Below are 216,332 nucleotides of genomic sequence, written 5' to 3'. Positions count from 1 at the left end.
AGGTGGCGCTATTGACCCTTGTGGGCGAGTCTGCAAAACTCCAGTGAGTGTACTAGCTATGCTTTAACTCTGGTTTAACTCTCTTAAGTGTGCAATATCCATTCTGTCAGTGCAATACAATACATTTTGTTATAGTATTATTATCTTTACAGTATTGCACGTTACTTAATACTATTTACTGATGCCTATTTTTGGCTTCCCATTGTGGGACTAATAAAGGATTATCTTATTTTATCCCTGGTATCATGAGGCTCCACAGGAATCATTGGAGGCAGTTGCCTATAGATGTATCACATTTCCCTTTGTCCAACACTGTCACTTATTCAGCCACTCATTCAGTTATCTTATGTAGCATAACTTGTCAAAAAGATAAAATAGGTCAGGAGTAAAACTTCTGACACGTTTTATTCTTACAAACAGCTGTGGAGAATATTTAATCCAACTCTCCAGCTCTCATGCACATTTCATCACATTTTATTTTGAAGTCATATTCTGTCCTGCTGCTCATGACAGGTTTTAGGATCACAAGACCATGAGACAAAGATGTTTCTAAAGAAGCTTGTGCAAATGCAGCATGTGCCTCTGAGTGTACTAAGCTCAAAAGCAAATATCCAAACACAATCTTCAGTTTTTTGACTGCTTGAGTAGCAGATTTGCATACATTGACTATACTACACTGAGAGAAAGTGCTGAACCCAAAATTAAGACCAGCCATAGATTCTGAGTCCTTCTTTGACATTGACAGTCCCACCATAATCTAATCTGTGATTAAGTTGAGGTCACGTTTCTGTAACTGGCCTCCAGTTCCTGACAAGGGAGTAAACAAAGAGTCCGGCTGTTAGTGTGAGACATTTGGAGAAGACATAGATGTTTGGAGGTTAATGGTCTCTCTGCAAACTGCTGGAAACTGAGGAGTTCTGGAAGAGACCACAGACACATGCATAAAAAAGAGACCATGAAGAGACAGGCCACAAGCAGCCACTCCCTCCTTTGTGGAATGCTGCCTCCAGGTGCACGGACAAAAGTTGTAACTACAAGTATCACAGCCTACACCCTGACCAACATTTCCCAACAGATTGAGGGGAAGAGGAAATTTTCCATGATGTCCATAAAACATGACGTCAAGTATGTGGGAGACATAAGTGAGCTCCTGATAGAATAATAATACAGGCTGCTATTACAGCAAAATCCCATGTGACTGAATAACTGAAGTATGTTTGGTCAGTTTAAACTTTGAATCAACTAAACACATTTTGTCATTTTAAGCACCCCGTTCATTCAGTACACCGTGTCTCTCTTGATGAACACAACAAAAGAACAATCCCCCAAGAGAAAAAGACTTTTGTTGGAAAGTGAATGTTTTCATTTCCGGCTGAATGCTCTTGAATGAATGATCTTGTAACGCAGTCAACATCATCACTGCTGCCGGCTGTTATTCTGTTTTGATGTGGCATTGTTTCCCTGTAAGCAGCCAGTGGTTGCTATGGGAAACTGTGACCATCTGTAGCTTATGTCTGTTTACCCACGAGGCTACGTTTGAAATGTGGTCGCATGACAATTAAAATGCGTACAGACAAAAACACTAGCTTGGATAGATGCACTAATATGACACTGCATGTTGTCCTGCACTGGCAATATATATATCTATATAAACAAACCTCCTACTACCACTACTACTATTAATAACAATTATAGTAATAATAATACATTAAAGACAGTTGTTATATCAAAATTAAGAGTAAAAAAATTGTTCTGAAAGTATAGTTATCTATACAGATATAGTCAGATAATATACAGTTATGTCTGGATATTGTATTATCAAGTGTGAGAGTAAAGTTTAATATTAAACTATATTTATATCGAACTGTTCAAAAAACAACTTTACAGAGTGCTTCACAGATATAAAAGCAGGAAAAATATATGCTTCTCAGACATAAACAGAAAAAATTGCACACAGACTGACAGAAGGCATGAGGTGAAGAAATCCTTTTGTTGTCGTCACAGTTTATTTAAACTGAGCTAAAGTGCAGAGATATAGAGAAAAACAATGCTGTAAAAAAAAAGAAAAAAGACACCCATGCAATGAGCGCATGATGAGTAAATAGAGAGAGAGAGAAAGGGGGAGAGCGAGAGAAAGAGAGGGAGGGAGGGAGTCAAAGAGAGAGACAAAGAGAAAGAGGGGGGAGAAAAGGAGAGAGAGAGAGACAAAAAGTGGGAGAAAAAGAGAGAGACAGAAAGAGAGAGAGACAGAGAGAGGAGGGAAAAAAGAGACAGACAAAGAGAGACAGAAAGAGGGAGATAAAAAGAGAGAGTCAGAGAGAGGGAGAGAGACGGAGCGTGAGGGGGAGACAGAGAGAGAAAGAGGGGGGTGTATAGGGGGCGCGGTTATCTGAAGAGTGTGTCCAATAAAGTAGAACCTCCCTGCTCTTACTGGCAACAGCGAGTTCTCCACATGCGGCAGCGAGGCCTCCATTCAAACTGAGACGCTCCTGAAAACACGGATTTATTTCACATCGACTCTGAAAACACTCTTTTGATTTTAGTCTTTTAACTCGAGGCAGCTTTTGTTTTTGAGGGGGACCAATTTTCAGAATCAATTTAGATCATTATCCCGCGCGCGCGCTAAAGCCGTAACGGTGCGTGCCGCGCTCTCAGTAGCTTCCTGACCAGCGCCAGCTATTCTTCCCGGGACCGACAACTGCAACGTGTGGTGAGTTTCAGCTCTCGACCTTCTCCCGTCAGCGGCAGAAATAAACATCTCCTCCGGGTTCACTCGCCGAAGTTATTGGGGTGAACGTCGTCATTCGAAGCTAATGTCCCCGTTAGCAAGAATAACGCTACGTCCTCAACGATAACAAGCTAGTTACCAGGTTGTAACATTACATGTAAGCGGACACTTAAAGGTCAGACATCTTGTTTTGTCGATGTTAATGGTTTATCTGTAACTTCCCACTAACAACAAGGTCTGGGCAACATTTGATTCGCTCCAAGGGTAATGGCGCAAAGAAACATTTTATTTCCTGTTAAAGCTAATGGTAGCAGTATCGATTGTGTGTCCAGCACCGACTGGACAGGTCCGTGGAACTGGCTTGACAACTCGACGGAGTCCGGTCAGTCCGTCCGGTGGAGGCTTGGCTGCTTACAGCGAGTCACATCCGGTCTGGAGTCACGGCCCCTTTTTCTCGGAAATCTGCGGAAAAAAGGCGCAGTAGTTTCTGTAATGTTTGTTATTATCGCATCGTGAGGATAAAAAACCTTGAATCTAAACCGGGCGAGTTGTTTTTTTCCCCTCTGTTGAGTCGCGTGAGACCGTGCGAACAGATGGAGCTCGTGCTCGGGGCTGTGTTCAATGAATGGATGACGACACGTGCGCACGTAAGGAAACCGAGGATACCCCCTAGTAGATGAGACACGCCTTTATCTTATAACGTGTTATGTTGTCAACGTTGCTCCGGAAGATGACGGCTGAAGTATTAGCGAAGTGTCTGCGTTAGATCTGACTTCTGGTGTCCTGCAAGAAGCCGGTTGCTTCCTGCGACACACATCAAAAATGGCCACCAATAGCGTTTCCAGACAAGGCAGCTAAAAGAGCTCGTCCTTCCGGTCCAATCGTTTACTACCTTTTTACTACCATGTTGTTTTCTTACTTTGAAGAAGCCGAGCAACCCCCCTCGTTGTATTATCCCTGCGTCGTTGCTGCCTTACCCATAAAGAGGGAATGAGGAGGAAGTTGTTATTAACGCAAGTCTTCTCTGTCTTTTGTTTCCCCAGGATGCACCCCTGCTCATCTGCAGTTACAGTTGCACAATGGCTGTCTTGTCACTCTGCTTGATAGCCCGGAGCCCAAAGGACAGCAACAAATCCAGTTCAATTACCGGATAGCGATACGCCCTCATCATAACTGTTTACCTTAATTGTTGTCTGGCCAGTCCCAGATAAACCTTTTGCGAGTTTGCACTGCTAAATCTCAGAAAACCCAACGTAAGACGGGTGGCCGAAAGAGAAGCTAATTATTTATTTTTACCGTGTACCTCTTTATTTTATTAGCTGCTGTCTAGAAATAGCATTATATTAATATTTTTTGACATTCATTCCCTTTAAGATTGTGAATAGATTCTTTATTAGCCTGCAATCATGGTTTCAACAACTGCAATTGCAATAATACTGACCAGCACTGCAGCCGTAGCAGCTCACACTCCTATGACTGACTACATGTGGCTGCTGATTGTCGGCTTCCTCATCGCCTTCATCCTAGCCTTTTCCGTGGGTGCAAATGATGTTGCCAACTCCTTTGGCACAGCTGTTGGCTCTGGGGTGGTCACCTTGCGACAGGCTTGCATTCTGGCCACAGTGTTCGAGACCCTGGGCTCTGTGCTCCTTGGGGCCAAAGTGAGCGAAACCATCCGGAAGGGCATCATCGATGTGAACATGTACAATGGCACCGAGCATGAGTTAATGGCTGGATCTGTCAGTGCCATGGTTGGTGAGTATCTTCAGCTAAACGTCACTGATCCTTGCAAGCAGAGCTGGGTGGGACCTAGGGCCTAGTAGAAGCTAGAGAATGTAGAGAATATGTCTCATACTAAAAGTACTTCACATACAAAATTACAGATTCCAGCTGTCAATAAAAACATGATGTGAATCTGCAATACACAGCAAATGTTTGAAGTTTTTTATTGCGCTTTAGCGGTTTGGTTTATATTATGTTGCTGTGAGCATTCTTTTATTAATGTGTCTTTTTAAGTCTATAAAGGTTTATGGAAAAGCTGAGATCACGCCAGCCTGTCAAGTCTAATGTGATCAAATTACTCATTCTCATTAGGTTCTGCTGTGTGGCAGCTGGCCGCCTCCTTCCTGAAGCTCCCCATCTCTGGTACACACTGTATTGTTGGTGCTACTATTGGCTATTCGCTGGTTGCCAAAGGCCAGCAGGGAGTAAAGTGGTTGGAACTCCTCCGTATCGGTAAGTGTGACACGCCAACCACCTGACCTAGAAATTCGAAACTCATTGTTAGGTTGAATTGCATCACAGGCTTTATTAAAGGAAAGATGCAAGATGTTTATATCTAGGCCAACAATTCAATGACGACACGAATGGGTGTTGCTGGCTCAGAGCTAAATCCAGAGAGGAAGAGACATCTGCCACTGAGCATGTGATAAGTTTACATTTAACTTTGTGAATGGCACTAAACAGATGTGCATTTAATGTCAACTTGATTCTTGGTATGCAGTGTTTTTCAGGTCTATATTCCTGAGTCTTATGTTAACCAGGGCTGTTAGACATTTTAGAAAGATCACAAAATAGTGCTAACATCATTCACTTCTGAGAAAATTTACATTGAGTTCACAGGAAAAAACTGTATTGTTTGTTTGAATGAAGTCTTAATGCCTCTCTTTGACTGACCTCGGGTCCAGTAGCTGTATTGCCAAAATAGTCAAAGGATGTTTACTTTAAAGGGGCAAATGACAAAGTTGAGTAAAGATATCCTATTTAGACCACACCTGAAACAACTGCTCCCTATGTATGTCATTTCCCCAAAAAGTTATGACATCACTCTCAGAAGGACATTTTTAAACTGTTTCAGTAGTTCTGTGAAATGTTTTAGTTTAGAGTTAGAATACCACCAATGATTTTACTGAATTGCTGTACTACTTTTGATTTGCAGTCGCTTCATGGTTCCTGAGTCCCCTTTTGTCTGGATTAATGTCAGGCATTGTCTTCTACTTTGTGCGCATGTTCATCTTACACAAGGTAAGCACATCACTTTCTAGATAATATGTGTTTGTGTGAGCGAAATGAGAACCTTCCAGAGTGACATGTTTTGGTCAGTTTCAACACCGACATGACACTTTGCTCAAAATCAAATTGAGAAATGTTTGTTACAAGGCAAAAAAATAAAGCTTTTGTTCTGTGACGCAGTTCCTTATCTTCATATTAGGGGTTTTATTTAAATACTATGCCCTTGTGATGCCGTTCTCTGTAACCTAACAAAAACAAAATATGGCATTTTTGTTCATATATAGTTTTTTATATCTGACATTGTGCTCTGCTTGGTTTCTTTAGAAAGACCCCGTACCCAATGGACTGAAGGCCCTGCCTGTCTTCTATGCCGTGACTCTGGGAATCAATGTGTTCTCCATCATGTTCACTGGAGCTCCGAGTGAGTATCATTGTTTCAGTCATTTTGCTCTGCATGCCTGCCCGCAGTCACAGCTTAAAATAAACTGCTCCCTCAGACAGCTGGATGCCCACACGTATTCCAGACCGAACCAGGCTGTGTTGACCATTTTCACAGAAGCTGTGTTTATTTTAACATGTTTTTTTGGGACTGTCTTGCTTGTGGTTGTATGTGGGTTATAGCTGCAATAAAGTTTTTAGAGCAGAGCACAACAGGGAGCTGGAAATAAGATTTCACTTTACTTCTTTTCCTCCTCCATCTCTGAAGGGCACAGACAGTGATGTCAAGAGTTAAGAGGGTATTTGAAATGTTCTTAGTTATCTGCTGCCAGTAGTTGTACTGCTGCTCAGAATAAGCATAGTAATGCTCTGAATATTTGTCATCCTCCCGAAACTATTTTTTTCTAAATGAGCAACTTTTGCTCCTTTGTTTGTTTTTCTCTCTACAGGACCTACAGTAACAGTTCAAGATGTTAGCTGGCCTGGGCCAGTAAATGGCTGCTACAGGCCAGAGTTTGACCAGATATGGTGCGCTGATGTGTGCACGCACATCAGCGCACCCAGAGAGGAGATCACTTGCAGTTCCAGCATAGCCCCTAACCCGGCTTAGCGAGGCACATTCTGTACAGTTGTGTGAAGTCCCTGACACCTCAACATACTGTTCTCGAGGACCTGTACCTAGGTACCTCACAGAAAAAAGAGGTGCGAGATCACATTTTAGACACATTAACAAACCCATTGTCTCTTACATCATAACATCCATTTATTCTATATCCTGTAGATGAGGACAAATTGTCACCATGTTCATTGTTAAGGCCACAAGCAGTTTAACATAAGCCCCATCAATTGCTGCACCAACAGTCTCATAATGATTTAACATCACAAAGCATCACATCACAAATTTCTTTTTTTTTTTTTAATCAATTTTAATTTTAAAATATAAAAGTCAAAGTCAGACAGCCCCTGTTTATTTCATGGCCTGGTTTTTAATACTTAGGACAACAACAGCTCTTTGTTGCTGTCTATTGCTGATATATGCACTCTTATGCAGTATCTTCAGCTAACCGAGAACAGTATGTTTGGCTTCCCGTGATAGGACTCAGTGTTCTCTCTGGTCCACATCCTATCATAGTGGTGCGATTGGACACCAGGCGTCCAAGAGCACATTCCAATACTCAATATATACACCAGTGCCAGAGACCTCAAGCCAGCATTGGGCCAAAGAATTTGTGGGTCAGCTGTTGACCCTATGCGGTTGAGGTTTAGTGTGACCTGGGTTATTCGCACCTTATAAAACACTCAGCTGCTGTCACTCCGCTGCAGCCCCAGTCACTGTAAAGTGAAAATCTACCCAGAATTCAAATTATGATAATGTTGCGAGCCCCTTCAAAATGTCACCTGGATATGAAGATCTACAGCTTCCTAAATCAGTATCAAGTCACTCTTCTAGTCATCTCTGAGATTCTAGGAACTATTAAAACATCTGCCCACGCAGAGATGTGTCATAGACGCATAAGCATGCCTATACACTGTCTTTGCATACCAGTGTTTGTCTCACAGGGCTGAATGTCATGGTGACTGTACAGTTTGACCCATTCACTGTGTTGACAAACTTCAATGTGTTTAGCTGGATACAAATTTTCTGCCTGGGTTACTCTTTAAAAGAACACACACACGATGGTGTTGGTTGCCCTGGGGACACCAAACAATCAGCAATGCAACTAATACTCACTTGCCGTTTCAGTTTAACCTGAGACATGGCCCTGAAACAGAATCGTAGACGTCCCCAGAGGCTGCTTTTGTCCACTTGGGATCCTGAGAAAATACTTAGTTTTAGGAGAGAGCTTACAGATCCTTTCAGCCAATATTTAGTGCAGCTGACACACTAATCTTAATATTTAAGGTAAATGCTCCTCTAGGTTCAAGACAAATAGCTGGAGGCTCCCTGCCAAGTGAGTCATAAACTGTCACTTTAGCTGTCACTGTAATTGAGGTCCGTGGCAAGCTGCACATATTAGTACGGGGGGGGCAACATGTTACGTAATGTAGGCCATGGGATACAGAGGTTTCAGGGAGGGGTGCGGAACGTGGTGAAATTCCATTTCCTGTGCAGACCAATTCATCCCACTGCATGGCTGTGGTATAAATCAACCCCTTTGTGTGGGAGTGTTTATCAGACCTCGCCTAGGTTTTGGATTTCTTTTATAGTTTGTAAGTAGTTCCCCACAAACAAGTCACAGTGACAAAGAGTTGCAGTTGGGTCTATTAGTCATTTTCAGGCTTTTGTGCCCTTTTCATATATTGGTCCTCCTTGGGATTTATAGCACCGACCAGTATTGTTCGACCAAACCACCTGTCTCTGGCCGTCTCCCTGCATGTGTGCTGATGCACTCCAGTGAAGGCCGGGGGACTCAGCTGTTACGCATCCACCTTCCAGTTTTTCCTCCTATGCCTATCCTCCCCTGAAGGGAGTGAGCTATTGCATAACTAAATAAACAACAGTTAGGTGCTCCGCAGTCTCATGCTGCAGCGTGACTCAGTAGAGAGAATGCACTGTGGACTCTGCCCTCAACTGAACATGGTGGACGAGACACTTATCGCTTAGCCTTGGCTCTCATTTCCTTTTGTTTATCTTAAACTTCCCAAATAGTCCCATGCTAGTAGACATGTTGTCTTTTGTGTTATGCATGGCCAAGGTCACCTCAGCAGAGGTCTTGCTGGAATTTTCAGGAGCTCCTGTTTTTGTTTTCTCCTAACCATGCTGCTGACTTGTATACTCTCTGTATGACAAAGACGACTCTGTCCCTCTTCAACAGTTGCTTTCCCTCAACATGTGCTGCATTGCTTCTACCTCTGCTACTCCAGCTTTGCTGCAGTCTTGGCAAGAAGGTGCCTTTATTGCTATAGCAAACGGCTCTGGTTTATGACTCCCCCTTTCTCTCCCCCTTTTCTCCCTGATGTTGCCTTTTTTGGAACTCATTGTCCATCTGCAGTTGTTAGCGGGGCAGCTCGGGGTCATTGTGACTTTTTTTTAGCTCTTTCACCTATCGGGTGTTGCATAACATCAAATCTAGGGGTACACATACTTTCCGTATTTAACTAGGACGTGGCACAAAGAGTCAATGCTAGCAGCCAATCATGTAATGCCAAAAGATGTCACACCTGGTCCAGTGTCATTGTACTATATTAATTACTTCATTTCCATTCAGTTGTGCCATTCATGTTAATTAGAGGCTTCATAGTCACGCGTAAACATCAGCCCAACATTTGTATAGTGTTATTAAACTGCACATTAGTAAAATTTAGTTTCTGAACTCTGTAAGGTAGCACCTGCTGCCATGTTTTTTAAAATTGCTTTTCTCTTTGCGTGTGTGTGTTTGTCTGATTCTATCCATGGCACATGGCGGTCCTTCAGTGCTGGGATTTGACAAGATCCCTTGGTGGGGCATCCTGCTTATCTCCTTGGGCTGCTCCGTGCTCACTGGCCTTGTGGTCTGGTTCATTGTCTGCCCTCACCTCAAGAAGAAGATTGAACGTAAGTCGCACATAAAGTTTTACATTTTTGGGCAACCTCATACCTCAGGTGTCAAATCCAAAGAGTCACCAGTTTCTGCTGAACACAAATGATGTGATTCCTCTTTTAAACCAATAGACAATTGACAGATTCAGACCTGCACGTGTAACCTAAAGCTATTCCCCCAGAGGGCTCATATTAATCCATCGTATGGAGCTCAGGGATACTTTGTCATTGTGGAGTTTTGCTAATGAAAATCATCTGAAAATATTGTCACTGGTTTTGTCGTATAATCCTGGATTAAAGTAGAAAGCAGAGAGCTTTCATCTGCATTTATTCACCACTGGTGTTTAGGGTAAGCACTCTTCAGTTTCAACCTCTCTGAATGAATAGTTCTTCCTTCTATTGTTAATGTTTTGTTGCAAATGAAGAAGAAAGTTAGATGACCTTACATGGTCATCACTAAATGGCTGACAGGTCATAGTCCCACAAATATAGTTTTCTATTTAATGGAACATTTCACAGAACCTTATATTTAAAAATGATTTGTGTAGGCTTTTCAGTTTTTTCTGGCCATGTAAATAAACCACAGAGACTGATCTGACTCTTCCACATGTCAGAATACTTAGCATATTCTTTGAGAGATATTGACTTTACTCATCATGTGTTCCTATGCTAATAGAGAAAAGCCAGGGTTATCTGTAAAGCATGTTCCATGTAGATCACTATGTCCAGCGGACAAGCAGCCTAATTGGGTCATAGTGATCCTCTAATTGGTCTTTACCTTCTTGACTAAAATAAGCATAGGTTGACTTAAGGTGGTGACCCAGGCTGAAGGCGGCCTCTGGTCCAAGCATGACCACTTAACATGACGCAGTGTGATCTGCTAGTCAGACTCCTATGATTATCACATAGAAAATATTGGCACTAAGTACCTGATTCCCTTTAAAACCACAAACAAATGTCATTTGAGCGATGGGGCAGTTCAAGTCTTATCGTCTTTCGTAAGTCAAGCTGCTGGCGGTTGTGTAAATATGTTCCTTGTAAGGTCATAATCCATTTATCTTATCCTGTGAACACAGGCGCTCGCTTAACACAGGTAACGTTGCAATTTTAGGACAAAAGGTTTTTGACTCTGGTTATGCAATTCTCAACTCACCACAGCTTTAGGATGAAAGGAAATACATGTGCTTTGCTGGTATTTCTCTGCTGCAATGTGTATGTATGTGTTTGGACACGACCCAAGCAATATCTCATTCCCAACTCCTCCCCTATTAGGAGACATGAAGTCCTCCAGCCCCTCTGAGAGTCCCCTGATGGAGAAGAGAGAGGTGAGAGAGGCCCACTGTCCAATCCTGAAACAGACTGCCAAGGAGACATCGACGCCTATCCCCACGGCTGCTAATCAAAACGTCTCTGCTCAACCCCAAGCACCCTCTGAGGAGCGCAGGGTGGCGTTTGACATTGGAGATTCTGACGATGTCGACAATAATAAGGAACGCAGGGTGGCATTTGACATCGGAGATTCCGATGACACCGACTACAGCATTTCAAATGGGGGTAAGTATGCCAAGAAACATAGTTAGTACATTAATATGTATTAAAACCCTAACCAATAAAACTTCTCATATGAAACTGAACAAGCTTTAATTAATCTTTTACTCTTTTCTTTAGCCCCTAAACAGGTTCAGGGAAACAGTCAAGTCCAGATCCACAACCAGCAAACTCAGGACAGCAATGGTTCAGCAAATGCTGCCAATCAGGCTCAGTTCAACAGGCCAGCACAGTTGCCAAATAACGGTTACAGCCAGTACCACACGGTCCACAAGGACTCCGGCCTCTACAAGGACCTCCTGCACAAGCTCCACCTGGCCAAAGTTGGCGACTGCATGGGTGAAGGGAATGACCGACCAATCCGGCGCAACAACAGCTACACTTCCTACACGATGGCCATCATTGGCATGCACGGGGACTTCAAGCATAAAGAAGCAGACTTCCGTGCCAGTGAGGATGGTGACAAGGGCCCGGGGTCGGGTGGTCCGGAAAGGAAGCGGATACGTATGGACAGTTATACCAGCTACTGCAATGCTGTGGCAGAGCACACAACACCTGAGGGCCTGGGAGAGGGTGAGGTGACGGTAGAAATTGGGAAGGAGGATGCAGGTAGCAGCCAAAGCTCTCTGGATGATGACGGCCTTGAGGCCGACAAGCCAGAAGTCTCAACTCTCTTCCAGTTCCTGCAAATTCTCACTGCCTGCTTCGGATCCTTCGCCCATGGAGGAAACGACGTTAGGTAAGCTGTCTCCTTTTTTAAATGTGTTACCATCAGTAATGAGGCTGATAGATGATGACGCGTGTTTCTCAAGCATGCTGTTATCAAGAATTTTACCTATCAAAGTTCAACTCAAAGTCAGAATCTGGTCATGACTTCTGTCTTTTCTTTGCAGTAATGCCATTGGACCATTGGTAGCTCTGTGGCTGGTTTACGAAACCAGCAACGTGAATACAGATTTAGACACACCCATTTGGATCCTGCTGTATGGAGGCGTGGGCATCTGTGCTGGACTCTGGGTGTGGGGTCGCCGAGTGATTCAGACCATGGGCAAAGACCTCACCCCCATCACCCCCTCAAGGTAAAAACCTCAGACAGTGCCGATCCTGTTTCCTCGTCTTAGTCATAAGACCACATCCTCCACAGACATTACCAGTCTTTAAATTTAGCAGACATGCTCAGTGTTGTTTTTAATCCCCCACAGTGGTTTCAGCATCGAACTAGCCTCAGCAGTGACTGTCGTAGTAGCTTCTAACATTGGCTTGCCTGTCTCCACCACCCACTGCAAGGTAAGCTAACCTTCTGGTAGACGGTCCAAATGTGGAACGACTTTCTCCTCATGACTTGTAACATTTCATATATTCAGAGGAAGTGGTCTGACAACTGCTGTGTCTGTAGGTGGGCTCTGTAGTTGCAGTTGGATGGCTGCGTTCGAGAAAGGCAGTGGACTGGCGTCTGTTCAGAAACATCTTCATGGCGTGGTTCGTGACTGTGCCCATCTCTGGCCTGATCAGTGCTGCCATTATGGCTATCTTCATCTACGGCATCCTGTGAAACATTCTGCTGCGCCCCACGCAGGGGAGGAGAAACAGAATGACGTTGGAAGGTCAGAATACATTGCTTACCTCAAGCCAACAACTTCGGAAGAAAAAGGAGAAAGAAAAGTGTTGAAAGGACTCGTGATATGGGCTTGTGGTTCTTGGCTGCATAATTTTCAACCTAGAATTTGCTCTTCGTTCCATTTGACCCACAAGTGGGAATCTTGTTGTTTTTTTTTCTGACTTTTCATATCACATCATTCTGTAAAGAGTTAATCTAAAAGCATCAGCTGACTTTCTTTTTTCTAATACTCATTCTTCCATTCTTTTTTTACATTGAAATTATGTATATACAGTCATGTTGTTTTAATTTTGTGTTACACATTAGAAAGAAATGACAAAAACAATTAAAATGCAGTATTAGCCTTTTGCAGATATACAGTAACTCTCATCATAACACACGTTGAAAGTAATGTAGATGCAAAAAGGGGTATATTTAGGTGGGGGGGGGGGAAACGAGGTTATTGGTGTGTATGTGTGTTTTCTCCAAATTCAAAGTATTTGTTAAATAATTCATATTTTGTATCTGGCTTTCTTGTTTGCCTAATAAGGGCATCATTTCTCTGCTGTTGTAGAACTAAATTGATTTTACACTAAATTTAAAAGCTGGTGAAGATGTTTTCTACCACTCGCAGCACTACAGTTTGTCTGTAAGATAGTTGTCCAAGTAATTTGCTGTGGCAGAAGCCCTAACTGTAAACACTGGATACCCAGCTGTAGAGTGATACCAAAAACACCCTGCGTCATTAGTGTGAAGAAGTCAACACACTTCTGCCAGGAAGTGACAAGGCCCTAATTTTGCCAGTGAGTGGATGATCTGCTCTCCACTTCTGAAATTAGAATCTCCTGAGGCTCTACATTCTTGACCGGTGCAGAAATAACTGCTTGAAATATCTTGGTTACTTGAATTTGAGAAATATAACCTCAGAATGTCGACTAATGCAAAAACGTGCTGTCAGACAAGACCTCAAGTCTCCTGTGAAAACTTGATTGCATTGATGGTTTAATGCTTTAGGCCTGCTTCAGCCTTGTTTTTCAAGCTCACCTCGCAGCGGCTTCTTCCCAGTTTGGTTTTTCACTGTGGACGCTGCACTTGCCCAAGACAAACTGGGTTGCTCTCGGCTTTCCTCTTTCTCCCCCGGCTTCTCGAAAGATTTCAAGCGGGAGAGGAACAGGAACCTAAAAACTGGAAGTAAACTGAGTGAGTGGTGTGGAGCTGATCTGGTCCCTGTTTGAATAAGGGCAGTCATGTTGCATGCCACGGGTGTGTGGTCATCTGGCTGCAGAACTAAATGCATTTCGGACCTAGATGCTGTAGTTGCCTTAATTGTTTTATTTTCCCTTAGAAACCAAAGATGTTTTTTTTGTTTTCTTTTTTTTAATACACATCAACATACTTTGGTCCATATTTGTGGATTAAAAAAAACAAATGAAAAATAAAAATGGGAAAAAAATCTTGTTGAATTTTTATGTGATGCTGATTTAAAATATATGAAAGCTTCAGTATATATTATACCATGCAGAGTATTGGAAACCATGCTCAAACTCAACTCAGCTTCTCAGGGAAACGACCCAAAATTAGTCCTGAAATACTGTAATCCTGTACAGCAAATATTGATGTACACATAAAAGACTACACACAGCTTTAACAGATAGGTGGGATATTTCCCTTTTATTGACCGTAAGTCCAGTGCTGCTGAGGCACTGGGTGACAAGTGCGTGCCAGGATCCGCACGTTGCAGCATTTTCTCACTCCAGCACATCTGTGACGCAGGGGACAGACAGAAGATTCCTTTACGCCAGCTTTACATAGCAAACAACACAATTCAGTAGTTTTCCAGGGCTTTCAAAGCGTGTGCATGAATCACATCTCTCCCATTTTCTGGTATGACTCACTTCGCCTGCCTTTAGAGCTGATTGACGAATGCACCGGTGTGTGATTGTTACTGCTGTGAGGCTCAAAGCAAGGCCTAGTCTATCCCCAGAGGATTAGGATTTACTACTTCAGGTTGAATTCATCTTTTTTTTTTTTTTACTACACTATTTTATGAAGGTTTCTCCTCTTTGGGGAAATGTGGCTTGAATGATAAACATAACCTTTATCGCTGCCTCCACAACCTTGGATCAAAAGAATCCGATTAACTTTAAAAGAATCCTTCCAGCGTCAGGACAGGTAGAAAGCATCCATGCTCCTAAAATAACTAGAAGTCGAGGATACATCATAAATCAAGCACAATAAGAACCCTGGGACGTCTCAGGGTGCCCTGGATTCCTGTCCCAGATTTACCCACATACAAAGAGGACTGTTTGTCTAACTTTGGGGGTGGAAAAAAAAAATCCCTTCTTGAGTTTTCAAAAGCTGCCGGGTTGTAAATTTGTTATTGCTCTTGAGTCATCTCACAGTTTTTTTGATTTAGGCACCAGACTATAAAGGTTTTGACACTATTTAAAGCAAGCCGAAACTGGCTCCGACTGGATCTTCTCACCATCTGATTGCATAACCTACAATTTAAACTTTCACTGGGTCGCTTGAAAAACAATTCACCACATCTTGCCTCAGCAGGTACTTTTGAGTTGGCCTCAAAAAATGTTAACCACTGTCTGGATGACCAGTAAACAGAAGAGGACACACTTGCCCCTATATTTGTTTTGCTGCCGGGTGTATATGAAGATTTCACCTTGTTCCTTGGTTGAATCCTGACTGACTTCATCTGCAGAGGAGACATGAGGAACTTTACAGTGGGTAGTTAAATTGTGGGAGTTGTAAGATGTGGCCTGATATAACTTGATCTTACCCAAACTGCTCACAGTCTCTGTAACTGCTTCCTGATGCCCTGGGAACACATTAGAATGTATCTTTAGACCGTTGTGTTCCTCCAGATTGTATTTAACTTGTTAATATTCTTTTTAAATAGTTTTAAGAAATCAACAAAAAAGCATAAAATATGATAAGAAGTTCATAAGTATGTGGATAACTGCATTTTCTTAGTGTTTTACATATGTGTGTTTTGTACATTTACTCACCCCGCAACTGTGTCCCTGTCAAAAACAACAAAGAGAGTTTTCTTAGAATGACTGAAGTTTAAATTAAAACTTTAATGTGCAGAAAAAAGTTTTGAAGTCACAATGTCTCACCATCTGCTTCCTCAGAGGACTCAGACTCGGACTCTGTGGTTAACAGAGGAGGGATATTGGTTAAAAAAAAAAAGAAAAAAGCCTATATTCTAAATGTACACAATGTACTTTGGAGTACAGTCCTATGATCCACTTCATCTTTCATCTAAACTGTCCTTTGTTGCCCCCTACAGGCTGATATCTGAATGTCTTACCCTCCTGAGCTGCAGTGTCAGAGTTGCCGCCTCCCTCTGCTGGAGGAGGATTTCACGTTATGTAATGTTGGATATAAGATTTAAAAAAAAGAAAGATTGTATGTTGTCTGTTAAAGCCAGATGTTGTTACACACCTGTGTTGTTCTCCTCCGCAAACTCAACATGCTCCTCCTCTGTAGGAAAACATCTCCACATCTGACTCTGACTTTTAAAACACTCATTTCAGATTTTTATGTGATCGGTAACTTACCAGATTCATCCTGAGCAGCCTCTGTAAGTTAAAGGTGTGAAAGGTTTGATTACCAACTGAACCCAGATCTGCATCAGTGGAGGTCAAAGGTCATACATTTCATCCCTCTCACCGAGGTAGTGGACGTCCTGACTCTGGTCCTCTGTAACTGGACAGGAAAAGGTAAAAAAAAGAAAAAAAAGAAAGTTATTTAACATATTGTACTTAACACAGTGGATGGGAGGTGTAATGTCTTCATTTTGGTGTCCAGTCACTGCCCTCTGCTGTGGTCTTTGTGTAAGATAAAGTATTCTCACTCTTTCTTATTTTATTTAATCTTTCAGCAGACATTCACAATCCGTAAATGAAAACAACACAACAAGGAGTTAAAACAAGAATCATGAGAAACATCATATAACAAATATAACAGATCACCAAGGAGAATGTGAAACAGCAGTTGTAGAACAATTTGCAGCTCGTTCCATTTCAAAGGTACAGAATACTTGAATCCATTAATATCTAATGTAGTATCTGGATTGTGTACTTTGTATTCTTCACAGTACTGCAGACTCACCATTCATCTGAGCCGCCTCGTTCTTCTGAGCCGCCTCAAATTCCATCTGATCTGGAAAGACAAAGAGGTAAAATGTCACAAAGCGACGTCCAAACAACACATCGACAGTGTGTACTACTGAAAGAGAAGAAATGGGCTTTTATAAATAGATATATAAATAAATAAATCAAAAAAAGAATGATCGAGTCAGATAATTCACAATAAAAGTTAATCAATCAAATTTTATTTGTATAGCCCATATTCACAAATCACAAATTTGTTTCATAGGGCTTTAACAAGCTGTGACATCCTCCTGTGTGACATCGCCCTCAACAAGAGGAGAAAAACTACAAAAAGAACCTTTTTAAAATAACGTAGAAACCTCAGAGGGAGCCACATGTGAGGGATCCCTCTCAATTAACAAACCATTCATGAGTCAGTCAGTGTCCCTGTGTCATTATATTTTACAGAATTCACACAGACTTGAACTAAAAATCTATAAAACAAATAAAATGCACAAAACATTTATTAAAAAATCTGGAATCTCAGTTGCAGCACTGCACTGTACCTATTTTCTGCAGTTCAGTGAATCCATCTGCATGAAAGAAAACGCATCATTTGAATCGAATTATATCAGTTTTGAGCCGTACAAGTGTCATCACTCTTAAATATCTCCTGTTAATGTTGGTTCTCACCATAGTGAGCGGCTGTTTCCTCTTTCACTGCAGATTCCAAAGAAGCTGAAAGAGCTAAAATTCATGTTCATAAACACATCAGTCATGTTACTGACATTCGAATTTAATTTGTCTGTAAATGAAAATTAAATTACAAACATAAAAAATCAATGGGAATCAGCACAATATAAATTATAGTAATGTTGTTAATCACTTGCAAATAATGAACATGATGATTTATTCTTCTTACCGCTGTGAAATGCTGCCACAATGAGGAAAACAATCACCGGCCCTATAGATCTCATCTTGGCTGCTGGTCTGCTGGTTGTAGAAGGTTTCGGTGTCGATCCAGACTCTGGGTTGTGTTGTTGTCACTTCCCGACCTCCTTTATATCTCAAGTCCCATCACATGTTCTGCATGGACAGGCAGCTCTGGTACCATTGTCCCTCCCTACCTGAGAGGACAGCTGGGTGGCACATCAGCACACAGACGTGTCCTTATTCAGGCCGTCAATGACACCCATTGTTGGCCCCTCAGTCACACGGGCTTTTATTTGGGATGCTCCAGTGTTTGTTTGATCAAAAGAAAAAAAAAATCAAAGCAATGTTTACTTCCTTTTGGGGCTGGAAAGTGTGATTTCACCACACACAATACAAATTCATCCTGATCTCAGTCAAGACAAGGCAAACAGTCAGAAAAATCTGAATTCTAGATGATGATTATTTGAATTTAAATAGAATTTTAACTGTAAAAGGAGACAGAAAAAAACCAAGAAAAGATAATATTTCTATCACATTTTCATTTACTAATTGGCACGCAGTTATATCTGAAGCAAATATAACACACCCTCCCTCTATGAATAACATAAATATAATTACCCTTAAAGAATAGAACCTCTTCTCAGGCACAACAGTTGCTTTAAATTTAATCGAGCTGCACTAAATTTCACATACTAATAAAAATCAGTCCCCTGAATGTGTCTGATTGTTTTCATCCAGATTCATGAACTGTTCGCTTGGAAAACGGTGAAATTGGTAGAAAAACACAATTCTCACAATGTTTAAAAAAGGGAAAATAAATATCCCAGATCTGCACCAAAATTGAATGGTTTCCTTCCAGACCCATACCATATAATTTCACCAAGTTTAGTGGTAATCGGTGCAGTAAGTTTGTGTATTCTTACTTATAAACATAAAACCAACAAACAAACGGACAGGAGTGAAAACATATTAGAGCTAATTACGCTAAATCAGTCCTCAGGCAGAATATCAAATAAAGAGAACGAAGCAGACACGGTCTCATCACTTTATTGTGATTGTAAACACTTTTTAAAACATACAGTTTCATCAGGGAGGTTTCAGTTAATGTTTGAAATTAAATTAATTTAAAATGATAAAGTATCATTTTATTTGTGCCGAAGAATCTAGAAATAAGAAACATTGGTTTGGTTTTATTTGGCATTTGCAGATGGATTTCTGATTCAATTAAAGTGCACAATTCTATTCTTGCAATATAGATGACACATAAAAAATCTAAAAAATTAACTTTGAAAAGTGCTTGAGAAACAATCAGCAAACAGTAACGGTCTTCCCAAATTAGCTAAACAACATATAGGTACAGTTTATTTAAGTGACATCATTTAAATCTCAGTTACAACAAAATACAGAAAGGCATCGGCCTCAGTTTAAAACTCTTGATGGCAAATTTCACTTCATTAAAAATCACAGTTTAGACAAATGTTTTCTAAAATCAGAGGCAACTTTTTAAAAAACAGAGCTCATTACTTTGACTTCAAAGGTTCAGTGTGTAGAATTTAGTGACATCTAGAGGTGAAGTTTCATGTTGCAGCGGAATACTCCTCATCTCACCCTCCCCTTCCCAACATGATAAAGAACATGTGGTGAACTTCCGTTGTCATGGAAACTCAAAAGGTTTTAGTTTTTCCAGTTTGGAAATGAAGTTTTTAAATATAAAGAGCTCATTATATGGTGAAGAGAACAACAATTCAAATAAGTTAGATGAAACACACCAGTGAAAACGTCACTAGGATTATATTCAATTCAATTTCTGTCAAAAATCCCTTTCATCTAAATGTAACACACTGGACCTTTAAGGCACCACAATAAATTCAACTGTTCAGTGTGAATTAGACTCCAATTATTATCAGTCTATTTAAGAAAATACATGAATTTGTTTGTACATAATTTTCATCTTGTATACAGAGAAAACATCTTAGTATTAAACCTCTCTTGCTGACAGCTGCCTGTACTATAACAACATTTACAGTAGTGTGCTGCAGAGTAAGAAAATCATCTGAAGACACGAGTCCATCAATAAAGGGACAGCATCATGTTATTAAAGGCCATGCATGAATTTGGCTCAAGGTTAACAGTGGTTGGTTTGTGTGATGTTAGCTTTGCCGTGGAAAACACAAAAAATGATTTTACAAATCTAAACTTTGCTCAAGAAACTCATATACAGACTGAGGAGCGTAGTAGTTCTACCCTGTAGTTCAGTATGATTCACAGTGATTACACATTTCAACACAGTACAACGTAGTTCCACCATTTACTGTGACTTGTGCTGCTGTTGCTGGTGATGCCTTCAGGGTTCAACACTGACAGTGACGATGATGATGATGCAGCTGCTGGCAAGAGCTATTAAAGGAACATTTTTCATTCATTTCAAAGTTACAGTAGTAGCATTGCACTAAGTTTACTGCTCGGATCTTTGAATGGAGGAGAGTCATTAATAAAAAAGATTTCAGATCGGAAACAAAATGTTAAAACTTTTACCAATACTGTCATGTTACAGTCTGGTTTGAACTAAACTATCTGATTTGAAGTTACTGCATGAAACAGTTTACCTGTGGAATAAAGATTATTATCAACCAATTTATTAATTCACCTGAAACATGTTTAATTCCGATCATTTCCCAGTTTGTCTTTGTTGCCTTAACTTTGTACCGATGTCATCCAGGTGCCACTGACAATTATCATTATTAATCATTATATTATTGATTTGTTTGCAGATAATTTTCTCGATCTAGTGATTGGTCCAAAAAAGAAAGAGAGAAAAACTCTCCTCTTTCTTTTCTCTTTAAAAACTGAAACCAAAGACCATACACAAAGAAAGACGACATGAAAGATCCCCAAAAGTGAAGACAAAGCCTCTAGATCGCCACCCTGTGGCTGGCTGAAGTATACGTCATAAACCCACCTCCTCCATGTTGGTGGATTAGAGATTAAATAAATCTCTCTCAAAGATGATTCATGAAGATGATTTGATCATTTTAGGTTAGCTTTTCACACTTTGTTCAAGTGTTCATGTTTCTGGTAAGTTTGGTTTTAATTTAAAATTGGATGAAACATTATGATTGACAGCTGAGACGACCTCACCAACACTCCAAATGTGCAAGATGGCCACGTTCATATTATTTTTCGATAACTGGAGGAAGTGGAGACGATTTTTTTATTAACAGTCTATAAAAGTTAACAAATGTTTAGACAATTATATAAAAAAGTTTACAAATATTTTACCAACTGATTTTGCCAGTGGTTTTTTGACTGACTAACCTTAAATCGAGTTATGTTGTAAATCTCAGCAACAGTACTTTACTCTCTAGAAATGAAGCTTTAACAAACCAGAATCAGAGTTTAAGGAAGCCAGAGCACCACAGATACCTGAAAGAGAGTTGGGATTCACCCTGACTGGAGTTATTACAGTGCAGCAGACGTGCCCTTGAGCATCTGTACATACTCTGCTTGATTGGAAGTATTTTATTGCTTTTTGTTCTCATCTAGAGTAGTGGTGACGTCTTAGAGCTCCCCTCTAAGTCGGGTGTGCAGGTCCTCCTGGTCGATTTTGCCGACCTGCTTATGCCAGCGGTGGTGTGCCAGCAGGGCCACGTTCCTGGCAGAGATGGCGCTCATCTCCATGGTGCTCGCCGCCCACTCCACAGCGCTGAGGTAGTACAGCCGGTTGTGCAGGACGAACGGAGGGGTCCTCCGATGCGGTGGGCGGTACGCAGGATAAGCCAGCCGCCGGTTCTCAGACACAGAATCCCATGAGATAAACATGTTCTGCAGGTGCTCCTGAGACAGCGGCTGTGGCGAGGACACCCTCCAAACTTTGGCATGGCTGGCGGGAGGGCGTTTGTAACCAGCAGGGATGTGCACGGGGTCGAGAGAGGTCAGGCGGTGGATGAGCGAGCCCTTGGAGTCCGTGGTGAGGACATCAGACACAGTGAAGTCAGAGGGGGGCTCTGTGGTGCCGAGGTAGGACATGTTAAGCAGGCCGTGGACCAGAGTCGACACCGTCTGGTGGTAAAGGCCAGGGTAGTGAGACGGGATCGGAGGAGAGAAGCCTGAGAAGGTGATGTCAGACTTTCCCTGGTGAAGTGGTGTTGCTATTACCACGATGTCATAAAGAGAGTGAGCGGAGCCTGATTCCCCAACGTAACTGACCTCATAGTAACTGGTTGTGGTGCCTGAAAATAAAGGACAAACAAAAACACAGATGTTACAGATTCATTAACAAGAGAAAATCTGATCTGTGAAGAAAAATGAAGGTGTTACCTGACTTGGAAGGTCGAACTTTTACTGAGATGGACGTCACTCTGGCAGGGATGAGCTCACTTTTACTGTTGTACAACAGTCCTGAGCAAACTCTCTTGTTGCCTCCATCCACGGTCCACTGACCTGAATCTGCTCCTGCTAAAGACGAAGCCCCTGGAAGACGAGACGTACAAGTTAAACCGTTCTTACATCTTCTCAACAAAAAAGGGTTGTTATTCAAAATGTGATAAAACAGCACAAACTCTATAAATGTACCCGCAAACCCGTGGATGCGGACACTTTGACCATAGTTGACACGAGTGATGGGTGCAACAAAATCATTGAGGAAGATCTGTGAGAATCCTTCACTTCTCATGGTTTCCTCCAGAGTCTGATTCATCAGGGTGAGAAAACTGTCTCCGCCCATAGCATGCAGGAGTCTCTCCACACTGGAGAATGAGTAACCATACTGCTGGTACTGGTAGATCCTGAGTGACACGATATCCACGATCATTGAGAACATGTAACAAAACAAGGAAGAGCAAATCAGAGACAATATTTATGGATCTCACACTGAAAGAATCTCATATTAGCAGATGTGACAATTTCTTACCTCATAAATTTGTCCAAAATACTCTCCACCCACATCTGCATTCGAAGCAGGTTGAAGCCGTATTGCCAGAGCATGCGTAAGAAATTAATTATAAACCAGTCGCTCTCTTCAAACGTCAGCTCCTTTCCGTCAAAGATCGCCATTTTAGTCGAGACCTCTTTCCTTGGAGGAATACCTGAAAAAATACAGGAAACAAAGGTGAAATATGATGGATTACATTCTAATTAAGGTTTTAATTTTCAACGTGTTGACATTACCTAGTTTTTCAACAAAGTGCTTCATGTGTAGGTTTAAAGGATGGATCGTTAACCCTCCCGTCTCATACTCATGATCCCCGATCTTCACTGTTGCCAGTGGCCCACCTACATCGCTGGATTCAAACACATCGATCTTCACAGAGGCTCCAAACTCCTGCCTCAGGTAAAACGCTGCTGCCGTACCACCGATTCCCGCTCCCACCACAGCTTCATGGAATGAGCAATGACAACAGGATCAGAAAATGTGCTCCAAGTTTTCCACTTACAGGAAAATAGTAGCTAAGGCCCATGAGCCAAAGATTTTCTAATATTTCAGAACCTGGAACTGTCACATTTTTGGCATTTCTCCTTGAAAAATGACATAAATGATCAGTGATGACCTGAATAATTTAACCAACTGATTCATTTTCAGTTTATTATTATCTTGTATTAATGAGTGAAAAACTTGATAACTAGCACAAATGTAACATTTAACATACGGATAAATTGTTTTAACATCTAGTCTAAAAAAAAGGTGAAAATTTTCATTTCTGCATTTGTTGGTCCAAAGTCTTAAACTATCTAGTTTTGTCTGGCCACATCCTACACATATTAACTTTATTATAATATAGAAGAAGTAGAGAAAACCAGAAAATCTGTGTTTTTTTGCAATCATTCAAAGATTAATTACTTAAATGATTAATCGATTCAGTTTGGGAACATTTTTATGTATTTTTAAAAAATATTTTTATTTAATCCCACAGAAATGAAACAACCCTCTACCTCCAGCATCCTGAGGAGGATAATGCTCCTTTAAACCTGAAGATGGAGGCATCAGAATGAATTCAGGATGTGTTCACAGATTACAGTTTAAATGTTGTGTTTTAGTTTCTGTGTAGAACCTCACCTATCTTTTTGGGCTGCTCCTGCAGATCTGGGGCTGAGGCTAAACTTCTGCTGCTGGGACAGAGCCACAGGAAGCACAGAGCTGTCAGTGTCAGGGTGTGAAGACTCATAGTAGACTTGTAGAGCTCTGCACTGAGGAACGTCTGTGGAGTAAAGAAACGAACACAAGTTCAGGTGATTAGTTCCCATCAGTCTCGGTCAAAGGGCACATGAGTTTAGACTCGAGCAGAGAATAACAAGGGGAATTATAACATTATGGTAAAGCTTATTTTCAGCAGTGATCACGTCTGTTTACTTAAATATATTCAATCATCAATGACACACAGAGAACTCACTGTTTTAAAAGTGACTGTGGTTGATCCAGAAGTGAAATTCACATACTTCTCTTCACCGCTACTCTTAAGTTAAAGTTTAAAGCTCAATAAAAACTCTTCCTCTCTTTTACTAAAAAACTGAACGAAGAACAGAAGTAGGAAGAACTCACTGAACTGGTTTCACGCTTGATTCATGTCGGAGCTCCGTGAACGGCCATAAATAATGAGACACACTTCCGGGTACGTTGAAGTGCGAGTTTCACAATAAAAGCATCAAAATCCATTTGAGATTATAATTAACAATTAACGAACAAATTATTATTATTAATCATTCTTTGAACAGCTGTCATACTCAGATTGCAGTTTACCAACAAAAGTGACGAGAGGACAAGAAACAAATATGCACCATGTATTTGTTCTCTTTTTTGTGTTACAGTATCCTTAAAATGAATTAAACATTTAATTAATAATATGACAGCCTGGCACTACTTAATTACTCCTTATACTGTTAATATCTTAAGAACAATTTACTGTTTATACTTTTGACAGTTTTAAACTAATTACATCTAATTGAGTAATTTAGTCTATGCTGTTTCCATGTTTACGAGATCTGAACATTTCTTCCTCTACTGTTTATAGATTATAACCTTTTTTTGATTTATTTCTTATTTAAACGAAGATAAGACCTGAGAACAGCAGGCAAAAAATAATATTACTTAAGTCACACTTATACAACACAACTTTATTTATTTATTAGTACATTTAAAGACCATTCTTTGGAGCTCTTCATGTTTCTTAAAAATAAATCCCATTCCTTCTCATCTGTAAAGCAGATTCAGAGATATGTGAAGTTGTTTGAAGCCAGACTGTGATTTACACAGGGCTGGAGATGAGGAGCCAAATAAGACGGTGCCATCGCCATTTAAAACGTGAAATTCAGGGGAAATTGATTATTTGCAATGTCAACAATGGAAATAAAACAAAATAAAATGACGAGTAATCAGAAAAGACAGTGAATTTAAAGGACAACTCAATAAATTACATCATTTGTAAATAGGCTAGAACTTTTCTGTGGTCAGAAATATTATCAAACTTTTAAATGTTAAAAGTTGACATTGCTACAATCAGAAGTATATATATATATATATATATAGAGAGAGAGAGAGAGAGAGAAGCAAAGTCCAGTTAGGATACTTTTCCAATCTTTTATTCTGAAAGGTCATTTGATTTGCGCAGTTAGATGCTGAGCAGAAGTGATAATTTATCTTCTGTAATTTCTTAAGAAATATAAATAAAATATATAAATTATAATAATATATTATTTTTTTAATTAATATTCTGTCTGGATAAAACCTAAAATCTCGTGGGCATTATTTTGAAGTCCGATTAACCAAACCGGAAAAGGTTGTTTTTGTCTAAAACCGGTTGCGGAAGTAAAGCGGAAGTGACTCAATAATCTCTCATTTTGAAGCATGCTTGAATGGAGGTGACCTTAGTTATTATCAAACAGTAACGTGAAGTGGTGACGGCGGCTTCCAGCGGGTAGAGCTCGATAGTTTAGATGCTGCAGAGCTGAATCGTTCCTGAAACGTGTGAGAGCAGGACGAGCAGACATGGCGGACGGACATCAGACGCGCGTGCAGAATGTGGTGGAGGAGATGGTCCAAAGCCTGGAGAGAGACCACATCCGGAAAATGCAGGTGTGTGTCTGTGTGATTCTCTGTGTTTTGAGTGTGTGTTACTGCATGTTTGTGTCTGTCTCTGTGTCCTCCGTGTCCCTCACATGTCCCCTCCCTCCCCCTCGCAGGGTCGCATGTTCCACTGCAGCGCAGACTGCTGTGAGCGCTCCACAGACTCCATGTCCCAGGTGCATCAGTGCATCGACAGGTGCCACACGCCGCTGGCCAAAGCTCAGGGTCTGGTCACCTCAGAGCTGGAGAAGTTCCAGGTGAGATGTCATCACCTCCGAGCAAACACACTGCAGGGTCAGGCCACATGTGATCAGTGATCATTATAAGGACTATTACTCACAGACCAGAGCTCGATTCTTCCAAAATAGGCCACTTCTCTGTATATTTCTCTGTATCTATATACCCTGTTAATTCAAGAGAGAGAGAGAGAGAGAGAGAGAGAGAGACCGCTTACCTTCAGCCAGGCCAAAGAGTCTCCTCATGAATCACTATTTTCATATATGCCAAGAGAGAAAAAGAAAGAACCCAAAGCAACAATTAAGTTCTCAGAAACAGTACAAATGTAGAACTCCCACATAAAAATCTATATCATTACCTCGTCCTTTTTCTTATGAAAAGAAATAAATGTACAGGCCCCACTTGGAGAAATATTTTTTCTATCATGCTACACATCTGAAAGAATGTGCCCTTAGTCACTCAGCCTTTAAAATCATTTCAGAAATAATTGAACCTTATTTTGTCTTAGAATTAAATATTAAGGACAGAATAAAAATTTGTTTTGGCCTCTAAAACGTGCCCTCAGCAAACCGCGTTTTATCTCGTCTCTGCCCCCCCACTCAGGATCGACTGACCAGATGCACGATGCACTGCAACGATAAAGCGAAGGACCTGTTCGATTCCGGCGCCAAGGAGACGGCTGTTCGATCACTGATGGACCACTGCGTGGGCAGTTGTGTGGACGACCATCTTAGCCTGATCCCCAGCATGACCCGAAGAATCAAAGAGAATCTGGACTCTTTAGAGCAGTGACGAGCGGGACGGATGGTGGCGGTCACATCTTGGAGATACCACACACACACACACACACACACACACAAAGTAGCGCAGGGTTAGTAGCCTCAGCCAGTTTGAGCTCTAACAGAAGAGTGGAGGAGCTGGAGCATCATTAACCGTTAGCGAGAAGTTTCACAGGCTGTGAGTCTGAGTTTTGGTCGTGTGCAGATTTAAAACAGATTTATTATTGTTCCGTGTGCTCTTACATCTGAAGCCACCCTCGAGACTGGGCGCTTAACATTTTTAATCTTGTTCGAACTTGAAGGAGAAATAAATCCTGTGATAAATGTGTGTGATATCACGATATCAGCTCGCAAATGCTTGAAGTGTGTTCTTTTAAGAATTGGTAAACGGCCATATTTAATCTCTGAAGTTACCACCATGAGCCTCCTCATCCCTCGCTCATTTTGATATTTTTACTGTGACATGTTCTGTGATTGTCTCATCTCCTCTGGTGAGAGGTGTTCATATGACCTAATTAAAAGTACTGTAGATGGAACTGTTTTATGATTGCATTACTTCCATATCAACAACACAAGCTCTGGCAATGATTAACACCGGTCTTACGTTTGTTACTTGTATTTTAACGACAGCAAAATGATATAGTAAATGATGGTACAGGAGGGGCCACACTGTGATTTGAGAACTGTCAACCTGTAGAGTTGATACAAATTCAAACCACTGCCAATGTTCATTTAGAAAAAGGTTTTACTTCACATTCATTGACGCAGTGTGTCTGCTGAATTGAGTAAGAATTGAACAGGATCAGCAACACAGAACATAACACATCAAGCCCTTGAATAAGAGTCAGCAGATGATACAAAGTTCATATAAGATTTTACACAACGAGGGAACGATGGCATAGTTTTATTACTGGATAAAAAGAGCAGGTGACGTGTGGCGTTTTGATAATCTCTGATAGAAATAGTTATTATAAACCCCAGATTAACAAGTGACAGACTTCAGAGGTTCAAGTCTTGGATGATAATAGTCCTCTCTAATACCACATAGAAAGTCTTTAGCAGCCAGGAATTGTTTTACATAAACCATCTGAGCAAATGACTGGAGCTCTGAATTCTGGAGAGGAGCCAACTGAAAACAACATTGGTGTCACCTACACACTGATCTTAAAGCCACGCTGACGGGGGTGGGGGTGCTGTAAAACAGACAACACATCATCCTGTTTAAATTCAAGAGAATAAACTATTGTTGCAGATGAAAGAAGCAACTGTCCTCAAGTTCATTTTCTAAAAAACAAACAAATGCAAAGTTAACTTTGTAAAAACCGATACGATGATAGCACCACAGCCCATTGAACGGGCAGTTTTAATGGCAGTTGAGTATTGTGTACATGATTTACTTAGAAAAAGAAAAAAAAAAAAAAAAGAAAGTCCATACAAATACAAATGAAGTAAAAAAATAAATAAATGCCAAATAAAAACAGTTGACAAACCTGATGACAGTTGGAGCTATACAGGTGAGTTACACGAGAATGTATTAGCTGTACAATTTACACGACTGAAAACCCCCACATTTATGTTTTCAAAACATGAGGTAACAGATTTACAAAATAGCCGAACGTTATTTTTCAACAACTTAGCTGCAAATTTCTTTGTGTGGTGAGGGGAGCAGCAGTAAACGTCTGCTCACGCTCCCATGAAATGAAGAGCGAGTGCACTGCAGAGGAAGAACTGTGTCGCTGGTCGATACAGCTGAAAGCAGAAAGTGAATATTTCAGGGAGCTGGTGTCTTACGTCTATTTTTTATTCATATCAACTTAATTTTAAAGTCCGGTCCTTCAGGGGTCAGTGATGCCACTTCCTGCACTTAACTAAAGAGGTAGTGAACTTTCTGACCTGAAGAGCTTTAACAGAAGTTCTTGGTGAAGAATAACATTAGCAGACAAACTAGGACCTTGAGACTCATATCAGGTATTTACATCCAACCCTGAGAGATCCAATCACAAGTGAATCACTCAGGAGGGATGTTTATACCAGATCTTAACCAATGGACCTCGTAGAGTTAACAAGTTAAAACAGCTTACACCTTTTACGTGTTTGCTATTTGGGTTCTGCTTCACTGAGCCAAAAATTCAAGTCAATACAAGTAACAAATTGGGAACAGAATGTGAAAAGTGTCGACCCACTTCAAAACACACCCGTGGACTCTGGACCACACCTCTGTGCACACCCCGAGTGAATTGTAAATATGATTAGAGGAACAAAAGACTGAAACCTTCCCGTATAAGTGAGTGCAACAACTGCTCTTCTAACACGATTATACATTTTGAAAGCTCAAATCGATCTTACTGATGCAGTTATCAGGTTTTCTGAGGTATTGACCTCTGATGGACAATTGATGACCATCTGTTGTGTTTTCTTTCACCGTGAGTCACGTGTATTTAAATTAGGGCAAATTAAATGGACAACATTAACAGAGATTTTCTTTTTTCCATGAGTGGACCTGAATTCCATTTGACCTCATGGATGTCCCTAAGTCTGAGGTTTGCTCTGCAGATGAGGCTTTTCAAATGTTCAGTTTCAGCCTCCGGTGATGTTCATACATCCAAGAATGATAGTGTTCCCACAATTATCGACAAAACCAATTCCATGCTAGTTTCGATAATACACGTGTGAGGTGAAACTCTTCCAGGGTCGTCACAAAAACACCAGATCTAAACACCACAAAGCCATTATGACTATTTCACACTGAAGTGAGGAGTCCAAAGCAAAGTTTCATTACCTCAAGATAAATGTCGTTTTTCATTTTGATCAAAGGCCCAACATCTCAATGGAGACAGTTCATGACAAACATTTGAGGACGAGTGAAGCTGCTCTGAAGGCGGAGTGTGGCCTGATCTTTCCTGGCCACTGTGATGTGTCTCTGTCACACAGTAAACTCAGAATGTGCCAAAACACTAAATACATTGACACAAATCATTTTCCAATCCCACCTCACTGAGGTACAGAGCATGCAGACGATATGTCCCATGTGGAAATGGTGTTGAATATGGTGGTGGATTGTACATACAAGCTTGTGTCAGTGTCCTGGCTTCACCGTGAGAATGGCAGCGGGTGGACTAGCATCAAGACACACAGCGAACAGTGCTGTCTTGCTCTGAGGAATCTGGACGGTTGTCCAACTGTGGCGACGTATACAGGAAGTTGCAGCACACGTAGAGGGGGAATGATAACAAGCGGCTGTCCAGGTTCATCACCACATACTCCTGAGGGATTGAAGGGAACAGGAGAATATTTAAAAAACCCTCCAATTTAATTCAGTGACAGTTGAGTCATATACATCTGCAGCCATATATTCACTGACCTGGTCTTTCTCGAGGGTGAGGAGCTGGTAACCCGTCGAGCGACTGCAGACCAGCTTTCCACGGTTGTCAAAGGAGGCGAGACGTAACCTGCACACATAGAAATTATATAGTTGAAATAGTTGGACAATTTAGTTTGATGGCTTGTTGATAATACGCATGCTTTAAATCCAGAGAATGTTTGAAGTTTGACTGCACCACTGACCTGTAAGCCAAATGCCTCCGGGGTTGCAGGCTCACAGCGCCCCCACATGGCTGACTCAGGGTATTTCTTTTGAAAACTATGAAGCGGTTTGTGTAAGTCACCAACAAGTCAAAGCCGAAGTTAAAGCCTGTCCACCGCCAGCAGTACTGAGGACAGGAAAAACATCACAGTAACCTGTCCCTGTACAGGAGCCTGTAAGGGTTAGTGTAACAGTGAAACTGTCAGACTCACATCTCCATCTTTGGTCAGCTTCCTGCCACACCTCATACTGCTCAGCTCAAACTCCTCTCTGTTGGCTTCCTGGGGACTAGAGACAGATGGATTCCTCTGTAATCACAACTTTAAAACAATATTATATACCTACAGTTATTGGGGTCATACGATGATAACGCTCAGTCTAAGACACTCACCCGTTGTCATTGTCAAACTCCGTCCGGAGCATTGCAAACCACTGGTTTTTGTAAACTGATGTTAGCCAATCTAAAATAGAAAATATAACAGAAGAATGTGAAAATGAAGAAAAAATATTCAGTGAATCAACACATGGATAAGGCTCTTCCTAAAAATATAGATGACATTGTTGACTGCTACTGCTTTATATCTAGTCTGCTAGTTTCTTAATGCAGCTGACCATAACAAGAGATAACTTAAGCAAGTAAATCAAACATGGAAACAGAATTTTGGCAAAAGAATGATCAACTGAGTCACATGACGGTCCATGAAAACTAAATGTAACCATTAAAATGCTCCTCTTCTGTTCTGTTCTGCTGTATTCAAGCAACAGGTAATGAATTTAAAGACCTAAAGATGCAGATCATAAGAAAGCAATGTCAGAAAGAACCAAATCTTACCAGAGGGCAAAATATTATCTCTCTCCAGGATGCGTGCAGATGCCAAATCGTTGATGATGTACTGGAGACGAACGTATTTGAACACCGAACAAAAAGATGCACCATCGTCTGTGTTCAAGAAGGGCTCTCTCTCACACATGTCTGCAGAGCAAGGTTAAGTGAATGAGTCAAACATCTGCGTGTGGGTCTTTAACAGCAAAAAGGTGATACTATTTAATGAGATGCAGGTTTAAAAGTACCAGTCCTGCGCTTGCACAACCAGGCATCAGCATCAGCCAGAAGCTGCTTGATGGGACCGTCCCACGATGGATTGAGTTGCAGAAACATCCACTTCAGAGAGAGAAAATGATTAAGCTATTAGAAAAAAACAAGTCTAATATAATACAAATAAACACGTTGAGTGAAAAGCACATTACATTTCATCCTACCTTTTTCAGAGCAGTGTATACATCCATCTCCACCTGCATTACAAACAGGTCTGAGGACTGAATGAGCTGCTCCATCACCTCAGCTCTGAAATCGCAGCGCAGACACAAATGTTATTATCGTCACAAAGATTTTACACTGTGGTTCGAAATATTATTACTCAACACAAAGAAGCCATTTTATTTAGCAGTGTAAATTTAGATTTCCTCATCCTCAGAGGAGAAACCAAATCATCACAATTATAATTTAAGAAAAGACACAGACTATACAATGAGAAAATAAAAGTTAAAAGAGTTGAGTACACAAACCCAAGTTCTTTCATCAGCTCCACATTTTGGTGGGTCATCAGGTTGTTCAGAAGCCACTCAAGACACCTATAGCAAGAGTTAAAAAAACAAATATATCATAAATTACAAACGTGCCTATTGATTATTAATCTAATTAGAATTAGATGAAATAAAATCTGACTTTTTCATGACTGAATCCAAGCCGTAGATGCTGGCACAAGCATAGTAGCCGCACACAGTCTTTGCACTGATGTTTTCCTTCATGGTTTCTCCACACTGCTGGATCAAACCGTCCTGTGGACAACAAGCCACGAGATCTGATTAAGATTCATTTAATATGACTCCATTTATGGAAAAGCTAAACTGTGACTTTGCATTTGCAACAATAACTGACTTCTTTCGATTTACTGACCAGTTGTAACATGCAAGCAGCGGCAAGAATACTGACGACTCTGCTGGGCTTGATCAGAACATCGTCCCGGTACAGGGATCCAAATACGACCTGTAGAGCTACACGCATGCAACAGAAAAGCTGTCAGTAAAAAAACAGAAATGGTCGACAGTTGCTTTCTGTGATTTATGTGCTTTCACCTTCAGTGTCGATGTTCTGGTCCGGGATCTCCAAGCCAATTTCCATCATGTTTGACTCTTTCCAAGAGCCGCTAAACATACTGGAAAAATATCCCGACTGCAAAATGCAAGAAAAACAAAGAATTAGTACAAAATGAAAATGATGACCCACATGAATAAAAAAAAACCACTGACTCTCTTTGAGGTGTTTCGTTTCATTGTATTTTACCTGGCACAGGTAAACTTTGTGCAAGTTCCACTCCTGCCCCAGAGCACAGATGCGAATGTCGCTGTTTTCACCGTTCAGGAATAAGGTTTGATAAATGTACCTCGATGTGCATTTCAGTTTCTTCCTGCTCAAGTTTGGTAAACCCCAACAAACAACAGAGGAGAGACAGAAGCAATGGTGAGACAGAACACTGATGACTAAAAGATATTTCACACAGAGCTGATCATTGGACTTGCCTGCGAGGTGTATCCAGTATGGCATCATCCTCCTCTTGTTCACTGTCACAGTCACACGGGGCATTTCTTTTCCTCTTCTTGCACTCACAGCTGCGTCTGCGGCTGGTGCTTGTGCCCTCTACAGCTTCCTCTGGAGCCTGAGAGGGCGACTGGAACCTGCTGCCCAGACTTCCCATCTCTACCCTTTCCATAAGACACGAAACAAACAAAACAACAGCTCAGCTGCACTGTATCGTCACGATGCACTCAGTCTGTGTTAATCAATATGAAATCAATATCAAGAGAGCATACGCTGTTAGGGACTTTGGCTTTTGGAGTATTGCAATAGCTTGTGTTGGAGTTTTCTGTTAGTCCTACTGGCAATGGATTTAATTCCTGATACTGATTTATTTTTTGATTTATTGATGAAACCACAGTAAAACATATCAATAACTATTGCAGTATAATCAAGAGCAGAATACAAATCAATTGTTTGTCCTTCTGTGCTCATAAAGAAGAGTTTAAAATCACAACCTTAACTCAGAAGGAAAATTAAATCCATGTTTAAACCCTAAAAGGAATAATACCGTGACATGAAATATTTTAACCTGATGTAATACTTGGCCATACTGTCCACCCTTCATTCGGTCAATAAAAATGTCTCAATATACAGAGAAGTGAACATTGCAGTTTTGCAGATCCAAACTGACACTAAAATCTTAAAATATTATTTTAATATGAATACAACGGGGAAAAAAGATGCAAATTCACACATTAGTAAAACTTGAAAAAACAATTCTCTCTTAAAACTGCATTAAAATGATTCGGAGATCTACTTATATTGACTTCTTTTACTGAAGTTTAGAGATGTGCAAGGCAGCAAAGTGTTCTGTAGAAGTTTGTTCAAAACTTTTATATCTAATCTTGTCAATAATGGTTTTTCCACCACTCAATAACATTGTGTAGTGAAATACTCAAGAACAGAAGACGATGGATCAGACTTGTTGTTGTATCGTCTGCCTTCTTGACTGACAGAGACGTCAGATGTGCTCACAGATTTCTCGACACTTGTATTTACTTGACTGTGCGAGGTTGGGGGAATGACAAACAAAACAAAATGGACTTTCATTAGCTTCACCTGACAATAACAAGAGTCTGATGGAAGAGCTCCCTCCTTCAGCATCTTCCAAACACATGGACAGAGTGTCACACCAACACAACACCCACCTGATGATCAGCTCCGGGCAGACGGAGGCAGAGGGTCGAGGTTAATTAAACAGTAATCACCGACTGACTGTGCCCCGGTCACAGCGTCTGTCAGACACCGACGAGCCAGCTGAGGAGGAGCGAGCCTCAGTTAGCTCCAGAGCTAGCCTCAGAGCTAACCGCAGAGATAGCTGAGCGCACACAGAGGAAGACGTGTGAGAAGAGGAGCAGCGTTTCTCCTGACGATCAGCTCCTCCACACGGAAACCCTCCTCGGTTCAGTCACATTTTTCTGAATCGGAGTTGTAGTGAACCCAGAGAGGACAGAAGATGAGTGAGAGCCTGGCTGTGCTTTTGTTATTCTTCTTCTTCTCTGGAGAGTCGGGAGTAGCGTGTCTACGTCACGGGCTGATCTGCTCAATGACGCCCCCTACTGTCGCCACCGCTTTGTTTTTCACTGTAATATCTTACAAGCCTCACACCCTACACTCTTAAACACAGGGCTGTAATCTTGGATATTTGGGGAAATATATAAAAAAAATATTGAAATTAATTTATAAAATATAACACTGACAAGCATTTAGACCCTTTGTTTTGACACTTAAAATGTATTGATAGATATGATTAATATATCAAGTTAATCATGTTGACATCAGTCCTTATCAATAATTATCATGATAAATCTCACATTATTATTGTTTTTTTTAGTTTTAAGACTAAGATTTTCGCTCCTGGGTAAAGGTTGTGTTGTGTTACTTTCCTTATGAGCGCAATGCAAAAACATTTTACAAATCTTAGGTATAGTGTTAAAACATGCTTGCGTGATGCATAAGCATTTTATCGATATACATACATACATGTTAAACATTTGTTATATTGCAATTGATGACAAAATATATTTGAAATATTATTGATATTGTTTTATTGACCGGCCCTAAGGCCACATGCATCAAAATTATGTCTCAGCAATGAGAAACAACCAGAGGAGAAGGGTCATGGTAACAGAGGTGACCAAGAACCTTATGGTATCTCTGGCTGAGCACCAGAGAGTCTGTGTGAAGATGAGAGAAACTTCCAGGGGATAATGAAAAGTAATGAAAAGCTTCAGTGTGCACACCTGGTTGTCCCCCGGTCAACCAGTTCACCGAAGTCTTTCATGTCGCTCCAGTTCAGACCACAACAAAACATTTCACACCCTTCAACACTTGCAAACAATTTTAAATAACCCAGATCCTTACACACTGAGTGGAGCTCAATAACCGCTGAGTTGGAGAAAGTATTTAGTCTGCAGCCATCTGCAATGACCCAAACATACACCACCAGTTTCTACAGACAGCTCATCAGAGGTGGTCACCTTTTGAGCTTCAGCAGAACATCAGCAGATATTTGCTCAACACTGAAAATAACCATCTAAATTGACAGTACAGACAAATAAATCTGCAAATAAATGAATATTAGTTAGAAAAATATAAAACAGTTCTTTCAGACAGTATGTCAAAAACAACATATAACAAAAATATAAAGGAGAAAAAATCTTTAAATTGAAATAGAAATCGTGTCAAATTGGGAGTATTGACCAAATCATACCTATTTTTTATTAATTAATTTAATTTATTTAGTTTTTAGTTTTTTTTCCTTTTTTATTTCACAACAAATTATTTCATATTGTTTTGCCAATTTGATTGTTTTTAGCCTTTATTAATATTATTTTATGTTATGTTTGTCATCTGAATATCTTCAAGCATGTTTGTTAAATGTTAAAAAATAAATAAAATATAAACAAACATATTAAAAAAGTAATTGAATGGACACATGGTGAAATAAAGGTGTCAAAGATTCATTTGTTTTATTTGGTACATTATTTATAAACAGCTGCAGTCGGATGTGACGTATGAGGTGCTCCTTGTGGTGGGTGGGACTATAGTAGGAACCAGCCAATGAACGCCGAGCACCTCTTTCACAACATTCCAATCCCGCCCACTCCACCTTCCTCCTCCTCTTCCTCCTCTGCAGTCACCAGTCTATGTGTGTACGTGCGTGTACGTGTGCGGGACTGTGACACGTACCTTGGTCCGTCTCTCTGTGACGAGACCTGGCAGGAGACCTCCACCTCGGCCAGGCTGAGCACAGAGATCCCCCCTCTGCGTCCTGAGATCCGGAGCATTTAGCAGCATGGAGACGAGGGAAGCAGCCGCAGGTGAGGCTGGAGTCTGTGGTGAGAGTCAGTGTGAGTCTGTGTTGTGGTTCAGTCAATGTAATAACCAGTTAGACCTGAAGTTAACCCGGGATAAGCTGTAGAATAAACCGTAGCAGTGTATAAACATGGCTGAATGCTGCAGCTTTCAGGTCTTCTGCATAAAGGACGATGGATTTAGAAAAAATCTCACACTTTGACTTTTTACTGTCTCAAACTCTAGGTGCTCTTGTGAGCAGCGATGGGGAGGAACAGGCTGCAAGGAAGGAGGCAGCTCCTAAAAAAGACCCAACACCACCCACCAAAAGCAAGATGGAGCAGCTCTTTGGGTTCAAGAAGGAGGACCTGACCTCCTGGCAGAGCCTGGTGACCCTCCTGAACCGACCCACTGACCCTGCATCCCTCGGCATCTTCCGCTGCTTGTTTGGTGAGTTCAAATTAAATTTGATTTGTGTTGCCCATATTCACAAGAGTGAGGGAACACTACAAAAAAAACTTTTATCTGGGGGAAAAAAGAAACCTCAGAGGGAGTCGCATGTGAGGGATCCCTCTTCCAGGACATTACCATTGCACATCAGCAAAATAACAATATATACAATATTCACGAGGGTAGACAATGCCGAACATTTATGGAGAGGTGCATCAATGTTTAAAGAATTATACAAAAGAAAAAGTGTGATGAAGGGAGCAGTGATGACGATGCACTCACCAGGTCTGACTGACCCATCAGCAGGTTTTAGAGCTCTCAGCTGCCGTCATTAGAAGTTACTAGATCACACATGGAGGCAGGAGCTGGAACATTCAATTTAAAAACAATCAGTAAAATCATTTCCAAATCTCACACATATCCAGCAAAGGTCTGATGATCGTCCTTTAAGAGAGGCAGCAGCAGCGCTTCAAATCTGCTTTAGTGTCCGGATGGTTCAACCTGCTGATACCAGAGTAAAGAGCATTGCAATAATTCAGTTTGGAGGAGATACAAGTCAGTAAAGTTAATTTGATGAAGTGTCAAAGCCCTTCACATGGGGAAAAAGCAGGATGGCACATCTTACATGCAGCTAACATAGCATCCTCCCTCATCATGCTCAAAATGCATGATTCTTCTTTGCACTGCTGTGGACAACAAAACAACATTTCATTTGCACTCCCTGAGATTTAGAAAATGTCGGAGAATATTAGAAAAGTAAATAGAGAATAGTGTAAGGTGTTTATAAAACATAATTATATATGTGCATATATTAAAAAAATAGTCTGCAAATAAACCATAGATAATCAGCAACATTGTTGAGTGACTGCACGATGGTCATTTGTCTTTAACGCAGGTTTGCTGATGCTCATCGACATCACTCAGGAACGGGGCCTCAGTCACCTGGACTATAAATACCTGGACGGGGCCCCCGTGTGCCGCTTTCCCCTCTTCAATTTTCTACACCCCCTCCCGCTGGACTGGATGTACCTGGTGTACGTGGTGATGTTCCTCGGTGGGTCACACACTCAGTCTCGTTTTAAATCTCACACCCAGCACATTTGAAAGGTTCACACAGTGTTTACAGAGTTCTGGCGAAGAAAGCTGTCCCCCTTCTCTTCTGAGTTTTTGCTGATGCAGTCGTTTAACAGGAGACAGTCTCTGTGGGGCGGCTGTCTATGGTGAAGATAAAAGCGCATACACCAGATGGGAAATTTTCCACTTATATTTTCCCCTTAAGGCAGCAAGATTACTGCAAGATGGTGACAACAAATTGAGTAGTTTGTGCAAGAAGGAAAACAGGAAGCAGAACACAATGACAATCAAAGTAAATCAATGCTGATGAATGTCTAGGGACACAAACCAAATAGTGTGAAGGGTGGACACACTAGTTTGGGAGTCAACATGTGTCTTTAGTATAAAAACATTTATGTTTACCTTGATTTCACCACATCCATAAACTGTTGGTGGATTTCTCACATTCCTGACATACTAAAACCTCCAATAAAACCTTGTAACTGGTACTTAAACACAGGGCTGTAATCAAATATTATTCATGTATAATCTGTTCAGTGTATGTGCATAAAAACATAAATCAGTATTTTGTTGCAAACAAATCAATCAATCAATATTCATAGCAGATACTATTAGTATCGTAACTTAAGTTGTGTGTTTATGTTTGTAAATGAAGGCGCCCTGGGCATCATGCTCGGCTGTTTCTACCGTCTCTCCTGCCTGATGTTCATCTCAACCTACTGGTACATCTTCTTCCTGGACAAAACGACCTGGAACAATCACTCGTACCTTTACGGCCTCATCGGGTTTCAGCTCACGCTCATGGACGGCAACAGATACTGGTGAGATGACGTTTTTTGTGTTTCTGTGTTTCTGATCCTCACATAGAGAGATGTTAGAAACCTGTGTGTATTTTTAGGTCAGTCGATGGACTGTGGAGACCTTCTATAAGAAACAGGCACGTGCCTCTGTGGAATTACACTTTGCTGAGGACACAGGTTTGTACTTCCGTGCATTTTTAAATTCCAAACTTTAATCATTCATGAAAACACATGAGTACAGCTATTAAGTTTTTTTCTTTTTTTAAAGATATTTATAGTTTACTTCATCGCTGGAATAAAAAAATTGGATGCTGATTGGGTGGAGGGATACTCCATGTCCTACCTGGCACATCACTGGCTTTTTGATCCGTTCAAGTAGGTTTCACGAAGCAGCTCAGTCTGCAGTTATTTCAGCTTTTAATTGACTCATGTTGGAACCTCAGTGCACCTACTCAGATCCACTGTACCAAACATTATTTTTCCAGAGTGATTCTTCCTGTGGAGTTAGTGAGTCTGCTGGTGGTGCACGGAGGCGGCCTCATTCTGGATCTGACCGCCGGCTACTTGCTGTTTTTTGATGCCACAAGACCTTACGCCTTTACCTTCGTCTCCTACTTCCACTGTATGAACTCTCAGCTCTTCAGCATCGGTTAGTCTGTCGCTTCACTTCACTGAAAACAGGTTGAATATTTAAAACTCTGTCTTTCTCAACGTATTGTCTTGTATTCTCGTCCTCAGGGATGTTTCCCTACACAATGCTGGCCACCAGTCCTCTCTTCTGCTATGCCGACTGGCCCAGAAGATTCTTCTCCCACTTCCCAGCGTTCCTCAGCGGGGTGTTGCCACTCACCTCGGCAGATCCTCAGCCCAGCACCTCCTGTGTTTACCATGAGATCCAGAGCCCCGGTGCTGAAAGCCAGGAGACCCCACCTGTTACCAAATCTTCCAAACTGAGATTTAAGCACAAGCTGGCAGCCATTTTCACAATTATCTACATCATTGAACAGTTGTTCCTGCCTTACTCCCACTTCATCACAAAGGTATATGAGCCTCTTATGGTTCTTAGCCTCAAAGAGCTTGTAATTGCTTCATGAATTACATTACAGTACATTTACCTCACCTACTTTCTGCCTGAATGGACCTAACTTTCTTATCAGCTAAAGCCTCCTGATCTGTTTGAGTCACCAGACTGAGAGTTGCTCAATCAGAGTCAACAGTCTCTGGTCTACAGCAAACAACAGATCAGCTGATGTTGACTGTAGAAAAGTATTATCAAGCACAAATTGCTCATTTTAATCTTTGTTATTTGTTCATTTAAAATCTTGGTTAAACTTAATAAAAAACAGGTGATTATTACCTATTAATATGAAATTATCCCAAAACATTTTTTTTATAGGGTTACAACAACTGGACCAATGGCTTGTACGGCTACTCATGGGACATGATGGTTCACTCCCGCAGTCATCAGCACGTTAAGATCACATACAGAGATGGAAAAACTAGAGACGTGGGATATCTGAACCCAGGGGTAAGTTTCAGGGGAAAACACCGGCAGTGAAGATGTTAGAGAGCATTCGATTAACTCATTCTTCTTCTCTAAACAAAATATATCATGTGTCATTAACATCTAAAAACATTATCAGTTTGAAATGACAAGTGACACCTCAGAATGTAGGCTCGAGGAGCCGGGGATTGAACCACCCACCTTCTGGGTAGTGGACGACCCACCCTACCTCCAGCAGCCCCAGTAACAGTCACATCGTCTGTGTACTCAAGGTTTTCACACAAAGCCGCCGGTGGAAAGATCATGGAGACATGTTGAAGCAGTACGCCACGTGCCTCAGTCACAATCTGCCTCGCTACAATATCTCTGATCCAGAAATCTACTTTGACATCTGGGTGTCCATCAACGAACGCTTCCAGCAAAGGTACAGGAGAAAAAGATGTTATTATATTAATGAGTAATAATCACTTGTGTGTATGATACCAACATGCTGTGGACTCTTCTCTTTTAGGATCTTTGATCCCCGTGTGGACATTGTGAAGGCTGATTGGTCTCCTTTCATACCAAACCCGTGGCTGATGCCTCTGCTGGTGGATCTGTCTCCCTGGAGGACCAAGTTCCAGGAGATCGAGGGCAGTCTGGACAATCAGACAGAGATCGTCTTTATAGCTGATTTCCCAGGTCAGGAATTTGCCTCCTTGTTCTTTCTGTTCACACAGATGGAAAAGTGGATTTTGGCTTGTAGCTTGGTTTGAGTAGACGTACTGATTCTTGTTTGTGCTCACTGACATTACGTCTTCGTGCAGGTCTGCACTTGGAAAACTTTGTGAGTGAAGATCTGGGAAACACCAGCATCCACGTGTTGCAGGGCACAGTGAACGTTGAGATAGTGGAGGAGAAAAGGAACATCAGTCTGCAGCCTGGTGAGCAGACAAAGGTACATCCCCTCATATCACCATTAACATTACACTGTGTAACCCAAACACTTTCAAGGTTCTACAATCATGTGAATGTGTGTAGGTTCCTGCTGGAGCGTATCATAAGGTGTACACCGTGTCCGAAGACCCTTCCTGCTACATGTACGTCTACGTCAACACTACAGAGGCAGCGCTGCAGGAAAACTTCACCAAGCTGTTTGAGCTGCAGGAGCGTATTCGCAATGGGACAGGTGAAAACAGCCGCAGGCAGTTAAAACCATGGGAAAAAAACATTGAAAATGTGTAAAATCTTTCTATTTGTCTGCTTATTCTATATAAAATAACTCCAAAAGATCACGTCTGTCAACTTGCTCAAGAGCTCATCATCATCAGATACTCACTGGATCTTCATTCCACAGAAACTGAGCCTATTCCTCCTGAGCTGCAGCCTCTTATTGCTGCTGACGATCACGATATGTCGGAGGTCAACGCCACCGACCCGATTGTGCGACTGTTCCTGAAGAGGCAGCGCCGCATGAAGGAGGTGAAGAAGCGCAGGGAAGCCGGCATGCTGGAGCGGCTGGAGCGTTTTTCTGTGAAAAAGTACTACACTATACGAAGGGGGTGAGTGAGAAGATGTCCAACCACAAAATGAATCCCTGAATATTCTGCATCTCATTGACTGGGTCCTCTTCTCTTTAAGATTCTTGATGACGGCCATTGCTATGAGGAACCTGGCGGTGGGCCTGCCTCCTGTGGAACAGCTGACGAGAGAAGTTGCCTTCGCCAACATGAAAGAACCTCAGGCCGAATCCAACCAGGACGAACGACTCAAAGACGAAATTGGTCACGGAGAACTTTAAAGCTGCCGCTGGCACCACAGTTACTCTGATGGATTGCGTGCAGGTGATCACACATTCCTAAGAAATGTGTGTGTTATAACTACTGGACTGTTACTATTTTGGGACTCTGCTGCCCAGGAATCAAAGATTTTTAAATTTTCTATGCTTCTGGAATATTTAGCATTTCAGATTGTTTCCATTAGTTTGTAAAAGCATTTGTCTATGGATCTGCAGTTTCACTAAGGACACATTTCTTTTTACAGCTGGCATAAAACCTGTACACTGTACATGATGACAGATGTGCACTGCTTCGCCAAGATTACATTTCATTTTCTTTGTTTTTTAAAGTTTTATATGAATGCATAATGGCTGAATGATATGACCAAAAAGATATTTACAGTATGTTGGGATTCTTTAAAATCAGAGCTCTCTGTCAGATACAGTTTTCCTTTACATGATCTGCAGGGAGATCGTATTTTAACTACATAAATGCTGCTTTGTTTGGAATGAAGATGAAGAGGAGGGAACCTGTTGTTCGTCTCCTTGGTTCGAATTTATGTTTCAGCTCTAATTTAGAAAATTCAGGCCTAATTATTCACAATTTTCTGATTTACAAATTCACACTACATGTGGAGGTTCACTCTGTTTTCACGGAACACACTTCTCAACGATTAACCGTAGAATGTGATCACAACAGAAAACAATTATAAGCTCGTGAGTTGGCCGTCTGTTGATTCACTTTTGTAATGAAAATCTTATCCTGATGTTATTTTCATTAAAAAAATCCGCTGACAAAAGATGTTTTATGGAAATAATGAATTTTATTGGTGTCAGTCTTTTTTACATGTTGCCCATTTTAAAGTGCTACAGTTCAGTGTTCACTGTACGTCGACACTATGGCACATTAATAATCATTTACACATAATCAGAGCAACGTTACACAATATAAATACATAAATCAGTCCACAACATGGATCTCTAGGAAACTGTTTGATTTGCTTTAACATAAAATCAGGATCGGTTTAGTCGAGGTTAATAGTTCAAGATTCATTTCAGTTAAATATGCAGCTATCACTGTGCTGTAGTGGAGGTCCAGTCACATAAGAAAACACTGAAGGCTGGTCAGACGAGTGCTCAGTGTGTGAAGTGACAATATGCAACATAATGCTTCACTACACGTGATCGAAACGAGATGATCTGTAGGTTCATCATTAACAGGGAACAACATCAAGTCTTGAGTGTATTTCTAGTTCATATTGCACAGTTTTTACTGGTTTCATCTTAAATCACACAAATCCCTTTACATAATCGGTGACTAATCACCACACTGAAAAACTGACCATATATATATATATATAAATTCAACATTAAATGCAAAATGACTGGTATTAGTGTTTGACACTGGCCTTTAGTAACTGTTTTCAGGAGACGTTTCCCTAAGAAGCTGGTTTTCATGATTATTTTCCCCTTCGCCAAATGTTTTCATCGCCATTTATCATCTCTCTGCCAGTGAACTAAAACTACTGACTCGATTTCCATGCAACTCTGTAGAGGGGTGTATGACCCAAGGAAAAAAACATTATATTTTGTAGCAGATCTGGATAAATAGGCAGCTCCAGGTTTATTCCCCCCACTTTCTTAAACATGGCGAGATAGGGCGAGGTATGGACTCTCAGAGCACCCGTCTAGTTCTAGGAGCAGAGAGGTTGTGTGTGGTGTAAAGCAGCAGTTCAAACCCTGTGATTAGTTCCAATGGGCTGTTCTTAAAGGCTCATATCTCACTGCTTCTCTTCCTCATGTTTCATATACGTGGGCAGAGCTACAGCGGGAGAAAGATAAGCATTAGGAGGCGTAACAAAGACACGGACGCCACCCTAATCCTCTCTTAAGTGTTTTGTCAACATCCACTTTCTACAACTGCAATGACGCCCGTCTGGAGCTCAACGTGTCTTTTCCTCACTCGCAGGTTGTGCCACATATTTCCAATCCACTTTGCAGCGACTGGCTCTGAGCCCTGAACCTGGAGATGGTCACCCGATCAAAGTGAGCAGCTCGTCCAGTAGTCAACACAGACATCTGATGGTGCATAGAGGCGGCAAGTATCACTGCCACAACCACCCACCAGGGCTCAATCATTCCCACACTGCTGTCATCACATTCATCTCACTGCACGACCTCAGCTGGCCCCATTCAGCTGCTAAAAACAGATCGAAAAGTGACATCACCGCTCCACGGCCCTGTGCTTTAGACTGACCGGACAAAAACGCGTCTCTCTCTGTGGCTTAATAACCGAACTCTCCAAAAATAAAAAAAAATAAAAAATACTATTCTCCCTTCCTTCAGTCAACCTTTCAGTCATATTTCCATTTTTATCCTACATGTTTATTTAACTCTTTGCTTCCTGAAGAAAAAGATCATCAATTATAATGTATTCGATTAATCATTCCCACTACTTATCTTCTTGATTATTTGCAAGCTTTTCCTAGATATTTTGATTATTACATCTCAGAATAAGTTAATCTGCCTTACTGGTTAACAGTTAATTGTTATCGCTGAAAATAAATTGTTAACTTAAAACTATTTTTCTAGGAAGAATTAGTCAAATGTATTGAAACATGGGTCAGTACTAGGATAATATATTATTTTTCTGTGTTGAAATGTGGTGCCAGTGATTTATTGAGAGGTTAAGCACCTTTTTTAACATCTGGATTTTTTTGCTTTGGGAACTACAAATGAGGCTCAGTGCACCTTCACATGTTACGCCCTCGATGATACACACCGAAAATGGTGTGATAATATGGAGCACCCGTTTGCAGGGATGCGTCGTCGGATTCGGCTCCGCGACTCTACCTCGGCTGGAGATCTGGGTAGAAAACTCCATGTATCACACCTTCGATCACAACATTTGAAAATGCATCTGAAAGTGAAGAAGAAAAGAAAGTTTTTAGATTTGCAGTTAATTTACAATCAGTAATTCATAATTTCAACGATTCGAAGATTTTTTTATTTTCTGTAATTTTATAACAGTGCACATACTAAGCTTGAGCTCACCGTGTGCAGATGGCAGCAGGTAGGGGTCTCTCAGAAACAACATGACTGGCTGATGTGACAGTTTACTGAAAAGAGTCAGAAAAGGCGATGTGACACAGTTTGCGAGCAGTTTCATGCAGCGTATAAATTAACAGGATGAAAACACAGGGGCTGTCCCTGTCAGGTAGGCTGAAGGTCACAGGGAGAGCAAATAATGACTCAAGTCTGCACATGGTCAAAGTGCAGAAACGAGAACCTTTCAGACAAAAGTTTTAAAAAGATAATTAAAGATGAAAACAAAGTGACTCACCTTGATTCCTCTGATTCTGTATCAAATGACCTTAAATAAGGAAAATGTAAGTTTAGTTGTTCCGCCTTTCAGCAGCATGGGAACAAATCCGTCTTTTACTTTATAGAAAGGCTACAGTTTCAACTCACCCACAGCTTTCTGTTTTTGGCACTGAGGGAAAGTGGCGGATATTCAGGAAATCCAGGAATATCTTTGGAATAACCTCATTTTCCATGATTATAGTCTGAAAAAACGGCAAAAACAAAAGCAAATTGCAACGTTTGGTACATAACTGCATGTCTGTTTCTTTGTTGGTTTGAACTGTTCTACAATATGAGCTGTAGTTTATACAGCTACTCTGGTTTTGACATAATTTGTATTTGAAAAGACCGCATGCATGACAGTTATTTGTTCTTCCTGTGGAGAAACCGTCCCAGCAGACGGAGTGAAGGCATCACTATACCTGCAGGTAGAGCTCCAGACCATGTCTCCTCTGCTCCAACACTTTAGGAACCCAGTTTCGAACATGTTTCGAAGGAATCTCAGGGGGCTTTATGCTCTTCTTTAGCTGGAGGGATTACAAAGCATCATTAAGACATGTGAACGACGCAGCAAATATGTTAGCAGCTCCACGAAGAAGCATGTAGTCACTGAAGCTAGGAACAGCAAACAACATGGTTTGAAAAGAATAAATCTAATAAAACAGAATTTAAAAAAATAAGGCACATAGGTGCTTTGAGTCAAAGTAAAGAGTAAAACATTTTTATAGAAACACAAAAAGACACATACAGAAAATATAAAAAATACAAAACTAATAAAGAATAAATAAAAAACATAAGAGGCCTAGTAAAAAGCAGTAGAAATGGTTGAATGGTTGTTTCAGTCAAAACAAAAGTGGACGACTGAGCGGTTACAGAGAGAGGAACTCATCTCTGAGGCCACAGAATGACAAACACATTTAAGTGGTTCACATGGTTAACCACCACATCTGCTAATTATTGGTTGACGAGATGATGATTTACTGTGCAGGCCTAAATATACACATTTTAATTGTTCACCAATGAATAGAGGAGAAAAATATGTTTGTTTAATGTTTTCATATTTTGTGAAGCCAACTATCACATATTCTTGTATACAAATATATTAAAAAATAAAGTTTTATCAATTTCATGCAGCCATTTAAACAATTAATGCCTCAATTAATTGCTGTTTGAATGTGTGTATTGTTTTTTTTTATCAATCATTCAGTCTCAGACATTGAAGAGGAAACCCAAAGAGTTTCATCTTCAAACAGCCAAATAGATGTGTTTTAAAATAATATGAGAGAACCTGAGTTTCATATTGAAGATGATGGACTCTATATTGAAGTGTTGGACATTTTCATTTGATAAACTGCTTTAAATTACAATTGAACATTAAAGCTTGTAGTGGTTAGGATTTTCCCCTTTGAAATGCCGTAGACTTGAACTAATAAAAAAAAAAAAGGACTCAGCACCACGACATGTTTGAACCGAATCTCACCAGTTTATGCAAAGCGTGGAATTCACTGTAGCGTTTCTCAACAGAGTGTTGTCTGCCGTTCATCAGCACATCAATTCTAAAGACCTGAAAGACAGAAACAAACAAGTGAGTGCCACGTGTTGAGTGTCCGTTTGATTTATCTCCAGAGTTCATCAGTCAGAAACGTCCCTCCCTGTCCACACAGCCAGTGAGTGACTGATCAGCTAACTGTGGAGCCGTCAGTTACTGTTGGCGTCAGCTAGTTACCAAGAGGAAACATCTGGCTGCTGTAGTGAACAAAAAAAAAAAAAGATCTGTGGGATTAACTGCTGACATCCTGAAACAGATCGTCTTCCACTTCCCTCACTTTGTATTGTTCAGTGACAACGTCACTTTTTACTTCACTCACGTCGATGTGTTTGCCTGTGTTGTGTAAAGAAGGAAACCGACTCTTAAATGACGCCCGTGATGTTCATGTAACTCTGTACTGGTTACGTAAACACAGAGGACAGGACGTCTACAGGGACAGACAGTCATCAAGTCATGATTATTAACAAATCCTGGAACGGGTCAAAGAGCTGGAAATGAGATGACAGCACGTCAATACCATGAAGAAGAAGGGACGTGAAAAATGTCCGAAAGAGAACAAATGAAAGATATTTTCCTCCTGGCCACATTTGTTTTCTATCTTGTTAACCACAATTTTTTTATTTTGATCATTTTAGATTTGCATAACGGCTCAGCGCTGTTTGATGCTTAAAAAAAAAATCTATTTCTAATGTACAGTCAGTGTGTAGCCCAGTGTTGCTGAACACCTCCCTCTAAACCACAGGCAGTAAAATGCTGACATTCCTTTGTTAACCTGGCTGAAGGGATTTGCTCCATTCAGTTGTTTTTTTGTTCACAGGGTCCCGTCATGTTCAACCAGGGAGGGGTCTTCCACCAAACTGACCCACAATAATACACTGGTTTCCAACCTAGGGGTCACAACCCATCTAAGGGTCCCATGATAATTCTGAGGGTCACATGATGGATAATAATAAATCTGTTCAATTACTCAACCTTTTACTTTCTTGTTGGGCTAAAGTGTGACACACAGACCTCCCTTCCTTATTGTGATGATGATAAATCCACATACAAGCAATTTCTTGGTCAACGTTTGCAAACTCCACATTGTCAGTCACAGCAGGCTGTTGAATCAGTTCTTAGGAAGACAGCGAAGTGCAGGACATTTATTTATGATCATAGATGTCATGTCTGTATGGAAAATATGAAGCTAGGACTAGCAGCTGGTTAGCTTATGAAGGGGAAAACAGCTGGCTCTTATTCAAAAGACAAAATTAGGCCACTGGGATGGTGTGAGTGCTCAGTATCAGCAGACATCATGAGTTGAAGTATAAAAAGTCAGAAAACCTGGAGCAGAACGGAGCTTGAACAGAACCGGAGGTTTAGACCTCGTGACTACAGCAAACACATGCTGTTCAAAGTATTAAAGCAAATGACACTGACCAGTTCTACTCTGAATACAGTTCAGTTACAGCTAAAGGAGAAGTCTCGCAGTTTTTCAGTTGTCATTCAATATGAGCACCAACACACTGCAATCCTAACTCCTGTTCGTGTTGATACTAGTTTATTTTTCCCTAAGGAAGTCATAGAGGATAACATCTTTTAGTTTACATATTATGAGGTAACATGTAAGTTAATCAAATATCCTCCATTGTAGAAGTGTTTTCAGTAGAAAACTCTGTGTGTTTCCCTGCTGAGCGACAGGGAAGGAGACAGTAAGACAAATGGAGACATTTCTCTGTGGAACAAACTCACTTCATATTAAAATGCTGCAGCTTCACGTTCACTATTTTCATCATAACTTATTATAAAAACAAATTAGGAAGGTGATGGAGGAAATGATCACAGCATGAAAACCCTGTTTCAATGATCATACACAGTGACTACTTTTCTTTAAATAGGTTTGAAAAGTGTGAAGCTCTAATATAAGCTTTGATACGAGCTTCACAGTGAAGTGATGCCACAAAGCTGGTTTGAAACCAGGAACTGGAATCCTCTTTTCTGGATGTATTAATCAATGTAAACACACATTTACAGTAAAGAAGCTCTCACACTGAATGTTTGATCAACAGATCTGAACAGTTTCATGATTAAAAAGAAGAATTCAGATGATCTGAAGCTTTAAATCACCACACATGTTATTGTTAGATCAACGGTCAAAGAATAACAGCAGACACACCTACAGACAGACAGACAGACACGACCACCCACAGACAGACAGACACACACAAACATACACACACACACAGACAGACACACACACACCCACAGACAGACAACCACACACACACAGACAGACAGACACACACACACACACACACACACACACACACACACACACACACAGACAACCACACCCACACACAGACAGACAGACAGACAGACAGACAGACACACACACACACACACACACACACACACACACACACACACAGGTTGTTGTGATGATCAGAGCTCACCGTGTATCCTTTCTCGATCGAGTTGTTTTCCGATCGAAACGACGGGATCGATACGTTCACCGGATGCATTTCGACTTGAAAACGCGTTAAATTGACTAAATAATGTTAAATCCTGTGTCTCACACACGCGCAGAGACAGACACACACCAACACACACACTCACTCACTCGCTGCTGCTGGAGGGCTTCTCCAGCTTCTCTGACAGCCCGATAAAAATCCCTGGATTTAAATAGGATGAGAAAGTGTCAGTGCTGCCCCCTGGTGCAGGGGAGGACACGGTTACAGACAGGGTAGTGTTTAACCTTGAGCAACATGAAAGTCTCCTGGTGTCTGGAGTTAAAATGACTAATGTTCAGCTGATAAAGAAATAAAGGAAAATAACACAGCTTCTTATAGATTATTCAAAAAAGTGTAATTACTGCGAAAATGAAACATGTGTCCTAAATATTGATGAAACCATTATTCAATCAATTATTAATCTCTCAAACCAAATGTGGTACTTGGAAATAATTATAATTTCAAGATGTCAGTATATATATTTATTATTGCATATAACTACAACTGTAATTTACTAAGTGTTCGATTACTGGAGAACTTCTTTAGCAGAAAAGGAAAAAAGGAAGAAAAAGAGAAAAACATCTGGCTCCAGGTTTTCTATCTTGAGGATTTGCCACTTTCTCTGTTTTACATCTTTTTCAGATTAATAATTTTTGGTTCTGTTAAAACAACCAACATGAATATGTTATGTCTGGATTTGGGGCCTTAATGAAAATAATCAATACTTTACACTTTTGACATTTTACAGTAGTGTGTGTGTTTGTGTGTGTGTGTGTGTGTGTGTTCAACAAAAGACAATCAATTTATTATAAATATAGTTTATCTTTTAACGGTCACCAATCCCAATGAGCCAATTTAGAATCTGCTATTAATATAATCTGCATGTCTGAGGACCGTGGGAGGAAGAGGTAGAGAAAACCCACACAGACACAGGAGAACATACAAACTCCACATACAAAGGCCAAATCTGAACTGGGATTCAGACTGACCTCCCCCCACAAAGTCAATAAAACTGAAAAGGTTTAGAACCAAATGAGAGGGAGCGGTCACAGCTGATTAGTCCATAAACAATCATACAATATCACAAAGTTTATTCAAGTTTCATCAAAAGCTTTGGATTAAAGAAAAAAGTTTCTTCTGTTGCATATAAATATAACACAGACATTTAGTTTTAAACAAGTGGTTCATTTAGAAAGTGTGATGTAAACTGGCTTATGTGTGTGTTTGTCTATCTTGGCCTCTAAATTTCATGGGTTTTATTCTAGAGGGGATAGGAAAAGCAAGCATTAAGTAAAAACGCAATACAGGTAAGAATAATTAAAATAGAATAAAGTTGAGAAAACAATATATTTTTCAGTAGCAGGAAAAAAAACCTACATAAGCAAAGAAGAATTCAACATTATCTGGCACTATGAAGTCAGATGACTCTGTGGGATTATTTCAATTATAAAATGAATGCAAATTTTTTATGTTGTTTTTTTGTATGCAGTCCTCTCCATTATCATTTATGTCTCAGCTGAGCTGCTGCCGACTTTTAATACCTGAAAAATACAAAATACAACAATAAGAATAAAAACACAATAAGGATATTGATAATAATATTTGAGACGTGATACTTACGCTGACATGTGACAACCTGACACGTGGGCGTAGTTGCCGGTGTAGCGGACATCACAGCGCACATTGTTGTTACTGTAGTCTGATTCTGGGACGTGATAAGAGGGATTTACACTGATCTGTGAAGAACAACAACAAAATACACAACATTTAATAATCAGTAACACAATGGAGACTTAGAACAAATGTGCACAACTGCAACATGATTCCAGAAAAGTTTGGAGGCAGAGTTTTAAAGTGTCTATGGAGGACGCTAAACGTCATCTGGTATTTCTGACAAACCTTGAGGATGTAGTTCCCAGGTTTCACATCTGTGATGTCGATCCACTGACAGTCGATGTCTGCGTTGTAGGTGTCATAACATCCTGGGCTCAGACCCTGCACATTAGACATCATTATAAAACATTATATAAACTGTTTCATATAGAACACCAACTAATAAAGTATTATTATTGTATAGTCTAATAAATAATGATGAGATTGACAGACAGATAGTGAAGAGGTGTTTTGGATTTAAATTTTTTTAAAAAGGGAAAGGAAAATTTTTTGCAGGTCAAAACAGTGGAAAAAAAAAAAGAGCGGGATGGAAAAAGAGAACATGTGCAACACATTTGATCACAGACGTTCAGGCAGGTGGGGCCATCTTACTCCAGAAACAGGAAATCATTAAATCACCATCACCATTGGCTCATGCAGAAAAGGAAATACTCGATCTGTGCACTAAAAGACAGCCGCCTCGGGAATAGAAGACGTATTTATCTTAGGTTCTTTCTCTTTTTTTAAATGTATGAACCACATATCCTGTGACAAAGCCATCAAGTGAAAAACAAGTCAACTGAAACTAAATTTACAACTCTCTTAATGGTCACTAGTGAACTGGACTTTATTTTGCAACAGTTATGATTCACACTGGATTTTTATAAAAGAGATTTCAACATGTCACAGGAGGAGAAACACAGATGTGAAGATAAAAATGAGTAATGGAGGAATTCTGCTTCAGTTGTCAAACTTTTAAATATTTCATATTTGAACATATATGAGCAGATAAGCCTCTTGTCTCTTTGAGGTAATTTCTAAAACAGAAAGTTTGCCTATTGTGAAAATAAACTTGCAGGCCTAAAATGCAGTAATAAAATTTGTGCTGCTGGAGTTATCTTGGACACCTGGGTATGTGCGGTGCAGGCATACCGCCTGTAGTATCCATAGTCGCAGGACGTGTCCTCCAAGCAGAAGCTGGCCTTGTGGCCCTCGGCCACCGAGTGATGACTGCTGGCGTCCAGCAGGTCGTAGTGGCTGAACTCGTCCATGCTGTGAAAGTGCCTGTGGATCAGCAGCACAGTGTTACACACTTCTATGACTAGACTGTGTATAAAGATGGAGAACGCTCTGATACATGGGCACGACCAATCGTTATTCAGTCTTAGCTGTCAATCATGACACTGAGGGGGAATGTAGTTAAGCGTACATCAGTGTGATAGGAACAACCTAAAATGACAGAAAGTATATTTTAAAATAGTTTTTGATGTGTACAATAACGTTTTAGTTTGGTCCATGCCCCATCCACTAACATGGAGGAGAACTCATGAGGATTTATGACCTACACTGCAGGTTCACTTTTAGGGAGCTGTCATATTATCTGTATATCGAGAGACACCACAGGAGTTTATTTTGTTTATCAATTACATGACTGCATATGGACCTAAATCTGGTTTCACTCCATTATCTAAAAGAAAGAGTTTTTTTAAATGAGCCTGAACAGTCTGGTTTTTAACTTCAGCTGACTTTCAAAACACTGACAGAATATCTATACCGCCTACATCAACAGTTCACAGGACTGCTGCCAAACACGATCCATCTTGGGGATTAGAACAGTCGGCTGCTTGTTTCACAACATAACTATGGACTGAGGTCGTTCCTGCGGAGCCACAGAAAAACTGGACTCTTTTCCATAAGTGACGAAAATATCTCCAGTTTCCATTTTTAGCTCCTTCTCCTCGTCACACGATTTTATTTTACAACGTCTGGTTTTGCAGTTGTTAAAGAGCTGAGTAAAAAGGTCGTGTGAAGGTCAGTGAAAACCCAAAGTAGGTTTTTTTTCTTTGTTTGTGAAAATTGAAAATTACATCTTTTAAAGTTTAAAGATACAAATAAAACGTGTTGTGAAAATGTCAGCTCTGACATCGGGATCTCCACAACACAATAAAGCAGCCAAAAGTAACACAACTGTGGCTCAACAGGGGGTGCCATTCCACAACTATACTGCCTAACAGCCCAATAGTGACGATGATGATGAAGTAACTTTTCAGTTATTAATACGTGTAATGAACGTAACTGATAATTAAAACTACAATTCTTCAATCACCAGTCCATACTCTTAATAAATATGTGAATTTAAATATGCATACATAGAGATTATCAAATTGAGGACTGGTTTATAGAGTCATTCAACTTTGTTAACATATTATGTAATGGCACAATGAAACACGATCATAACCTAGTATCTCATTTATGTCTGTGGAGCAGTAAAAGACAAATTAAAGAACATTTTTCAGACATACACAGATTTCCAGTGAGAATGACCCAAAATAAATTCACTTTGCATGTAAAAACCTTTTTTATGTTTTATTTTTTCACTGTAGTTTTGCATTTAATAAAACGATATCTTGTATTATGATATTACTGTGAGGCAATATCACTAAAGGCCCTGTTTGATAGGCACCACATGTAATTCTCTTGTGTTTGGTTTCCTGGCGGCTTCAGTCAAATTGAAATCAGACCTATGGAAGAGTTTGTGCTGAGAAAGGAAACACGTGCATGTGAAGTAAAGACAGTAAAAGGTGCACAATGGCCGGTGAGAACAACATGATGCTCGGGGACGTCAATGCAAACAAGTGGACAAGTGACATGACATCACACTCACTGGTGACAGCTGTGCCACTCCCAGGAGTAGCGAGGCCTGCTGGGGAGGAAGTCGGCCGTGCCCTGGTTCTTGACTCTCTGAGGGAACCTCAGCAGCATGCGGGTGTCGTAGTCTCTGACATTGGCTCTGTAGGCCGAGCTGCAGGGACACAGCAAACAAAGAGGCACTGGTCACAATGACATCACCAAGATTGCTTTTTTTCATTGTTGCATTTCCTCTCCTGCAGTGGAGCAGAGTCTGTGTGTAAATAAATGATGGGTGGAAAAAAAAAAAGTTTGGGTGCCCATGGTTGTTTGGGTTTAGTTTTCAATGTGTTTACCGTTCAGGCTTTCTCTTCTCCGGCAGGCTATGATTAAGCTTTTACACAAATCCACCACTCCACCCTTCTGCACCATCAGTGGCAGGATTCGGTTAATTCCACCTCCTCTCATGCTTCCACACGGCAGCCCTCACCCACAAACACTTGAGGGGGTTGTTATGGCTCAAGGCTTTCTGAATCACACTCACACTTGGCTGCACACCCAAGTTTTTTTTTCTTTCCTCCCCCCGGATTAATCATGACAGCACGAGTCTATACCTTGACAAACAGTTCTCCTCAGCTGCACATCTCAGGTTATACATGGGGACTCTCTGGGCATAGGCGGAGGCTTGGATATAGTACGGGTCAGGTACAAGATCAGGGAGACCTACAGCAACACAACAGCAGGGATATGAGCATATAAACAAATTAAACATCAACCAGCCAATGATCAAACAAACAAAAATCCCTTGAACAGAGGGGAAATAGGTTTTACACATGCAGAAGATTCAAGGAGACATACAATGAGCAACTGATTAGTTGATTAAGTAACTGATTGATTGATTATCAATCGACTAAAATCACTTTAGCATCATAACCATCACTTTGAGAGGTCATATTTATCTCATTACTGACTGGAATGCTGTTTTTTCCACTCTTACCGTACTGATGGTACGATGTGCCATATCCAGGTCTCGATCTGGGCCTCGGTCTCTCGTACACGTCATAATAATTATAATATGGATTATCACTATCAGTGGACTTGTATGGGTCGTAGGGATCGTCACCGACCATCACGTCTTCTCTCCTGGGCAGAGATGGACCCACAGTGACCTTCTCCTGGGTCTCGTTCGCCCTGTTGCTCCCCTGCGTCCCCGTGCGCTCACCGGGCCGGTCATGGTGATGCTGGCGATGCTCTCGCCCTCTCACCACCGCAGGCACAGAGCTGCGGGAGCCGTGCTGGATGGACGCTGGCCGTGGGGGAGGCTGCTGTTGCTGCTGCTGCTGGGCCGCCGGCTGGCTCTGGGTGTCCGGATGTCTCACGTCCCCATCCCGGATGATGGTGACAGTTCGCTCCTGCACTTGCTCCTGAGGTGCGCCCCTCCGCCTCGCTGGCTGATACTCCGAGCCCTGGCTCAAAATGCTAAAAACCTGCCCGTTGTGTGACCACTGCAGAGTGTTCCGCAGAGCCGGTCTTTGGTTATTTCTTACTTGCGTCCCGGGATTTCTCTGAGACTGAGTAGCTTGCAGGAGGAACACAAATAAATAGACGCACACATATGCGTAAAATGGCGCGCCAAGTATGCGTAATCCCATTCTGAACGCAGTTAAAGGAGGCTGGAGGTGATAAAGCGGATATTTCTACTGAGCAGGGGGTTTCCACTTGTCTTGCACTTAAATATCCTTCATGTCTATTTGAAGGATATCCAGTGAGCAGAGAGGAGAAGCTAAATTTCAGTGTATCCGTGTGAACTCATAACGCTCTGCTCCTGCAGATGCGCACAGAGAGATGATGATGGTGTTGAGGAGGAGGAGGAGTTCAGCATTTGGAGTTTCTGAATCTGCTATATAAGTCTGGTGCTGCTGCTCATGTAACAACTGGATACGTGATGTCTGCCCCTGCTCAGCCAAGTGTGTGTTTGATAACTGCTCCGGCTGACCCTGAAATGTCTTTACTGTGCCACTCCTCTTCTTCATCCATCGCGTATATCACTCATAGTTTTATGAAGAACAATCAGAAACAGCCAAACTCTCTTGTGAAATCTGTCCTACTTAGTTATGAAAGCATATAAATATTAGAAGCCACTTCACAGAAACTGTCTTCACTTTTTTCTTCTTTCTGCCAGATCAGCACATTTAAATGATAAATAGCCTTTTCCTCTGACTGTTGGATGATCTCCCAACCAAATTGCAGCACAGTCTGCCAGAGGTCTCTGCGCTCACCCACTTTCTCATAGGAGGATCTCAGAGAAACCTAAACATGACTCTTTGATGGCCCTGCAACATTTTCTCTCTTCTCTTTCTTCTGGGAAACCAGCTCCCAAAACCCCCCCCTTTAGCTCGGCCGCGCCTCAGTCCTGTCTGCTGGAGCCACACAGCAAACGTGAAAGACTCATCACATGCATCTCACTGTCTGAGGTCACAATTAGTCTGTTCTGAATTATGAGCAAAATGAGGCAGTGGTGATACATGATATCTGTATTCCTGTGTCCGGTGGCACGCTGGTGACCCCAAGCTCCTCTCCTGATTAATCTAAATCATTTGCTGCAGTCCAGTCAAATCACTGCCCCACTGTTAACACCAGGGGGATAATGCACAGCTTTGGAAACTTCACCTCTTTCTTTACACCAAACTGGTCTTTTCTAGCATGCACAGAACTGACCGCAGGCCGGCTGCTGCCAAACCACAGCAAACAGTCACAAGGACTTTGCACAGTTTTTATGAGGGTATAGACTTAAAAGCAGAACAGTGTTGATTATATGAAATGGATTTTCTCCAACTGGTATTAACCAAAGGTACTTAAATTATTTAAAGGTACAGTGTGTAGAAGTTTGTGATATCTAGTGTTGAAGTTGCATGTTGCAGCTGAACCCTCACCTCACCCTTTCCTTCCAAACATGGCAAAGAACCTGTGGCAGACTTCAGTTGTCATAAAAACTCAAAAGGTGTTTAGTTTGTTCAGTCTGGACTAATGTAAAAAACATGGCAGCCTCCATAGAGAGGGTCCCCTCCATTTAAATATAAAGTATTTGAATATAAAGGACCTTTTCTGTGGTAAAGAAAACTACAATTCATACAATTTAGATGAAACGAACTACTGAAAACATCATCTGGATTATTCTACATTAAATTTCTGCCAATAGTTCCCTTTCACCTAAATCTTACACACTCGACCTTTAAGAGCTGCTCTGAGTCACATTCATAAAAGCACATGGATTCTAAAGCTTTTCTCAAAACAAGTCCATGACCTCACTTCATGGATACTAAACTGTCCCACATCCTTACACTAGGGGGCAGATATCTGCAAATATTAGTCTGTCACAAGTTGCAAGGTATTTTCTTATCAGCACCTGAGGGAACTGTTCAGGAAGTGATGGGTTATTAAGTTTCTTCACACAAACTCTTGGTGGACTTCTTCTGAATTGTGTGGCTGTGATGTGACTAAAGATACTGGAGATGCAGAAATAGTTTTGAAGCCAACAATGGTTGCATCAGGAAACTCCCACAGAAACACTGATCTCCTGAACTTGCAGTAACAGTGTTGTTTGCAGCAGTTTCTCTATCATGCATCACTCGAACACTGTCGGCACAGACATCAGGGGCAATTTGGGGTTCAGCATCTTACCCAAAGACACTTCGGCATGCGGAATGGGGGAGATGGGGATCAAACCGGCATGGACAACCCGCTCTACCTTCCCGACAGCTATTTGCAATTTCACTTTGATGCTAACTTGATCCATTCAACCTGCTATTCTATCCTTTAGAGGAACACTCACATTTTGAGGGGGGCCACGACAACGTCTGATCCACAGCAGTGACAATTTTGTGAAAACCCCCTTAAAGTCTTTGGTTATGTACAGGAGACTGCAGGGACACCATGGTTTGATACCCCCTAACAAGGCCTCATGCCACTAACTTTAAAAGCTTCATGGTTTTAGAGGTTTGGCTCGATTGGCCATGTGGGGGTGAGAGAGAAAGCAGGATCCGAACTTCTCTCTCTCAAGCTCTTTCATTTTCTTTAATTCATAAAACTACTCTTTTGCACAAAATAGTGACTTTCTGCACAAACCCACACTTTGGTAACATCCACACTAACTTGCCAGCACTTTTTTTCTTCCCTTCATTAACAACTTTCTGTTTATTTCCACCGCATTAACACCTGTCAATCATTGGAGTTTACATAGCCACATGCTCAGGTGCATCGTCAAAAACTCTACAGGGCATTGTTAACTTTTATTGTTGCATTTGTTTTTATGGTGATATAGAGAAACTCTCCAGCTTTAAAAACAGTGTGAGGGTGTTTAGTGAACTAACATGATGCATACTTCCAGTAAAAATCTGAGGAAAACACAAAAAAAAGAAGGACGGACAAAAAATACTTTATCACCCGAGAACAGGTTCTATTCTAAACTGATTAAATCATGCTGTAAATCACAGTTAAGTTAGTTGTATTGCTCTTTGGCAAAGGAAATCCCATGCCACAAGAGGTTTCTGTTTCAGCTTGTGTAAACTGTCTGGGGCAAATCAGAACCAAGTGCAGATGCATGAGCTCATGAAAATGTGTCTGTTATAGAAGTTATTAGAGTCGTTTTCAGGAGCTAATGAAACAATGTTGAATACCAGAGACCAGTGGTTCATTAACACAGACGAACTACAAGATGTGCTTGTGATTCCAAAGACTGATTTCATGATAATCATTTCCTGAGGATTAAAAGATGAAAAGAAAAGAATGGGAAAGGTTTTTTTTAATCCTAAAACTGAATCAAAGAATCAACTCAACATCTCTTCTTAAATGTTTCCTGTTTGGTCCTCACATACTGCATGCCCTCTCACAGAACTTTCTTTGTTTCCACTATGAATTCTGGTTGAGCAAGTCTTTTGACAGTAAGTGAATGTATTTTTGCTAAGAGGATGGATAACGCACACTCGTGTGATTCTGCATACCAACATTTCCCCTGGGGAGTGAAAACTATGTGTCTGTTCCTGGCTTTGCTCCTCTCTCTTCTTTGGAACACCAGACTGTCAGAACCAGCTGCACTTGGTCACCAATGTTTTTCACTCATAATTCGTTGATCTCTCTCCACGCAGAGCCCTTTCTCTCCTCTGCGAGGGCAGTGCAGTGTTCCCTCAAACGGCTCAGAGACACATCTGCAAAGAATTAGCCAAATTCTTTTGTCCACGTTGCTGGAACTCACCCTCGTTCCTGATTTTTGGGGCATTTCAAATGGGCTGAAAGAATTTGAATACATCCACGTCTGGGTTGCAGAGTAGGGAGGGAAAGTCATGACACGGCCTCCTGCATTAGTCATGTTCTAAAGAGGAGAAAAAAGTGCTCCATCCTTTCATGATGCTAAATTTACCATAAAACCAACACCATTTCTTTTGCCCCATCACTGAGTCAACATCTGGCAGACGCGGTTGAGATTTGAAGCCTATATTTAGGCAGCCATTAAGGTAAATATAGATATTTTATTAAACCCACTTTATTAAAATTAAAGCACTTATTGATATGATATAAAAGCTTTTTTTTCCTTAAATGAGTTTTGGATGTATCAGTTTGATAGAGGTTTCTTTTTATCCGTATGGTTTTGCATTCGCCATGTTTGTCAAGCATGCTGACTGAACTCCTGTTGTTTTTAAATTGCTAAATAAATACATCTGATTGACTTGACTTATTTTTCTCCAGTTCTTATTTTGTTGCCATTTGTATTTAATTATTCCTTTATATGAGCTCATCACAGTGAAACAAACATCTCTAAAAAAAACACCCTTCTCTCATCTGCTCCCAGCATTCCTACACAGAATCCCTTTTCTTAAATACCACGAGCTTTAATGATAATATCTTCACTTGTGTTAATCTCTTTTTCAGGTTTTAACACTTTAGGACTTAGATTTTCATCCTTACATTTCCTTCAGATACTACATTTCCCCTCATGCTCCTTAAATAAGTTCAGCTCAGCTCACCACTCAATGACAGAAACAGACAATTCAAATATTTTCTCCTCTTTCGTAAATACTGGGTTTCCATTACTCTTGGATCACCAAGTTGGGGCTTGCACCACACACACACACACACACACACACACTTTCACTCATCACACACACAGTCTGGTGGACTACGTGGCACTCTGCACATGCACTGTAGCCTCGGCAACCAGCAGGAGGAGGAGGAGCGCTTTATCTGGACACAATCCACTAAACTTTACATTGTGCTGTGTACTTTCTATTTTTCAATGTCAGTATTTCTCCACAAATCCAGTGATAAAGAGATGTATCTGATCATTTTTTCATTATGTTACTGCAGTTTTGTTTGTTATAGTGTATAGTATAAATATCCCTCTGTTTACCACAACAACAATAGAATAAGCTGTGTCGCTGACTAAACACATAAATAAAACTGTATTTCAGTGTTAAAGATTTGCAACTCCACTTGATAGTTTCCATGTGTGAATTGAAATGAGAGGGGGAGAAGGTGCCTGTGCAAAAATACTGAAGTCACTGTGTATAATTAGTTGATTTTCTTTCAAGTTTAAATCTGCAATATCTTTTGAGTCACTTGGAGGCAGCAGAAACAAGCTGTAAACACACAAACACGTCATCAGCTTGCAAATTGTTAACTTTTTGTCATGTTTTTTTTGGCATCCTGGAAAATGCAAGTTCAGTATGTGCTTTGCTTTTTGGTCTCCACCACCTCCTGAGGGAAATATCTGGCCTGTTACCCTCTTAAGGCTCCACCTGTTCGCTACAGAACGCTACCTTCCACAAACAAAACAAAAGCCAAACAGCTGCCTGTTGTAGATAATGTTTTAGGCTGGAAAACCAAAACAATGTCCTGAAAGAATCGATAAAGTTCTGTAGAATCTGAGGAGAGACTTCAGTTCTGGCCGATAATTCTATAACACCGGCATCTTCCATACACACAGAGTCATGTGATCAGCTTTTGATAAAGAATTATTGATTATATCAGTTGTAAGTTTGGGATCATCTGCGTCCTATCAGTCATTGACACTGTGAAGGTTGTCTAATACTTGAATTTAAGTAAATCACTGAAGTTTCGACAAATAAGAACTCTTACACTTCTCATGTCTCAACATAAAGTGCTATGAATTTTTAAAAACTCCGCTGTCAGCACTCCTGTTGGCACGTTCGAACCCACGTTCACCTCTGCTTCCTGTGGACTTTCTGCCTCTGCAGGGTGAACACATGCAGCCCAGGTGGGCCGCACATCAGAGCTCTCAGTCAACCACAGGTGTAAATTTTAGCGTGTTTGTTTTTCTGTCCTTCCCACCCACATCCAGTTCAAGGAGTGTAGCCCCCAGACAACTTTAACTGTTAAAAATGATGAAGGTTATTAATATTCATCAGCAATTTCATCATGAATGAAATTTAACATTTTAAAGACGCACAGTAGTTAAGACGCAGTTTGAAATGTTCGTTTAACATGAAGCTGGGGGACAGAGACAGCTTTGGTCAAAGTTCAGCACTGATGTAAATGAGTGTTCTCTGAAGAAGTAATGTGTTAGAATCAGTGTGTGATTCTGATGAAAAACTCATTAAATGCACCAAAGACTATGAACCAGTTACGTGAACCAGTTATGTCACTTCTTCTTGTCTCCAAAAAGAAGACTGGCTCCATCTACAGGTAGCACACAGTACATTCTGTTTTTATTGGTTACTTAAGAGTACTGACGGCAAGTATTCAATTAAAACTGAGCTGTTTCTTCAAAATCACCCTCAGTTTACTGTTGGTGCTTCAAAGAAAATATATTTTTCAATGACACCTATAGATTTTCTAACCCTAACCCTTTCACACTAATGGAGCTCAGGCCATGGTGATCTGTGTTGGTCCTGTACTTTTCATACTGTCCTTTATCAAATTTTAAAGTTGTGTTCTTGTCTCTGTGATCTCTGTGAAGCCCATGAAGTCCCTCATGATGATAAGAACATGTCAACACACAGCTTATCTTCAACAGTTTTGTTTATTGAAAGCAAAGTATGTAGATAAGAAAGTGACAGGGAAATAAACGTTGCAGACAAAGGTGCACTTCCATTGCATCTGGGCATAAAATATTCACACTAATACTGGAAATTCTCACCTTCAAACATTGGCTACAGATGAATATATATATTATGCATGCAACAGAACTTCACATTTTAAGGTCATTAAGCTACTCGTTTATACGTAATCTTTCAGTAACATGTATAAAGTTGTATGGTGTGCCCTAGACTAGAGGATGAAGTATTATAAGAGTGCTAAAAATAACAGTAGCTCATTGCATAGAGGCTGAGTAATTAAAACAGATCCCACAGCAGACGGAGCGGCGGTTCTGGAAAAGAGGTGTGTGTTTTGTGTCACATACTGAAGAGCAGGTGTCCTGAGAAGAAGCTTTTGGTGCTCAGGCCGATGGTCCCGTTGCTGGCCTCCAGCCACACTTTGTCTCCGTTCCCCAGCTTGAGCACCGTGTCCCCGGTAGACAAGACGTGACCTCCCTGACTGACCCTGAAACTGTGCAGCACCAACTTACTGTTGAGCATAAGGTCCACACCTCCAGTGCCGTAGGCTGTGCAGAGAAAGCTGAATTGATAGACACCGGGTATCACACATGTGAACAGGCCCGTCTGCGTGCTGTAGTGGTGTTGTTCATTGTAGATGACCTGACGGAAATTAATTATTTTCAGAGCGGATGAGTTGTTCACCCCCAGAATGACAGAGAAGGCAGATTGTGGAAGTGTAGCATTTTTGTAGACTGATGGTGGACCAGGGGGACCAGGGGGACCAGGGGGACCACGGGGACCTGGAGATCCTCTCCGGCCTCTCGGGCCTCGACGTCCTACTCCACCTGAAGACAAACATAATATTATAAAACACAAAGCTTCTGCCAAAACATACAGTAGATCATAGATTTTTTCAATTTCATCTTTACATTCTCTTTGGCAGAAAAAAATCATGATCTGATGCTAAAAATGAACATTTCAGTGAGTTTAGGTCAAACATTTTAATAAATATTATATTTACTCCTTTCGAAATCATATTTATGTGTCTTTCTCACTGGCAGTGTTTCTTTTATATCTTGCCTTACTGTCTAACACATTTTAATAAGACTCATTTTCTGGTAAATCAGGTTGTCTCTGTGTGTTTACATCTAATATTAATGAAACAAGTTGAAAGATATATTTATGGAAAGTGAAGAGATTACCTCGTTGTCCTGGAGGCCCTGCTGGTCCTGCTGGTCCTGGGGAGTCGACTGGTTCACATTCTGTGTTAGCAAGAAGATGAAGGAGTAAAGAAATGTTCACACGTATTGTTCTCATAATTAAAGAAATTATTTCGTTTTTTAATAAACTTGGTGAGTAAAACATGATCTGTTTGGTTTGGAGTGAGGACCCCCTTCACCAAGATGTCTAAACATTAAGGGAAAATGTTTGATTTGAATGAGCTAGTATTTGTTAGTGCATAAACCGACCTCTGTTCCACTGACTTCATTACAGCTATCACCCGAGCCTGTAACATCAAACACCACACATGAAGAATGGTTTTCATTCAGGTTATTAGAGAAGAAACAAATACACCAGGTTAAGCTCAGATGAAGAATCTTCCCCAGGTTAAAACAGTTTGTAACCGTGTTGTGTCACCTGAGCTGTTGGTGCAGGGTCTGTCCCTCCACGCCGTCAGGTCCACGCCTCGGATGTTGTTGCAGTTGATGAGCCGGTTCCTGTTTGAAATAAGGTTGAAGGCGTTCATCGGGACAGATCTGATGCCGGTGTTGTCACAGATGATCTTGGACAAGGTGGCGGAGGACAGGGCGGATCTCTGTCTCGGGGTGAAGACGCCAGGGTTCTCATACCACAGCCTGACAATTTCAAAAGAGACAAGAATTGAGAAAGTTTAGTGTCAGCAAAGTCGCGGATTCAAAACTGATATATTTCATGCCTCCTTGCGTGTTTTACCAGGCTAAATCTGTTTAAATGAAGTACAGCGATTACATGCATTAGATTTTTTATCCACAGACCTGTCACCCTGGCGGATATTCTTGAACTGTCTTGCAATGAGACAGGCGAACAGAGGCCCCACACGGCCACCCTGCACAAACGGCTCTGCCACACCTCCCATCCAGACGTCTATGTTTTTGGGGGAGCCGTAGAGCTGCAGCAGCCTCCGGGCCAGATCATTGTTTTTCAGAACCTGACCGAGCTCTGTCTGGTTCCTGGGCTGAGACAGGCCGCAGATCCTGCGATAGGCATTGTAGCCTGGGGGGGTAAACAACAAAGCAATCAAAGAGTGGAATTAAGACATGGATGAAAGATTAGAGTGGGGATTTCAGAAAAAGGATGAGAGTCAGTATGAGTGATGTACCAGGCAAGCCGTGGTCACGTCCTCTCTGCATGTTGAGAGAGCCCAGGTCCAGAGCCAGATGCATCACAAACTGGAACAGCCGCTCCCTCAGAGCATCCACCATCATGTGATCCTGAGTGTTCAGTTTGGCGGGACGGCCGATCAAACCGCGCAGCAGAGGGTCAACACCACCTGGATCGATAACATAAATGTTAAGTTTGTTGTTTAAGACAGAATCATAGAAGTGTTGCTTCAGTTTCCCTGTGTGCAGCTCACCCTCAAAGACAATTCTCCAGGGAGAGAAGAAGGCCCTGTACAAGGACACACTGGGGAACCGACGATTCTCCCTGTAGTTTTCATCCAGACGGGCTAACATTGGCTGGATCGCCAAGTGGGCAAAGCGATAAGCTGCTGTTGCAAAGACGTTGGATATACTGGGGTCCACATTGGGACTGTAGCCGGGGTAACGGCCAATCTGTGTCCGAATTGCATTGTCGCCCAAAATGTGTGGCAGGTAGTCCCTGAACACAAACACCTGAGAGGGACAGAGACAGGTGTTATGAGACACACAGCCATTGGAGATGCTAATATATACATTCAAATTAATAAAATAAACTCAATATAGAGCACTTTTCAAAAAACAAAGCGCTTCACAATAAGCAAGACACAAATAGAATAAACGACGGAAATGAAATAAACTGTCAACAGCAAAAAAGGCTGTCTAGTAAGAAGTCTTTTCTGAGGTACTTCTACCAATAAACAAGAAGTCTGTTTTAGGAAGGGACTTAAAATAAAAGCCAGTCGACTTACCTGCGTGTAAGCACCCATGATCTTGCGGGCCTCCTGGTAGAGTGTCTCACTGTCCCAGTGTGGGTTCAGTCTTTTCAGCGCACGAGCCAGTCGGTTGTGCTCACGCATAAACAACGTGTGAATTGATGTCAGAGCGATGTTCTCGTCCACACGGACGTCACCTTCACGGCAAAAATGCAGGAAACATGAAGTGTCAGATTCAAAATTTTTCATGGGTTGAAAATGAGCTAAAGACCATAAACCCTTTATTAATGTTTGATAGATCAGTAATAACACATTATAAAGAAAATTTGAATTGCTATATTGGATCATTGGAGCATAACATGCTTCCTCTTTTGAACCAGATTTTATTGCTTTACTTTGAATTTCCTGAGTGTTTTAAGCAAAATAAGACGGCATCTGAATAATTATAATTAATGCAATGAAGACATATTTTACGTCATTCAAATAAAGTTAAAAATAAACAGTTTTTCACAACTTAGCAACCAAAACTTCTACTTAAAACAGGTTAATCAAACATGAACTAACTATTTATCCTACAAACTTACTTACAACCTAACTTGCAGCTTGACTAACCTGCAAGGAAACACGGCACCTCCCTGGCGTTTGTGTCGTTGGTGGCTCTTTTGCGTGTGGCACACATCTCTGCCTTGAGGGGACTGAAAGGCAGCAGCTCACGTCCGTTGTCTGTGAAGTTCGTGTTCACGCGCAGTAGGCCGTCATTGTTAGTGAGGTTACGAAGATCACGGGCGAGCTTGTCCCCAGAGCCGTACACCTGGCTGAGGTCCAGGAAGGCCGTCAGCGCGTTGATCTGCTCCCTCTTGTTGGGCTCTCCGCCGAAATTGTAGGCCGAGAATCCTGTTCCGCAAGCAGGGGCGGATCTGAACGCAGGGATGCAGGTGTCAGGGCGAGAAGGAAGCCGAGGGTCACCAGGAGGAATCTGTTTGCAAAGGGAGGTTGAAGGTCATGAGGCGAATCTTTTAGTGAGAACATCTGGATATTTCAGGTTTGAGCTTTGACACCCACTGGGATGGGGATGCACGGCTCGCTCTTCTCACAGCTCTCGTCACAGTTCAGGTTGTTGCTGAAAGAGCGGATGCTGGGGGAGAAGGGCGTGAAGGTGAGATCGTGGTCGTTCCACTGGCCAAACAAGGTCACCATGTGGGTGAACTCTCTGTCGCTGACCACGGCTGCATCTGTTGTACTCAGGATCTTGTTGGACACCTGTCGTACCTGCGAGCGGAGGAGGAGTTCATTCATGTAAAAAGTGTTTTTATTTCAAACCAAAGTTTTAAGTTGGGTAATCGATGTGAGTGTCTGACAGTCGTACCAGTGGGAGCAGGAAGTTGTTTAACGTTCTGTTGTTCCAGCCTTTGGGTTGGGAGATCCCGTCGTCGTATTCAGCAGGCAGCAAGCGGGCGAAGGGGGTGTTGGAGGCTCCGAGGCGAGGGTTTTTTCTAAAGGCAAACAAAAAACTTCCAAGTTTGGAAACGCTACTTGAGAAATCCCACGGAAGTGTACACATCTTTGTGGTGAGTGGCCCAAGATGTTTCGGTGCATTTCACAAGCATGTAAGCAGCAGTGTGTCTCATAAACTGAAAAGAAACTGCCTAGTTGTTTTTTAATATGATGTAGAAAACTGTTAAATGCAAGAAGTCATAACCAAAGGTGATGCTGCAGAAACTTTGTGTAAAAATCATTTTAAAATGTGTCTGCTTCACTTAAATTGAAGATTTAATAGTTCATTTTAGAAAACTGCAGGTAAGAGTTTATCATGTCATGAAAAAGAAGAAGGAAACCTGCTGCTCTAAGTGACTCACATGTTGTTGCAGATGCTGGTGATTGTGCGATACTTGTTAATGTTTGCTGTGGTGCGGCATTCTGGGATGCGGACCCGAGCCTCACATCCAGTTATCCTGACGAGAACCTTTAGGTCTTCCTCACTCAGCAAGTCTGGAAAAATGAGAAAAACACATTTCATGAATCCACGCGTTGATGTGCAAGTGTCTGCCAACTTCACTTGTCTGGTTTTCAGTTACATCTTTGAAGTGCTGGACTGCGACCACGTTATGAAACAGTAGATCTAAGAAAACCAGGAAAGGCTGTCAAAAAAAACAGTGTGAGCACAGTGTGTGTCGTCTTTGTGTCTGTTTGTAGTTGCTGACTGTCTGACCTGTTGCGTTGAGCGAGCGTTTGTGCACACGATGCACCCTCTCATGCAGCAGACGAAGGGTTTGGGCCATGTAGTCTGCAGACCTCACAGCCGAGCGCGTTTCAGCTCGAGGCTGCTTCAGGAGACGCAGGGCATCGTGAGGCCTCACCACGTCCTTGCGAACTCGCCTCAGACTCCTGGGGGTGGAAAAGGTCACAAGGTTGGACAATCAAGTCTAGAATGTGGTCTGCTTCAGAGGTCCTGTAACTTGTTCTTAAGAGCAAGCGTTTAAGAAACACTAATGAACTGATGCAAGAGTCCTTCAACGTAAAAATGATGCTGTATTAATTAAAAAGCGAATCCAGCATTTTAAAATGAACTCACTCTTGTCTGGAGTACAAATATGCATCATCCACAATTTTCTTAGCCTCCTTAAAACATTGTTGGAGGAAAGGACTGCCCAGATGTTCTCCTGCAAAAAGAATCAGACGTTTAAGTGAAAATAATTGGGGCAAATTAGAAACATGTTTGTTGAGGGAAGGATGCAACATGTACCTGTGGGTTTGGAGTGAGAAGGCACCAGGCAGAGGCCCAGCACAAGCAGGACAGAGAGAAACATCTCTGAAACAAAAGATCCAAATGCATTCATTTTTTTTTTCTTCACCCAAGTGTAAATTAAGACTTAATTAGTTTGCAAAAATATAAAATAAGAATCTCATTACCTGTGTCTACGAAGGTTCCTGTGAAGGTTTGTGTCGAGCTTGTGAAGTTCTATAATTTGTTGTGTCTGGTGTTGTCATCCTCAGTCCTTTTATATAGAGAAGCCCCGCCCCTGGGTTTCACAGGTGAGGCTACTGTCAGTAAAGGGCAGTTCCTTCTTCCTGCTCTCTGCACTGAGGGAAATTCTTAATGCATATTAGTCATTGTCTGTGGAGGACTTATATAACCGTAACCTGTCAACAATAAAAGTTGTAAGGGTGTGTTCCTGAAATAACTATGTTTGTATTCTTGAGTCTCTCTGGAGTAGCAGTTAGTACATATGATTTTCTTCTTAAATATTTTGAAAAACATTTTATGCCATTATTGACATCCAACAATAAAGAGATGAACATTATATGTGGGGAAATGCAGATGGTAGGATATGCTGCATAGGTTGTACACAGAAAACATTATGGAAAGTGTTTGCTGACTTAACCTCTTTGCCTTGATTTGTGTTTTTTTCATTCTTTCCTTAACATGTTTGGGGCTGTATTCTTATGTTTCTCTCTTTTTACTCATTATATTTTACATACCTGATTTCCTCCAGGAGAAATCATCTTTCGAGGAATGTTGATAAAACATTCATTAACTTTCACCGATTGACGACCCACAGTGTTGTAACAGAGAAACCGCTAAACTTGAGAAAAAAAGGAAGCAATTCACATTTTATTCTAATGATAACAAATTAAAGTATTATTAAACTGAGAGGAAAAGTAAGTTTATCCAAGAAATCACAAATCACAGGCTCATTATGAGGAGATTGAGGTTAAAGTTTGAACCATCATCGAGCAACTTACCGAAGGTCAATAAGGAATCGATTGTGAAGTGTGCAACACCCTCGTGTAATGAGGAAAAGAAAAGACAGATGTACGGTCAAGCGTACATTTTTAAGAAAACCCGTGTGTGTTTTGGAGCGGAGCCCAGTGGATACATGATAACAACGTCTGGGAAAAAACCCCAGCTATCTGCAAAAAACTTGACACACATTAACTTACTTATTATCAGTGATAAAAAATTAAATTGAAAAAACAGCATCACACAATGATTGACAATGATAGTTATTGATTTACACATTGAATTCACAATCTCCCTGCAGACTGATCCATTAACCCACTGACCAACTGACTAAATCACTTCAACATTATCCAGCTGAAGAGTGAACATTATTTAAAGGGAAATGAGATGTTGAATAAATACATTTGCAAAACTATTTCTATCAAATGTTATCATGCAGGCTGTTTTCAGCAAAAATACAGAAAAACAACTGAATGGATTTCCACAAAAACCTGTTGGAAGGAATTTGTATTGTTCAGGAAAGAACTAAATGGGGACAAATCCATCATTCCCATTAGATCTACAGTGTGAGGTTTCTGTAAAAGAGGTATAACATTTCCATAAACAGGAAATTAAAAGTTCTTGCACTGCACATGACAATGAGTGTGGGGATTCTATTGTTACTTCACACGAAAAGAAATGTTTAAATAACAATGGGTATCATGCAGAAGAAAGACTTCAGGTTGAATCACTTGTTTCAGGGTTCAGTTTGTCTGTCAGAGATAAGAGGTAATTTTTCTGTCAGCACGTCCTCGTCCTGTTTGCAACATCAACAGGACAATTGCATGAGACCTGTCCACTTGCCTCTTTCAAGGAAGTCGAGAAGCAGAAATAAACAGCAATGGCTGAGACGTTGTTGCTCAACCTCAGGCTTTAGCAACAAATCACATTTCACCAGTGGGTTAGTTTCAGAGCTTTCGTGTGTATTTGCTGAAAGCGCTTTGTGGGGAAATTCTACTTTTAAAATCGAACAAATATCCTGCACCGTCCTCCGCCTTTACATTTAATCATTAATAACAGATAGTAACTCTTTTGTAGGTCACTCAGTGAGCTGTAGAGTTTACAACCCCTCATACCTCTGTTGGTAGGTATTGTAATTCCCCGGGAAGCAGAGCTATTTTGTACAGTGAGTCTGAGTCCTTCATGACATTTATGATAACAGTGACTTAGTATTGAAAGTTGAGGGTCAAGGACCTTTCTGCTTTATGAACATAAGGAAAACTGATGACTGGAGACAATAATGTAGGACATCATCCCGGAGACAAGGTTTACAGTAGTTACAACACGAAGGAAATTCTTTCTTACTGCTCATCAGAGCATTTCATTGATGATAATTGTAATTATGTAAATTAATTCAAAAGAGGAAGCATAATCAGAAGACAGGATTTACACACATTGAATTACAATATCTTCAATAAAAAGGGATTTTATGTTTAAATTGGATTGGAGGTGTTTTTTTTATTTGTCTTTAGATCGATTTGTATTGGTGTTTTTGTTGCAAGGATAAAATGTGGAGCTACTTGATGATATGACTTATTATTATATTGAAGATATATGATTAGCTTGATCAGATATGAAGATACTGGGGTTGACCTTGTTTGTCGAATGTGTGGGTACATTTGTGTTGACATTGGGTTGGAACCTAGCTGCCATCCTACTGTATGAACAATGTTAATAATAATTATTACTATTAACATTATTATTATTAAGTTGATAATCATAATGTTGATAATCATAACTAAATGTTCTCATGTTCATCAGTGTTCTCACATCAGTCTGACACTGCAAATACAAATGCTTCAGTATCTTCTGGTTTTAGGGGAATATAAGTTAGCGAAGAAAAATGTGAATCACATGCAATGAGCTGGTTTTTGCGGCGGAAGCAGCAATGCACAGATTGCAAAGCTGATTTCACAAGTTCAACATATGGAGAGAAAAGTACCAACTTCAAACGTGAGCAGGAAGAAACCAAGGGCGGTAAACATTTCAATGTGTCATGGAATCTACCTTCTTTTATTGTGAAGACAGGTATTTGTATTACTCAACAGCACCACGCCAATTATCATTATCATTAGTACCTGTCAACGCCTCTTTAGTCTATTTTTACTTCCTCATATGTGCTATTGGCCGCTCTTCTCGCTCTACTCCGGGAAGTACTATTTTGTAAAAATGAATACTAGCTCTCTTCACGTCAAACTGATTTATGATCGGGTCACAATTTTATATTGGCGCACTTATCTGTGAGCTGCTGCAGATTTGAATTTCTTGAAGGAACCACACTTAGAGTCATAAAGATAAGTTCAGAGTCATGTTTGGGAAATAATAAAATACACAGTTGCCAGCAGGTGAGGTTTTCAGCTTGATAGTTCAGGGAAAAACATTAAGATAGTAAACTCTCATAACTCTCAATATAAAAAGACTAGAGCTGGACTGCAACCCTCACGAAGATAAGACTGTGTTCTTATTTTTCACTATGTGGAAGATAAATGTAGCTTAAACCCGAGAGGCCAGAATGTTGTTGAATATCAGAAACACAGATATGTCAACTTTAAGTTAATGCTAACATGCTGACCATAACATTGTACAGGACATTTAGCCACAGTGAAAAGAAAAATATCTTTTTTTACCATCATGTATGTTTGACACGTTCTCTTCTCATGAATGTTGTTGTTTTGTTGATGCATTCAGTTACACACGACATCTGTTCGTCCTGGGAGAGGGATCCCTGCGGCTTTTTCCTGCTAAAAGGTTTATTTGGTAGTTTTGTGTCACTCTTGTTTAAGGTCAAGGACAGATACAGATACAGCTCCAATTTATTAGGCCCTATGAAACAAATTGTGATTTGGGAATGTGGGCTATACAAAGTGAAATTGATTGATTGATTAATATTATTGGACAACTAGTCACAAGAAATTCAACATTTCCTAAAGTAGAGAGTAGACAGCCTCTGTATTCTGCATCAAATCAGGCCACAGTACTTTCACTGGAAAACCTCATCTTGTGAAAATTTGAAATCTGACACAGAGGTCCTCATAAGACTTGATTTCTTTAGAAGATACAGAAGTTCCTTCCAAAGAAGCCATGATGAGATAACACTCAAACCAGTTTTTACAGGAACATGCTAATGAAAGTTGCATAACTTGGCTGCAGAACAATATGATAACGTGACAGAAGGAAGCAACAGGTGGAGCAAACATGATGAGCAGATAGTAAAGTTGGTAAAATGGTGAAGCAGTTTCTCAGGCTGGACAAGCACAAAGACTGACATTTTATATGATAAAATGAAAATGTACTACAATTTCTGGAAAGCCAGGAGGAGTTTTCCTAGATTATGTTGCTGAGGGATGCAAACACCAGATTAACATCATCATTTCTTCTTCAGAGGAACTGAACATGTGGACCTGAAAACAAAGTTGGAAGTAGCTCATAGAAATCTATTGGAGCTGTACTATATAGGTCGGAGCTGTGTAGTAAATTAAAAATGGAAAGATACCATAAGAAAAGTCTTTAATTAACTGTCAGGAACAAAATGTTTCACAGTGTAAACCCTGTAAAACCCTGATAGGGGAATTAGAAGAATAGCTGAGAAGAAAAAGTTTTAGGATAAATCTGTTAAACTGCAGATACAGTACAGCAGTGTTTACATTTAACCATGGGACAATTATTTCAGTAAATATCAGACCTAAATAAATAAATAAAAATTGTCGGGTATTTGAACTAATGTTAAATTGTATAATATGTGTATAATGTAAAATATAACACAACTAGGTTAGACCAACTATCTGCATAAAAAGTGATTCAAACTGTAATTTATTATAAAGTATAACTGCATGAACAAAATTATAAAATAACAGCTTCCTCAATTCTGACTTGGTTGTTTTGAATGTAACCAGGTTATGCAAAGTAAGGAAGTATAAATAAATAAATATAAGCTCAAGAGAGACAATGTGGTGTGTACATACAGATGCACTGTGTGTGTGTGTGTGTGTGTGTGTGTGTGTGTGTGTGTGTGTGTGGCCTGATCACAGTTATTTAATGCACATAAAAATGATGTGAAAAAAAAGAAGCAGCAATTCCTGACATTTTCACACGAGAAGCTGATATTTGATAGTTTGATATTTTTTAATGAAAAGTTATATCACTTATCTTTTTTAGAAAACTGTTGTGATATTAAGAGCCAACCAATAATCAGCAAAAGGAAGCTTCTATATGTTCTGTATGATTGTGTTTCTGCTAAGGTACAGAATGCATGACACATTAAATCAAAATAAACATCAAATGAAATGTCTCTTTATTGAATGTGGAGTAAAATAATTAAAAAAAAGATTTATGAGTGAGTAAAAGTCCACAAGAGACAAACAGAATTTCATTTGAAGTCTAAGACATAACAGGGGGGTGCAGGCCCGGCTTATCACAGAGGCAAATCTAGGCAGAGCAAAGCGAATGTGTGTGGTAAGTGTGAAGAAGCACCGCGAACAATGTGTCGAACAAAGGCATCTTAAGCCGAGAGAGGCCGCTGGAAATGTCAAAGTCGTTTCTCAAGCTGAACAGGTACAAAGAATGAGGCAGAGTTTTCTCTAGGACAAAAGATCAAGAAGTCAGCAGCAGAGTTGCATAATTGAAGTACTGAGGCAGAACTGAACTTCTGATCGTAAAGGTCGAGGATAGGTGATGTGATTGAGGCAAAGATTGTGGTTCGGGTTCAAATTGGCAAGTTTGATCTTTTCCAAAACCCAAGGGTTAGGGTTAGGGTTAGGGTTAGCCTTGGTAACCCAAGTTTTTGTTGTTAAACTTCACCAAACTGTGACTGAGACTGAAACCAGGAGGGCTGTCTGTCAGAAACACTGGCAAACAGCAGGTCAGCTTGAACAGGAACTTCCGTGAGGCTGAAAGACTTTCGATAACAAAAAGAAACTTCCAGGTGTGGTTGTGGAACGTCAATGCTAAAAAAAACAACGATAACAAACAATTTGACAAAGAAAACTAAAAGCAGTCTTCCATGAAAAGGGGATTGTCATTTATCTGCACACAGTGTAGTATCTGGTGTTAACACTGATATGACCTCTCCAAGAAAGATAATTCAATCACTAACATTTTCACTCCTCCGTGTTGTTTGGCAGTTTTGTTAAGTTGAGAGAGCTGCTTTAAAGCCGGAGAGTCATTTGTTCCACTCACAGATGATATATAACGACAGAGGAGCCGGCTCGACCTCTACCCACTGTCCAGAAATGAGCCAAAATATCCCAGATATACAAACGCTGCCATTTTGTGCATATGGAGCCAGAAGCTGCTTAGTAGCGATTAGGGGTGGAGCTGCGTTGGCCAGAACTCACCGATATACACCCCTGATCAATTGCAACTCAGTCTCAGCTGTCAATCACGATGTTTCACCCCCAATTTTATAGCATAAAATAACGAAGTAAAACTAAACTTACTGGAAAACTTAACATTTAAACACGAAGCAATGTGATAAGAACTACCTTAAAATACGTTACCACCTTTGACAACATTTTATTTGGTGTTTTAGTTTGGTGCATGTCCAATCTGCTAACATGGAGGAGGTGGGAGATCACAGAAGGGTCAATATGAATCAAACGTTATTATTATTCCAAAGAACCTGCAATTACTGACACGCAAATAACTTCATGTATTTCCTCTTCCAAAGTACAAAACCTCCTTTTTCTAGTTTTGCATCTTGAAGAACTGAAACAGCCACAATTGAATTTCTCGAAAAACTCTTTAGATAATTATTAAACCGATTTCTGCAGCACATACCAGACAGCTCAATTTTGCTAAATGATAATGTTGTGTCCATATTCATACGATTCAGAGACACACTGTTTGTATCTCAGGAGCTAAGACCTGTGGTTGAATTGTTTGAATTAGGTAAAAAATTAATATCGTCCCCCTGTTCCTTTGTCAGATGAATTCTCCACATTCAGTTATGCACACGGTGAAACACGAACACACGATTAAGGAAAGATTGCCCCAATTTTTTGGTGAAAAGACACTTCCTATTTTTTTGTACAAAAAAATGTCTCGGCCTCACTTGAAATCAATGATCCTCTATTTCTCTGAGCTCGGCTGTGCAGAGTCCACAAAGACGACACATACATGGTCAAACATAGATAATAATAAAATAATAAATAATTATTGTAATAATAAATTAAAGAGATTCTCACATTTTACGTTAATCACAGTAAATTGGAATCTATACCGAGTTCTGTGATGATAACACTTAAGTTACACTTCTACCTACAATCGATACAAAGTTAAATTAAGTTAAATAAAAAAAAAAATACACAGAATATATCCAGTAGAAACCAGAGGAGGTCTTCAAGATGATTGGACTGTGGCTCCTCTTGTGATGAACGAGAGAGGATGCGTTTAAGTACAACACAGGAGGACATATTTGAGACTTAAGCCTGTAATTATTGAGGACATTTGATCTCTGTGTGTCTGTCTATCAGGGGCAGCCCACAGCACCATGCTCCTTGTGCCTGTTCCTCCTCAAGACTTTGGAGGACCTGCTGTCTTAAGGAAGGACGGATTTGAGTCACATTGCTGCAGTGAAGGGACACATGTGCGTGAGAACACAATGTTTCTTTGTGCGGCACGCAGACGTTTAAATGCCACCAGACGCCATGTGCGAACCACAAGGTTCCTGCTCATATTTTACATCCTGCTCATCTACACAGTGATGCTGTGGGAGATTTGTCATGTTTTTCCCCGACCATAAAAAAAAAAATCTCCAAACCTGCTCTTTTGAGGATGGAATTCAAAATATGAGTTGGTGTCACCGTGGACAACCCAGCTCTTTCAACATCAAACTGCAAATATTTCTCTAAGTGCCTCACAACTGTGGACGTCTGATGGCAGGTTGCTGCTTTCAGAAACAAATTTGGTTTAGAACCTTATTTTTTGATTTTGTTTTGTTCATACTGTGCATCAAGCAAAGAAAAACCAGGACTTGTGCTGACAACATGAACAAAAGGGTTTTCTGAACTTAAGCTGTAAGTAAATGTGACACAGATATAAAAGCTTGCCGGCATCCGAACTTTGTCACAATTATTTTTGTTCATGTCTATATTTTCCTTTAGGTATTTAATTAACTGATCTATATTCAATATGGCTTAACTGTGGTAATGCTCAACTATCTGGCCGACAGCTTGTTCAGACCTCTGCAGCCCGAGTGCAGCCCAGGACCACAGAAGGATTATTACACATTACACCAGTTCTAAAGACTTCACATTGATTGTCTGTCTACATTTGATTTAAAGATTCTGTTACTTGATTTTAAAGTACTGTGTGGTCGTGTTCACAAAGTGCATCACTAAAGTCTTTTAGTGTCAATGCTCCTAAGTGCTAGAAAAGTCGACCTGAGAGCAGCCAGAAGTGTTAAAATCTTTAAATGGTAGCTTCAAACTTTTCTCTTTAGCCTGGCCTTCAATTAAGTGTAGTTCGTACATATCATTTTATTGCATTGGTTTTATTTTTCATTACATTTTAACTGTCTGTAATATTAGTTTGCATTTTTAAAAGGTTTTTTGAAAACGAAGTTGATTTGCTGTACATCCTGCTCCTCGAACAGGTCAAGTTGCTGGAGGACATTTGTCACATTTTGCCTTCTTCCTACCACGACCAGTGTGAGGCCATCATAGACAAGTTTAGCAAGAAGGTGCTGGACGCAATCACATTTGCCACGCCTCGGGCCATCTGCTCCCTCCTCCACTGGTGGGGGAGGCAGGGCGCTGCTGAGGCCGGTCAGTCAGTTTGGTGTCAGCACGACTGCAGCTAAGTTTTTTTTAAAATTATGGGTATTTTTTGTGAGAAAAGGAGACACAAGCCTGTAAATTGGAAAAATAAAACTGAAAAATACTCAAAACAAAAGCCCAAAGTAGGAAATTACTTTTGTCACAATCCAGAGGTGTCGTCCCTCAAACGCACCTCCGACTGATCAAGTTTCATATGTTAACCTGGAGATACACTCTGAAGTAATATTCATATCACGTTGACTGGCTTCTTTCACATTCTGATTTAGGATCTTGCAGCATTTAGTTTATTTGGGATGTATATAATATTGTATATTCTAGATTCAGAAGAAGACAGCGATGCTGCCTGAAACATTTTATAAACAAAATTATTATGTGCAGTTGTGAGGAACGTTGACAGCTTTAAGATCAAAATGTTAAATGCTTACATTTAAATAATTAATCTATAAACTTTCCACTTTTTCTAGTTTTTGATTATGATTTCTGGTAGCATTTTTTACCAAGTAAAAATGAATTGCTTTATCAGCTTTAATTAAGTGTATTTTTATTAAAGATCTCAGGAAAATGATCTCGATAAATTTAGTTCAATGATGTGTATATTATGGGTTATACAAGACCACAGACTGTACATTCATCAGTGAAAACTACATCAACAGTTTTCAGATTTAGAACAGTGAGGTACAAAAGCCAGAGACTTCACTGTGTGAGAGTTAGACACTGACATTTGTTTTCATGAGCACCACAGATCTAAATCCAAGACCTGGAGATGATTCAAATTCAAATTCAAACCTAACTAATTTTTCTGCCTTTGTTTTTCTTTTTTACCGAGAACTACATGTGCCATCTTAATTTCATCTACATTTTGTCACTCCAAAAACCTCCAACAAACTTCAACTATTTATGAAGAGTTATATGAAGCAATGATCAGAGAATAAACAGCCGAAAGCCCATGAGCACAAGCAAGTGTGCACTTTATTTGAGGGATTTAAAAGAGAAACACCAGATCAGACACCAAAGTATTCAGTCAGAGGGAAAAGTTGCTGCCTCAGGGGAGAAACTGGGGAGGGGGAGGGGTCAGGTAAGGTCAGCTATTTAGGGACATTGCAGAAAAGGCACTTTTACACATTCAGCAACCACACTGACAGGCTCACTAAAGTCAAAAATGATTTAACAGTGAAAAAAGTGTGTTCCTCTAACCCACCATCAACAGGAGACCATGTAAACAGGCTGGTTTCTCTGTACAACACCAGCCAGGTATTAGGTTGAGGATGAGCTTGAGGATGCAAACATAATGTTGAGTCATTTCACGGATGATCTCACAGACAGATGAATCTGAAAAGCTCCTGCAGCACCACTCTGTGGCTCGTATGGGAGGGTTCTTTGGAGTACACTCAGGGAGCCAGTAGGTGGTGCCATAGGAGACAACATAAATGGGATATCAGTGATGAGTTAGTAGAAAACAATCTCTAATTTCAGTTTAACTTATGGAGACGCAATGCAATATTTCTAAAATCAAGATGAAGGTCTCTTAGACAAAGAATCAGACCAGTGAATAGTAATGTCACTTTTACAGCTGTTTTTAGCCTTAATCCTGTTACTATACTGTGTTGAACACTGGTGAGAGGATCAAGCTACATTTACTCACATTACTGTAACACAAGTAGTTTTAAAGAACATGTACTTTTTGGAGCAATTTTAACAGTCAGTATTTAAGTTCTATTTTTGCCTTTGATATATATATTATATTATTCAAATTTTGAGAATGCAACAAATGAAAAGAGTCACGTTAAATCTGCTGCTGACTCGATGCACCACCTGATGACCAGGTACAGTAAAGCAAAATCAAACACACACCTGCCAGGTGCATGCTGGGTCTGGCTTAACAGTAAACGCTACGAACTGTGGTCCCTTCGGCTGGAAGTAGAGCAGCTTATGGACGACATCACGGTGCACAGAGCGAAATTCAAAAGTGTGCGTGCAACAGATGACTAATGGTCGTCAGTCACTTTACAGAGTAGAGCATCAACTACTGCGTTGCCAAGCAACAATTTGTCTGCTCCAATGTGTAGTATGTTGTTTGGTCATTTGATTTTAGTTGCTTAATACTGATACATGAAGTCTATGGACTATTAATTATCAGTTATATGCACATGCTACAAAGTGCCTAATGAATTGATAGGTGGTTTTCAGTTCTCACCTGGGAATGCAGACAATATATCGCTCACCCTAAGATTTTCTTTGATTAAAACATTACTACTATTTAACATTTTTAACTCTTTCTTTACCCAAAGTAATACAGTAGCATTTATTCAGAATACATTGTAAGTAACTTACTTTTTTAATTTTTCTATTTACTTTTATCAAATAAAAGTTATTTTATATTAGTGTAATTTCCCAGTACTCTTTCCACCCTTGGTGTTGCTACGTATCAAGGAGCAAGTCAAAGAACATCAGGGGAAGCAAAGGCATTAACTGTGTTTCCACCACATCCTGGGTTTAAAGTAACAGGAATGAAGGAAAAGGTTGGAATTTTTGACTACTACCATTCAGGACCCTCAGAGTGAATATGTCTAAAAACAAATAAATACATTTAAAAAATAACCTTCAGTTTCAAGCTCAACATTCACAAAGGAGCTACTGCAGATGTAACATTGAAAACAAAAGTCTTTTCCATTTGGGGTTACTTGAACTAATGTGCTGTGCAATTCCAGTGGAAGATTCAAACTCCACAAGCAAACAGTTACAAATCTGATTCCATGTTCTCGTCTTACAGAACTAACTCTGTTTGGAAAACCAGAGCAGTCACGTCTTACATTCACTAAGCTGATTGTTCGCAGCCCCTCATCTCTTTGTCTGCTCTTCATGTGCTTCCATATCAGTTCTGTTTTTAATATTGTGTGTAGGTGTGGCTGAGTGGCAGACGGTAAATCGTGGCACACGTTACTCAGTTCTCCTACCTCACTCGTCAAACATTATATAAATCATTTCAAGTACAATGCTGCCATGGGAGAAAGGCAGCCCCCGTCCAAAGGCAACTGAGCCTGGGTTTCTCTGTAGCTACACCCAGACTCAGTCTTAAGGAAGGGTGAGGACTGTGCCATGCCTTTTGGGGTTTTTTTGGTCAGTAAAACATTGACACATTTATCATCTGAAACACTCACATTAGATTTAAACCAACAAAAAGTACAAATATAGAGATTTGCCACGTGCAGCCCAACAAGACCACAAGGTCATTAGCAGCTTCTGACTTCTCTGTAAAACGTCAGAAAGAACATGGCCTGAAGGGACTGCACAGAGAGGAAAAATAAGCAGGTTTATATCACTCCATCTAATTTGTGCAAATTTTCAAAAACAGACAGGATGTGTGCTGTACGGGAAACAGGGCTGATGCAACACTAAATGGCTATAACTCAACGCAGATAGGTGAGACTGGAAATTACATTTAAAGAGAAAGCAGCAGAGGACGCCAAGCTCTGATTGCTTCTGCACCTGAACTGCAATGAGAGAAACTTTTGAATCTGTGGGATACTGGAAATGTTTCCATTACTGGCATGTATGACCACGGTCCTGTTGGAAATCAACAATAAATACAGTTTTAATATAATTGTCAATTGTACCAGACACTTAACCCTGCAAAAAGTACGAGGTGAGCCGCGAGAGCGAAGATAATAAAAGCTGGCACCACTGCTCAAATCTGAATGCACCAATTCTCCAACACTGCTCAGTTGAATATTTTGGCAACTGAAATACATATGTTGTCTCTTCAAGGATGTGTACACGACCAACAGGTGGGAAGAGGGCATGTTTTCATGATGTAGAGGCTGTGGTGATGTGGCTGTGCGTGCAAGGAGGAAGGGGTGAGAAGGGGTGAGAAGAGGAGGAGGAAGGAGGAGGAGGAAGGAGGAGGCGAAAGGAGGAGGCGAAAGGAGGGACGAAGACGAACACAGGTTTATCTGTAATACACCTAAGGCCTGCTGGGAGATCAGAGGAGGGGTTCAGAATTTCAGCTTCTTGGGCACCTCCCACGAAAAGACGTCCCGACCAAAGTGGCCATAAGCTGCAGTGCCCTGGTAGATGGGCTTCTTTAGGTCAAGCTCCCTGCGACAGAAAAAATAAAAACATTTTATAAAAACTGTAGATATTTGTTAAATGTGTACAGCGAGGACTTACGTTGCATGTTTGTTAGAAAGAAAACCACTCAGAAATAAGACACCATACCTCACGATAACCCCTGGACGGAGGTCAAAATTTTTATTGACGATGTCCAACAGCTCCCTCTCACTCTTCTGGGATGTCCCATAATGGAAGATGGAGACAGAGAGGGGATGGGCAATTCCAATTGCATAGGAGACCTAAAACAGATGTCAATTATGCACATAAAAATGTGTTTATCTAAAACAAGAGAGAGGGTGGAGAGACCGGAAATCATTTAGTATATATGATATATTTTAATATTTAAAATGTCAGTTTTTCAATTTGTATACTGATGAACAAGTACTCACATGAATTGAGAAAAAGCAATGTAAAATGGTCACGGATAAATCCGCCTAGTCAATATATAGATATGAGAGTTTAATATGAGACACAAATATGTCAGTACAGAAAGGATAAGCCAAAGATGTGTTTCATTTAGAAACTATGTCTACATGTTCTGACACTAAAATGTTCTTCCTTGCTAATATCTTAAGAGATCTTTATCAAAAATTGTATTTGTTTATAGAGAGAGAGGAAAGAGGAGAGAGAAAGAGAGAGGGATAAACCAGCTGATTATTTTGCCTTTGGATTTATTTAAGCTGTCACATATCATGAACAAACATCTGACTCAAAGATCTTTTATGACTTACACTGTGAACAGAAGACGCACAATCCAAACAAACACTCACCTGAACCAGCACACGCTTGCAGAGCCCAGCTTTTACCAGAGATTTGGCCACCCAGCGGGCGGCATAGGCTGCGGAGCGGTCTACCTTTGTGTAGTCTTTCCCAGAGAAAGCTCCGCCCCCATGAGCTCCCCAACCCCCGTAAGTATCGACTATGATCTTACGTCCAGTCAGACCGGCATCACCCTGTGGGGAGGAACAGGCACATTATACATACAGTGGATAATTTGAGAGAACCCTCTGACAATTCCTTTAAAGTATCTGTTAAACAAATTAAAGATTTGAAAAGAAGCTCAAGTCTCACCTGAGGTCCACCAATGACAAAGCGGCCGCTGGGCTGCAGGTGGTATATGGTGTTTTCATCGAGGTAACCAGTGGGAATCACATCTTTCACCACCTGCTCCTTCAGACAATGACGCATGTGATCCAAACTGATGCCTTCATCGTGCTGCACAGACACCACAACAGTGTGGACACGCAGCGGCACCATGGCACCTCGATCCTGCCTGTACTGAACGGTCACCTGATGGAGACAAACATTAAAAACATGTTAAATAAATATTAAAAAAGGAAAATTAACTGTTCTTCTTTAGATCCGTTTCAGTTCCCATCATGAAAACAAAGACATAACTTTGGTTTGTGGTCTACAAGTTGGAGAAAAAAGCTGTCTGAAGACATGCTGGTGGGCTGTTCGGAAGTTGAGTCTAACCTGAGTTTTGGAATCAGGCCGGAGCCACGGTAGTGTTCCATTTCGGCGCAATTCAGCCATCTTGGCATTGAGCTTGTGGGCCAGGATGATAGTGAGGGGCATACACTCCTCAGTTTCATCAGTAGCATATCCAAACATCAGACCCTGTCAGAGGTGTAGACACAAACCCCAGCATTAATACAGATACAAACTTTACATCACCAACACATCTCTGCTCCAGTCATCTTTGGATCAAAGCCAGAACATAAATGTAAGAACAGTCCAACCTGGTCACCGGCTCCTACGTCCTCTTCATTTCGGTCCAGGTGAACACCCTGAGCGATGTCCGGGGACTGCTGCTCCAGAGCCACCAGCACATTGCAGGTCTTATAGTCGAAGCCTGTCGGACAAAACAACTACGTTTCACACCTCAGTCCTCAACGCTGTGCTTCCTTTAAATGGGGTTGGGTTAACATATGATGATGGAGACAGTGAAACATTCTAATTGTTTGAGGGGGGGTGTACTTGTTCACCAACCTCAGAAAGTAACTTTAATGGAAGCATAAAAAAAATGACCAGAACACGACTACTAATAAATAATAAGCAATAAATATACTTCCCATGTGAAAGAAGATACTGGAATTATAGTGCGTCTGTGCATTTGTGCATAGGGCAGGGTGTGGATCACAGTGATGACATTGTGATGACAGTATGCACCTTAATTTAAAAAACACAATTTGTTTCATGACTTGTGAACACACTGTACTGAAATGTGTGACTGGATTAGTCAAATGTATGTTAACTTCATGTAGAGGGATTGGTATTAAACCAGGTAACAAACAGCCCTGTAGCTAAATTATTGAAGACTGATGACTAAAAGTAACAATTAACCAGCTGATTGTTAAGGGTGCGTTAATAAATCTAATCTGAAATGGTCAGAGCAACATACAGAAATTTACAGTTTCAGTGATGTTAAGTACTTGATCAATGAGCAGTATCAGTAAGAGTAGTGTTAAAATCTTGATAACACCCATCCCTTAGAAATGTGGTGTCAGCCAAGGCGGCTTCATTAAAGCAGTTTAAGCTGAAAGGTAAGACTGCAAATCTGCAGGACAGGACATCACCCGGGAAAAATACGAAGCTTTTGCTGAACATGGAGGCTAACTGCATGAATGTCAACCTGAACTAAACTCACAACCAACAACTTTCATCACGGTACCTTTGGAGGAGTCATCATAGCCAATGTCCTTGATTGTCTCTCTGACAATCTTCTGATAATCAACGGTGGCTCTGGAGGTGATCTCCCCGGCAAGCAGTATCATCCCCGTCTTAGCAACAGTCTCTGAGGACACAATGACGTGTAGTGTGAGGGGTGAGAGGGGGGTTTAATATAATAGATCACTGAAAATACAGAGGTGACAGGGAACAGACAACACTGACTGGCACACTGAAGCAGCCTTAATCCTGTATTTTAAATAATTTTACATCAACGTATGTTATGACATTTATTTTCAAGATTCATTCATTAATTTGATGCAGAAAACAGTCTCATTTTTGTGAACCTGTAACTGTTAAGTATTAAGTGTTGCAGCTTTAAGGCATGAACCCCCCTTTTGAATGATGCATCAGATGAATCTGTGGCAGACAGCAATCTGTCCAGCAGATTCAAGTACGTGTTGTGATGCATGTTGTCAAATCTGGCATACAACAGCTCACCTTTGGTGCAGACATGACGATGAAACATCTTTGCATGGAAGTGATCAGATACAGTACATGGAGGTTTGAGTCCTGCTGCAGCTGACCTAGCCCTTCAATGCTTATCTTCCCTCTCTCTCTCCCCCTTCCATACATTGAAATTGCTTAAAAAACTGACAAGATTCCCTAAAGATAACCTCCTTCTGAGGAAACTAAGTTGCTCACCTTCATGCACTCACTCCTTAGTTTCTGACATGTCTATAAATGTATGCCAAGGTTAAGGTAAAGCTTTACCAAGAGATATAGTATCTTATATGCATGTAATTATGGCAACCTCACCTTTACTTTGCATATGCACATTTCAACAACAAACAATCAGTAACGGACACACTAACCACATGCTACTTTGGCATCAGGGTCTTGTGAGAGGTGTGCATCCAACACAGCATCACTGATCTGGTCACAAATCTTATCTGTGGAGTAGACATGAGAGAATGTTTCAGAAACCTTCAAAACACACATAAAAACACTTCATGACAATACTTATAGTTCAATGCATGGAAAAAATATACACAGTAGTTGAGGACTCATTGAACAAGTTCACCCCATTCAAAGTAATTTGAAGAAAATCAACAGCATTCTTCGAAAATGATTGGTTAAAATAAAAACTGCCTGTTTTACTGGATCTACCCAAACACAAATAAATATAAATATATTTCTACTGTTAAACTTAACATGCTCTTGTATTATAAAATGAATTTGTCAGATCTTTCAAATAATGAAGGAAGATTCTGATAACTTTTAACATCCAGGTTTAGGGCCTCAGGTCTTGAACACGTTACTGCCTCGCTCATCTCTTAGGGACTGGAGACTTGACTTCCCTTTAATATTCTCTGTGAGTGAGCCCCAACACCATTCCAGACTTGTTTGGCAGCATTCTAAGGAGGACTTTCACCATTCACATGAGTTCCAAATATTTTACCTGCCTCATAAGAAAAGACAACCTTTAAAGAATGTTAATAGTAGCGAACACTGCAGGTAGTTCTACTGTCCTGAGCCTATAAAGTTTGTGGATGTGATGACTTTACACACACAGCCGAGCAGCAGCCCCTGCAGTACCTATATTTAGGTAGAAGTAATCCTATTATCCGTTTCATTAGAACTGCCCCCACTACCTGAGTGCAATTCTGAAAACTGCGGCGCACTCGATGAAAACCGGCTGAATAGATCTGCAATTAATATGCATGATTAATGAATGCTTGTCACAAACACCAAACTACAATGAACAGTCTAATGCAACAGCCGTGCAATAAGTCCAACCTTCATGGCAGTTTATGGGGGTGACACTGTTTAGTTAAGAAGCTCTTAATGGTCAGTGTTGGGGATGGAAGGTGTTAACATATAGTTTATTACCCTCACTGACAAACTGCCTTCAAAATACAGATAAACTAAACAGCTGCTGCTTAGATTGAACAGGAACAGCTTTGTGAAAGTAGGATTTATTGCAGGGCTGTTGTTTTAGACGGCATTAGTATAATTAATTTGTACCTTATTAGAATTACACTCCGGGGACAAGTAAAGTTATTTTGAATGATGGACTATCATATGAGAGTTTATTAGATATGAATTGAAGTCATTATCTTTTCTTTTGAATGATATCAGTGTATTTTTATGCATTTTACTATAATGTGTCCTGTCTTGCTTGTTTTTATTCTGTTTAATTTAATTTAAATGTTCAATTGCTTTGGTTTTTCTTTAGAGAAATATCTTCACTTTAAATATGTTCACCTCACATGTTTAGTCATATCATCCATTTGTTGTGTATCTTAGTGTTTTTTAGTCTTTTGAAATGTCATATATAAATAAACTTGGTTTGACTAATTCTTCACTTATAAACACCGAACTGCTTTTAATGTGTGATCGTCATGCAATTTAATATTTTCTTAAATCCTTGCTTTTCAGTTTAGACCTGTTTAAAACAGTCCCAGCCGAGAACTAAGCGTGACGCAGCCTTTTCTGTCAGGGCTCCCACAGAAAAAACCTCTCAGGGACATTTCATTATCCTATGTCAAATCTCTCTTAGAGACAATTTGATAAGTGTGCTTTCTCCTAGTTCTGACTGTACCATCTGTTTTTTGTTTTCCATCGTCTAATGTAATATTTCATCTTGTTTTGACTTTTTCCTCCTCTGCAACTTTTCTTACTTCTGTACTCTTACTTCTGAAATGCTGTGTGACCTTCAAATTGCTTTTAAATGTTTTCTGGTGTTTGCCTTTTAACTGTTTCCTATTGTTTGCATTCAAATGTCAAACTTGTGAATCACCTTTAAAACTGTGTTTTGAAAGGTGGTATTTCAGTAAAATGAATTATCACTATCATCATTACTATTATAGTGTCTTTGAGCATTGTGAAAAGTGCTATAGAAAAGATTAATAATAGATAAAATAATAAATAATAAACAGTATGCAGTACATTATTGTTAGTTTCTTTGAGCATTGTTAAAAGTGCTATAAAAACGATTAATAATAAATAAAATAATATATAATAAACATTATACAGTAGATTATTATTATTAAATCATAAAAAGCCACAGAGGTCTTGTATTAGCCATGTTCCTGGGTCTAATGGTTCCTAAGGTGTAAATCCATGTGGCTAGCTTACTTGTGGAGCCACATGATTGGCAGGCGCTAACGGGGGGGTTAGCTTAAACAGCTAGCCGCCGTGTTGTTAACTCTGAAAATAACATAAAACCCTGAGTTCCCCTCCTGGTGTTGCAGCTCCTTTGTTCTCCGGGCTGTGGCGTGTTGCCCGTGTCACTTTACACGGCGTGTGGAGGCTGCACACAGTGTGGTACCAGAGCTACAGGGGAGGATGACCGGGCTCCTCGGTGACCGGCTGACTGACAACACGCTAACAGCGACATGCCACACGACCTTGTTTGAAGCTAGCAGGATGCTACCAGGCTAATTAGAGCTAAGAGTCAGACAACTCACCGGGGTGTCCTTCTCCCACCGACTCGGAGGTGAAGAGGAAACAGTCTTCATCAATGAACGAGTCGCCGTGGAAGCCGTTCAGGTTGTCGTTCATTTTAGTGGGTGAACACACTGTGAGCTAACCAGCTAGCAGCTCACACACACATACACACCCACACACACAAACACGGACCTGCTGCTTCAGATCAGGTTGTTTCAGCCTTTTGTACCAATCTCTTCCTCCTCTCACACACACACACACACACACACACTGGTCCGCCTCTGCTCCGGTGTGAAATATTGAGAACTGAACTCCTCTTCTCCTGTTCTCCTGTTCTGGGACTTTATGGAGCCTTCAAGTCATTTATCTGCAGCCAATGTTGATGTTGAGCTGAGACCACGTGGTGCGAGGGCGTGAGTGTGTGGAGAGAAACTGTGCACGAGGTGAAGCAGGAGAAAACACTGAGGCGATCAGATGTTGAGAATAAAGTCAAACAATATCAAATATATTCCTCAGATGTTGTATTTTGAGAATGACGTCAAAATGTTGAGAATAAAGTCAAACAGGTTTTTTTCTTCTTTCAAAAATGAAAATAAAATAAAACTAAATCAGATGAATTTAATTTTACATTCCAACAATAAACTGAGAAGAAAGTCATTTAATTAAAGAGTTTAAAAATTGCATTTCTAGAATTAGGTCAGAATATATTTAATATAATCTGTTAAATTTTAATTTCAAGGGTAAAGGCGAAATGTTGAGAGTGGAGTCAAAGTATTTTTTTTTTTTTGAAATTTCAAGCTGTATTGAGCCTTAAAGGACTGAAACTGCGCAAATATCAAATATCTAACTTTGAGTCCATTTCAGACCTGGAAAGTCTACACACTACTGGCACACCAGACTGGAGGGTCGCTGCTTCAAGTCCATGGACTGACAAAAACACATACCTGGACCAGACCTGCTAGAGTCCAAGAGGACAGATGGACTCCCCCTTTCCCACTGTCTAAGTGCCCCTGTGCCATGCACCTTACTCCCCCAACATCTGCTCCCCAGGCGTGTGTATTGTGTTCCTTGTGTGCTGTGTTCACACAAATGGGTTGTTGCATGAAGTGTCAGTGTGCATGATTGTGGGATAATAAAGGAATCTTAATCTATATTACTTCAGTCACCTGAACAGGTTTATGAGTACGTCATCAGGGGTAAATATTGTCTAGTACCAACTTATGCAAAGATTTTGGCCTGAAGGAAAGTATTAAGCATATCACAAAAAAGTAAACTGAAAAACAAATTATAAGAATTTCCTCTTGTCCTGTTTCTTCTCCAAACAAAACCTAATTTAAGAATCACAAGGAATATCATCATATCCAGTCACTGTATCATAAAAATTAAGCTGTCCTCTGTTCAGTGTTAAAGTCAGTGGCAGTTGTGGATCTGCAATGATGGTTCGGGCTTGACTTCAACTTTCTGCAGCCAATATGCGATTTTAAAATGACTTTCTGAAATAGTGAACACAAAACATGAGCTCTGGCTACTTTACTTTACTGTCGGCATCAGGTGCCTTAGTTGCCTGCCCATCTGATTAAACCTAATACTCAGGGGAATGTGCCGCTTGTTTCACCCTCTCCAGCGTCTCTCTTTGGTTTTAGATGTGCTTGCTAATCCAAAAGAGATTATCTTGATCACAAACATCAGGAGGAACCGTAAGCTGTGTACAATCGTCTCTGTGAAAACCTCAAGAGCTTCTTTGTCTATATTAATTGGATGTGAACGGACATTTTGTTTTATTGATTCTATTTGAAAATTACTGGATCTTTTTGTTGGTATTGTCATTATTAAACTTTATCAGCATATAAATTATTTCCTTTTTTTTTGTTCTGTATCAAAGCTAGTTTTTGACCACACTGACCTTTGCAGTGCAACATGTTGGTTATACACATGTGCAGAGAGAGAGAACAAAATCCGAATTATGTCACAATTCACAAGTACAGTAATTGTTTTTGTTCTAATGTGCCCTCCTCACCTCTGCACAAACAGATAGAACTTTTTTGTGTTTTCATTTCACCACTTGTTCCGTTTTTTTTTTATTTGCACACTCACACAGATAAATAACAGTGTTTTCCTTAAGCAAACAAACCACATTGGTCTAAACATCCACTCACTGAGCTCTATAGAACAGGGGCTGTATTCACAAAGCTGCTAAGAATAAGAGCATTGATGCAGGATTATTGTTGAAGTCACATGAACACTTCAGGATGATTGAGTTTGGAAAAAATGCTCTATCTCTATTCATGACACATCAGATTCATTTTATGAATACAGACCGAAAACTATAGAGTTAAAATGTTTAAACCATCATTTGGTCCAAAATGCATATTTCACATATTTAAGTCTTAACACATAGTCCTACACAAACCCACAGACACACAAACACACACTCTCTCCCTCCACTGTGAACTATGATACTGTCAGTGTTTCTGGTCCGGAGTTGTCATTTCGACGGAAGCTCCATATTGCCGTTGATAATAACTGCTCACATCCACCACAGGTTTACTCTGGTTTCACATTCAATATGTTTGTTTACGTATGATATAGCTTATGAGTCTATAAAAGCACTTGTCGTCGCTGGGAGTCTGGGCGCAGCTTCGAGTCCCAGATACACACAGTGTATGAGATGATGGTCGATTCAGAGACAGAACTGCAGAGCTACAATGTGGAATGTTTGCAAACTACGTTAGGAGTCATTGACTGTGCTGCTTCTACGAGCACAGAGACAGTGTGGGGTCGGATCAAATTGATGCTTATTTCTACGCAGTGTCCGTTTCCCCGGCCTTCCCGATGTGCTTGACCCCTGAGGGGCTAACCTGAGCTGGTCTGTGTTCACCTAAAATGGCAGCGATGAGGGCCTCTGGTGCAGTCACTCCACTACCTGGAGACACAGGACTGCGAGGACTGAGCGGGCTGATGGACGGAGACTGCACTGTGTTGGGGGACACCAGCCGTTCCTTCTTAGCAGCAGAGCAGGGTGAGCGGCTTGGCGTCTGTCCTTCTTTGGAGCGAGGGCAGAGGCTGAGGCCCTGCAAGGAGGGGAGGGGGTTGGAGGAGAGAGTGGGAACCGCCGGGCTGCGGCTACGCCGGTGGCGATGATGGCTTTTGCCTGTTTTAGGACTCGGGCTGCGTGAGTTAGGAGCCAGCAAGACAAGGGTGCTGTCATCCTCTGAGCTGACATCAGAGCTGTCGGAGCGATGCATGGTGGGACTGTGGACTGGTATCTTGATCTGCAGAGGATGGAGGATTCAAGAGAAGTGAACTTGATACGCAGGAGTGCTAAAGGAAGCTATGACCAGAAGTATGTGGACACACTCCATCTCCTTTGCTTAAGTAAATAAAGACATCACACAATGTAGAAATACAAGCTTAAGTCAACCTTCAAAGTATTACTTAAATAAATGTGTCAACAAAGTGTACTATCAAAAATAAAACTACCCCTGTGCAGCAGAATGTCCCATTGTCATATTTTTGTATTATTGGCATATACATTATTATTGGCATTGTACTGAACTACAACATTTGAGGAAATGGACTTCCTGATGTGATGTTTTTCCACCACAGATTAAGGGAAATCCTATGATACAGCACAACAACCTGCCTCAAACATTGTGGCATAAGTATGGGGAATGTTTTTCATTTAGAAGTGAAGTTTTTGTTTTCTCAGTTGATGTGGAAGAACCTGACTAGGCTGCACAGAGTCCTGATCTTATCTCCATCAGTGGTTAAACTTGCTTCTGTGTCTCTGCAGCTATCGTGAAAATAAGCAAGACTGATCTTACCTGAACGGGTGTTGACAATCCAACGATACTGTTCATATTATTGCTGTAGTAACCCAGGAGGTATTCACAATCGTCTCTGGGCAAATCTTCCTCTGAAAACGTCACCTGGAGAGAAAGAGAGAGGCAAAGAGTGAAAGAAAGAAATCAGCGTGAGTTCAGCTGCGGCACAAAATACATCAGAGAGTTTCAGTATGTGACAAACCTGTGATGCGTGCTCTCCCTTGGCCCACACGTAGGCCTGGTAGTCTTTGTGATGTCTGAATCCGGCCTGTGCAGCGAGAAATGAAGAACGTAACTGTAACATAATAAAGATCTTTGCATTTGTGAATTTGGGTTATAGTGAATGAAGGATTACCTTATATATTGCTACCCAGTCCCATGAGCTGCGCTGATAAGTTGATGCAGAAGTGAATCTGACCGTGGCATCGGAGACTTTACACCACTCCTTACTGACCTGCAGCTCCACCAGGGGCAGGGCCACCTTGAATGGGAACTGGAAAAAAAACAGGACGTGGCATAAAACAGAGGAATAAACTCTGAAGAAGCATCAAAATGTACAAAGAGAAGATGTAACTGAGATAGTTTTCTGCCGTATATGTTAAGTGTCTCACATGAAGGGAGAACAGGGCAGAAACAGGCTTGTGGTCGCTGATGGTGTAGCCCATGTGACTTCGGTAGGTGTGCTGCGTCACTTTAGTTGCCCCACCGAGCCACGAGGTCAGACCCCGCTGTAGTGCTGCATTGTGGGAAGGGACCGGGGAGCCGGTGCGTCGGAGGCGCCAGAGGATGCGATCCGTCCAGGCAGGTTTCCTCTTCTTAGCACTGACACAAATGGAAACAAGAGAGACGGAACAGTTTATTAGGCCTCACTTTAAAAAATAAACGTGGTTATAACATTTGCGAAGGAGGTGACAAACCTGGTGTCGTACGTATGAGTGCCCACATCAAACTTATAAGTCGGTGGGAATTTGAGTGGCCCCTCCATGAAGCCCTCCAGGATGGACTCGGTGTTTTTAGCCATGTTGAGCTGTGGAGTTGACAAATGACAGGAAAGTTAAATATGTGCTACAGCGGCGCCATCTGTTGGTGGAGGTGTGCAAGACAAACAGGTGGCATGAAAAGCCTTCCAGAACAGCCCCCTCTCAGAACAAGGTGGATGTTTCCTCACCTGATCCCGCTCCCACAGAAGAGGCAGCTTGTTGCTATCGATGGCACATTTCACCACATGGATGTCGTAGTCTTCAATGCGGAAATTTAGATCTCCAAACCAAAACACAACACTGGAAAAATACACAAACCAAAAGTCATTGCATTTAACTTACTCAAGATGCATAAACAAACAAATAGGGAGACTTATAACCCTTATTATCATATATAACCTCCTAAAATTCATTTATTCTCTGATGTTATCAGTTTTTGCATAGTTCTGTTAATTAACACACAGTGAATGACTGTCGGACATGTGTTTGTAATTAAGCTGACTAATGGTGTGCACTTTCTATGGGTGGTAAAAGATTATGTAACATTTCGTCACCCACTCGTGGTCCAGTACACCAGTGGCAGTGCCGCCTTCAAACTGCTGCTGCTGCAGGATGCTCTCAAAGTCCTCCATCCGCTGCTCCAGGTTCCTCATGTGAGCTGGCAGGTGACAGTTGAGGAAGCACAGCGGGTGTCCGAACACCGTCATCCTCACACTGACACCCCCTTTATTCCCCTTAGAGTGAGAGAAGAGACAAAAATAGATCCTGTCTTCATTTACATTTAAACACTGATCGCATGTATCATCCAGATCTGTGTTCGGGTACAAGGTCGTGTTTTTATGTTTTGCTGCCGCGGAGTCAAAGAACCAGAAAGCCAGACAGCCCGCTGCTGCACTGCCCTCAAAGAGAAGGAGACTGCACCAGCAGCAGCCAGGGGTGATGCTGACATCAACACGCACAGGAAGGTCACACACTGACATATGCACCCACACGTGCATGCGTCTGCCAGCAGGAGGGAGCACGCACGCCACCTTTCAACACCCCATCCCTCCCGAAGCCCCCTGACTCAACCCACCACACATGTTGCAATAAATCTCTGAGCAGCTCTCTTCGATGCGCAGCACGTACCCAGTATCCACCGAGTCCTGTGCGTGTACTCTCTGTCTGCACGCCTCTGAGGAATGGAAGATGGCAGAATTTAGAGAAAACCAGCAGCAGCACGCCCTGCATTCGCTGGGACGCCACCTAACAGATGGGAGGGATGAGAATAACAAACAAATAAGCTAAACTTTAGATTTCATGACACAACAAGGGGTATGAGTAAAAGAGATCTAAGGTATGAGACATGAGCAGCAACATTTTGAACTTTTACCGACCAGAACGTATCCAAAAGGGCTGAGTGTGTCCATGCACAGCTCGCTCCACTGGTCCGAAAAAAGAGCATCCTTCAGCCTCTTGTTGATCATGGAGTTCACCTCCTGGAGTCTGGACCGTGCCAGGAACAAGAGTCATGTCACAAAGTGAAGATGAGCGAAAAGGACAGTGATGTGTAAAGGATCAAAATGAACACAGATGACTGAGTGGGCACCGTGTCCCTGGCACCGCTGAGCCTGCTGGGAACACTTGCTTACCCGATGATAAACATGTCGACGTTTCCGTCTGAAACATTTGGTCCGAACAGAGAGGTGATATCATCTGGCGGGACAGCTGAGCCCACGTTCCATGTGACGATGTACACCCTGTCAGGACATGGGGGGAAATTGCTGCATTAGATTTAAATTGTGTATAGTGTGAGAGAGGACATAATCTGTTCCGTAATCCTCAGGGATGAAGCTTTCAGCAGTGTCTGTATATAGAAAAAAAAGATAAGCACAATTAAGCACCTCTCTGTACCTCGATGATGACTAAGTATTTCACGTGTGAGTGTGTGTGTGTGTGTGTGTGTGTGTGCATGGGTGAGAGAAATAGATGGATCTAACGCTCCAATAAAACTGAACAACCAGCCACACTATTATATTACATATCAGGCCTGTAGCTTTTTAGCTGTCCATCTTCTCTTTTATTTTTAATTCAGGCAGCTGTTTGTTTTCAATCATCATTAACAACCTATGATATACAATTAATTTCCATCCATCTCCTCAGACATCATGAACACGTACAGCTAAAAAAACTACAAACATTAAAAACAGCAGCATTTTTATGTCAGAAAAGAGGAAATTCATATTTTATTTTTAAATGTACCTTGTTTTTTGCTTTCATACAAAAAAAAAACTAAAATATTGGAGAATTTTCAACATTCGATCAAGTGCGATTTTCAATCTGCAATTGCAGATGACAAGGATCTATGGATCATTTTTTATAGCTGTTTCAAACTTGATGTTGAAACCAAAGAAAAGTAATAGTTTAGATTATACACTTTGGATGTTAAGTATTTGATATTTGTAGTCAGTGGGCAAACATAACCACTATGATCTATATAACCCTAAGATGTATGTGATGAGAAATGTGTAACAGCCGGACGAGCAGAGGTTGTTGCCATCCGAAGACCTTTTTTGAACATTTTCACCTTCGTATAAACACAGGTCTATGAATTTAAGAGGTTTTTACAAGCTGACATTGTTTATGGCTGAGGAACAACAGGAGTATAAGCCCCCGGGAAGGCTGCCAACTAAATGTGGCCGTGTCTCTCTGTCAGATTCATAAAGCTCTTATTGAAATGTGCAGCCTTGCTTCATGTGTCACGGTCTGGCTCAGCTTCTGTAGCTGTGCTCACACAAACAGGGATCGGCACAGTCAGAGGTAAAAGCACAGACTCATTTAATCTGACAGAAGCTACAGTGGGTCTGATAAAGTATTTTAATAAAGCTGTTAATATTTGTCTCACCTGAAGTCATTGTTCTCTCCTGCCGGCTTCTCCGGCTGCACTTGGCTCTGTGTTGGGCCCCCGGGTGAAGGGCTCCTCTGCGACTGACCACTGAGGCCTGGTTTGAGACTGAGGCTGGCGGGTGGGTTCGGGCTGGGAGTGGGACTCAGGTAAGGCTGGTTGGTGTAAGACTGAGGACTGTGGGGACTCTGAGGACTGTGGGGACTCTGAGGACTGTGGAGAGGGAGGGAGGACTCAGTCTGTGGCAGGACGTTGGCACACTGAGGTCCTGGGATGCAAACTGGGATCAAATCTATTTCCTTGGAGAGGTCAGCTGGGATCCTGGTTGGCTTCGGAGCAGGTTTAGTCCCGAGGGCGGTCGGTCTTGGCCGACTTATGCTCGTCAGCGTCGCTGTGCTTGTGTGGCCTGTCGGTTCTGTCACTTTCACGGGTGGAACCGGTGCCTGGACGGGGCTCAACCCAGACTTTGGTTTGTTGGGGAACTCTGGTGGGATGATGAGAGCTGGCTCCTGGATGGCAAGTTGTGGAGGTAAACCTGGACCGGCTGCAAGTAACGCACAGGGTCCAGGCTGCACTTTGACCCCACATGGGTCAGTGCTGGTTTGTTTCTGCGGCATGTGATCCATCGACCTGAAACATGAATTTTGTTTTTTAAAAAACAGCACAACACAACGGATGCAACACTGCTTTGTGATTCTTAGGAATCTCTGATGATGTTCTCATGAGCAGGTGACAGGGCTGAGGAACTAAACCTTCATCCTGGGTTACATCAGTGGCTCAGCAGCTTTATTTACCCCCGACCCTTTCTACGAAGCAGGAGACAGGTTTGGTCATTTTGGGATGGAGTGTTTGATCTTGATACAGTTTGATCTCAGATCTCAAAAACAGGGGGATGCATGCGAGGGGACGAAAAGCTGCCAAAGACAGAGGACATCAGACAATGTCAGCAGATCCTGGATAGGTCACCAGATAGAGGATATGCCTGACATGACAGGAGGACATGGAGCCATTTAGTTTACCTTCCCTCCCACACAGAAATGAAACACCTCTTTTAAAGTATTCATGACATGCAAATGAAAAGCTCTTTGTGTCTGGAACATTGATCTGACCCCAGTTCTGTTATTATCTGCAGAACAAAAGCAGGGATTGGTGATGATTCAAGTTTGGTAATAGATCTGCTTTAGAAAGTGGGAACTTTCATTGATTAAATACCTGAGGACAAGTGGGCCTGTTTCATATTTTATAACCCAGTGCATGAGCCTTTGAGTCTGGATGACAGCTCCATCATATGAGTCTGGACTGAGCAGCATCCCAGTGAAAACACGAACAGGACAGAAGCTGTTGTGTCTCACAGACCTCGTGAAAACATTTCTTACCTTTCACGCGTTTTTCTTATTTCCAAGGTGAACCGCAAAGGTGATCTCACAAACGCACCGAGAGGGGAAGCATCAGTCTTCCTTCAATCAACGCGACAGGACGGTCACACACACCGGGAGAGAGAGAGAGAGAGAGAGAGAGAGGCGAGGGCAGGGTCGGTTGTTTACTGGTCCGGGGACACACCGGTCCGGTGACGGCCAGCAGGACGGATGGGACCCGTCGGTGCCGTGGACAGCGGTCGTCTCCGTCACGGTGCACGGACCCGCTTCTCCGCGCCGCTCCGCCGGGCTGTCAGGACAGGAGGAGGCGCTCGCTGGTGTCGGACTCCTGCATGTGGATGTTGGTTCCACAACACAACAGCTGATTATTCCTCATCCCTCTTATCGTGGATGGACGGAGCAGCGGTGCGCTTTTCTCTCAGCAGCATCCCGCCTGCACTTCCTGCACACCGGCACCGTACCCATAACCCACCGGGCGCGCTCACGGTGCACCCCCACCCCCCTCTCTCTCCCTCTCTCTCTCGCTCCTTCACACACACATGCACGTCTGTCTATAGTTGTGAGGACACTCGTTGGCATGATGCATTCCCAAGCCCCTTACCATCACAACTAAACCTAACCCTTACCCTAAACCCAAGGATCAGAGAAGTTGTCCTCACACTTTCAATTGTCCTCACAATGAAGGTATTGAACCTAAATTGGCTCTCGCAACTATAGAAAAACACACACATTTGTACTTCTATCTTATTGAGGACACTCATTATCATAATGCATTCCCTAACCCTTACCCTAATATAAACCTAATTCTAACCCATGTCCTCACTTTCCAAAAATGTCCTCACTCTGTAGGTTCTATATGCTTGACGTGGTCCTCACAAATACAGAAGTACAGGAACATGCACATGTTTGACTTGCATTCCCTAGGATACCATAACCAACCGAACTACATGACAAACCCTAATTCTAAAACCAAGTCTTAACTATCAAATAGCCCAATGATAAAGTGAGGACCCGTCAAAAAGTCCTCACTCTGTAGGATCTATGTGCTTAAAGTGGTCCTCACAAATACACAAGTACAGGAACACACACACGTCTGACCAGAATGAACTGATCATCTGTCCCATATCAGTGACGCACCATCTGGGATGCATGATGCATTCCCTAGCCCAATCTGGGATTGGTGTGTCACTGATGGGGAGAATTGATTAACATGGCCGTTAAATAAACTTCACTTTCCCTCATGAGGCGCAACAACGATCTAATGCAATCGATAAAACAACTACGCAATTAATGGTTTATTTGCATTTGTGCCAGTCATTTGTAAAATTACATTTTGCAGAGACTGTGTTGAAAGCATGTTCATTAAATGTAATTTTTGAAGCATCATGTTTATGCTAAATATTGTCCTGATTCCTGATGTGCCCTTGTGATGCAATGCACGACTGCAAGAGCAAATTTTCCACCTAAAAATTTTTGGCTTCTATTTAATATTAGCATTTCAGTGGCCCTACTCAATGTAATAATTAAAAGTCCTAAAAAGGTATTGAGCTGGTTTTGTTTCATAAGCCGTGCATATGTCCATGTGTCTACGTCTGGAGAAACTGGTGCAGGGATTTCATGACGGCTTCCTGTTGAAGGAGCATTCCAGCAAATAAAGTTGTGGGCCTCAAAAAAGTTTGCTTGTTAAACATCTCAACCCCCCTGATGACATCACAAGAGTCATTATCAGAACCTCAACAACAATAGACACAGAAAACTTCATCAAATGGAACAAACTGGAAAGTGGAATTTCAAAAAAACAATTTACTCATTGAAATGTTTATTCAGGCTGTGTTTATTCACCATGCTAGTGGAGTGCCCATATAAACATCCCATAATCACACACTGCACATTTAAACCATTCATACAGGTGTTGGTGGAAATGTTTCAAATAAAACACCATCTATTCCCTCTATTGTACTTTTCTGAATATATATTCTAAATTGTCAACTTATCCATCAACATAACGTTTGATATCTCAAGAAAAACAGCCTGATAATGGAATGGATGAGTATTAAATGTGTCTTTAATACTCACACATGTCAGTCCCTGTACAGCATCATCGAAAAATTTGTTCCCAGATTCTCCATGGCCTTGACTGGGATTAATGCAGATGTGTAATCTCAGTGGAATGTACTGATCCGTAGCACCAGCTGTCCACTGAGAGCACACAGACAACCATAAGTCCCTGCTGACACACACACACACACAGTACAAATACTACACATTAGGCACTTTACATTCATGTTCGTATGGGGCATCAGAGTTGAACACATTGAACACTTAACCTTTCCCCCTGTGGCAAACTGACAAGAGTGCATGATATTATGTTTTGAACTCATGTTGTTCTATAATGTTTGTTTTGATTGAAATCACATCGAGTCATGCAAGGCTGTGTCTGACTGTTCCAGGAGTCTACAGCCGCTTTTTGGTTTTCACCAGGCCTTTCTCCACCAGGCAGCGGTAAAACTCCTGGATGTACGTGTACACACACTTCCAGTCGGGCTCTTTCATCCGGACTAAATCATCAGGGTCCAGCAGAGGGGGGCAGCCTGCCAGCCTCCTGCAGACAGAGAGCGAGAGTCACTGACAAACGACTCCAGGAAAACAATGACACAGACAAGTATGTTGTCAAACTGTAAAGCTGCCCTGTCTTTATCTGCAATTTACTGCCGGAGCTCATTCCAGACAAGGTACATCTCTATGGTCATATAAGGAGTGAGCGCTTACTCTGCAGTGTTGAAAGCCAGCTGGAAGTTGTCCCTGGGCTTGTTGGGGTTGAGGATGGAGTACTCGAACGCATCAGGGAAGAACCGGTGCACTAAGGCGCAAAAGGCTATGCCATCTTTCCAACTTGAGGAGAAGTTCTGGATTTTCACCCCCTGTTTCATACACCAGAGCAGAGTCAGTTTAGAAGATATAGTGGCAGAGAGTGAGCCATAAGGGACAGAGCTATGTATAGCTCCACGGAGCAATAAGAGAGTCTGGGCATATTTACCTCATATGGCTCTGTTTTGGCCCTGCACCAATCCAGAAGCATCTGTTTGACATTTTTAGCATTGGGTACTGCAGCAGCAGGGCATTTCTGGACTGAGGCTGCAGCAGGACTGGTCGGGCTGAGGAGAGGACACAATGATATATCACAGATATTCAGGATTTAGCAAATGTTGCTTTAAGCAGAAGAAACTTTTCCTTTTCTTTTGGGTGTATGAGGTCACTAAATAAATACACAGGATGACTTAACTCCCTTTGAAAGAGACTGATGCTGGCATGCATCAGGAGAGTCCTTAATACAAATACAATGGATTTAATTTGCCGTGTAATAAACAATCAGCGGCAGCATCAACTCCAGTTTCAAAAATGGCCAAACAATGATTGGTTCTGAATCATCAAAGAAACGAATGAGATGGAAGAATGGATTTTCCCTCTCAGGCTGAGAAATGATGGAGAAATTGTCAGAATGAGAAGGTTGAGATTCCTTTTCCTATATGTTTTGTGTAGAGCTGGTTACAAATCAAGCATTGCTGTATATAGAAACTAGTAATTATTGTTGCTGGAGTTCTGTACTGATATTTTCTTTTTTTTAATTAATCAATAAAATACAAGTGTTTAAAAATGTGCTCGAACATTGTATAATAAAAATGATGAAAAGGAGCTGAATTTGTAGGAATGTCTAATTGAATCCTTTCTCAATGTTTTTTATAATCATTCTTTTTAAAGTTCATGTGCTGAAATGTGACTCACCTGCCTGCTGTCCGGTTGAAGGGAGTGGAGGCTGATGGAGAGGACTGACCTGTCGGTTCTAAAAAGAGAACATCAGCAACAGTAAAACATTGAGTATAATATATTCATGGGCAACAGAGGTGTCAGAGATTAGCTGTATTAATCTGATTTACTGTTTGTTGATGCCTGCTGGTTCATGGACGCTCTGCCTGTGCTAACTGCTGAGCCTGTCGTCGCTCCTTTGCCGAGGCCCTGCTGCCTCAGGTCCTGCTGCCTCGACCCTCGCTCCTTTTCCCGTTTATCTGATCACAGACGGTTGGAGAATTTAGAAAGCAGGCAGTGTCAGAGGAGAATGTGGCTCAAGGCTCACTCAGCTTTTACCTCTCTTCTTCTTCATCAGGTCTCTTAATGCAGTACGAATCATTCGTCTCTCGTCGAAATCCCCTGCGTTGTCCAGCTGGAAAAGCAAAACAAAAGAAAAGGAAAACTCTCTCTACAGTGGCAAGCTATTAATTCTGACCGTGCTCTTCAAACACTATTTGCATCATATATTATATATTTGGTCAAATGATCACCATGTTTCCATGACACTATGGTGAGAGATCAATCGTTGGCTCACCATCTTGTTGAGAACCTCTTCATCTTCAATAGCAGCCAGTTCCTCACTGGACACTGCAGCTGATCCACCGTCTGTTTTTGTCTCCATGTCTGAAAATCAACACACATAAACACACAACAGTTGACTCTGACTTTTCTGACATGCAAATGGAACAACTTGGATTCAGAAATCCAACATTCATCAGGACTGGATGTGTCTGAATCATTTAAACAGACCAGATAGTGCTCCGGTGTTTACACTGAATAACCCTAGAAACGCAGCATAAAACACTGCATCTGTTCTACTTGCAGTCTTCAAATATAAACAGTTTTGTGAGTCTTAACAGAAACATACTGAGCGTCCACGCAAAAAAATTTGTTTGTCTTAGTGAAGTAGCACTCAGTGTGTCTCAGCAACAGGCTGAGTGCAGCAGAGACGGAGCAAAAGCACGTACAAATATAGTAATGTAGTGGAACAAGACCATTGCAACAAGAATCTGATAACAATGCAAAACTATGTGCTCAGACACAGAGGAGAAGTAGATTATTTAAAGCTTAAAAGATTTGGAGATAGAATACAGTATGAAATGTAAATTGAATGGTTGTGGTTTTGTTGGCCTGCTGAGATGAAGTGTCACTCACCTGTTGATGGGATCTTGTGAGTCTTTGGGCTCCTCAGAAGTTTTCAGCGCACTTGTCTTTGAGAGCAGTGAGAGTTGCAGTCTGACATCAGACCTCTCACCACAGCGCGGGATTCCTGTTTGGAGAGCGAGAGGAGGTCGTGCACAAGAACCACCCAAGATGGGAAGAAGGTGTAGGAGGAGAAGGAGGAGGAGGAGGAGGAGGAGGAGGAGGAGGAAGGAACCACAATCAGGTCCAGGTCAATCAGTCTCGCCTCCTCTGGCCACTGCATCCTGGATGGATGATGTCATGTGAAACTTTATCGGGCCTTCCCTCAGCTACACTCCGTTTTTTTTGTTGTTTTATTATTCACACATTTGGCTTGGTCACAGTTAATTTTAAGAAGTCAGCTGCAGGGAAATAATTTAGTGAGAAATTAAAGGAGTTAACAAAAGGAAAAAACTGTGAGCGCTGCCTTATTCAGGCAAAATACTGACCACTGAACTCTGTTTAGAGAGAAAGGAATTTGTAAGAGTGAGCGCACACACGCACGCACGCTCGCACACACACGCACACACACTAAGGACATTTTGTTTTAGGAGATCTCATTGGGTCCAGTCCTGTCTTTCTTCTGCTGCCTGTGTAGACATGCAGTAATTATTTTGTCCTGTTGTATCTGTCCTCATGTCAAACCACAGTGGCCGGTGGCCCTAATGACAAAGTGATGTTTTCTTAAGAAGTTGCTTGAATAAGGCAGAACACGTCAGTCTTCATAAGAAAGAAGCATGAAAGTATATGATCCACCCCAAGAATTAAATGTCTTGTAAAGTCCAGGGTTCCTGCACGCATAATGAGCACTGTCTCCAAAGCAGAGCAGCAGACAAATCAGAAATCAGACCAAATGTGCCACCCAGTGGTGAAAATTCATAACCGCATCTGTTTCAGGAACTAATTAATTAAATAATATTATGAATTAAATATTACCAAACAAAATCCAGCTTTTCTGCAATGATTGCTTTTATATATATTTTTATTCTAAATAAATGCAAATATAATATTTTTACTTTTAAACTGTTGTTCAGACACAACTGCTTTTTAAAAGATGTCATCATGGCTGCCCATTCCTGTCATGAGCTATTTCCTTTTTATTTTAGACATTTCATATACAGAAGTTAATGATTTGAGAAACTTGCTGTCAATATCAATGACAATAATTGTTACTTGCAGCCTCGTACGGAACTTTAATCTGTTATTAATTTCATCACACTGAGGTTTTATGCACACATTAGAAATTGTTCTGAAATTTCAAGTTATTAACTTTGGTATAGGACATTTACAGTAATGAGGTGTGAGACAGAAGAGTTCATTCATGTAAAGAGCAACTCTGACTCAGTAATGAGGTGTTTGTTATCGTTTATTGTACCAGTCAGTTTATTTGTATTCAAGCAATTGGGGATCATGTAAATCGTCCATATCTCTGCCTCTTATCAGAAGCACTTTCTCGGCTGCCGTTGGCGTTCAAAGTATTCAACCAAAAAAAACGACAGAATAGTTCACTCCTTCCTCTTCTACAGTGTGTCCAAATAAGGCATGAGGCAAATGTTTCATTCTTGACCCAGTGTAGCTTAAACCAGCCATATATTACTATAAAATACATACAAATCATAAAATAACTATTTACATCCAACCCGCTATGCAAACAATCAAAACCAATATATACACAGGAAGCGTAGGCTCTGAAGACACAAGCGTCTTCTCACCACGTCAGTGCAACTGTTGCTTCGCCCCACACTCATAATTTACTCAACATGAAGTTCATGAGCAGCAGCAGCCAAACCTGTTTTACACCAGACTGAGAGTGTAAAACTGAAAAGTGACAAGTCAGCATGATAGTATGAGTTTAAAATCTGTGTTTTAAAATATGCTGATCTGTGCTCAAGTGACTCTGTTGAAACAATAATATCAAACATCCACAGGTTGTTGACAAACTGCTTGATCTCCATCCCATAATTAATAATCAACAAACACAGGGGCATGAGGTCATATTTAACAGCTGAGGTATTCAATAATGTTAAACCAACACAACTAATCATCAAACTGCAAAATAAAAACACTTCATATCTTTTTTACATTTTCAACTGACTGGTGATTAATGAAAAAGTCCAAATATTAATTCTCAATTACTAACAATGCTCAGGAAAATGGTCTTTTATGAATGGCACTATTGAAATTTTAAGTCAAAAAATCTGTAATTATACAATTCTACATAAAGATAATCTTATGGCAAAGTATACAGAGGGTATGAAAGATGTCAAAAACAAACACACTGAGACGTATGGCTTCGTTGTGTCATCAAAATAAACTCTACATGAGTGATGAGTGTCACTGACAGAACCACTATTACAAAAAAAGCTTTAAAAGTAAACATTTGGCATACCATATATGTTGGAGGGAGAATGAGGAACATACCGGATCACCAAGCAGTGGCATGCTTACCATACCTGACTTTTCTTTAGAGAGGTATAGAAGAGGATAGAGCAATCGATGAATTCACGAATGCATGAACAAGACACTTCAGAACCAAAAGCTACAGCGTTACTAAGCCAACGATTGCTATTTCCATTCGAAAATAAATATTCTCTTCCACAGATATATTTAAAAGGGGTTTAAAGAAATACTGAGAGAAAACATAAAACTGTCCAGCAGGAGTCAGCTGTTTGTCAAGATGTGCTGTTAGATCCAACTTTATGTTGCTTGCAAAAACTGCACTCAACAGACGACATTGGCTGGGATGTAGGAAGCTACCTGAAAGGTCAGCTCAGTCTTCTCTTTTCTCGTCACCCTCAGGGAAAGAAAGACAGCTAAAGTGGAGTGGCACTCCTTAGAGAACTCGTGAATCTAATTATCGAGCTGCAGTAAAAGACGGGAGTAATTGGACTAATTCTACCGAGAGAGACCATCCTCTCAAGCTGGGTGAAGAAAAGAAGATCTAGGCCTTAATTGGGCAGCGAGAGGCGAGGTTCAGAGGGGGAGGACAAAACACAGAGCTCAGGCCTCTTATTAAAAATGTGCTTCAGTGGAGGAAAAGAGGCGTCTCATTGCACAGAAATGATGGCTTTGTCAGTCGTTGCCTTAAAGGTCCAGTGTGTAAGATTTAGGTGAAAGGGATTTTTGGCAGAAATTGAATATAAAATATTCCTAGTGATGTTTTCACTGGTGTGTTTCATCTAAATTGTATGAATTGTGGGGGGGGTCCTCTCTGTGGAGGCCGCCATGTTATTTTACTGTCGGCCAAACTGGACAGACTAAAACCTTTTAAGTTTCCATGACAACTGAAGTTCACCACAGGTTTTCTTTCATGTTGGGAAACTTCACCTCTAGATGTCACTAAATTCTACACACTGAACCTTTAAGGCAAAAGGTAATATAGGCCATACAACAACCACAGCAGTTTCCTTATTTAACAAGCTTCCTGCTTCACATACCAACTAAAACATTAAATCAAATATTTTAAAAAAGCTGCCAAAAAAACCCAGTCCCCTACCATGACAGGGCCAGGTGAATGTCAGGTAAAAGTACCAGTAATATATATATATAGATATATAGTTTGTTTTCTTCCTTAATAAAAATAGTGCCCACTCTGAGGCTAACAATGTCTAAGTCAGCCACCAAAAATCATTGATTAGAGCCCTCTGTTAATGAGAAAATTTCACAGTGGAGTAGTGTGAGTGATGGTGTGGATACCTCGTGAGGTACTGAAGAGTTAAGTGTGCTCTTGCATGCATATGACGACGCAGGTTATGTACAGATGAAGGAGGGAAGTTAACCATCACCGTGAGAAATAAAGGCAAACTTCTCTTCTCTGAGGACTGGAGCTCTGTGTGACCAGAGGAGAAATAAATTGGAACAGTGAGGAAGTAAAAAAAAAAAATTTAATTAAAATAAAAGATCTGTCACATCCTCAGTGTTAATGGCCTTCTAAGGTCACACTCCCTACAGCCAGGGTTGTAAGCATTTTTTTTTCCTTCTGCATATTACTCTCTCCTTCATCCCTTCACTTCAGTCTATCTTGTCTTCTTGTTTGCCGTCTGTTCTCTGCTGATGATACGTTGGTTCAGATTCACAAGATTTCTCTCCACATGCACTGTGACCGTCCACCTGCCCAGACACTTTTGCTCTGGCCCTATGTGCATCAAAACAGCTGACGATTAACTCAGAGTTCTGATAGATGAGCATGCCGGACAGCGTCAGCACCACACCTGCGCAGCTGAGGGCGGACAGTTCGCTGCCGAAGAGCAGCTGGGACAACAGCAGGTTCCCCACCACGCTCAAGTTGCCCAGGATGTGCAGGGTGACGGCCGAGGTGAGCGTGATGACGCAGCAGCTGGCCAGGTTGTACATGACTGAGCCCAGGCAGCTGAGCAAGATGAAGACCCACAGGTGGCGGTCGTAATGCAGTGGCGATTCCATCAGAGTCCAGTTCTCTAAGGTCAGAGCTGCCACAGTCAAGATGCAGAAGCTAGGAATGGACATCAGGTAGAGCAGGAACACAGAGTTGATTTTCTCCTCCTGAAGTAAGATGCCTGATTCAACAAAGACATATATACAGAAGTTACAAACATGACTGTAATGGAAAAGACTTGAGACTTACAAAACAGAAACAATCTTCTATCTAGGGCATTTGTTACTGAAGCTGAAGTATCAGAAACAGAAGATGTTAAATGTTTTTCACAAATAATGAATCTGAAACAGAAAATATATTTTACACCTCAAATGTTTTAATAAATGCACTGTATTTTTTTTGAACTATTTAGGTGATAGAACAGAACGTTTCTGTTAACAGCAACAGACAGTTGAAAAGGTGAGGGTGAACTCTGAAGAGGACAGATGGCAGGAATTATGCAAAACTCCTGTTTGAAAGGTGTATTATACCTTCATGTCTGGACACACCTTTATATGACGGTGATCAACGTTGGAGTAAGAGTTAAAGCAGCTGTAGCACCCACTGTAAATACAGACTGAGGCATTGAGTCCCGTCCTTTAAACAAAGCAATGTTCACATCTGAAGTGTGCCAAAAACTCAGGGAAACGCAACAACAAGTGAGAGAGGATGAAAATAGATTGTTGAAACTTGAGACAACATCGCAGAGCAAGTTTGGATCCTCAGGACAGATATTAAGTGTTGGCCATGATTAAAAATAAAAGAAACGTGTAAAATTCTGCTCCAAAGCAGGTCATAAAAATTCCACAGTGTTCTTTCTGATAGTCTTTTAATTAAATAAAACTACCATGGCTACTTCTGCTAGTAGCTATAGTAGAGTATTTTGAATAATAAACCTGGTAACAAACTCGCCCCTGTAACCCTGAGGCGGTCCTCTGTACCTTGAGGTACAAAGTAAGTAGCATACATTCCTCTGACATAACACGAATATCAGCTCTTGTATTAGGTAACTAATTAGAGAGGGGGACTCATTATATATTTAGAAACTCATAACTCTCTTCTTTGACCACTACAGTGTTATCAAAACTAATGAGGCTAAAGAGACTAATCCACCGCACAGACGCACATTTTAAAGCAACAACGGCAACAAATGTTTCCTTGAGAGCGGAGAAGATTCGATAAATGAGAAGCGAAGGCAAACCATGTGATATCAATTCAAGAGAGGAACTGTGGCCAAATGTTCAGTCTCACCATGTTTTCAAACTCTGTCAAGGAGGTCATGTTTTCATCTCTGTCCATTTGTTTGTTTGTTTGTCACCACGATAACACAAAAACTGAACTGAATAATTTCCATGAAAGAACTAATTACATTTTGGTGTGGATTCAGACAAATGGCTGGATCCAGGAGATTTTTTTTAAACTTTCTTTAACATTGTGAGTTAGGCAGTCTTTTTTAAGTACAAGAGTGTGTAAATTGGTGTGGCTTGTTGAGTTTAAGGGTGTTTGTTGAGGCTTTGGTGGAGGTACGCGCTCTACTGAGTGCCATTCTAACAATGCTGCACTCTACGGAAACTCTGGCAGTTCTACCTCATAAACACACACTGGTGTTTTTATTATGTTGCCTAGGAAACCAAAACATGTGCAACTGTGACATTCCACCTTAAGAGTGAATCACCAAAACACTAAAAAGTTCCAGGACCACAGACCGCTGTGGCGCCCGGGGGGAAACACTAAAATATTCTCTGATGTCACGAGGAGTTTTCCAGTTTAAAAATAATTCAATCAATTACCTTGGAGGATTAGTTTCTAGAAGTCTGGTGTTGACAAACAAGACAGAAAACAAGGAAGTGACACAGTAAAGAGGTACTCACTCTGCTGAATGGACTTCACACCCCTCAACATAGTTGCAGCAAACACAAAGAAGCAGCCGGTCTGATCGTACTGGACCTCCCCCATGATGCTGAAGGAGGCTCCCAGGCAGATGGGCATCATGGCTGTGTATTTGAGGATGTGATGCTGCTTGCCCAGTATCAGAGCGGAGATGGCGAGAGTGAAGAGCGGAGTGGTGGTGTAGATCATTTGTGCAAATGACAGCTGGACATAGTTCAGACCCATGTTCCCGAAGGCGATGCTAGCGCAAAACGTCAGACTCAACAGGAACACCTTGCACTTGGCGCTGGTTGTCAGGTCCTGCTCTCCAGCACCACTCTGGTGGATCACCCGCAGCTTGATGAGCCCATAGTCCACCACTATGGCCGTGAGCATATGCAGAGCTGACAGCAGCAGCGGGTACCTGAAGTTGTACACGGCGAATATCCATTTGTTGAGGCTGGAGATGGTGGTGCCCGTCACCAGCCACACGATCACAGCTGACAGCAGATGGAGCATCTCTGCCGGTGGCCGCCTCCTGCCTCTCTCCCGCTGAGTCGCCTCGCATTTGGAGAAGCCATCGGCGCTGATCATGTTCGTATCATGGTCCTCCCTGTAAGGCAAACACATGTTGAATCCGTGTCTCTCCCCTCAAACTGTGAGGTAAACATCGCAGGGAAGCACACAGCTGGTTCCCCCTCCTCCTCCTCCAGTCTGCTCTGCTTTGTTGTTCAGCAAACCTGCGTTAATCTGAGCGCCGCCCCGCAGACACGTGTTTCTAGTTTGCATGACGGACTGGTTGTGTAACTTAGCCCCGGTCAGGCTGGAACAAGAAGAGCAACAGAGGAGGGGGGCGTCCAGGGCGGGTTGGGAAAACAAACCGAAACGCGCCTTCCTCTCCGCAGATTGGTTCAAACCCTGGTTTGTTGCAATGGACCGACAGTGACGGTGTGATGCACCAAAAACACCCCAGCAGGGCAGTAAACACCGGGGGGGGGGCAACCCCGCTGCTGTAACTCAATATGTCACACATCACGGAGTGCAGTTCACCGGAGTTATGGTTTAAACATCCGCTTTAAATAGCAGCTTACTTCATCAACAGAGATCTCGTGCTTCACATTTCCCGGTAACGACACAACAACACTTCACACGATGCAGCGGCTCAGACATGATGTCGAGACAGTTCTCATCCGGTCACACTTCACTGTCAAACCGCGGAGAACAGCCATTTTGTCTAGGTTTAAAGGAGGGCTGAGGTGTGTTGAGCGAGGCTGACCTCTGCTGCGGACTGTCACCGAGCACCGGGGCAGCCGAGCCATGCTAACGTTAGCAGCTAGCTCGCGTCAGGTTGCTAGCCCCAAAACAAGGCGGCAGCGGCGGCCGTGATACTCCCGGTTTGACGCGGTGTTAGCTTCCGTTCAGCGAGCGGCACGGTAGCGTGACCACCACCGCTGCCAGCCACAGTCTCACTGGGCTGCGTCATCTTTACCTTGTTGTCTGACGAGTCCATTGACCGCACTGACGGCAGCATCACCCCCCTGGAAAGAGTCTCCGCTGCTCGGTCACCGCGCTCTGTCAAGTCGAGCCGAGTCGAGTCGAGTCGGAGCGGACGCGCGTCACTATCATTGGCGGGTTCGTTTAAAGAGCCACGACACTTGTAAACTGTGCAGCTGAGTTACAGTGAAGACATTGGAGCCTCCATCGGATCAGGAATCATCATCATCATCCAGCGACACATTGTGTTCCTGTCATCACACCACAACGAGGAACAAGCAGCATGTAGCACGATGCTAATGATCACCTATGAATTTTCATTTTTTCAGTGAACTATCCCTTTAAAATTTCTATCTCAATAAACAAGTTAACCAGCAAACAGGAGACTTTAGTGCAGATGTTCCTAAAATAACTGTCAGAGACCTCGAAAGAATATGTATTTGAGCCAGTTCACAAAACAATCACCCATGTAAACATGGGAGCAGTGTAACCTAACCTGTCTGAAGCTGTCTTTATCAACTCTAGGTTCATGGAGACCAAGAAAATCGGAAGGCTGAGGATTATTTTCATGATTTACTTTAAATTAACTAGTTGTTTTTTTTAAGAATTGCTTTTCATATGGAAATAATCTTGCATCACTCCGTCTAGGTCCCAACCATTACTATAAAACCTTGTTGAAATGAATGGTGGATCTTAAGTTTTATTCATTGCATCATCCAAAATTCATCCAAAGATGTATTTGTGTCTTCATCAGAGGTGTTGAGGGTGAGTTCATGCAGCATGTAGTAACAGTAGTGTTTAACATGTGAACGCAATTTAATTAGTAGATGCAAGTGAACATTACAATCTAAAGCTCTTTTGAAGTTAAACTCAGACCAGTGGATCTAAATCAGTCTCATCCATCAGCCATAAAAGATCATTTGATTTTCTTTAGTCAATTTTCAAAGCGAGTTAACAGCAGTTCTGAGAAGAAAGAGAAAGTTAAGATTGGTCTTGAGGGCTCACGACAGACACTTCATCACTATCATCTGTCATCTGTCTTTGGAAACTTGAACGATTTTAAAGTAAACAACAACACAGAGTCAACTTAATGTTTTTATTTGAGCTCAAAAATGGGAGATTTTCTAGGCCTTTGGGCACAAAAGGTTAAGTTCACATCATGAAGTCCACATTACAGTTAGCTAGGTGAAGAGGCTTTTCACTACAGAGGTGCTTGGGCACTCTAATACCATGCATAGCTATATATTGTCATGGGAACCTTTGAATTTATGTAGCATTTACTGACACCTGCATGTAAAGATGACGTTGTGCTTATTTGTATCATCAATATTTTATATTAAACTCATGTCATCATTTTAATTCCCCAACATCGCAGTAACTGCTCTATGATCTTGATTAAAGATTATGTTTACACAAATAGAGTTAAAATAGTGACCAGTAATGTGAAATAATACTTCCTTACAGTGTTTTTTAATGAGGTAATTCTATTTCTATTATATTCTTGCTATATACAGGCCATAACAACCCAGGTAGTTAATGTGCATCATGCCCTATTATACACAGAAAGCTGAAAAGTATGAATGAACAGCTTATTATTGTTTATTAATAGAATGCATATGAACTACTAATGAACAGTGCTTATCTGCACACAAAAGGTTAGCTAATGTTCTGCTAAGATTTCTCTTAATTGTTTTCTGGCTCTGGACTGATTCAGAACTATGATTCATCTAAATGACACTGTTACTATGACATGTGCTGCATAAAACACCTTTCTGACCTTGGAGCATTTTCTTCTCAAGTCAGGTTGTGCTATTATTAAACTTTTATAGATATAAACCAGCCAATTCTAACTATTTTAATTCGGGAGAATACGTTTGTTGTCACTTACCAATATGATAAACCCTGATATTCTGAGTAAAACAAAATGAAATTCACCCTGAAGTATACATAAGTGCCCTCAAAGGGAATCATAGTCTGTCAGACTGCTATAATCTGCTCCAAATATAAGAGAACATGTTTACAGGGTTTTACTACTTCATTACATAATTAAGGCTAAAATTACCATCAAGCACCAAACAGCAATATAATCCCTTGCTGGAGAAAATCCCCGTGGTTTAGCAGATTATACATCAGTGGAACTCTTATGGTGAGTCTCTGAGATATTTGAAGTGGTTTAGTGAGTGGTGGAAACTGCTTAAACAGAGGTGCAAGACTTTTTGTCGATAATATGCATCAAGCTCCAATAAATTCTGTGAAACTCAGCCTGACTCTCCAAGCCTCGTAACATTTCCCTGTTAATGCATCAGAAACAGGTTGGAAATTATGTGCAGCTGTACCTGTAAAACAACATGGGGTTGTCATCAGTTGTCCATCCAAAGAGAAAGATGTCTATTTTGGTTTTCATGACAAAGAAGCTGCTCTCCAGCCTGTCACAGCTGACTGTAACTGTAAATCCTTGAAAATACAGTTTGTGCAATTTTAAGAAATAGAATGTAAAAAAAAATCTCCAAGGATCAGTTGGATCAATAAATGAAGTTCTGCTGTGAAAAATCCTTCTTTGTGCGTAACGATGCTTTATCCCGCTACGGTCCTTTCAAAGTTTTACGTCTCTGTCACAGCCCAGCATGAGGATCGTGTTCCAGCTTGGAGGAGAACAAGACATTCAGTGCCTGTACCAAAACATTCGCAGCACTCCTTGCCCCCTAGGTTATTCCCTTACACTCACACCAGGAAATGAAACTGTTCAACTCTCACACACACACACACACACACACACACACACACACACACACACACACACACACACACACACACACACACACACACACACACACACACAAACACACACACACACACACACACACACACACACACACAAATCATAAATTAGTTCTCTGCTGAAGTGAGGGTATGCATTCTGAAAGCACAAGCTATAACAGAACAGAATTAAGTAGATCAGTCACTGGGAGTTGGAACTTCGTGTTCGAAATTCTGCATGTGCACACACACACACACTTTTACTCACTCACACACTCTCTCACACACACACACACACACTGTGTATAACTCGCAGAGAATCAGGAGGAACCATTCAGCCGATCTGATGCTGTGGTGAAAGGGAACATTTTGTCTTTTAGAAAATCTCGGGGCATTGGGTCCAGTCCTGTCTGTCTTTGGCTTCCCAGTAGCCGCCCCTGTAGATGTAAGTATTTTCTCCTGTTGTGTCATCTGTCCTCTTCTGAAACCACAGTGGCTGGTAGCCCTCGATGTCTTGCCCTAATGACACAGAATCATGTTGTTTTAAGACCTGGCTTGCATGTGCATAATGTGCTACTTTCTCCATACTGTGTAAATACTGCAGTCTTCCTGAGAAAGAACTCTGTCTGAAGAAAGAGAGTAAATACTGTCTATGTTCCACCCCAAGACATATAAGTCAGGTTCTAAAGACCAGGGTTTCTCCACTCTTCTTAATCAACCCTTTCTCCTAAAGATTACATTGCCATAAAGCTAAACTGCAAAAATACTTTTTGCAGCAACCATAACTGTGATCTGGTTAAGTTTGTTATTAGTATCATAATCAGAATTTGCTGCCGATTTACATATTTGTCAAGTAGCAAATGTGCTGATAGTGAATGTGTGAGTAAAATGTTCACAAACAACTTATTGCTTTGCTACAAAAATATAATCAATTGTGGTGACAAAACATAACCAAAGAGAAGTGTCATTTTAGAACATAGGACAAGATGGAGAATATACAAGGGAACATCTTGTCCTATGTTCTAAAATGAAACTTTTTTTTTGTTGTGTATAGTTGGCCTTGTAGTCCTTGCTCTCACCCTCCTCCAGGGCCTGATTTGCTTGCGCCCCACGTCTTTTCCTCTCCAGCCTCTGACGCTCCTCCAGTCGCTGCTTCTGGCCATTCGCTTCGTCCCACAGACCTGCCTCCATTAGCCGCTGGTCTTGCCGCAGACGACTGTCAGTGGGTGCAACCCCCTCCTCCTGTTCGTTCAAAGTCAAAGCCAGGGCGGAGAAAAAGTGCATGTTCTCCGCATTATCTCTATACAGTGAAAGATAGAGGAGAGAACAAATTAAGACAAAAGGTCAGATGCAGGTCACGGGTGGGGGGGGGGTGCTTTAAATAAGATACACATACGGGAGGGGGTATTTCTTCCAGAGGAGTTTGGGCTGAAGAGTCTGATAAACTGTCTTCTGTTTGCCCTCAGAGCCGCCACATCCTTGGCTGCTGTCCACTATTTTGGCACCCTCAATCTTGTCGTCCCAGGTCCCTGACAGGATGTAATGAGCCGTGCCCTCTCTGTCCTCGACCACTCCTGTCACCTGGAGACAACAGAGAAGAAGACACCAGTTATATGCACAGTCTGACCTGGCAGTTTCACAGCAGTACTATTTCTCTAATGTTACTCTTCCAGATGTTGTATCCGCTTGAAATTTTTAATAATTCTGCAGATTGGACCAAATGGAAGAAAAGCTTCAGGGAGAGAATATATTTTCATGCTCCTGCTCCTTATTACTGATATTATGTCACAAGCATTTTTCAGAAATAATGTTGTAGGTGATCTCCAGTGGTAAACAATAAACACAGAGGAAACAGAGAGAAAGATATGTGAAATATATTAGAGATGCTTAATCTGCTAAAACAGTGTTGTGGAGTCTTGACACAGAATATTGGAGGAGGATAAAGCTGTTGCTGTGAAATCTGAATGAAGATAACTAACAAAGATGGCTGTCAGAAGGAAAAGGTAGAACGAACATACTTTCCGTGGGACTTCTCTGGAGAAGTAGCTGTAGGGGGAGAATTTGAGACGACAGGTGTCCTTGGTGGTGTTGTTCACAATGTCAATGTCCCCCGACTGCCAACGGCAACAGACAGGAAGACAGTAAGGAAAATAGAAGACATAGATGACTTTTTCAATGAAGTTTTTATTTTCACATTTTTCACTGCTCTGACATAAACTCAAAGTCAGAAACTGGTTGTTGTGTTCTTTTGGCCAATTTAAATAGGAATTATTTCAGGGGAACAAACCTGATCAATCCAAAGTTTTCCCACAATAATGTTGTGCACCGTCGAGGTCACTTTGCTCCACACATAATGGTTTCCACTCGAGTGGAACTGCAGGTGAATGTTTCCTACAGTGAACAGAATGAAGACACACATAACTTCATTACTTGATTGTGGCAAATTATTCATGTTCTTACAAATGTTTTGGGTGTAGTGACAGATCATATCTAGTTTGTAGTTATGTATTCAATGATTTACAGCACTTACAGTTCAATAGTAATTGGATGTTTAATGATAAGTGGGCAGAGCAGTAGAGAAGAGAAAGGTTATCCTGACTTGCAGGATCATAAAGACCTGAGGATGCAATTTCAGTATTATTCAGCACCTCTGATAATTAGGGGGGGTTTCCTAGCAACTGCTACAGTGATGACTCACCAATATTGCAGAACTAGACCAATAAGACAATTTCCTGTGTAGCTGCACAAATCAATAATATTGCATGAGTCTAGCAGGAGCATGAGTGGGTCAAAAGAACATGTCAGAGAGGAGATCTGGATCTGCACACTGTTTGCATGTCTGATTTGTTCTGTGCTCTGTCATACAAAGAATAAAAACATGTTTGCTTCAGTATTGAGTTTCCTGTCCTCACGTGTCTTTGATTTGTTTCGTACACACCTTTGATGGAATAGAAGGAGACTGTACACTGATTGTCAAAGTGAACTACATCAGTGCTATGGTGTGTTTGAAGTTCTCACCTAATGGAACGACAGAGATATATTTCCCACGGAACTTGCTGTCGATAGTGATGTGCTGCCACAGCGTCCATCCCCTCTGTGAAGTCACGTGATGGGCGGCGGCTGGTGGGTGATGACTCACCTGAGAGTAAATGGCATCAGCTGTTGTCAGCAGAGGCAATAGACACATCCTATTTCATTTATATTTCTGTGTGTAGGTTTTTTTATTCTCACCTGTTCAGAAATGGAGCGGTAACCATACTCCTCCAGTCGGTCCAGTTCATAGGTCTCCCCCAGCAGAGGGTTGAAGGGCTTGGCTGTGCGATGGACTGTGGTGGAGTACGAGGAGACAGAAAAGGCCGCCACCAGGCACATCTGCTCCAGGGACGAGTCGCAGCGAGCTGCTCGGTCCAGAAGCTCGCTGTACTCCAGATCCTCGGTCAGACGCTGCAGCATCGACAGCGGCTCATTGAAGTTTACCTAAAATCAAACAGACACAAAAGGTTTCTTGTAAATAATCCTAAAGATTACATATGAATACCTGTTAACTCAAATCCACATGTAATAACCCCCTGTGTTTGTATGTCCCCGCTAACAAGTGGAGTTTCAATCCACATTATTTATTTTCCCGACTCATATGAGGTCACCATGACCTTTGACCACTGAAATCTAATCTAATCACCATGAGTCCACCTGAATGTTTGTGCTAAATTTGAAGAAATTCTCTGATCTTCAGAGATCGTGTTCAAAAGGGGACAGACGGCCAGACAACCTGAAAACATACCTCTGACCACTGGTGTGGAGGCATAATAGAAAACTACACTACAAACAATTATAATGTTTTGTATTTACAGGCATGGGTATCTTGGACAGGTCTTTGCCAATACAGTTCTTCATGATGCTCCAGAGATTGAGGGAGTAATTTGGTTTGTCAGGAATACGGCTGCGTCTTGTTCTTTGAAGCTGCATGTGGTTGGTGCCAGATGTGTCCTGAAAAGAAAAAGACGTTTTTTTTGTTTGCATAAGACAAACGAGAACAAGTTTAATTTACATAAGTGAAGTGGGGACCTACATTCTCATTGTGAGTCCAGTCATTGGGCACTCCTCCGCTCATCATACTCTGATTACTCCCTGAGCGCCTGAGAGAAAACAACAAACTTAAAATACAGTTCTGTGGATTGATCAGAGCTCTGATATTATGATGCACAGACGTGATGTCTCACTTGTGCTGTACGTTGCCGCTGGCTGTCACGGTTATGAATGCAGTGGAGTCCTCCATGGCATCGAAGAACTCTGCGTCATCATTCTCATCACTTGCATCCCCCTCCTGAGACCTCTCCACACCTACAGCGGACGCAGGACAAGGACAATGCTTAGCCTGTCCTCCACCATAAATATACAGTACATACATCATACATAATGTAGTGCTGATATTCAAGGGGTGATCAAATAACAGAGACTGTTTAACATAATTCACAGTGGTTATAAGGAAATTATATTGTGATAAATAACCCTCCAGTACAGAGTGCAGGAGCTCAACATTTTTTATTTAGACTTAATTATCTTTACCTCCATCTCCATGAATTATTCCCTGGCAAATTGTGGAAAAACATCCAATCTCGCAATGTTAAGAAGGAAATAAATGAATTCCTGAATTTACCCTCCGATTCGGATCCACACACACATTTTCTGGGCACTTCTCTGACCCATACCACATCCTTCCACTAAGTTTTGTGGTAATCCGTCTGGTAGTTTTTGTGTCTTGCAGAACACAGAACGTGCAGACAAACAGGACGGCCAGAAAAAGAATAAAAATAAAAAACTGTTTTTTTTGGTTGTTGGGTGTTTCTTTTACTTTGACTTCCCATGAGAATGCATTTAATATGATACAAATTGAGATATGATAGAAAATACTGATTGAATACGCTTCATTTCTGTGACAAACATGCACCACTCTTTCTGGCAAGAAGATGCTTTATGTTTATTCTGTGAGACCAACACTGAGGAGGACGTCTCTGAGACAGTGTGTGATGTGTCTCACCTGTGTATGAGGTGGGATTCTCTCTCCAGGCTCTCTCCAAGCTGTTGTGTTGTTTGGCTAACTGTTCGATAGTCTCCTCCAGATGGTGGCGCTGTTCTCTCTCATGCTGCAGGGCCTTCTGCCACCTCCGGCTGTGAGATTCTGCTGCGTCCAGAAAATCACGACAAGCCTGACAAGTGTGAACACAACACACGTGAGAATACGCAGGCGGAGCTCTCATGCTGCGTGCCCCCCCCATGTCTCCCTCTTACAGGGGTTACATGCTGCCTGAGGCTTTGCACTGTGTGAACTCACATTGATCATAGCATTGGAGGTGATGCGGAACAGGGTGGCTCGCTCGTTCACAGATTTCACTTTGTCTGTGCTGTCTGCGGATCCACGCAGCTCCTCGAGCTCGCTGAGGGAACGCTGGAGAGCGGCGCCGTGCTTTCCAATCAGCTCATTACAGGTGCTCAGGTCGTCCAGCTTGCCGGCCAGAGTCTTGAGCACCCCTTGGGTTAGGGCACGGTCCTCCTGAGGTACAGGGCCTTCATCTCCTGAGTCATCTTTACACAGAGAGAAAAGAAAATGACAATAGAAAGAGACAAGAGGATTATTAGACGTTATTAATATATAAATCACAGGATGTTTGTGGTGGTGGAATCTCATCTCGTGTCTCATTGCACAGATTAATATTTCAAATACATTTTGATTGGGATTGAGTTGAGAGAATGGTAGTGAGTAATGGATGGGGGATGATAATAACGCTTCACTCCCTGAACCCCCCACACCCCTTCCTCTATATCGGAAAACTGTGAATGAACACTGTTGCCCTGGAAACGTGGTCCTGTGCAATCAGGAGGCAAGGTTATTTTTAGAAGAAGAGGGAGGGAAAAAAAAGATGACGCACTACCCTTTTCCTCCTCTCTTTCATTTTCTCTCCTTCTCTCTCTGCCACTGATTGGCGCGAGCTGAGCGATCAGTCTCAGGGATTAGAAAAGGAGATGAGGGAGACTGGACTCCGAGCCAGACACCACAACATGAAAATTATGATCTAGAGATGTCGACACACAAATTTCAAGTTTTATAAATGTTCCACTGCAGGATTAAATTTAAATCACTAAAGATGTATTTTTTGTATGTGACTGCATCCTGACATCAAAAATAACTGCAAAACACATTTTCTTGAGATTCACTTTGTTGTTATTCACACCACACACAAGACAAGCGCACAGTAGAACGAAATTACATTGCATCCAGAATGTTTAATGCTTTCGTTTCCCGAGTTTCTGAAGTAGGTATAAAAGCAATCTAGTAAGTAAAAAAATAAAAACGATAAATATGGTACAAACAGACTATTAGGATATTGCAAGAAACTGAATTAAATTACACATATTTAATAAATACATAAATGGGATGTAAACAAACGTGACTTGTTAAAAAGCCTGCAAAATTAGATCATGTCTGGTTTCATGCTTTGAGCTATCGACCCAAAGAATCCAGCAAATAGCCGCATCCATCATATGTAATTGAACCATTCTAGGTCAACAAATCGCAACAGAAAAAGGATTGTGTGTGTGTTTACTCTGTAAACTCCTGAGCTTGTTGACAGAATCTAGGCCAGTGTCTGCTTTACTTGTGAAAACCAAAGCAGGGAAACAAGCTACAACACTCTATTAGAGGGGGAAAGAAATAAAAACAATTAGAGCAAACTGGATTAACAAAGTCTCAGGAGGAGATTGGAAATTAGAGGGTAAAAAATCCTTCAAGCATCTGAAATGGTTTCATGACCCATATACAGCAGAGAGAGAGAAATGAACCAGAGATTATAGATATGAGATGCGGGTCCATTTGCTACCTAACCATGCTTACGTTTATGGATGTGCACTTCTCCGTTCACCCACTTCCATGGAATAATAATGTGCTTCCACCAGAAAGGAACCCTTGTTTGGTCTATGTGCACTAATGAGTTCGTTTTCACACAGGACACTGTGGAGCGTCTGAGACGAAGCGGTGACTCATTGTTGAATCATGGGAGCACACCCACAGGTGATAGAGGCAGCACCAATGTGGACACATTGTGGGAAGAGAGGACCGAACTGTGAGCTGATGAAGATCAACGCTAATAACGAGCTGGGAGATTTTCTGAATCACGAGCTGAGCCACACCGTGTTCTCTTTGTAAACATTTCATCAGATTCACTCTCACACCCACAGATGCTGAACTTTTGACTCAATATTTAATGATTGTTAGAGCAGTGTGAAATCTGTCACACTGAAAATGTTATTTTATTATTTAAAAGCCTGTAGTGTTTAGATTATACCTGTTACAACATGGTGAAAAATCCATTTTATTACTGATGTTCTAATCCAGTGTAAGTCAATCAATTGGCTCTTCTATTATTGCCACTGTGCCCTGGACCATCCATCCATCCATCCGTTATCTACACAGTTTATCCTGGAGCTGGAGCCAATCCCAGCTGTCCCCGCGCGAGAGGCGGGGCACACACAGGGCCGAAGTACGGAGACAAATAACCAGTCAAGCTCACTTTCACACCTACGATCAAATTAGTGTCTCCAATCAACCTAACCCCTGTCTTCATGTCTTTAGATGGTGGGAGGAAGTCAGAGAACACCCACACAGACACTGGAGAACATGCCAACTGGAACAAAGGCTCATGCAATAATAAATTGTGCACATACATTAGCCTCTGCAGGTAAATAAAAACAAATACATTATTGTGCTTACAATTGTGTGAAATAGACAATACATGACTACTATTTGATTGCAAAAAGAAAATATAGCCAAAACATATAATGACAGCACTTTGAATACAATTTCCGAACCCTGGGAAACCCCAGAGAGAAAAAATAAGCTCAGGTCTATAAATCCTGTTTAATATTTTAGGTGTAATCACTACCAGCTCAGTAGATACAGCACAAAGAAATCACATATCCATCATGGTCTTGTTACGCTAATGAGGCCACAGCAACAGAAAACACTGATTTGCATCTTGCAGGGGCAAAGCTTTTACTCATCATTAAAGAGAGCTTACAGACACACCCCCCTCAGAAATGATTCTTCTGGCTGCAAACAAATAAGATAAATATGTAACATGTGACTGAGACTGACTGTTAAATAAAGCTCTGCTGTTCGACCATCACTTTATGATGCCGTACTGTTGAGTTTCCATCGCCACATTTAGACAGACAGGTGGACAGAATACAGTATTTGATAATTGCAAACTCAGGGAACTCCAAAAACACAATTACAAACACACACGTTCATGCAAACAAGCACAAAAGCACACACAAAGCATTTAATATGCTTCTTATTTTGTTGTCAGTAAATTATCAACAAGGATGTCACTTACAAGGTGTCGCTCACTGAGAAGGCTGCACTCTTGTCTCCCTATTGTCCAGTGAGTGTGTAGTGAAGATTATTTTGAATGAAAATCTTCACATCCTTCTGCTCTCTCCCTCTTTCTCTCTCTTTTTTTTTTTTAACTCCTCCTGCTACCAGAACGGAAGGAGGAGTCTAAAGGAAGGTCATTTCATTCAACCCTCGCTGTCGTCATACTGAAGGAGACAGGGAGGGCGAGAGGAGACGGATTGGGAGGGAGGGAGGAGGTAGCTGTGTGTGTATGCTTGTGCACATTCTAGCAACAGAGGGAGAGACAGAGAGAGAGAGAGCGGAAAAACGTCACCGAGCATCTTTGCTCCTCCACAAAGAGGCAGCAAACAGAAAATGTCCCTCAGAATCATGTAATGGAAAACATGTTATATATATGATATTATATTATATTATATTATACTGTGGTGGATGACATGATTGAATTCATGGATTTTGAATTGAACAAATCAACACTTCCTTCAACACATCTTTAACAACACTGCCCTCTTGTGATTTTTTTGTCCAATAACACAAAGGGAACTCAGAACTAAAAAAAGCATTGAGGTAAGTGGGTCTTGGTTGCAGGAGCCTGCAGACAGGATGCAGCTGTTTTGTCTCCTTCACACTGTCACAGATGAACCATGTTGTTCCCCTTCAGTGAATATTCTAGGATTTAATTTCTTAAAAGAAACAATAAATTTAAATCTATAGCTCAGAAAGAATCACAGTCACCCCTGTCCCTACTTATAAAGCCTGCTCGTTTCAAGAGCTGGCATTGTATCTTTGTAGAAGGGCTGAAAACCATATTGTTGCTCACTGAAACATACAGGACACACAAGTATAAACAGTCCTTCTCACCTGAGTGATGCATCAAGAGCGTGGCGTTGGCCTTGGCTTGCTGCAGAGCTGACACCCAGCACTGACACTCTGCCTCAGACGTGGCCTTCAGGTGGTAGCTCCGGCCTCCACTGGTCAACACCATGTGGCAGGTGTCACCCACCTCAATGTGCGCCGTGGCCAAGGGAATGGTGCCCCGGCAAGTGTGTGCCATCTCTGCCTGAGTCCTGAGGGAAAGCAGTAAACACAGAGTCAAATGTAGTTTATGACAGCAGAGCAAAAAGATAGATGTTCATGTGCTTCACTTAATAATGTGATGATTATTGATATGGCTGATATGACAATTGTTGTTGTGATGTTTAGTGACCGTTAGTTCCTGTTAGTGATCGTTAGTTCCTGTTAGTGATCGTTATTTCCTGTTAATGATCATTAGTTCCCGTTAGTGACAATTTGTTCTCATTAGTGACGGTTAGTTCCGGCTACTGACCATTAATTCCCACAAGTGATGTTTAGTCACCGTTACTTCCCGTTAATAACAATTTGTTCTTGTTAGCGACAATTTGTTTCCTGTTAATGGCCATTAGTTCCCATTAGTGACGGTTAGTTCCCATTAGTGACGGTTAGTTCCTGTTAGTTTCCATTAGTTCCTGTCAGTAATAGTGACCATTAGTTCCCATTAGTGATGTTAAGTGGTTCCTGTTAGTGATAGTTATTGACAATTTGTTCCTGTTAGTGAATGTGAGTTCCCATTAGTTCCGGGTATGACCATACATTCCCACTAGCGATGTCTAGTAACTGTTAGTTCCCATCAGTGTCCATTAGTTCCCGTATGTTCCCGTGTGTGAGCGTCAGTTACCTGTAGTAGGACATGAGGCCGTTGCTGAGGACGAACCAGCGCCGCTGGTAGCCCTTCAGGTAGTTGGTCCATTTAAAGAGCCAGCCCCTGTGGGTGTCCACGCACGGCAGGTGGAGCCCCGGGAGGGTCGGGGACGGTAAACTCTTCACCAGCTCGTTCATTAGCTCCGCTCGGCCGTGAACGTCGGTCCGGTCAGGATGGAGAGATCCGGAGAACAGCTGTTAGCTAGCTGCGTGTGAGAGAGAGAGAGAGAGAGAGAGCTGCAGTGCACTGAGTCCTGAGCTAAAGCTGCTGTTAGCCTGCAGCTGTGTGATGATGCTCCTGGAGTTTCTGAAAAGGTCCAACACCTGCAACAAACCACATCCGTGCATGAAACTGCTGAGGCTGCTGCACGTTCCCTTACAGCAACAACACAACACCATGTAACAATACAGCCTGTGGATATGAGAGAGAGAGAGAGACAGAGAGAGAGAGAGACAGAGAGAGATGATGACGTCCTCATCACTGGAGTGTAGCATATGGGTGCAGCTTCTCTCTCTCTCTCTCTGTGTGTGTGTGTGTGTGTGACATGGCATTTATTGCAATTTTCTGCATCAAGACTCAAACGAACGTTACGTTCCCGAGGAAATCCTTATAGCTACATTCAGATAGAGCAGATTTATGTTTGCATTTATATGGAAAAAAACATGTTAAATCTTCTAAATTAAAGTTCTATATATTTGGTTGTAAGTGTACATGAGCAGTGGTGGTGTGTAACAAAGTACATTAAGTACTGTGCTGCAGTGGCCCACTTGTACTATGCATCTTGTACTGAACTCAATTTTCCCTCAAAATGGTTGTTACTATAGTTTTATGCTCATATCCGTGGTAAATCAAATTATCGTTTAATGAAAGCTTGAGTGACAAACATTTCACAACAAATTATTGAAAATCGGTTTTGCAATTGTTCAATTTTAGAGCAAATTCTCTAAAAAGCAGAAAATGACCACTGACATGTTTTCTCTCAAGGGATGTTGTTCAGAATACAAAGAATACAAAGAGGAAAGCTGTGCAAACTTTGCCCTGTTTCTCATTCAGGGGCAGCGACTGATAAGTAATTTCTTTTTTTTTTTTAACCAAACAGCTTTCCTCTGAGATAAAAGAATGAGAGAGCTAAGAAAATGGCATTGAACATGAATGCTTTTATTTGCTTTGCACTTCTCAAAACAACACATCAAAATGGTAAATTATTTGAATCTCATACAGACGATAATATAAATAAATACAATGAATAATAATTATTATTAAAGGTTATATATACAACATTCACTGCCACTAGATGTCACACTGGCACCAAAAGAAAGGCTTTGTCTCCTCCCTTTGTTTTCTCAGTAAGGTGTGGTCTACAGATCTATGATGCAGAGGCCAGTGGAAGCAACTAAACACACAAGCAGAAGCACAACTGAGTAACGTTACCCTGAATACAGGAGAGCCAACAAAGAAGAATCCAGCTATCTGTTGCTGATGAAACAGATCTGTCTCATCCTCAGGTTGGTGATCCTGTCAGATTCAGAGCCTACAGGTGAGACAATTTGGTTGGTAGTGTTTGTTTTTAAAATGTATTGTAAGAGTAAGCACAGCACACTCTCATTAAAGCATCACTATGTAACTTTTATTGAGCTACAGCGCCCTCTGCAGCCACACATGGTGATTACATGTGGATATTACCCACGAGAGCTGTCACTGAAACCAAACCAATACTGTTTTAAGTAAAAAAAAAACTTAGTATAGTTGCTTTAACATAGCTGTGCTGTACATAATAAAAATAAGATGTAGCTGTGATGTCTTCGTTACATTGCACCCACCCAGTCTAGCTTCCAAAACAGAGAACAGAGAAGAAAACAACTGAGACTTCATTCTCTGCTCAGGACGCCATTACTCTTCTATGTGTTTACATAGAAAACAGTTGTCGGCTGCTTTATTCATATTAAAAATCTTGTATATATAACCTTTAACAAGTATAATAAGCAATATCACCAAAGAAAGACTAAAGGCTTCTTGACTTTAATCCAGAGTATCTGATATCGGTTACAGGGGAGGCTCTATTTAAATAAACGCATTAATAAGTAAAGAAGCAGATTATTTTCATTTGGCATCATCACAGTCATTAGTGAAAACTTTAAATTGTACAATCATTTCTGCAAAGTGCTTTGTGACAATATGCCTCAAAAAGGGTTGTAACTGGTTTTTTTTTATTTTGATGCCCGCAGCTTTTCCGTCACCACATGGAGGCGCAGTTTTAAAAAAACAAAACAAAAGCATCCCAATATCATCATCTTCATTAGAAATAAATCTATGGCACTACATAAGGATGCTTCATATGGTCTCCAGCAACATAATTGAAGTTACCATCGTACCCTTTTACTGTTCATTTTAAATACCATGTTGCAAATAATACAAAACCAGTTTTACGCCGCACGATGCAAATTAAATATTGAGAAGATTTAAACCCAAGTGGTGTGAGAGGTAATGCTGAGCGATGTCTCACCTAGAAATCAAATGACAGAACAAACTTTTTGAACCTCTGTATATTCAGAGGTCTGCTGGGTACAGTAGTAAGGCAGTCAGCACAGCCGATACGATTTTAAAAATTGTGGTGGTGAAAAATGTTGCTACAAGAGTGAGTTTCAATCCACCGTCTCCCAGGTTTGTTGTCACAGTGTGAATTGTGCCAGCTTCCAGCATCTGTCCCATCCATAAAGTCTGCTCCCGACTCATATCCAGCACTTTGGAGTCCTTTTTTTTTTTTTAAAGTAAGCCATCTTGCTCAAAAACAGACGGCAGGAGGGAGAAGTCGAAGGGTACGAACTTGACACCGGTTCCGTGGTAGAATTTGTTCTGAAACTCCACCCTGAGTTACAGAAGCAAGCAGGAACGATTTAATGAAGGCAGAGTAATTGATGAGGAATGTGAATGCAAATAGGAAAAGTGAATCATTAAGGCTCACATTCAATACCATACATTAGTTTAGATCAGTTTAGATATCACAATAGCTACAAGGACAATAGCTGTGTCCCAATTCAGGGGCCGCCTCGAAGGACGCAGTCTACTTCGTAACTGGTTTTAACTTAAACCAGACGGTCTGGTCCAAAGAGGTTTTCCATGATTTACGTTACCAGCTTGTCCCGTTCTTACTGCTTTCCCCAGCAACACAGCTGCACTTGGACACGACAAGAAAGTTTCAATGCTACTTGGTGTTCTAACATGTGTATTGTTAACAGTTCAGTTGAGTTGAAGCCCGATACTTAGATTTAAAAGTAGAAGCATCAAATATTTGGATGTTATTGCTTGCCCCCACCATTGTCTTGTTTTAAATTTGTCTCTGAAGAGCAATGAATCCTGGGATAGGTTCAAGAAGGATCCACCCATTGCTTGCTACTCGTGGCTTCCAAATGGAACAGCCATGTCATGCCACCATGGAGCAGTGAGTTTTCAAATGCAGCCTCCGAGGGACACAGCTGATATCTAGTCTCATATCACTGTATTCCTATTATATCGTCAAACTAAACAATTGATCGTGAGCATCCAGATCAGTTGTAACTTCTAAGACTCACCAGTGGAGGCGGAGAGCATGGAGGAATGCCGACAAGCCTTCCATGACGAGCAGGATGGACACGGTGAGCACGGCGAAGAGGCCAAACACAGGGACCAAAAACAGGACCCCGATTCTCGTGGTGACCCTCAGACCCAGACGCATCACCATGGACCACAACACCTCTGACAGCTCTGAGGAAACCAATGGAATCAAGATCCATTAAGACACACAGCAAACACACGTGAGCACATTGATGTTTAAGTCAAAGAAACGCAAAGTGGAAGTCAGTACAAACAAAGGCTACATCCATATTACGTTTTTGTTTTAAATGAGCCAATCAGTAATCAGTCATCATCTCCGTCAATGCTAACACACCTGAAGACAAAAATCACATAACCATACACATACTGGGCGCTAGGGTAAACAGGAAGCAGATTGTCTGCGCTGCTGTTGGTTGCTTAGATACAGAAATAACACTGGTGAAAGTTAAATCGTTTCCCTGCGACTGCACTTACGGGCGTGAGCCAAGCTGAGGGCCCAGAGACGCAGGTAGGAAGCGGTGTTGGAAATGCAGCCCAGGCAGTACTCTATGGTGTGAATGGCCTGGTGCAGGAGCACATCTGCGAGGTCAAACTGTAAACACACATTTTAACAACACATAAGACACCACACTTAATTAACAATGAACTGTTTGGTGATTCAGAGACTGTTTATAAATACAAGACCGCTCCCCAAAAGTGAAGTCATACTGCAGACAGCCACCAGGTCATAAACCCTACCTCCTCCATGTTAGCAGATGGGACAAGGACCAAACTAAAAAGCCAAAGCACTCTTTCGCATACAGGACATTTTGGCATCATTTCTCAATAATGGGAGGATGTGGAGATGTGTCGTCCATCTCTATAAACAGTCTATGGTCTCCCCTTACTATTACTGCTGCTCGGTTTTTCTCTTCTACGACCACTAACCTGATCTTAATGACCACAGCACATTGTTCCATTAGCCAAGCAAATAAGCCTCATGCAGCACACACCCCTCAAAACGTCACATACAGTGTTCCATTCACAACAAAGCAGCTTGCAATGCAACATCCAACACATGGGGACAGGAGGATGGTGGATCTCTGACCTCTTTAGGGAGAGCTTCTCTGCCAGTTATTTCGTCAAATCCCTCCTCTTCGTCATCTTCATAGGCCGGCGCTGTGGAATTATCATCCTCGCTTACACGCCTCACCCTCTCATAACCCTGAGGTGTGACAACAGTTTTTCATGAAACCACAAACTGCTCGAGGAGGAGAAAGACGTATGACATTTTCGTTCATGAGCTGGACTCACTCTGCGTCTACGCAGGCCTTTGCCTCCACGATACAGCCAGAACAAGTAGAGGGGCTTTCCTAACAGCAGCACAGGAACCGACAGCATCGCTATTACAACTAAGAAGATTTGCAGCCCGATCTGTGGAGTCGTGATAGCAAAGAATAAATATTAAGAAAGATAAAAATAGTGATAAACAGATATTATTTATATGATACAGTAAACACACACTCACCTGTCCTGGGTAGAGAGGAGTGATATCATTCCCCTGCATGACGAACATGTTGATGAAGTGGATGAGGATGCTGGGAGCTTGGCTGGAGTCCCGGGCGCCGAACGCCAACCACTTGTAGATAATCATGAAGACCAGGTAACCAAAAAGACAGAGCAGGAAGAGCAGCTCAGGCAGAAACAGAAGATATACGTTGAATTTCTGTCGGAAGTGTCTGAAGGGAGAGAACAGAGTGAAGGGTCAAAGTGGTCAGTGTATTGATTGGACCTTTCAAAATAAAATAAAATTGTAGAGACGCAGTGAGTAATAATAAAGTAATAGAAATGGATGAGGATAAGGATGATGAAGATGTTTGAGGTGCATTTGATTAGTTTGATAAATATACAAACACAATTTGACTGATTGGAGCTACCAGGTCCTTCTGTTCAACAACTGAAGAAATGAAGACACAGATGTTCCACAGGACACAGCTTGGCACTTCAGTTCTTATCACTTTTTACCTTTTACGCTCCTCAAATCAGAGAATATTAATAGCGCTTTTGCCAAAGACTATTTTCAGCCGTGGATTTGGTGCACTGCACTTGTGAGTATTTCTGGCTGCGGGACGGTGCACAGGGGAATGACTCAAAATGAATTATTGTGGCCTGTGTTCGCGGTGATAAAGGAACGTGTCCTCCACAGCAACCAAGAGGCTCATTGAAGTGTTTTAATAGAGATATATGCTTTGTTTTGTGTTGTGTAGGATTTTGTATTTGTAAAACTTCTGCAAAGTTAAAAAGCCATAAATCTGAGGTAAAGCAAACTCCTCTCTTCCAGAGAAAACACAAAAACACCTTGTCAATAGTTTGCATTATGAACGTCTAGCAGCTAGTCTGAAGTAAAGTAAGAGTGGAGAGAAGAATTTTATGTTCTTTTAAATTAATATTGTCTTTTTTGCTGTGCTCATAATTTTACGACCTGTCGGTTTTATTTTGCTGCACTTGTAAAGCACTTTCTAACTTAGATTTTGAGAAGTGCTCTATACATAAAGTTTTTTAAATGACTTGTTTGTGACGCTTGAACAAAGGTGATGAAAGAATTACTGACACAGATTCTGGAGGCACTCACAAGTGATTGAAGACACTCAGCACCACTCCGAAGCTCATGTGGATGACCCCGATGACAACGGACATCTTCATCTTGTAGGAGTTGAGGAAGGACAGTCGATTCACCGCCATGTTCCATATCTGATGCAATATTTAAAAAAAACATTTCAGTGATAATGAAACGAAAGTGAAGTCGGTTAAATATAGATATTTCTGTTTAAGTGCATTTACTCACAGGATCAATGCCAAATGGGTACGGTCCACTGAATACACCACTGATGTTGGGGTCTAACGTGAGCAGAGCGTTTGTTTGGAGTGTTTTGTTTCTGTAATGTAAGAAATGTTGTGTCATTTACCAAAATGCATGGAAATAAAGTCTGATTGTGTGGATTCGTATTGACAACTTACGTCCACTGCTGATTTGTGAACATAGCCTTCACACTCCAGCCAGAGCCAAATATGTTGAGAGACTTGGAGAAACAGTCGTTGTAAATGAGCCCGGTGTAGATGGAGAACAGCCCCATCATCAGGATAATGTAACGCCCGTTGAAAAACGTTGTCCATATCTGGCAGCGGCAAACACAGGTATCAGCCAAAGATGATTCACAATAACACAACTCTGCATTATGATGAGAGGAAGACTCGCCCCCACCTCGTTACTGGAGCGTTTCTTCTTCTGCTTCTTTTCCGTCAGCACCATCCACAAGGCAAAGAGGCTCATTACCATCCCGTGTCCAAGGTCCCCAAACATCACAGCGAACAGAAAGGGGAACGTGATGATGGTGTAGGGCGCTGCGGATAAGAGACGCAAGCTCAGTGCACTGACTCAGAGCTTCTCACATGAAGAGATACTTCACTGTTCTTCACAAGACATAGCAGAAGCTCTTACCTGGGCTTACCTCGCGATAGTCCCCCACCCCATAAGCCTCCACTATGCTCTGAAATCCAGATGTGAACTTGTTGGTTCTTAACAGGGTCGGTGGAGTGTCGGTGCTCGGGATGCGGTTCACAAAGGAGGGTACAGTGGCATCACCTTTTCTCTGATGAGGAAAAACACACATACAGTATCCTAGACAAAGTAATTTACACCATGTTTTTACACTAAAAGTCCTAAAGATATCCTCCTCTGGAGCCGCACACACTGCACACAAGCTCTCGCCCCAGGGCATGCACGGGGTGTACAGTAGCATCACTTCTTCCGCTAGCATAGCTACTTAGGGTTGAAACTCCATAAGTGTTTTGTGGACTCAAACAAATCACTACCCCTCCATCGGCATAGTGGTGAGTAGAGAATCAGAGAATTCTAATTTTTTTGGTGAACTATCCCTTTAAGGAGACAGGGTGCCATATTTTTCACTCACCGATCCCTCTTCTAGCGCCCCCCGCAGGTTTACCAGGTCACTGACGGGACACCATACTTCGGCGATCAGACACTTGTTAGTGACGTCGAAGCTGCAAAGGTTCAGGATGTGGTAGATGGCCTTCATCTTTTTCACCTGCACCACCCAGCTGTAGGCCAACTCTGACGCTTTCTGCAGAACCTGCCTCAAGTAGTCCTCAGTGCGGTGCAGCACCTGGAGGAAACACCACTTTTAAACTGTCTGTGTGTGAACATGTTACATATTCCTGTTTGGATCTGAGGCTTTAATGCTGCTGTGTGTTAATCCTACATTGTTAAGGTCTTGGATGCGCGTCTTTAAACTGTCCAACACATCTGCCCGCTCCTCATCGTTCTCAGGGTGTGGATAAAGGTGGCAGTGGTAACTGAGGACAATAAAAAAAAAAGTGTGTGGTCATAATAAAGCAGAAAACATCAGGTATTTAAACATTAAACAGAGTGATGATGGCGTTCTTACCAGTCGCAGATCTTTTGAACTTTCTGTCCGATCTGATCTCCCCAGAAAGAGATGAGAAACACGACACTTTTGCTGATCTCACCCTGAAACAACCCAGAACAGACAAGTTATTATTAAAATACTGCAAAAGACATGAAGAGATGAAAATTACCTATTTTTTGCTGACACATTAGTTGGTTGGTTATCACTTATTTAATCACAACATTTTCATATATATGTCGATCTATAAACAAAATAAAATTCATGGGCCTTGAAAGCCTCCTGTGTAAAATTAAATATTCATAAATAGACAAGCAAAGATAAAAGTTAAATTGTGGATAAACAAGAAAAATGTGTCTGAAGATCGATTGCATCACAGCGCCACAACTAGGCTGTCACATTTCGAAGGCTACTTCAAATGCGTCCTTCCATTCCCTGAAGAACAAAGGGAATCCAACGGATGGATCCTTCTCAGGGCCAACCTTTCCCAGGATTCATTACGTGCCGATGAGCTAACTATGCTGGATGCAGTAAGTGCAGCTGCTCAAAATAGCTGACGATGCAATGATAAGAGCAGGACAAGGGGAAAGAAATCCTCCGTAGAACAGATCATTTCGGAACGGCCTTCAGACTGCTCAATCTACGGAGGCCACGAGTAATCCGCAAAAACCAATAACTCTGAAGGTCCTCGTGAGCACAAATGATGGTCACGATTATTTGCATATGGAGCAGGAAAGTGAGATCTGATCACAAGTGGTCACAGGAGACAAACTTTGCCCTTTACACCTGTGATCAGATCTCTCAGTGCGCAACTCAACTTACCGTGTCGAGATCAGCAAGATTCTCATCCACCTCTGCATAGCTGAGGATGGTGTAACCTTTACACACCCTCCACAACATGCGCTCGAAGGCCTCGACCTTCACCCGCTGGATAAGACCCGACACAAACCTGCAGCCAGGAGAGAGTCAGATTAGGTTCAGGGCTTGTTTCTCTCTGATAACGGCACCGTTCAAACAATGACATGCTGCTGCTCACCCCAGCTTGGCTCCAAGTCTTTGCATACCGGTGCATCCGCTCACTGAGTCGGTCTCCATAGTGGGGAATTCTTCATACTGGGGACCAAGAGCCTCATGCTAATTATGAAAAGGAACATGTTTCGTTGATGACAGCTAACAGTAATAGCTTTTATGTTTATTTTCTTAAAACCCTTCTCGTCATTGATGTTCTTTATCGCTGAATCTCTCTTTAATGCTGCAGCCTGGGTGAGTCAGGTGCTGCTCTTAGCGGCTGCAGTGGGACCGTGTCATTAATTAAAGTCAATGCTACCTCTACCTCCGTCGCCAAGGGAAACAAGACACGTTAGCAACGAGAGCACAGGATGCTGCTGTCGTGGTGAAGGGAAGAATCTTGAATGAGATACAAGCACAAAGACACTCACTCTGGAGCGGCTGTGTATGAAGGTCCGCGTGATCTTCAGCATGTGCGTGTACTCCGTGAGCTCCAGGAGGTTCCGCCGCAGCTTCTCCTTGTTCTTCGCCACCTCGCTGAGCTCCATCTCCAGCCGCTGGAGCTGCTCCTGAACATCACATCAGATACCAACTTAAGAATTCAGAAGCGGGATGATCTGCTCAGCTACCACAGGCTAACCACATCCTAACATGTGACTGATAGTTGAGTACGACCATAAATCCAAACTGGGGACTTCTGGTGAGCGGCAGCTACTGTGCTTACGACAATAATGGGAAAATGTAAAATGGACAACTGTTTACGTTAAAATGCTGGTTTTAGATGTCACCTCAAGAGAAAATGAGTCATGAGAGCAGATAAATGACTCAGTAATGTCTCCATACTCCAACACTTACCCAGGTTTGCAATCATTAGCTACAATTATCAATTAGATTTCACTGGTCACAAGAGACCAAGTAATGCTTCAGCTGCACAATGCATTTTATTGTATATGAATAAAACCTAAGGAAGAATGAGTTGTTTGTCTCTATATATGAATGTAAGCGCGTGTATTTATATACAGTGTAGTATGTGTTTACATGTGTGTGTGTGTGGGTGTTTTTGGTAAATGAAATAAAATATAAAAGCAGAAATAAATAACTGAACAATTATAACTAGAGTCCAGCGGATTTATGAGCCTTTCTCAAACATATTAGTATCGGCATTTATGTTTGCAGATATGAAAACTTTCATTTTACAGAATAACCAACGCAGATAATACGTGAATTCATGTTTATATTTTATGTAAAGAAATATGTCTATATTCTTTAAGTGTATTATCAGAGCAACCGTACATTTAAATTCACACTATTGTCCTAATTATACCTATAATATACTGTATTATAATTGGTTTTTGGGAGCATCCAACTTATTGAGTTTTCAGGTCATTCTCAGACAAAAAGAGCCTTAACTTGTGTTATGCAGCAGCTCATCATGAAAAATTATAATAAAAGTCAAAGTCTGGCAAAGCAATGATGCAGGTGATCGCTTTTATTGTCTTCATCATCTTCCATTAGTGATGATTACAAGGAGGAGCTAAAAGCAGCAGAGTCAGGCAGCCAAAAGCTAAAGTGGGCCCTCAGCTGCTGAGGTGACTCAGTCGGTACGGAACACAGACACACGGTGACCTCCTGATCCCACTGTTCTACCGGTGGGAAAGTTGCAGCTAACTTTAATTTAAATTCAGAGTCAACATCTCAAGGTGAGTAAAGTGACCCGACATGTGAGCCTTCTCAACCCTCCTGTGAAGATTTGGTGTGAGACGATACATTATATGTTTATGATTTTGTCAGATCATGAAGAACAAGATGAGTTTTCCAGCCAGGACTCAATAAACATGTGTGCACTTTAAGGAAGACGATGACAAACCTCTGTAATTTCATGGAAACTGAGATATTGGTGTGTGTGTGTATATTTAAACTTACTCAATTATATGCTGCTTTGAGAAGTGGGTGTTCAAATGGTAAAATCAGGTTAAAACAAGAATTACCATGATCTCCAGGACTTGTCTGGGAGGTGGAGCGAGTGGACTCTCATCCTCCTCTGGAACGGCTATATGAGCTTTCTGGATTTCCCTCAGCAGGTAACCTGTCGACAGAAACATGCTGATGTGATGGTTTGTTTGGTGGTAATTACTCTACCACTTGAAGTGTCAGAGCTGGCTGTGAAATCTTAAATCTCAGAGGGAGCGTTTTGCAGAACACAATGGGCCTCTGGCTGCCTGCTTTATATGATCAGCTGTGGGGGTGGTGTTACATGCTCAGGCTGCATCCACAGGAACCAGCCCAGGTGCTCTACTGTCTTACCCAGAATCCTCTCCATCTCATCGCATCTCTTGATTTCGCTGACGAAGCGCCGCTGGAACGAGCTGATGCTCGGGTTGAGCTGAAACCAGAGGAGCATCACAGGTCAGGCAATGGACATGCATCGATAAATAGTCTTCTACTGGTTACACACAATATTCAAATGTTGCTTAAATACATTTCAAGTACATCCACCTCATCACACAATGAGTCAAACTTTAAACCAGTTATCTGTATAGATTTTATAGATAGATAGATACATTTATAGATTCAGAGATATATATTGTAATTTGTAAAATAAAGAATGTACGAACAATTCCTCTCTCAAGGGTCTGTCTTTAAAACATCGCAGACAGACATACAGACAGACAGACAGACAGACAGACAGACAGACAGACAGACAGACAGACAGACATACAGACAGACAGATAGATAGATAGATAGATAGACAGACAAACAGACAGACAGATAGATGCATTTATAGATTTATAGACACATACATACATACACAGACATAAATAGATAAATAGATAGATAGATAGTGTAATTTGTAAAATAAAGAATGTACGAACAATTCCTCTCTCAAGGGTTACATAGACTGTCTTAAAACATCACAGCCAGACAGACAGACAGACAGACAGACAGACAGACAGATAGATAGATAGATAGATAGATAGATAGATAGACAGACAGACAGACAGACAGACAGACAGACAGACAGACAGACAGACAGACAGACAGACAGACAGACAAACAGACAGACAGACAGACAGACAGACACGTTCCCAGAGATTATTGTGTGCTCATGTATCTACTCACGTCTCGGAACTCGACCAGCCCCAGCTCTCCCAGCTCACTGATGCAGTCATATTCAGAGCCGGACTGCAGGAACAGTTGCGCCAGACACATCTCCTCACTCCGGAACACCATCTTTATTCTGAGCCAGACAGTCCGCTCCGCTCCTCAGAATAAAACCAGACAACCCGCAGCCGCTCACTGCGAACCGATGTAGGGCATCACAAATTCAACGAGACTGCGCTTAGTCGCGTAAAAACCCCTTAACCAATTAACCTGGCCCCCGAGGGATTAATTGTTCTCCATTATTATTGACGCTTCTCGGGAGAGAACATGTCAACATTCCGTGGTTTCTGGTTCCTCTTCTGCGCCTCTCGGTGTCTACAGCGCAAACAATAAGAAAACAAAGGCAGAAACCTCCCTGATGCACCTTCTGCGTCGAGAGATCGCAGCTTCAGGCGTCATCCCGCGCGCTCCTCTTCCCCGGGAACACCTGTCATCCAGGCGCAGAAACACGCACAAGTACGCACACACACACACGGCGACGACGCGGAGAGACGAGCCGCAGGCAACAGGCTTCACTCGGACTCAAACCATCCACCGGACAAAAGAGGCCGAACACGTTCAGGGAGAGAAGCCGCGCTCACGCTCAGGCTCCGGCCTCTGCTCGGAGCTGCGTCGCCCGGCAATTGACACGGATTGCGTCTCCGGGGTTGCCAGGTATGGTCGCATCCCGGGAAATGACCCGAGAGAGGACGTGGCATTCACAGACTCTGGCTCCACAGGAGAAAACTAAATAATAACAATAGTAGTAATAATAAACGATATAAACGATAACCATTATAATAATCATAATGTATGTTTGCTTGATGTTTTGCAGCTCGGTCTGTAGAGAAACTGAGGATACAACATCAACAATCACAAATAAAGAAAAACACAACACATCTTAACATGTAAAATAAATCTTATACAGTATACTCATCTCTAAAACTGATGCCTAAATCATTAATATTATAATACAAATTTTAACTATTTGTTTCAGCATTTATTTGCAAAATTATGACTATTATCCTATTAGTATACGTATAACTTCTTTAACAGAAGATACACACGTGAAACTATTACGATGTTATACGATGGTCCTCCCCTCGCTTTGTGAAAAGATAAGCAATACAAAATAATTAAAAACATTCATTATATGTAAATAAAACTCAATGAAATGGATGTGCTGTGTGTTAGGATTTAATATTGTTGATTCAGTCCCTTTGTCTCGATTCACATCATGTACCACAATGTCAAGATGCTGTTTAAAAAGGGGGGTTAGCACACAAACCTGGCAACCAGCACATCCTCTTACTCTGTTCCCTCACTGAAAGCAGCTCGACCATCTGCTCTTCTTCTTTGTGTGACAAACCCTGTATTTATGCTGGTGATATTCCCTTGTTATTAATTATTACCATGTTTTCATGAAGTCAAGTATCACGTGAACGAGTGTCCTTTTGGTGACTGACGACACGCTGATGTGCTTTGAGAGCAAAAATACACAAATTACTCAAGAAATCTGGATAACATCAATTTAGTTGCCTTTTTCTGTTTCATAATGAGGTATCACTCAAACCCATGCCCCTGCTCAGTGTTCAATACAGACACTCCCCACCCCCCTAACATTCACATTCATACACACAAACTGGGAGTACTTTGGAGTTCTATGAACAATGAGGATACTGATAAATAATTATGTGCATTCAAATAAATAATCAAATAAAATGAAATAAAGTCATAAATCCAGGTTGAACACCTCCTCTTGCCCAATGTCAGCTAGGAATTGCTCCAGCCCCCCCTCACTTTGCTCAAAGTATAGGCGGTATAAATGATGGACGGATGGGTGATGTTTAATAGGTCAACATTAAAAGATGTAATTTCTGAGGAAGATGTCTGGTTGTAAAATGGGACCAAATATAAAGAAATGCTGACAGCTGCTGTGGCCAACACATGTGTAGCAGACAAACTGCTGCAGACATGGATGTAAATCATGTCACATTTGTGCATAACTTTGACTAAAGTTTGTTTGTACGTTTTACATGAACACATTTCCATTTGTTTGAATACTACAGTGAGTCTAAGCCCTCAGACTCTGAGCCAGTCTGTTGAGCTCCTGTGACAGAGCTGTGACTGTGTCCAGGATCCTCTGCTTGTCCTTCTCCTCCAGCCGCGTCTCACATCTCTGAGCAAATTTGTCTGGATGCCACAGCGCCTGCTGCTTCCGGAGCATTTTACGAAACACCGGCACGTCCTTGCGGTCCACACCGTGCAGCATGACGTCCACCATCTCCTGCACTGTACCTTTGGGAGCTGGCCAGGGGATGTCACTGTAGCTCAGCTTTGTGCTGCCTGCTGAGGAGCCTCCCTGGAAAGTAGCTGCACACTTCTCGTCGTACCTGCGCTTCTTGCCCTGTCGAGTCTCTTCCTCTTTACGTGCTGCTCGAGCCAGATACTCTTCATGTTCCCTCTGCAGCCTCTCATGCAGCTCCTTGTGGCTTTGCTTCTCCTGCTCTTTCTCTTGTTTACTCTTCCTTTTTTTCCATCCTGAAGACGACGCTGCCAGTCTTTGAGCTTCAGAATTCTTTTTATCAAAATATTCTTTCCTAATACGATTGGCCCAGTCCCCAAAATCTTCCTCATCATCATCGACAGGAAGAAAATCGTCAGCTGTGAAAAAAATACAGCAACACTGTCTTAACATCAAGTGGTGAAACTTGACATATAGAATTTAACATTGAAGGAGTATGAGTTTTACCGTCGTATACTCCAAACGTTTCACAGAATTCATCTTCACATTCACCAAACAGCTTCTCCATCCACTCCTTCTCAGGGTCTGTTTCAGGTGGACGACTCGGGTTTGCTGCCCTCTGCGAGGAATATAAAGAAAAGATTTATAAATATGATCCAACACGCACAACCACCACATAAACTGTGTTCTACTATCATGTGATGCTGAAGAAAATGAACAAAGTTTATCAATGATTCATTAGTTGTTTTACAAATTTGTTTCTACATCGAGCATTTGATGAATTTCTCTGTTTTATACTCTTTGTTAAACCTCAAACAGACATTTGAAGACATTAATTCAGGGACACCAATGTGGCCTCTCTTCACAACTATCTTAGATTCTATTGATCAAATAATCAATGGGTCAAAAAGATCATGATTGTTTGCAGTCGAATCTTAACAAACAGGAGGTGAAGACAAAACAATATATGTTAAATCACTGAATCAGATACACTCACTACATCGTTCAGCTTGTGTTTTGTGACAGTTACTCACAGCTATAAAGTCGTTGACTAATGTTGCTGCTGACAGTCTGGCCTCTTCAGTGTGATGATGTGCTACTTTAAAATCACTATGACTTTATTTTCTTTAAGTTAAGCTAAGCTAGTAGTGGGTATTTTACACCATATTCTTATATTTTGACCGTCATTAGCAGCCCTTCAGTTTATTGTCAGAGCCTGTTTACCTCTGGGTGTCTCATGAAACCCAGCAGGTCTTCAGGTGTGACTCCAGCACGGTTCGGAGCAGTCATGGCCTCTGGACAGCTCTGCTTCAGGGGCACAACCAGGTCATCATACGCTGAGAGAGGAAAAATCACAAAATAAATACGAATGCAAGAACTAATAAAATCCCAATTCTGCACCAGCTGCTCCCCCGGTCCTCCTCACCTGTCCTCCCGTGTTTGAGAGCCATGTTGGCCGCAGTGTGCAGCGCCGTGTCTCCTTTGTGGTCCCTGTGGAGGACACCGGCTCCGTGATCCAGCAGCAGCCGCAGCACGGCGTCGTCTCCCCGACAGCAGGCCAGGTGCAGCGGGCTCCTCTGCCGCTTGCCCTGGGAGAAGTTCACATCCAGGTCCCGGTGCTTCCTCAGGTACGACTTCAGCTTCGGTAGACTGCCCTCCTCCACGTACCTCCACACCCGCTTCTGTTGGCTGGACACCATGCTGCAGGAGACGGGTTGTTATTGTTGTTGTTTTTACGAGTTAGCTTAAATACGTTAGCTTCAAGAGGCCCTCGACTTTCCGGCTCGTCTGTGAAATAGCTCCGAAGCTAGCAACGACTCGGTCACAAGGGTTCCGGGGAAGGGAAGGTTCCACTAGATGTCAGTGTTGATCTGATTCTAAAGCAGATCCATTGATAAGTGAACTTGTGTTTCACTGTGCAGAGTGAAGAACTGGTCAGGATGCAGTGAAATCTAACTTGCACCCCCCCCTCTTTATTATAGGAAGACAGAGCCCCTCTGTTCTGCCTATGAGCTCCTGGTTTACAGAAAACTGAAGCGTTTGGCACCTCACTGCTGTTTTTCATACTTTAATGACTCTGTTGACACTTTCTTCATGACTAATAGCTCAACATTCATCAGCCCTCCCTGCTCGCTGCGGTTTTTCTGGGCCTCAGCCTGATGTCAACACCCCACCTGTCGAGTGATCCAGTGCACTTTTTGTAATGTACCCTGGGATCTCTCAGTTATTTGATTATACATTTTAATGTTCCAGTTCATAATATTTCTCCTTTATGATTGTGAACTGTGAACTGTGAACTAGAGCAGGAGGAATGAAGAGAAGCTTTAATGTAGATGCACATTATGACTTTGAATAAACTTATAACCCACCGGGAACCGTTTCCTAATTTGAAACAAGTGCATTTAAACAGTTCCCTGCACTTACTTCTATTTTGTGTCAGGTCTTGTGTATACCGCCACAGCCCACAACTGAAAATAACAAACTTACAGATACTTTTTTGATGATGCATGACCCATTTCAAATCTCCAGAAAAATGATTGCATATGCACAGTCCAACTTTTAGTAATCCCGAAGGCCACTGCTCCTCCTGAAAGTTTCACTTCTGATTGATAGAGCGGAGGATGTATTTCTGGGGCTTTGCATGATATTGCTGGTTTCACATCCATCTGCAGAAGAAGAAATGTTTGTTAGAGTTCTGTTTAAGATAGAGAAGTAATTGAGAAAGTGTGAGGTTGTGAAAAACACAATTTGTGACTGATCATGATCCAATTTGCAGCTGACCCTAACAAGTGTGATGTGGTAACTAATAACTTTAGTTCACGTCATGTGAATGGATATTGTGCATTTCAACGTTTACAATAAAAAACATCTACATACATAGACTCAAAATGGAATTTTATGAATTTTTAATTAGGTTACATTTTGAGGGGAAAAATCCAGGCAGATACAAATCATTTCAAGATCTTTCAGAAATGAAAGAATTAATTTGAGTCATTTGTGCCACAATCCTCAGAAAAAACAATTTTATATGATACATACATGTTTAGATGAACTGATCTCTCTCTCTCTCACACACACACACACACACACACACACACACACAAACTTCTTTCCACAGACTAACATCTTCTGAGATACAACTCATTCCTAATCTCCAGTTACCAACTAAACCAGTGAGAACTGTACCACAGAGCATTTCGAGGTAATGTTCTGAAGTAACATGCGTACAGTGATTTCTTGCTTGCTTGTGTCTGCAGCTTTCTTTACCTGTGATGCCTACATCAGTGCAGCTGAGCCTCTGAACTGGCTCGGTCCTGCTGCAGATGACAGGGCATCCATTTAGGCCTGAGCGAGCGAGGGATGCACAATAGAGAGGATAGAGGAGGGAATGAAGGGACGCTCTGTGCACTGTGAAGAGGATGATCAAGTCCGAGTCTCACATAAACCAAGATCCGGAGTCTCCCAAAGCTTGGGCACATCCGCTCCTTTTTTTTTTGCTGTCGGAAACGACGTGTCTCCAATAACGATGGCCGTCTTCTGTGAACGCCTTTGAAATGTCTGCCATAGCAAAAATGACAGATAGAGAACAGAGGGATGATGGGGAGAGATGTCATTTGTCATCTCAGGGGATAGAGTTGCATGTCTGCCACTATTTTCTACCCCTTAATTGTCCTATTTATGGAATCTTTTCAGTTCAAACACTCAGAGAAGATAACGTTTCTCATAGTTGGACTGATTCCTCACCTACTCAATGCAGAAGAGTTTCTAAAACAAGTACCCATGTCCTCCAAGGCCTCAGGTTGAGCGTATATCTCTTGCAGAGGGCCCTTCAAGGAGAAAGATGCCTCTGAAAGACAGGATTTCCCCGACCAGGAACCTCTACCTTGCCCACCCCCCCTTTGTCTTTCCTGCCTGGCCTGCTGACTCCTATCCTGGCTGTGAGGTCTGTCGTCCTCCTGGGACTCTGCAGGGTGGAGCCCTGAAGGACCGGGCAGCAGGAAGCCTGGGGTCCTCCAAGACACTCCTGAGGTCAACATCTCATCCTACCATGGTGCGATCAGACCAGGGTCAAGGTCCGGTTTGCTGGCTGCGTTTATCCAGCCTCCATTGTTAGGAAAAGGGAGAAACGTGCAAACTTCCTCTGTCTATTTTCTGCTCAACCTGGTTTATTGGGTTACAATTTATTACATCTGGACTGGTGCTTCTAACAAACGTGAAGCCTGGCTGCAAGCCTGATTTACAATAACACAAAGACAGGAGCTATTTGTCACCCATTGATATGACAATGAATGGGTTAAGGTGGGCCCCTCTACAGAAACTCTTGCTTCTTACGTCTGTCTGTAGCTTAATTGATTTACATTATGTCCTAGTCTAGTGGAGAGTTGGGGTTTCACCTTTTTCATTGTGTCTTTGTTGATGGAATATCTGGAGGCACAGAGGGTTTCAAGTTCATCCAAACAAACCTGAAGGGTCAGTTTGGGGAAAATGAATGAAGAAAATAAAAACTACATGTATCTGTTTTTATAAAAAATGACAGTTTAAGCTAAACTAGTTGTTTAAATGATTTGCACATCTTAAATACTCATGGATAAAAGGACAATATCAGGCAAATTCCATATTTTGCTTAAAATGGAGGTGAAAAGAAAAATACGGAAAGCTAACGCAACAAAACTGACATTAAAACCAACCTTTTCTTCCAATGTTAATGCACCAGTCCTTTTTATTTCATTGATTTAAAAAAGTATAAAAAAGTACTGTATGTTTAACCCACAGCTGTTACTTATGCATTAAAGCTACACTGTCAGCCGCCTCACATTTTTTTCTTAATCTTCCAGATTTTCCATTTCACTGCCATTGAAAACCATTTAATCACGTTTTGGAAAGTGGAGATTTCAAGCTGGAAGAGCTCTCATCTTTCACAGCCTTCATCGCATCTGTCGGCTTTATTTTAGAGCCTCTGACAGTTCTGACATTTTTTTAAGAAAGGCTTCAAAAAAGACTAAATATGAAATATTCCCAAATTTGCACACAAGTTTTATAATATCAAATTTTAATTACAACTTTTTTTTAAACCTGTAAGGATCTATTTTTTTAATGCTGTACATGGTTGTTTTATTTTGTACAGGTTGTGATATGATAGAATCAAATAATTGTAGTGCAATTAAAGTGCAGTATTTACCTCTGTAATAGAGTAAAGGTATGTAGTAACGCTGTGAATAAAAGTCTGCAGGCAAATTCTGTTTAATAAAGATAATTTCAAAGATATTTAATGGATAGAAATCCGCAGAATTGGGTGTGGACTTTCTCCAGAGGTTTCCTTACACACAACACCGCGAGAGGGTCTCCACTCAGGGCTGGTGCAGCAGACAGACACAGAATGCAACGAATTAATTCTGCTGCAGAGATCACGTGTTTGTGTGTACAGCACATCAACACTCACATCGGCCCTCATCACTAAAAGCTCTCTTGAGATCTTTGTCAGTGTCTTCTACGTGTTTGGCTTCGCTTTTTCATGCAGAGATATTTGTTTTTGGCTCCTCTGGACTTAATACCCGGAGAAAGTGTGCAGAAAGTCTGGAGGCGCTCCCTGGGACATTTGCAGTCACACTTACACGTCTTCCAGAGAATGTCCGGTGCAGTTCAGTGCATGTCTGAAAGCAGCTTATCAACATTCAGTTAGTGAATAGAACTACGGTTATCAGATGTTAACCGTTGTCAACAAGATACTATCATGGACGTCATTAGTGGTTTGAGTTTGTTCATTTCATGGAGCCTTAATTTTTGCCCTCAGGTGTGTTTTCACACAACAATCACAATTATCACATTACCGAAACAGAGATCAATGTTATTTACTAAATATGGCTAAAAGAAAGGGTCATGTCATTTTTTATGTTTGTGATTTTTCCTGGAGATGCTCTTGTTGTTTGTGATGTCTTGGAAATGGAGAGCGAGGACTGTTTATACCCTGCGGGAACCCTGCTGCCAGTGTAGACACACTTAATTTTCACACTCTGTTATTACTGAGGAATGAAAACATTTGTGAAATCATTTCTGAACAGCTCGTCCTCTCTGCAGACAGGCTCCCAGCCTGAGGAGGACCTAAGGGTATAAATCTCCACCCCCCCTTTCTGGGCAGCTTGGCTCGGCAAAGTTCGTGCCATGAAATCTTTGGTAACACGATCACATCGGCTTCATAAAACTTGAAAACCATGAAAATAATCTATCCAGATTGTTTTACAGAGCGGACTTTGATGCCAACAGGTGGAGGATAATGTGACATGTCATCTAATAAAAAAAAGGAACCGCTGCATGGAATTTTAAAATGTACTGTATGTTGTTTCACCAATAAAACATGTGCAAACTCATTCAATTCACCTCTGCCTATTTTTAATGCTTTATCGTAGTGTGTTTTATAAAAACTTGCTCCACTCAGTTTGGAAGATCTATTTAACTCAGATTTTTGCTTTGCATGTCTGTGTTTGAGTCCCGGCTGGGATCAGATTAAGGGGAGCTGAGACCGTGGTGATGAAGGAGGAGGAGGCCGAGGGAATGTCGCAGCAGCTGTTGCATTTCTCTCTCTTTCACGTGACGTGGAAGCTTTCAGACGTCACCTGTCCCGAGATTAAAGACGCAGATGCAGTTCTTCTCTCCAGGAGGAGTTCAGCATTTTTCACATTTAGGCCCCTGGAAAAAGAAATGGCCCTCCGCAGTGTACTTCTGTAATTGTAACTGATTTAGATTAAGCCCCTCTCATCAACAGGTATTACACAGGCACAGTGAGTCGACTCCCACTACAAATCAGTGAGTGAGGATTTATCCAATCCCTCTGTCTCCCTGCTGTTGCTGAATATATCCTGTAAAAAGCTCATTACGGTCAGAATTGGTTAATCACTGAATTCTAATTTGAAGCTCAACAACCTGCTGCAGTTTTTGTTTGCTGAAAACAACACATGTAACTATAAAACAGCAGAGTAGGATGTTTAAAATGTGGACTGAGACTCTCTAGATGTGCATGAATCGTTGTTGTAATTAACCCTAAGACTTCTGGGACAAAGGCAAAACGTCCCGTGCTTGATCCAATTTAGAAACTTTTGTGCTCGTTGATTGTTTGTGCGAGTGGATTGTCAGGAAAGCAGAAGAAACAAATACGGCGGGAGGAGGAAATAGAGGTCCAACGTGCATTTCCTGCAAGATGCATGCTTTGATTTTCAGGCCTTGCAGAACACAATGGGTGTTCGACCGCCTCCCCCCTCCGCAAGGCACCAACAGGAAGAAGGACATTCACTGGATGGGAGAAAATACATTCCAACTTAACAAGCAATCACAAGTAACAGAGGGACACCAGAGAGAGGGCTGTTTTTAAAGCACAATTTTTGTCAGTTTTATTACAAAATCATAGACAAGGATTCAAAATAATGTGTATTCACAAAAATGCTTTCATGTGTTTGTCAGGAGCAACTGCATTGTCATTCTAGCGATTAACACACACACACACACACACACACACCCTCAGACTGTCAAAGCAGTCACCTTATAATTGGCCCCTGCACCAGCCTGAAAACATTTGCCAGCTGCCATCTGTCTGTCTTATCACACTCGAACACCTCTCACGACTGGCACATCCTTCACACACACACACACACACACACACACACACACACACACACACACACACTCTCTCTCTCTCTCTCTACACTGCTGGCTGTGACACAGATACTACAGTCTGGAGTTGGAGAGCGGGACAGTCTGGTGGGTTTCACACCTCAAGTGCTAACAAATGAAAACAAGAACAGCAGGGGGGGGCACATGTATGAGTATTGACGACAAGGTTTCAGAGTGCAAAGCTCAGCACTTTGCATCACGTCCACATGAGAGAACCCGGGAGGAACTCATGAGTGGGTTTTCAAAAATACATTCCACTTTTTCCAAAAATATATAAATCATTTCATTTCTCGGTCCCTTGGTACTGTTTTGCTTCCCTGCAGCTGAACGTAGGAGTTGGAGTGTGGCGAGACCCACAATCCACAAGCCTGACGGTCACCTTGTAGTCCACAGAGGTGGGGTCTGAAGATGACGCTCTGGACGACCTGTGAGGAAGCACTCATCAGCTGCACAGTTCTGATTCACCTGCATTGTCCTGCATCTTTCACCTCTTCCCCAGCATGCCTCTGGGCCCCCAGCTGGCGTCACACCTTGGTGGCCAGGGACTGGGCCTCTGTCTTCTGGGAGGACAGGGAGCTGACCGGGCTGGCGTGCAGGGACTTCTTTAAGTTGAGGAGGCACAGGCACTGGGACCTGAAGCGCAGGTCGAAGAAGGCATAGAGGAAGGGGTTGAGGCAGCTGTTGATGTAGGCCAGGCAGGTGGCGTAAGGGTGGGCCAGCAGCAGGAAGCGCAGGAAGGCACAGGTGGCGGGGAACAGATCCAGGTAGGAGAGGGCGTCCGCGCTCTTCACCAAGTGGAAGGGTGTCCAGCATGCGGCGAACACCACCACCAGCGTGGTGATGATCTTCAGCAGCCTCCTCTTGCGCTGGTCCTCCTTGCGCAGGGTGTTGAAGTGGCGGGTGACGGTGCAGCCAATGAAGCCGTAGCACACCATCATGGCCAGGAAGGGCAGGAGGAAGCCCAGCGCCGAGGAGGAGATGCTGAGGCCGGCGATCCACAGGTTCTCCTGCTCCTTGCTGGTCAACACCAGGCTGAAGTCCATGGCGCAGGAGGTGCGGTTGTTGGAGAGGTCGTGTATGGTGGTGCGGAACACCAGGGTGGGCGCGGCGAGGAGCCCGGACAGCAGCCAGATGGCGATGATGCAGCCCCGCGTGTGGCCGCGGGAGCGCAGCTGGGTGCTGGACAGCGAGTGCACGATGGCCAGGTAGCGGTCGAAGCTCATGCAGGTGAGGCAGAAGACGCTGGCGTACATGTTCAGCAGCACCACGTAGCTGCTGATCTTGCACAGGGCCACCCCGAAGGGCCAGTGGTAGCCCATGGCGGTGTAGACGGCCCACAGGGGCAGCGTGACCACGAAGGTGAGGTCAGCCAGGGCCAGGTTCCCGATGTAGACGTCCGCTGCGCGCCGCTTCCCCTGCGCCCTCCACACGGTGAAGATGACCACCCCGTTCCCGGAGAGACCGAGGATGAAGATGAGCATGTAGAGCACCGGAATGACGGAGTAAGAGGGGCTCCACTCCGAGTAGTCACACATGGTGGAGTTCTCCGTCTCCTCGTAGTCATAGTAATCATAAGGAGTTTCAGTGGGCTCCATCTCCAGTGTCTGCTTCCCTTTGGATAAAAGTCTGGTATGTCCACAGTGGTTGACAGCTCTGAGCTCTGTTGCTGCACGTGTGATGTATGGACCTTTATATACCTCCCCCTTCACTTGTACCGTCCTAGGATGCCCCCCTCCTCCCCTCCCACTGCCCTCCTCCTCCCCTCCCACTGCCCTCCTCCTCCTCTGCTCTGAGGAACATGCTCTACACACACCCTCCTCTTATCATCATCTACATTCACTATCTCCTGCAAAGTGAAGCCACTTCAATATGAGCTGAAACACAAGAATTTCATTTCTCATAATTTAGTTTTCATGCATAAATCATGGCCTACAAGAAAACCACAAGTTTAATTGAGACACTTATTTTCCACCTTCCTGGAATGAAAGTTGATTATTAGACGTGTTTGGACGGTGGCCCACAAGTCAAGTCCGGGCATGACAGGTTTCATGAGGTGCAGTCAATTGTAATGACAATCGAGAGTCGTTCTGGCACCGGAGCCCTGTGCTGAAACGGAACAGGCCATTTACATCTCTATGTGTTTTGTTTTCATGTCCCCACATGTCCAAACAATGTGCAGCCACACACTGAAGACAAGAGTTTGTGTACTGGATGTTAGACAAAGAAAACTTTGACCTCAGGCCTGAAAATGAAAATATACAAGCTTCAAAAAGAAGAGACAGACGTGTTATAGCCTTAATTGAAATATAAAATATGAGTTCCAATCTATTCAAACTTTTAAAAACAAACTAGCAGGATTTAAAATGAAAGAAAAGTAGGTGAGACTGTTTTTTTTAAAGAAATGTTACTATATTTTCTTAATGGGGAGATAATAATCATCAACATACATTTTGGTGTCACTGTTCAAAACAAGTGATACCAAACAGTGTTCAAACATGCCCCATGAAGAACAATAGTTTATGTGCTTATTTTCTGGCTTTGACTTTATTATTAAAGACTCAACTTTAATTTGAAAACTCAAGTGTATCCGATAAGACAAGTAAAACAGGTCACATAATGTAATTTAGTATTTCTTCCACATTTTGTACTGTTATATTGATTTACAGAGAAAACAAACACTAGGTTATAAAAGGTTTGGCAGAATAATGCATTTGCCTGTTTAACCTCACTAAAGCTGCTTTCAGACATGAACTTAACTCTGGATATTCTCCTGAAATTATCCAGGGGGGGGGGCTTATTGTGAGAACACCAATGTTTGTGTAATTTCAGAAGTGTGTGGGCGTGTGATTGGTGTTTCTAACACACACAAAACGAACACAGTATCTCAGGATGAAAGAAAGGTCATTAGCGGAGAGGATGCATAAGATGCCAACATGGAAAGACAAGATTCAAAAACGTTTGATGATAAGGTGATTTCTGAAACGGGATTTGTTTCGTGGACTGCTGCGTTCTCCTTATGAAAAAGGCAAAGTGAAGAAAGTCCAGACCCAAGTGTCAGGACCTTTTCCAGAGTTGTGTCTGGAAACAGCACACGCTAACAAGTCAGAATAGAAACATATAATGCAGCCAAACATTGTTAGTATTATATTTATTTCAAATTGTTGGTCGAGATGTTGCATCAGCGATATCTTTAAATGAGTGGACGGTGGCACCATAAAAAACATGGAGTCTTGGACTTGAACCTTCAGCTGTGTTAGCATTAGGCTTCAAGAATGAGATGATAGAAGTCATGGTACTTTCAGACAGCGTGGCATAAGATGACTTTTCCAACTTTAAAGCTACTCAAGGGTAACTCAGTGTTTCTCTCTCTTCTTTCCCGTCTCTCGGGTGGATTTGTCGGCCCAGGTGGGACGCCTCACTCTCCAGCCTGCTCCGTCTCTCAGCAGAGCGGCAGCAGTGGCGCCGAGGCACCAACCAATAGACAAAACGTCTGCATCACTCAACAATCCTTTCCTCCTCCGATCCCTTCCTCCACCCCTCCATCTCTGCCTCCTCCATCTTCCGCTCCCCTCCCCACTCATGTCCGTCTTCCTCCCTTTACCAAGACGCGGATTGATTCCTGTCCCCTCTGCTCCAACCAGCGTCATTTACTCTCAGAGAGCAGTTTGTTGTTGCCGGTTCTCGTGATGCGCTCTGGTGGTGTTTGATAATCAAACTGATGTGATTGTGTTTGTGCGCCTGCCTCCACCCAAAACTCTACCTACTCATGCTCTGCTTAATTGTCCGTTCCAGCTCTTTGTCTTTCCGGCTCCGTGCTGCAGAACAGAAAAAAGGAAGTTGAAGTGAATCAGGCGAGCTTCCTATCTGCAGCCTGGTGGGACCCAAGTCTGTTTTTAGCTGCACTCGTTGACGTGGGATGTGAACCTACGACTAAATAAAACAGAAGGCCTTGATGAACACATCAGTCCACCCACACACTTTGTCCAAAATCCCCTCATCAGTAGAGTTGGGGGAAAAAACATAAATCTCAATTTTGATGCAAGAAATAGTAAAGGGAGTAACATTTCCTGAAGTCTGATGGGAATTGTTTTCATGCTCAACAGTCAGCAATTATTTTGATCACTTCTCCATTAGAGTCACTTGTTCCAATAGGGCTGATCTTGAACCTCTTTGCAGAGCATCCATCTCTTCCCTCAGCACCAGAGACCCCCAGCATTCAGCTGATGTTTGTCCTCTGGTTCCCACCTGTGTCTCAGACCGATTGTTGTTTGTATTGTTGTTGTTGTCCTCTCATGTGTGGTCCTGCGCTGTAAACCACACACCGTGATGTTCCATATGATTTGCGCAACATTTGACCACAGCGAAGTGTCATCTTTCAGTAATGAGTAAGCTACAAACTATTTCAGAGAAAGATGAATTCTTTCTTTTCCAAGTTTACACAACAGCAGAAAGACACACAACCACAAACATTGACACACACACACTACAATGACAGTCTATCTGCAGGGCTGCATAGCGTCCTTTTGATCTTTCATCCTGATCTTTGACCTTGCGTGTTTATTAGCCTGTTTTCGGTCGATACCTGCAGCACCAAATGAGTGTGAGGTGTGTGTTCTTGTTGTTGAGGTGTGTGTGTGTGAGGGCCTGTGGGGGTCTGACAGACGTTTGATGTGTGTGTTAAGCTGTTGCAGACCACATGCACAAGGGGAGCCCCTCTGTGCAGAGACAGCTGGTTGCTCAAGGCTTTATTTGCGATTTCACCGACTCTGACTCATCCCCCAGTTCTTCGATGATATTGCCAGTCTGAGTCAATCACCTGAGAGCAGCTTGACAGCCGCGATAATAGACGGACCCAAGGGCAAATACTCACCGAGTCATCAGCATTACCAAAACAGTCTGATCTGAACTTTTAATTATCTGGATGTGCTGTCAAAGCTCACACTCTGAGCACAGCTGGGAGCTTGAACATTTGGTTGTTGTTGCCGCCTGCTCCTCTCCATTATGCTCCCTCGGCTCCTTTCAGCAGGGACGAGGAGGTGATTGACACCAGCTTGTCAGACACAAAGGCCACCAGGATGGAAGACGTTCACGCCTGCTCTCACCGCTCCAGTAAAGACTAAACTGAAGTGATACATCCATCTAAAAAGAGTTTTAAGATATCCTGACTGCACGATGAAACTGGAGAAACTGAGTCACACTCCAGGAACTATGTTGGGATCAAGATCAGTTCATTGTTGATTGAAGAAGATTTAAGATATAGGATATAAGATACTTTTGTTGGGAAACTCCATATAATAAACAAGTAGCTATAAACACAGCAACAATAAGGAGAATGCACTCAGAGCTCATCCCTCTGCCAAGGCCCAACAGTTTCCTTGACTTCAATCGAGCTGCACCAAAGTTCACACACTAATATATCAGTCCCTTAAAGGTGCCTGATTATTTTCATCAAGATCCACTAATCATCTGCCACAAAATATTATAAGTTCCTCTCTGACCCCAACTCATCCTTCCACCAAATTTCATGGAAATCTGTCCTGTTCTTCTTATGTAATCTTGCAAACAACCGTACAAACCAAGCAACAAACAAACTGACTGGTGAAAACTATAAAATACACAGTAATATTATAAATGATGTGTCATGAAATTGAAAACATGATAGATCTGCTGCTTTGCCTCCTCATAAATTGGGTTCAAATTCTTTTTCAGCAGCTACAGACACAGGGATGTCTAATTTGAGATTTGTGTTTGTGGGTCAGTTGACCGGGAGACTCTGTTGATACGACTCTTCCTGCTTTCAACATGTTGTTCCGAGTCAGGAGCGGCAGAACAGAAATATCTATCAAATATGAACGTGAGGACAGGAGATGGAAATCCCAAAATGTTTTCACGAAAAGGTCAGAAATAGCTGGGACTTGCGCTCGAGGTCACGAGTAAAAATATAAGAAGGAGAGAAAGGCCCGGAGGAGGGGGGGGGGGGGGGGGGGGTTATGTAGTGCAGCTGAGAAAAGGGAACAAAAGAGAGAGGATCATTTATCATTTATCATTTATAGAAGCAGTGAGGTAACACTGCTGCTGCGAGTCCTGACAACAGAGTTCTGTTTACACCGACAAAGAGTTTGTTGTTAGAGTTTGATCAGCGTTAGTAAGGCGATGAACAATATTGAGGTTTAAATCTAAGAGACGATGTTTAAACACTGACAGAGACAGGAACCACCACCAACCTTCTTTACAAAGATGGTGCGATAAATGATGATGGTGTCGTCCTCGCCTTCAGGTCTCAATGAGCAAATGTTCATAGTTCTCTGCACTGTTTATTATCTATAGAACTCATTAAATTCCCACGAGAATGTGGATTGTCCTGTAGAGAATAGCATGTAAGAAATTAAGATAGTGAACACTGTGATCATTAGCATGTTGATTTTAGCAACTAGCTCAAAGTCACCTGGTGGCTGGCTGCAGTACAGGTCACAAATTCCGTCTCAATATCGAGTTTGCTGACATTAGCTAACATGTGCTGCAGATCATGTAGTACTGCATGAAGCAGTCGCTGCAAAAGACCTGAGTGTATTGAATTATTGCCACAGATATGCTTGTTAGTTGTTAGTTACTTTTATAATTATTTTAATTTTAAAATACCGTCATTTATCCTTTTAACATTCGATGCTGTCAGAAATCATGATGCAATTTTCATTAAAGGTTGCGGTCAGTAAAGGGGGTAATGCGTATTTGTCCTGTTAACCCCGATGGTAATGACAAAAAGTGTTTTTCCAGGTGCACAAATGGAATCCCACACTCTTCTGCTTTACTGCATGACACTGAGCTTAAAGCATCGTCACTGCACTTAACAAACCCATCCAGACAAGGTTTAAAAATAGAGATAAGGTCTTCCCTGATGTATAAACAAACACAAAAGAAAACTGCAATAAAACCTGCAACTGCATTTTCCTCTTCCTGTACAACCAACAAGCAAGAAACTTTCCTCCGCCGCTGCGCTCCTGCTGCTGCAGAGGATGTGAGACTGATATTATTCACAAAACCGAGTGAAAGAGTGATGAGTCGGAGAACAGGAGGCAGTGAGGTCGAAAAACTGTGTGAATGACTCCGTGCACTGCTGGACTTTATCCCTCACATGTAACAGGAACCATTTTAAAGATTTTTTTATGGCTGTGCAGACTTCACAGAGTTCTGAAACACAAGCCTCACACACACACACAAACACACACACACACACCCATGCACTCAACAATCCTACATGTCCGCACACACTATGTAACACCCATGACTACACTGGAGGAAACACAATCAGCTATTGTAACTCCAAACCAAAGGTCTTGATGCTCATATGCTTTTGTCATTAGTCTCAATTATAACAAGCTACGAGGTCACGACCTGACACACACACACACACACACACACACACACACACACACACACACACACACACACACACACACACAATGCAAGTTACATTATATATAACGTTTTTGTTCTAGCTGGTTCTGAAAGTTGTTCCATTAAATAAAAAATTGGGTTTAATGCTTTATTAATAATAACATACCTCCACCACTTGTTGCAAACACTGTGCATATCTAAAAAATATGTGTTAACCCACATACATACAGAAATTCCCTTTGACGAAATTACCTTATAGTCTCTTTCTCCTGGACATTGTGAATGCACATATCTATTCTATAGATATATTCTATATCATCACTCAAAACAGCTTACTTTTAAGTTGTTGTTGATGATGATTCTGTATTCACTATTTCACCACAGTGAATGTTGTGCAAAACAAAAATGCAAAGCATGTAGAAGATCAATAACTGATTATAAGATTGATATTTTTTTGAAAATTGGGCAACTTTTTTTCTGTCAAGCAAAAATTCCAAATTTGCCGGCATTTGTGTTGGTGTTATCATCCACTCCCCATCAATATCTGCTCGTCCCAGTAAAAGTCTGTCCCTGGTTTATCAGGGGCAGAGCAAGTCTCCCACTTTATCTCGCATCCACACACATGCACACACACACTAACATACACATCCCTGTGTATCCTCTCTGAGCACCCGGTTTCCTTGCCGGGGGAAAAGAGAGGACTAGATGGACGGGAAGAGAGGAGACAGTGGGGATGTGACACAACAATGGCAGGAAGTGACTTCAGATCAATACAGATTAGTGGGAAAGACAACAACACAGCAGCCTGGAGCGCACAAACAGCTCCGGTGAGGAGATAAACATGCAATGCAAAACAGAGACAAGTAAATGTTGAAAGACACAAAGACACGAGATCCAGATCCAGAGCATCATCAACCACCAAATATGAATTGTACAATAAAACACCAATGACCTATTAGATATCATTTGGGGGTTTGATTTTACTGCATGTCACACTCTAAAAATGCATTGGAGGATACAATCTACAGTAGTTACACACTCTCCCATAGAGGACTGCTGCTGTAGTTATTTTACTAAAGTAAGGAAGCATTGTTTTGTATTTCAAGTGTGCACATTGACAATAATTACCTCCACCAAGGAGGATAAATGTTTGTTTGTTAGTTACTACTAAACTTGGTGGAAGGATGAGATACGGGTCAGGGAAGAATCCATTAAATGTTGGTGTGGGCCCGGATTAAGAGACAGGTTTTGTCTCACTAAATATTGTGCAATAGGCAATAGGGAATTTTTCAACATTAAATGATTTCTCAGGAAATAATTCATGGATCTAGATAGGGAAAAAAAGTGGCACATTGAGGGGACTGATATTTAACTGTGGCGGATGTATGTGCTTCACTCAGTGCCATTCTAGTTCTTTATCGGACAGCTTCAACAGCAACAACTATCAAGTTGCCTAGAATATTCCACTTTTCTGCAACTGTGTATTTTCCAACTATTGCAAATGAACTACAACAAATACTAATTACAAGTGTTTGATTCAATTATTTGATAGCACTGAAACTGAATTAAGATTCTACACAAAGCAAACAAACACATAAACAACATGCACACTGGCACACAAAGACAATACAAGGGTCTTAAGACCTACAAAATAAAATACGGTCGTAAGCAGGAAGTTGAAACAGTCAACAGTGGGGGGCTGTTGGAGAGCAAAAAAAAAACTGTTCAACAGTTCAGAGGTCATAACAAGGTCCCCGAAAGTGAAAACCTGAGGCCTAGAGCTTGTGTAATGTGTAACCAGGAGCCTGCTCAACTTCAAACATTCTAAAATGGAGCGGAAAGTGGCCTGAATAATTGGACGATGTGATCTTTTACAGCCAGAGGCCTGTGTAGCTCGGTTTGATGGATCAGCTGTGAACAGGGAGAACTGACGGGGCAACACCAAGGAACAGAGAGATGCAGAAAACAAGATTTAACCTCCGCCTGATGGGAACAACAGCTCGGTCACTGCTCCGGAGTTGTAATGCACTAATGAGTCTTATGATTCATAAGACATTCAGCTGCTACATAAGGAGATGGGGGGGATCCCCAGCTGGAACGGAGAATGTGTGTGTGTTTTCATTTCCTTTAACAAATCATAATTTAGAGTCAGAGAATAAAGCTGATGGACCTGAGATCATTAGGGCTGCGTGTCCAGCTACTGTTATCCCGAGGAGAACCATAAAAGGACACACACACTTCCTGACCACCATCCATTGAACGGGCATCTGTCTGACCCCTGACACCTTCCACTCCAACTCCGCTTCCTGTCCCACACGTGCAGCTCGGCTACTTGAGGCTGTGCATCAAAGTCTGTTCCCCCAAAACAGGGAAGAATCCCAAACAGGAAGATGCACGAGGTCTCGGCCTGAGGGGAACTCCCTGCAGCATTATTCAACCTAAAAATGTTGAACTTTTACATCAACGTCTACATTTACTTCATACCCATACCAACAGAGTCCAGGAAAGCCATAGCAGCTGCAATCCAATGAAACTATCATTGTCGTTCAAACAGGTCACAGTCCAGTTTTTTGTCCCGTGCCCCTGACCTCTTCCCCTTCTAATCCAGCTTTAGGCAGAGGGCATGGGGGGCTGGTGGGGGGGCTGGTGGGGGTGCTGGTGGTGGAGGGCCGGGGATAAAGGTGCAGACCATCAGCCCTTGTTACCAAAAAGCTTTAGAGGAGCTTTGCAGCTCATGAGGCCAGACTTTAATCTCCCAGACGCTTCACACATATGGCCTTATGAGATCATCCACCTCACAACACCCAGCCACCCCCTCATAAACAGCTACAGTGTATAAACAGACATCACATGTGTGTGGTATCCGTTTTCACGCCTATTGTAGATATACTTGGATCAACAAAAAGTAGGTGTGAACTGTGCTGACAAGAAAAACTCAAGTGTGTGACAGAAACTTCTTGAGGCAGCAAGATATGGTTGAAATGCTGGCCAGTGTAACTTCGGGTCAGGCGTCTTGCCCAAGGAAACTTCCGCATGCGGACTACAGGAGCTGGGGATTGAACACCTGACACACATCACCCTTTTTTCCAACTCTGTCTTGAAAACATCACAGATAAATACAGGGACAGTTTGAGCAGTCTCAATTAGAAAAAATAAATTTCTCAGTTATAGACTTTTATGTACAAAACAGTATTTTTTAAAACTATATTTATATTCTTATCTTTCCACAGCTGCTGTGTTGGTCCAGGTGTGACAGATGAATGCACACAGCAGATTATGTGATGTGGTTCTGATGTCTTCACACGTGCAGCTGATGCTTCTGACATTTAGGTCACTCAGACCAATGCAACCTTGAGCATTTCTCCTTCTGGATGGTTCCATTGAATTTCTGCTTCTGAATTCAAATTCAGACATGCCTGTTTGAGAAATGCCATTAATAGTGCTTTCCAAGATATTTCAGATACAACCCAATGTGCCAACTGCTGCTCAAAAACATTTATAGCTTGTGTGTCTGGCATGTTCAAATGCAGCTTAATTACGTTTTTGCTAAATTGCATTTTTCATCCTACGATCTTCACATCTTGGTCAGTCCACAGGGATGACATTCTACAAAAGCATTTCTCAGTGATTTCAGTGACACACAGAACTCAAAGCAACAGACTGAACTGGCCAATCAAATATGCACATTCCTGAGAGACTGCTTTGTATTGTGAACATTACAACCGTTGCAATATATTAATTTGTTGTTTAATCCTGTCACAGTATCATAAACCACTGTGCCGTATTTATCAGAGCCTGATGAGTCTTAAAGGTCGTGGATGCTCTGTTTCTCTCAAACTGGACTGGATCATATTTCATTTTCTCACTAGAGCATGACTGCACCAACACAGACCCTCGTGTTCATATTTATAACACAGCCACATTTTCAGTGTGAACTCAAACAAACAAGTGGATGATAAAAATGGCCGACAAACTGGAAAGAATTATAAATATTTAAATGTTCTCAATATTATTATTCCATTGTTTAAAAGCTCACTATGGCCGCATGTTATATTATGATAGTTCTTTTTGATTTAGCAAAAAAGCAAAGAAAAAAGCTGAGTTGCGAGAGACGCCGTGATGTTTTTACACACAACACCAAAGAAGCAACAAGCTATTGTTCTGTAAAGGCTACAAAATCTGCTCAGCCCTTTTCTGAGAGTGTGGTTATGGGGGCACGTCTGGGTCACGTCTCCTCCTCTCTGCAGATTAGCCATAAAGCCAGTCTCCCATTATACCCTCCCCATAGTCTCAGCTCGGGGTCTCGCAAATGTCCCCCGAGCACCACCAGCACAGAGAGTGACGGACAGACAGGTGGGGTTGTGGGGTCGTTGAATTGAGGTGAAGGGTGGAGTTGGGTTGAATATGTGTGGACGAGCTGACGTTGTTTACAGATAGTGAAAGGCGCAGAGACGATGATGAGAGGAGGCAGAAATACAAAAATGCTCTAATGACAGGCATCCTCAGACAAAACACGCAGAATGCATCACAGAAATAGATAAAAGATGAGCGGAAGCATTTAGGGTAAGCCATTAAGATGCTATTATATCCATCCACATCCATCTTAAATTAAATAAAACGGTGTTTTATTTCTCTGCTTGGGTAAATTAAAATATAGGGGAGCGCATTCTTGGCTGTCATGTTCTTGGACTGCAGCTGAACCTTGTCGAGGAAGAAGGAGGCCTGTATACACTCCATTCAGTCACCAAAGGCAAATGGCTGGGTGAGACGCTGTGGGAATTCAACCTATTTGAGATGCAAATTCCTCAAAGAGCTGAAAGAGCCGGAGAAACAGGTGTCCGAGGAAGTGTGCTGCAGTGTGGGTGCGTGAGGGCGGGTGTGAGGGCGCTGAATGACAACACAGGGTGTATTGAAATCCTGCTCGTTCAGCGCAGTCTATGTGGCACTTCATCTCTTGTCTCGTTTTCTTTGTTTCATAGAAGGTGCAGGCAAAAAGAGAAGAAACTGGCTGTCAGAGTAAAAATGGGAAATATGAAATATATGCAAAATCCAAGAAATTCATTCATTAATTTATTGATTTATATGTAATTTGGTACAAAAACATATCAAATCACAGAAAAACAGTAGAGCTTGCAAATGTACGAGCCCCGAGCTGAATCAGTTTCATCTTTGAATACAAAATACCCCAAAATCTTTATATCCTGTATCCTTCAGAGTAACGACAGTTTTATAATATTCTCTGGATGAAGCTCAGTGGCACCATCTACATGACAGAGCATAAAACTCTACAAATGCATGTGGTGTTTTTACGTCAGATTAGAACAAAACGTATTAAATCTAAATATCAAAAGCTTCAGAGAACATGGCAAAGAACAGTGCTTCCTAAATGACCCAAAAATAAACCCGTAGCATATATTTAAAAAAACCCTTTTTTTTTCCAAATCAACACATACCCATAACCATTTTTCATTACTTAAAAAAACTTTGACACCAACTGAATTTCCAGGAATGGAACTATTAATTGTTGAGTGCGTATGAATTCACTTCCTCTCAAACCATTTCTTCATTTGTAACTTCCAAAATAAAATAAGTGTCTATAAAAGCTATTTGGTTATTAATAAACGTTTATGGCTCCTTTGACTTTTAATATGTTGAATTGCTCAAATGTTGTTTTTAAACAGTTTAGGTTAATGTCTTCACAAAAGTCCTTCGCATGGAGGTCCACAGAGAAATCCTACAAATCATGTGGAGGCATGAATTTCATATAAGCGAGCGTGTCCGTCTACAACAGTTTAAGATTTGTAAAAAACTTGGACTTCATATTAAGTTTGCAGATTCTTTCCGTTATTTTAAACTGTGGAAAAATATAGATTTCATGGTTTTAGGTCTAAAACAAAAAAAAAAGGAAAACAGAACTTTTTGAGGATTTAAAAGTTACGATTCTCAGGCCGCCGCAAAATAAACAATCTCCCAATACCATCAGATAAATCTGTATATAAAGTATAAAGACCTGCAAACCATTCAATAAGATTGTACAAAACAGCTGTGTATTAGCATTCTTCAACATAGCTCATTCATTACATAAATATAAACCTATAAACTCTCCCAAATTAATAACAATTAAATACTGTACGACAATATAATTGAATAAACTGTTTGGAAAATATATGTTTTGAAAAATATGCAATAAAAATCTTTGGCTTAGTGGCATAAAACATCCCTGCACACTTTTTTTTTTCCTTCATTAGAGAGTCACTTCGCTTTTAACAGTTCTTCAACTCATTAGATTTCTGCTGGTCGCTGCTGTGGCACAGAGTTAATCTCACAGCGCCCTCAAGTGTTCAAACTCACAGATGCAGCACAACAGTCACTAGACCGTGCAAAACAGACGCGCTCATAAACTGTGTCGAACACAGCCGGACGAATACAAATCTCTGTGTTGGCTAACATAGGCAAAGAGGAAGACTAGAGAGGCAAAGTGCTCCAGGAAAGATCTCATCGATTAAGACAAAATCAGACTTCATTTATAACTAAGGAGAGAATCAGAGCTTTACTTTGAGCAGTGAATAGCAGCAGTAGCTTTTAACAGTGAGGTTCTGAATGTAATCCTGCATGTTCAGTCATATGATGCTGATCTCACTCACATAAACCTCACAGACTGTTGAAAAGTGCACACAGTCGCCACCTGCTGTTGCTCCCTGGCACTCACACTTTCTTGAGTGCCACTGGGTTTTTAAAATACAGCCTAAAGTTCTATGGCTGTACTACTTCAGTAAAACAAAGTAAATATCAACCTGTACGAATGAAGTTGCCACTGAAAATGTTAAGTAGTAAAGACATTTTTGTCATATGTGAAAATGTAATTGTTTTCAATTGTTCAAATTTAACTTTAAATTTAACAAACTTTTCTTGGAGTGGCATGACAGTAAAAATAGAAATGTGAAGTGGTGGAGGTTTGACATGTCTCTGCGACATGTGTGACTGAATGCTGCTGAGTCAGTAAAGGCTATATGGAACGATTTGTGTATGTAAACTGGTGTGAAACTTACCCTGCTACAGGTAAGTGTCATGCTCTGTGCTGCTCAGACTCTCTTTGGACTCTTGGAAGGTCATGTGTCTGAGCAGAGGTGAGGGGTCAGTGGGAGGAGGATATGGATTAAGTGTCTCCTGTGGCGATAGGATTGTCTCCTTCTGCTGTTCCCTGTTAGTCTTTCTATTTCCCTTTGCGTCCTCAGCTTGCACCGCGTCTGTCGTAGTTGCCAGGGGAGACGCAACGATGATTGTGGGCCTCTGTCTCAGGTCCTGCCGGCTCGGAGGCTCGGCAGCCATGATGGCCTTGGCACCGTGCATCCTGGGAGGGGACTTGCAGTGTAGATCTCCGTGACTCTCCTTCCAACGCCGCAGCTGAGCGTGATGCTCCCTCTCGATGTCTTTCTCAGACACCGATAACTCTATAATCTGAGAGACAGGGAAGGAATAAATGTGAACGTGAGGTAATGTCCGGGTTTTCCAGCAGATAACACGTTAATGTTTTTTATTCACCATTAACACAACAGAAGGGCAAAGTCCAAGCAAGATTCCTGCACCTATAGGGGAATCTGAGTGTGCATTAGGTGCTGAGTCAAAACAATAAAATGTAAAACACATGAAGTCAGCAGGTTTAACCGTACCTCGTGCACCAGGAACCTTTCTTGCATGTACTGTGGCTGTATGGCTCGGAGCAGCTCCATTGTTTCATAGAGACCTTGGCAGGACTTCAGTTTCTCTTGGGATCCCAGCATGCATTTCAGGAGAACCAGGCCCACCTTGAACAGGATCTTCACTCCTGAGAGAAGATTCAGATGCAGCTAAAGAAGTGGTTTGCACTTTTATTTCAAGACCAAATCGTAAAACACTGTTCATGCTCTGCTGTCGCACAAGTGCAACTAAAGGGGAGGATGATGAGAACATGAGAGGACCTTGAGAAAAGGTTAATACTTATTTAGTGTTTTGATCTTAAACACTAGAGTTAGTTTAGATACATAATAGCAGGTAGAAGAGACTCATGATCGAAACAACAGAGACATATATTGAAATTAAAAGACGGGCCAAATGTAAAACTTGCTCTATCCGCTATCTTGCTGAAACACCCCTTTAATAAATGTCCTACTTCTCACTTCATGGTGTATTAATGCATCAGTGAGTAACGTGAAAGTGTGTTGCTGGGTCATCTCACCCTCAAAAAGGAACATATCCCAGACGCGCAGCACCGAGGCCCACGGCAGAGTGCGAGAAAAGGCACACATGAACCACTCGGTCATGTACAGGATGGGCTCCAGCTTGTGCTTCTTCAGGTGACCGTGGGCCGCAGGAGACACCCGCCGCAGCAGAGCGTACAGGATCTCCCCGTCCAGCTGGATCGCCTCCTGTGGAGACGACATGGAACAGCAACCAGTGAAGGAAAAGAAAGAGAGAGAGAGGGAGCGAAAGCGAAAGAGGGAACAGACTATTCTCTCTCTGCCTAATCTGATTGTGTGATTATCTCGTCCTTGTTGCCTGGTCACCACCTCGACTTGTTAGGTTGTTAGTGTATCAAGCAGAGACACACTGGCCTGAGAAATTCATCACCACCACAAGCAATATATTATGACTACGGACTTTATAAAATGAATGAAACTGCTTTGTCCGGCTATATCAGGTGATGCTGACAGGAAGTTTAAAAGGTTAAATCTACGTTGGAAATAAATGCTGGGCAGTGTAAAGGTTCAGTCCTATAATGTGGCAGAAACCCACTGTCATTTAGCAGCAATATTTATACTTACAATACACGACAGATTACTTTGAGAAAGATATATAAGGTTCATGGAGGTGATAAGTGATAAGTGTTTAATACTATGAACATGTGACGTTCAAGCTCTTCTTCATACCAGCCCTGTACTGTAGTATCCTGGAAGGTATTTTTCACATATCTGGACAAGAACCCAGAATGCATCCTAGGACAAAGAAAGGAAAGAGAGCAGCTATTTATTATTGTTGAATGTGATATTTAAAGATTACAAATTAATTCAAAAGAATTTAACAATTATACTTATATGCTATATATTCTATATCCTCTTTTTGACCTCTTTACCCCATAGTTGAAAAACAGTGAGTATCTCTTATTAACAACTTTTTTATTTTAGATAAGAGAAAACAAACATCTGGAGATGTTGGATGTCTAGTGTGAGCTCACCTCAGCCGGCATATGCATCAGGAGAACAGCAGCTATGGGAGCCTGAGCCTGACAATAACCCTCATCAGGACGATGCAGAGTGTAAGCCTTCAGAACCCGGAGCAGGTCCTGCTGCCTGCACGTATCAACAAATAGAGATTATTATCACAAACCACTGTGTATTCAATAAAATGAACACAGTGTTGGGAAGTATGATAAGCCTTTAGATGGCAGAGCGTACCCATGACCTCCTCTTGCTGAAAACATTTCGTGGAAGGGAAACTGTCGATGGAGGTCCCTCTCAATGATGTCTACCCATTTGGGATCTCCTGACTGATTATCCAGTTCCTGGAAATACAAATTTTTTTACATTGAACTTTTGAGTGATTTCTCATCTGCTTCTTTAGACAAGACCACTTTAACATAAAAGCCGCTCTGAAACAGGTCTTGTACCACACATTATGTCATGCATCTACACTTTACATACATGTTATATGGGTATACATTATTTCCATTTTGGAAAATACTCACAACTGCGACTGCAAGTGTGTCACTGACCTGAAATCTGCCTTGGTTTTGCTCCCTTTTCACTTTCCCCCCAGTGAGGTAGAGCCAGGCCCGGCCACGCAGCGATGGAGGAATCCCCTTTTGACAGCGCTCCTTCACCTGACATTCAACACATGCACAGTTGAGTAGAGTAGAGAGCAAACCAGACGTTTCTTTGTTGGTCCCTTGAATATATTAATGTACTTCTAATATTCACAGTCAGTATAATTGTATGCTTCAGTTTCTCACAAAAACACAGTGAGAAGTGTTCAAGCTAACAAAATAAACAAGTGAAACATGCCACATAAATTATCTTCATGCTCCTGCTAATTGCTCTTCACCATTGGTGCTAATATGTAACACACATCAGTTAAAAACACTGCAGACCTTCCTGTGTTTTTTGGCCATCCACTTGTCCCAGTTGTTGAGCATATCCAGCCATTTTGCCTCCCTCTGTCTCAGCACCTCGATGGGGATTTCTTCTGCACTGTGGTGAAATGAGAAAATGTTATAACAAGAGACAAACAAATTCTTGTCACGCAGACTGACAGCAGTTGTACTGTACGGTGTCACTTCTCTGAACCTATATAGGGGAATCCCAGAGGGTGGCATGCAGCTCATCTCTTCCTTGTCCACACAGGAAACTTACCCTCAGACGAAACAGTGGAACACTTGCCCATCGCCAATGAAGTACAAGGAAAACAGGAAGCTATGGGAGAACTTTCCCTTAGTTCAGTTCCCTTCAGGGATCACGGCTACCAGGTTGGCGACCACAGACCAAGACAGTGGAACAACTAACAGGTTTAGTCAGAGGACCTCAGACCCCAACAGGAAACTTGAGATAAGAATCAGTACTACCAATAGACCAACTGATATGGAGTCAAGCACACTATTATTATTATAATATTATTATTAAGGAAGGTGGGAACAATGAATATGGACTGATAAGACTTTAAAGGGAATTACAGTGGTGTAAGTCTGTAGTTTCCAAACGTAGGCCTCCCTAATGAATTGACATTGGAAGAAAAAAAACATATGACAAACCAGTTCTTTTGTAAACTAGTCCCTATTTTTTATTTTTCAAGTTAACTAACAGGTACCTTCCTGCTTTTAAAACATAATGAAAGAAGAAGGAAACAGTTCTCTTAATGTGCTCATAACTGATAAACATATGGAAGCTGTGACATTCAAAGTAGACAAGGCAAAAAAGGGTTGACCACTGCTGGTCCAGGTGACAAGAGACAAAGCTATAAATTAGGACTGGACAATATGTCTCAGTAGATCAGACATCGTTCCCTCTTTGAAAACTAAGATGGAGAATATGTTCTACAGCGCTAATTGATGTTAGTGACCACCAGCGAACGTTAGGGACATATCTTCAGTTGTGTACCTTTGTGTCATCATGTGTTTCGGCCTTTTGATCACAAGACACCCTCCTCTAAGGCCGGACCACCACAGGTTGATCAGCCCTGGGTTCTTATCTCTAGCATCTTGGTGCTCATAAAAATGTTCATATCAGCCGATAGTGATAGTAAATCACGATACATTTTTGAAAGTTGTGGGTTTAAACTTTTATTTATGGGCAGAGAATGAAAAATTTAAAACACACAGCCAAACATTTTAACAATTATGTATTTTACCAACAGATATATTCATATTGGACCTGTGTTATTAATGATAAAAAATAGATTGCAGTACTGATAGATTATTATTGAATGTAAACCTGTGCTATGTATACGGATAATCAGCTCAATCACAATCTGGTTTCATGACAGTGTGTGAATGTGAGAACCAGAGACCTTCTGCCTGTGTTCAGCTGAGTGAAAGAAAAACACTGCAGCCATGTGGCAATCGAACCGAACAGTCTGTGTGCGTGAAACTCCACTTACGATTCTCCGGAGTTCTGCTGGGCTCCCCCGGTGAATCCGTACTTATCCACCCGGTCCTCCTCCTGGATTGCACCGCCGTTTAACTCCGCTCCAAACACGCCGCCCTTCCCGTTGTCTGTCAGCTTGTCTGTGGCGCCCCGAGACTCCAGCCCATCGCCCTGCTCGGTTTTTGCCATTTAACCAACATTTACCTCACAGTCCGTTCGCATAACGTCGAGCTTATCCCCAGATCTCAGCGAGCACCTCGCAGCTCTCCATGAAGACGCCCGCCTGTTAGCTTAACCTGCTGTCACGGCTAGATAGCTACGGTTGCTAGGAAGGACTCGCTTCCTGGCTGCTAACGTGCTAGTGTTTAACAGGTAGTGGCTTTCATGTCACCCCTCCTCTTCCTTCCTTTGGTTAGTCGGTGTCTCACAAAAGCGATTTCCACCTACTTGTCAGGCTAAAGAGCCAAAACTCCGCGCCCACGGTTCACTGTTACTGTATCTTCCAGCTAACTGCTAAGCTAACATGCTAGCATCACATTGGTGTCAGCTGACCCACGTAGAGAATGTGTGCTGTCAGCAGGAATGAGAGTTAGCTGAGTTTTTAGCTGAGTTAGCACAGTTAGCTGCTGCTGAGAGGAAGGTGGAGACCATCGGTAAACAACCCCCCCACCCCACTTCCTCTGACTCTCTAGCGCCACCCACTGTTCAACTCAACACATCCAGGTACAGGTGTTATTCATTCATTCATTTTTATTTATTTCGAACATAAAACACTTAAAGGTTCAGTGTGTAGAAGTTTGTGATATCTAGTGTTGAAGTTGCATGTTGCAGCTGAACACCCCTCACCTCACCCTCTCATCCAAACATGACAAAGAACCTGTGGTAGACTTTCATAAAAACTCAAAAGGTGTTTAGTTGGTTCAGTCTGAACTAATGTAAAAAAACATGGCGGCCTCCATCGATGTAAATATAAAGTATTTGAATATAAAGAGCATTTTCTGGGCTACAGAAAACTACAATTCATACAATTTAGATGAAACGAACTAGTAAAACATCAAGAGGATTATTCTACATTAAATTATTGTCAATAGTTCCTATTCACCTAAATCTTACACACTTTAATGATTTAATCTACATATTTAAAATGGAGTGAGAAGAAGTACAAACTAATTTAATATCCCTTTCTCCTTAAGTCATTATTTAATAATCAACCAGCTTCCTATACATATCTATAAATATGTTGTTTCCCTGTGCTCTTTATTGTATATAATATAAATAATACACATTTTATTTGCCTTGATTCAGTATTTACACTGACAAAATGGTATATCAGACAAAATGGCAATAAAATATTGCAAATGTTAATCAGTTCATGAGAAAATTGAATTTGGTTGTTTAAAAAATACATGAAACCTAGGTCAATATTGAGAATTCAGCCAAGTTCACACTCACCCTCCATCTTCCCTCCTTGTAAAAACAAATTCATAGCTGTCATACATCTTTGGTGAACATCCCGAAGATGAAACATGGAATTGAATCACGAAAACAAATTTAGTATAAATACTAGATTCTTTATTTAAATATTGTACATATTTTAAAACATATTTACATAAATTAGACCTGCATTGTTACACTGTATATACACTGACATGGGTGTGTCTTTCACACGCACAAACATCGCTTGCTTGAGAGATGACAATCGTACCATACAGACTGCAGAAGCACCTTTGAGAACAACTTGACATTTACATTAAACACAATGTGGGGGAGACGAGACAAGCTTGCAATGGCAGGAAAGGCCTCTTGATTACAGGTGTAGCTATTTGTTAAGGCTGAATCTGTGCTCACCCACACACCCACACACAATTTAAGTTCACAGCACCATTACCCATCTCACCACCCCCCCTCCTGCATATAGGTTACATCTCTGTCAAATGTAGCTCCATCTTTATCGTCAATACAAGTTCAGAAACTTTTTGCAAAACCTTTCTAAATACAGGATGCAAACGAGTGAAACGAACTAACACAGAATCCACAGAGCAGAACATATTCAAATAACTTGCCGCGAATTTGTGTTTATGTAAATGTGGTCATTTTTCTCGCACTGCTGAACCATCACATAAATGAAGTGTTTGTAGCATCCTGCTTTCACAGTGCAAGAAACAATTTCTCCCAAGACTATTTAAAAGGAACAACACAGTGACAATTCTGGTCTCCACCATTGAAATGTTATCCTTACAGCAGGGCTGAGCAGTGCCCTTATCTTATATTTATATATGGCTTTCCTTCTTTGGTTTATAAACCTGTCTTAGACTTTGTTATAGACACACACTCACTTATAACTTAAACCAGAATTATGATACAACCTTTACTCTCAACAACTTTAAGCACAGAAAATATACTTCAACGTCCTTTGGAACATTTCCAGCCACACTTCTGGGCATTACACAAAACTCAGAGCACAAGGGCTTTACAGTATTGCTGCATGATATTTGTAACAACAAACACAAAGAAATTTAGTGTTTGGTGCACCTGCTTTTAAAGACATTGTCCAAACCAATCGGGCGTTTGACACAGGGACAGACTATCATGGGCAGAACAGTATTATTATTATTATGACTGATTTACGTCATCAGGACACACACACACACACACACACACACACACACACACACACACACACACACACACACACACACACACACACACACACACACACACACACACACACACACACACACACACACACACACACAAGAGAAGCAGCAAACAAATGTAGAAAAAGGAACAGAGAAATAGTAACAATTCACTCACTTTAAGATATCTGGATCCTTTTTTCATCCATCACACAAACTTCGTCAGCAGACACTTTTAAAACTAAGCAACATAAAAAAATAGTATTTTCCTTTAAAATTCATGCCTGACCTATCATTGCAATTGCAAGCTTTTCCAGATGCTAGCTTTAGCTTTGTGAGAGAACAAATATCAACATCGAACATGCCACATATTCCAACAACAATTCCTCACATCTTTACCACACACACACACACACACACACGTATGCACATTTATTCCTTTCTACCACACAACGGAAGCGATCAGTCTCAGCTAATATATTCTTGTTCATTTCAGCAAGTGGAAGTGTGGGATTGGTAAAGCTCACTTCAATATCAACATCTATACAGGAAAATAATATATTTCTGAATGCATGTGTATCTCTTCCACAACAGTAACAAAATAACTCCTTGCTTTAAATAAAACCAAGCAAAGATGACAGAAAAAGGCATAGCCCTGAAAACACAGAAATATTTACAACATATCAGGATGTGCGCACCGATAGATCCCCCGACCAAGTAACCAAACCTGATTAACCTTCGCATGTGAGCTTTAACAAGGGTTAGTTTCTCTCTACTTTGATCTGAGCAAATTAAGGAACATTCCTAAATCCACTTATTACTTTTCATTCCCTGTAAAGACTCCTCCACTCCCAGCCCACTCAGTCTGTCTGTATGGTTTGTTCAAACATGTTTACGACATGGAACAGATTTAAGGAGAACAACACAGACAGACGTGTCACAACTGTTGACAACCCAAAACCATGGCTTACTCCTCTTAAAATATAACTTTTTCAATTGCCACAAGATTTAAAAACCCCTAGTGACTGTCACTAAGGGACATGGGAGACTGACGATGCATTCCTCAACCCATTATACTCGGCTCCTCCTGCATCATGATCAACATGAATATGTGCTAGCTGCCTGCTTCTTCTTAAACCGTCCAAGCACCCAAACGAAACAGAAGAAGAAATCAAAATGTCACTCAGGTGGACGTCCTGCAGCAGGGAGTGTGTCGTGTTAGCGGGCCTCTCCAAATCAGCCCGGTGGACACAGTGCATTTCGAGAGGGCTGCAGGTGGAAGACTCAGGCAGATGGTAAGGAAGGATCAGCCGCCCCAAGAAGCACACACACACACACACACAGATACATACACTCTTTTAGTCTGTATATTCAGCCACAATGGACAGCAGCACCGTGATATCATCTGGCTTCCCTCCTGCAGAAAAAGACATTCATTATGAGTATGCACACTATTTTCATAATTTCAATGTGTATCCTATTATTCAAGTAGTTTTAGTCAAATACAACCCTCATACTGTGCATGATAAGTTTTGCAATCATATATATACTTTAGATGTGTGGTGAGGTGTGGAACTGCAGGAATTGCAGCATTTGACAAATAATGGCAGCAAGATAGATTGTTTTTCTTATATTAACAAATTAAATGAAAACAACCACTTACCTCTCACATTCAGACCATTGTCACAGGCAAACTGTGCAAAAGGAGACATATAGTTGGGGTCGTAGGCGAGGTCGTGAGCTTGCTTTGCAATGCTCTGTGCAGTCTGCAGGATGCTGTCATAGTTGGTGGTCTGAAAGAAAAAAAACATAAAAAGGATGGAAATGTCATTGAAACGTGGAAAAAAACTCTTTCTGCAGATATGTAAATTGTGTAACTAGATACACACACACCTTCAGTTTTTTGAGCTCCTGAAGAATCATGTAGTCTGGCATGTTGTCAAAGAGGCCGTCACTTGCTGTTAGGATGATGTCACCGAGCTGCACATCAAAGGAGGAGCTGTCAGCTGCTTCAGGACTGGAGGAAACAGGAGGAGGGTGAGTTCAGTCACAAGTGAAACCGGCATGTGACGCCTGAGCTGCCCTCAACAGTTTCCACTATGGAATTAAGCAGGACGCGCTGCCAAATAACGGTGGACACAGTAAGGGTGTTTAATCTGACAGCTGACTTGGAATCAGCCGATCCTGTGTGTCCTCAGCAGACACTGTCAGGCCCTCCTGTTTCCTGGTGCTCAACCAATACTCCTGGTAACCTTTAACATTAAGATCCTCCCTGGTCTGGAGGGCCTGTTTTTTTAAGGTGACACACTACAGGACCAAAATAAGTTAAGTTTACTTGCTGAACCTTTTTCTCATGCCATAAGAAATATAATTAACCAGTGGGAGGAACAAGGGGGAAAAAAGACCTTGAGACTGCTCTAAATGGATTACATACAATGGATTGGCAAATACAGAGTCTAGTTTGTCAGCAAACATGTCGTGTGTACACCTGCACACACTGGACTGTGACGCAAAGCAGCTCACATCTTGTTTATTCTTTAAACATAAGGGGACAGCTCCTACTACAGCCACATTTGCTCTTTCTCTACAATAATGCACATTTTATTTTTGTTCCTTAAAAAATGCTCACATGACTTGTAATGATGCATCCAAGCGTGAGCTACTGACCTGTCACTGAGCACCACCCCTTCTGCTCCAGGGGGAGCGATTGACAGCTGGAAGGGCGTGTTAAAATAGTGCTGCTGCTCGTCCGAGCGATGGACCACCTCTCCCTCCCGGACCACCAGGAAACCAGAGTCCCCGAGGTTACATGTGTGTAGCCGGTGACTCTGTCTATCCAGAACCACGATACAGGCTGTGCTGCTCCCTGCAAACAAGAGGAGAAACACATGTCAACTTATGGTTCATGTAGCACCACAGTGAAAAAACTCTGACAGACAGACATGAAAAGAGAAGTGGAGTCTGGATGTGTGTTTCACTTCACTTTCAACAGTTAGAATGCTGCACAACCTGTATATCACTGCCTCTGTGTGCACCCTTCATTCCCTTGTGAATGTGATGCTGAGTGAGAAAAAAAACACACAGGTCACATTCTCTGATTGATCCCCAGAGACTGCAGCTTTATGAACCAATCGTCTTAATAACCTTGATCAAGGAAGGTCGAACACAGGCCGCGTCACCGCTCCTCAAAATAAAAGTAGGCCATTTGACAAACATGGTGACACAGGGAGGAGGTTAACATTTGGCGTCTGCTCTGGCTGTGGGTCAGAGATACTGAGTTTCAGAAGAAATGCGACCTTGGTCACATGTTTGACTCGGCCAGGCATTTGAAATCAGTACAGCTCTCCAGCAGTGTCCCTTACACATGCACTCCAGACCTTTTGGAGGCTTCTGGTATGAGGAAAAATGTGCACGCTACACTAAAGGAAAACTGTTTAAGGTCACTGCATCTCAACTTTCAAGTGGCGGCATAACAAAACACAGCTGATGAAGTTAGTCAGTTACCTCAAGGGTATTACATCACTCAGTAGGGTGCAGGTCAGAGTCAACCATAACCAACAGGCCTCACATTTTTAGATATGAGTCAAATGACTTGTTTAATCGGCAGTGCTGTGTGCCAACAAATGCAAAAACCTAATCTTGATTATTTGTGGTATGTTGATCTCAGGTATTTATTCTTTTCGCTCTAGTTAGATAAATACATTTTGACATGCAAATGTTCTCACTTGACTCACTCACATCCTGTAGCTGTGTTCTATAATTCTCAGAATGCTGCTGTTCACATGAAAAGCATGACCGACTCCACCGCAGACGGTCTGTTTACCACAATGTATCGCCTGTGTGTACTCACCCAGCAGGGGAACTTTGTTCTGTAGAAGCTCGTAGTAGCCAGAGGTCAGGATGCCTACTGGGTAACTGGGAATGAAGCGTCCCTCCTTCACCAGTCGCTCACAGGTTCTCATTAAGGTGGCGGAGAACTGAGAGGGGTCAACACCATAGTCACGCCAGCCACCTACGCCATCTGCTACACCTGATGGATAGAAAATAACAAAACATTGTTCATAAGTGGTCCAGTCAAACATTCTCACTCTTCTACATACATGTAGCTCAGTGATTCTATTCCAGTTTGTACTTGTCAGCCCTGAACCTCAGCTTTAATGGTCAGTGGTTAGAGTGAAACAATATAGCTTTTATTTTGACTGATATTGTGATTGCAATGAGTCAGGGTTTTAGTGTTGATGCATATTTTTGCATGTCGACTTCACTGGACAGATGTTCGAGTGATGCTGATTTCAGTGGAGGTCTGTACTAAACAAGCACATTTGTGTCTCTTTAGAATGTTAAATATGACAAAAATAATTTACATCATTAATAAATGCTATTTCCATAAGATGTGAGGAAAATCATTAAAAATAAAAAATAATCACACACATATTATTTTATTATTACTATTTTCTCTCTAAGTTAAAGTTCCTTTCAAAAACGAGGTGAAAATACACTCTGGGAATTTCCAGAGATTTCCATGTGTGCCTCTCATCCCCAGAGCCACGGTTCTTTTATTAAAGCTACATTGAGGGGCCACTACAGACTTCACCTCCACCACCTCCACGTTATTTCTGCTGACATGTGTTAACACGTGAAGCCTTCAGGAGGATTCCATCCCTCTGAGCTGATCTATTGTAACGTCATATGACCAGCAAGTCACATTTAACCCAAAACGTAGCGTGTTAGAAAACATATTACACTTATTATCAATGTCGACAACCTCGTGGTGAGTCGAGACATTCACTCTATTTACCCTGATGTCAACCAAACAGTGAGGACAAAGCATCCACACTCAGCGAAGCTAGCAGGCTAGCGAGGGTATTAGCAACATGGCTGCCTCCATGCTCAACCATTCTGACCTTTGCAAGACATTGTAGTTTTCAGTCCTAGAGGCTGGGATCGAGTCTTTAACAACTCGATCCGCCTGTGAGAGTAAATATCTACACATCCCAACTAAACCTGTTCGATATATTGAGTCATCGCTGTGTAATCTGCACTTTGAGCTCATCTAGGTGAAAGGTCGTTTGGAGTTTCTGATCAAAAATCATCTACATAATGAGAGAACATGCGTTAAACAGCTCGATCAGAGGTTTAACACGCAGGTTGATCTGTGACAGGAACATGTCCTTCTCCCTGTTATTAAACTGAAGGGTTGTAGGAGAGTGGGGGGGTTGTGGCTCTGTGTTTGCAGGGGGGGGGGGGGGTTGTGTTTTCATCCGAGGGGTCGGTGCACGTGTGGGCTCACTGAAGGTCACCCGATAACAGTGTGTGCGAGTGTGTGTGTGTGTGTGTGTTCGAGTGTGTGTGTCCGGTGACAGTGCTCCGTGTGCCCGGTGCAGCTTACCCAGCACATCCGCGCTCCTGTGCCGCGCTATGAAGCAGGCGTCGTCCCCGTAGCACATCCCTTTCTTCAGGATCCCCTTGCGAAAGTCTTTCCCGAAGCCATAGCTGGCGGTGATCAGGCTGTAGTCCCGGCCGTCCGTCTGAGACAGCCCGCCCAGGACAGCCCTGGCTACCAGTCTGCCATACGACAGTACGGATAACATCCCCCGGCTAGGAGCGGCCCCGTTTCGGTTCGACCCCCCCTGCACACGCGAATCCTCCTCGCCGCTCTCTCTGTCTCCCTCTCGCCGGCCCGGCCGCCTGCCCTTCTCGGCTGCTTCTTCTTGTCTTCCCGGCTGTCTGCCCGCCCTCTATCCGTCCATTCGACACGGACTAGCCCGTGAAATCCTCGCCCCGCAGGAACGTCTCTCCGACCTCTCGTAGAGCTCCACCGTCTGTCCCCCGGGCTGTTCAAGTCTGTGAGCCGCTCATGGACGCAGATCCTCCGCTGAACTTCCTCCTCTCCAACATGATTCCTCACTTCTTCCAGAGCAGCGAGTACATACGGGTCCCCGGCCGATTACAAGCATGACGTCACGGACAGCCGCCGTCATCCAATGAGAGCCGCTGCGCAGGCCTCCTCTGGTGGGAGCTTGTTTTATTCACCGGGACGTGACGCACACAGAGCTAACGTTAGCAGCATTTAGCCTGCCTATGATATAGTAACACTGTGGCGCACTGTTAGCCTTCAAAGAGGCCCAGGGCTGCTTATGATTTAAAACAGTTTAACTGTGCAGGTTATGTTAGTCTGATGCACAACTTTGCATAGCTTCAGTTATTAATCTTTAAATCATCTGTAATTATATCTATCTATCTATCGACTCTATTTATCTATCTATCTATCTATCTACTCTATCTATCTATCTATCTCTATCTCTCTCTCTCTATCTATCTATCTATTCACAGCTTCTGACAAACAATAAAAGCTGGCAACATGACGCCACTGAAAAAAGACGAAATGATTCAGACCATTTAAATCATGTAAAATATGCTTCTACCAAGAAATACTATTACAGAAAAAAAAATAAAAATATTTGTATCATTCAAGAAGAAGAATTTGTAAATTATTCGATTAACATTTTAATGCTAAATATCACATTCACAAATGCAGTGGTGAAGGAAGTACCCAAACATTTTACTTAGGTGAAAATACACATTTATAGATTAAAAATGTACTCAAGTGAAAATATCGCATGTGTTTTAGTACAAGTAAGCAAGTATTTGCTTTAAAGTATACGTAAAGTATTAGAGGTAAATAATGTCACCTATTCTCATTTGCAACAGTCCAAATCATAAACTGTGCCGAGCGTATATTTAGTTTAATGCAAGAGCAACACAGACTCTGTCATATTAACAAAGAATAAAGAATGCTGCAGGTGATGCTACTGAAAACAGTTGTCACTCCTCCATGATGGTCGAAACAGTATTTCCCCCTAGTATCTCCACCTTTTCCACCCGCAGTGGAGTCGCTGTGCGTCAAAACGAGTGCGCCACATCGGGACAGACCCACCCAGAGCCAGGCCTCATAACGGAGCAGAGAGAGGACGCAGCAGAACAACGCAGCAACAACGAAGATCCCACACAAACCACCAACTCACGGTAAGAAATGAGCCTAGATTGAATTATACTTATTGCTGATGTTACGTAAGCCTTCGTTTATTAGGCCAGAGAACAAAGCGGCGCACGTGCTGCACATATAAAGCTTTAATTCAATATAGTGATTATATTTAACCGGGCGAATAGACTGGATGAAAATGAAGCAACGCGTATGATTCCCCGATTTAAAGATGAAAACACACGTAGTTCATTAATCAGTCACAGATTGTATCGCTGGTCTGTTGATTTTATTTATTTATTTCTGTGTTTGATAATGTGCTCTGGATGTAAGTGAATCTTAAGATACAGATTTTAATTATTAAATTAGACTGTTAAATGTTATATGGACTGTAGAGGAATAATTTTATTATTTCTCATGTAGGTCATTATGAAATGAAAAAGTAATGCCAGGCCATTTTGAATGTCATGCTAATAGAAGATACTGAATGAAGGAACATGGAAAGTGTTAGCTCTTCTAATGTCGTCATGTTTTTATGATAATCTCCTTGAAACACTTTTGTCTGTATAGGGCCATGATGGGGAGATTGTCCGAGGTTGCTGTTGTGTCCCTTCTTGTTGTCTTTCTCCTGAGCACTGAATCTACATGGGCTAAAAGAGGTAGCAGCAGCAGCGGAAAGAAGACCTCATCATCAAGCAACAGGGGTGGGACACAAACAAAGCCATCTAGCTCTTCACCAGGAAGCTATCCGAGGCAGCCCCAGAGTCCCAATCGAAACCCCAATCCATATCCCGCCGGGGGAAGTTACCCTCATCCTGGAGCAGGCAACACAAATCCCGGAGGTGTTCCCAGACAAAACCCAGGAAGTTATCCAGGAGCTGGTAGTTATCCTAACCAGTATCCTGGTAGAGCCAATCCTGGAGGTTATCCAAACCAGAACCCTGCAGGTGGCTACCCAGCTGCAGGTGGCTACCCAGCTGCAGGTGGCTACCCAGCTGGAGGAGGCTACCCAGCTGGAGGTGGTTATCCTAACCAGAATCCTGCAAGAAATTATCCAAATCAGTATCCAGGTGCAGGAGGTTACCCAGCAGCAGGTGGTTATCCTAACCAGAATCCTGCAAGAAATTATCCAAATCAGTATCCAGGTGCTGGAGGCTACCCAGGTGCCGGGGGCTACCCAGCAGCAGGTGGCTACCCAGTCAGAGGGGGTAATACAGGACAAGGTTGGGGTGTGCCTGGCGGAAATCCCGGGGGTTACCCCGGTGGTTACCCTGGTGGTTACCCTGGTGGTTACCCTAACTGGAACCCCAATAATAAGATCCTCAGTCCCCGCTTTGGTGGGGGAGGCTATGGGCATGGTGGTTATGGGATGGGAGGTTCTCCATTCTCCCAATCTGTACAGAATATGGGATACAAGCCCCAGTCAACAGGTTTTGCCAAAAAAGCCATGGTGGCAGCTGGTGTCGGTGCTGTGGCTGGGATGGCTGTTGGATATGGACTTGGGCGCTTCCCTAGACCGCATTTCAATTTCCGAAACCCTGAAGAGGAGCAACACTACAACAACTACATGTACCGCCGTTATGGCTCCCGCTCCACCGATGAAAAAGACTTTGGCCGTGATTATGTCTACAACCCTCCACCACGAGCACAGACTTATGAGAACTTCATGAGTACCTGCATGAATAGGACTGACCTTCTGAAAGATCAGGGCAGCAGCTCTTCCACCACTAAGATTGGAAGCAATGAGCATAATGACACCGTCAGCATTGAAGAGATTGGATACCCTGCACTGATTAAGCAAATGAAGTCCCGACGCTGTGTGGAGCTGTACATGGTTTATTCTGAGCAGTTTCTGGAGGAACGAAAGGCCGAGCAACAGTCGCAGCCCAGTCGCAGCGACCCTCTGATCTACGGCGTGATTCAGCTTTGCACCTCCCTCTTCGTGCTACTGTCCAGCATGCTCCTCCTCCAGTGAGAAACATTTAGAATTCCTTTCTCTATATACCCCGAATGGGTTTCTACTTTGCCTAGTATACTTGCACGTCTACTGTCTACTAATGTCACTTTGTCCCCTCATCACAAACTTAGTTGTATACTGAGTCATATTTAGTCAACCATTTTGTATAGCTGACTAACAAAAGGTAACAAAATGTCTATGTGTATATCATGACAAAAGGAGAGGCAGCAGTCAGTTTGAAATCTTTGTTAGATTTTATGTCGCACGAACTGCACTTAATTTTTTTCTGCCTGTTTTTTGTCAGTAATTGATTTTAAAAGCTTAGAAAACAGATTCAGGGTATTTAAGTTAAGGCACTGACGATAAATGTATCTGCTACTGTGTAAAATAGGAATGTTACTAAGAGTTTTATACATGTACAGATGATCTAATCGTTCCCCTCATGAGTACTGGATGATTAATTAGATGGACTGAAGTGGCTAGATATGCTTAAGCAAAAGAAAATTTTCATTCAATATAAAACAAATTGAAGTCAGGGTCCGAGTGTATACATCAGTATGTTACGACTACGAGTATTAGGACTAATAAAGGGGAAAACTTCTGAAAATTAAAGGAGAACACAATCATAATATTTCGAGAATAAAATCATAATTTTAGGGGACATGTTATTTTAGAGGGGGAATATCAGAAGATCAGCCTGTTGCCTGTGTCTAAATGAACAACATGGCGCAAATTGTTGAGTTGTACTTGAGTATAGTATCTTCAGGAGTTGTACACATGTACGTAGGCAACTGGACTTGCTTGTTTCTTCTCTTCAAGGTTTATTTGGTTTATTACCCCTCTGTTATGAGTCTAGTAAAATTAGGGCCAAGAGTTAAATTGACATGTAGCCTGAACACTCATTTTACAATTTACACATTTTTGGCCTTGTGATATTATGACTTTATTCTTGAAATCTCAAATATTTTTTTCCCTTCAAGTCGCCCTAATACTCTGACGTATGCAGTTTTCATTTTGAGATGAATTGGTTTTAAAATTGGCCTTTCAAACAAAGTAAGCGACAACTCCCCAAGCCACTAAAAGCTGTCAAGACTGGCCCATGTTCAGATTTTGTTAAATGCACTTTCTTTCTCTCATTTCTTGGAAATGGTTATTAAGTCAAATGTCCCACATGGCCCGCAAATTCAAAAACATCATTGAATTACACTGGAGGATGCTGGAGGCCAATTTTTTATTTTTTTTGCACAGCTGGGGATTTTCCCATTGACATTTTTGCCAATGAATAGTTTAACACTTGTGTTGAAAGAAATCAAAATAAAAAGACAGCCTCACGCAAAGAGCAGGTCTGCCTCGTCTCAGGATTATGGTACTCACTCATTGTTTGTTTGTTCAGCGGCCTGAAAAAAAAAAAAAGAGATTGCATTTAATAGCTCTGGAGACAGGAGGCATGATGCCATTAGTGCAGCTGCTGCCCACGGTTGAGAAGGAAATAGAGCATTTGTTGATGCTTTTACTCTGGGCAGTGATTCGATTGTGGTTTAGAACAGAGAAGGTTCCACAACAATTCACCAACTCTGCTGTATCTCTGTACCTTAACCTTAACGTGTCGCACGGCTCCTTCACAGTTGGGGCAAGATTAACTGGGCAACTAGAGGCACTGACTTTAAATCGGCTGGAAACAGGGTGTAGCTTTCCATTCCATCGTACATGAACATGGCTGTCTTGGTTCGCTCCCGTATCTTGTGCCAACCTCGGTTTCATGTTCATGTTACCAGCCATACCTTCGGTTTCCAGAGACACTGAAACTTTATAGGCTTCCCAGGCCTGTGCTGTTCAGTACTTATCTGTGTCTTCCTCTCATCACCTTCCTATATTGCCCATGAGATAAGTTAGTTGCTGGTGGGTCTGTAATTTGTTTGCAAATCCCGACTCCCCTTCTTTTCATGACGTGTCTCTCCAGTGTATGAATATGTGCTCTTCTTTTTGTTAGTTGTGTTTAGTGATTGTTTTTGTGATACTTTTATTATTACAACCTGTTCATTTTAGTCTGCTGTTTGGACAGAGTGTATTCAATATACTTACACAATATTCAGTGTGTAATAATATATATACACCAGTATATAGAGGTAAAATAAAAGAGTACAGTCAAAATAGTCACAAAGCAGACTGTACATCTGGAAGTGATCATATATGGACTTTTTATTGATTGTTTGCTGATTGCTCCTTCTCTTAGTTAATTGTTTTCATATTCTCCATCTATAGTTTCCCGTTTTAATATTATTGATTCTGGCAAAATGAATTGAATTGATTTGAAAATAATAATTTGACCACTTCATTATGTTTGTGCTGTAGAATATCTGTAAAGTGCACTTATTTCCCTGTAGGACTGGGTCTTTTGTAACTGCTGGAGATCTGTGTGGATTGTCTGGTTCATTTAACCTAATTTTAAAACTGTAATGATTTTAAATTGTCATGGCTCTCTGTATGTTAAATAAAAAATTAACAACAATAACGGCTTAAATAATATAATTTCGCAGACATGTTTCTCATATATGATCTTTAAACTAATGAAATTTCGATATAATTGATGTGTAGAGTAAACTAGATTTGTAGTTACCTGCAATTCATCTTCCATCATGATTTATGGACCATTAGTTTTTATATATTCAGATTCTGGATCCAGGAACATCTAATTTTACGCGCTAGAGAATACTTTATCTTTAAAGATGTGCTGTATTTTGTAATTATTAGTTGAGAAAACTTTGGCAGATAAATTAATAATGTAAGCCACCATTGGTTGTAGCCATATAGTCTAAATATATTTGTATTCTCCTAAGGAAAGAGTTATATATAGGCACTTACTGATCCCAAGCCAATGTTCCTTATCAGTTTATTTGTTGCCCTTAAAGAATTAAGACTTAAGTGAATCAATAAACATACTGGAAGCAGCTGGTAAAATAACCACCACAGTGCATCTTTAATGGCAAAATGTATCCTCCCCTGAAGTCCCAGATAATTTACTGCAGACATAACTCCGCAATCATATAATGTCTATATAAGTTGAAGCTTGGACAAATATGATCATCTCATATTAAAGCAGAGATGACAGGGAGGACAGCTTATCCAAACAAGCCTTTATTAGATTTGATCGGATGATTCATCCCAGTGATCAGAGGTTAGATTAAATATCTGTTATCCAGGCTGCTACGAGGAAAGACACCAGTTGTCCAACTGTGAGAAAGATGTTGGTCGGGTGAGCGGGGGCAGCTGTGCTAACTAAGGCTCTCCAAAGAGACTGGTTCTGGCTGTGATGACTCCCATGATGCTTCGGCTTGCCCCGGAACCCCAGCCCGTACCCGGTGCCCGTGCCCCCCAGGATACCGGCTGCTGCTGCTGCTCCTGCCAGCTTCAGGCCCTGCTTGGAGAGGCCTTGGCTTTTGGAGGAAGGCGCTTTGTTGCCATCGCCTTTTCCTCGACCCCTGAAGATGCCTCCGCGCTTACCGTCCGCAAGCTGTGGGCAAAGTGCTGACATAAGCAACAGCCAAACCCACAGGGAGAGGAGCTTCTGCTGGACAGCCATGGATCTGCAGCCTGCAAAAACATTCATGTACTGATTTAAAAAGTGGAGGCAAAAATAACCTCTCTTTACTGAACCTGCTCCACTTTTATATCTCCACTCTGCTGGCTGTCATTCAAAGTTGCAACAAAGCTTTTAATTTTGTGGCCTACACATCCAAAGTCACATGCTCACCTCCAGCACTGACACAACAGACATCCAGAACCATCCACTCGCTCCCTGTGTCAACACTGGGATTAACTGGGCATTATGCATGTGATCATGTTTCACCCTTTCATGATGCATCTGTTTTTCTGGCTGTGATTGGCACCATACATTATTATAGGCGGCTGCACAACATATGAATGATGTATTTTCATAATTTACATCATTATGATTCATTTGGAAAAAAACAGGTAAAAAGTGTTGATTAGAAATTATTGATTGATCAAAAACCACCTTGCTGTTAATGATAACAATAAAAAAAGTCAAACCTACCTTTGTGAGTAGTAACACTGAGATGTCGGTGGTTGTGATGTGGAGCGTCCCTTTTCAAATCACAACACCCACAGTGCAGCAGAGACTCATGTTCGGTTTTCAGTACAATTCCCATACCAACAACCTGTTGGCACGCAGCTCCTCCCCAAAACAAACCATGCATTACGATTGGTTCCCGATGAATAATACAGATTCAATGATTTTTGATGATGGAGGCTCTTCACATACAGTAGTGACACCTCGTTTTCTCTCATCATTCAGCAAATGCAACACATTACTGTTCACATTGACCTGAGTATTTTCAAGCTCCCACAAATATGTCTGGGCTTCATTTGATTGATGAAGAAGCTCACATGTTTGTTCTTGTATGGCTCAACAGAGGTTAAAGGGAAATTGTTGGTTTGTCTTTTTAAATGCAACCTGCGCCCAGTAATTTGATTTGGATCTTAAAATGGAAGGGTGTTCTGTAGAGAGAGGGGTTCCGTCAAAGTGCAGATCTTTATTGCAAGTTTAACCCAAAAATATAGATTTTTAAGATGAATTTACATTGCTGCTTTTATCTTATGGGTCTCTCATGCACAGTTAACAATCAATATAGGACTTTCAACCTTTTATTTTATATATTGAACGTGGATTTAATTTGGAGTTTTCGTGAATCAAAAATACAATTGCATTCATGTGAAGTGATATTGTTGTCTAAATGGAAATATATCACCCATATAGCCATATTGTACAGGATTATTAGCTACAGCCAGTTTCTCAACATCTCATATATGGAACTTCTTACAGGGATGATACAGGCATCCTCTTTAGCAGCCAAATGGCAGTTTTGCATGAAAATAAAATGTATTGGTGTTACTGTGCTAAGGGTATTTATGTACAAAAAGTGAATACAGATCAAAACCTATTTAGAAAACAAATAAATCATTTTTTTGACCTTTATAAAACAATATGGTCAATTTTGTTGATGCATCAACAAGTTAAAGACATTTGGTCCAGAGAAACAACTTCAAGTCTATCACACGGAACAAGAGCACAAAATGAAATGCTTTGCACAGAGAATAAAATGAACACGGCTGTCAGGCTTTAAGAATCTGATCTTTTTTATGTGTGAAATATCAAGATGATGATGTAAAGATGTAGAACAAGAGAGGTGATTGTTCACACTGGTCAAAACATGGAAAAAATATCCCCAGGCAAAATCAAAGAAACAAGAGTTTTTTCTTTCTGTGGTTTCTGTGTCATGGGTTTGAAGGATCGTCCGCACGGCACAATTTGGACAAGTGTTATCTTGTTCAGTTTAACAAAATGTGCTTGTATGCAAGTAACATAGAAGCATAAGTGTAATGCAACACATTTGATGCAAACAACTGCTACAGACTTTTTCAGTTTTATTTTGAACAGCCATGTCTGTTTTTATCCCAGTGAAAAATACTAGTTAATCCCTGCACACGTGTATTAAACACATTCATATCCTATACGCACATTTCAGATGGTCAGTTTAAAAGGAAGATGCCTGCTGGAGTTGACAGTGAAGGCATACATTTATTTCAACAGGTTTTAGGTCAACATGACAAAAACCGTATCTCATGTTTCCACAAAAATCTGAAGAAACACAACAAAACGTGACTATTTTCTTTACAGTGTGACACAGTAACAAAGTCTCATCGCACTGCGACTGAGTTTCAAAGTGGTCAACAACAAAACTCCATGTTTGCACTCGCTGTGGTTTGCATCACATGCTTTGAGTCGTGGGGCTTGACACTCATGCTCATACAGCAACGACGACAAATCATTTCTCACATTTGACTCGTGCAAAATTAAAGTGAAAACTGTCATGCAAAGAAAAAGGGCTTCAGATGATTTAAGTGAATTCTGCACATTTCTCTGCATCACAGTTTGTCTGGAGAAGTAAGAGTGTTTGGCTGTTTCAGGATTAATTGATTTATGAATTTATTTCAGACCCAGAGGCTTGAAGCTGGAAGCACTTTGCAGCATTACTGACTCATGTCTGCCCAAAGACACTAGATGACGTTTTCAAAGAGCTGCATTGAAGCCATTATACTTTCATCCTGGAGAGAAGATTAAACAGAAGCACATGCTTAGCCAATTGCCTTTGTTTAAAACTTCAGTTGTATCACATCTGTCAGATTTATGAATACTTTACCTTTTGGCAGGTGTCTATGAATTCATCTATTGTCACCACCCCGTCTCTGTTACGATCCATTTTCTGAAAAATGTCAGGCATGTACAGAAGAAAGAGACTTTTAATATGTTGTCATATAAATATGTAAAATAATGTGATAAATAAACATGAACTCTTTGGATATTCATCGAATGTTCAAATTGTGAGTCATTAAACCACAGTGATGTGAGATGTGTGATGTGCTGTTGAGAGTTTGAGGAGCAGTTTCGGATTGAATCTTCAGTCAGTTCTGTTAAATTAAGATCTTGTTTGTGAAAGTTAAGTTTGGATATTCTGCAAAATTTGTGTTTCATGAGATCCGGCTGGACTGAAGGACTGTGTGTGTTTCTTGATTGTGTATTGAACAGTTTAGAGATAATTGTCTGCTATATGTAATATATTATATTGTCACCAGAAGTGCAAATAACATTGTAATGAGCCAAACTGATATTTGACATTTTCAAATAATTACTGTGTGACAAAACCTTTCTCTTATCTTGCATTTTAGTAAACTGAGATTGTCTCTGTAACAAATTAGTGTAATTCATTACTGTTATAAGGGGATATCCGTGCCATTGGTCAAATTCACTGTGGTAATATTTAACCCACATAGCAAAGTTGTTTTGGCCCAGATTTGGCCCCACACTGACCCACATATTGCATGGAATGATTACACTGGGGCGGTCTGCTCCATTCTGCCAGATCCGGGCCACAAGTAAGCCACAGCAATACCACTTCAGGTTCACATTCAGATTACACTTTGCCGAAAGCACCGGGTGTTTGCCAAAAAAGGCCCACTTTTGTTTTGGGATATTTAGGCTACATTTGCTATTTTACAAGTGGGCAACATCCATTTTGCCTGGGCCACAAAAAGTCCAGAAGTGCCGCATCATTGCCTGAAGTTCCCCACATCCACATGCCATCTGGGAAGTGCAGTAATGCAGGCTGTGGTCTTGGATCAGTCAAAGATCTGGGTGTAATGATATCTCATTAGAGGACCAGGATTAGACTGTGTGGTTTTGTGGACTCACATGGAAGAATTTCTCCACGTGCTCAAAAGGGGAATCGTCTCGTACACTGGGTAAAGTATACCTGCCCATCATGTCATAAATCGATGTCATTATTGCCAACATTTCCTGCAGATAAAACAATGAAAAAAAGACATAAAAACATTTGTAGAAAACCTTTCAGTGAAACAGATTTTGACATTTTTCCCATGAGAATCTGGAGTGCACCTCCTTAGTGACGTAGCCGTCCTTATTGATGTCGTATAGATTAAACGCCCATCGCAGTTTTTCTGTAACGGAGCCTCTAAGCAACACAGACAATCCTATCACAAAGTCCTGTAAAACAAAGATCATTGTTGCCTGTTTCAAATCAAAACTAAATGTCACTCCTGATTATTGACCACAGGAAATGAGAACAACAACTCACTTCAAAGCGGATGGAGCCGCTTCTGTCCATGTCAAAAGCGTTGAACAAGAAATGTGCATATGTCGTCGCATCTGTGATCAAATAATGGACACAGGGGTAAAAATGAACATGCAATGTTGTTGGCTATTTGTAAATCGCTCATAAAACCAAACGTTTGACTGAACTTCGGGAACCCTGGACCATGTGTTTGAAATATCATACTTTACCTCCTTGAGGGAAGAACTGTGAATAAATGGTCTTGAATGTTTCTTCATCCACGAGTCCGCTGGGACACTCCTGTGGAAGGTAAACAAATAAATGCATTTTTCTCACTTTAATTCTACAGTGATTGACAAAAATAAACTGTCACGTCAACTTTTCTCCAGTATCCACTTCCTGTTTAATCTTGCATATCATTAACACTTCCTGGTTCCTCTTACACACCTGTCACCCGATTAGCTTCCTGTCCCTGCATTTTCCCCCCAAGAAACCCCTTTTAAATAGTCTGTGATTTAGGAATGCATACTTTAGACTTAACTCAATAGGATGTGAACACTTACGTGTAACAGAGAGTGACAGCAGTCCTAACCATCCTTTCTCTCTTATTCTGTAGTAACTATTCATTATAATATTGATAATAACTTTATGTATATAGCACTTTACAGAGCAAAACGATGAAAGACATATAGGAGGAGAATAGTGCCAGTTTCGACTATATAGATGAAATGAATAAAACACTCCGACAAAAGTGAAATGGATCATCATAAACACCATAGAACAAATCACACTAAGTATCAGAATCAAGAATTAATAGCAGCTTTGTACAAATCTGTTTTAAGGGGTGTTTTATTTTGGGCAACAGATTCAGGGCTCCCTGATCTAACACTGTTAGATTACACTCTAGCAGAAAAAGGCTCAGTGCTGCATCTGCAGAATCTCTTTTTCATGTTACACATACTAATATTTAAAAATGCACCACATCCTTTGCTGCAGTGCCAAGATGTAGTCACAATTTGCGGAGGAGGGCAGGATATCCGACACAGAGAGCAGAAAAACAAAAGTGTCTTGAGGCCTTTTGAGCTTTTCATCAATCCACAGAATGTAGTTACACAAAAAACTTTAACGATGGTTTTGATCAGAAAGTCTCAGTCACTAAATGTTATTAATGACACCTTTTCTATTCCTGCTGTGACTAGTCAGAAATATCTCACTCTTTGACTCAGCGGAGAACTTCCTTCTGAATTTCCTTCTAACCACTTGTGTTTTCTCGGAACATTTTCTTTACCACAGCCCGTGTGTTTCCTTAACATCTCACGAACCTCTTCAGCAGAGCGTTTTTAATGCTGCAGTTTTGTTTACATCAGCTCGTGGTCCTCTGCCTCTCCTCTTTAATGGCACATTACTGCCACTGACTGCCGATATGCATTTACCTGCATCTGTGCTCTGCAAAAAACACACATCCCCATGCTTTTCCACGTGTTGGTTGAACACAATAAGTGTGAAGAATACATCCACATGGCTCAGATGTGGCACTAAAGGTCAAAAGATCCATAATGTGGCTCTTTTGGTCTTGGTGCTAATGTTACTGATTATTTAAAGATGTAAATGAAATGCAACAATTGAAAAGCTAACAGACAACATATAACCAAAAGTATGTGGACACCTCTGCCTACATGATTTTGGAACTACTCGTGCAGCCTGTGACGGAGGGTTAAAAGTAATTTGAAGTCGTTGCAAACACAATAGACAGTCTGGCTGCTGAGGTCAAGTGGAAATGAACAGAGGCCAGAGCAGGTGAGAAATCAGGTGACTAGGAACGGTGGGAAGGGCTGGGGTGGATTTCACAGATCGTACTAAATCAAATATGTTTGGGATGAACTGGAAAACCAACATTTCATCACCTCACATCACTTTCTGACCCCATGAACGCTCTTGTGGCTGACTGGAAGAAAATACCTGAGAAAAGCTACCGTTATAGCAGCAGATTATTTATGTCCATAAGGCTTCTGAGACCTATATATATAGTTCACATACTTTTTGGAGAGTCCACATACTTTTGGCTATTAAGTTAAGGAACTGTAAGTTGTGCCTGTAGTTGACTTAATTCCTCAATTAGTCTTAACTGCACCCGTAGCCCCCGTTGCTTTATTTAAAACATCCCTCACGTTCTTCTTACATTTTTGAATCCTCTGTAAAGTGACTGCAGCTCCTTCCTGGTGAACTGAGTCTGGGCTTGCAGCTGATCAAGACCCTCGGGTTGGTGACGCACCATGGAGAGCTCAAGGTCACCGTCGTTGCTGTCTGTCAGAGGGAAACAGAGAAATCGAGGGAGGTGCAATACAGGAGGGGAAGGAAGAAAAGAAGGAGGAAACATAGGTAAGACAAGAAAGAAAGAAAGAAAAAGAGGGAAACAGGCAAGGTGGGAGTCGAATGCAGTAAAATCATATGGATGGGAGGCAAAGAATTAAAATGGCTGCATATAACTCAAAAGGCTCACCATCTTAACACAAAGAAATGTGGAAACAGAAATGAAGAGGTTAAGGAAGAGAAGGTGAGACAAGGAAACGGGTGGGAGATAAAACGTGTTAAGAAGAATGTACAGTATTGGACAAATATGAAAAAAAGAAGTAAAGACTATTTTTACAGAAAAGTGGAAAAGAGGAACTTGTAGCTTGTTGCAAAGAAACCTGGAAAGAAGAAGCAAAGAAACCATTTATTTCCACTTCCACCAGAGGAAATAAGCAGATTTACTTATCTAATCTTTATATTTTTGCTATCGTGGGCCTTTCAGAGGTCAATATTTCTATAAATAGAGCAGGTTTCACAAAAGCAACACTTAAAAAAATGGGAAGGAAGAAAGTAAATAAAGGGTCAGTATAAAGCACATGTCACTTAGATAATGTTATTAGAAGCACCATTATCTGACAAGTCTAAATGCCCTTTATTACATCAGCCAAAGGGACAAATTGGCGATTTCAGTTTAAATTAAAAGACAAACAAATATATATATTTGCAGAGAGGGCTGGGATAAAAACTACCACTGGAGCTGTACTCACCATCTTTACAAGAGCAACATGCAAATAGAAAGTTGAGGAAGACGAGGGAGAGATGGGGGAGGGGGGAAGAAGAAAGTCACAGGACTGTTAAAATGTTTAGTTATAACTTTTTGAATGTAAATACTAGATGGATGCAGATTGTACAAGTCTATCTAGTCTGCACTACACTAACATGGCATTATGTATAGTGAAAATATGTTCTGGTACGGTCCATACAGGTTATGAACAAATCCACTTATAACACAGTTCTATGTAAGATAGTATCTACATTTATTTTACCAATTCCTTTTCTTTACAATCCACTACATCAACTAACAAGAAGCTTCAACAGTATTATTGCTCCAATTCTGCACATAACACCAAATACACACTTGCTCTTGATGTCTTACCTTCCAGTGACAGCGGTTCCCAAATCCCAAACTGTTTGAGCACGACAACAAACAGTCCAACAACAACAGCAATGGCAATTATCTCCATGCCATCCAATCCCATTGTTGCCTTGCATCAGCTTTGAGCTGTGCAAAAGCTTCAACTTTGAGAAATGTTTTTTCTTGTGTGTTTCTAAACGGACAATTTGACAGAGCGGCTTGCATCCACAAACGTCACCTGCTGCCAATCATCTCCTTCCTCCAGCAGCCTCCTGTTTGAGCAATGTTTTTGTTCAGGCATCAGCAGATACATTCACTTTAAAGAAACCCCTGACGTCAACCACTGACCAGAAAAAAAGGTTCTATTACAGTGAGTGGAGAGCATCCTCCTCTATGCAAACACATCCAGAGTCCATCATTTGATCCTGCAGAGACATCTGAAATTCAGAAAGTCTTAATCCCCCAAAATGATCCGAGGCTATCGCCGCTCGCACACGATCCATCTCTGTTACTGCCCGCCAGCGTTTCACCTCCTGGGCCAGTTCATTTTAGGATCTCTCCCACAACTCCCATCAACTCAGGGGCTCCACCCCACACTCACTCCACATCCTCCATCACTCTGTCCTGGACTGTGCATGTGTGTGTGTGTGTGCGTGTGTGTGTGTGTGTGTGTGTGTGTGTGTGTGTGTGTGTGTGTGTGTGTGGTTGTTACTGAAGGAATTTCTTTACTAATAGTCTCTGATTGACAGTCTAAGCTGTCTTTATTCGCTCGGTCATTTCAAGTATGCAGAGCTGTAAAACTAAGCATTGATCCACATCCGCTGATGACTGGGATATGAACTGCACTTAGAGCGGAGGAGTCTGCCCTGCCCTTTGTGGCGCTGCTTGTGTCTACTGGGTCGTTCAGTGATACGCAGGCTCAATAACAATGAAAAACTGTGTGGCCGTCGGCTTCGTTTATGACACTGCAGTTAAGAACAGTAAAGTTGCAGTGAAGTATGTCTGAGCTGTGATGCACACCTCAGAGGTCACTGTCCAGGACCTGCAAAACGCTCCTCATAATGGTTAACGACCTCTGACACCGGAACATGTGGTTGTATGGTTGTGCCTTGCTGGAAGACGATGAGAGTGAAGCAGATTATGAGCATAGTCCGCACAACTGATGACTTTGCACAGCATAATGGACTCAGTTTAAGTAGGAAAGGGGGGTGGGAGGGCAAATCAATTGCTGAGAGATAAAATATTGTTGCTGGAGCAGACAGGGGAAGCAGGCCAGAGAAGCATTTCGACGGCCTGGGAGGGTTTATGTAAGTTGGAGACTCCAAATGGACCTGTCCTTAATGTCTGAGTCAAACAGCTACTGAAATAACTAATGAGCTGAGATGATGTCGCTCCGAAAATACAGAGAATCCACCTCGATACTGTGGCTGCAAAACACGTCAACAACAGCTTCATAGTTGTACACAGACAGACTTTGATTTGTATACTGAAGTAGAATTGCTATGCAACCCTGTTGTTTTAAAGACATTTCCTAAAGGCAGAGAACAGGTATCATGTTCGAGAGGCCAAAAACAGTTTTTGGGAGGCCAACATGACCTTTGACAACCAGAATCAAATCAATTAATCTGTGAAGAGGATTCTAAGGATTCCTTGAGGCATCCCTGAGATAGAATGATAGAATAGAATTATTAAGGTAGAATGACTCGAGCGTTCATGAGGCAAAAAGTGGTTTCTGAGGTCACAGTGACCTTTATCCTTCAACCTTTGACCACCAAATTGTAATCAATTAATTTTCCAAGTTAACATTTTTTATCAAATTTGGAGACATTTCTTCTAGGTGTTGATGAGATGTTGCGTTCACGAGACCAAAAACGTGTTTTGTAAGGTCCCAGTGACCTTGACCATTGAGCCTTGACCACCAAAATCTCTTCAGTAAGTCCTAGTGGATGTTTGTACCAAATCCGAAAGGATTCCCAGTAGATGGGTCTAAGATATTTGTGTTCACAAGGCAGAAGGTTCTTTTTGTAAGGCCATGTGCTATTCACAAGAATGGGAGTGAAGAAGGACTGCCTGTTGAAATTGTGTAGAACACTCAGTCAACTCAAAGGAAGTAGGCTACTGTTTTGCACTGGACTAAATTATCATAAATGTGTTTGAAATAATAATAATATGCTTGATTTGGCTTTTCTGAGTGTAAAGTGTGAGATCATAGGTGACGGATCGTCTAACCTATAAAACGTTTCCTCTTTCATGCAACAGCAAAATTAGCGACACGTGCGTTGCTCATTTCCTCACCAGACAGAAATGCACAAAGCCATTACTCCAACATGCAAGATGTATGAGCTGATGTGGATGTGGGAAGTCACCTGCCATAAAAAATAATGCAACATTATACTGTTTAATGCACCTTAAGTGCTGATCCATCCACGTTCTTCTATTAAATACAGACAAGAGTGAGGTGGCATAAGCATGCGGAGATGCAGGCAGAGCAGCCATCACCATCAGGCTTTAATGACTGCAGAGAGAGCAACATTACAGCTCCCAGCACCAGCTCATCAATCAAAGACTATCCCAAGTTCACTTCACACAACTGAACAACATTAACTTTGTGCTCTAGAGGTAATTTCATGGAACCTTCGGCCCATTTTTTCCAGGTGTTTGAGATTTTGTAAGAGATTATCTTAACTTGTTTTATTTTCTCCTGTGACTTGATTTTATCCCCCTGTATTTTTATGATTCAATTTTATAATTTGAATTAAAATTATTTTTATCTGAAGCACTTTCTAACTTTGTTAAGAAAAGGGCTGTACGAATAAAGTCAAATTAGATATTAATATTAGTGGAATTCCTGAAGAGGTCTTATAGATACACCTGGCAGATTGATAGAGAGGATAGGAGGCGTCCTCATCTGCCCTTCATCAACTGTTGTCAGGTTTCATGAAGCTTTGAGTCACATACAGAAGTCAAAGTGAAATACAGATTCTATTGTAAATTATTTACTTCAGGAACTATGAGCTAAATGGCTTTGACAGCAGTTATACAACAGGACTTCCTTCATCTTACAGTATTCAAGACATCAAAAAAAACCTTGGTTTTCAAATCTTAGATAAAGTATAAGTGCAACTTGGAAACAAATATTAGAAGATTGTATTCTCACTTTCTCAACACGTTGTGCATTGTATCATGGAGCCCAACATCGTTTATCTTCCTTTAGTAGCTCTTCTGTTTTATCCAGCATGATTGCCTCAGCAGCAGATATGTAGTACTGTGTTGTTGTTTGAATACCACCAATAATTTTCAGTGTTTTGTTCTGTACATCATGTGCGTCTGTACAGATTCACTGCAGAAATAGCTGCTATAATGACTCTTGACCAGCAGATGGCGATAAAGTTTAAAACATATTTAAAGCTCAAAGAATATTTTCATTTCATTAAGTGAATAATAGTCGATATGGATAAAATTGTTGATAGATATTATAATACGTGTTAATAAATAAAGATCAATTTGAGTTCACAAATGCAAATTGGACAAGATTTTAGCATTTCACTACTTTATATCTAATGGAGTCCTAATGTAGATATAACTAAAGAGCTCATAAATAAAAAATCAAGTCCATTTCCTTGCTGATGTCCAAACTAGGAATGAGACACATGGATGTATAGTAATTGTATATTGTGTCTGCATTACAGTTAAAACACAGTAAGGTAATGATGGCTTTTTTAAGCTATTAGAGCATTTGCTGTTACTGTTTTCATCAGTGTCCTGTGGAAAGCACACGACCATCTGTCTGCTGGCAGAGAGCAGAGTCAGCAGTGAGTGAATGAGTCTGGATGACGACAGCAGGTTGTGTCTGGAAACAGGTCACGTTTTCTGCTTATCACCGTGGTTTCCACTGAGGCAGATTTAAGCAGAAAACAAGAAGAAATATTCCATAATGGATGAAACACTGTTTGCAGATTAAAGACAACATGTGATATTGGCAGGGCGGAATGTGAAATGTCTGTCGAGCGTATTCACACAGCGGCCTGTGCGCTCTGTCTGCTCACACAGGAGGGCACTGTCAATAATTCAGATAGAAAATTGGGGTGTGTAAGGGCAGTCAGTGGAAAGGTCTGCACTCCTCATGTAGCAGAAACGTAATGAAGGGGAATCTAGGTTTATGGTTTTTGAAATGTTGACTACAAATCAATATAATTCATTATTTAATACTGAAACTAGTGCATGAAATAATTTCTCAGAGATGAGGTGGTGAGACTTGTGTGCAGAGGAATTATTCGATGGGGAGGGAGGAATGTGGAGTGGATCAAACTTAATCCTGTGGAGTGGAGCTGGAAGTGGCAGCCATCCGATAAATGATTGATTAACTGTTTGGATGAGGTGGCATTGAGGTATGTGCTGTAAACACTGAACAGAACAGAGGGAAGGAAAGGTGAGAACATTGAATTCTAAATGTAGATCTATACTGTAAATGGGGCAGACGCTTTAAAATTCATGTATTCTGTAATGCCGGAGATAGAAAGGCCTTCCTCCCTGCGCTGGATCTCCCACTTCCCCTGCCGTCACACACAATCATGTCGTTACAGATCGTTGTTTGGTCTCTTTATCAGCTTCTACCTGGGCCCTGTTGTGTCGTGCTGGCGATGATCCACTTGACGAGACAACACTTCATCAGAGATTTACGCGTGAGCCGTGGCTTCTGCCACTTGGAGCCCTCTGTCTGTCCGCTCATGTTTGGATCTTTTCCATTGGCGTCGGGCATCAGACCGCCGTCAAACACCTTCTCATCGGTCTGAGGAAAATCATAGAACAGAAACTATAGCTCATTATTCACAGCAGATGGATTTTAAGCTCCACTTTACATAAGAATCACATGAGCACACCTTAGACAGGGAGGAGAAACCAAGCAACTATACCTGGAAAAGGATCCACTTCCAGGCTACAGCTCCATTTTGAGTCCCATCTGTGTTTAATAAGCCAAATTCTTAATTTGGTTTTATGGCCTACAACTGACCTGTTTGGATTCTTTCTCATGGCTTCAATCACAATTTTTTTGTCTTAATCACCCCACTGTACACCTCCATGGTCAGTTATAGAGACGATAGCTGGTGAACATACTGGGTTTTTAGTAACGTTTCCCTTTTATTAAAATGACCTTCAAAAACCATCCACTTAGCTCCCATCAATCTCCAAACTTCCAATTTTATCCAAGATCCTTATAATATAAATGATAATAGTGTTAATAATAATAATATTTATTCAAATTGTTCCAATCTGGCTTTCGATCATTCCAGGGTGCAAAGACAACTCTTCTTAAAGTTTTTAATCGACTTCTATCGGCTGGGTACACGGCTGATTGCTCCATCTTAGTTCTTCTGGACCTCAGCATTTTTCTTTCGAAACCATAGATCATAATATACTTTTTGACAAGTCTGGAGAAGTGGGCAGGATTCACTGATTCATTCAGGTCTACAGAACTGGAGAAACACTGTTTTTGTCGCATCAAATAAAAACTAAACTTAGTAGAAACATGAACACTGTGATGAGAACTACCCAAAATGAGATCCTTGAGAGAAAATTATTTGACAAATATTTAAACTTTTCTCCATGTCCCATCCACTAACATGAAGTAGGCAGGATTTATGATTTATACTGCAGCCAGCCACCAGGGGGCAATCAAGGTGCTATAGCTTCAATTTGGAGAGCTGTCACGTCTTCCATCTTTATACAATCCATGGTCTTTATATGTTTGAAGCTTTTGTAGTTGTATGCATCTAAAAACCATGTATTCGTTTTCCAGCAGGACAGTATCAGTTTATATAGTTCTGTACAAGTTATACAAACGGAAATCTTTTAAAAAGTTTTAAATATGCTCACTGGCCGGAAAGAATTGGAAAGGGTCTAATATTCCAGTAACAGGAGCTCATCTGAGAATGAGGACACGCAAGCTCCTTCATTTCCAGTTATTTTCACCTTCACATCTTCTCATCATCCGACACTGGACGCACAGTCACTGCTTCTGTATGCAGATGAATATTTCAGTGAAAATGAAGCCTCACATTTTCAAACATCAATGATATAATAATTTAATTCCACATGTATCCTGATGATCTTTATGACGATGATCAAGAAGTCATCTAATTAACTGTGATTACCTGAATAAGATCATACTTATAAGGTCACTATGGAGTTTTTACAGGATTTTGTTACATGGACATTCATTTGCAACTGCTCGATGATGTGTGCAATGGGTTTGAGTTTAACGTCAGATTTACGATGTATGGACATAATTAGAGTTCTCTGTAACATGTAAACAAGTATATGAATATTCTATTAGCAACTCATGTAAACATCACCATTGGAGTAATGTCTTATTCAGAATAAGGTCAATAGTCTATTTATTATCTCTGCCATGGAGGTTAATGTTATAACTACGTTTGTTATTTAGCAGGATTACTCAAAAACTACTGGATGGATCCAGTCAGTTCTTTGGCTGTTGTCTTCCGTCTTACTCTGTCTTTGCGGTCTTTTCCTTGGTGGAGGTAAAGCAGCGTATGAATAAAACAGCTTTCTTTAAGAGGCTGCCGAGGATGCAATGTAAAGAGTTTATCGAAAATAGACTGAAGCACTGTCGGGGGAGCTCCCCTCGCACCCCACCCCCACCTCCTCTTTGAATATGAAAGGATGCCAAAGCATACAGAGCATCGAGAATGTCGCTCAATAATTCACACTGCTTAAAACGGCATCAATAAAAGATCAGAGTTGGCCGCCATGGTGAGGTGAATGATGACTGCGAGTAAAACGGACTGACACTTGATAGACCATCCAAAAACCACATAAACAACCAAACACACACACACACACACACACACACACACACACACACAGATATGCATCCATACTTTTAGAGCATCTGAAGTTTCCTCAGACTTTGGTGATGTTATGAGAATGTATGTTTTGATAATATAATAAAACTATATATTCATCAAATTATAAAATATCAGTCCCACTCAGTTATCTGTGATTCTGTGAGAATTTCTGAAAAGATTGAAAACTGGTATAAAAGATGAAGAGAGGGTGCATCCACAGCGCTGCATTATTCAAATGAAATAAACCATGTGAGCCAGTGATCATGAGCTTCATAACTGAGACCATCCTCAGTGCACTCATCATCATCATCAACCAAACACACACACACACACACATACACACACACATACACACACACACTTAGATCTTATCAAATCTGCATTAGTCTGTTTTTTTTAACCACCTGTGATTCTCCTGTAATAACCTGCTTCATAATCAGCTTTTATTTCTGTTGTGCAATTGAAATATTCAACTTTTTACCCAACAGCTTTTATTCTGCAGCTTCAATCACTGTGCACGTCTTTGTTTTGGGTAAAAAACACATGATCAACAAATGAAACAACACTTTTTTATACATGAAACTATGAAGTAAGTAGAGACGAAGTATTTGAAGTTAGACCTGCAAATCACATACTGCTTATATTATAATGGATTAATTATAACAATGTCTCATTTGTGTAATATACTTCTGAAGGGATACAAGTATATAGTTCTCATCCACACGTGTAAATTTGAATGCAGCACTTCTACTGTACTGTAAAGCACAGAAATATTCCCAGTGTTAATCTTCCTTCATGTTATTAGCAGCTCCTCTAGCAATAAGTAAATGAAAGCATACAACAATAAATGTTTACTGCACCTGCATTGCGTCCGGGCTTGTGTTGCTGTTTTGGAGACAAACTGCTGCAATCCTCCTCTGCTCGCGCTCCTCTGACAAGCCTCAGTGAGCTGCAGCTGTCTGCAGAGAGGCACAGAGAGAAAGCAGCTGTGTGAAGGAGGAGCAGAGCTGCTCCGGTCCCCAAGCTCACACACACACACACACACACACACACACACACACACACACACAGAGCTGCGGATAAACACTGTTAACTCACTATCATCATCATCATCATCATCCTCTATGTGTTGCATGAGAGCAAGCGTTCCCACCTGATGAGTCAGGAAGAAGTGATGGTGTTGGTGATGAGCAGGGGAGTCGTGATCCTCAGCTGCTGATGAGAGCAGAGAGCAGCTGGTCCATCAGTTGGTGATGAGGAGGCAAACGCTTTATAGAGCGACGGAGGGAGCGAGGTGTGGACGAGGTGTCTGCATCGTGACAAATGTTATTAGAAGTGCCAGACATATTGTAAAGTGCAGCGATGATGTGCAGCTCCAAACTCATACGAGACTCTCTGAGGAAATTAAACAGGATGACAGTGTCTCACACACACACACACACACACACACACACACACACACACACACTAATAATAATAATAATAACAATAAGTGGATTTTATGAACAGTTCCCCACTGATGTGTTATTTTCTTGTCAGTGAACATGTTATAATGATGTCACAGGATAAAAATGCCCAAATTATGTTTTAGAGGAAGAACATTGGTTGTTTGAGAGGTCATTTATTTTAAGTGTGTTCAGATGTTAAATTTATTGTGTAGAGCTTGCGATAAATATTATCATCATCCTCAGTCTCTTCTTCATCTTCTTTGTCTTTGCTTTCATCTTCATCTTCTTCACCGACTTCTTTGCCTTTATCATCTTTGACTTCTTCTTTGCCTTCTTGTTCACAAATCTCCTTATCTTCTTCTACTTCTTCTTCTGCGGCTTCTTCTTCATCTTATTCTTCCTCTTCTTTGCCACCTTCTTTGCCATCTTTTTCTTCTGCTTCTTCTTTGCCTGAACCAGGGGTATTCACTTTATTCTATAAAGATACAGAGAAGCAAGGCGGTGGGAAAAAGTAGGCAGCTTTGGGAGGGAGGTCTAGGGGGGTGCAGCCCACATTGGTGCCTCTGGTACATTAACATGAGGTACTTGAAATGAAGATGAGGAATTGGAAAATGAAGCATGATCCTTCACTTTTTTCTACACAAAGCAGGACAAAATGAATGAAAATGCCTGGGGGTGAAATAACTCACACACACTCAACGTTTATGAAATGCCTTATGAGGTTTAAGGTGCTTACTCAACACCTGGTGGAGGATTATTCTCACACAGCTTCCTCAGTAAAATATGGGGGATTATAGAAATCAAACAGAGAATTGATATCTGGCTGGACTTCAGTGAGTCGTCCTCTATTTGTCAAACAGCCAGTGCTTGTGGAAAGCTCTGGATAATCAAGCACTGCAGAGTTAAAATGCCATCGTGCCGCTAAAATTCCTTAAATTTTTGAAACTACACAAAGGACTCACTTAGTACCGTGCATCTGTCTCTATCCATGGTTTCACATTGACTTGAAATATGCTCCCACACTGCCTCTGCTTCTGTTAAACTGCCTCCTCTCAAATTCTATGAAAGTCTTGAGGTAGAGGAAGAGGTGGGGGCTTTTTATTGTGGAAAGGAAATAAAGTCCAAAAAGAAATGATGAGGATCTCGAACAGTGACTGAAATTATAATAGTCTAGATCAAAGTTACACAGCTATAGAAACTCAATATCATTTGCTGGTCTCATTTAAACAGTGAATCTCCCAACGGAGTCTCATGATAATTCATCCCAGAGTTTCTGAGATATTTCAAACATGGACCAAAGTGCTGGACTGACCAATTCTGTCCTCACACAGCAGGACTATCAAAAATGTACTTGTCAGATAGTCCATTATAGATGATATAAAAATGTTTAATATCTTTCCCTCTGTTGCAGCCCTCATAACAAAACTGGAGAAATTCAATATTTCTGTACAGTCTGCCCTTGTGCTTCTTATCTTTCTACAGGTCTGTCTAGCTCCTGCAGACGCTGCAGTTATTTTTAGCCTCACAAGTTCCAGAGAGCCTCCAGTTTCCCTGGTGCCTCACACATCAGCTCAGGGTTTAATTGAGGGTGTGTGTTTGGTGCAGATGTGCAGAGTGGGTGCATCTGTGAAAGGTGGTTTCTTTTATTTTCTCTCTCTCCTCATAAATGTTGAATTTTCCTTTTTATTTTTGAGAATTTGCCACAAATGCTCACATGCATGGCTGCACATGTTTGTGCACGTATTCACACTTAGTCTCTAGCTACGGCACAAAAACATCCACTGCTGCTCATCTCTTTGTATGAAGAGAGACTGGAGCATGACCTTGAAAGAAAACGTGTTAGAACCCAGATTTAAACATACATTTAAACTCTATATATCAGGATTTACAGATATATTAGCCCTCCTAATATATACAACTATACAATAAAGTAGTGTATGTCTGTGTCTCTGTTTGACAAGAAACTGCAGGATTTCATGTGCAAAAACCTGGAAAAAAACTGCTTAGAATAGAAAAGTATTCAGTTTTACAACATTATTCTTAAACGTTCTTCTTCTACCTCCACCTCCTCTCTCTCCTTTCACCCCTCTCACTCTGCACTGCTGCTCTCAATTCATCTCCAGCAAAACAAACATAAAAGATCAGTTTATTTAATGGCACCCAGTAGAGCACATACCTCCGCCAAGGCCCTTAACTCCAGTCGAGCTGCACCAGATTGCTCAGATATCAGTCCTCTAAATATGCCAGATATTATTTTTCATGAAGATCCATGAGTATTTCCTGGGATAATGTAACACATGCATAAACCTGCCCTTTTGTCAGGATCCATGCCAAAATGCAAACAAGCAAACAAACTAACTAACTAACTGACCTGAAAACGTTTTAACTTTCTTTTTCAAACTGTATGTTACTGAAGATAGTATAACCATTTACCCTCTGCTGCACCCCACTCAAACCCACGAGGCTCACGATTATTCTAATGCCACATTGTAATTAACTCAACACTCCTAATCCATCTCTAGTGTTAATTATGTGCGAGCAGAAGTGAGCAGCTCTGAAGATTCTGTTATGGTCATTTTATTATGGAACACTAAAGGTTAGCCTACAGGTTAATTAAATTGTGTCCCTTACCTTTTTTTCCCCAGAATTAATTCTCACTAAATGTTAAATACAGCAGATAAAAGACATCCTAACTAACCTACGTCATAAAATACATATCTATTATTGTAGGTATATTGAAATGAATAGTTTTGAAGTGTCCAACTTCTTAGTTGTTTGTACATGTTTGTCTTCATGTGATACAACAAACACAACTTATAGTGTCACTGCCCAATTTGGTGACATTGAGTTTATTGTCAGTAGTCATTAAGGGTTCTTCTATTTGTCAATATTCTGCGACTTCTTAACCAAAGACAACCTTTTAAACCTCATTTGTGATTTGTGATGTTTTTCTACCTGAAACTGTTCTGTGGTTGTGGAGTGAGCACAGAGCTTCATGTCTGTAAATGTTCATCACCACATGAAGTGAGGTCAGAGTTCACCTGTTTCATTCATGGGCCTGCTGAGACTCAGGTGCAGCTACAGATCCAGAGTTTTCTTTAAAAAAGTTTTCCCTTTAGACACCAGATGTCACTACTGTCTATACATAATATAGAGTCAGCTCATAGAGTCTGAAGTAAATAAAGTTTCTTCCTACAAAACCAAATTACTACACAAACACAAACTAGATGTTACTGCTCTCTCTCTCTCTCTCTGTCTCGTTCTCACACACACAATCTCACATCCATTTTTAACTTTAGTTTCTAACCTGTGATTATGTTGCAGTCCATAATCACTGGTTGTCTGTGTTTAACTTGTGTGTGTGTTTGTGTGTAATGAGGTGTGATTAGCTCGATGTAACAGTGATGTGATATTCAAACATATGCTCATATGTTTTGGAACTATTCATCTTTGAATAAAGTCAAAACAATAAAAACAGGACTTGCATGTTGAACAAAAGCTTGGTTTTCCTGGACAGTTGTTCCAGCCCTTGGGGAACAAGCTGTAAATATCTGTTGTAATAAGTCCATGGGGGCAAAGGGAAGTAACAGGATGTCTGCAGGGTTGGTGATTTTCTATGACGGAGATTTCTTCCTGCTGGACATTTTCTTTCTTTGTGTAAATCTCTTAATGGCCTTGTTTACTTTCATGGACAATGATTATTTAAAGGGAGGAGGGCATTGCCATAAAAAGAATCAGGAAATGTGTTACTGCTTACATGGATTCAAGCACTTGTGCATTTAGAGACACACACACACACACACACACACACACACTCTAAGTCACATAAAATGGATTTACATTTTTCTGTCGTGACTCTGCAGCAGATTAAGAGCTCAGCGAAGCACGACTTTCACAGAGTTACAGCCCAGAATCTAAACTAACACACCAGGGATAGAATATCCACGATCCGCCTCGGCTTCCTGGCTAAGATGTGATGTCACTCTGGAAGGAAAAGGGGGGGTCCCATTGAGATCCCCTCACTATCTGCGGAGGATGTGAGAGGCTCAGGCTGCTTTTGCACCACCCCCTCTATTTCCCCACAGTCAACAGGAAGACTGGAGGCCAAAGAAAGCGGTCACACTCTGCAGGAGGGGAAGGACGAAGAAGGTCCAGCTGTACATTCAGGACAAAGGAGAACAATCAAGGCAAAGGAATGAGCAAGAATCAGAAAGAAGTGAAGAAAATCCAGACAGTGTATCTGCAGAACCTGGAAAAACTCAACCAGGGGATAAAGTCAGACAAGAAGAGTTGGAAGACAAAGGAAGGAGACTTTTCTCTACAGACAGCGATGGAAAAGCTGCGTCAGCCTCCCATCTCCGGACAAGTCACCAAAAGCTCAGCACACAGAATCAGCCGAGACCTGACCTGCTCCATCTGCTTGGATCTTTTCAAGCAGCCGGTGTCCTTACCCTGCGATCACACCTTCTGCCAGGGGTGCATTGAGGGCTACTGGACAGGTCCCCGGGGCCCTGGGCAGGGGGGCACAGGCTCCTGCCCTCAGTGCAGGAAGGTGTACCCCGGACAGTGCTACAGGCCCAACCGCATCGTTGCCAACATAGTGGAGAGCTACTGTCACGGTCTGGATGAGTGTGGGAGTGGAGCCCGTCTGGCAGATGTTGGGGTGGCAGAGAGGGCCCCTGCTCCGGTCCCCCGCTGCAGCAGACACAGAGAGGAGCTGAAGCTGTACTGTGAGGAGGACCAGGAGCTGGTGTGTCTGGTGTGTGGAGTCTCCCAGGAGCACAGGAGCCACACCATGGTGTGTGTGCAGGAGGCAGAGCTGAAGTACAGGGTGAGTGGATTTCTGTTGAAGGTTCAGCATAAGATAACGATATTACGGAAATGTTTCTACAACACTTAGTGAAGTAATGATTCAATGACAATCAGGCCTCAGGAAGTATTTATTTTGTACTTGTGCATCATATTAATTATGGTCTTTGTCCTTCCTCTCTCTCCAGTGATTTAATAATGACTTTTATTCATAATTAACTCAATGTACCTACATTTTATACAATGACAATAGCGATAATTCATTTAAAACTTGATTTTCCTCCTTTGATTTGTTTTTGTAGCTTTGTAACTTTTGAAGTAGTGACTCAAGTCTCGAGTGCACGAGTTCACCACAAACCAATCACTCTAATCTGAAGGGAACACTGGTGCTATGACTGTTTCTTGTATGCATGAGCAGCAAAACAGCAAAACAACAGGGCAGTAAAGACACAACAATAAATCGAGCAAAGTGAGAAACAGCTCAGCAATGCGTGATGTTGACGATGTCTCTTTCCCGTCAGGCGTCTCTGAACAGCTCCATGGATTCCCTGAAAGCTGAGCTCAACACAGCGCTGCAGTGTGACAGAGAAGCTGAGGATGAGGTGAAAAAGCTCAAGGTGAGAAAAGACGTAAAAAAGAATTAAAATCGAAGAAAAACATCAAGTTTTCACTCCCACTGACAACGTGCGTCATCTCATCCTCTGCTCAGGATCACACCGCCGACCTCAAGCAGCGCATCGAGGCCCAGTTCAGCGACCTGCACCAGTTCCTGTACCAGGAGGAGAAGCTGCTGCAGGTGAAGCTGAAGACGGAGGAGCGGCGGGAGCTGATCCGCCTGGACGAGCACAAGGCCCTGCTGTGCGTGGAGATCTCCCGTCTGCAGAGGGCCGTGCACGAGATAGAGGACAAGCTGAAGGAGCAGGACCCCTTCACCCTGCTGCGAGTAAGTTCTTCCAATACGAGGAATATGCAGTCCATCTGGAAGATATTAACATCATGATGAGTCAGCTTTGGGGATGATTAAGGCGAGAAATGCTGAGCTTTAGATCTCAAACTCTTATTTGTTTGTTTCCAAAAGAAGACAAGAGGTGAATTATGGGGTTTGTTAGCTTTATATTTAGTTCATGGATCTTTCTTTCGAGCCAAAACGTTAAAAAGGCTCCGACATAAACATTCAAGATTTAAGTGAGCAGGGTGTGACCAGTTTGGCTTTCCTGTTTAGGTCTGAACACCACTCTTAAGGCCATAAACGTGTCGATCATGTCCATTTGCTTGTATTCCAAGAGTCTTGTTTGAAGAGCTGCAACATTTCTAATAACAAAGGAGGGAGAAAAAAAAGCAGTGAGCACAGACAGGAAGTAGACCAGTGAGCTCACTCATTGATCTGGAGGATAAGGAGTTGAACTCAGGCTCGGGGGCCACACGCTGGCGAATGCTCTGGGACTTTCCCCAAGCCACAGGGAGATCCCACAGGGCGGGACAGCGTGAGCTCAGACGTTGATGTAATGTGGAAAAAGCTTTCTCTTCTTTCAGAGACAACACAACTAATCACTCGTCTGTGTTTCTTTTCCTGTGTTTTCCCTGTGTCTCATTTCAGAGCATCAAAGTTTTGCTTCAGAGGTGAGTGTGGGTCTGGGCCAACGTCAATTTCATCTTGGATGAGATTCTGTTTTTATTCTCTGTTGTTCATTGTTCTTCGGAAATGCTTCTTCTTAGCAGGCCGTCGCTGAAGTTTGAGAAACCAGCGTTTACGCCACCCAGTCTGTGCGAGGGCCGGTTTGCGGGGCCCCTGCAGTACAGAGTGTGGAAATCCATGAAAGGAAGCATCTACCCAGGTACTGGAAGTGGCCACATCTCACTTTTAAAATGGAAAGTAAAGACACTGAACTATGCAGAAACCAACTCTGATCATCTCAGCGTAAAGACGTTATAAAAGGTCAAGTAGGATTTAGGAAGAAAGGGAATAGAACATCCATAACTATGAATTAATAATAGCGTGAATGACACTACCTCCAACAATCCCCTTATGAAACCACATTTAAATTCCCCAGATCCAGTTTTTTATTTGGATCTGCACCAAGTTGCAAATATAACTCCTCTAAACATGCCAGATTTTTTTTCATCAAGATCCATGAACTATTCTCTGAGGAATCAAAGAAAATGCTGCAATGTTAAAAAAAAACCCTGGATCTGTCCCCTGATCCCGATCAGAACCAAGACTTTATGAGTTCTTCCTTAGCTCATGCTTCACCCCTCCACAAAATGTCATTAAGTATTTTTTGCATAATCCTGCTAACTAACAAAGAAATGCAGAATGTTTCTACAGCAGCCCAGAATGGACAAACAAGTCAGTGACTCTACAGAGGGCCTTTTTTATTCTGTATGTTTACTGAAACTGAAGCGTTACGGTATTAGATCTCACTAAATCCTTCACATGCGTCCTTAACAGAATATTTAAAATCTTTTGTTTTCTTCCAACCTTCCTGTCTTTAGTTCCAGCAGCCATCACATTTAACTCCAGCACGGCCAACCCTTGGCTCAGCCTGACCTCCTCCCTCACCTGCGTACGCTACCAGACCTTCAACCACACGGTGCAGGACAACCCCTACAGGTTCAACGCTGCCCTGTCGCTGCTCGGCAGCCAGGGCTTCACCCACGGACGCCACTACTGGGAGATCGAAGTCTACAGCAGCACGGTGTGGACGGTGGGGGTGGCTCGAGAGTCAGTGCCCAGGAAGGGAGTCATCAAAGCTCTACCAGCCAACGGATTCTGGACTCTCTCCCTTTCTTATGGGATTCAGTACATGGCTGGCACCTCCCCGCCAACTGTGCTGTCCCTGGAGGAGCAGCTGGCCAGGATCGGAGTGTACCTGGACTACAAGAGGGGCCTGGTGTCCTTCTACAACGCAGAGAGCATGACACACCTCTACACCTTCAGGGAGAACTTCACTGAGACGCTCTACCCGTACTTCAACTTAGGCTTCCTGGATAAAGTGCATGAAAACGAGCCTCTCAAAGTTTTCTTACCAAAGATTTAACAAACTGGAAAATTGACAAAACAAAAGAGTCAAATTACAAACCAAACAAGAATGATTCAAACTGCAGAAAACAGGAGAAATCATACTTCATCATATACAGCATTAGATACATACTTGATATTAGACCTGTGTCCAATAAGGAGACATTGTTCAGTAGACTGGATCTACTGCCACACGTTTCAGCTCAGAGAAGCTGTGCTTCACTGACGAATGTGAAACTTTCCGGTTATTCACCATTATGTGCTACTATGGTTATTTTGTAATCATTTCTTTTTGTGCATGATTCACTATTCAAGTAAAACTCATAATCAAATGGTTTTATTTTTGTTGAAATTTGACTGTTCGTATTTTTGTTGATTATATTGTGTCATTCTAACAATGTATTAGATGCATTCAGGAGCTTTGGGAAATGTCAGGCCTTGTGAAAACATTTTTATAGCTTTGGACATTTACTTTGTACTTTTGTACGAGCAAGAATTGAATGCCCCTGCTGCTGGTTGATCCACAGTCTGGTGCATGTTAAGTGGCACACAACAAAACACAGAACTATATGGGAAACCTTTTAATAAAAGTATTTGAGAATGATTCCTCCAAAGTGTTCTTATTATTCTACCACGACGATAAATAAAATACCAGAAGCATTTCATCACTTCCTGTGTTATCACTACATACATGCACCCAAGCAAACAGGTGACACGATGGACACCTAGTGTCAAGGTGCATCAAAGAAATGCAGCAATAAAGGCAGTGAAGAAGACTCCAGGCCAGTAAACATGGATGTAAGTTTCAAAGCTCTGAGTTTTATGATGAAGAAAAATACATCAAACTCATTTGTCAGAGCTGTATGACACAGGACACAGTTTACTTTGTTTTCAAGGAAACTCCAAGGGGAACCTTTAAAGGTTCAGTGTGTAGAATTTAGTGACATCTAGTGGTGACATTGCATGTTGCAGCTGAACACCCCTCACCTCACCCTCTCCTTCCAGCCTCTCCTTTATATGAAACGAACCTGTGAAAACATCATGAGGCTTACATTACATTACATTTCTACCAATAGATCCTTTTCACCTAAATCTTACACACAGGACCTTTAAAACAAAGCAGAAAAGCAGTGATCCATCTGTTATCTACACTGCTTCTCCTTGACTGGTTGCAGGAGCACTGGAGTCAATCCCAGCTAAAAGGCCTAGAGGCAGAATGCACCCTGGACAGGTCTCCAGCACATCACAGGGCCAGCATACAGAGACCAACAACCACTAAGACTTATATTCACACTTCTGGTCAATGTAAAGTCTCAACCTAACCTAAATCTGCATGCCTTTAGACGGAGGAAGCCGGAGTACCCAGAGAAAACCACGTTCACACAGGGAGATCATGCAAACTCCTCACAGGAAGAACCCGGTCAAACCAGGATTCGAACTAAGAACCTTCTACGGCACCACAGGGCCCAAGCAGACATGTGAGTGGTGTCCGTCTGAAAGGAATTATAATAGAGGCTTAAGGAGCGTGAACTCTTTCCCCTGTGACCACAACCAAGAAACAAAACAACTAGAATAAGCAAAAATACGACTTCCAGCTGGTGTTGAGTGTCTCTTGAGGGATATAAACACATGTAATGGAGATATATTGAGAAATATTGGAAAGACTCAAGTTCGAGGAGTTGATTTCCTCTGTTATCACGGTGCACGACTGTGTGTTGCAAAAAGATTTAAAGCACAAAAACACGAGTCTGAGGAAAACAGCACTTGTAGTCTGGAAACTAGTGGTTTAAAAAGGAAGCTGGAAACATACTGTGTGGGACTGTTCTGCATCTGAAAATGAAAAGCTAAAGCAAAGTAAAATGAAATAGATAGAATACAACAAAGTGCATAAAAACACAACAACAAGCCAAACTATATCACAATATATACATTTTATATCTTTGCAGTGTTATGACAATCATTCAATACAGGCTGAATTTACTCAAAACAGTCACTTCAAACTTTTCCTCCTGTGCAGCTATAATTTTTCTGCGTGGTTTCACTCTCCAGCAGACGTGAATGTGAAGTATGCGTCTGCTGGTGTTTGTGGTGTCAATCCCGTGCATCCACTCCTCGTCTGGAAAAGGGCGTGTTCGACCAAATGCTAGGGGTGAAGTCTGCGATTTGGTTTGGGGCTGGGATCAGACAGTCAGAGTCACTTGCTCGCGTGTAACGTGTCCTGGAACTTGGTGCTCGTGTAGCGTACGTGAAAGCCCTTTTTGTTGATGCTGTCGTCCGAGTGAAACTTTAAGATGATGGCGTCTCCAGCTGAATAGACCTCTTCTGGAGCCTGGGGGGAAGGAAAGAGTTGCAGAGAAAAAGTTTATTCAAGCAGAGTGTAGTAAAAAAAAAAGTTATTTTTAAAGCTCACCCCAGATCCACAGTATCGTCCCAGCCGAGGAGACTTGATGTCAGCGCCGTCGTACAGCTCCACGTAATCGTACCCGCATTCGGCCTCCTCCTCGATCTCGAACACTCGGAAGATGATCTCCACTCCGTAGCCCTTCTCGGCGGTGACCACCCACAGACAGTCAGAGCCACTGGGATAGTTGTTATCTCCAAACTGTGCATGAGAGAACAGATCTTTTGTCTTGACCTCGGCTTTCAGGCTCCCTCCACATCCTGAGAATTCACAACCACAAAATTAGAGGGTCAAAAAAACATGGGGTCTCGTAAAAGTGAGGAAAGAATGCAGATTTCTAAACAAGACAGAAAACTACCCCGTAGTTGAAAAGCCACATTTTTTTGTAGTCTATTCTTTACTGCAAAGGACCATTTTAATATAATTCCACTTTCTTCCTCCCACCTGCTCTGTATGAAACCTCGAAGCCTCTTTTCTGCACAGAGTTGTCTGAGGAAAACCGCAGAAACATTTTGTTGCCACTAGAAATGACCGGAGAAGGTTTCTTGGTGCCGCAGAAGCGTCCTAGACTCGGGGCGCGGACGTCTCGCCCGTCGAAGATCTCCAGATGGTCGTAGGCGCACTCTAGATGGGCCTCCATGTCGAGCTCGTTGAAAACCTGACAGAGATTTTGGAAAACTGTGAATGACCGCAATAATGTGCTCACCGCTTTTACAATGTTTATTTTGGATCATAACCATCATGTTTTAAATTAATGAGAAATGCATTGACGTACGAGTTTGATGCGATGGCCCGGGGTTGTGGACAGAGACCAGGTGCAGGCCTTCTTGCTGGGATATCTGTCAGGCCAGTTGGGGCTGCTGATTATTCCCGACGCACTGTTCACAGCATAATCACAACCGGCTGAAACAGAAAACAAAGAGAGACCCCCCGCCCCCCCCCCATCAACCAGTACTCAGATCAAACTCTCTCTTTAAGCGTCCATGTAAACAAGTAATGATCACGATGGCATTGGAATTAACAAAGTGAGCCAACCTGGAAAAGTCTGAGGGGAGGCTCACACTCTCATACTCGACCCCTGGTTTAGGCTGATTACGTATATTGCCTGATGCTCATCCAGTCATAACGCAACATTATAGTATATAGTTTATATACGTTCCTGTATCTACTATGTCTGAGAGAAATGAGTCTAGTTCAACAAAGAGCAAAAGCAATCCAGAGCAGAGGGCTGTTTTTTATCAGTCCACAAATATATCAATTACTATCTTTGTCACTTTCTGGTTGAGTAAAAAAAGTTTGAGGTTTCCTGTTACTAGGTTGTGACCTCAGAGGCCTTAACAACAGGAAACATTTTTCTGGCGGGTGTACGGACAACCTTTCTTAGGGAAAGGAAACCAACTTCCAAGGGCTTCGCTCACATTTTTCAGTGCAGTTATTTGTCAGTTTATGTGCAAGTAAAAAATTTCAAATCATTTCACAAGCTCAGAACACAATTATTTGTGTATATTTTATTATACCCTTATTTGACTCCAAACTCATGCTCACACATTCTTCATTTCCATCTCTTCACACCACAACCTGCCTCAAGCCAGCGGTTAAGTTTAACTTCAGCTTGAGAAGTTGCATTTTGTAGTTGTCTGTATTGATTTGGGTGAACTGACCCTTTAAACCCTGCAGAGAGACACATACTCTACCTTCCTTGCAGTCGTGTTTGTTGTCGTGCAGCGTGAAGCCCCCTCGACACTGGCAGCTGTAGCTCCCGAAGGTGTTCACGCACTCGTGCTGGCAGCCTCCATTGTCATCGGAGCACTCGTCTATATCTGTGAACAGACAGGTAACTTTAAGATTTGAATTTTTAACAACAGGCTGCAGACGACCAGCAAAACATAATGAGTTACCATATAAGGTATTTTAGGACAAAAAGGTTTTTCTGTTTTCTAGAAGAAGGAAGAATCTGCTGCAACAACCCTGGATCAAACCTCAGCAAAACATCTCCTGCGTTTTTCACGTGTCAATAATTTTGAAAAGACACACACTTTTTAAAATTTTAATTGCTTAATAAACTGTAAATAAGTTCCTGTGTAGCCCTTCAGAAGGCAACATATGGACATTAGTCTGTGTTACAATCTTTTAAGTTTCAAGGTATTTATGTAATTCCAGCCACATCTGTAAAACAGTGGAATAAAGCTTTTTTCCTCAGGACCCGTGTGCACATACAAAAAAAACTCCAGCAGTTTTAAACACAAGTACAAAACTCAAAAGTCAATTAAGTGCCTGAGTTAAATTGATCTAAAATAATAGGAACATAATAACGGAATATTTCCCTCCTCAGAGCTTCCTTATGCTCTCCTCCTCATCACTTACCAGAGAAGAAGTGAGCCTTGAAGCCCCTCTTAGACACGGTGTTGTCCGACTTGAACTCAATCCTCATGTTGTTGTGTTGGGAGGTGATGACCTCGGGTTTCTCTGCTCCGCAGAATTTCCCATGAAGCTTTGAGTCTGAGCTCAAGCCACTGCGCACCTCCACATAATCATATTTACACACCTGATGGTAAACACTAGAAGATTTTACTCACTACCAAGGACAAGACGAACATTCTGGTGAAAATCTACTCGTCACATAAACCCTCTGCTGAAAGACAATCAGAATTCATTGAGAATGTCAACTCACATCGTTCCCTTCGGTCTCGAACACGTCGAACACCAGGGTGATGCGGTACTGGATGGGCGCCACCAGCTGCCACACACAGTTCTTGTTGGGTGGGTACTCTTTGGGCCAGCCGGGGGTGGTGAGCGAGCCGTTCAGCACGGTGATGAACCCACCGCAGGCAGCTGCTGGTGGGAGAGAGCAGAGATTTTAGCGGTAGAAGCGTGAAAGAAAACACTTGCATAACATAAATTATATTTAGTGTTTTCTTTAATTGTTCAAGTGCAGAAAACAATAAACTCTTAAATCACAGGCTGTCCGACTAAGAAATAAAGTGAAACGCATGTAAAATGTAATTTACAGAGCTGGAGCATGTAAATCAAAAGGTGGAAGAATAAAATGATAATATTTTTAATACAAATCAGGGAATGTGGCAAATTCTGCAGGAGGAATCAGGGAGAAAACCAGCAGGGGAGTGGTGCCCTCTTGTGGTAAAAGAGAGAACTACCAGGGAATCAAGCTTCAACAAAAGAGATTAGATAATTTTCATGAAAAGCACTTGTGTACTTTTACCAGCAGCACCAGAGAAGAGCATGAACACATTAAATGTTACATGTAACTTTAAGTATCAATTGATCTTGACGACAAAAATGTTTTTCTGACTTTATTGTCTGATGCCTCGCAGCTGCAGTTCCCAGGTCAGTCTGACAGAAGTTTGTTTGATGCTGATCCAGATGCTGCAGACTGAGCCTTCATGTTTGGTCCAGTTTTTCAAAACAGCCTTTTGTTTACGATGTTTATTTCCTCCTGTGTCACTGTATACTATTAAAAATACTATATCATCATGTGAAAGTAGAGTATGTCAATTCATGATATTTGACATCTACACTCTTAGCTACTTCACTCCTTACAAGAAAACACAAATCTACTAATGTGTAGTTGTGTGTATCTGTGGTCTACACTCACTCTCACAGCTGTGTCTGTCGGCCGCCAGCTCATATCCGGGGTCGCAGGCACACCTGTAGCTGCCCAGCGTGTTCAGACAGCGCTGCTCACAGTGACCGTTGTCAGGTCTGGAGCACTCGTCCATCTCTGGCAAAAATACAAAACAAATCAACAGAAGGGATTTTCCTGTGCCACTAAATGCCACTGTATCATTTCCTGCTCAAACCAAGAACAACCTGCTGACCTTTAAAAAAGTTGGCTGCAAATCCGGCTTTGTTGACTGAACCGTCAGACACGAACTTCAGCCAGAGCTGGTCGGAGCTGCTCTTGATGTCGTCCGGTTTGTCGTAGCCACAGAAGTGGCCGATCAGCCGGCTCTTCTCCGAGCCGCCGTCCCTGACCTCCACGTAGTCGTAGGCACAGCTGTCGTGTCTCTCAGTCTGCAGTCGCAGGACAGAAGTTTACAGAGAGACACTGAAGATTTTACAGTCGGTGTTTTTCATAAAATGAAAGTAAATTTGCTTTATTACTGTTTACATATGTGGTTTATCTTTAACTTCTTGTCTGTCGATGAGATAGAGTGAACTTACCTCAAACGACTGGAATGAGAGGCCAACATTGAAGCCCTCTGCCACTTTGATTTTCCACACGCACATTTTATTGGACTGGTAGTCATCGGGATAATTGGGAGACTGGATCTGGCCACTGTCCCGCGTCACCTCTCCCCCACAGATGGCTTCACATGAGGTGAGAAGTGATACAAACTGACCCAGAGACTCGTTTTCTGTGTTTCCACATTCAGTTCTTCACATCATACAGAGAAATCAAATGTAAAAACATACGTACCTTCATAAACAGCTGAAAAACCTTTGCCCAGCCAGCTGCTGCTGCTCCGGAATTCAATCCACAGTTGACTGTCAGTGGAGACGATGGGATCTGGAAGTGTGTCTCCACAGAAACGACCTGCGCATGAGGGAATAATGACTTCACCTGTCAGAACTGAACTCAGCACTGAAGCTGTCTCAGAATTCTGCAGAGAGGGAAAGAGAGAGAGAGAGAGAGAGAGAGAGAGAGAGAGAGAGAGAGAGAGAGAGAGAGAGAGAGGGAGGGAGAGAGAGAGGGGGGGGAGAGCGGAGATCTATTGCTGAGTTAGAGACCTTTCAGGGGAGCTTTTCTCCAGAAGCCGTCTCGGACCTCCACGTGGTCGTACCAACACAAGTGACTCCTGAAGAGGTCCATGGAGGTGAAGTTCAGAACGATCTGTGGGAAACACAGTCCAACAGGTAAGAAGAGGGACAGACGGAGGATGGGTGTTTAAGCAACTGTTTTTAAACTGACATCTTAATTATTTACAGTCCCCAGTGGTGTTTGCATGTATATTTCTGCTGTGTTATACAGTTCGGTCAGACAAGTCATGTCTGAAATCCTTGTTACAGTTGAGTGTTGTTTGAAGTCTCGAACATTACGAACTGTGTCTTTTCTGTTTCACCTTCTCTCCAGGAGTGACAGAAATCCTCCAGACGCAGTGAGCGTATGCCGAGTAGCCGCTGGGGAAACCAGGCGAGGAGAAGTTTCCAGCACTGTCCTGCAGGCTCTCACCGCACTCTGTCACAGCAGAGATAAAAATCAGAAATATTAAATATATATATTCAAATCGTAGAATGATCAGCAGAGGTCAAATTTGACCTTGAGAAGATTTTGATCTTTTACATGAAACAAAATATAACTGGCTTTGAAAATGATGAGGCCTAAAAATAAATCAAGGTCCATGATCTCTGATGGAATAGAGTAGAATGTCTAAATTGTCATTGTATTGTACAAAATACATAAAAGTAATGAATAAATAAAGTAAAACAGAACACAATATTTCACAATATAAACATTAAGGATAAAATACATTAGATATGGAGTGTGGTTTGTCCCCACATCTATTTTAGTTTGTGCACATCACATGTGTCTTACTTGCACATTTGTATAGTTTGCGAGCTTGTGCAATGTCCCCTTTGCTGAGCCTGGTCCTCTGTCCAATCGGTGGCCTGACTCCATTGACATCATAACGCGGCAAGATTGTGTCTAAGAAGATTCCTCTGTTTCGGACAAAACACAAACGTGAGCAGTTTATTCAACTTAGGATTCAAAAATGAATAAAGGCACAAAAAAAAGAGACAACACGATCTAGAGTGAGGGACATTTGGTTGGAACAGAAACTGTTTGGAATGCAGTTTTTTTTTTTTAGATCCGACTTCTGTTCAGCACCTTGATACTTTATTGATTCTGATAATCTCTTGCCGGGTTTTGGAGCTCACTCTTGCTCAGTTCCCATGGTGATGCGCCCATGAATGACAGGCATGTGCAAACAGAACGCCCTGAATGGGGCCTTTTGCCGGTGCCAGCCGGCTCAGTGGAGCCCGCTCCTGAATGCCAGTAAAAAAAGGGCACTCCAGCCCAAATTGTTCAACAAAGCCTGAACTGCGAGGCCTTTAATTAGCTTGGCTTGCCTCCATGACCCAGACCAGCAAAGCGGTGATGGAGGTACGAAAAAAAAAGAACAACGAAGCACATAGAGAAGCAACAGGGCAACAACATGCACGAGACAGAAATGAAAAGGAGACTAGTGTGAAACCATTTCTGTGACAATACAGGAGCAAATCCCCGACGTTTCCTATGGAGCTTGTTTGGCCGAGCTGAATAAAGAGACAAACCCCAGGTCAGTGTCGAGGCTCAGCTGATGATGCCGCACGATGCTGAGAGGGAGAGTCTTTCATTCAATATCTTCTATTATCTAAACTCTCTTTTATTGATGTCTTTTCTTATTGATGGATGGACTGATGGATTGATGAATTGATGGATGAATGGTTGGCTGAATGGATTGATGGATGTGTGGATGAATTGATGAATGGATAGATGATTTGGTGGATGGATGATTGAGTCATTAGGAGTGGTAAATGTCCCTTTTAGAGACACAGACTGGTCAAATATAAAGGAGTGGACAGAGTGACTCACCAGTGCTCAATGATTTGACTCTTGAGCAAGGCATTCATCCAGTAATCGCCCCAGTGGAGCTGTTAAATGTCCTATGAACGTGAACCAGTCGAGCTAAAAATAAAGCGTGAATTCCCACAAGCGAGAAATAAAAGTGATGAAACCCTCGTTCTCCCTTCAGCACCTCATAAAAATGTGAAGGATATTAAAGCCTCATACACCAACCTGGAAAATGTGTTCCTTGCATAATGCATGATGCTGCCAAAGTCGTATACTTCCCCCAGTGAGTCGACCTCGCCCGGTTCCATCTTCAGGAAGTTATACTCCTGTCCTGTTCACACACAGAGAGTCACTGGACAAATCTGAGGGTGAGCACACACGTCCATTCACACGTGTTCACGTCAGTAACAGTACCTGGCTGGATGTTGTCTCTGATGATGCTTACGTGCTCGTCACGGTCCGGACGCGTGTGTTCGTGCCAGAATCCGATCACGTGGCCGAGCTCATGCACCACGATGCCAAACTTATCGCAGTTCTTCCCTATGGAGATGGCCTGAGGGCCGCTGCCTCTCCTCCCCACGTAGGAGCAACACCTGCAGGGGGCGACACTGTTAAGGGCCACATCCTGCAGCACCTAAAGAACTAAAACGGACTTTCTCCACAAAACTAGTGAAAAGACGCAACACAGGAAGAAAGAACTCATTCAAATTTGGTGCACATTCTGACAAAGGGACAACAAATATTTTGGAGGACTGATATCTATGTGTAATTTGGAGCAGCTAAGGTGACTGTTGGGCCTTGGCAGAGGGATGCGTTCAGTGCCAGAGGGTAGTAGGGTTATCACGTATGGAAAATAGAGGGATGGTTATGAGCTCAGATTTTCAGCCATGCGGAGGCAGTGGAAACAAGAGGTGAACACTGACATAATGTTCTCCATAAAGTTAATTTGATGAAGAGTAACTTATTTTCATGCCCCACACAGATTGAGACAAGTAACTGTAGCTAATTTAATCGGTCTGATATGTGAGAAGGAAACATTTACTGGATCTTTAGAGCTTTTTTTGCAGAAAACAGCTGCTTAAGAGCAGAGAGTGAATCCAAACAGATGTAGGCTGGAAAAACCAAACTAAAACCAGCTAAGATTTGTTCATATGTTCTGTGGAGCTGTGCAGAGTCAGGTAACAATTCTCACTGGATTTTGTGCTTCTACATTTTACTGCCTGAATACAAGAAAGCTGAGTGATTTTCACACTGTAATGATCTTCCATCTCACCCACACGGCCTGTAGGTGAAGACGATGTAGCTCTCCTCAGTCGTCCTCTCAGTGAAGGTTACACAAGTGTGTTTCTCCCAGTGACGCATTGCCTGACGGAAAATGGCTCGCTGACTGCCTGAAAGGAAACTCTGCATTAAGAGTCTGACAGCTCCAGGGTGTCAAAACCACACATGGCAACAAGCATGATGCAGAAGACTCCTGAAAGAGTTATTGGTTGTTTTACTTCAGAACTCACCACTAAAGTTCCCACTGATCGCATACGGTATGATGCCGTCGGGCCACACTCGCTCTGGTCTGGAGGTGGCCGCTCTCCTCAGACGATGGAGAATCCCGTTTGTCCCTCTTTTACTCCTGATGCTCCCGTCGGAGGTGGAACTGTTGACTGTTACAATGAGAGATCTGCATTGATTAGTGTCTCTCTGAAGAACAAGAGTCGGTGAAAACATTCACAGATGAATAAACTCACTGTAGCTCTGTTACCTGAGTGTGTTCGGTTGGTCTGGAGGCTGTGGGCCTCTCTGAACATGCGGAGGTCATCTTCATCCAGAGCAATGTCTCCCAGAAAGGCAGCTGAGGCAGACAGATGAGCACACAGCAGGAATTCAGTTAAAATAAAGAAACTCCAGAGGAATATCAATAATTTAGTATTGTATGCAAAGTTCCTAATACTGTGACGATGCTTTTCTGCAAAAAAGCTTGACATTATGAGAAATTCTCTTATTTGCTCTCTTGCCAAGAGATGGAAGAGAAGATTGATACAGCTCTCATGTTTCTTGAAGCAACAGCCATCTCTGTGTAATTGAATCTGCACCTGAAATGCTCAAATAGTATAATACATTTGAATAAAAATGTCTCCTGGCTGCAGCGTGATATTTATCATGAATTATTGAGCAGTATGGGCAGCACTGCTCATCCAGTTCTTAGAAAGAAGGTGTCATTTCCCAAAATATACAATTCTCAGATGGAAACATTAAACCTAATCTGAACAAGGAAACTCACAGATGACTTTAAGACACTTCACCAGTCATGAGAACCTCAGTTGCTAGTTTTACATCCTCTAACGTGATGATGATTGAATAATCCCCCCCGCCTCCTAAGGAACTGACATTTGGTTTCCATCATTTAAAACATACAGCTCACATGAATCAAGATCTCATATTGTGCCCGTCAGGCTGAGCAGCTCACTGCGGTCTTTCCTGTTAAATACCTCATTTAGCACTGTGATGTAACAGCCTTTGAATGTACAAATGAAAAGACATAGCAGGCCCTGTGTCGGCCTTTGAAGTGAATTCACTCATGCAAAGGGTGACTGTAAATGACTGTCACCCCTGCAGTGTGCACCCCATGCCCTGAAGCCAAAGGGATTTCACCGGCGTCCAGCCAAGAACGGCCCTGGCACGGCCTCAATGACCCCCAGTCTCCAGGCAACTGCCTCAGTGAAGGAGAACGGTGTGTTTTCTGGAGTTTCACAAGTTACAAGTGGGAAAAAGGAACCCGGAGCAGCTGGAGGCCCCCTGATAACCAGCGTTACTGTTTCATGTGTTTGATGATGGAAATTAGAAATGTACTTTCCTTTTTTCACAAGAGGAAGCGCGTTATAAAGGCAGTAGATTCAGAGACACTTTGTACAATTTAAATCTTATTCATGATTTAAATATCATCAGTATCTTTCCATCTGCATATACATTATCAATATAATGTTTAATTCATATATTCATGTGGTTTACTGACAGGCCTTGCTTTAAAAATATTTGAACGTATAAAATCCCTAATGAACAGGTTGAGGTACTTGTACAAGATGTACTAGTAAAGAAAAGTAGAATGCACTTCAGCAATATTAATGTACTAGTATGTATGTAATAATTGCTGCTGTACATCTTATGAAGTCAATGTAATAAGCACAGTAACATGTACAGTATTTTTATGATAGTGTTTTACGGTGCAGTATTGCCTCTACATGCTTAAAATGTGAAAATCACTTGAGTGTAGTTGAACAGAGATGATTGGTCCCAACCAAGGCTTCACTTGTTTGACTTATTAAACCAAGATTAAGGAGATTTGCATTGAAACAATTAAACATTAATGAGGAAAATATATATATTTTTTAGTAATAGATCTCAGACACGTTTTTCCTGGAGTAAGTCATGACAACACAACGTCATGATCAATGTGAACTGATGACTGACTGTTGTGTTGGCAGCTTTGTGCTGCTGATGGGTGAAAATATTAATTACACTTTACATTTCTAACAAACTAAATTCAGTAGGTTTTTAATGCTCATTGACCTCAATAAAACCATTAATGCAGAACTTTTTCTTCTCGAATGAGTGTTTTTTTATTGGTTTGTTACTTTGACTAGAGAAAAAGATCTTATATTTTTATTGTAACAACTACTCATCGATTCATTGTGACAGTTAATAATCAATATAAAATAAAATAGGGAGGTTATGTTTGCATGTAGGCTAAATATTTGTATTTAAGATACATTTGCATAATTAAGACATCCATTTAGAAAAAAATATATATATCACTAATAATAAACCACTAAACAGAGCTGAGGAGTTAAATTGCACTGTACCAGCTTTGCAGGGATCCTTGTAATCGATTGCATCACTGAGGTCCGTAAAATTAGTTTCCAACTCCCAGTCAGCGTCCAGAGAATCACACATGGAGCAGAGCAGGAGCAGAAGAGTCGCAGCTCCCACTGACATGACTTCTGCTCTAAAGTCCACTCGCAGTCTACAAGTAAATAAAGAGCGTCCCCAGTAAACAGATGAAGAGAAGAGCGAAGAGAATAAAGTCACCCGGTGTAAAAACACGGCGCCATGCTGCTGCAGGGAGAGAGAGAGAGAGAGAGAGAGAGAGCGAGAGAGAGAGAGAGAGAGCTCACACACTGCAGAACACACACACACACACACACACACACACACACACATCATGCAGCTGAGAGGTGCTTCACCTGCAGACACACACGTCACGCACGTCTCACACACTCACCTAATAAATGCAGGTACTGACTAATGATTAGTGGAGCTGACACACAAAGTTCAGCCTGAGCCAAACATTTAATTTATAAATAACAATTAAAAAGCAAAGAGGATTCACTTACTGCATATGAGGGGTGAGACACTCTCCTTCAGCTTGGTCCCACAAGCTCATGCATGGAGGCCGTATTTGAATTAAAACAAAACTGCTGCATCTTGTTTGCTAAAAAAAAAACCTTGTACCCCTTTGGTGCTTCTTCACTGATAAGATTCAGTCTCCTTTGTGAACCGCTTTGTTTACTGACACGTGATAAGTTTAGTGCAATGTCCAATTACTGTCACTCTGTCTACAACAGTTTGATGCAGTACTGCACTTCTAATTACAAGTACAACACCGTGACCATCTGAATACAATACACACGCTTATTATCTTGTTGCAAGTTGAACATGAAGATCAATAGGCTTCTCTAATATTTCAAATATGAGGATACCACTTCCAGGCAGCGAGCTTATCATAAAGACTGGAAGCAGATGGAAACACTTAACCTATCTATGTCTGTCAGCACCTCTGAGGCTCGTTAATGAACAAGTTAACATCTCATTTATTTAGCTCTCACCTAACTTTAAAAAAAATAATTGCATGTCCTAAAATGTCAAACACTCTGAACTGATAATGATGCAGCACATGTGGCCCAACATTAGCTTTGTATGTTGGGCCTTGTGCTCTTTGCTTGTTTTTCAGCATGTTCCCACAGCTTTCACACTTCTGCTTTTGTTTCTTCACATGCACTTTGCCTCTTTTCAAACCATTCAGACCCACTGAGAAGAGAAAGTTCAGGATGTGTTAGTGACGTTGACTCGGGGGAGAAAGCAGCTCCCTCTCCAGCTCGCTCTATAAACAGGAAACCCAGAACGACTCTAACGCTGCAGCAGCTACGCAACACATAGAATCTGGCAAATGAAACCACAAAAGCTGTCGTCTTTAAATACACACAGACACTTATTGGTGAGGAGCAGCAGCTGGTGATGAGACCCTGGTGTGAAAAACAAGAGGGCAGACAGAGGACACCTGGTGGACAGGTGAGGGAGTGGAGACACAGGCTGGGAAACAAGAGGGATGATGAGAAACAGAGGGAGGTTGCTTAAAAAAAACTGGAGCATTTGTTTTCAATTTTCAGATTTCATTTATGTAAATGTGACATGGCAGGAAAAATACGACAGCTTAGCAAGTCTTAGCTGTGAATCCTGAACTGTGTCATAACAGACAAAAAATAAATATTTAATCAAAAAAACAAACCTTATACAAGTAATCATAATAATGATAAGATAAAATATAAAAAAGAGAGTTTTGAATTTATGTTTTTGTATTAAAGGTTCAGCACAGTTTCAGTATATCTCAGTCATTTTATTAAAAGATACATTTACATACTTAATTCTGTGGCTCAGGGGGAGAAGTGGGTTGTGCACTGACCAAAGGGTTGGCGGTCCAATCCAAGTGTTCAAAGTGTCTTGGGTAAGATACTGAACTCCTAATTGCCACTGACAGCTGTGCTGCACGCACTTTGTGAATGTGTGT

At 41.7% G+C, this 216,332-nt stretch overlaps 23 protein-coding genes and 1 long non-coding RNA gene across 42 annotated transcripts; 6 read left to right on the top strand and 18 right to left on the bottom strand.

The window, feature by feature from the left end:
• Positions 1–2,341: 2,341 nt before the first annotated feature.
• On the top strand, positions 2,342–14,222 carry slc20a1b (solute carrier family 20 member 1b). 2 transcript variants are annotated; one of them, XM_020082120.2, is made up of 11 exons: positions 2,342–2,710; positions 3,772–4,483; positions 4,823–4,963; positions 5,667–5,752; positions 6,065–6,161; positions 9,594–9,713; positions 10,971–11,252; positions 11,367–11,985; positions 12,140–12,325; positions 12,449–12,533; positions 12,643–14,222. In XM_020082120.2, exons 2-11 carry the CDS (start codon positions 4,135–4,137, stop codon positions 12,796–12,798), a joined length of 2,121 nt encoding a protein of 706 aa, XP_019937679.1. In that variant the 5' UTR covers positions 2,342–2,710; positions 3,772–4,134; the 3' UTR covers positions 12,799–14,222. The 2 variants fall into 2 exon arrangements, with proteins under 2 accessions (XP_019937679.1, XP_019937680.1); XM_020082121.2 differs by lacking the exon at positions 2,342–2,710 and adding an exon at positions 3,145–3,375.
• Positions 14,223–14,486: 264 nt separating this feature from the next.
• On the bottom strand, positions 14,487–18,036 carry LOC138405467 (protein FAM9A). 3 transcript variants are annotated; one of them, XM_069514263.1, is made up of 13 exons: positions 17,878–18,036; positions 17,649–17,702; positions 17,522–17,548; positions 16,975–17,025; positions 16,534–16,569; positions 16,422–16,442; positions 16,306–16,344; positions 16,172–16,210; positions 15,978–16,010; positions 15,867–15,881; positions 15,638–15,676; positions 15,521–15,553; positions 14,487–14,605 (listed from the first exon to the last, which is right to left on the bottom strand). In XM_069514263.1, exons 1-13 carry the CDS (start codon positions 17,930–17,932, stop codon positions 14,592–14,594), a joined length of 456 nt encoding a protein of 151 aa, XP_069370364.1. In that variant the 5' UTR covers positions 17,933–18,036; the 3' UTR covers positions 14,487–14,591. The 3 variants fall into 3 exon arrangements, with proteins under 3 accessions (XP_069370364.1, XP_069370365.1, XP_069370366.1); XM_069514264.1 differs by having other exon boundaries at positions 16,172–16,207; XM_069514265.1 differs by lacking the exons at positions 16,172–16,210; positions 16,306–16,344.
• An 883-nt stretch (positions 18,037–18,919) lies between these two features.
• On the bottom strand, positions 18,920–24,528 carry pcyox1 (prenylcysteine oxidase 1). 3 transcript variants are annotated; one of them, XM_069514260.1, is made up of 7 exons: positions 24,424–24,528; positions 23,941–24,082; positions 23,055–23,261; positions 22,798–22,972; positions 22,461–22,672; positions 22,206–22,358; positions 18,920–22,117 (listed from the first exon to the last, which is right to left on the bottom strand). In XM_069514260.1, the coding sequence occupies exons 2-7, from the start codon at positions 24,047–24,049 to the stop codon at positions 21,447–21,449; spliced, it is 1,527 nt and encodes a 508-aa protein (XP_069370361.1). In that variant the 5' UTR covers positions 24,050–24,082; positions 24,424–24,528; the 3' UTR covers positions 18,920–21,446. The 3 variants fall into 3 exon arrangements, with proteins under 3 accessions (XP_069370361.1, XP_069370362.1, XP_069370363.1); XM_069514261.1 differs by having other exon boundaries at positions 24,275–24,465; XM_069514262.1 differs by having other exon boundaries at positions 24,429–24,464.
• Positions 24,529–25,666: 1,138 nt separating this feature from the next.
• On the top strand, positions 25,667–27,496 carry fam136a (family with sequence similarity 136 member A). Its single transcript, XM_020082262.2, has 3 exons — positions 25,667–25,953; positions 26,061–26,201; positions 26,785–27,496. The coding sequence occupies exons 1-3, from the start codon at positions 25,867–25,869 to the stop codon at positions 26,971–26,973; spliced, it is 417 nt and encodes a 138-aa protein (XP_019937821.1). The 5' UTR covers positions 25,667–25,866; the 3' UTR covers positions 26,974–27,496.
• Positions 27,497–27,687: 191 nt separating this feature from the next.
• gmcl1 (germ cell-less, spermatogenesis associated) lies at positions 27,688–34,682 on the bottom strand. 4 transcript variants are annotated; one of them, XM_020082261.2, is made up of 15 exons: positions 34,330–34,682; positions 33,124–33,306; positions 32,888–33,011; positions 32,680–32,776; positions 32,501–32,598; positions 32,270–32,382; positions 32,110–32,175; positions 31,804–31,888; positions 31,615–31,705; positions 31,376–31,516; positions 30,935–31,004; positions 30,756–30,831; positions 30,525–30,670; positions 30,322–30,409; positions 27,688–30,223 (listed from the first exon to the last, which is right to left on the bottom strand). In XM_020082261.2, the coding sequence occupies exons 2-15, from the start codon at positions 33,297–33,299 to the stop codon at positions 30,083–30,085; spliced, it is 1,512 nt and encodes a 503-aa protein (XP_019937820.1). In that variant the 5' UTR covers positions 33,300–33,306; positions 34,330–34,682; the 3' UTR covers positions 27,688–30,082. The 4 variants fall into 4 exon arrangements, with proteins under 4 accessions (XP_019937820.1, XP_019937819.1, XP_069370359.1 ...); XM_020082260.2 differs by having other exon boundaries at positions 33,124–33,301; XM_069514258.1 differs by having other exon boundaries at positions 28,268–30,223; positions 32,888–33,007; positions 33,120–33,301; positions 34,330–34,505.
• Positions 34,683–36,286: 1,604 nt separating this feature from the next.
• ggcx (gamma-glutamyl carboxylase) lies at positions 36,287–42,864 on the top strand. Its single transcript, XM_020082156.2, has 15 exons — positions 36,287–36,504; positions 36,725–36,928; positions 37,824–37,982; positions 38,658–38,823; positions 38,901–38,979; positions 39,071–39,177; positions 39,288–39,451; positions 39,541–39,842; positions 40,199–40,330; positions 40,579–40,730; positions 40,818–40,987; positions 41,113–41,243; positions 41,327–41,474; positions 41,643–41,847; positions 41,927–42,864. The coding sequence occupies exons 1-15, from the start codon at positions 36,480–36,482 to the stop codon at positions 42,084–42,086; spliced, it is 2,304 nt and encodes a 767-aa protein (XP_019937715.1). The 5' UTR covers positions 36,287–36,479; the 3' UTR covers positions 42,087–42,864.
• Positions 42,865–42,866: 2 nt separating this feature from the next.
• On the bottom strand, positions 42,867–49,636 carry snx24 (sorting nexin 24). Its single transcript, XM_020082157.2, has 7 exons — positions 49,410–49,636; positions 46,906–46,989; positions 45,848–45,952; positions 45,534–45,628; positions 45,406–45,435; positions 45,117–45,181; positions 42,867–44,982 (listed from the first exon to the last, which is right to left on the bottom strand). The coding sequence occupies exons 1-7, from the start codon at positions 49,476–49,478 to the stop codon at positions 44,912–44,914; spliced, it is 519 nt and encodes a 172-aa protein (XP_019937716.1). The 5' UTR covers positions 49,479–49,636; the 3' UTR covers positions 42,867–44,911.
• A 904-nt stretch (positions 49,637–50,540) lies between these two features.
• Positions 50,541–55,944, bottom strand: loxa (lysyl oxidase a). Its single transcript, XM_020081802.2, has 7 exons — positions 54,964–55,944; positions 54,581–54,689; positions 54,004–54,141; positions 52,247–52,403; positions 51,366–51,461; positions 51,087–51,202; positions 50,541–51,007 (listed from the first exon to the last, which is right to left on the bottom strand). Exons 1-7 carry the CDS (start codon positions 55,616–55,618, stop codon positions 51,001–51,003), a joined length of 1,278 nt encoding a protein of 425 aa, XP_019937361.1. The 5' UTR covers positions 55,619–55,944; the 3' UTR covers positions 50,541–51,000.
• A 6,038-nt stretch (positions 55,945–61,982) lies between these two features.
• On the bottom strand, positions 61,983–68,708 carry mpx (myeloid-specific peroxidase). Of its 2 annotated transcripts, XM_020082562.2 has the most exons (17): positions 68,610–68,708; positions 68,040–68,210; positions 67,873–67,938; positions 67,702–67,789; positions 67,339–67,514; positions 66,986–67,118; positions 66,496–66,622; positions 66,192–66,398; positions 65,742–66,105; positions 65,166–65,326; positions 64,632–64,890; positions 64,377–64,547; positions 64,033–64,270; positions 63,656–63,873; positions 63,487–63,524; positions 63,220–63,279; positions 61,983–62,862 (listed from the first exon to the last, which is right to left on the bottom strand). In XM_020082562.2, the coding sequence occupies exons 3-17, from the start codon at positions 67,934–67,936 to the stop codon at positions 62,854–62,856; spliced, it is 2,313 nt and encodes a 770-aa protein (XP_019938121.2). In that variant the 5' UTR covers positions 67,937–67,938; positions 68,040–68,210; positions 68,610–68,708; the 3' UTR covers positions 61,983–62,853. The 2 variants fall into 2 exon arrangements, with proteins under 2 accessions (XP_019938121.2, XP_019938120.2); XM_020082561.2 differs by lacking the exons at positions 63,487–63,524; positions 68,610–68,708 and having other exon boundaries at positions 68,040–68,133.
• Positions 68,709–77,627: 8,919 nt separating this feature from the next.
• Positions 77,628–87,320, bottom strand: mat2aa (methionine adenosyltransferase 2Aa). Its single transcript, XM_020082287.2, has 9 exons — positions 86,939–87,320; positions 84,341–84,418; positions 83,470–83,592; positions 82,538–82,650; positions 82,272–82,415; positions 81,867–82,085; positions 81,566–81,748; positions 80,901–81,034; positions 77,628–80,780 (listed from the first exon to the last, which is right to left on the bottom strand). The coding sequence occupies exons 1-9, from the start codon at positions 87,030–87,032 to the stop codon at positions 80,678–80,680; spliced, it is 1,191 nt and encodes a 396-aa protein (XP_019937846.1). The 5' UTR covers positions 87,033–87,320; the 3' UTR covers positions 77,628–80,677.
• A 1,145-nt stretch (positions 87,321–88,465) lies between these two features.
• LOC109626534 (inositol polyphosphate 5-phosphatase K) lies at positions 88,466–96,504 on the bottom strand. Its single transcript, XM_020082570.2, has 13 exons — positions 95,983–96,504; positions 94,607–95,236; positions 93,354–93,461; positions 93,099–93,207; positions 92,851–92,967; positions 92,281–92,456; positions 91,911–92,022; positions 91,660–91,769; positions 91,354–91,564; positions 91,098–91,235; positions 90,945–91,010; positions 90,743–90,847; positions 88,466–90,190 (listed from the first exon to the last, which is right to left on the bottom strand). Exons 2-13 carry the CDS (start codon positions 95,230–95,232, stop codon positions 89,720–89,722), a joined length of 2,349 nt encoding a protein of 782 aa, XP_019938129.2. The 5' UTR covers positions 95,233–95,236; positions 95,983–96,504; the 3' UTR covers positions 88,466–89,719.
• A 1,293-nt stretch (positions 96,505–97,797) lies between these two features.
• Positions 97,798–101,951, bottom strand: smtna (smoothelin a). Its single transcript, XM_020082571.2, has 8 exons — positions 100,984–101,951; positions 100,364–100,452; positions 100,126–100,201; positions 99,918–100,046; positions 99,766–99,823; positions 99,020–99,137; positions 98,752–98,903; positions 97,798–98,584 (listed from the first exon to the last, which is right to left on the bottom strand). Exons 2-8 carry the CDS (start codon positions 100,448–100,450, stop codon positions 98,437–98,439), a joined length of 768 nt encoding a protein of 255 aa, XP_019938130.1. The 5' UTR covers positions 100,451–100,452; positions 100,984–101,951; the 3' UTR covers positions 97,798–98,436.
• A 407-nt stretch (positions 101,952–102,358) lies between these two features.
• On the bottom strand, positions 102,359–111,236 carry slc35e4 (solute carrier family 35 member E4). 2 transcript variants are annotated; one of them, XM_020082574.2, is made up of 3 exons: positions 111,103–111,236; positions 107,275–107,885; positions 102,359–105,545 (listed from the first exon to the last, which is right to left on the bottom strand). In XM_020082574.2, the coding sequence occupies exons 1-3, from the start codon at positions 111,168–111,170 to the stop codon at positions 105,022–105,024; spliced, it is 1,203 nt and encodes a 400-aa protein (XP_019938133.2). In that variant the 5' UTR covers positions 111,171–111,236; the 3' UTR covers positions 102,359–105,021. The 2 variants fall into 2 exon arrangements, with proteins under 2 accessions (XP_019938133.2, XP_019938135.1); XM_020082576.2 differs by lacking the exon at positions 111,103–111,236 and adding an exon at positions 108,762–109,144.
• Positions 109,850–122,127, bottom strand: osbp2a (oxysterol binding protein 2a). 2 transcript variants are annotated; one of them, XM_069513211.1, is made up of 15 exons: positions 121,974–122,127; positions 121,627–121,855; positions 120,792–120,997; positions 116,856–117,106; positions 116,562–116,730; positions 115,744–115,864; positions 115,593–115,659; positions 115,373–115,510; positions 114,755–115,000; positions 114,542–114,662; positions 113,811–113,914; positions 113,542–113,637; positions 112,920–113,104; positions 112,603–112,823; positions 109,850–112,042 (listed from the first exon to the last, which is right to left on the bottom strand). In XM_069513211.1, the coding sequence occupies exons 2-15, from the start codon at positions 121,785–121,787 to the stop codon at positions 111,900–111,902; spliced, it is 2,229 nt and encodes a 742-aa protein (XP_069369312.1). In that variant the 5' UTR covers positions 121,788–121,855; positions 121,974–122,127; the 3' UTR covers positions 109,850–111,899. The 2 variants fall into 2 exon arrangements, with proteins under 2 accessions (XP_069369312.1, XP_019937235.1); XM_020081676.2 differs by having other exon boundaries at positions 121,627–122,127.
• On the top strand, positions 111,827–114,421 carry LOC138405366 (uncharacterized). Of its 2 annotated transcripts, XR_011239073.1 has the most exons (3): positions 111,829–111,968; positions 112,652–112,866; positions 112,990–114,421. It is a non-coding gene; the product is annotated as an uncharacterized lncRNA (long non-coding RNA). The 2 variants fall into 2 exon arrangements; XR_011239074.1 differs by lacking the exon at positions 112,652–112,866 and having other exon boundaries at positions 111,827–111,968.
• A 2,008-nt stretch (positions 122,128–124,135) lies between the features above and the next one.
• Positions 124,136–134,046, bottom strand: atp6v0a2a (ATPase H+ transporting V0 subunit a2a). 2 transcript variants are annotated; one of them, XM_020081566.2, is made up of 20 exons: positions 133,794–134,046; positions 132,978–133,056; positions 132,662–132,759; positions 131,105–131,242; positions 130,702–130,799; positions 130,488–130,614; positions 129,687–129,769; positions 129,501–129,594; positions 129,192–129,404; positions 128,720–128,870; positions 128,483–128,622; positions 128,239–128,396; positions 128,066–128,156; positions 127,853–127,971; positions 126,749–126,959; positions 126,535–126,654; positions 126,329–126,445; positions 125,716–125,833; positions 125,220–125,391; positions 124,136–124,516 (listed from the first exon to the last, which is right to left on the bottom strand). In XM_020081566.2, exons 1-20 carry the CDS (start codon positions 133,902–133,904, stop codon positions 124,414–124,416), a joined length of 2,541 nt encoding a protein of 846 aa, XP_019937125.2. In that variant the 5' UTR covers positions 133,905–134,046; the 3' UTR covers positions 124,136–124,413. The 2 variants fall into 2 exon arrangements, with proteins under 2 accessions (XP_019937125.2, XP_019937126.2); XM_020081567.2 differs by having other exon boundaries at positions 130,702–130,778.
• A 949-nt stretch (positions 134,047–134,995) lies between these two features.
• nfkbil1 (nuclear factor of kappa light polypeptide gene enhancer in B-cells inhibitor-like 1) lies at positions 134,996–137,889 on the bottom strand. Its single transcript, XM_020081630.2, has 4 exons — positions 137,486–137,889; positions 137,284–137,396; positions 136,567–136,678; positions 134,996–136,478 (listed from the first exon to the last, which is right to left on the bottom strand). Exons 1-4 carry the CDS (start codon positions 137,757–137,759, stop codon positions 135,889–135,891), a joined length of 1,089 nt encoding a protein of 362 aa, XP_019937189.2. The 5' UTR covers positions 137,760–137,889; the 3' UTR covers positions 134,996–135,888.
• Positions 137,890–143,413: 5,524 nt separating this feature from the next.
• On the bottom strand, positions 143,414–145,399 carry LOC109626296 (apelin receptor B-like). The gene has a single exon (XM_020082091.2). It carries the CDS (start codon positions 145,314–145,316, stop codon positions 144,246–144,248), a length of 1,071 nt encoding a protein of 356 aa, XP_019937650.1. The 5' UTR covers positions 145,317–145,399; the 3' UTR covers positions 143,414–144,245.
• Positions 145,400–156,173: 10,774 nt separating this feature from the next.
• tbc1d10ab (TBC1 domain family, member 10Ab) lies at positions 156,174–163,383 on the bottom strand. The gene is made up of 9 exons (XM_069513894.1): positions 162,742–163,383; positions 161,240–161,339; positions 160,865–160,972; positions 160,548–160,654; positions 160,328–160,442; positions 160,023–160,088; positions 159,332–159,521; positions 158,787–158,941; positions 156,174–158,574 (listed from the first exon to the last, which is right to left on the bottom strand). The coding sequence occupies exons 1-9, from the start codon at positions 162,915–162,917 to the stop codon at positions 158,170–158,172; spliced, it is 1,422 nt and encodes a 473-aa protein (XP_069369995.1). The 5' UTR covers positions 162,918–163,383; the 3' UTR covers positions 156,174–158,169.
• Positions 163,384–164,278: 895 nt separating this feature from the next.
• On the bottom strand, positions 164,279–171,315 carry LOC109626297 (protein phosphatase PTC7 homolog). Its single transcript, XM_020082092.2, has 6 exons — positions 170,754–171,315; positions 169,215–169,394; positions 168,032–168,230; positions 167,258–167,381; positions 167,028–167,157; positions 164,279–166,781 (listed from the first exon to the last, which is right to left on the bottom strand). The coding sequence occupies exons 1-6, from the start codon at positions 170,953–170,955 to the stop codon at positions 166,723–166,725; spliced, it is 894 nt and encodes a 297-aa protein (XP_019937651.1). The 5' UTR covers positions 170,956–171,315; the 3' UTR covers positions 164,279–166,722.
• An 872-nt stretch (positions 171,316–172,187) lies between these two features.
• On the top strand, positions 172,188–176,812 carry prnpb (prion protein b). 2 transcript variants are annotated; one of them, XM_069513893.1, is made up of 3 exons: positions 172,188–172,390; positions 172,917–173,365; positions 173,423–176,812. In XM_069513893.1, the coding sequence occupies exons 1-3, from the start codon at positions 172,200–172,202 to the stop codon at positions 174,319–174,321; spliced, it is 1,539 nt and encodes a 512-aa protein (XP_069369994.1). In that variant the 5' UTR covers positions 172,188–172,199; the 3' UTR covers positions 174,322–176,812. The 2 variants fall into 2 exon arrangements, with proteins under 2 accessions (XP_069369994.1, XP_019938036.2); XM_020082477.2 differs by having other exon boundaries at positions 172,917–176,812.
• Positions 176,813–179,731: 2,919 nt separating this feature from the next.
• On the bottom strand, positions 179,732–193,532 carry kcnip3b (Kv channel interacting protein 3b, calsenilin). Of its 2 annotated transcripts, XM_069513897.1 has the most exons (10): positions 193,399–193,532; positions 193,106–193,204; positions 189,994–190,168; positions 184,132–184,256; positions 182,183–182,252; positions 181,977–182,047; positions 181,778–181,885; positions 181,574–181,678; positions 180,525–180,587; positions 179,732–180,429 (listed from the first exon to the last, which is right to left on the bottom strand). In XM_069513897.1, the coding sequence occupies exons 2-10, from the start codon at positions 193,109–193,111 to the stop codon at positions 180,382–180,384; spliced, it is 771 nt and encodes a 256-aa protein (XP_069369998.1). In that variant the 5' UTR covers positions 193,112–193,204; positions 193,399–193,532; the 3' UTR covers positions 179,732–180,381. The 2 variants fall into 2 exon arrangements, with proteins under 2 accessions (XP_069369998.1, XP_069369999.1); XM_069513898.1 differs by lacking the exons at positions 189,994–190,168; positions 193,106–193,204; positions 193,399–193,532 and adding an exon at positions 185,401–185,634.
• A 4,070-nt stretch (positions 193,533–197,602) lies between these two features.
• Positions 197,603–202,125, top strand: trim69 (tripartite motif containing 69). Of its 2 annotated transcripts, none has more exons than XM_020081610.2 (6): positions 197,603–198,524; positions 199,024–199,119; positions 199,212–199,445; positions 200,100–200,122; positions 200,219–200,337; positions 200,996–202,125. In XM_020081610.2, exons 1-6 carry the CDS (start codon positions 197,889–197,891, stop codon positions 201,538–201,540), a joined length of 1,653 nt encoding a protein of 550 aa, XP_019937169.1. In that variant the 5' UTR covers positions 197,603–197,888; the 3' UTR covers positions 201,541–202,125. The 2 variants fall into 2 exon arrangements, with proteins under 2 accessions (XP_019937169.1, XP_019937170.1); XM_020081611.2 differs by having other exon boundaries at positions 197,752–198,524; positions 200,222–200,337.
• Positions 202,126–203,433: 1,308 nt separating this feature from the next.
• LOC109625957 (bone morphogenetic protein 1-like) lies at positions 203,434–214,640 on the bottom strand. 3 transcript variants are annotated; one of them, XM_020081578.2, is made up of 20 exons: positions 214,351–214,639; positions 212,253–212,342; positions 212,008–212,154; positions 211,770–211,887; positions 210,911–211,089; positions 210,722–210,827; positions 209,477–209,601; positions 209,004–209,119; positions 208,672–208,774; positions 208,361–208,477; positions 208,105–208,250; positions 207,759–207,954; positions 207,536–207,661; positions 206,594–206,757; positions 206,287–206,467; positions 205,617–205,742; positions 204,698–204,825; positions 204,367–204,580; positions 203,932–204,182; positions 203,434–203,850 (listed from the first exon to the last, which is right to left on the bottom strand). In XM_020081578.2, the coding sequence occupies exons 1-20, from the start codon at positions 214,481–214,483 to the stop codon at positions 203,716–203,718; spliced, it is 2,901 nt and encodes a 966-aa protein (XP_019937137.1). In that variant the 5' UTR covers positions 214,484–214,639; the 3' UTR covers positions 203,434–203,715. The 3 variants fall into 3 exon arrangements, with proteins under 3 accessions (XP_019937137.1, XP_019937136.2, XP_019937138.2); XM_020081577.2 differs by having other exon boundaries at positions 206,594–206,754; XM_020081579.2 differs by lacking the exon at positions 203,434–203,850 and having other exon boundaries at positions 203,986–204,123; positions 214,351–214,640.
• Between the last annotated feature and the right edge of the window lie 1,692 nt (positions 214,641–216,332).

The sequence above is a fragment of the Paralichthys olivaceus genome, chromosome 18 (genome assembly GCF_024713975.1).
Source record: "Paralichthys olivaceus isolate ysfri-2021 chromosome 18, ASM2471397v2, whole genome shotgun sequence".
Lineage (NCBI taxonomy): Eukaryota > Metazoa > Chordata > Actinopteri > Pleuronectiformes > Paralichthyidae > Paralichthys > Paralichthys olivaceus.
The sequence above is the reverse complement of the archived record's forward strand: the minus strand, read 5'-3'. Positions and strand labels throughout refer to the sequence as shown.

What these genes read in the sequence shown, in the direction of transcription:
- slc20a1b (XM_020082120.2), top strand. Translation starts at nt 4,135, where the DNA reads ATGGTTTCAACAACTGCAATTGCAATAATACTGACCAGCACTGCAGCC. An exon ending in CATGGAGGAAACGACGTTAG is followed by an intron (nt 11,986 to 12,139) that starts GTAAGCTGTCTC and finishes TTTTCTTTGCAG; the next exon opens with TAATGCCATTGGACCATTGG. An exon ending in ACCCCCATCACCCCCTCAAG is followed by an intron (nt 12,326 to 12,448) that starts GTAAAAACCTCA and finishes AATCCCCCACAG; the next exon opens with TGGTTTCAGCATCGAACTAG.
- slc35e4 (XM_020082574.2), bottom strand. Translation starts at nt 111,170, where the DNA reads ATGAAAACCAAAATAGACATCTTTCTCTTTGGATGGACAACTGATGAC. An exon ending in AACCCCATGTTGTTTTACAG is followed by an intron (nt 107,886 to 111,102) that starts GTACAGCTGCAC and finishes TTTGCCTTACAG; the next exon opens with GGAGGACCATGATACGAACA. An exon ending in TGTGAAGTCCATTCAGCAGA is followed by an intron (nt 105,546 to 107,274) that starts GTGAGTACCTCT and finishes TTGTTGAATCAG; the next exon opens with GCATCTTACTTCAGGAGGAG.
- LOC109626534 (XM_020082570.2), bottom strand. Translation starts at nt 95,232, where the DNA reads ATGGATCACATGCCGCAGAAACAAACCAGCACTGACCCATGTGGGGTC. An exon ending in AGGGAGAGCACGCATCACAG is followed by an intron (nt 90,848 to 90,944) that starts GTTTGTCACATA and finishes CTTTCTCTCCAG; the next exon opens with GTGACGTTTTCAGAGGAAGA. An exon ending in GATTGTCAACACCCGTTCAG is followed by an intron (nt 90,191 to 90,742) that starts GTAAGATCAGTC and finishes CATCCTCTGCAG; the next exon opens with ATCAAGATACCAGTCCACAG.
- atp6v0a2a (XM_020081566.2), bottom strand. Translation starts at nt 133,904, where the DNA reads ATGGTGTTCCGGAGTGAGGAGATGTGTCTGGCGCAACTGTTCCTGCAG. An exon ending in AGACTTGGAGCCAAGCTGGG is followed by an intron (nt 130,615 to 130,701) that starts GTGAGCAGCAGC and finishes TCCTGGCTGCAG; the next exon opens with GTTTGTGTCGGGTCTTATCC. An exon ending in AGAAACGCTCCAGTAACGAG is followed by an intron (nt 128,397 to 128,482) that starts GTGGGGGCGAGT and finishes TGCCGCTGCCAG; the next exon opens with ATATGGACAACGTTTTTCAA.
- mpx (XM_020082561.2), bottom strand. Translation starts at nt 67,936, where the DNA reads ATGTTTCTCTCTGTCCTGCTTGTGCTGGGCCTCTGCCTGGTGCCTTCT. An exon ending in TATTTGTACTCCAGACAAGA is followed by an intron (nt 67,515 to 67,701) that starts GTGAGTTCATTT and finishes TTCCACCCCCAG; the next exon opens with GAGTCTGAGGCGAGTTCGCA. An exon ending in AATATCCGCCAGGGTGACAG is followed by an intron (nt 63,874 to 64,032) that starts GTCTGTGGATAA and finishes TGAAATTGTCAG; the next exon opens with GCTGTGGTATGAGAACCCTG.
- LOC109626296 (XM_020082091.2), bottom strand. Translation starts at nt 145,316, where the DNA reads ATGGAGCCCACTGAAACTCCTTATGATTACTATGACTACGAGGAGACG.
- LOC109626297 (XM_020082092.2), bottom strand. Translation starts at nt 170,955, where the DNA reads ATGTTATCCGTACTGTCGTATGGCAGACTGGTAGCCAGGGCTGTCCTG. An exon ending in GAACAAAGTTCCCCTGCTGG is followed by an intron (nt 168,231 to 169,214) that starts GTGAGTACACAC and finishes TCTTGTTTGCAG; the next exon opens with GGAGCAGCACAGCCTGTATC. An exon ending in CAATGGTCTGAATGTGAGAG is followed by an intron (nt 166,782 to 167,027) that starts GTAAGTGGTTGT and finishes CTTTTTCTGCAG; the next exon opens with GAGGGAAGCCAGATGATATC.
- gmcl1 (XM_020082261.2), bottom strand. Translation starts at nt 33,299, where the DNA reads ATGGGAAGTCTGGGCAGCAGGTTCCAGTCGCCCTCTCAGGCTCCAGAG. An exon ending in GAGTTTGACAATGACAACGG is followed by an intron (nt 30,832 to 30,934) that starts GTGAGTGTCTTA and finishes ATCTGTCTCTAG; the next exon opens with TCCCCAGGAAGCCAACAGAG. An exon ending in TCACCCTCGAGAAAGACCAG is followed by an intron (nt 30,224 to 30,321) that starts GTCAGTGAATAT and finishes TCAATCCCTCAG; the next exon opens with GAGTATGTGGTGATGAACCT.
- LOC138405467 (XM_069514263.1), bottom strand. Translation starts at nt 17,932, where the DNA reads ATGAGATCTATAGGGCCGGTGATTGTTTTCCTCATTGTGGCAGCATTT. An exon ending in TGCGGAGGAGAACAACACAG is followed by an intron (nt 16,211 to 16,305) that starts GTGTGTAACAAC and finishes ATCCTCCTCCAG; the next exon opens with CAGAGGGAGGCGGCAACTCT. An exon ending in AGAGACTGTGAGCAGTTTGG is followed by an intron (nt 15,554 to 15,637) that starts GTAAGATCAAGT and finishes TCTCCTCTGCAG; the next exon opens with ATGAAGTCAGTCAGGATTCA.
- mat2aa (XM_020082287.2), bottom strand. Translation starts at nt 87,032, where the DNA reads ATGAACGACAACCTGAACGGCTTCCACGGCGACTCGTTCATTGATGAA. An exon ending in CTATGATGACTCCTCCAAAG is followed by an intron (nt 82,651 to 83,469) that starts GTACCGTGATGA and finishes TTTGTCCGACAG; the next exon opens with GCTTCGACTATAAGACCTGC. An exon ending in CGTCCAGGGGTTATCGTGAG is followed by an intron (nt 80,781 to 80,900) that starts GTATGGTGTCTT and finishes TTTCTGTCGCAG; the next exon opens with GGAGCTTGACCTAAAGAAGC.
- snx24 (XM_020082157.2), bottom strand. Translation starts at nt 49,478, where the DNA reads ATGCATCCGGTGAACGTATCGATCCCGTCGTTTCGATCGGAAAACAAC. An exon ending in CGATCGAGAAAGGATACACG is followed by an intron (nt 46,990 to 49,409) that starts GTGAGCTCTGAT and finishes TCTGTCTTTCAG; the next exon opens with GTCTTTAGAATTGATGTGCT. An exon ending in GTCTGGAGCTCTACCTGCAG is followed by an intron (nt 45,629 to 45,847) that starts GTATAGTGATGC and finishes CCGTTTTTTCAG; the next exon opens with ACTATAATCATGGAAAATGA.
- pcyox1 (XM_069514260.1), bottom strand. Translation starts at nt 24,049, where the DNA reads ATGAGTCTTCACACCCTGACACTGACAGCTCTGTGCTTCCTGTGGCTC. An exon ending in GGAGCAGCCCAAAAAGATAG is followed by an intron (nt 23,262 to 23,940) that starts GTGAGGTTCTAC and finishes CATTCCATGAAG; the next exon opens with CTGTGGTGGGAGCGGGAATC. An exon ending in CCGCATCCACGGGTTTGCGG is followed by an intron (nt 22,359 to 22,460) that starts GTACATTTATAG and finishes CTCGTCTTCCAG; the next exon opens with GGGCTTCGTCTTTAGCAGGA.
- prnpb (XM_020082477.2), top strand. Translation starts at nt 172,200, where the DNA reads ATGATGGTCGAAACAGTATTTCCCCCTAGTATCTCCACCTTTTCCACC. An exon ending in ACACAAACCACCAACTCACG is followed by an intron (nt 172,391 to 172,916) that starts GTAAGAAATGAG and finishes TTGTCTGTATAG; the next exon opens with GGCCATGATGGGGAGATTGT.
- kcnip3b (XM_069513897.1), bottom strand. An exon ending in TTTACAGAGGATTCAAAAAT is followed by an intron (nt 182,253 to 184,131) that starts GTAAGAAGAACG and finishes TACCTTCCACAG; the next exon opens with GAGTGTCCCAGCGGACTCGT. An exon ending in TCATAGACACCTGCCAAAAG is followed by an intron (nt 180,430 to 180,524) that starts GTAAAGTATTCA and finishes TCTTCTCTCCAG; the next exon opens with GATGAAAGTATAATGGCTTC.
- fam136a (XM_020082262.2), top strand. Translation starts at nt 25,867, where the DNA reads ATGGCGGACGGACATCAGACGCGCGTGCAGAATGTGGTGGAGGAGATG. An exon ending in ACCACATCCGGAAAATGCAG is followed by an intron (nt 25,954 to 26,060) that starts GTGTGTGTCTGT and finishes TCCCCCTCGCAG; the next exon opens with GGTCGCATGTTCCACTGCAG. An exon ending in CAGAGCTGGAGAAGTTCCAG is followed by an intron (nt 26,202 to 26,784) that starts GTGAGATGTCAT and finishes CCCCCCACTCAG; the next exon opens with GATCGACTGACCAGATGCAC.
- nfkbil1 (XM_020081630.2), bottom strand. Translation starts at nt 137,759, where the DNA reads ATGGTGTCCAGCCAACAGAAGCGGGTGTGGAGGTACGTGGAGGAGGGC. An exon ending in GTTTCATGAGACACCCAGAG is followed by an intron (nt 136,679 to 137,283) that starts GTAAACAGGCTC and finishes TATTCCTCGCAG; the next exon opens with AGGGCAGCAAACCCGAGTCG. An exon ending in AACGTTTGGAGTATACGACG is followed by an intron (nt 136,479 to 136,566) that starts GTAAAACTCATA and finishes TTTTTTTCACAG; the next exon opens with CTGACGATTTTCTTCCTGTC.
- loxa (XM_020081802.2), bottom strand. Translation starts at nt 55,618, where the DNA reads ATGGGATTACGCATACTTGGCGCGCCATTTTACGCATATGTGTGCGTC. An exon ending in GAGTGGCACAGCTGTCACCA is followed by an intron (nt 52,404 to 54,003) that starts GTGAGTGTGATG and finishes GCTGATCCACAG; the next exon opens with GCACTTTCACAGCATGGACG. An exon ending in CCTGCACCGCACATACCCAG is followed by an intron (nt 51,462 to 52,246) that starts GTGTCCAAGATA and finishes TCTAATGTGCAG; the next exon opens with GGTCTGAGCCCAGGATGTTA.
- trim69 (XM_020081610.2), top strand. Translation starts at nt 197,889, where the DNA reads ATGAGCAAGAATCAGAAAGAAGTGAAGAAAATCCAGACAGTGTATCTG. An exon ending in AGGCAGAGCTGAAGTACAGG is followed by an intron (nt 198,525 to 199,023) that starts GTGAGTGGATTT and finishes CTTTCCCGTCAG; the next exon opens with GCGTCTCTGAACAGCTCCAT. An exon ending in GAAAGGAAGCATCTACCCAG is followed by an intron (nt 200,338 to 200,995) that starts GTACTGGAAGTG and finishes TCCTGTCTTTAG; the next exon opens with TTCCAGCAGCCATCACATTT.
- tbc1d10ab (XM_069513894.1), bottom strand. Translation starts at nt 162,917, where the DNA reads ATGGCAAAAACCGAGCAGGGCGATGGGCTGGAGTCTCGGGGCGCCACA. An exon ending in CAGCAGAACTCCGGAGAATC is followed by an intron (nt 161,340 to 162,741) that starts GTAAGTGGAGTT and finishes ATTTCACCACAG; the next exon opens with TGCAGAAGAAATCCCCATCG. An exon ending in TGGCCAAAAAACACAGGAAG is followed by an intron (nt 160,973 to 161,239) that starts GTCTGCAGTGTT and finishes GTTGAATGTCAG; the next exon opens with GTGAAGGAGCGCTGTCAAAA.
- smtna (XM_020082571.2), bottom strand. Translation starts at nt 100,450, where the DNA reads ATGGAGACAAAAACAGACGGTGGATCAGCTGCAGTGTCCAGTGAGGAA. An exon ending in AAGAGGTTCTCAACAAGATG is followed by an intron (nt 100,202 to 100,363) that starts GTGAGCCAACGA and finishes TTGCTTTTCCAG; the next exon opens with CTGGACAACGCAGGGGATTT. An exon ending in CTGGCTTTCAACACTGCAGA is followed by an intron (nt 98,585 to 98,751) that starts GTAAGCGCTCAC and finishes CTCTGTCTGCAG; the next exon opens with GAGGCTGGCAGGCTGCCCCC.
- ggcx (XM_020082156.2), top strand. Translation starts at nt 36,480, where the DNA reads ATGGAGACGAGGGAAGCAGCCGCAG. An exon ending in CATCTTCCGCTGCTTGTTTG is followed by an intron (nt 36,929 to 37,823) that starts GTGAGTTCAAAT and finishes TCTTTAACGCAG; the next exon opens with GTTTGCTGATGCTCATCGAC. An exon ending in TGGCTTTTTGATCCGTTCAA is followed by an intron (nt 39,178 to 39,287) that starts GTAGGTTTCACG and finishes TTATTTTTCCAG; the next exon opens with AGTGATTCTTCCTGTGGAGT.
- osbp2a (XM_020081676.2), bottom strand. Translation starts at nt 121,787, where the DNA reads ATGAACGAGCTGGTGAAGAGTTTACCGTCCCCGACCCTCCCGGGGCTC. An exon ending in TGTCCAAGATACCCATGCCT is followed by an intron (nt 115,001 to 115,372) that starts GTAAATACAAAA and finishes GTTTGATTTTAG; the next exon opens with GTAAACTTCAATGAGCCGCT. An exon ending in GAAAACTTTGGATTGATCAG is followed by an intron (nt 113,638 to 113,810) that starts GTTTGTTCCCCT and finishes TGCCGTTGGCAG; the next exon opens with TCGGGGGACATTGACATTGT.
- LOC109625957 (XM_020081578.2), bottom strand. Translation starts at nt 214,483, where the DNA reads ATGTCAGTGGGAGCTGCGACTCTTCTGCTCCTGCTCTGCTCCATGTGT. An exon ending in CAGAGACAACATCCAGCCAG is followed by an intron (nt 210,828 to 210,910) that starts GTACTGTTACTG and finishes GTGTGTGAACAG; the next exon opens with GACAGGAGTATAACTTCCTG. An exon ending in CGAGGTTTCATACAGAGCAG is followed by an intron (nt 204,183 to 204,366) that starts GTGGGAGGAAGA and finishes GTGAATTCTCAG; the next exon opens with GATGTGGAGGGAGCCTGAAA.